The 287,260-nt window shown below is 44.1% G+C and overlaps 6 protein-coding genes and 1 long non-coding RNA gene across 16 annotated transcripts; 2 read left to right on the top strand and 5 right to left on the bottom strand.

Moving 5' to 3' along the window:
• Positions 1 to 7,132: 7,132 nt before the first annotated feature.
• On the bottom strand, positions 7,133 to 16,992 carry SLC25A47 (solute carrier family 25 member 47). Of its 4 annotated transcripts, none has more exons than XM_076345450.1 (7): positions 16,519 to 16,992; positions 11,890 to 12,058; positions 10,473 to 10,516; positions 10,115 to 10,186; positions 9,665 to 9,847; positions 8,280 to 8,553; positions 7,133 to 7,426 (listed from the first exon to the last, which is right to left on the bottom strand). In XM_076345450.1, exons 2-7 carry the CDS (start codon positions 12,047 to 12,049, stop codon positions 7,140 to 7,142), a joined length of 1,020 nt encoding a protein of 339 aa, XP_076201565.1. In that variant the 5' UTR covers positions 12,050 to 12,058; positions 16,519 to 16,992; the 3' UTR covers positions 7,133 to 7,139. The 4 variants fall into 4 exon arrangements, with proteins under 4 accessions (XP_076201565.1, XP_076201566.1, XP_076201568.1 ...); XM_076345451.1 differs by lacking the exon at positions 16,519 to 16,992 and adding an exon at positions 16,209 to 16,265; XM_076345453.1 differs by lacking the exon at positions 11,890 to 12,058 and having other exon boundaries at positions 16,519 to 16,990.
• A 1,838-nt stretch (positions 16,993 to 18,830) lies between these two features.
• On the bottom strand, positions 18,831 to 20,503 carry LOC143163697 (uncharacterized). The gene is made up of 3 exons (XR_012995953.1): positions 20,385 to 20,503; positions 19,708 to 19,957; positions 18,831 to 19,447 (listed from the first exon to the last, which is right to left on the bottom strand). It is a non-coding gene; the product is annotated as an uncharacterized LOC143163697 (long non-coding RNA).
• Positions 20,504 to 30,117: 9,614 nt separating this feature from the next.
• Positions 30,118 to 39,692, top strand: SLC25A29 (solute carrier family 25 member 29). The gene is made up of 4 exons (XM_076345448.1): positions 30,118 to 30,207; positions 31,890 to 31,933; positions 36,577 to 36,660; positions 37,301 to 39,692. Exons 1-4 carry the CDS (start codon positions 30,174 to 30,176, stop codon positions 38,042 to 38,044), a joined length of 906 nt encoding a protein of 301 aa, XP_076201563.1. The 5' UTR covers positions 30,118 to 30,173; the 3' UTR covers positions 38,045 to 39,692.
• An 8,169-nt stretch (positions 39,693 to 47,861) lies between these two features.
• On the bottom strand, positions 47,862 to 73,322 carry YY1 (YY1 transcription factor). Its single transcript, XM_076345439.1, has 5 exons — positions 72,405 to 73,322; positions 62,529 to 62,691; positions 52,823 to 52,883; positions 50,204 to 50,362; positions 47,862 to 49,050 (listed from the first exon to the last, which is right to left on the bottom strand). Exons 1-5 carry the CDS (start codon positions 73,099 to 73,101, stop codon positions 48,868 to 48,870), a joined length of 1,263 nt encoding a protein of 420 aa, XP_076201554.1. The 5' UTR covers positions 73,102 to 73,322; the 3' UTR covers positions 47,862 to 48,867.
• A 16,099-nt stretch (positions 73,323 to 89,421) lies between these two features.
• On the top strand, positions 89,422 to 110,019 carry DEGS2 (delta 4-desaturase, sphingolipid 2). The gene is made up of 3 exons (XM_076345437.1): positions 89,422 to 89,516; positions 100,390 to 101,132; positions 107,736 to 110,019. Exons 1-3 carry the CDS (start codon positions 89,435 to 89,437, stop codon positions 107,877 to 107,879), a joined length of 969 nt encoding a protein of 322 aa, XP_076201552.1. The 5' UTR covers positions 89,422 to 89,434; the 3' UTR covers positions 107,880 to 110,019.
• A 2,704-nt stretch (positions 110,020 to 112,723) lies between these two features.
• EVL (Enah/Vasp-like) lies at positions 112,724 to 277,011 on the bottom strand. 7 transcript variants are annotated; one of them, XM_076345442.1, is made up of 14 exons: positions 276,974 to 277,011; positions 189,748 to 189,916; positions 181,957 to 182,134; positions 134,056 to 134,119; positions 129,634 to 129,695; positions 125,225 to 125,454; positions 124,453 to 124,574; positions 120,904 to 120,964; positions 118,752 to 118,818; positions 117,340 to 117,406; positions 117,173 to 117,235; positions 114,827 to 114,893; positions 114,393 to 114,450; positions 112,724 to 113,333 (listed from the first exon to the last, which is right to left on the bottom strand). In XM_076345442.1, the coding sequence occupies exons 1-14, from the start codon at positions 276,976 to 276,978 to the stop codon at positions 113,296 to 113,298; spliced, it is 1,251 nt and encodes a 416-aa protein (XP_076201557.1). In that variant the 5' UTR covers positions 276,979 to 277,011; the 3' UTR covers positions 112,724 to 113,295. The 7 variants fall into 7 exon arrangements, with proteins under 7 accessions (XP_076201557.1, XP_076201558.1, XP_076201555.1 ...); XM_076345443.1 differs by lacking the exon at positions 276,974 to 277,011 and adding an exon at positions 250,678 to 251,017; XM_076345440.1 differs by lacking the exon at positions 276,974 to 277,011 and adding an exon at positions 250,210 to 250,419.
• LOC143163693 (ena/VASP-like protein) lies at positions 127,331 to 128,660 on the bottom strand. The gene has a single exon (XM_076345447.1). It carries the CDS (start codon positions 128,658 to 128,660, stop codon positions 127,413 to 127,415), a length of 1,248 nt encoding a protein of 415 aa, XP_076201562.1. The 3' UTR covers positions 127,331 to 127,412.
• Positions 277,012 to 287,260: the final 10,249 nt, after the last annotated feature.

Below are 287,260 nucleotides of genomic sequence, written 5' to 3'. Positions count from 1 at the left end.
CTGAAAAGCACAGATCCTGAATAGCTTCACATGGCTCTTCCACAGTCACCAAGAGGCATGCTGAAACCTACCTGGATATTCATAAACATTGTCAGAGAAAACAGGAACTATCAGCAACATGAAAACACGAAGCAGAACGTGCCTTCTAAAGAAAATTTTCTTTTTTTCAAGGCCCCCAACTTTGTTACTGAAAGAAATCTTCTATACAACAAGCTGCGGTCCCTGTAGAACATAAACCCAATATCAGCACAGCAAATGTGGTGTCTTCATTCGTTAGCTGGCCTTCAGCTAGCTAATTTATCAGAATAAATAGTTCTGTGATTATCAGAGTAGCTGAAGGTCAAGGTAATACAAAGAAATCAGAAAATAAAGCAGTCAAGTTCTGAAATCCAGAAGCCAAACACCCAGCTTGGTGTGTCTGTAGTGAAGGACGTAATATGTACGTTGTGTCGTGTCATTAAACAAAAATTGGTTCATATTTATGTGCCTGTGTTTATAGTACTTAGACAATTCCTGTACCTGTTGGTATAGAATCATAGAATCATAGAATCATTGAGGTTGGAAAAGACCTCTAAGATCATCGAGTCCAACCGTCAACCCAACACCACCAGGCCCACTAAACCATGTCCCTAAGCGCCTCATCTACACGTCTTTTAAATACTTCCAGGGATGGGGACTCCACCACTTCCCTGGGCAGCCTGTTCCAATGTTTCACCACTCTTTCAGGAAAGAAATTTTTCCTTACATCCAATCTAAACCTCCCCTGCCGCAACTTGAGGCCATTTCCTCTCGTCCTATCGCTTGTTACTTCGGAGAAAAGACCAACACCCACCTCGCTACAACCTCCTTTCAGGTAGTTGTAGAGAGCGATGAGGTCTCCCCTCAGCCTCCTTTTCTCCAGGCTGAACAGTCCCAGTTCCCTCAGCCGCTCCTCATAAGACTTGTTCTCCAGACCCCTCACCAGCCTCGTTGCCCTTCTCTGGACACGCTCCAGCACCTCAACGTCCTTCTTGTAGTGAGGGGCCCAAAACTGAACACAGTATTCAAGGTGCGGCCTCACCAGGGCCGAGTACAGGGGCACGATCACTTCCCTACTCCTACTGGCCACACTATTTCTGATACAGAAGGTAGTTTGTATCAGTGTGAATTAGCTGTGAGTTCTTGCTCTAAGGCAGGTTGTCACCCATACACTGTGTATATTTTTTTTTCCAGTAAAGGCTTGTGAACAGGATGGATTGCAAAGCAGATACCTTCCTGAAATAAGCTGCCTGAAGATACAACTTACCTCTCGTATAGCATTTGTTCAGGCCACATGAGAACCTGCTTTTATATGGTGCTGAATACCCTGAGGCCTACAGTTCTCAGCCCCTCATAGAATCATAGAATCATTAAGGTTGGAAGAGACCTCTAAGATCATCGAGTCCAACCATCAACCCACCACCACCATGCCCACTAAACCATGTCCCTAAGCGCCTCATCTGCTCGTCTTTTAAATACTTCCAGGGATGGTGACTCAACCACTTCCCTGGGCAGCCTCTTCCAATGTTTAACCACTCTTTCAGCAAAGAAATTTTTCCTCATGTCCAATCTAAACCTCCCCTGGCGCAACTTGAGGCCATTTCCTCTCGTCCTATCACTTGTTACTTGGGAGAAGAGACTGACACCCACCTCGCTACAACCTCCTTTCAGGGAGTTGCAGAGAGCGATGAGGTCTCCCCTCAGCCTCCTCTTCTCCAGGCTAAACAACCCCAGTTCCCTCAGCCACTCCTCATAAGACTTGTTCTCCAGACCCTTCACCAGCCTCGTTGCCCTTCTCTGGACACGCTCCAGCACCTCAACGTCCTTCTTGTAGTGAGGGGCCCAAAACCGAACACAGTATTCGAGGTGTGGCCTCACCAGTGCCGAGTACAGGGGCACAATCACTTCCCTACTCCTGCTGGCCACACTATTTCTGATACAGGCCAGGATGCCATTGGCCTTCTTGGCCGCCTGGGCACACTGCCGGCTCATGTTCAGCCGGCTGTCGACCAACACCCCCAGGTCCTTCTCTGCTGGGCAGCTTTCCAGCCACTCTTCCCCAAGCCTGTAGCGCTGCATGGGGTTGTTGTGGCTGAAGTGCAGGACCCGGCACTTGGCCTTGTTGAACCTCATACAGTTGGCCTCGGCCCATCGATCCAGCCTGTCCAGGTCCCTCTGCAGAGCCTTCCTACCCTCGAGCAGATCAACGCTCCCGCCCAACTTGGTGTCGTCTGCAAACTTACTGAGGGTGCACTCGATCCCCTCATCCAGATCATCGATAAAGATATTGAACAAGACCGGCCCCAAAACTGAGCCCTGGGGAACACCGCTCGTGACCGGCCGCCAACTGGATGTAACTCCATTCACCACAACTCTCTGGGCCCGGCCGTCCAGCCAGTTTTTGACCCAGCGCAGAGTACACCTGTCTAAGCCGTGAGCCGCCAGCTTCTCTAGGAGAATGCTGTGGGAGACAGTGTCAAAGGCCTTGCTGAAGTCCAGGTAGACCACATCCACAGCCTTTCCCTCGTCCACTAGGCGGGTCACCTGGTCATAGAAGGAGATTAGGTTGGTCAAGCAGGACCTGCCTCTCATGAATCCGTGCTGGCTGGGCCTGATCCCCTGGTTGTCCCGCTCATGCCTTGTGAGCGCCCTCAAGATGAACTGCTCCATCATCTTCCCCGGCACCGAGGTCAGGCTGACAGGTCTGTAGTTCCCCGGATCCTCCTTCCGGCCCTTCTTGTAGATGGGCGTCACATTGGCAAGCCTCCAGTCATCCGGGACCTCCCCCGTTAACCAGGACTGCTGACAGATGATGGAGAGTGGTTTGGTGAGCTCCTCCGCCAGCTCCCTCAGCACTCTCGGGTGGATCCCATCCGGCCCCATAGACTTGTGAGCATCCAGGTGGCGTAGCAGGTCATTGACTGCTTCCTCTTGGATTATGGAGGGTTCATCCTGGTCGCCGTCCCTGTCTTCCAGCTCAGGGGGCCGAGTACCCTGAGGATAACTGGTCTGCCTGTTAAAGACTGAGGCAAAGGCGGCATTGAGTACCTCAGCCTTTTCCTCATCCTCGGTGACAATGTTCCCCCCCACATCCAATAAAGGATGGAGATTCTCCTTGGCTCTCTTCTTGTCGTTAATATATTTGTAAAAACTTTAACGACAGCGGCCAGACTGCGTTCTAGCTGGGCTTTTGCCTTTCTCATTTCTTCTCTGCACGACCTAACGAGATCCCTGTACTCTTCTTGAGTCACCTGCCCCTTCTTCCACAAGCGGTAAACTCTCCTTTTTTTCCTGAGTCCCAGCAAAAGCTCCCCGTTCAGCCAGGCCGGTCGCCTTCCCTGCCTGTTTTTATGGCGTATGGGGACAGCCTGCTCCTGCGCCTTTAAGACTTCCTTCTTGAAGATCATCCAGCCTTCCTGGACCCCTTTGCCCTTCAGGACCATCTCCCAAGGGACTCTCTCAACCAGCGTCCTGAACAGGCCAAAGTCCGCCCTCCGGAAGTCCATGGTTGCGGTTTTGCTGCCCCCCCTCCTTACTTCACCAAGAATCAAGAATTCTATCATTTCATGGTCGCTAAGCCCAAGACGGCCTCCGACCACCACATCTCCCACCAGTCCTTCTCTGTTTGTAAACAGCAGGTCGAGCGAGGCACCTCCCCTGGTAGACTCACTTACCAGCTGTGTCAGGAAGTTGTCTTCCACACACTCCAGGAACCTCCTAGACGGTTTCCTCTCTGCCGTGTTGTATTTCCAGCAGACGTCCGGGAAGTTGAAGTCCCCCACAAGAACAAGGGCTAGCGATTGAGAGACTTCTGCCAGCCACTTGTAGAACGCTTCATCCGCCCCTTCATCCTGGTTGGGTGGTCTATAACAGACTCCCAGCAGGATATCTGCCTCGTTGGCCTTCCCCCTCATCCTTACCCATAAACACTCAACCGTATCATCATCACAATCGTTGAGCTCTAGACAATCGAAACACTCCCTAACATCCAGGGCCACCCCACCACCTCTCCTTCCTCGCCTGTCCCTTCTAAAGAGTCTATAGCCATTCATTGCAGCACTCCAATCATGAGTCACCCCACCATGTTTCTGTGATGGTGACTAAGTCATATCTATCCCGCTGCACAATGGCTTCCAGCTCCTTCTGTTTGCCGCCTGTGCTGCGTGCATTGGTGTAGATGCACTTGAGCGGGGCTATCGATTTTGTCCCCAGCATCGGCATGCCACCCCTAGGCTCATCTCTAGTAAGCCTGGTTTTATCCCCTTCCCCCTTCGAACCTACTTTAAAGCCCTCTCGATGAGCCCCACCAATTCATGAGCCAGAATCCTTTTCCCCCTGTGAGACAGCTGGACTCCATCTGTCACCAGCAGGCCCGGTGCCGTGTAAACCTCCCTGTGATCAAAAAAGCCAAAATTCTGCTGATGGCACCAGCCCCTGAGCCACGTGTTGATCAGGTGTGTTTTCCTGCTCCTTTCAGTATCCTTCCCTGCCACTGTAGGGATAGAGGAAAACACTACCTGTGCTCCCGATCCTTCAACCAGTCGCCCCAGTGCCCTGAAGTCCCTTTTGATCACTGCAGGACTTCTCTCTGCAACCTCATCACTGCCAGCCTGTATAACCAACAGCGGGTGGTAGTTGGAAGGCCGTACCAGACCAGGGAGTTTCCTAGTGATGTCTCTGACCCGGGCCCCAGGGAGGCAGCAGACTTCCCTGTGGGACGGGTCCGGTCGGCATATTGGGCCCTCTGTTCCCCTCAGAAGGGAATCGCCTACGACAATTGCCCTCCTTTTTTCCTTAGCAGAGGCAGTCATAATGTGTGGGCTGTTATAGCCTATAACATATACCTATAACCCTCGCATTGGCTTCCGCAGTTGTTCCCACTCATTTTTACAATTCGTCTGTAATTCCTGTTTCTTGAAACCAGCTGTATTTCAGTTACACCCACAGGAGGAGACATTTTTAGTCATCTGAATGCATGAGCCTATTAGGAAAGCTGAGCTACTTTATTTTCAGATCTTGGGCTGACCATGGATGGTATCAACACTGCCTAACAATAAATGGTTGTTTAGTCTGATTTGCAGGTGTTTTTTTTACTGTCTCTGTTCAGAGGATATAATGCCTGAGAACAAGGTCGGCTGAGAATAATCCAGCATAAAGGAGTTTGATTCCAGAAAACATCCAGGCAGAGCTGGGATAAATCACTACCCAGTTGGGACAGCACTCGGTCAAATGCGTCCCTTGTAGAAAGAGGTGAGGGTAGTGGTCTTTTAAGAGCCATCTTAAGAGGAATTCCAAATCTTGAGGACTTAATTAAATCTTCTGTTGTAAGGACTTGCTGACTAAAGGAAGTCTGGTGCTGATGCCCCAAGATGTAACTGGGGGTGGTAGGTTGCTGAGGCCATAAGAACTTTGGGAGAGAATCAGGCTCATTGTTGGGTCTTTCATTTCACTCCCCTGTAAGGTGACATACTCTATACCTGCCTGGTCATCTGGTCTCTTAAACCTGCTTTTGGATGAGCTGCAAGAGCTGGATAGATTCTTGAGAGAAATAATTATAATAGTTGTTTGATAGCATGGCTGTGAACATGTTTAAAAAGTCAGTTGAAGGCTTAGATTTCAGGAGGACAGTTCTGGAGCTTTTTACTGGTCACTCTCTGGAGTGGAAGAGGTCCCCTTTATTCTTTTCAAGTAGCACCTGAAAATTTTAAACTTGTCCTTCTAGTACAAGATCCATTTTTATATGTCCAGAGTAGCTGACAAGTCCTGTCTGCTGCAAAATTACTGTCAGCGTAGTCAAGGACATGCTATCAACTGGTAAAAGTGGCTGCAGACCAGAAGGGCATCAACCCTGAATATGAGAACTCCTTTAAAAATATAGTCTTCCTCTTTCCCTCCAAAAAATGCACTTTCAACAGAATCTGATAGGGGCTGGATCCAGTCTACTCCAGATGTCATCATGCAGGGATTAAAACGGAGACAGAAAACATTTATGATGCTCTTGAGGTGGGATGAGCAAATTAAAGTATTTCTGGTTTTAGGGACTTTCCTTCTGAAGCAATAGTGTGGGTGTTGTTTTTTTCAACTGACATGTTGATGAAACTTTATACCTTTGTGAAAAAGAAATAATTGTTAGGAAAGTCAGAAATTCTCTCAAAATGTACCTTTGACAAAAAACATTTGGCTGCTCCTAACAGTGTAGTTTAAAATGAGCAGAGTATGCACATTTTAAAAGTTGTAAATCTTAATTATACTCTACAACTTTGCAATTCTCCTTTAACTTGCCTAACCCCGCTAGCGCACAGATTTTATGGCAGCCTTTCCTTTGAGAAGCAAAGAGGTTTTGCATCCTTCCAGGATGAGAACAGATTGCCTGCAAAGCTGTGCCAAGCTCCAGAGAGCCACGGTGCCATCAGCCTCTGGAAGAGGACTGATGCTGTAGGGCTCAGGGCTGCACAGAGAGAAAATCACAGGGCTTACAGGAATCCGTGCCTGGTTTCACTTTCAATGAGGCCATTAGCACGATTATGTAAACAGCCCATGCCTGCCACTCATTAAACAATGACAGGAAAAAGCAAGGAGATTCATATTTCAGCTGCTCCCAAAGGGATATAATTGTAGAGTGCTTGGGCAAAAATACAGCTGAGAAGGAGAAGTTGCAGCCTGAAGCACAAATATGTAAGTTACTCAGTGACTGCAATACCATCATTATGTGTAAGGAGCATGCACTGGATAGCATTAAATCGTAACATTAACTCCCCCCAGCTTTTGCCTTGGTCATGAAGATCATTTTCTGGCACAGTAGAAACCAAAATCTCTGATCAGACTAGCAGCTTTTTAGAACATAAATATTTGCAAAAGTTTCAAGGGCCTAAGCAGTGGCTACAGTCTAAATACATTAACAAGATAAAAGGGAGGTTGTATATAAGTCCAAGAGTCCCTGATGAGTTTGTAATCCTATAAGAATAAAACAAAGCTGCCAGTCATTCAGCTTTGTGCTGAAATGTCATGCTTCTTACACAGCCCGTCAAAGGGGACGGTGTTCAGCAGTTGTTTGTGGTTGTTGTGTTACAAAAAAAAAAAAACCACTAAACAAAATACACCTCTGAACTGAGTGGCACAAGCTATTTTTTATTTGTGTAACGATCTGTAAATCTCAGTACAGCTTCATATGTTACAAACACCACCATGTTCACAGGAAAGGCACGAATGCAGTTCAAACCCAGTCCTTTGAAAAGCACTTTTGCACCCTCCTTTCTCACACTTTCCCTAGCACAGTGGACGAGGCCTTTGTACTTGTGCTGGTCTGATTCATCTGTTTGCATCCGTGATTTGATGACATCCATGGGAGTAGCTAATCCCCAGGCCAGGACTCCAGCAAAACCACCGGAAAGCAGCACAACAAGGAAACCTGGAGGAGAGAGTGAAGGGAGGAGCAGTTAACTCGAGACTTGCACTGATACGGCTACAAGCATCTCAGATTTGTTAACTAACTTTGTTAACTTTCATGTTTTTCAGCAGTTAATTTGTCCAGCTCTTGCAGTTGTGAGTTTTCAGTGGTCTCACACAAACTGTGTGGCCTCTCGATTTCACAGCATACTCATTTTTGCATACATGATACTGGCTCATGCAGAGACAGCATCTATTTTAACACCGCACAAACTAGATGTGATGCAGCCTGAGAGCACTCACACCCTCTTCAGATGGGTCTACTTATTTTTATAATTCTCAAGAAGATGCTCTTTGCTGAATGTCACCTATTCGATCTTTTCTCAAAGTGGATAGTTGGTTTTTGGAGCCAAATCACAGCCAGGAAACTTAAGCGTCTTCACATTCTGCACCTGGACTTTATTTTCAAGCTCTGGACTGACCCTGGTCCATGTTCCATGATGGCTCCTGGGAAGTTTGTCCGTGTTTCATTTCTAGTTACACATCTTATTTCTGCATTAAGAAGATTTCATACCCACATACTAGGCACCCGAGCATTCCATAAACACCCCTCCCGCAGGGAGAGGAGTAGCTGCTGAGGGACAAAGTTGTGCTGGCAAAGCCCTCGCATGCAGGCTGCTGGCACCCGCGCCGGGAGGGCACAAATGGCCCCGTGACGCCAGGAAGCAAACACACAGCAACCCCACACGAGGACTGGATCTGGGTGAGGTTTTATAGGTACTGGGTGATGTTTGCCGAGAGCCTGATTTCCCTCTTAGCGTGGTACTAAATAAGCCGTTTTTTGCAGGTAATGCCAGATGCTTTCTGATACCTACCTGGTTTATTTTTCCCAGCTGGTGTGAGCCAGTCGCACAGAGCAGAATAGGTAAGGAAATATATTGCAGAAGAGGAGCAATCCCTGCAGAGTAATGCAGAGCAGCCCTTGTAGAGACCCCCAAAACCTTCCTCCTTGGCGATCACCTTCAGACAGTGCAGAGATCCTCGGTACTTTGGCTTGGAAACAGGCTGGGGAGATGCAACGGAAGGATGTGGGTTCCTCTGAGTCTGCATGCGAACTTTAGCCACTTCACTAGGGGTCATCAACACAACCTGTAACACCAGAGGATGGTATTTTAACCCTTTGCATTTAAACAGTGTTTTGATCCGCCTCCTGCAAATTCCTTGTCTCCCACCTTTTCAGGCAATAATATTGCCTGAAGCCAGCAAGTTCCAGCCTCTTCCCCTCTGTCTGTGCTAAATCCCACCCAGCAGCAGCAGCACATGCGTGTGAGCTGCACTGTGCAGAGTGGAAGGTGAGGCAGAAATCAACAGGGGATATTAAATACCTGTAACAACTCATTAAACCAGATAGGCATGGAAAGGGGATGTCCTCAGCTATAGGGTAGCATACATCAAGTCTCTTGTATGTGTCTATACTTGGAACCAAGGCCATAAACACTTTAAAAAAATTAACCTGTGTTAAGTAGAGTCATTGACTGCTAGGAAACACCTAGAAACACGACCATCTGGACTGCTCTGTAAGAGGATTGCCTGTGACCGGGCACGCATTTCTGCCCAGCACACCATCGGGACACTGGGGTGAGCTCCGCCGTGTTCGCAGCGCCTGCAGACGCTCACAGAGATCCATCTGCTTATGGGAAACTGCTCCTGAATTCAGCCTCACCTCCCTGTCCTGGGATCATGCACGTTTGCCAGGCAGCATCACGTCTCAATGATGCCCTGTTGAGTTTTGAGTCCTGACAAGGCAACACTGTGTGCTGCCCATTTCGACAGCGATACCATGCCGGGCTTGTGCAGCCACTGTCAAAACCCTGGCCTGTGCTTTAACACACTGAGTTACGTCTTTCTCACACAAACATACTGTCAGAGCCACTTAAAAGTTTGCTGCCCAGGTTGTTTTGCTTCCTTTTTCTGCCTTTGCTGCCAAGGTCCATGTCATTCTTAATAGCGTGTTCTTAAGTGTTTTGACGCTCTAAACCAAATCCAGCACGAGCTGCCCAGCAGGACTCGGCTACATCGTGGAGCAGACCAGCGAGGGGGCAGCGCGGGCAGAGCATGACCCCTTGCGAAAACAAACCCGCCGGGCTTGTTGCAGGCTCCCCTGTGGCCTCCCGGACAGAAAACATTCACTGCTTTTCCAGCCTCCTATGTTTGTGAACAAGAGCTCTTGTTGTGCTTTCCCTTTCAGCTGTTTACCTACCCGGACAGCACCGGCAGCACCTCCGGCAAGAGAAACATCCACCTTGGATGGCTTTGCATCTGCAGCCCCGTATCGCAGCTTGCAGATGGTACAAAGGAAGTTTTTGTACGTGCCAAATGAAACAGAAGAAATCACCGATACTGTGAGGACTGATGCAGACACACCTTTGTAAAATCCCCAAACCTAGTTGGAAACAGGGGAAAAAGAACACTTTTAAGAGGGAATGGAATGGGAAAGCACCTGCCTGAAAACACCGGCCACACATTGCAGAAGCCAAAACACTCCACCTTACAGCTCATCGACAAAGCTAAATTTCATCCTGACCCTTCTCCCAACAGATGGTTTGTATGTAACTGCTGCCTGTCCTCCCCAAACTGACAGAGGCAGCTCTGCTTCTCTGAAACAAGGCATCTGTAAATGGTATCAGCAATTCCGATGAGAAGTACCTACTTTTTCTGTCCTGTATGTCTCCTGAATGCAGTGCCAAATCCCATTGTAATGCCTCTCGGTCTGAATTCTCACCTAGGAATACAGGGGCAACTTTAAAATGCAGGCATCAGATTAAAAAAAAAAAAAATCAACAAATTCCATAGCAGCAAACTAGTTAATTAGTCATAAAATAGCATCCCCAAACAATTTACTTTTTTTTTTGAGAGAGAGAAAAACAATGCAATCAAATAAAGTGAAATATGTTGATATAACAAAAATGAAAGCATTATCATGGAACTAGTTTTCTAAAAAGGGGGGGGGAGCAAAAGGGCCTGTTTGTTTTCAGTCTGTAGTCAAGAAATAAAGCTCCAACCCATACCTTCACTGTGTCCAGCGGATAACCCACTGCTGTGCTTAGACCACCTGAAACAGAGAGTGTATTGGAGGTGGTTAACAGCGCACGTTGCGACAGACCATTTCCCCCCATTGTGGCAAGTCATTAGGGGAACGGCAGAAAAATGCAGCTTCAGAGCCCTGCTGTTCTTGGCACCAGACTTCTCTTGAGCTCCAGCAATGACATTTGAGCCAAGAATGACAGAGCAAAATGCGCAGATTTCTCTGCATGACCAAGGCACGCTCAGAGGAGGAATCCCAGTGTCAGGGGAAACCTATCAGGAGGAATAACACCATGGTGCAAGCTGGGATGGGGGGAAACACAGAAAGCACTGCTGCGAGAAAGCTCTGTGCACACCACCAGCTCTGTGGGCTCTGAGCAGCCCTCTGAAAAGGGACTCGGCAGGAAGGCTGAAGGGATGACTTGGACGATATCGGGCTGTTTCTGTTCCCCCTCTCAGCTTAGGTGGTACAGCATCTTTGGACTGTGACCAAGCACCCTCACGTGAGGTGCAGAGCATTCCCACTCACACGAGGGGTCTCTGGAGCAATTTTGGTTCTCCATGCTTGACTTGGAAATATTAAGGAATAAAAGCAGCGGTCACAAGGACATTAATAAAAGAGGGGTGGTCCTCACACATTACAGGTTCTCAGCAATCTGTCTTGAAGACAGGAGAGGTACTCCTGCTGCCTCCTGCACGCCAGGGACTGGGACAAGTCCTGGATGAAGCTTACAAAGCACATCTAGAGCCCTGTGTGAGGAATTCATTAGGCACTAGGGTCCATGGCACCATGCTGGACTAAGCCTCTGAAGTGCATCTCCTACGTGCACCAAAGACTGCTGCAAAAGCAGAGCAAGGAGCAAAAGCAAAGGTTGCTTGGAGCCCTGGCAGGCTGGTGTGACATCGGGGCACAGCACAACCAGCAGAGCTGCTCTGCAGTGAGAAACCCGCCCTCCGCCGCTCGGGGCTCAGCAGGATTAAGGGGCAGAGAGAGATTAGTGCCAGGCATGCACAAAGCCAGCGTGCTCAGCAGCACGCCCCGCACACCAGCTGACTGCAACTCCCTGCCTGCAGCAGTGACGGCATGTCCAGCGTGCTGGGGGGGTTTGTCAATCCTCTATCGACATCCAGGCTCATTCTGAGACCTTAAAATAGCCACTGGAGTTGGAAATGCATTAATCCTATGAGACAAAGTTACTGCCTTAATGGCAGATAAGGAGCACGAAAGAGCTCCGACACAGACTTGTCTTGGTCACAGTAACAGATAGATCACCCACCGTCCCTACCTTTACCTCCACTGCATTTCTCAGCTCTGATCTAAACGCATCTGTTGGCAGATACAACAGATGATAAAGGGTCTGACTAGCTAACTTCCTCCCAGTACATCAACTGCCAAGTCACCTGAGAGGAAATCAGGCCGGGAGACAATGGAGCTGAATCCATGTGAGTTATTTAGATGGAGATCAGGTTCATGAAAGTGCTGGATGAGCCCTTCAGGGAGCCAGGCAGTCATAGATACAGTGCACGTCTGGTGGCTCACAGGTTGGAAATTGCCTCTCATTGAGTCCTTCTTTAAAAATAAAAAAGGAGATACTTAAAAATTTATTAGTTGCTGTGGGTATTTCACTAGGCATGTTCACCTGTGGTTACATGGCTGCTTGGGAGCTCTGGAAAACTCCACTACATTGGGGAATGAAGCAGCAGCTGCTGGTGTGAGTCACTGGGAGACAATCCCAAAGCACATTATTCAGAAGAAAACAACCAACAGCATCTTGCTTGAAGAAAAATTAGGTTTGTTCTGCAAAAATCTCTATCAAATCTGCCACCAGATAAATAGCAATGAAGATGAAAAATGGGCCAAGAAGCCACCTTCTGTATTTCAAAACCAAAATGAGATCAGGTTGGAAGAGAGACAGCAAGGGGGAATATACAGACAGAGTAATATGGCTCGAAGGAGCAATGCCTCTGGTCTGAGCAGAGTGACAACGCACAAGTCACCCGGGGCCACCTGTACTGTCCCAGATTCCTGGCCATCGGCCGTCAGCAGACTGCAAACACAGACCCCGCCAGACAGGAAAGAGCAGCACATAAGTCAATGTCAGCCTGACTGTGCTGACCTCAGAGGTGCGGTCCCCTGGCCCAAGAACCCATCCCAGATGGGAGGATTTGACATCACATCGGTTTCAGGCTTCCTGAACCTTAGAGGCAGCAGATGCAGGCTGACCAGATGCTGGCGACGCAGGGGCACCGTGTGCCTTGCACACCTAAGCCCCAGCTTGCTCCACCAGCTCAGGAAGATAGGAGCCCTGGCTCATGCACATCAGGTACCAAGGCCGATTTCGGTCAGTGTTCGACAAGAAGTGTCCTCCCTTCTGGAGAAATTGCCCTGTTCACACATTAAGATGCAGAGACAGCAGCAACATAGACAAAATAAAGCAGGTTTGCCCCAAAACAGCTTGTTTCCCATTGCTTCTCAGTTCTAGGGGCACACCTTGGTGCCAGCAAGGACCAAACATCTCCACTTGGGAGGAGACGATAAGGGTAAATCCCTCACTGTTCCCACCAAAGTGGAGATGTGGGCACCCCAAACCTCCGAACAACTACAGTCTGCCGTGAACTGCGCTCCTTAAGAGTCAAAGCACTCTGAGCAGTTACGTTTTCAGAGGTGAGGAGCTCAGCCAAGTCCATCAAAGTCTGAGGAAGAAAGGCTCTGCACAGTGTCATGCAATATAAATAGCCTGGGACAAAGATAGCATGACCCACACATGCCCTGTTCGCACAGCAGAAACGAACAAGGCCAGCAATGCATAGCATGCATACGGGAGAGGGATCCTGTGGGACTCCTGCTGCATAACACTGCACCAGCTGTGATGAAAGTAAATGGCAAAACCAGGTGAATGATCTTTGCTGGGTTGTAGTGAGCCATTTTTTATGCCTACTTTATCTGAGATGTTCTTGGGTATTGTGCAGAGGTTGCGGCATCCCCTACGCACACACACGTGCACACAGTGCAGGTTCAAAACTGGATTACTCACAGTCTCTTCATGAGTCAGGCCACTTCAACCAGGCAATTCAAATAAGGACGGATCCTGGCAGGATGGCCACCGCAACGGCAATCAGCAGAGAGCAAGTGGCAGCCATACAGAGCCCACCGGGCTGCAACAGCCCTGAGCTGTTGGCAAACACCTGGCTGGGATACCCAGGGAGAAGCAGGGATTGTGGTCCATGTGCTGGATGGGTAGACAGCAACTTCCAAAGACCTTTACTTTGCGAAGAGATAGGAACATAAGAAGTGCCCCATACCCTAAACAAGCTGAACTCCATCCCGTAACATGACCCTGGCAGTGGCCAGCAGGAGCTGCTTTAGCTGTAAGGACAAGGAGACAGCATGTTCCCTCCGTAGGTGGACTATTTTATCTACCCTTGGACTGCATGTGACTGGTGTGTAACCTTGCAGCAAGATGTGGAGAAGCCCCGGCCTGTTGCAGACCCTGCTGCTCTGTCACTGCTGGGTGAACCTCAGCTTCCCCTTCCCAAATCTTCACGCCTGGCACAAGAGTAAAGTCATCCCCTAGTCATCGATAGCCCTAATCATCAATACCCATCCCCTGCCATGGCCCAGGCTGCTGCCGTAGCAGGGCTAGAAAACATGCATGGGATCACAGGAAAATTAAAGTTGGAAGGAACCTCAGGAGGTCTCTAGTCCAACCTCCTGCTCAGCTTTATTGGCCAGGAAGGATATCCTTACAGATGAGCTGCTTTCCACAACATCCAGCCCCATTTGGTGGTTATTGAAAGTCTCCGTGGTCACTAAGCATGTTTCTCCCAAGTTTTTTCCATCTGGAGTCACAGCAGGTCACTGTTTCCTGGGCTGAGGATGCTGAACTTGTCCCATGACCAACAGAAGCAATAGCTCAGAGGAGATGCACAATATTTGTGCAGGTGCCTGAGCCAGGCTGGATCATTACATGGGATTCAAAAGGGCAGCATCTCTGCTGTTTTTCAGAGGTACTTAAGCCATGTTTTCTCCAAAACACTCTGAAAACAGATCAAGGTCACGAGAATGTATTACTAAACAGAAACTCTGTTATTATCTGTGCTGTTTGTTATTATCTTGAGTTGTTTGATGCACTTCAGCTGGGTTTGCAGCCTCCTTGGGAATGCAAAAACTGCTTCAGCTCTAACAAACACAAGCCATGAAATAAGCTCAGCACCAAAAATATCCCAGTTCTCACAGGAAAGCTGTTCCACCCCTGGAAGCTGTCCCATGTCGGGTTAGGGACCACGGCCCTGAAGCCCTGCCCAGGTACCTGGCACATGTCTATGTGCAAGCTCCCAGCAGGGAACAGCATGCCAGAAAACACCCCTGTCTGCCAGTGGAAAGTTGCATTATCCCTCTTACAAAAGCCCTGAGCTGGACCCAGATGACAGGATGAAAAAATCTTGCTGTCTGACACCCTGGGGTCAGTGAAGTGCGTTAAAACAAGCAAAGGCATTTCTGGTCCCAGCTGGAGCTCCCCAGCCTGCATCCTCCCAGGCTGAGCCTGTTTCCAGGGCACACATGGGAAACACTTGCTGCATGGCCGGGCAGCACACGATGCTGGTGCCCGGACAGGGGGGCACCGCACAAACCACGGCTTTGCATGGGAGCAGGGGCAGAAGGCTGAGGAGAATGGCCACTTTGAAACTCCACATTCCCTTGCAAAAGAACTTTATCCTTAAGTGGCTCAGCTCCAACGGTGACAACAAAAGCAAAGGAGTCCAAGCAGCAAACGCAGTCATCGCTGCCCCACCGTTAACGTGAAGTCTCAGGGGAGTTTTGGTGAATCCCTCTGGGATGGACATCCCATTGCCAGCCCCAGCACAGAGCTCCCATCTCCACTGGGGGCTCTGAAGTCAGCAAGGAAAGAGGAGGAGAAAGGCAAGCTGTCACGGAGGGGTTGGTTATATCCCACTCTCCCAGGAAGGATCCTTCCCAAACGGGGTCCCCCAGCACCCCAGGAAGGCCAACACCCTGAGCAACAGGCACCTCCAAGGCTGGATGCTGCTGAGACACCAAACCTCACCCCACTTGCACATTTTGGGTGACAAGCAATAAGGGGCTGCAGGGCAAAACTCATTGTGGTCCTTCCCAGGAAATGCACATCTGTACCAGGACCACAGGCTGCTCCTGGTGAAGGAAACTGCCAAATTTCAGCAGATCTCAAAGTGGGATCTGACATGCAGGCTTGGGCTGGGCATCTCAGCCATCTGGCAGGTTTACCTGGCCTTTCTGGCAGTGGCGACCCCAACGCTCTTGGCTTGGTATTTGATACTCCACTAAATCTGATAAGATTTCAGAAAAGAAATGAGACCAGTGGCTACATTTTCTTGTTTAAAACAAAGCTGGATTTGAGCAGTACGTGCTCTAAAAATGTCTAGAATTAAATCACACTTTTATCATTTTACTTTTTTTATATATAGCTAACCTACTTTCTCCCAGATCAAAGCCTACTACGTAGCATGCCTGCACTGAAATTACCATCACAGCTGCAAATACATCTTAACCTAAGATAATGCAAAGGTCGTTCATTCAGACTTTCTTCACTGTTGAAAGCCATGCCTCTACCCCTCCCGTCTCACAACTCGCATCCTCAGCCCTCCAGAGCCACAACCCCAACAGCCTGCCAGGACCCTCAGGCACCAAACACATGAGGTTTTGCTGTCCAGGCATTACTCACCAATTTGTATCTGCACGCAACATATTCCACTTTGTCTCTTCCTATCAGAGTTTTGCCCTGTCCCGCTGCAATTAGACCGGAGGAGATTGCAGGGCAGTGACCTCAGCCGACCAAATTGCAGCGCTGCCTCTCCAGTAGCTCTGTGAACCTGCTCTGATGACATTTTCTGTTTAATAAAGAAGAATGCACTTTTAACAAGCAGCCCCCATCGAAAGACTCTCAGCTCTGCCATTGAGACCTGCCCGTTAGCTGAATAAGAAGGAAACACAGCAATCTGCTTTCACCAACAAGCACTACTTTATGTATTTACCTCCAATGGCCCCGGCAATGAAATCCATCCAGACTGAGTCTGCTGCCTTAATTACCCTGATTAAGCGTTAGGGAGGTAGAAGAAGGGAGGGTATTGGTTCGGTCTTTCCAGAGCCCTGCAGGTCCTTCGGAGACAGTGTGATTTGCAATATGAATCACCTTCCTACTGTCTTCTCTTGCCTCTGGGGATTGTGAGCCTTGTGGATACTTGATGAATTTGTACACTGGAGGCAGAGACGGGAAGCCTGGAGCTGTTCCAGGAACACAGTGAATAAGTAATCCCATGAAGCCCTGCAACGCTGCGCCAGAGCCGCTGTTCCCAGTGCCTTTCTGCTTGGAAAATCACAAGGGGTGGTGCCTTGCAGGGTAATGCTGGCTGTGAAGGGGCCTTTCCTCGTTGTACTTATTAACCCCAGAAGACAGCCTTGCACACTTGTTTGCCAGAGGACACTCTTGCCCGGCACCATGGAGAAGTGGCACGGGTGGCTGTGTATGAGGTGCCTCCTCCCCCCATCCCAGCCCACCCTTCCTCCTTCTGAAGGAGCAGACCCCCTTCCCATTAAGGCAAATTCCTTGTACCCTTCCCAAGGAATTTTCCTTGGCTTTCCTAACCCACACAGCTGACCCTAAACCTCTACCCAGACCCCCACAGATTATTATCTACTCATTGTGTATACATGTGGTGAAGCCCAGAAATTAATCCAACCACATACAAAGCGTTTGCTTCCCTTTCAGACTGCAGGGTAGTTTTCCCAGCCCGTGGAGGAGCTCTGCTTCTTCACTTCTTGCTCAGTCTCCCAACCCCCTTTCCAATGTCAGCTCCTTGCTGAGTTCAGCGGCAGAGCAGGAATCACTATTGCGGCTGCCCATACTCCAGTGTTTTGCCCTGCAGGGGAGACGGGAGATGGATTTTGCCAGGAGACTGGTCCAGCACCTAATTTTTTCTTCCTAATTTACACCCAGCACAGGGTGGTAATCTCATCAGGGGAAAGAGAAAAGCACAGAGAGAGACGTGCTGGTCAAGGGGAACCAAGAGCTCAAGAAAATGCCATATTGCCTATCTTTGCACAACAGCCCCATACCGGAGGGCTGCCACATCCACACAGGAGAGGTTAAGTTTTTCCTGGAGTGAACCTGGAAACCGAAGTCCTGATGCAGTGAAGGGTTTGCCAAGTTGTTATCTGAATTGTACTCCTCTTGAAGAGGTTTCCCTGGGTGAGAGCCAAGACACATTGCAGCAAAGGGAATAGAAAATTTCATGGCTGCTGCCCCCCTGGGTTGGCTTCACAGAGGAGCTGAGGACTTCAGTCCCCAGTGCTGTCTCCCGCACATTTCACAAGAACTTATTCCTCACTGAAGTGCATATTTTGGATGGGCTGATGTGTCAGTGACATACAGCACAGCTCAGTGTGAGGGCTTAGAGTTTTTGGGAACTGAAAATTAAAGGATTTTTAGCAACTTGCTTCCCATAATTTCTTACATGTCCTTCCCTGAACACTTTCTGCACTGGAGAGAACAGTTTATTCCAGTGTAACATCATGCAAGGACAGCAAAAACTTAAAACCAGAAGTAAAATATTATCTAGAGAGATAGCAATGTAGCTGCTAAAATACACTGGGTTATTCAGTAGCCCTTTCTTGTTACACCTGGTGACCATACAGAAGTTATTAACGGTTCATCAACAGTCTGTACGTGCCAAGTGCGGGGAAAGGGCTGTTTCCACTTCTCCCACCAGCCATTCCCGGCTGCTGTCCTTACGAGCCCCCTCTACCAGTGGGAGCGGGTGTAGGACCTGCCGCGTCAGTGACACATGGGGACAAGGACGCAGTCTCCTACTGAGGGGCAGCCCGGGAGCCTACAGCCTCCTGATTCCTGCAGGGATCAGGCAACCTGCTGAGCCGCTCCAGCCCACGCTGCAGCAGTCACCGCCGCCTTCGGGACTGCTGCTTAGACACCACTGTTTAATATTGCTTTTCTGGGAGCTGCTTCCAGGCAAAGTGAAGAAATTCATTATATTCCCAATATGAAAGTGTCGCCATACGTTCCCTCCCATCACATGGCCAGGGGTGTCATGTGGGGGGGGATTTTTCTATATATTGCAGCGACTGGTGCAATATCAGCAAGAAAATAGAGACTGGCCGGCATGTCACACTGGCTGACTAAAGTGTCAGGACTAAGTATGTCCCATGAAATGTCACAAGACCAAGCAAAATTTCTACCTTCTTTAGCTGAGCTGAACAGCTCAAAGGGAATCTTCCTCATGAAACCTTCTGAGACTGTAAAAAAACCCCCAAACAAACCAAAAACCTTCCCTTTGCAACAGAAAATTAACCCTTTTATATTATTTTAACTTTCATTCACACCAACGCTTCTATCAAAATGTTAGTTTGCTTTATATAGCACAAAGTTGACTCCAGATTCAAGCATTTTGATAACCTTCTGATAACGGTTTTGGTCACATTGGTGTGGTATACTGGGAGAAGTCACGTTTTCCACTTGACTAGAATTGCTCTGCAAACAGAGGCCGTTCAGAAGGTGGCCATCTGAAAGAAGAATATTTTGAGGCTTGAGATGTTTCACCTTGTCCCGTGAAGGTGTTGCTGGGGGCAGCCGGCTCTGGAGGAATGCACGGGGACAGCTTCGGGGACATTTGCCTCGATGGGGGCTTAGCAGGGTAACACGAGCCCCAAGCAAACACAGTCGCCGCTACTGTAGTCTCCAGTCCTTTGCTCCCGGTGTCTGGCCAGGACTTAGAGGCAAATAGCATCCACTGCCACGCTCGTCAGCTGTGTGTCACCAGCTCAGCCCAGCCGCCATGCGACGGCGGCAAGGGCAGAGCCTTCTGGAAGAGAAGCCCCACGCAAGTGTTGAAGTGTTCGCACACGAGCAAGTACGGAGGAAGGTGTGATTCGGCATGAAGGAAACCCCGTCTGAGAAATGAAAGGTGTTACTGTGTTTGATGTTACTTGTTGGCACACCCCAGACAGTACAGACCAACTCCCCACTAAAGAAAGCGATCGTCAAGGCAGTGATTCAGCCTCCCTTACCAGGAGTCCTCCTAGAGACATAGAGTCCTTGAGGTCTCACTGTCCTTCACGCCTTGCTGAAGGAGCTTCCTCCTTCATCCCCTCTTCCCCAGGTTTCAGAGATATACCAGCTGTCAGATACCAGCCTCACTAGAAACACTTACCAGAATCCAGTCCCCCAATGCCACAGGTCAACAGGGACAGTCCAAAAAATCCAGCCCAAAGAAATCTTGAATTATCGGGAAGATCTTCAAGATCAAATATGAGTCGTTCCTGTCACCCTTTGACACAATGTCCAAGGACTGACAGAGATCACTGCTAGTCCAGCTTGCAAAGAAACACCATGGTCCACCTCTATGCAGGGATGAGCGAAAGCGCCTGGTCTCAACCCAGGTGGTCTTCTCAAAGCACGCCCTAGGAAATGACACACAAAACACATGCTTTGAGCCTCCACAAGGGATAGTACTCCACTAGAAATAACTCAAGAGTCCTTTCCTCCAGTAGCAAACTGTTTAAGAGCGATTTGTTCAAAATGGGTGAATTTCACAGGGGATTTTGAGAAAGCAAAGACTTTAGGTAGGCAATCAATGTTAAGTAACGTCTTTTAGGTGAGACAAAAAAGCAGGGGCATCCCTTTACCCCTCTCCTTCCATAGATCGCTCCCAGGACGTTACCAACTCCATCCGTCCTGCAAAGCAGAAAAGAAGCCTGTCCTCTTTTGCCTCTGCAACCACCTGCTAGCTCGTCAAGCCAGATTTGCTGAGAAAATGTTCCTGCCTCGTTTCCTGCCATAACATGCTGCATTTTCTATTCCCCGCGCGATATGCATTATCACACTCACATGCATGTCTGTTGATTCCCGTCCAATTTATTTTGGAAAAATCCTTGACTGAAGAGACTGTTCAAACAGCGTTACCCCGCTATGTCATCGGGCTGTTTGCACATTGCAGAACAGGAAAGAGTGACACCAGCAATGCTGAGCTGGCAGAGCCTGACACTTGGCTTGCGTGGTGGTGGGTGGAAAGGGGGGTGGAACCTCCCGGCTCCAGCTGTGTTACGGATTTTCAAATCGAAGTGTCTCATTGTCCTTTATCTCAGGTACTAATGAAAAAACAATAATTCCAAGGACTCAAACATTCGCAGCAGGAGTTTCACAGCAAAACAAACAAAACTGGTAAGGAAACCACTCTGAGCATTGGCAACTGCAACGCTTTTAGCCAGGCATAAGTGATCAGTGATTTTGCCTCTGGAAAGCCGATAAAAGGTTGTAATGTTTCTACACACGTTTTCAAGGGAAGGGAAAATGTTAGATTTCAAAGGGGATTGAAGATGATTGCAGTAATTTACAAAGTGACACAGATTTTCTGTGTGGCTTTGGGCAAGTCACTAATCTCTCTATACCTAATCTTCTCATCAGCACAACCGGTGTGCTGTATTGTCCACTGCCATGAAGTCACTGCAAGGATTCAGGCACTTCTCAGAGAGCCACAAGTCTCTGTTCAGGAGTAAATCCAGGGAAAAGGTGGAATTAACAACATTAGCACCCACCCTACACAAACACCCATGTGAAAAAATATATATATATATATATATATATATATATATATATATATAAAAAAATGGCATTGCTCTCATGGGTTTTTTTAAGTGTTATATAACTCTTCCCCCCAAACCCTAATCTTTACAGTAAGAAAGAGGAAACGTGACAGTGCACCACCTCAGTCAACTCCTGTAAAGGATTTTATGCCAGCTGACATTGCTAGCACTTTGGAAGGACTGCTGGCTGTGATGGAGAGAGGGGATGTCAGGACTGTTACCAACTTTCTGATTGCACTTTGAGCCTCTTTCCAACCTCTTGCACATTTTCTGCACTTTAATGAACAGAAGATGTAGTCAGTGACCTGGCCAGCAGGCTTGGAGAGCCAGGAGCGGAGGGAGGCACTCATCTTCCCCACCTCCTCTTCCCCACCAAGCAATAGTGTACTCTTTATTTGTCACGATGATATTAATGTACAACCCTCAACCTTTTCAGCAGGGGTAGTTCAGGTGTTAGGCAGTAAAATATAGCTATCGTGGTAGGAACAGTGACAAGCCCCGAATCCATTGATGATGCTGTTGCAGTATCAGTGCTCTCTCCAGAGTCTATGTCTCTGTATCTTTTTCTCCAATATTCTCAAACTGTGTCTCCCTCAGATCTCTGCTGTACACCAGTGAGAAATGTATGAGATGCTACATCATTCTGACTAGCTGACAGTCTTTCTTCCCTTTGGAACTATCTGATTTGACGTGATTTAACAACCTCAGAGCTACTTGGAAATTTGGAAGAAAACTCAGCTTTAGAACTATAAAGCATTATTATTTAGGACTTTGATATCAGCTGCTAAAATCACATGGGAAAGATTGTTATAAAGATACTTAACTGGCAAACCTGGCACCAATGAGTTCAGAAAAGAGAACTTTTTTGAAATACCAACATTATTATGAGCTTATGTTAAGAGGGGATATATACAAAAGAATTTAAGATTTTTCATCTCGCAGGAGTGGAAGACAAGTGAAATTACACTGAATTAGTTAATGCATTCAAGCAAAACCAAAGCATCTCCCTTAAAAATTCTTCTACAAAACAGGTTTAATTCCAGTGAAGATCCCCGTATTGTTGGGGTCAAAGAGCTACCGATACCCATGCTAGCTTGACCAATACTAATTCAGGGATCTCTGCCGAAAATCTTTGTAAGCAGTGTACACAGCCCTAGTAGAAATATAGACCCATTTCATCAGCAAACGTTCAATTCTGTGCCTCCAATATTAACCTGACCTTTTCCATGGGCTCGAGCTGGAGAAAAATTTGAGGTCTAAACCAGAAGTTTCCGTAGCTTTTTCAGTAGCACCCCCAGCATTAACAAAGAATACCCAGACACGAGTACCAACAGTACTGGTCTCTGAATATCATATGAAGTTCACAGCCTTGTTTATCACTCTTGTCTTTTCCCTGACGTTAGTTCAGGAGCCATATGAGCACCCACCTCACAGAGTACTTGGGAAGTTTCTGCAGAGGCACATTAGTCATTCTGCTAAGCCTGTTCTTTCAGTTTCTGAGAAATGGGTGCCTTTTCTGTATGACTAATGCAACAACAAACATATTCCACGTGACAGCTGGAAGCCCACGTATGACCCAGCAGGAAGCTGCCTTGAATACAGGCCAAGATATTAAAAATATGTCTGTACATAAACCTTAGTGGCATTGCCTCCAAACATATTCTGCTTTTTTTGGCTATCTCTTCTCATTCATTGCTGACTGGTGCATCGTACTGTGTGTCTACACTGTTGAATAACTTAGCATTTAGATTCAGCTGGAGACCTGGTCTCCCAGTCATTGACTTTGCATGTGGATACAAACTGTGCCAGAGGATCTCATGTACACGGTGTTGAAAGTATATTTGTATAGCTGTTGGCAGTGAAAAATCATTCGCCTCACAGAAATGTTCCTGTAAGAACAGGGAGGCTTAAAAACAAAGACAGGAGGCAGGCAGAGGAGGTTCCCCTCCTAGCTCTGCCTCCTGTTTCCCTAGGACAAATCAGTTTTACCAGTTTCCTTATCTATGAAATGGGCATAACTGCACATTTTTACTTCACAGAAACAGCCTGAGGGTTAGGTTATATTGTCTGTAAATCCAGACTGGAAAATGCTATAAAAATGCCAACTACTGAGTTTTTATCTTCCTTTTCTGAATGATTTCCCAACAGTTTTTGCTGACTGTCACCAGTCACAAGTGTATTTGTTGAGTGACTAAGTAATACGCAGAGGGAGAGATGGGTAAAGCTGCTTGGCTGATAAATAGTTACTAATTCAAGTAACTGGACTCAGTGCCCACCCTCTTATCTCATTGTGCCTCTTCGCATTCTCTGGCATCTTAAAACTGTGCTGCCAAATACCTTAGCATTTGGGTTCTGCTGGAGACCTGCTCTCCATATAGCCCACTGCATGCGCACGCAAAGTCTTATGGTCTTCTCCAAGGGAGGCCAGCAGCAAAGAAACTTGCTCCACCTGCAGTAAACATAAGAGGACATAGTTCTCATAATATTTCAGGTACTTTGGACTCAGCTCCTTCCCCAAATATACACAAAAAAAATAATTATCATGTCTTAGCCATCATAGTACCAGCACAGGCCAGAGAATAAAGATGGGACCTATGAAGAGAGAAGAAAAGACCCAGTATGGGGGTGTGTTTGTGTAGGTCTGCCCTCTCCAGCCTACTTGCTGACTGCTTAAAAGAAACATGACAGAAGAGGAAAAGACTCAGCAGTTTAGTTAACAGAACTCAAAGTGTATATGGTCTTTGAAATTAAAGGTAATGCCAAGGAAAGGACTTTGGACTAATGTCTGTTGGCAGCTTTTTCCCATTTTTCAGTCTGTTCATTTCTCATCTGCTTCCAGGGAAGCACCCGGGGGGTTGGCTATTGATTTGTATTTGAAACAAAGCACAAGACAACTGACTATGAACAGGGATGGATTCTTCCTCAGAGCGATCATAAATGTTGTTGACTGGTTTAAGTGCAGATTATGCTTCTTCCTCTTGCCTTCTCCAACAAGCCAGTATATTTAAAACCAATAACCCAACGAAAACGCTCTTCCACATACACAATACGCATGGAGTAGAGGCTGACACAAAGAACAGAAGGTGCATGTCAGAACTTGGCCACTTCTGCTTTACATGACGAGGGTCAGGATTTCCAGAAGATATGTGCGCCCAGTAATAAAAATGTTTCCACTTTACCAAGATAAAGCATGGAAAGTTGGAGCTATACCAAACTTTTCAGGGCACTTTACAATTTACAGCATACTAAGCCACTCCATTCCTGCAGCACCTCTCGGTCTCTGCCTCTCTCAAGCTCAACACCTCAGATATTAGCTTAGACAGTTGTTTGTCAGCCAGGCTCATGATTTCCCTTGGAACCGAAGGGGTCTCACATCCTGAGATCCTGACCAGGACATTTTGGGGGATCACAAAGCCCCTACCCACCAGCAGATTTATAAGCAAAGGAGCTCTGTTTCAACAGCACTTGACTCTTGTACAAATGCATCAGTTACATCTCATGCTTTGAAAAACCAGTCTTATCAAGGGATTTTATCAGGCTGGGAAGTTTCAACATTTGCTATACAGTACCTTTGAAGCCAGTGGGATAATAACTTCAGAGAATACCCTAAGGCCACCCGAGGTCATAAAGTTAATGGATAATAAAGGCATCTAGTCTACTATGAATAATGCCTTAGCTGCCCTGTCTTCAAAGACAGCTGCATCTTGAGGATCTGGAGTATCCTAATGACCTGACTCAATAACATAACACTGACTGGGGCAGTGAGTACAACAAGTGGAGCAATGAATACAACGTTTAGGAAAATGAAGAAAATGTACTCAAATCCACACAAAGGTAATCAGTGAATTCACCCGGAGAAGAATCTTTTTCAGACACTGGATGTTTCCACAGAGCAGCTCAGCTTTCTAAGTTTTTCTTATGTACTTAATATTGTGTCCCCATCTTTCTCTCATTTCACCATTTGGATTTATTTGTTGCTACTTTAGATGGTCAGCTACTCAGTGAAGCACTAGCTGATCTTCAAGCCTAGTTGTGCCGGACTGCAATCTCTGGAAAATGCAAGGTTTTCCTTGCAAGCAGTTTGCTAGCGTAGATGCAACATTCACATGGCTGCATGCACGTGGTCTAAATGCCACCGAGGTTCACATTATAAACAGGGCACAAAGAGCTGCTGCTCTGGAGAGTCTTCGAAGAGTGATTCAGGGAGCCCAAGTGGGTGCTGGGAAGAAGCTCAAAATCCAATCCCAGCTCAAAATAAAAAGAGAAACTGATGCGTTTTTCTGGGTGACGTGATGAGTACTGAAGTTGTGATGATGCAGCACTGCATTACCTTAGAAGATAAGGAAAGGGCTGAGGGCAGAAGGCTATATGAAAGGAAGTTCTCCTGCCAGGTAGTCCCAGAGCTGTCCAAGCCCCAGTGAAGCTCTGGGGAGCAAAGGGGAGACCTCCCGTCCTCCACTTTCCACATTCTAGTGGGACATATCTACTGGGACATGGCCAATTATTGATGCCAAATCCACAAGCAAACAGAAAGATTTTGAAACACCTGAGTCAACAATGTGTATTTTATTGCATGCCATTGCCACCAGAATTTCTACAAGTTTATCACAACTCCACATTTCTGTCCCTTTCCTACTTCACTCTGCTTTTGCCCTTTCTCTTCATGTTTCATTTACCTGCAGTGTTAATTCTGCCCTGATGCTTCTTTACTCTCCTCCTTATTCTGTTCCCTTCCCTACTCTCCCAATTCCCTTTCCCGGGTTTCTGTTCGGGCTCACCTTCTCCCAGATCTTCCCTGGGTGCCATCAAGGGCAGCAGGTGGCTGACAGAGTCACTTCTTGCCAAAAGAACGAAGAGGAACCTTCTCTCCTATCTCACCTCTCCAGCATCACCTGCAAAGCCTCTTCCACCTGAACTGCCACCACTCAGACCTAAAAGACAATGGGCAAAAGGAAGAGGGTCTTTGAAGGGTGACGTTAAATTATAACTTTAACCTTTCCTCTCGGACATGCAGCAGTGCTGCTGCTGTACATGCTGGTAGGTCCTATATGTTTCCCAAGCTGCCGTCAGCTCTTTCTTTTCTGCTTTCTCTATTTGATGAGCCCACATTTCACCATCCAGCAGGGAAGTTAAATGCTCCCAAAGAAGAAGAAAGCAGGGAAAGCACAGCCCCTCACTCCAGCTCTGTAGGGGATGCATCCCAGCCAGTTGTAAGTTACGTTTGGATCCGCCTCAGCAGAATAAAAGAGAAGGTGGTCAGAGCTGAGCTGAATCTATGGAGCCTGAAGGGCACAAGTGCTCCCAACAGACGTCTGAGTCACGCTCTGAGCCAGAGGCATCACACATCAACAAAGTGGATGCAAGACCAGACATAGTTTTTGAACTATCTAGAAAAACAGCCTGAGTGAAGAGGAAAACCATTAAATCTGGGTTTCCTTGAGTGTCAGGTTAGCTCTCCTCTCCAAAACTGTATCTGTACTGCACACATAAGGCCCTGGATCAATAGGCAAAATGTCTGGCCTAAGTAATATTACCAAATTGTAAGAGCTGTATGACTTCCTTCCCTTTATCACATAGCTCCTATGGAAGCCACACACAAATATAAGCACCTATATTGACTCACTGTTCCCCCCACATACAAGCTTAATAAACTCTGCTACATTCATACAACGTTGCCTCACAAGTGTAACTTGAACTGAAAACCAAACAAAACCCTGAGCAAGAAAAAATGAACAAAAGGGAAACTCCCCAGTGGAGCTAAAGCCATGCTCATTCCCTAGTGAACCAGCCCTTGAGATCTCAGACTTTATACCAATGAGCCCTTGATGTTCTCTGTGCTAATTTATAAAGCACCCCTCTGCCCCCTTTGAAGTACATGCCTGCTGCAGTGGGGTTCAGTAGCATTGAATAAAGCTTATTAGGAACAGTTCAAGCATGCAGGAACAAGACAGGCCTTTGCAGATTGCAGCAACCTGGGAGGGGCTGCACAAACATCAACAGCAAGATTAGAATTCAAGTGATCTTGACAAACTGGAAAAACAATCTGGAAAAAGCAATTTAGCATGGACAGCTAGGAATGACTACGTAGAAAGAAACTGTGCAAGTACAAGATAGGGAACATTGTGGCACACAGCTGACCTACTGAAAAGGGTCTGGGGCACATCATGTGTCACAAGCTGCCTGTAAGTCAACGATATCGTGTTATGTATGTAATTGTATGCTAGTTATTGCATGTTATGTTATGTTATGTTATGTTATGTTATGTTATGTTATGTTATGTTAGGAAAGGACTCTTGCCTATATCTGCTCTCATATTCAGAAATAAGAACAAATACCCAAGGTAATCTCCCATTAGTCACTCAGCCAAGGCCTTAGGGGTCAGTTCAAGGAACTCCAGATCAACTGAAGAAAGAGGGGTAAGAAGAATCAGAGATCAAAGATCATAATCGATATAATTCAGTGAAGAAAAGACTAAGATTTGAAACTGTCTTCCGATAACCTAAAAGGTGCCTGCGAAGAGAGAGGAAATAAATTGTTTTCGCTGTCTGTTGTGGGTGAACAATAAAATTACAAAACTCTTCCGGTGGAGAAGGTACTTTCTCTAAGGCAGATTGCCTGGGAGATCAGAGGATTTGAATAACAGATTAAAACCACTTTGGCCAGGAATGTTTTAGGCCAAGCTGATCCTTCCAAGGCTTCTGCTAGAAGGCAGATGCGTATAACATCTGGACTTTCACCTGCAGAGCTGTGTGAATGCTCACAGTTCCTCTTGCGCATGCCAGAGCGGACAAGATTCCTAGAAAGTCACTTCCACCTCTACTTGGACAAAATGTTTAAGGAAAGAGGACTGATTGGGGCTTCCTGTCTGATATGAAGGACTGGCTGCAGCTGTATGGGTTCGGCAAAGTCTAAGGTCCCCGTTAGGATGTAGAACAGTGTGTAATACAGCAGGACTGGGCAGCTCCCAAAGCCATTGGTGCTGTGGCACGGGGCAGGGCCAGCCCACCCACCTGCTCTCTAATACCAACTGGTTCTCCCCAGGTGGGACAGGCATGTGCATCAGGGAACCCAAAGCATCCTGGAGACTCCTGGCTGCTTGATTTGGTTTGACAGTATCTAGAGATGAGAAGGAACCCAACTGAGTGTTGGGTTGGAAGAAGATACGGGGAAGGTCAGGGATTCATTGAATGCTTTGCATTTCCATCTTATCTGCTTATTAATAGTAATTATGGCCCAAGAGCTGCTAAATCTGGGACAGGTTCTCAGGATTTGTACTGTAGTAGTGGTTTCAGACCTCCTTGGAAGCACCCTTGTCTTTGTTCATTTGTTTCTGTATTTCTTTGCACAGAAGGTAAAAGCTGGCTTCATTTTTAATATGCTATGCCACTGCAAGATTTGTTGGCTTTGTATTGAGCAGCTACACTTAGAAAAGCACTGCCATACCATGGAAAGCAATGTTAAAAAAAAACCACCAAAAAAAAGAGATAAAAATCCAGCTACTTTTCCATTCTGCTTCTGGAACTTACTCTCTGAAAGCTGACATTGCAGGCCCTGAAGAGATCACGTTACTCTAAACAAAGCTCGAATAGGCTACTTACTGTTCTAGGCCACTGATACTCCCCTTTCTTAGACATTGCCCACAGAAATAACAAGCAGCTTCAACAGGGCTCCCTTTGAAACTGTCAACGGCTTGAATTTCCCATTTAAAGGCTCTGGCATCAGGGCACCTTGAAGCAAGGTAATGTTAGTAAGAAAGTAGAGTTAATACAAAATGAGAAAAGCCTGCGGGGAGGGGAGAAGTGTCTTCTGCAGGGTGAAGCACAGCAGCAATGCGTAAGACCAAGATCCAGTGCTCTGCCAAGCCCCATGGGCAGCAGGCTACTGATTTGTGGCCTTGACCGTCAGAGGTGGGGTCTCATCCCTGCACTTGCAGCTGAGCCATGGGGGCAGCAGTTAGCACAGAGCCCACATCTGTTGGCGCAGCCCTTACTCTCTTCTCTGGGACAACACTGGGTGGGGGACCCTGGTTATAGAATCACAGAATAGTTTGGGTTGGAAGGGGCCTTTGAAGATCATCTAGTTCTACCCCCTCTGCCACGGGCAGGGACATCTTCAACTAGATCAGGTTGCTCAAAGTCCCATCCAACCTGACCTTGAACACTTCCAGGGATGAGGCATCCACAGCTTCTCTGGGCAACCTGTGCCAGTGCCTCACCACACTCATCATAAAAAATTTCTTCCTTATATATAATCTAAATCTACTCTCTTCTAGTTTAAATGGTTACTCCTTGTTCTATCACTACAGGCCCTGGTAAAAAGTCTCGCTCCATCTTCATTAGCCCCCTTTATATATTGAAAAGCCACAACAAGGTCCCCCCAGAGCCTTCTCTTCTCCAGGCTGAACAACCCCAACTCTCTCAGCCTTTCTCGATAGGAGAGGTGTTACAGGCATTTCACCCCTATTAAAAGGAGGCACCCCCTCCAAAGTCCTCACGACATCAGCTCCACAGGCTTTCCAACCACCAGCGCCCAGGGATGCCTCACCCAGAAGCAAGATGCCCCCGGACAGCCTCCCTGAACTACCCAAAACGACTCTGGGGGTATTGATGTCCCGCAGGAGGGATGCTCTGCCCGCGCCCCCATCTCCCCAGCCTCCAAAATTTCTTTCTGCCTTTACTTCTGGTTAATTCTCCAGACGCAGCTGCAAAAAAGAAGGGACGGGTTGGGGGGGGGGGGCGGGGCCGCGGAAGGGCAGCCGGTGCTGGGCGCCCCTGCCGCGGCTCCGGCCCCCCCATCCCCGCTAGTCCCATCCCCGCCCCGCCCTTTGCCCGGAGCCGCCCCGACGCGGCCGCCAGTGGCTGCGGGCGGCGGGGGGGAGTTGTCCCGCAGCCCGCCCCTTCGGAGGCGCGGCCCGGCCCCTCTCCGGCGGGGGGGGGACGGGCGGTAGAAAGAGCGGGCGGCGAGGCGGGCGGCGGCAGTGCGCGGAGCGGCATCGCGCAAGGGCCGGGCCCCGCCGGGGACGGAGGGTGCCAGCATGGCTTTGGATTTCCTCGCGGGATGCGTCGGCGGTGAGGAGCAGGGGGGGCTGCGGGAAAAAAAAGAAAAAAAGGGGGGGAAAAAGGAGGGGAAAGGGGGGAGAAGAAAAATGGGGAGAAAGGGGGGGGAAAAAGGGAAGGAAAAGGGGGGGAAGGTGGAAAAAAGGAAAATAAAAAGGGGGGGAAAGCGGAAAAAGAAAGGGGGGAAGGGGGGGAAGAAAAAGCGGAGGAAAAAAATAGAAAATTAAAACAAAAAAGGGGGGGGAGGGGAGAGCTGGGCGCGGCTTTTGGGAGCGGAGAATTGCTTTGGGCACGGGGGGCGACGAGAGCGGCCGGCCCGCTGCAGGTGGGGGCCGAGCCCGGGCGGGGGGGGGGGGCGGCGCGGCGCGGAGGAAGGGCTCGGGGATTTCCTGTAGTGGCGGGGGGGGGGGGGGGGGGGGGGGCTGTCCCTCCCCCTGGCGCTGCCGCGGCGCCGGGCTTTGCCCGAAGGGGCTGGAAGCAGCGGCTGGTGGGGAGGGAGCTCTCTCGGGGTTAGCAGAGGGGCGGCGGCGGGCTCGGGGACCCCTCTGACCTGAAAATATTTCTAGCGGAGAGCTTTAACACGAAGAGGAGGAGACGTCTGCTCGCCTTGCTCTTCCCCGTGCATCTGCTCACGGCCTGCCGCCTTCTATTTTTAGCAGTTGTTAAATTGTGTTTGGGAGATTTATTCTCACATCTTTTCAGTTATTTGCATTTGCTGTTCTCCTTGCCAACCTGGCAAAGATTTTTTTCTTTTTTTTTAGCTTCTCTATGACTTCATCCTAGTGACCCCTGCTTGCCAGGGATCCCGCATGGTCAGTTGTGCCGCTGGTCTTTTCATGCTGAGCATCACTATTTTTGTGACTTGGACTGCCTTGCCGCTGTGCTGGCCTTGAACAACCTGGACTACTCCATCCTAGAGTGGGCTTTGTATTTCTGCCACATCTTCTCGGGGAGAGGGAGAGAGATTCTCTTTCTGCAAATGTGAGAAGGTGCACCGAAGCACTCGTAGTTCTCGCTGTTGGTGGTCATAAATGGATTGAACTTCCAGTCTTGGTCACAGAAGCAGAAAGCTAGAGGATCCCTTGCTTCAGCCAGTACTTGTGTTTTTTCAGTGCAAAATGCATGTATTCAGATTAGTATAACTAATAGGCCTGCATGTAACTTTGTCCTTTGTAACTAAAGTCCTTTGACGCTAGAATAAAGCAAAGGTTTTTTGTAATGCATCATCCTTCTGCAGGTGCTACCATCACATCTGGAAAGGCTGTGGGCAGAGAACAGGAGTTTTCTTCTGCCTTTAGAGAAGCTTCTAGGTTTTCTATGCCTCCAGAGAGTGGCACGTCCATGAAGTATTTTGCTTCAGAGGAAATCTGCAGTTTCTGCCCACTGGACTTGCCTTGGGCTGAGGCCAGGAATCACTGCTGAACATCCCATATGATGCGGCACGCTCTGTAGTCACACATCTCGACCCTCGCCTGGGCCTTAGAAGCGGCGCGGGAGCATAAAGGCAGCTATTACTGGCCTGAAGGACTGAACTGTAGATCTCTTACCTTCTGACTTGATAGCGTGCCTTTTAGCTGGCCTGCCAGAAACGCTGTGCACTTACACCTCTGGCTGGTGGTTGTGCTTGGGCTACTGTAGCCCCAGACCCGGGAAGCAAACTATGAGTCATAACCATGGCATTTGTTTTGTTTCAGGTGCTGCCGGAGTGCTGGTAGGACACCCATTTGACACTGTTAAGGTGGGTTGATTATGAAATACCTTTGTCTCTAGGTGGAAAACTTGAAGTTTTTCTAAGGAGTGGGGGAGGAAAAAAAAATCCCCAGACACACTAGGAGCATAAATCTGTGCTGGAAAGCTTGGAGCGAGCCTCCTCAGCCACTGTTTATAGATTTGCAGTCTCCAGCTCTTCAGAAGTGAAAAAATTCTTTGTATGTATGATTCAACCCAGTAACATGACAAACATTAGCCTAAACTAGAAGTTCATCAGTCCAGTCATGACGTTGTATTTGAAAATACGATATTACATTTAACTTAATTTTGTTCTAAGCTTGCTTCTCTGCAGCTGTTGATCACTAAATGCTAAAACTGCCTCTCCCTGCTCAAACTCAAACCTACTTTGTTGCTAGGTTGAAAATTTGTGTTTTGTTTTCCCCTCAAGCTCTGCTACTTACTCCTCAAGCATTAATTTGTTACACCAGCCAAAGGGTGTAAGTGGATAAAAATCCACAGCATGAAGCTTGTCTGGGGCCTTTTTCCTCCCTTTAAGTATTATTATATATTTTTATAACTTTCCAAGTTAAAATTGATTTTCTGATAGTTGCTTAGCTGTATGTATTATGCATACTAAGGGTAGCTAAGACCAGTTCAAAGATAAGATCTGAAATCTCCTGGAGGGCCCTTCAGCCAGGACTCCCAGGGGTCCAAGCCCATTTTTCAGAATGGGATGACAACTTAAGTCACTTTTGGGCAGCCTTATCCAGTCTCGCACTGGAATAATGGAAGAAGGGATGCCAGTATATTCCCTGCTAAATTAATACACCAGATCACTTGACTGCAGCAAACAGCATGCCATCCACTAGGGCTATATTTGGAATACCTCTGCCTTGCTGAATTTAGATATGCAAAGGGCTGACAGTGTTACCGAGGTCATCGCCATATTCTGTATTCTAGCACATGGTTAATTCAATACGGATTTTCCTAGCTAGTGGATATTAGTCCTTGCCAGTCAAGCGCAAGCTGCTCAAATAGTAAAGACTGTATGTATGTTTCTCAGAGTATGGTAAATTTGACTGTTAAGTAATTGGGTTGAATTCTAGTATATATTTTCAGGAATGGTATTATCCAGCCTTGCACTTTTTTTTATGGTGGTACAGGGCCAGCTGTCTTTTTCTCTCACCCCCATCCTGCCAAGTTTTACGTGCTTAACTTAAGGTGACGGGTCATTTCACTGAAGCCAGCAAAACTGCTAAAATTCTACGCTCAGACTAAAGTTAAGCACGTGTGGGGGTGTTTTTGGTTTTAAAGTGGAACAGCTTCTAGTGCATGAAACTAAACGTTTAAATGTCTGCAAAACTGGGGCTCCCGTGCTAGTTCTAGCAGACGTATTAATGCAAAATAGATGTGTTGGCTTTAGAAAAAGCATCTTGCTTTACAATAGAGCAAGTAGTTTGTTTCCGGATGACTTTAAATGTTTTATGAATTCCAGGGTGGCACACTATGTTTTCATACCCATTAGAAGGTGTTATAAGCATTTATCTATTTTTTGTTAGAGAAAATACTAATGTTTGTGTTACTAGCTGGCATAGTCACCACTGTATGTGGAAAAACTAACACTATAACCAGTCTTTAAAAAAAAAAAAAAAAAAGACATTGCATAACTTGTTGTGTATGTATGCGTGTTAAGAATTAACCCTTTTTATAGTCCTGCAGTGTTTAAAGGGCTAGCTGGTAGTCACCTTAGACTGTAAGTTTTTAATATAACTGAACAATGGGAAACCTGCTTAAAGCCAGAATTTTACTTCTATCTTGGCTTTTAAGCTCTTTTTTTGGCCGGCGATCACGTTTCACAAAGCGGGGAGGGGGATGGTGGGACACACAGGGAGAGATTAAGCTGGTGAAGTCACCCTGCGAAACCCACAACTGAGCTGATCTCAGAACTGGCAAACTCCTTATCCCTGGTTTGTTGATGTAATGTATAAAATTGCTTTTTTGCTTTTAACTGCCTTTACTTTCTGAGCTAGGGGCTGTCTTCATTAACAGCAAAAGTGTTACTTTGTTGTAGATGACAGATAAGCCTCATCACGGGAGAGTTACCTAGTAAGTATAGCCCAGGTGAACACTTCTGTTTCTCTCAGTCTTAATTTATTCCCAAATGTATTAGTTCAAATAAAGATCTAAAAGACTTATGAAGCTTTTTTCCTTTTTAGTTTTAAACTGATGTGTCTGTCTTCTACAGCTATGGCATGGAGGGAGCGGGGTTTAAATATCCCTGTTTTTTTAATGTAAAGTCTTATTCTGAACCTTCTTTCTGGTATGCATTTCTGGCTATATACACTGCCACACACAGTGGCTCTAAAACTGGATCTCAGGCACGCCGTTGTTGAGGTCTTAGCCACTACATATCCTTGGAGGACATTTTCATTGCTCAAGCACTTCTAAATCACTTATTTTGCACATTATTAAATATTTGGACTGTTTTGGGGGTGTGGTGGCTTTTTTTGCTTAGTCTTGAGTACCTTTATGCCAGTTTTTAGTGATGTGAAATTACAGTGTGTTACTATTGGACCTAAAACCTTAGTAACAGTGGTTTCAAATAAGAATATCATCCAATGAATAGAGGGTTAAACTTTGCACGTGATTCATACTTCTTGTAGTTGTACACACTAAATAAGAGCTTGTTGAATATGGCATTAATATCCATAAATAAATAAAGTTTCACATACATTCATTGCCTGGCCTGGCAGTTTGCTAGTGTGGGGGTTACCCCTATGTGGTTGTCACTGTGCTCAAATAAAAGAGCTCTTTTTCATTCCTAGACCTGGAGTGTCAGTGCTTAACTTCTTAACTTTCTAAATATTTTTATTTAGAGGCTTAATTGGTCCATATTTCACAAATTATTTAGACAAAAATAGCGGGAGCTGTATGCCACTAGGAAATTCAACCTATATACAGAACATGACTAATTCTAAACTACTGAAGACAAGTGTATAGAAAAGTAAAAGTAAGAGGTTCCTGAGCTGCAATTCTCCCAAAGCCCATACGTGTGTAAGTCCCCTGACTTCACAGATGGGGTTTGAAACAATAGCAGTAAACTGTAAATGGAGTAAAACCTTTGTTTGGTGCAATTCTGACAGCTTGTTAAGATTTATGACTTTGCTTGTGGGTCTGCTTCTTGAGCAGTTTTAACAATCTGCCTGCCCCCCAAATGTCACTTTGAGTAACAAAGGATTTATTTTCTTTCAATCCTACCATAAGCCTACTTTTAACCCTAAGAAGTTTTAAAACCCTGTTCCATCTTGGAAGACGTGAGGTTATCTCAGCCTCCCAGTACGGCTAGCAAACACTAACATGTATACTAAAAAGACACTGAAAACTGAAGTTTTGATTTACAGAACATAAAATGACATGTTGTAGGAATATAAAAAATACTGAAACTGTAAATAATTTATTTTTTGCCTCAAAGAAAGCTAACCTGAATATAGAATTCTGACAAACCGTGTCCCCAAATCCTTTTCTAGACCCACATCATCTTACCGGTCTTTCATTGTTGTGGTGGTGTTTATTATTACTTCAGGCAAACAATGATAAAAAGATTTTAAAGTCAGGAATCTTTCATGCAGACCTGATAATCTTTTGCTTTGTTCGGAGTAAGAGTCTTGAAGTTTTTTGCCCCGGAGCTGCAACAGCAGCATCAAGGGGTTGATAAGCATCTTTTCTGAGGAACACTGCAGCCCTCCATGCTGGAGATCGAAGACAGATTTCTAAACTTCCCCAATCCAGTGAAACCAATTTATTGAGTTTATTGCAGTGTAGGGCTTTGAGACTTTTTTGTTTTAAGCGTGATGAGAACAAATTAGCAGGAGAAAACAGAATTGGACTTTCCCATTAAAGGTTAAAAAACATCTAGAAAAAGGGCCTGTCTCCTAATGTCACCAGTTACAGTAGCATCTATCTGCCCAGCAGAACATACCATTTTAGTTTTGGAAAAGTTAATTGATTACTAACATTAAAGGTTTGAAACAGCCACACCCTCACAAATTGTTCTTTTAACCTGCTGAACGCAAACAGACTAAAATTTAAAAGGACAAGTGGCTTTTTATTCCTTTCTTTATGCAAAGTAAGACATCTTAAGAGTCACTTCCCAGCTGAAAAAAATCAGATCTCAGTGAAGGGTCCCAAGTCTGGTAGCCAGAAACACTGTGGGGGGTGGTGTTGAAAGTTTCCATCCTTTTAAAATTATCCTTATTTCATGCTTGACTTGTAAATAAATTTTTATAAAATTCTATCAGGTTTGTACAGATATTCCTTAGTGCGAACAGATGTATTCTTAGCAGCTAAAGAAAGTACTTACTGTAGCCGGTACTGGAAAACTTCAATCTGAAATTCTAGATAACAGCGTAACCTGTTGTACTTCCACATACTGTTTTTCTAATATTCACAAGAAGTTAATGATCCTCCTCCCTTCATGTTTTCACCCCAAAAATTAATTCAAACCACTTACAGAATATTTTTAAATTATTTTGCCACATATGGCATTCCAGTGTCCAGCCTGTGCTCTTGCATATACATTGCTATACAAATCTCCATATATGTACAAGACACTAGTTTACCAATTAGGCTGCTCTTGACATACAAATCAGTATCTCGTACAACTTTTTATAGGTTCGTCTACAAGTTCAAAGTGTAGAGAAACCTCTCTACCGTGGGACCTTCCATTGCTTTCAGTCCATCATAAAGCAAGAATCTGTAAGTACAAAATTAATGCTTTGCATATTTTGTATCTTCATGTATTTTGTATCAGAAGGGTGGGAAAGCTGTTAACCCCCCCCCTGCAAATATTGAAGATCAAGAGATAAGCACACTCTGAACCTCACCTGACCGTAGGGCGGATATTGTAGTCAGAAGTTTGCCAGAAACTTTGTGAAGAAGATCACCAAGTTGGAAGCTGATATTTTGAAGTTAACTTTTTAAATGAGTTATTTGAATAGCTAATTTTCCAAGAATCCAAGCAATCTGAGCAGCGAGTGAACAAATTGGTGAGGTTTTTTTTCCGCTGAAGCTTTAAGACCATAACTAAAAGGGTGGCTTTAGGCTTTTAGCTACTTAAAAAAATAAAGTACCAAATTTACCAGGAAACTTTTCTCTAGATGGGCTAAGATTATTTTCTGGATGCGTTCAACTATATATTGGTACTGCTAAAAATGTTTAGATGCTTGTGTCCTAGGCAGCGATGAAATTATTACTACGAAGCAAGATGGTACTGATCTTCTGGCCACTGTTAGAAAGTCAGGGCACAAGGGAGAGCCAGAAAGGCCACGTTCTGCACAGTTTCAGGAGGTTATCAACACCGCTGTTAAAAAGAGGTTTTCCTTCCTTCTTCCATTAGGTTTTTGGACTCTATAAAGGTATTGGGTCACCAATGATGGGACTAACCTTCATTAACGCGCTTGTGTTCGGTGTACAAGGAAACACACTTCGTGCTCTTGGAAAAGACACTCCTCTAAACCAGTTCCTTGCAGGGTCAGCGGCAGGGGCTATCCAGTGCGTCATCTGCTGTCCCATGGAGTTAGCTAAGACAAGAATGCAGCTTCAAGGAACAGGTGAATACAAACTAAAAATGAAGAACTACAAAAATTCTCTGGATTGTTTGATCAAAATCTATCGAAAGGAAGGGCTGAGGGGTATCAACAGGGGCATGGTCTCTACATTCATAAGAGAGACTCCAAGCTTTGGCTTTTACTTCCTGACCTATGACTGCATGACCAGGTATTTAGGCTGTGAAGCTGAAGACAGTTACGTTATTCCCAAACTGCTGTTTTCCGGGGGGATGTCAGGAATCGTGTCCTGGCTCTCAACCTATCCCGTGGATGTGATCAAATCCCGCCTTCAAGCCGATGGAGTCGGAGGCGTTACACAATACAATGGCATTTTAGACTGCATCAGAAAGAGTTACCATGAAGAAGGCTGGAGGGTGTTCACAAGAGGTCTTACTTCCACGCTTCTCCGCGCTTTTCCTGTCAACGCAGCTACCTTTGCTACTGTCACTGTGTTCCTAATGTATATGAGGTCAGAAGACAACCTTCGTGAATGTGAACCAGGTCCAGTCATCCAGCAGCCTTCCAGTTTGTGAACCGTATCTGTTCCCCTCATCCAAAGCCGACTGGTTGGGGTTTTTTAAAACGTAAACACTTGGCCTGCACAAGTGGTATAAATGTATGCTATCTGTACGAAGAACTCCTAAATGTGTCGAATTAGGATTTCATCTCATTACTTGTATAAACAGCGTATTGCCTTATTAAGGACTTCGTATCTAGTAGTATCCAAGTAAGACGGGGACCTGCCTTTAGAAAGTACTGTACAGTTACTGTTGCGGCTCCGGAAGAGGATCTGGAGAATGTCGTAGTACCAGAAATCAGGTTTTCTTCCACTTGTGTTCTGAATGACTGAGTTGAATGCAGCAATGTTCTCAGAAAATAAATGCTCTTTTTGTATGTAACAGGAGTAAGTAGAGTCCTCTAAGGTGAAGTAGGGGCAAGAAATTAAATGTTGGAGGCATTTTGCAGGTAACCCTGAACCGTTTAAGACATGGACTAGCATTCAGCTGGCCACGTGTTTTCCTTTTCCTCTGCTTTTATATGTCAGTGGTTTTAGTAGCAACTTTGTTCATACTGGTTTGCTAAAAAAAAAAAAAAAAAAAAAAAAAAAAAAAAAAAAAAAGATTTCTTCCTAAGCTACTCCCTTACCTTTCAGCTTTGAATAAATCTCTTAAGCACAAAGTTAGCATCTGCACTCATATGCACTTGTTCCTTTAAATCTCAAGGCTTGTAGGGATTTAGGGAAACTCAAATCTAGTAAGATTGATGTTATTTGGCTTCACCTCTGTTTCTCGTTTGGTGGGTGCTCGGATTGTATTGACTAGATTCAGCCCAAGTAGACTTTGTTCTCTGAAGTTAATGCAACTTTGTGCCACTTCTCCCAACATGCACCATAGCAGCCAGTGATGTACAGAAGTCAAAGTCCTACCTGTGGTATTGCACAAAATGTTCGTGGGTGCAATGTTAGCTTAGCAGCTTGAAGTACTGTAGAAATATGTACGCGTTTAGAACTGGAGGTTTCATACCTTTCCAGAAAATAGGGGTGTAAGTGTCCGAAATGGATGGTGTTCAATACACTTGCAGTATGAATTTAAACAATACTGATGTTTATGCATGTAGTTACAGTGCTACTGGAAGGAAGACTGAAAAGGGTTTTGGAGAATTTTCTTGTTATGTTAATCCGCTGTGATTTCTTTTTAGCAGTCTGTTCAAGAGGGACTGCATTAGTCAAAGAGCTATAAACAGTTATTTAAGATTTGGAATAAGAACTACACATATTTGGCACAAATAGCCAGGAGGAAGGAGTGCGTGTGTGTGAGGAATCTTCCAAACGTACCAAACTAGTTCAGTAAGTACAACTTTTGTTACACTTTTGGTTGGGACAAGTGCAATACGTGGTTAATTTATATGAATTTTCTAAAGAAACCTGATTTCATAGCATTTTGCACTGTAACAAAATATGCTGGAGAAACCTGTAAAACTGGTATGTCTTTTTATACCTTGGAGGTATGTTGGATGTTTTAGTGCCTGCTTGCACTGAGATTCAAATTGAATGTTAAATCTGTCTACTAAGCTGCATATGCACAACAACTCACAGCAAAGACCATTCACACCTTTGTACAGTAGTCTGTAATTATTGTATATAAAATTGAGGGAATAAATTTTTTAAAAATTTTGACTTCAGCTCTTTAAACTTCCTTATGTTTTACTCGGATGCTTCCTCGTGTTAAATCTAGCTTGCAAGAGGGTGGGGTTTCTGACTTTTGCCTGAAGAAACTTGTTCCCCATCTGCCTTCCATGCACCACCAGGAAGGACGGTGCCTTGCTCTGGCTTAGAGTGTATCAATCAGATCGTTGGAAGTAAAGGAGGGAAGTTCCCTCAGCTTGCTTCTTCAAACCGATCTCTTCACTGAGCACCTCACTTGAAGATATTAATAGGTACTAAGAGAACAATCCGGCTTTTAGAGCCAGAGAGCTGGCAGCATGCTTGGACCCTTCATATTCTGCATTTATTTGGTTTAAGGAGTGCTGATCAGCACCAAGGCTGTACAACTGCAGAAGACAAGTCTAGGGTCCCTGCAGAGTCACATCAGAATCAAGTACCACGTCTGCCAACAGCACTGTTCATACCTGAATCGGAATAATGCTTGGCTCTAAGATGCACAAGTTCAGCAAAATCTTCATAGGTTGTAGTTTTCTGGTTTTAGACAGTGCAACTAGTCCAAAGAGCATCAATATTCCAAATAAAAAGCCACACAGGAAAAGCGGGATGATGTGTGTTGTGACCTATGAAAAAGGCCTCTCGTTGCTGACGAGAGGTTATTTCAGGTACTGGCTCCACTAATTCATCTTCTTAAAGGGCAGATACACGTGACTGAAAGAAACCCTGTCAAGCAGCAGTTTGCCAGATCAGAAAAGGGAAAGGCCACCAGCTTCAACTAACCATGACCGGGGGCAGTTCCAGTCAAGTACCTTGCGTTCTCTCAGCAGGAGCAACAACGTTGAACTATAGCACAGAAACAAATACTTGGAATAAGCAGCGTCTCCCTAAAAGACAGCAACATCATTAAAACAGAAAGGGCTACACAATGTTTTACTTGCAGTATTTACTAAAACATTCTCTCCAGAAATTCATCCATCTGGAACTTAAAAGAAATAATTAGTAGCAGACACTGGAGGTTACTCAACAAGCCTAAGAGGAGGGTAAAAGCCAGCTTTCGACCTAGTCTGATGTCACTTGCTTGAAATCTGTGTGACTCCTAACTATTAAATCAAGCTACACTACAGCCTCAGCCTTTTTAAACGTGATTCAGTTCCTTCCTGCTAGATTTTTGAAATGTCAGCCAATTTAGCCAAGTCAGACAGAACTGTATTCTGCCTCCCCAGATCCACCTTCCCACAAGCATCATCAAGCACCATGATACTGGGTAGGAGATGCTCTATTAATACCCCAAGAACTGAAGGAAATAAGAAGGTAAAACTCACTGAAAGCAAAACTCACCTACTATCAAGTCCCCGTGCTCTACTCTTTCCTATGACCCACCCTGCTACTGGAGGGGTCACACCAGTGTTACAGGCTGCAGCCACAAATATGCTCAATTAGGTCAAGAGGGAAAAAAGCACCCAGGTACAACCCTTCCAAGTTTTAAAAAGGTTATTATAGTAAAACTACTGGGGTGAAATTCAGTTCATTTATCATGTCTCCAACCGTAACATGACAGTATTCATTTTTTTTTTTGGTCTTCTCTTCCTTGCCTTCCTCCGCACATAGCTTTTTTTTTTTTTACAGTTCACACGAAAAAGCAGCAAGACATTCAAGGGATGAAAACCCGTACATTGCAGGTGCAGGACAGGTAGCATACTGGGAAAGTTACTAAGACACAAGTATAAAAAGTTGACTTTGCAGAGAGGAGATGTGTTTGTTCTTTGAAATGAAATATATTTACTATTATGCTGAAAAACAGGTGTTAACAGCTGTTGTTAGCCAGACTTTTGATCTCTGGATAGTTAAAGAACAACTTCAGCCCAGAAGTGTGCCAAACACCATTAGATTAGCAGAAGGTGCAATTAAACCCCTCTTCTGCCAGAAAAACAGCCAGAGAAAATAGAAGCTTACCCAAGGCAACATGCTGTATCAAACACCACAGCCGCGGAGACAGATGAAGGATCTAAGGGACCATATGGCTCTGGGAGGCACAGCAAGAGAGTAGGGAACCAGAGAACTTGCTGGGCCCAACCTAGTGGAGATAGGCTTCGAAATCATGAGGAAGCAAACCGCTTCTTTCAATGTTCAGGAATTTATGTATGTTCATGGGCAGTGGGGGAGGAAAGCGCAGAGGAAAAGAAACCATTTTCATCCTCCCAATGCAACTGTTTTGCAATTTTTGTCCTAGTGTTGTCCTCGCTAATTACAAAAATGGCTATCACTAACAGGAAAAAAAAACTAGTGACATCATATGCACAATAATACATATGATATATAGTAAAAGCTTGTCTACTTAGTTTATTATCAGTTTTAACTGATTTGACCTAGAATGTTATTTTCAGCTATAGAGTTTCATCGATATATAAATTGAAAGCAAGCAAGGCAAGGTCTGCAGTGAAAAATAACACCCTATACATTGATATAATTGGAAGAAAGGCAAGTTCTGATGTCCACAAAACATTCTTCAGGTCTATAAAACTTTACATCTAACACAGTTAAATTGCTTCTTGCTATCATTCACTATTACTTCTACTTTATAATGACTGCTTTTTCTTACTGAAAGAAACCTTCCGTGTTTTTTACTAACAGTAAAATAGAGTTGTACCATTCCAACCATATCCACGTGTCAATCAATAACACACTAAAATAATAATGAAGCTTGACCTCATGGTCTGCACTGTTTGCTAAATATATCAAAATAGGAAGAACTGTTGCTAGAGTAATTTAACTTGGCTGGACTAAAGTTGGAATGAAAGAAAATTAGTATTCTTTTCCTAGGACCTGATCTACTTGTCTTAAGCAGAGATTTATCCTAGATCAGGTATACTCAAGTGTTGCAATCACCAAGGCCACATACCTTCTTCCTTGTGCACTGATGTATTTTCACTTAAGAAAGAATCTACAACAGGTCATTTTCAAACAAGCTAGTTTGAAAATAGTTCAGCTTACAAAGTTCAAGCTTTGTAACTGCAATTAAAGGAGGTAAAAGTAAAAATACTCTCTTACCCTTAATTTCCTCCAGGCAGGTACCTGCTTCCCTGCCAGTTCATAACTGAGACTGAACACTTTCATTTCACTCTGGGAAAAATTGAGATGAAATCCCCTATCCCTAACCTACGCAAGAGGAAAGAATAAGAAAAGACAAACAAACAAAAAAACCACGCAAGAGGAAAACCTGAAGACCTGCCATAGTATTATTCCTTACAAACCATTTCCAAACCATAAACATTTGTATGCCCTTTCAAGCTATGGGAGTCATTGGATTCATATAAATCCATTGGAGGTTCAGTCAAAGCACCGGTTAAGACTAGGACTGAAGGATCCCATGTCCAAAGGCCAAATCTTCTGTTTTGCTGAGAAAAAGAGATGTGTTGAAAAATAAGTCAAAACATGAGCTGCACGATGCCCCACGTGTGAGGCAGTCACAAACTTTGCAAAGCCAAAATTGCAACTGGCAACGTTAATGAGGTCCTTGGCAAGCATCTTGCAGCTCTGAAGGACACCTGACTTTATGAGCCCTTAAATCATTCCACAAACGCTAACTAACAAGACAGGGTTTTCTACAGATTTGTCTTGCAACCAGTTGCTGAGATGAGCTTTAGCTGAAGTACATTAGGACATATCCAGTCACCAAGCTTTTTTGTGTATGGATTTTCCACTCTTTGACGAGGAGTCCATCTTATGCCTCAGTCTTCATCTGCTCTATGATTTATCTTAAGAATATACCCGTTACTCACAAACATCCCTCTGAAATACACCTTTACTGCGGGCCTGCTCCAGAGAGAGAACCAGTTTACTTGAGATCTTTGATTCCCTAAAGAGCAGCAATGCAGGACTCTCTGATGCAACATCTGTCCTGCAGTCTCTGCAATGGCCTTGCAAACATTATGAGCAGCAACACAGTGAAGGAAAGTCAAATAGCGAGACCTTAACTGCTCCAGGTGAGCTTAGACTTTATAGGAAGCCACTGCTGGAGCGAAGCATTGGTGTTTTACATGTCTATCAGCTAACCAAAATAGCTGCTTACACTTGAAAGCACATTCATTAATACTACGTCATTAGATTTCCACATTTCTCTTTAAAGATACTTGATATTAATATTGGATGTATGGATCCCCTAAAAGTATATGATCCGCGTCACACTCAACAGTTTTTATTTACAGTCTTTATTTTCATTGCCTTGCTGGTGCTTTTTACGAATGCACAAGTATGCTTGGGACTCTCAGAAATCAGCACGAATTGTACTTCTTATTTATCTCCACTGGCGTGTGGGAAACTTGCTCTTTGACACTGGCACGTTCCAAGTCTGTCAGGGTCCACTGAACACCACAGGACACCCTCCATGCACTTGACCTCACAGGGGCACCCTGACACTTTGCTATTCTGTCTGCTGGTCACGCTGTGCAAACTGGTAATTCACTGCCATCTCCTGGCAAACTACTATTCAAGAGTATCTGTACAGACTGAAATAAAGCATTGACATATCAGATGCTACCTAATATCAGCCCGGTTAGAGAGAAGTTACACTTAAACCTACAAGAACACATAATATAAAAATCGGTGTCAAGAGAAACATCCAAAAGTCCTGCAAGGACCCCACAGACTCTCCGTCCCTTTCCCTCCTGCCCAAAATTGATCAACATTTCTACAGAACTTCGGGCTTGCTCCTGAAGAGAGTTTCCAATTTACGCAGGAACCCGGTGAGAACAGCAGCTCACAAGAGGGGTATTACGTCCACACCTGAATACGCAATAGAAGCAATGGTATCCAACCAGCATCCGATCTTAAAGCTTTTCTGTTAGAAAAAAAAAAATAACAGAAGACTTAAAAACCTGAAACTGGAGTTGTTTAAACAACAGTTGCTGTAAGCGATTTTACTCATTTGCCTACAGCAAAATGGTGGCGTTCTGCTACTTTAGGGGAAGCCAGGACCTGAAAAATTCAGATGAACGCTTCTACAAAATCTGATGTGCTTTCTCCAAAAGAAAATTCAATATTCTCCAGAATACTTCCAAAGAAACCAAGGGATGGAAAAAATTCTAAGCAAAACTGCCTCCATAATATAGGATGATTGTGAGTACACGTAAACTTGCCTAAGCTGGTTTAATTTAGGCAGAGAATGAAACCGAGTAAGGGACCACTGATTAAATTACCTTACAAAATGAAGTGGGTAGCCATCCAGGTGGCATTTAAGCATTGCTGTAAAGCCATCTTCATACTATTAGCTTTTTGCAACTTGAAAGTAGGTCAATTCATATGATCAAAACAAATACTGAGTCTCTCCCATTCTTTTGCTCTGGGACTGCCAAATCAGGCCGATAGAAGAAACCTTCCCACTCTTCCCAAAGAAAGTGTGACTTTTTAACTATTCCATTTACACAGCTGTAAGTAATTGTACTAGATCTAAGCCCAACTTTTATTTTTATTCCTGCGTGCAAAATTTACACCCAACACTCAGTTTTGAAATCCACCACAGATTCTGAAGTTTCTGAAGGACTTTTGATTTCTCCATAGCTTTAAGCAATACAGGAACATTAGTGTAATTACTAAGAAGTCAAAGCTTAATGCTGACACAAACATTATTTACTTTCCTCATCTTCTCAAGCCACTGTAACACACACTTAAGAAGGTGCCATACAGATGAAAAACTTCTTATTCCAGTGTCATCACTGTAGAACAACTGGATCAACCAACGCCAGTAACAGCTACCACTTGACTCGGACTTCCTAGGCTGATTTGTCTAGCAGCCCTAACAAAAATACCAATTCTTCTCCATTTCTTCAAAGCAGTAAGGAACCACATTACCAAGTGGAAACACCTTTTATTGCCACTGCCATTCCTCTTCATCTAGCACTTTGAAGGGATTAGCTTTCTTCAAACATTTTAAAGCCTCAATAATTTTGCTATTTCTGTTAACCGTTGCTTCTTTTGCTTTTTACTTACTGTGGAATTAGCAGAGGGGAAGGATCTCCATCTGCCTTTAAAACTGTATTACTGCTGACAGGCTATGTTGTTAGAATGTGTTTAAATTTGGCTTTGTTGATTGACAATTTGTGACCACCTCTTTGAAAAGAAGACAACTAAAATCAAGTCCTGGCAGAGAGGAAGGAGTTCTCAGTTCCTTTTCACTAAGAATTTATTCACTTAGCATTTCAAATCTGTACCTGGGCTCCTCCTACACCCTTTTCAAGAAAAACAATCTCCAGAAGCAATAGGTGTTCAGTTTGTCCTGTATTTAAAGCAGGGCCTACTGCCACTGGCAGACCACAAACAGACACAGCTGGAAAAGTCTATAGTCAGTTCTACCTTTTAAGAAGTGGTCCGAGTCCGAAAGATACACAGCTACAGAATTTGTCTCCTTCCATTTCGACAGAACCAGATAAGGCAATATGAAACGTAAGAACAAATGAGCAGTAGAACAGGCATGATGAGTAAGCACTTAAATCTTTTGCCAGCTTTAAAACCACTGGCTACATTTCCTCCACTCCTCAGACTCTCCTCCCCTTACCTGAACTTGCTCACAAATTGGTGGTATAACGCAGGAACTTGTCGATAGCAGGCTGGCAGTGGTGGTTTCAAAGTCAACTCTGTTGCTATTCTCAAAGTCTGTAACTTCTTCACTGAAAATCCTTAAGGAAAACTCTGGAATCAACTGTTATTGCATGTTGTTGCATTAAGCATGATGTTTTAAGAACAAACAAGCCAACAGTACTTCAAAAGCTTAAATAACTTACAGAAGCTGCTCAATGCAAGTATTTATTCATACCCAATATGTAATTAACTAGTTACAAAGCAGGATCGTTCATGCTACTAAGTGTTGCTACTTACACTCAGGAGTGTATTGAATGCTACTGATTTGAGGCCTAGATGAAAATTTTTCCGATCTCTCTCCTTAATTACTACCTAGTAATTAAGGGGTAATACTAGTTTCAGTTCCCAGTTAATCCTCAAATCAGTATTTAACATAAATAATTTAGTCTCAAATGTATGTTCAAGGATGAAGTACTGACACCATCAAGGAATCTCTTTACCTTGCAATTCAATAAAATGGGTACCACTTTATGACATAGGAAAGCAAGCTTCTGCGCAAGCCTAACACCATCATATATACTGTTTGAGAAAAAAAAAAATGTAAGGTCAATTAGAACTAGACTGAACTGATTTTATTTCCTTCCAAAAAGAATAGACACTAATTTAACTGTATACAGAATTTAATTTAACTACAACTATACAAGTTTCAGTATATTGTCCTGTTCAAGAACTTATATAAAAAAAATACTGCCAAAATTCTAACGCATACTTTACAATTAAATGCCCCATCTTTCTTTCTACCCCTACTAACCTCAGACTAGAGCTGCAGTGTTCAGATTAACTTGTGTACGGATGAAAATTCCCTTGCTCTCAAGTGTAGTTTCATTATTACCCATGTTTTTTCCACTACCACCAAAACTGGGCTCAAAAGTAAGTTTTACGGTATTAGCAATGAAAATTTTGATGAACCTTGTAAGAACAGAATTCAGAAAAAGATTAACAACAGTTTTTACTATATTAAAATATGTCACATCCCTCTAAAAAATAATACTTATGCATTTCTGTGCATATTCTTATGTTTATTAATCTGTCACATTTTACTAGAGTAGCTGCAAAATTTCTTACTTTGAACACTTGAACAAATGAGTAGTAACCACTTTTAGTTAGACCATCAAAACTCCCATCAAGTTCTCCGAGAACTCTGAGTTCCTCTTTTGAGGTAAAAGGTGCCCAACGAGGTTCCAAGAATTTTCATCTTTATACTCAGTCAAACAAGTTAGCCAAAAGAGAGAGACAATTTTCTTTTTTTCTGGTATGACCACTCAAACCCTACTGTTCCCCCAGTTTCTATTGTTACTGCATTTAAACCTCCAAGGTTCCTTACCTTGACTAAACAAAGGTGCCCATTTAGTTATTTACTGTACTGTTTCACCTAGTTGCTGTCCAGGCACACCGAAAACTCCCCGCTACACTGCCAAGTCTCCAAATCCACCGTTCCAGCTAGTGGAAGTCTAGGTCACTCAGAAACAGAACTACAGTCACCAATTCTGTTTCGGTATACCACCTGACGTGGCATTATGTAATTTCATCACGAATCATTGTAATTGAATGCAAAGTAAAGGAAACTTGAGTTTATTTAGCTTCCAATTTCTGGGAGGTCAAGAGGAACTAGGACTGCTCTGGACAACAAAAGAAAATAGACTGTGCTTACAGATAATTTTCTGCCATATTCTTTCTTTAGGACCACTGTTTTATTGTTGCCCTTTCTATTACATGGGATGTACATATTATCAGGTGTTAATAAAAGGTCAGTGCCTGTACAATACATTCTACAACTGAGCACCACTTTCCGTAACTGAACAGGCAAAGAAATTACACTGAACATCAGCATCTGGCAGTATTTCTCCAAAAAAAGTGACTAAAATGGGTTTAAATTGATTAACACTATTAAATCACATCTAATATTTGATACTACATGATTTCATTACAGCTATACGATACAATTATACAAAATGTGTTAACATCAAAGAATACAACCAAAATTAAGATAGCAAACAAAACCTATATAACTTTTTTTCTTTACAGGAAAATACTTTTGAAGTATGCATGTAACTGCCCATTCTTTTAAAGAAAATCTACCGCAAGCAAGTTATCAACCTCCAGAAAAATCACACATAGCATTACTACGCATATCCCCAAAAAGTGTACAATATGCACACTTGGAAAATACAAAATTAAAAAAATTGTAAGCAACAGGTGAGCTTCATATTTATAAGAATGTGAAAAGAAGTCCAATTTTAGCACTGTTGTATAAAGAATTGTCTTTCTTGATGCAAGTTCATGAACTGACCCCTTCGGTTGGGGCTACACTTTACAAAACACCGTGTTCTTGAAACGGGATTACAGAGCAAGGTAGAGCATCTTAGCAACGTCACCTTAAAGTTTTTTTTGTGGTTTTTTTTTTGCTTTTTATTTACTACTTATCAAAACACGTCCTTTAGGTTTGTAGGGTTCTTTTTTTAAAATTCTTTCCTAGAAACAATATACAAAGGGGAGGCATATTTATTTCCAATTCATACTCCTGTAAGATGCTTTGAGTTCAAGAACTTTCTCCTCCAACTTTCACTGGTTGTTTTTGGCCTTAGCGTGTGTTAAGATGTGAGATTTCAGGTTAGTTGATTGCGCAAACTTCTTATTGCAGCCGTCAAATGGGCAAACATAGGGCCTGTCGCCAGTATGAATTCGCACATGTGTGCGTAAATTGAAGTCCAGTGAAAAACGCTTTCCACATCCTTCAAACGTACACTGTTGAAAGGAAAAGACATACTCCATTAGCTAACAAAAGTAGTACTCATTTCAGTCATTGATTAGAACAGTATTCTTTTTTAAATCACTAGACTGCACAAACATGAAGCTAGACGCTGAAGATTATTACAGGTGAAGCTGTGGGCATCCTTTTAAACTGTATTTAAAAAATAAAATGAATACTTCAGGTTGTTTTACCACAGTAGTATATCTATTTTACCACAGTAGTATATCTATTTTCAAAGAGGGAAATAACTTCCAGCTTGCAAACAAATGCTTTCACTAAAAACACCTTCTCTGCATACAAAACACTGTTTTGCTATGCTGTACTAGAAAACAGAAACAGTGTTTCACATCAGAATTTCCCTGTTCTGGTCATAATTTGCAAAGATTTGCTCATTTTACCGGCTTTATTTTTAAGATGGGCTCAGAATACAAGAGACAGCATGTTTAGCGGTAAATACTTATAATTTAAAACACAGCAGCTCCAGCATACACATTTAAGTGAATGCCTGAGGACTGTAAATCAGGTTTCTAAAATAATTCATTTAAAAAAAAAAACCAATAAAAAATACATATCTTAAACACGTACTGGAGAACACAGATATGCTCAAGACTATGAATACCTGTAAAGAAGATTTATAAGGAGTATCATATGAAGTAGGCAGGGGACCTCTGGTGGCAGAAGCTCACGTGACTTGATACGAATGGAAAGATACCCAGTGACTACCATCATTTTACTGAAAACTGCTTAATACTGCTACTGAAAATTAGTATCATGAGTCAACTGAGCAAACAGCCCCGAGTCTCAGTTGTCCACAAGTGCTAAGTTGAAAAGATGATGAAGAGAAAGAGACATTTTCCTCATTCAGTAGTAACTGCAGGCTTCATTTTTGAAGTGGGTAACTTTATATTATATTTTGGAAGGTATCTCCCATGTACATACAATTTGCTAATTTCTAACAAAGGCCCATGGAAATAGATAAATGATAGCCCAATTAGCTTAAGGGAACTTCCAGTTTTTAAGGTGATCATTCAGTGCCTCATCTGATTTTAGAAAAAAAAACATAGTATCCTCAGAAGTCATATAGGTTACAGTCTACACATGTTTACCAAATAAATGGTGGTACTTAGGTCTGGAGGTTAACAATACCTGAAAGGGTTTCTCTCCGGTATGAACTAGCTGATGTCGCTTTAGTTTTGAGCTCTCCACAAAGGCCTTGCCACATTCTGCACATACGTGTACTCGAGGGCCATGAGTGTGCAGATGCTTCCTCATGGCAGAGTTGTCCCTGAACATCTTTGTGCAGCCCTTAAAAAGAACAGTGAAACTCAATTAGTAGATAAGCTAGTTCTGATAAAGAAGGTTTTATCTGCTACAGTACAAGCATTTAAAATGCTTTTATATCCTGAATACTTTCTTAAAAGTTGGCCCTGAAAAGGAGACCCCTTACATTTATTTTAAAAAAGCAATACCAAGAAAACTGATTATTTGAAAAGCTGGGGTAAAAAAAACCCAACCCCAACAAAAAAAACCCAAACCCTCTCCTCACTTAGTATTATGAACCACGTGCAGTCAAATGAATAATAGGACAGTCTCATGGAGAAGATGCAGCTCTGATAGAAGCAAATGAATAAACCAAACAAAAGCACTTACAGTTTCAGGGGGGAAAAAACCAAAAGACAGAATGATTGTTCATGGACACCTATGGTATATTCTTCCATGTGCTACATTCTGAGCACTACAGTACTATAATATACGATATAGTCTCTAATATACCACAGATAACTCTCTAGTACCAATTCGTATGTGCACCACTCCATCTCCTAACATTCTGTCCTCTTCCTTCTCATTCCTGAGAAGAAATGGAGCAAGAGGGTTTCCAGCACATAACAGCTTACAGAAACTACCTTGTCCAAACTGGCAGCAGCAGATTGATCACTACCACCTTGAGATATAAAGAGACTGCCACTGCTTTTACAGTTTAAACCTACAAAGTGATACTGGGCAACTGAGTAAGGTAGGAGAATCTCTGAGTTAGTGCCAACGCAACCTAAAAGCAAAAGATACTCACATTAACTCAGGTACAGCATCAGAAGTCTTAATCTGGGGTCCATGCTGCATTGACACAGGAATACTACTTTTGATTCCAGAGTACACTTAAGCCAGCAGTGACCTGGGGCTGTCTTTACCCAATCTTTCTAGACCTTTTTTCACCTTCTAGTGACAATCAATAGACATCTATCACATGTTTTACAAATGTCTTCAAGGTTCAAAATCCCTCATAAAATCCTATTAACAACTGTAAATTCTATCGGTACTCCAAGTGGTGCTGTTTAAACTTACATAAAACTAGTCTACCAACATCACTGTGTTATGAGGCATAAAATTCAACAACAGAACCTGAAGGAACAATCAATTGCTAATCTTAAATTCCACAGGCCTCTTCTTTGGAAATTATTTTTTTCAAAACTAATAACCAGATTTAAACATGCCTTATTTCTTAAAAAAAAGGGGAAATGCCACTTTTAAGAAGAGTTCTCTCTTCAGGCACTAGAATTTCTTTGGCTGATTTAAGAAGCGTTGTGCCACCATTCACTGCACGTAACAGAACTGGCTGGGGCAAAGCAGCACCAAATTAAACATACCATCAACTTTTTTTGCATTTATTTCAAAGTCCCTGCTTGCCTCTGAGAGGAGCAGTTACATCTTCTACAATATCTTTCTTTTTTAAACTGAAGTCAGAAATGCACAAAGCCTAGAAACACTAGAAGAGAGAAAATGGAAGGACAGAATATTCTTTTTTTTTTTGCCCTGTTTAGATGAAGTTGAGGCTATGAAAAAGTAAATCAAAGAAATGAAGGCAGCATTCATCAGTATCATAAGGAGTAACTGTTCCTGTATCTCCACATACTATACTATAATAAAAACATGACACTTGTAGAATGTGAAGAATTGGAAATCAATAAGCACAAAGAGGAATCCAGCAAATTCCTTAGACTATGGCTCTCAGAAAGAAGTCTTCTAATCATGCTCTCTAATGCGTACTATTAGTGATCTGCCCTGATTATTTGCTTAGGCTCACACTTATCTAGACCAGAAGTCAGCAAGATTGTATTTGTCTTTTTTTATTACAGACTAAGTCAGCTAACAGAAGCTCTACAAAAGCTGGATAATGCAGTAAAGCTAGATGCTACCAATCTAGGTGACTGGCAACATTTATTCAAGACAGAGGCTTCCCCGCTACCAGTGGATCAGAATCGTATCTCCAAGATGCCTTTCTCTCTCTTTCAAGATGATGCACCTCCCAGCTATATGGAGTGTAATTCAAAGTCTTCCAATAATGCTGACTTTGACATCTGCACCATAAATTGCTGATTCCTGATCTAGACTCCAAATCTGTCATAGTTTCCAAGCAGAGGATATATAGATCTTAGGAACGTACTTTGAACAGCTTTCAGAACATTCTTTCAAGTATGTAATCTTGGGTGGCAGGAAATCACAACAGTAAAACCAGCATGTTAGGGACTGTGCATCATGGTTACCAGAAGATTAGGTATGCACTAACCTTAAGACAAGGAATGGGAATAATATATTATTCAGTGAAAGGTTTTTAAGGAAGCCTCTAAAGAATGATAACTAAAATACAGTTAACTGAGTGTAGTCTATTAACAGTAAGATATTTTAGTTATTCATTCTCAAGAGAAAACATCAATGCAAAATTCTGGTCTACAAATTACTACCTACTCAGAAGCTGAGCACTTCACTTACTTTGTGAGGACACGCTATCGTTCGTGGAGCATCATCTTCTTTAATTTTTCTTGGTTTCATTCTTAAAGATAAAAAAAAAATTAGTAGAAAAACATTAGTAGACAGCTCTTCTCCTGTAACTGCCTACACAATGCACACATTTATTTGATAATACTATCAATATGTACATCAGTAGTACTCAGTTTAATATTTTCAAAACCTTCATAATAATATTAGCAGTATAATTTAGCATTTGGAAAGTTCAGCTTTTCCAGAAGGACCTCTCAAATACAGAATAAGACATTTAATACTACCTTCCTAGTCCTTTGAATGTGTGGAAATAGAGGGATTTTTCCTGACTTATACTAATTGTAATTAGGAGGTTTTGTTTGAAAACTCCATTTTTGTTGTGCCAGTACCCATGTGGCCTATTTATCTTCACTTCCTCTGCATCCCTGCACCAGGACATGAAGGATAGAGCTGCCTCTATCATTCTTCAGTATTTTCACCACACAAGACTTCAGAAGAAAACTCTACAGAAGCAGGGAAGGCAGGCAAATTGTGGAATCTACATAGACAATGTAGACATCCGTTATAACCACAGAAACTGCAATTATTCTTACTTTAAGCTACTGTACACATGGATTCCACTCTTGGCAACTGACAAGCAATCATTTATTTACTCTTGGTTGCTGATAAGGATCTTCACCACTACTTTACCGGCGCCATTAGTCTCCATTGACTACATAAGGAGTCCAGCAAACTACTGCTTGCATGTGTTAGGTGTTTCAAATACAATGAGACTCCCTGTAGACAACAGTGTTAAAACAGTCCTGCCATACATAACAACCACCTGTTGAATGTCAGAGAAGAGTCAGCTGTGTGGAGACTATTCCAGGGAAGCGCACTGCCCTTTTACCTATCTTTATTTCTCAAACCTGTAGTGCTGTCTTCAAGAACAATCAAAGAGAAATGGCTTATCTCCACCTTATGGTGGAGGGAGGGAGGTGTAAATAAATGCACCTCATGCAGCTGGGGATTCACTTAGATAAGTAATGAGATTTTGCATGTTCCAAAACCTTGCTGTAGAAGGGGAGCTAGTCTGTTTATGTAAGTTCCTGAATGACTTTTCCTGGTAATACAGTACAAGATAGTTCTGTATGATGAGGTAGCTACATATCTGTAACTTAAACAAAAGGTTTTCTGGTGTTCTCTCTAGTCTCAATTAAACAGAGATGAGTGGCTTGAATTTAACAAAAGAATTAGAATTATCAGAATCACTATCCTTAACATTAAGAAGGAGAGGAGTCTGTTGCTATCCAAGACAGTTTTAATCCCCATGAGTTCAGTTCCTGGAAACAGATATGGAAGAACAGGGTTGGAGGAAGATATTTCCAAGTAGTGCATACACGTATTTTTAATAATTGATCTGAGACTGGCTAAACAGCAACTTCTAAACGTACAAAACAAATTCCCAAGAGCAGTAGGGAAAATAAGCTAAAATCTCTCCAATTCAACCATTGGTTCAAAGAAACAAGCATTTGTTTCTTTGCAGGCAGGGTCCAGTCTTCTTTGATACTGTAACGTTTCTATGCATAGGACGTAAATATGCTGTTTCACCTGCCTCCTTCACGTGAACAGATGAGAGAGGACAGGAATGGAAGGCCTTGTGAGGCTAAATTAAGGCAAGAACAGTGAAAAACCTCCCTGAGAATTCCCGAAGACTAGATCCAGGAAAATCTTACAACTGACAATGGAATCATGTGATGGAGAAGTCTCCTATGGCTCTGTGGGCTATCATTTGTCCCTCAGAAACAATCTGACTCCTCTGTGTATTGCAGATGTAGCACGGCTCAAGTGATCACATAGGGACTAAAGCATATGACAGTTAGCCACTTCACAGGCACAACATTAAAACCAAAGGATCTAGAGGCTGCGTTTGTTCTTTTCTCTAAGCGGACATTTAGGAAACTCCTGCTACTCAGTTAGTCTGGAGATGCTGAGCTATGTACAGTTATAACTGAAGAACACTGCAATCTCCTGCAGGGTTAAAAATACAGATGTGACAAAACTATGGAAGCTGAGAGTATCATATGCAACAATCACCTCATTTACAGATACTAACAGCTCCTAGAAGACGGGTGCGAGGCATCTGTGTTGACAAAGTTCCTCTTGCACCATCGCCAGCAGCATACCTAAAAATTTCATCAATTTAAGGACAGAGACATCCTGAACACAGCAAACTGCATCTGTTCCTGTAGACCAGCCTCTTTATTATCTTAATCTTCCTGAGAAGTTTTCTTTTTCCAAGATTACAGATGAACTTAGATGACCTTATTGATTAAATTTAATTTATATAATCCAATTGGAATACAGAATGATTGTGCTGTGTTTAGTTTACGCAGCCCGAGTGAAGTATTAAATACCTAAATCCAACCAAGTGATTGGGATTAACTGTCTGACTACCCTCTCCAGTGAGGTTCTAGACTGATAGTAGACAAGGTACTGAGGCTATAGGAAAACACACACACACACAAAAGCTTTCTTACAGTAACTCTATAGAAAGCCAAAATGGACACACAGAAGAATGCTTTGACAACACAGGACATGAGAGAACATAGTGCCATGGTTTAATGCCATTAGAGAACAAACACACCTAGGGGACAAAGCTGGTGCCAAAAACACCTCCTTTACTTCTAACACTATCAACTTGTTAAATGTTGGCTGAGTCATTCCCCCAGCCCCAAAAAAACAAAGCAAAATACTCCTAGGCCCAAAATCTGTGTGCATGACATCATCGGAATGAGTAAAAACACCATTGTTCTGAAGTCACCTGGAAAGGGAGAGACTAGACAGAAAAGGAATCACTTAACAGGAGATGTGGTAAGCAGCTTTAGTGGGCAGTACTTGCATTCTTTACACTTGGCGTAAGTCCCACTGATCATCGTGTTAAATCCTATTCATAACTCGTGTCTTGCCTCTAGTATTAAGTCAGTCTTTGAGAAGGAAATGAGGCAAGAATGTCATCTGTAACAGGCTGTGAAGCCAAGTGAGAAGCCAAGTGAGAAGGAAAATACCCTGGCCAGTGTAGTCAGGAAGTTTCTAGATCAGTGTAGTCAGGAAGCTTGAGGAACAAATCACAGCAGAACTGGATGGTCAGACATGGGACAGACTGGAGCTTCAACATATACCTTACATTTTTCAGTTCAGTGTCTGAGCAGGCACGTAACATTCTGAGCATCCATTCTGGAATAAGCTGACTTTTTAATTTTCAGGCTTTGTTTCTGAAGTGAGGAGTATCAGCCCAGCAGTGTACTTGAACATAAAAACTTTTAGTCCCTATTGACTACAAAAATGACAACAAAGTTTAGCTAATAAAGGGGCAGATTTTATATCTTTTCATTTCTCCTGGAAGCACGGGAAGTGGGCAACTTAAGCTTAAATGCAGAACAAGACTGTGCATAAGCACAGGTTCCATAGGCAACCAAGCTGTTCAACAAAACAGAAGCAGACACTTCAACAGGAAGAGGCGGCAAACAGTGTCCAGGTTACATCTCAGTGCCACAGGCAGCAAGAAGCTGCTGGGCCCTTCGTACACTTGGATTAAAAGGCATGAGGGCACGTACACCACGGGCACAGCTACGACAGATCATTTTGTCAAAAATGTCATCTTGCTCACAAGGCTGTGGAATCCATATGGACAATCACTCAAAGAAGAATTTAAAGACTTACATATTCAAGTGTATTAGAAAAAAGATTTTGGTCTTACTTTAAAATTAACTTTCTGCAAAAGGAGACCAGACTAGAACCTGGGCTGTTGATCTTAATTACACTGTTGCAGGTAGCTCTTGCTGGTGGTTAGACTTTTGGCTCCCACCCAGTAGAGCATCTCTACCAGCTCCGTCCAAGTTTTCTTAGCCTGAAACATTAATCAAAAACAGAACTCTAACACATACCACTATTTAAAACAACTATACACACACATACATTAATACCTGGGTGGAACTTCTGAAACGGCTGCCTTTGCAGAAAGTCAATTTACATGGCAAGACCAGAATTTTCATTTCTGAAGTGAGTTTATAAGGGCCATGCCTACTAATGGCAACTGCAGACTAGCTAACTGCGAAAAACTAGCAAGTGAACCTTTGGATCAAGGCACTGGGACACTGTGATTAAAGGCCAAATGTGTCAACTTGTGTTGGGTGGGTGGAGGAACAGGAGACAGCAGAAGGAGCAGGAAGGTGTGCAACCAAATAGCTTCACAGAATGAGCTCCATAAAAGCACACTCTCTTATCCATGTATAAAGAAGACTGAGTGAGATCACAGGTATTAAACCACTCAGTTCCTCAAAATAAAGCAAGCAATTCTGTCACTGTGCAGTATCAGAAAGTAACAGCTACCTCCCTCAACTACCCTGCTGAACTGAAAGAACAGCATCTTGACAGAACCAACCCCCACCCCAAACCTCTGTCAATCTCCACAACCTATCGTCTTGGAGGTAGATCCAGTTTTAAAAGTTAGCCACAGAAACAGAGTTAAGGCTAGGAATAAAGGAAATCCATTAGTCAGAAACAATTAGCAGTATAGAATTTCCCCCTTGTTCCGATAGCTCCCTTTTTTGCCACTGTTAAAATTCTGTGTTCTCACATCCTTTCTTCTCTCTCTACACATAAATCTAACCTAAACAGTATTACTCTCTCTCAGGCAACTCCTTTGACACATCCTAGAGATCTCTGATGATCAGCAGTGATATTCACTTGTGCTGATGACCACATCCCTAAGAATAGTTAGAAGAGGAAATTATTCTCTATCAGTAGTGTCACTGCCACTTCTGACCTGCTCCCTCACTCTGCCATTCCCCTTGTACTGCCCTGCTGAGGCAGAAATAACATGAGTGTCATGGCCCTATGCTGCTGCAAGAATCCATTTGAGCTGAAGAACTCCTGAAACTGGCTAGACTGGCTTTTGGATAAATAGACAAAAGGGGAGTGGCACAAGGTGTCCTAGGAATCTATCTACAACCAAAGAGCCCACAGCCAGTGTCTTAACATGCTTTGGTCACAGTTAGGTAGGAAAATGTCATAAGAAGTTCTCTGTCACTCCAAGGTTCTGGCAAAAATAATTACTAGTTTTGTTGCAGTTATGAAGAATATCATGTGTGTAAACAGAGAGAGTGACCTTCGCAGTGTGGTACAGAGCAAGAGGTTTCCCCTCCCCCAGAAGAACACTTCGGGTAAAGCCATTGTCAGTTTACTGCCCTTTAAGCTTCTCTGCAACAAGAACAAAACCAGTACAAAAGCATATACCTTATAAAGAGGCCTAAGTCATAAATCTAGGTGACCAAAATGCTTTGTCACTTTTAATAAGGGTGTCCAATTTCAAACTCTAATGCAGTTTCCTCTCCTTTGTTTTCTATCCATTTTGGGCAGTGGATAGAAAGGAAGGGCAGTCCTTACAAGGGCTCTCCTTCAGAAAAGGTACTAAGAAGAGCAGAAAACAAAGCCATGGAGAGTAAAGTTTTTACCACAAGGACCCATTACTGTGCCAACTTCCCAGCTATAGCATCTTCCCCTCTTACTTCTTAGTTTTACTGATGTCTGTATTCTGCTGTCTTTAGCCAGTTCAGTCATGTATCTGTCTGGAGGGTAGGAGGGAGGGAAAGGGGAATCAGGGATATCCTTTTTAGTGGCTTTGTTTGAGGGACTTTGCCATATGCACCAACTAGAAATATGTCTGTTACTTCCCCAAGCTTTTATTACCAAGCAGTTATGAATTCTTCACAGCTAACTACAGAATTACTTGTAATCAATTTAGACTTGGATGAAACATTTTATTTCACTTGAAGGGATTGTCAGTGTCCCAGTCAAAGCTATCAAATGGGAACATGGTAATTTATTAGGTTGCATTTCTTTCTGAGCAGATCATTCACAATTCATGTTTCACATTCTGATATGACTGCCTAATAAAAATCCACATTTTTTTTCTTTTTTATTGCATTTTTAAAGTGTACTAGAGAAAATGCATGATTTCTACAATAGAATGAAATAATTTGTAAAAGGCGATAAATTGCCCAACCAGGCATAATTTGTGGTCATTCATCTATGCATTACTGAACATGTCTTAATGTTCTGACACAGCTTGTTTATTCGCAGTGTTTTCAACAGTGTTAGAATGTATAAAAGCCTTTCCATGAAAAAACTATAAGAGTTCCAGTTAAAGGATCCGGATTCCTGCTACATGACTCAATGACAAATGCACTAAAAGAAGCAGCAAAAGACAGTTGTATCACAAGAGACAGTATAACTGCTCACTCTGCTAGTGCCACCTAGCTGCTGAGCAGCAGTGGTGTCCATTACAGATGCTGAATTACTACAGTTTTATTTTTTTTTTTTCCCAGGGCTGCAGAGTTACAGAGGACTTCAAGCATCAAGTCAACCCCAGCCTTACCTCTCACTAATCAGACCATGATCAGAACTCCAGAACCTTGCCTGAAATCTGTTGCCACTAGAATTCAAGCTTTGCCTGTTTAAACTTAACATCAGAACTTTGTTCCCAAGAATCGATGCAAATGTCTCAGTCAATTTATCCTTAATCAAAATAAGCTGCACGGTTATAAACAGTGGATCTAGCCCGGTTTTGAGTAGCTAATTTCTACAAATGTATAGTGAGATTCTTCGAACTACCTTAATGAAAACAGGAAAGCAACCCAAAATAACTTGCTCTCAACTGCACAAAATACACTTAGCATACAATTTTACTAGCTAGTTTATGCTTCTTTATATGTGGACTGTGCACCATTCTTCTTTCAAGTCATCAAAATACAAATTTGTTACTCAAAACCTTACTCAGAGCACATGAAGCTACTTAATAAGTTTAAAAGTAACTGTTTCAACTTCACTTGCTGCTCAAAGTTTTCAGAATATAGCTACTGAGAATTTCAAAATTCTGAATTGTAAAGCAACCAGCAATGCTTGAAACTTTCAGAGAACTTTACACTAAACAAACACATTCTTTTAGCATGAACAACTGTATTCCTAGGACCTCCAAACCCAATTCCAGCACATGTAAACACAGTTTTTTCTTCCAGTTTGCCATGCAAGGTTTCTAGTGATACTTCACACAGCAATCTAGATGAACAAGACAATTGATCAGTATAAAAATGGGTTTGTAGGTATCAGTGCTTGAATTAATGTTATTAGCTAAAAGGAGTCCCTTTTATAATGCTTCACTGCAAGAGGACCAAGACCTTAACAAGCAATATTCAAATTCTAATACACCCATATTCTTCAGCCTCAGCTATACACAATCATTTAAGATCTTGCATACAACTAGCAGAGTTCCCCCCCCCCCCCCCCCCGGCAAGAGTAAAAGTTTGACAGTCACCAATTCTGACCAAGAAATCAAAAAAACCTTTCTTAAAACAGAAGATACTTGAAGTTTTCACATATCTACAATTAAGCTATCAGAACAATTCTTCATAGGTTTTGGGCAACTTGGGGACATTGCTAAAGGTGATGTCCCCCCAGGTTGCTCACTCTACCACCATATATTTGTCTTATGACTGAAGTAGATTACATTTTATCTGCTGTACAAAAATATATTAACAGAAAAGAGACTGTACACATAGAACGCTTTCCATCATCTGCTACAAATTCTAGCTCTAGAACTTCCTAGAACATTCTACCATGAATAAAAAAAGTGGTAATTTTAAATTACTGCCAGCTGCCACTATTTTCTCAATAGAAAACTAACTAAAACCCAAAGATTCAGTACATTTTACAGTATTAAGAAATATGCAGACAGATCTGATAGAAGCAATCTGGTCACTCCAAGAAGCCCAAATCCTGGCAACGATTTCAAGTATTCAAACCAATCTGGAGAAAAATATTCAGTACTTGCATGAAAAATACCCTATGAGAAACTATTTAAACTTCCTAACAAAAGACAGCTATTCAGTACTTAAATGTTTAATAGAACCAAAGGTTTCAGCATGTTTTAAAGTAACTGAGAATGCCATTCTAAGCACATGATGAGCAGAAATGTGTAAGTAACATTTTAGAATTAGAAGGCTAGGTACACTCAGAGCATCACTTAAACATTTGCTTTCACACAAAATTGTATTAACCTTTCAGCAGGTCTCGGAGGAAAACACAATCATTTTGATCAACAGTAGTCCAACAAGTAACAACAGTATCAATAGCTAGAACCACCCACCACTTTAGATAAAACCCTGTTTTCAGTTGTTTGTGATGTGTTTTTATACATTTCCAGATCAGATAGCCTGAAGCAGGGAGCAAACCCTGCAAAACTATCTTACTAGAAGCCTTCAAAATCCACAGTTCAATGGCTTTACTGAAAATAATTGCGGGACAAGGCTGTGCTGGCAATCCTCTGGTACAAACACACTGAAGAGTAACAGAACAACCTTCTAAAAAGCAGCGAGATCAAACAGGTGAAACAAGAGTAGATGCGCACACTGGACACCAAGATCCACCTAACCAAGAAGCCAGACCAGAACTTGTCTGAACAGTCCCTGCCATCTAGCAACTAGCTGAAAAACCCAGTGATAAAAAAAAAACAAAACCACCAAACAACCATACTTCTCCCTCTTACGAGCTGACCCAGGAAGTAAGAATAACAACATCTGACCATCCACCTGCTGATAAGTGTCAGAATTGTGCACCAGGGCTCTGAAGAATACCCAGCTGGTAACAAAATGAAAATGAGTGTAGCTACATACATACATTTTGCTTTCAACATGGGAAAAACTGATTATAGCAGCTGCAAGAAGCTAACAGTTGTGCTCAAGTATTTGGAGACACCAGCATTAATGCTGCCCATGCACTGAGTGGAGGAATATGCCTTTGGTAATTACAAGCACATGCACACAAGGAAGGGGACCAAGTAAATGCTGCAAAGGCAATCCTAATGTCACAGCTTCCAGGTGCCAAAGCAGACTTCTCTGGTGACCTCACGGTTGCCATCTGGTGGCCATCGACTACCCTGAGCACTCAGTACCAGAGCCAGGGGCTCTGTGGAGGGAGGGGGTGGAAGAGACGCATGACACTTTCAGTACTCCACAGCAGAACAGAGCTTCACCTCTATTTGAAAGTAAAAGTCACCTTGTAACTCGGGTCAATGTATTGATACGTAGACGAGTGAAAATTCTGATTCACTAGAGGAAAATCCAAGCAGTACAGTTACCAATTGTGAAACTGCAATTATCAGTGGCACTTGAAAGTGCAAGACACATGACTCCATTAAAAAGAAGTTTAAGACCTAGAGCTTAAGTAGTAAGAAGCAGGTGAAAAAGAACAGTAAGTGGCTTTACAAACCAAATATTGTAGTCTAGCTTTCTTGTACTGAACAACCTGAATGGAGCATTTCACTTATCGGATCCTTTGGTGCTGAAGAATCTAAGACTACTCACATGAAAGATATATTCTGTCATGTCAAAGATACAGTCTATCAATGTATCTAGGTCCTGTCTTACCCAACAAGAACTAAAGACCAGAAGTCATTGAACAAGTTACTGCTGAATATAAAACCCAGTTATTTTAACACGGTATCAGCTACTCTGTTCTGAATTAAGTCCCTTGTTTCCGAAGATGATTAAATGGAACAATAAGCCATACTAAATCTACCATTTATTTTGCCTAACAGTTTCGTAATTAAACCAGTGAAAAGAAAACCATTTTAGTTTAAAGATCCCTTCTTCCTACTTACCTAGCAAATTCAGCCAGTTGTTTGGGGTCTGAGAGGTCAATACCAGGTATTCCACCAGGAGGAAGTTTCTTCCCTGTCATGTACTCTGAGTAATCTGGAGGAGAATTCTCTCCAATGATCTGCTCTTCCACCACTGTTTCATGGTCAATATCTTTTTTATCATCTGAAATACACAAAATACTGAATTCAATACATACTAAAGATCAAAACAGCATATAAGTTATTAGGCTGCATCTCAATACAAATTCACTATTGCGGCACACCTAAAAGAATACACTGCACTTACAGATTTCCACACTAATTGTAAAGAGCAAAAAGACATCCATAGTTACAGCATGAAGAACACAGAAAGGACACAGTGGGTGAGGAAAAAAAGAGCAAGTGTCACATATCTACTGAAACACAAACAAGTAAGGAAGTAAGTAGAACAATCCTATGAATGTTGGCTGCATTTGAAAGATAGTGCACTTTTCCTGAAACAATGCCTAAATATTTATTTCCCTTAACCTCTTCAAGACTAACCTCCACCATACCCACTTCGGATCTCAACAGCAGTCAGTAACCAAGCAAGCCTATCAGAGGAGTGGCAGATACTTACCCTAAGACGTTAGGACTACTGATCTTTACTTCAGAGTCTTCAGACTTCCTTGACCTCCAACAGAAGTGTCACGGAGGAACAAGAAATTTAAAAATAACTGCTAATGGGCTTTAGCACCTGCCCATAAAATTAAAGTTTTTCAACACCTGCATACAGGTCTGAAAGAAAGCAAAAAAACTAAACAGCACGTCTCCCTCCCAAGGGGGCTTCTTCCTTCCGTGGCAGAGGCCAGCCTAAGCTCTTTCCCACCCTACTATGTAAACAGCAGATAGGGATCATTCACAGCTTTAATCTGCACGCCAGTTAAGATACTGCTATTTTATCTGCTCTAGAGCTCCCCCTATGGATTTGTGCTCAAGGGCTGCAGTGAAATCAGGTGGAAGACCTGTTGTTGCTGTCTACTCATATTCAGACCTTATAATATGCCAAGACACAATGTTTTCTCTCTCCTCTTGCTATTTTATAACCAGAGAGACACCAAGAAGACAGAGAGTGGAAACGTCCACCTGTGTTCCTCAGTGCAATGCTCACACCAGCACCAATCCTGTTTCCCAGCCTCAAATACACATAGGACAACAGATGTATATATGGTTGTAACTACTCAGCTAAATGTTAATAAACTTGCCACTACACTACTTCTCCTACCCTGTGTATGGGGAGCAGATTCTGCAAGTCACTTTATACACAAAGAGCTTGCAAAGTCCAAGTATTTACAAAAATAACAGGAAGTTTCATTTTACACGTAGTGTTTAAGGAATGGAAATACAAGGTGGTAGGACAGAAATAGTATTTCCCCAATTTTTAAAAAAAACAAACAAACAAAAAAACCCACACCACAAGAGGAAAACGTAAGGCAGAAAACAAATGAGGCAACATTTTTCTTTTTTCTTTTTTTTTTTCCTCCTAAACAGAAACATGGGAAATAACATTATTCATTACTCAGTAACTTAGGTTAGGAAAGAGAAGACAAGACATATGTAAATAAAAGAAATATACTAAGGATAAATTTCTATTCAATTTGTAATGCCTGCTTTTAATGTTTGCCACTGAGCTATTTCTAGAAATGTTACTGCTAGTTTGGGGTTTAATCTGATCTACCAGATCAAATAGCAGTTCATATATATGTTCCATGGTGAAAGAGGAAAATAGACTCCAACACTGCAAAGACAGGAGTCTTAATAAGAAAACACTATCTGCACCATTAAACTGAGAATAAACTACAAAATTGACTATTTGGACTTTTTTTTATTCTAATCTAGTTTTCCATTCACCACACTACCTTTCAGTCTTTACCAGTGCTTTAAAGAAAGCAACTGAATTTACCTTAAGCAAGGATTATATGGTAAGTTTTACAGCACCTGCAGGAGTTACAAACCAAATTTGGCAACAATTTGTTCTTCCAAACAGAAGCTTGAGCAAAGATATTTAGTAATGCCTACACAAAGAGAAAAGACATTATGAAGCTCAGAAGAGCACAGAACTTCTGAAAAGCTGAAAGTGATGCCTTCTCCATGCTGCAGACTAGAATGAGATCAGCTGCCTTCAATGTAGCCATTTCAACAGCTACCCAGAACTTCCAGTTTGACTGTTTGATGACATTCATAACAGAAACAAGTTTTCATTTCCTGCCTCAGATCAGATGCATGAGTCAACAGAGAAATTTTGTATACATCAAGATCTTCTTTCCTTCCCTAGCATAAAGGCTCGCTATTCCACAATGCTTTCTTGCTATTGGGGGGCCAAACTGAAAGTCAGCCTTCAGTGCCTGTACTTCCCAAAAGCCTGCCATCAGAAATCAACTGCCCAGCTATTCAATTCCACAGGCTACTGGAGTAAACCACGAAGAACTATGAATATATTGCTTTGATACAGTAGAAAATAAGAGAAAGGATCCCTTAATAATTGACAGTTATGGGAAAACAAAAAACAACCAATTTTTCCTATACCAAAAAAAACTGTATCTCTACAGCAACACATACCTGCAGTTTAAAAAACTAATTTAAACCAAAACAGACTAAACCAACAACATACAAAACATTTACCTTAAAGTGTTATGTCAGGCTAACGTCCTTCAAGATAGAAGACCTGGTTCACACCAAAAGTCAAATACTTTTTCAAATGTAGCAGCAGACTTCAGTAGCTCTGTAGTATCCAGACCATCCTAGTTACAGACTGTCCTATGACATTAACAACTCATTGGGAAAACAAAACAAAAACAACACACAAAAACCCCCACATACTTCTTTGGAAAAGTTTGGAAAAAACTTTACCAATGTCCTCCATGCACAAATTTACCACAAGTTTATTTGTGATCCCCTACCAACCTGGACTAGGCAGCTCAAAGTTTGGAGGCTAAAGTCCAAGCAAACTTTCACTCAGGCTGACAAGTTAATCGATATTCTCATTGCAAACAGGGCAAGTTGACTGCTTGATGTTTTCTGCCTTCAAGCAAGTCCTGGTGCCCACTACATCCAAATTGCTTCCCCCTTTTTCCTCTCGTGAAGCATCGGAGAATCAAACATACTGCATCCAAAGCAAAGCAAAACAGAGAGACGCAACCCTTAAATTCTAGTGACACCTCCGGAGACGTACAGTGCAAATAAGGCATAGTAACTCCATGCAGTTTATGCCCATGCCAAACTAATCTGGATGCCACCCATGCAAGTTAAATACGGACAGAGCCATGGAGCCAGTCAGGAAAAGGAAATTAACTGCTATATACTATCTGATCTGCTTTGTTTTGTCCCTTAAAACCACTTGAGAGTACAGCAGACTCAAATATAAGGCATTCTGCTTAAGTGTGTATTTAGCACTATTCTTACAGATCTAACGCAGCTTTCTGTAAGGAACCTGGAACACGATTTTAGTCCCGTCTTCTGAAAGGTATTGAAGATCTGAATGCATGTCAATTAGTTAATCACTTTATCTTCACAAAAACATGCACTACCAGTCACTGCAATTAACTATGCCCAATATTAATCTATCTTATAAAGCTGTAAAATACTGATTTGTTAAGAGATACCACAGATACCCCCCAACATCCTTCTACACCCAATTACATTAAGATAGATACTTAGTCTAAATTGGGTTATTCTATGTACCTGTTTAGGACACACCCAAACAAATCTTCATGTTCAGTGTCCTTCCATCTGCACTTCTCTCATGCCCTATATACTGGCAATACACATCTTGAACTGGATTCACTTCTGCACTTCAAAGCAAGTCAAACTTTTTTTTACTAGGATCAGTGAAAGTTCAGCATTTTAGCCAGCCATATCTTTTGACTACCACTTAAAACATTTCTACTGGTGAAATAACCAGAAGTTTTAATAGTACCAAGCCCAAGTACCAATTGAAGTAGAAAGAAGACAGATTACGGGGATAAAACTAGTAACTGCAGATTCCATGTAACAGATCAATGACAAAACATGGTAGAATCTGTTTCCCAAGACTTTATTGATTACCTTTTGCTCTTATTACCACACTTTCTGTATCTCTTGCAGCCCTTCTGTTGCACAGAAAATCCATCCACCTCAGAACCCCATTATTTCATGCATTTCTAGAATAGTAGCTAGCTCCAGCTGACATCTCTGGAACTCCCCAGCTTTATAAGATGACCCCCTTGACTCTCAACCCAAGAAGCTCTGTCAGTATTTCTGCCTCAGTTATTCCTGATTTTAGCCATCATACTCCACTTCTAGATCCCTAATTCCCTGAGCCATCCTCCTCCTCCTCTATTACAGAGCAGGGAGAACACATTGTTATTCAATCAGTTTTCCCCTGTGGAAAATAAGGAGTGCAAAAGGGAACTCAGAAGGTACACTTGGTAGCAAAGCAATGACACCTAATCCTATAGCTTCCTCCCCGATGTAACAAGTTAAAAGACATTCTGCTTACCAACTAAAAGGATGAATGACATTTAAGCTTAAATTTTCTTTTTATGATCACACAGCTAAACACATTTGTTTTTAGGAACAGCTGAAATGCAATTACATGATAAAAGATGTATTCGGCAACTGTGCAGTACCAAGGCACTGTGGTAACAGCTTGGTTATTGCTACCACATTGCAATCTCTTCAGGCGAATTAGTTCATTGGTCATGTTTGGAAGCAAAGAACCATAATTAGCTTGTTAAATAATACAGTTATTTAGCAGACGCTTCGGAATGTTAAATTCCATTTTGCACAGCATGTCATTTTTTAACCTAATCGGCTGCTAGGTTACTTTGCCTCTGATGTGCCTTGCACACAGACAGAGAACAGATTCTTCTTTCCCCATGTCACCCATCTCTTATTTCACACCACTGAGACATGAACTGACAAAAACACTGCATATATCAATAGTCATCATCTGACTTCAACATTTGCGAGATGCTGTGCCGAAGCACTACGACCTTCTGAATCATCAGCACACAAGTGACATGGACCTCTCCGGGAAGGATCCAATAGCAAGTTAGAGGATTCTAGTTTGAAGGTGAGCTAAGAGGCAATTTAATTAAGACATTTTACGTGATGAACCACATTCATGTATTTCACTTTCAAAACTGCAGAGATATTTAAAACAGCTGCAGGAAAATACCTACCTTATCCTCTAAGGTTCACTGGCAAAAATGTCAGGGCAGACTCAATGCTTATGGATACCAAAAGCCTATACCGTTGTCTTAATCAGAGTCAGAAATAGATTATCACCTTAATATTTTAACGGAACCAGACAATGACTTTCTGCCTCCATTATGAAAAATTTTCATATAAGAAGCTCATTACCTATCTGTCATCGCAAAGAATTTTGGCCATCCTTGATACAGGCCCACAACTGAACTAAATGACTAGTCTATCACTTATACTATGCAAGGCAACTGGCCAGACAGCAGATGATTATTTTTCTCACCCCTGCAATCTGATAAAGTCAAATGAAAGCCCTTCTATTTTTTTAGGACATTAAAAGGTTTTTTAAGAGGTTTTGAAGAACCTTCTAGAAACCCAGTATGAACCCCCTGAGTTTCCAAATATGGGTCCATAGCACATGCTTCCTGGATTATCAAGAATCATTTCCAAACCATACACCTAACTTCTGCATCTTTGTCTTCCCCATCCAGGAATAGTTTAACATCTGTGGGCAATGTTTAGTTTGGTTGTGCTATTTCAGCCCTAAGCTTGCAGACTATCTATGCTAACAGCAACCGTTTAAGCCAACACCTGTTTCAGGTTTGAAAACTTGACAGAGTCAAGAGTCATTACCTAGAAGCAGATGTAGTTACATTAATACATTTTTCCCCCTTCAAAATTAAGCCCCAGCTGCTTGAAATTCCAGCATTTGGTGGAGCCAGCATTTCAGCACCACCTTCCCAAATGCTCCTGCATCTAAGAATCAGTTTTGCAAGCACAATCTGACAAAGTGATTTCTAATGATCCTTCCCCTCCCCCATCACTATTGCGTACCCAACCTGGAGACAGTCACTAAAGAGGATGATTCAAGTTGAATCTAGCAAAGGCACAAATAAATTCCACTTCATAAAACCAAATTTTCCTAGTACAAATTGGGGTGTCTCACTTGGAGAGCACCATTAATTATATACAATTTTCTAAATCCATGTCAGGATACCCCAGTGAAAATGAGCATAGATATTAGACAGCACAGAGAAAACACACTACAGGAACATGACTAAAATATCCACCATATACACCTCTTCAACCCTTTCAGAAAACACAACGCCTTTGTTCAGTTCCTATTTTCACAGGTGAAGAAAGGCAAATAAGTCCATTCTGAAGATCTGGAAAGTTAATCTGAACTAGAACAAAGCATTCCTGTTTCAAGCTAAACACTTTAATTAAAGTAATCATGGGTCACAAGTTTGATATCACCATAGATACCAAGGTGATAAGAGAAGTTATGGTAAGTCTAAACCGTTGCCAACAACAGTACTGCAACTTCTAAGTAACCACGTAACAGGACAAGGACTGAGTAGTCCCCTTTAATCACATTGCTATGTATTTCACAGATTATTTCTACACGTTTCAAGAGGTGCTACCAGACATGTTATACTCATTTATGGACAATGATTTACGATTGACTAAATTTGGTACCACCCATGTACAAGCTAATATAGCAGCACCAGAAAACAGTAACAAGTAATTAATTCACATTGTCTTCCCACACTGTGGTGAGCAAAGTGCCCTTTTTCCCAATTCAAATACCCATGAACAGCAATATAGGGCTCATTGTTTTATCTTGATGCATGGGCTTATTTACTATTCATCTTTTGATAAACTTTTTGCTAAGCATTTAAACCAAACAGTCAATTACATCAGTGTGCAAGTAAGTCTTTAATTATGCCAAAATACAGAGGCAAAACTACTATCTTTGTTCAAAATAAAATATGCCTGATTCTGCAGGGAAACTTTAGTACAACTACCCTTTCGCAAGCCAGTAGTCTGTTCTGGGGTTTTGGGTGGGTTGGTTTTTTTTTTTTTGCTTCTTTTGGAATTTTTCTGGCAACTGTCCCCCGTCTAAAATTTCAGGAAACGGACAATGAAGCCTCAGCATTTGACCACTTCAGACCACTTCTATAACGTTCACTGAGCTGTGTAAGAGGCATAAAAGCCTATCCAGTAGGCTCAGTAAAACTTCACAACACTCTTAACTGAGCAGGCTATTACCAAAGGCTGTTTGAAGCTCTGTGTGTGCGGATGCGTGCACACATGCACGCAGGGAGGGGAGGTCAAACTTTAATCTTTTCTTTCGCCTACGTATTTTGTGATTTTGCTTTTGGGGGTCTTTTCTGGCATTAGAAGTCAAGTCAGAATAGGTATTCTGCATCATGGACATGATCGAGTTGAATGTAGCAATGCAATTCAATCTCCAGTAAATGACAAGTGGATATCATTCCCACTGAGCTTGCATGGTCATGCTCATAAAGAACAAAACCACTGAAATCAATAGGGCTACCCTGATGTAAAAGTTGTGTACGCGGGAAGAGAATCAAGTGCATTGATTATATGCATGCTGCACTTCAGTCAAGTAATAATCAGCATGCAGAAGCTCTAAGAAAGCATCCTATCAGGCACTCTGATTTTCAGAGTGCAAATGCATGCTAGAAATTGTCAATTGATCTCAGCGAGGTCCTGTATCCTGCCAGCTCATGAGTCATACATCCACTTGCATTCAGCTATCTTAGGCAGCTTCCACAAACCAGAAGACTGTATTAGTTTCTATTGTCTTTTTCTTTCTTGGACAGTCAGTTCTAAGAAAAAAAACCCAGCAAGTGGATTTAATTCAGGTTTCATACAATAACACACAGAAGCATATAGAACCTCATTCTACTAAGCAGTATTTGGGAAACTCTTAAATGAAAGTTCTTTGTTCATCAAGCAGCAGGGAAATTTAATCAGACCCACTGGGCTGTCAACTGACTATATACCAGAAGTGTCATATACTCTGTCAAACTTGCTAAGTAATCACCTATATTTAAAAAGGGAGTAAAAATCAGAATCACCATTCTTTCCATCTTTTCAGACAAGAGAATTCAGCCATTCAACACACTTTTCCTTCAACACTCCCCTTTCTAGCGACTACTGGTCATTCACAAACATCACAGACAGCAAACTTTTTAGACTACATCAGAAGCTTAAAGAGTATCTTTATCTTACTAGACTCCTTAAAAATTCAAAAGAGCACAAAAATTATCATATACAAGACAGATTACCAACCTACTATTCAAAGACTACACACCAATTTAAATATTACGTGAACTGATACTATTTGACCGCTTCTTTTCACACTTACGTAACTTTAGCACACAACTTTGACTACAGAGCCTTGCTTCCAGCAATACATTTTTTTGTAAAAAAAAAAAAAAAAAAAATTAAACAAAAACCCAGTGTGCCACAAGTAACACTTTGCTGCTGACTAAAAAAAGACTCCCCCCCCACTTCAAAGGAAAGGATCAGAAAATCGTGGCAGATAAAATAAGTGGGAAGGGCAGGCGCATGTCAGGTTTATTCCAAGTCCTGCAGATACTGAACACCTCCACAAGACTTTATTCCCTTTAAGAGTCCACTCCCACAAAAAACCCAACTCCTCAAAAAAACACATACAATCTCACACAACACGGACTCCCCGCGCCTATTCAAAAAGCCTATTTAAAGCTTTAGACCCAGCCGACGAAAGGCTGAACGGTCTCCGAGCGTCAACCAGAAATTGCTCCTTTCCTCCCCGCGGCTCCCCGGGACGGAGGTCTGCCTCCAGAGCCTCTCGGCTGGCAGACCCTGGCTCCTGGCAAGGGAATTTCTGAAGGGCCGGTTGCCTCCGAAGCCGGCGAGAGGCGCCGGCAGCCCCCGCGGGGGCGAAGAGGTGCTTCCCCTCGCCGGCACCGCTGGCTTCGGGCGGGGAGGCCCCACCCACACCCCGCCTGGCCATCGCAGCGGCCCGGCGGGCCGGTGCCGGGCGGCCCCCGGGCCCACCCCCACCGGGCAAGCTCTAAAGCGGTATTTCGGGGAGATCGCCGCCCCCGGGCCGGGGAGAGCCAGCGGGGCGGGCGGCGCTGGGGCGGGCGGTTCTCCCCCCCCCCCCCACATAACGGTCACGGCCCGGAGCACACGCCTCATCCGGGGCCGCCGCCCGCGTTCGGCATTAAAATGCGGCCCAATGGGGCCGCGGCGGCGACAGCGCAGGGCGGGAGGGAGAGGAGCGGCAGGCGGGGAGCCGGCAAGGCAGCGGCGGCCGGGGTGGGGAGGCGAGGCGGGCCGGGAAGCGGGGAAAAAGGAGGACAGAGGGCGCCGGGAGGCGCGGGGGGCGGCGGCCTGGGGAGGGAAGGGCGAGGGGCAGGCGTGGAGCGAGCGGCGGAGCGCCGCGGGGAGCGGCGGTGGCGGCGGGGCGGGGACGGGGGGAGAAGCGAAGAGGCTGGGTTCGCCCCGCACCCTGTGCCCGCCCGCACACCCCGCCTCCCCCTGCTGCAGAAACTACGCCATTGCGGCCTAGTCCTGGAGCCAGCGGCGCGCTGCCTCCCTCCCTCTCGCACCCCCCTCAGCCGCCGCCATCTTGGCGGCCGCCGCCATCTTTCCTTCCCCCCGCCGGAGCCGGGCAGGAGCAGCGGCGGCAGCAGCGCAGACCCCGCCATCTTTTCGGGGGAGCCGCCATACTTGCCCTGGCGATGAACATGGCGGCGCCCATCACACACATCAAAACATGGCCTCCCTTCAAAACAAAACTGTCCGAGCCGAGCCGGGCAGCCGCCGGCGGGGCCTGGGGCCCGGGGAGGGTGGGGTCCGGCGCGCACTTACCCGAGGCCCACATGGTGACCGAGAACTCCCCCTCCAGGGTCTTGATCTGCACCTGCTTCTGCTCCCATTTCCTGCCGCCGCCGCCCTCGGCCCCGCCGCCGCCTCCCCCGCTCAGGTAACTCTTCTTGCTGCTCTTCTTGCCGCTGCCGCCCTTCTTAACGCGGCCTCCTCCGCCGGCCGAGGAGGAGCCGCCGCCTCCGCTCTTGCTGCCGGCGGCGGCCACGGTGACCAGGGTCTGCTCGATGTACTCGTCCTCCCCGGCGGGGGCCGGCACCGGGATGAGGATCTGGTCCTCGAAGCCGTCGTCGGCCCGCAGTCCGTCCGAGTCGTCTCCCCCTACCACCTCCTCGCGGGTCTGCACCAGGATCACCTCCTGGTGGTGGTGGTGCAGATGGAGCTGTCCCCCGCCGCCGCCGGCCGCGCCGCCGCCCGCCCCGCTAGGGTCCCCGTCCGAGACCAGCGGCTGCAGCGCGATCATGGGCTGGTGGTGGTGGTAGTGATGGGGCGGGTGGTGCGGGCCGCACTCCTCGCAGCACTCGTCCTCGTCCTCCTCTTCCTCGTCCTCCTCGCCGCCCACCACGGTGGTCTCGATGGTCTCCACCGGGATGGTCTCCACCTCGATCTCGTGCAGCTCCACGATCTCGGCCGGCATCTCCGAGCCGTCCGTGGCGATGTACAGGGTGTCTCCCGAGGCCATGGCGGGGCGAGGGGGGGAGAGAGAGCTCCGCGGGCGGCGAGGGGGCTCCGGTCCGCTCCCCTCGGCGGATGGTGGGGCTCGGGCTCCTCTCGCTTCCCCTCCTTCTCCTCCTCCTCCCCCTTCCACACAAACACCAGCTCCTCGCAGCCAGCGAGAGGGAGGCAGCCAGCCAGCCGCCAAATCCCGGCTACGCTCCCTCGCGAGACTTCCGCTGCTGCCGCCGAGACGGACCCCAGCCCCGGGAGGCCGCTGCCGCCGGGACCCGCCCCCCCCGCCGCCAAGCGGCCAATCGCACCGCCCGCCGCGCCCACGGCTCACTCAAGCGAGCGAAGCAGCCTACGGGGGCGCGCCGTGCCGCAGCGGCACGCCTCCATTTACTGCCGCCGGCCTATCAAAGAGCGCTGCGAATGCGGAGCGCGCCTCCCGGCGCTGAGCAGCCAATCGGCCCGCGGCGGTGTCACCGCTCCGCCGCCCGCCCCGCCCCTGCCTTCTCGCCCCTCCCCGCGCGGAAGCACCGCCCTGGCCCCGCCGCCCACGCGGGGTAACCGGCCCGGCGCTCCGTCCTCCCCTCCGCCGGGGGCGGGCGCTGCCCTCGGCGCGCGCCCGCGCGCTCTGCCGCTGGAGGTGGCCGGGCCCGCTCCCTAAGGCACCGGCAGGTGGCGTGCCAGCAGCCTGGCCGTTAACGGCCGGCGGGCGGCCCGGCCGCCAGCCCGAGCGGGGCGCGGGCCGTCTCCCGGTGAGGGGGGCCGAGGGGCGCCGCGTTGGCCCCTGTCCGCGGCGGATGCCCCGCGTGGAGCGGCTGGGCCGGGGGCGGAGGGGACTCCGCGCCTAAAACACGGACCGGGAGCGACGGCCGCGTCCCGGGCGTTTCCCGGCCGGCTGGCCGGGTGAGCTCGCCCCGCGGCGGCTGGCTGAGCAGCCGGCCCGGGGCCCGGCCCTGCCTTGCCCCGCGGCCGAGGGCTTGTCGGGTGGGGTTCCGCCGCGGGACGGGCGGGCGGCGGGCCTCGGCGGAGCGCCGGGCTCGGCCTGCGCGGTCGCCGGAGAAGCGGAGGGAGGCTGTCGGCAGGAACGGCTTGTTTGAATTGTACAATTGAACGGCTGTGGGTACTTGGGAATTTTTCTCCCTCCTCCCTCGTTATTTGGGGGGGCGGAGGGGGGCCGTCAACACTGCGTGTAGCAGAGTGCTTTCCTGCGGGCTTCCACTCAAAATTGCGCGCAGGCAAGTTGTTGGCTTCTGGGAGCGCCGGCTCTCCCCCCTGCGTTGCTGACGGCGGGAGCGCGGCCTGAAGTCACAGCCTGTGGCGGAGATCGGTAGCCAAGTTCATGAACTCGGTTACCCAGAAGCAGAGTTTAAAATAAGCGATATATTGTAATTCGGTCACTGCACACAATTCCAGTACGTGAAGCGGTCCCCTCATTTAAAATATAGTTACCAAGTGTAGGTATTGGCCTTAATTATTAACACATATCTCCATCCCTGAACTCCATTGCTCACCAGAAACCCTCAAACAACAACAAAACCCTCAAACAACAACAAAACGGTATGTGCTTCGCAAATGCAGCAGCTTTGTGCTCCAGTCACGCTCCGCTTACTTCCCCTTCTGCCAACTGCCACAGGACATCCCTTCCTTACCCCCCCCAGGGAACTTCCCCGCCTGGAGAGGTGCTGAGGGAAAAACACCACTCGTTAGTGGTGTTTTTGATCACTAGTGTTGTAATGATCACTTGATCATTAGCTTTGTGAGGGGTCTGGCCTGTGTGCACATAAATCAGGAACAGTATTTGCAATGAAACAGCCGTCTATCTTGATCTGAACAAGCGGATGCGAAAGTGTTTCCAAGAAGGAGGTACGGAGCCATGGACTGGGTCTCCTAAGATCTCATTGTAAAATGTTCTCAAAAGGTAGTGATGAAAAGTCCGTCAAAAGGACTGTATGTTACCTTCAGTCGAAGATTAATGTACTGGTAGCTCTGCAAGTATTTAAATCTGAAAAAAGTGTTTGGTTTATACGAAATAAACGCTACTGAACATGAGAATTTTAAAACAAGTTAAAGCCTCGTAGGCCTTCTGTACTCATGACAAGATTGTCTCCTGTCCCTCATTCCTTCTTTTTTTCTGCTGTTAACACCACCTTTCCTTCCCCTTACATGTTAAGCTACTATAAACTACAAGTACAGATTTACATTCCGTTTTTATCTTCACTTCTCACTACACCACTGCTTTGCTCGCTCATATCCCAAATTGCCATGATATAAAAACTGATAAAAGATTCCTGCTAGGAAATACTTTCTGCTTCTACGTCAGCATGAAGAGTTCTCGAAGTTAGTCTAGTCCAAGCCTCAAGACAGCAATACTGAGGTCCGGGCTAATGATGAGATTAGGAAATACTTTCCTACTAAGTATTAGAAATAGCAACAAATTTACTTAACTTGTGGAGATCTGGGAATTCCTTCTCTCCAGTCATGCTCAGCACTCCCATTTTAACAAACTGCAAGATGTAGTTTATCATTGCAAAATTCTCATAAACTGGAAGGCTATTTTTAGATCCTGTAGAGAGATTTCCAGACCGTTACATATAAATTCTGTCCCTCTGTCTATAGCTGGAAGGGCAAATGTTACAGTGTGGGAAAAATAGTGCCTGTAACTTTAAAAAGAATATTTCTAAATATTATTTATAATAATAATTTCTATTTATAATAATTTAAAAGAATAAAGACTATTTCTAAATTAGTATGAAGTCTCCCGTGTCCCCCAGTAAAAATTAAATGTAATAAAAAATGGTGAGTCATTATTGAGTTAATTTATAGGGTTTTTTAGGAAAAATGCACAATTCACTTATACTTTTTATTCTAAGCTTGCATAGACAAAATATTAATGTCACCTACACATTAGGCATGCACTCAGTCCTGCTCTTGATTCCCACCGGAGCTGACGTTGACTTCAGGGCAAGTGAGACTGGGCCCTGAACTGGTTATTTTGGGTCAAGTTTTTTTTGGTGTTAGTGTAAATGAGCTTTGTCAGATATAGGAACAAAGTCAGAAGTCTCGTTTATCGATATAAATTTTTTGGTCCAGGTCAATGATAACAATTTTGTACAACCCCATTTCATTTTTGTGTTTGTACTGTGGACAAGTAGATAATTTTGGACAGAAAAGGCACTTTGAAGTTTGTAAGCATCAGAACCACCTTATTTTGAATATTGCAAATGTTTTCTACTTTTTCCTATACTTTGGCTTAAAGCCAATGCCTTAATGTTTTGCTGCAACATTCACATTTCATTGTTTTTCAGTGAGAAATGTTACATGATAGAAATATTCTTCAGCAGCTCTGTGTTTTATCCATTATACAGTTCTCTTCATCCTGAACGAGATGATTTGTTTAACCAGCATATGATTATATTTCAGTAAGTATGAGGATTAGACCTGCATCATTTTTCCAACTGCTTGACAAGAGAAAAATACAGCAACAATCAAAAATAAACATGTGAAAGCTGCCCAGTGAAAAGGTGTTTAAAAGAAAACCTTGTCCTCTGTCCAAATAGCAGCAGAAGTTACTCCCTTGATAATCTCTTATCTTCCCGCCCTACGCAACCCATTTTCTCCCCATGCTCAGAACTCCAGCTTGTTTCCTAGCCACATTTAAAAAGTGAGAGGAAAAAAACATTAATTTAAAAAATTCCATTGGAAATAAAAGTCATTTTTAAGCATCCACAACAAATAAGTTTTTAAGAATATTTATTCTTTACAAGCTCTACAAGCTCTAGATGCCTCAGATTTAGCTGTGTTGGTTTTTATGGTTCCTTCTTTAAAATCTGCTGAAGTAAATCGTAGTTCACCATCAGTCTGCAGAAACCAGCTTTTAACTTTTCACACGCACACACCCACCAGCACTGTTTTTTCTCCACTCTCCTTTCTTGGCACTGCAAAATTCCTGGTAATAGTTTCAAGTCCTGAGCATATCTAACTGAAAGGGCAAAACTGCACGCGTTTTCTCTTGGCAAACCCAGCTTCTGCCGTCCTCACAGCTTGTCTTTCTTTTGGATATAACTGGCTCAGGCGTCTGCCTTTCTTCAGCAGGTAGAGGCGGGCAGGGGAAACCTCAGGATTCAATGAGATGACAGCTGCAAAGCCAGCACAAAAGAGTATAGCAGCTCTGTACAGCCGCCGTTTGGAGAAGATAGAAATCTATGGGTTAATGGGAGCTGACCTCTTTTAATTTTGGTACAGAGTTCCATAAAAAAATAAGGCCATCCACATGTACCTGAGCTACCGGTAACATGCACTGCCAGGGAGGAAGGCAGGGAGGAAGGCAAGAGATGCATTCTGCTCTGTAAGAGATATCTTACTCCTCTGAACCTCGCTCAGCTTTTAGTTTTTTACATATACTTGGTGTCAAGTGTTACAGAAGATTGTATGTGCTGGGTTCTTGTTTTAGGGCGAAGAGTTACATTAGGCTCACTAGAGATGAGCCTAGGGGTGGTGTGCCGATGCCGGGGGTGAAATCGATAGCCCAGCTCAAGTGCATCTTGAGGAAGGAGAGGCGGTGGGGTGACCCTGTATGTTAGGGAGTGTTTTGATTGTCTAGAGCTCAACGACTGTGATGATGATACGGTCGAGTGTTTATGGGTAAGGATGAGAGGGAAGGCCAACGAGGCAGATATCCTGCTGGGAGTCTGTTATAGACCACCCAACCAGGATGAAGGGGCGGATGAAGCGTTCTACAAGTGGCTGGCACAAGTCTCTCAATCGCTAGCCCTTGTTCTCGTGGGGGACTTCAACTTCCCAGATGTCTGCTGGAAATACAACACGGCAGAGAGGAAGCCGTCTAGGAGGTTCCTGGAGCGTGTGGAAGACAACTTCCTGACGCAGCTGGTAAGGGAGCCTACCAGGGGAGGTGCCTCGCTCGACCTGCTGCTTACAAACAGAGAAGGACTGGTGGGAGATGTGGTGGTCGGAGGCCGTCTTGGGCTTAGCGACCATGAAATGGTAGAATTCTCCATTCTTGGTGAAGTAAGGAGGGGGGGCAGCAAAACCGCAACCATGGACTTCCAGAGGGCGGACTTTGGCCTGTTCAGGACGCTGGTTGAGAGAGTCCCTTGGGAGACAGTCCTGAAGGGCAAAGGGGTCCAGGAAGGCTGGATGATCTTCAAGAAGGAAGTCTTAAAGGCGCAGGAGCAGGCTGTCCCCGTACGCCATAAGAAGAACGGGCAGGGAAGATGACCGGCCTGGCTGAACGGGGAGCTCTTGCTGGGACTCAGGAAAAAAAGGAGAGTTTACCACTTGTGGAAGAAGGGGCAGGCGAGTCAAGAAGAGTACAGGGATCTCATTAGGTCATGCAGAGAAGAAATGAGAAAGGCAAAAGCCCAGCTAGAACGCAATCTGGCCGCTGTCGTTAAAGACAACAAAAAAAGCTTTTACAAATATATTAATGACAAGAGGAGAGCCAAGGAGAATCTCCATCCTTTATTGGATGCCGGGGGGAACATTGTCAATGAGGATGAGGAAAAGGCTGAGGTACTCAATGCCTTCTTTGCCTCAGTCTTTAACAGGCAGACCAGTTATCCTCAGGGTACTCGGCCCCCCGAGCTGGAAGAGGGGGACGGCGACCAGGATGAACCCTCCATAATCCAAGAGGAAGCAGTCAATGACCTGCTACGCCACCTGGATGCTCACAAGTCTATGGGGCCGGATAGGATCCACCCAAGAGTGCTGAGGGAGCTGGCGGAGGAGCTCGCCAAGCCACTCTCCATCATCTGTCAGCAGTCCTGGTTAACGGGGGAGGTCCTGGGTGACTGGAGGCTTGCCAATGTGACGCCCATCTACAAGAAGGGCCGGAAGGAGGATCCGGGGAACTACAGGCCTGTCAGCCTGACCTCGGTGCCGGGGAAGATTATGGAGCGGTTCATCTTGAGGGCGCCCACAAGGCATGAGCGGGACAACCAGGGGATCAGGTCCAGCCAGCACGGGTTCATGAGAGGCAGGTCCTGCTTGACCAACCTGATCTCCTTCTATGACCAGGTGACCCGCCTAGTGGACGAGGGAAAGGCTGTGGATGAGGTCTACCTGGACTTCAGTAAGGCCTTTGACACTGTCTCCCACAGCATTCTCCTCGAGAAGCTGGCGGCTCACGGCTTAGACAGGTGGACTCTGCGCTGGGTCAAAAACTGGCTGGACGGCCGGGCCCAGAGAGTTGTGGTGAATGGAGTTCAATCCAGTTGGCGGCCGGTCACGAGCGGTGTTCCCCAGGGCTCAGTTTTGGGGCCCTGTTCAATATCTTTATCAATGATCTGGGCGAGGGGATCGAGTGCACCCTCAGTAAGTTTGCAGATGACACCAAGTTGGGCGGGAGTGTTGATCTGCTCGAGGGTAGGAAGGCTGTGCAGAGGGACCTGGACAGGCTGGATCGATGGGCCCAGGCCAACTGTATGAGGTTCAACAAGGCCAAGTGCCGGGTCCTGCACTTGGGTCACAACAACCCCATGCAGCACTACAGGCCTGGGGAAGAGTGGCTGGAAAGCTGCCTGTCGGAAAAGGACCTGGGGGTGCTGGTTGACAGCCGGCTGAACATGAGCTGGCAGTGTGCCCAGGCGGCCGAGAAGGCCAATGGCATCCTGGCCTGTATCAGAACTAGTGTGGCCAGCAGGAGTAGGGAAGTGATCGTGCCCCTGTACTCGGCACTGGTGAGGCCGCACCTTGAATACTGTGTTCAGTTTTGGGCCCCTCAGTACAAGAAGGACATCGAGGTGCTGGAGCGTGTCCAGAGAAGGGCAACGAGGCTGGTGAGGGGTCTGGAGAACAAGTCTTATGAGGAGCGGCTGAGGGAACTGGGACTGTTTAGCCTGGAGAACAGGAGGCTGAGGGGAGACCTCGTCGCTCTCTACAACTCCCTGAAAGGAGGTTGTAGCGAGGTGGGGGTCAGTCTCTTCTCCCAAGTAACAAGTGATAGGACGAGAGGAAATGGCCTCAAGTTGCGCCAGGGGAGGTTTAGATTGGACGTGAGGAAAAATTTCTTTGCTGAAAGAGTGGTTAAACATTGGAAGAGGCTGTCCAGGGAAGTGGTTGAGTCCCCATCCCTGGAAGTATTTAAAAGACGAGTAGATGAGGCACTTAAGTACATGGTTTAGTGGGCATGGTGGTGTTGGGTCGACGGTTGGACTCAATGATCTTAGAGGTCTTTTCCAACCTCAATGATTCTATGATTCTATGATCAGTGTAGAGTTCTGAAGACAGGTTACTGCCACTGTTTTGTATGCGCAGATGGCATGTATGGATAATTTGAAAAATCATGTTTTGTTTCAGTTTGCCCCAAAGGATACTAAGCTTGGGCTTTAAACAAGAGTAGTTGATCTTTTCAGTTTCACAGGATCACAGAAGAGCTGAGGCTGCAAGGGATCTCTAGAGATTGTCTAGTCCAAACCCCTGCTCAAAAGCGGAGTCAAACAGAGCAGGTTGCTCAGGCCCACGTTCACTTGGGCTTTGAGTATCTCCAAGGATGGCGACTCCACAGCCACTCTAGGCAACCTGTTCCCGTGTTTGACCACCCTCACAGTAAAGAAGTTCGTTCCTTGTGTTTAAGTAAAATTTCCTGTATTGCAATTTGTGCCTGTTGCCTCATGTCCTTTCACTGGACACCACTAGAAGAGTCTGGCTCCATCTTCTTTTTTTTTTAATTTGTGGTTTTATTTTGCAATTCCTGTGATTCTCAGTGTCCTGATTAGACTTAAAGCATTTGTTAAATGCAGACTACCTGCAGTGAAATCAGCAGTGCTGCTCATAGTACAAGATATGGGATGCTTGAAGCATTGCAGCACCCTGGCTTGGGAGAACTCTTGCAATCCGTCTGTCAGATACGCTCAATATAGCATCAGCAGGTGATGGTCAGCACTCAACATCATTAGCCACTCAATCAATATTATGCTTTTTCCTCTCATGTGTTTTTTGTTTTCTTGTGGTGAACTAATAGTTCACAGCTTCCAGAGACCATAGTTGTCATTGCTGTACTAATCCAACTTTGTGTATAATATCCAGTTGCATGATATTTTATATAAAGAGCTGCTTCTCATTTCATACTACAGAACTAATTGTTCTGGCCCTGCTAATCTCAGCTGCATCAAGCCAAAACTAGGTAACTGTTCTTTTAAACAAGAATTACTTGGTAAATACAGAAGTCTTATATTTTAAGAAAAGGAAGGTCGCACAAAATAAGTTGATTTTTCACAAAGTAAGAAAGAATGAACAAAAAGATCAACGCTTGTTTTCTAAATTTTGGGGGTTTTCTTTTAGTCCTATTCCTGCCCCTTCAGCTTACATTAAAGTGAGAAAGAGGAAGAAGTCTGAAGCGTGAAACTTGTGAAACAAGTGAGCTTTTCACAGCCATCATCTACAGCCTTCTCTCTTGCCTCTAGTGGGGTCAACACACCCTTTTCCCAATTTGTTTCACCCAGCCTTTCAAATTCACTGATTTGGAAACTTCTGATATCCTATTTTTTTCTCCTCATTCTCACACAAACTGTTTGTCTAACGTTTGAGGAGAAAGATTAGCCCTCCCATTGTAAATCAATACCAATCGTTAAACTGATAATACTTACATATCTAGTTAAATATGTGACATGAATAGCTTTAAGATATTTTTGCTCTTGTGTAAAGAAGACCAGATATAGAGTCACTTACTGGAGAAAAAAAAAATCAGTAGTTGATAATACAGGGTTCTCTTGATAACACCTATTAAAGACTTATCTAAGACTAATGAATAAGTTCTGCCAGTTCAAGATATCAGGTTTTCCTTGTTATCTTCATCTAGAATGGCTTATTAATCAATTGAAACAGAAGAAGTCTTGAAGGAAAAAAAAAAAACTCAGGAAGAAATGTAAACTAGGATTTAGAATGCCATTAAAGTAATTCACTAAGAAAAATGTTAATTAGCTGTGCCATCCTTTTCCCAGAGTCCTTGTTCTAGCTCTTTGCAGCTCTGCAGGAAATGTGGTTTTAACTTTACCTTTATAGTCCTTCAAAATTTAGCCTCATCATCTCCAGCTGATCTAATATAGCTACCGCCATGCCTGGCCTTTATGGCCCACTAGCTTCTGCTACAAATGTCATTGTCCTCTCTCCTCAGATTGCTAATTAAACATGAGGGAAATCCCTGATCCCAATTTGCGTATGGACTCCTACGAAACACATTTAAAGGTTCATTATGATCATAAGGTTCTGCTTGCTGACCATGACCAGGAACAAGTAATGAACTCTGTGTGCGCCTCTCTTCTCTGTTTCTTTTTCTGGTACTTTTAATAATTACTGTTTTCTTTGCTGTACCGCATCCTACTTCAGGTTCCCCTCTTAAAAACAAACCAAGCAGCTAACAAAGCTACACCAATTAATTTGCTCAGATTTATAGCGCTCTCCTCCATTTGTCATCCGCTTGTGTCTTTGAGACTGAACACAGTGGGGAAGGATTTTGCCTCTTCTGTTATCTTGCAGAGGGAGCGAGACAGAGTTTGCACTGCCACCATTCCAAACCAATTTCTAAGTTATGATCACTAGTCACCCCAGTCTCATTAAACAGGTGGTGGTGTAAGGACAAGATCATATAATTTTTCTTACTGTATGAAAGGATACATGAATCAGTGGGCCTAATCCTTGCTCCAGAAACCGTTTAAACCGTTAATTGTGCATGGAAAATATGAATAATTATTATTGAGTTGTAAAGCTGATGATCAAAAATGAAGGTTTTCTCCTCCTTTCCTGATTTCACGGCTGAGGATATGAAGCTACTCGTCCAAAAATCCTCAGCCTTTAAAAAGCAGTCATATTAGACCTATCAACATCGGATGTGTGTGGACATCAGAATAGGCTTTATCTTGCAAATTATAGACGACACGAGAAGCAGAAACTTCTGGGAAACAATACATATTAGTTGAGCCAGCATGATCTGATTTCACACCTGCCAGCACAGGCAATATATGTGAACGTGTGTCCTAACTGCTCATGCTGCACCCTGGGACCAGGAAGGAAATCTGCAGCTCCTATTCATGCCTATTGTCTTACAAATAGCAGGACTTCTTAGCCCTCCTCCTGCATGTGCATTTGCTTGGGTTACAGACGCCAGACCTGATGCTGGGAAGTGCTGAGCTCTCAGCTTCCATTAAGTCACCAGGTATTGACAGATCCCGGTAGCACTGAGAAGGAAGCACCCCTGGAGTTAATATTACATTTTAAAAGAAAAATAATCCCAGATTGAAATTAATAAGGCTAATTAATTAAAAATAAATAAGATGTATAAATTACCGCAGTCTCAATGAAAGCCCAAGGGAAGCTATTTTTTTCTTTAACCAACTGAGCTGGGTTTCTACAAGGCAATAGATACCGTGACTCAATTTTCTCTGACAGTTTGCTGAAATATGAGTATAAAACCTCATACTCCATAGGCATAAGCAAAGCTGATCAATACTTTTTCTAGTGTGCTTATATTAGAAGGATTTGTAACTCAAACTCATCGGAGGGAAGATTGTCATTTTACTTTGTGTTTTTATAGTCCAATCCTAGTCCACACAACTGTATGTGTTGCTTGACTAAAAATATTTCACCAAAGCAAAAACGGAGTCTGTATAACATAATCTTTGGAATTTAGCACAGTTTGTCATCCAAGTTGTTCTCCAACTGTTCCTGCGGAGGGAATTCTTCCCATACGCACATCCACACATATATACACATACACACAGCTATCCATTTTCAAGTGGCTTTTTTTCCTCCACTCAAAGCTCAGTTTCTGACTTCAAGGGGCTGAACAAAGTACCCCTCTTAACCCCGTGTCACTCCTATTGTCAGGAGTGAGCCCAGCAGCACTGAAATAAATCAGGTCTTAAGTATATCAGGTTGAAACCTGAGTATCAGGAAATACGTTTGAAAGAGCAGATCTGCTCGGGTCAGCTGTGGTCTAGAAAACACTGCCGCACCAGTGACGTACAGTAGTGTAGGGTTTTAGAGAAGAGATCCATCAACGCTTAGAGGGGGAGAGAGAAATTCCAGTTTAATCTGATTACTTTCTTCACAGGACACTCTTTGTCAAAAGGGAACCCCTTAGGTTCTCACATTTGGATAAGCGATTACAAATGTTGCTACTTTTCGCTTGTAACTTCTTTGCTGTGGAAAGGAAGTCTAGTTAATACGCTCCGTTCAGGTATTTGTACCGGGGTGCTAGTGAAACTGTTCCTGAAATGCCGGGATTGTAGGGAGGGTAGCATAAACTATTCATGGGGTAAGTACTTATGGCGCGTAACAGCAAATATGTCTCATGATAGAAAGCAATTGCAAATCCTCTGAACAGTATAGAACGCTGTGTGGAATAAATTACTTTCCAGAAAGATTGTGATTCTTTGAAAAAGCTAAGAAGCAGAAGAGTGAAAATGTAACACGAGAAGACATACTTATTTAGAAGAGGAAATTGTTTCAATTTGAATTCTGCAGAAGCAGTCTTTCTAAATACATTCTGCCCTTGATCATAGCGGTGTCATTAATTACAGTAGGCCTGCATTTGTTAAGCTTCTAGCTAATGATCAGATCAAAACATTTTAAAATTCCTTAAGCGCGTATTTCTAAAGGAGGCGAGAACATTTGAGTGCTACCAAATCAAGTCTATCTCCCCTGTGAAGTTAGCCTTTCTTAAGTCACAGTCTTCCTTTTTGTTGATTTCCATTACATTCGTAGGACCCTTAGACGTGCTGGAATAAAAGAAAACGCACAGCTGTGTGAGGCAAAAGAAGTGCGGAGTTACTAGTCATGGCCCTAAAGCCGCTGCAGGAAGGGCAGACCGGCAGAGCGCTTACTCCCAAGGGGAGTCGCCGAAGCAGCCTCAAGGTTTTCCTTCAAGGACTCCGCCAATGCGGCCCCTCGCCGTGGTCGCGGAGCGCTGCTACGCCCGCGGTAAGCGTGAAAAGCCTCCTCCGGCCAGCTGCGCGGGGCGGAGGGGGGAGCCCGGCCCTGCGCGGCCGGGCGCGCCCGGGCCCGCGGGGGCGCTGCGGTGGCGGCGCGGCGCCGGCAGGGGGCGGCCTGCGCTCGCAGCCGCGGCGGGAGCGGGGCGCGCCGGCGGCCGAGGGAGCCGTTGGGTTGGGCGCTGCCTGCGGTCGAACGGGGGCTTCTCGCCCCGCTCCCCCCGGGTGAGCTGGTGCACGCTGCGTGCCCCGTAAAAGGCAGGCGGTGCCGGGGGAGGAGGGGTATCCGAGAGCGGGCTACCACGGCGTTTCGCCCTGGAGCCTTTCAGCCGCGCAGCCGTCTCGCCAGCATCCGCGCAGGCGAGGAGCGCGGGTGCCGTGAGTATCCAAACCCCGTGCGATGCCGGTGCCGGATTGCGCCGGTTCTCCCTTTGTGCTTCCCGCGGCTCCCGGCCCGAGAGGGCGTTATTAGCCCTGCTGTGAGCTACACCGCGCTCTGCAGTCCCCGGCGGGGCTGGCTGTGGAAGGCGAGGGCTGATACGCACCTCAGCGCAGAGCTGGGATACTGGGAAAGCTGACAGCAACTGAGGGGTGATAAACTTGGGCAGAAGTGAGCTGATCTCGTGGGGAGCTATTTATTTCTTTGAATCTCACTTTTCATTTTGGGAGCTCCCAAGCAGAGACGCTGTGAACCGGCCTAGATGCAGCAGGCTTTGCTGAGCGCTGGGCAAACGTGGCTGTTGTGCTAGCTGACATGAAAGCACCATGTTGCGTAAAGGGTGGGTTACACGTAATACGACCAAATGTATCTAACAACTTACCACGGGCAAAAGGAAAACGTCTTTCTCCCCCTAAGATTCTGCTGCACCAGCTCCTCAGCACCTTTGGTCAGTTCAACTCATGGCTCTGGCGCAGAGTTAACCCAGTGGAAAGAGAAAGGCAGAATGAACCAGGGAAGGGTCAGCACAGGTAAGAGGGGAAAATAGAAAGCAGGACTTACTGGCAAATTATTTCCCCTGAGCTAACTCCAGTGGGGGTGTGTGTTGATGACATGGCTCATCTACAAACTATGCTGCCTGTGAAAATTTGACTTTGTTCAATAAAGTACATCTACATTGTAAACCTTGTCACTAGTTACATCAAGTCAGAGCGTGACACCCAATTCAAAATGACTGCGAAATGTTTTCTGAAAAGGCGAATATACAGCTATATTTTCTTCAGGTAATCAGAATAACTATGAAGGAAGGTCCAATTTACATAGGCAGAGAAGAAACTAGGTAACTCGGGAACTGAAAATGCAAGTCTGTCATGGGACATGGAGCTCTTTATTCAGAGCAGAAAACACCTTATTTAGAGATAAAATTGCCAAACAACCTTATTTTACTTCCAGAACATCACCTTTGACAAAGATTAGTCTCTGGAAACCAGAAGAAGAGGAGTAAAGGCCTGTACACCAGGGCAGAATTAAGATACCTCAAACACCAAGCCTGCTCTTCAGGCTGGCAATAGCCACTGGGAAATGTGCGCAGGTGTTCCTGCTGCATGTACTGTGCCACCTGTTCTTTTAATAAGTGGAGGGAGGAAGTAGCTGGGTTGCGTAGCAGAAATATGTTCATGCTGGGAAGCCAGCTGGTGGAAAGGCACCTTTGGGTGGGGAAGTGTGAGTCTGCCTGACTGTGTGGAAGAGAGGACCGGTGTGTCTTGTTTCAGAGCTGCATATCATAGGTCATGTCCTCAGTGGAGCAAAGGGGTTTTGTCTTTTTTCACCCTGGAAATTGCCAGCTGGGATGCTGGAGGTGAGTGTGATGTGTACTTAAAACTATGTGAATGAGATATGTGATGGCATAGAGTTAGCAATTGTGCTCCTCCTGTTGAGTGTGTTAGGAATTTCTCTCAGCTACGCTTCTCAATAGTTAGAAATGCCGAACAAGTATAGGAAATTGCTGAAGAAAGGAAGGCTACAGGTGGGAGAACCTGACTGTATGAAGCACGCGAATCTGTAGAGTTCACAATCATTATAATATTCATTAAAAGGGCTATTATTGCCAGGTGACATTAAAATCCCCCCCTCCTTTTCCTTTGTGAATGATTGTAAGCCTGTTTACACTTTACTAGGGTGCTATAAAACTAAGGGTGCCAAATGGTCAGAGCTGGATAATATTTCTGCCAATTCTAGAAGGCAGTCTAAAGGTGGCATTTCTTGTTTGTCTGGCATCCACAATTACTTTTAAATTAGTATAATTTGTTTGGTTTATTACAGAAATATAAAGCGTGAAATTCTATCCTCAAAGAGGGATACCAACTCACTGGAGGCAGAAAAGCTTTTTGTTCTTCTCATGTGGTAGGGTTGAGCCCATAGTAATAAGATACATGAAGACAATGCCGTTGCCTGCAAAGGAGATACTTAACTTCCCGTGCGTAACTTACCATATGCAATAGCACTAGCCTATTGGATAAACTTTTGGGGATGAAGTCATAGTTGTTTTCTTTGCAACTGCATGGACTGCCCCACTAATTTGCTTTTTTAGCCACCTTGAGCACTCCTGAGCAGGAAGTGACAAGTGACAGAAGGGTGTCATCACGTTCATGTCATCTTTGGCCTCTCCACCAATACTGTCAACAAGCCAAAAAAGTTTGAGCCAATTAAAGGTTTAGGCTGAGATACTGATGCATCTGCTCTCTGACCAACTCATTCCTTATAGAAACATTTAACAACCTTACTTGGATTAACAGTCCATTAACTGGGTTGGGCCCTGCAACCTTATGGGAGAACACCGACCTCATGCTGGAGCAACGGTGAAGAAACCATTGTATTTACAGAGAGCTGACCTGTAAAAGCAAAGTGGTTAAACGCCTGCTTCTGCTCTGGGCAAAGTTGCTTACCTTTACACCATACTTCTTCCACTCAACCTGCTTTGGACCTTTAAGCATTCAAGGGTTTAAATTTAGACCACTTCAGGGGGGGGGGGGAAATCAAAAAAACGTCCTAAAACTTTCTAGCGGTCAGGTGGCAGGGGTTCGGGTTTGTGGGTTGTTCTGTTGTTGGTTCTTCTTTTTTAATCCATATCGTTTCATGCAATTGTGCTACCAAGTGGTCTTAAATAGTTAAACTAAAGTAAGAGGTGAAAGTATTGCCAATGTTAGCAGGCAAAAATTATTGCTGAAAAATATTTACATTTCACATTTGCAAGGCTGCTTTTTAGCCCCTTTTAACTTCCCACTGTGATAAGCATTTTTAAGGATAAGAGAGTATGGAGGGAGCTGGAGAGATTCATATTGAAACAGAATGAAACAAAATTGTCTTCTGAGTGTGGAGCTGATCCAAATGGGATGTTGTTAGTGAAAGGAGTAATGATAGGGATAGTGAACCCTGAAGACGGACAGTGGTTCAGGTACGGACTTGCAAAAAAGCATAGTGAGAACAAGAGCAGCACTTTAATTTTGGGTTGTGTGTGTGGAGAAACACCACCGTGTAACACGTGTAACTCCTCTCCCTGTGAATCAGAGCGGCCAGAGAGGTTAGCAAGGTTACCGTAGTTTTAAGGTTAGCAAGTCCTTCGCCTGGCTTCGTTACCAAGGGAGCAGTGTGATTTCCTGCTACTTCAGCAGAGGCAGTACCGGACCTGGGAAATGGGCCGCAGACTCTCAGGAGTGGAGCGTGACCTAGCCAAGGGCTGGATGCTACTGGGACAGCTCACACAGGATTTGTCAGAGCGCCAAGGAAATGCGAGTCAGGTGTCGGTCATCTTCACGCTGTCCCAGGTCTTCCACCCCTGGGAGGAGCTCACATGACTGGGCTTTGCCCTAAGTCACATTCTTCTTAGGGCTGTGGCACTGGATTTATAGGGTTTAGGCTACCCTTGCTTTCCAAAATCCTTGTCTGGAAGTGCCCGGGGACCAGCCTGCAGTGCTGGTGATCCCCCCCGCGCCCTGAGGCTGTCCCAGGAGGGGATGGCTGTAGTGGCTGTGCTGAGTCCCGGTAGGCCCCACGGTGGTGGCAGAAGCACGATGGGGATCCTGTTGCCCTGCAAACCACCGCCCACCCCACACACCTCGCCCGGCTGCCTTCAAAGCCCGTACAGCAAGGCAAACCTCGGTTGCCCGTCTCCTACCCCCAGAGCCAGCCCTGAGGCACCCCCTCTCCCCCCGGCCCCTCCTTGCACACCCCAGAGGGGCTCTGCAGCTCCCCCAGCTCCCCCGCACGCCCGAGCGGAGCCGTGCAGCTTCCTGCCGCGCACACCCGAGGCTCCCCCCGCGGCCGCCCCGTCGGGGCGCAGCCCCGGTGCCCGCTGGAGGCGAGCGGCAGCCGGCGGGGCGGAGGCAGGAGGCGGGCGGTGCTGCCCCTCCGCCGGGCGCGGAGCTATAAGGGCAGCGCGGAGCGGCACGGAGCGCAGCGCAGCGGGAGCCATGGGTAACCGTGTCACCCGCGAGGACTTCGAGTGGGTCTACACGGAGCAGCCCCACACGCAGCGCAGGAAGGAGATCCTGGGTATGTCGAGGGGCTCGGAAGCGGCCGCCGTCGGGGCCGGCAGCCGGGCTGCATTGCAGCCCTGGACGGGGAGGAGCGGGCGGAGCGGGGGGGTCCGTGCCGGGTCCGCCGCTGTCGGTGCCGGGAGCGACTCGGGGCCCCGGCCGGGCTGCGGAGAGCGGGGGCTGCAGCCCGGTGGGCTTGGAGGGGTGTTTTCCCCGGGGGGTGCTGCTCTCCCAAACGCTCCCGACGCCGCCTCGCCTTCTGCAGGCAGCGGAGAGGCACGGCGAGGGCGCCGGCGGCTGAACGGAGTCCTGCTGCGCCGAGCTGGGTTCCACGGGCGGCAGAGCTGGCGGTGGCGGGGTGACATTGCCGGGCGATGAACCGCACCTGCGGCCAGGGCTGCGTCCGACGTCCACACGCCCCGCACCTCGCCCCGGGCTGGCGGCAGCTGCCGGCGGGGGGGCCCGCGGTGGGCGGCAGCACTCCCGGCTCTGCACGGGGGGGGTGGCTGGGAGTCCTCCTACAGGCAAGTTTTCCCAGTGTCTTGGTAGTGCAATAAAATAAATTAGGATGTGGGAGAGTGTTTGCTAGAGAACAATAGAAGGTCCCCGCTGCTTGTCAAGAACAAGGTGCACTCTTGTATTTTCATGTCGTACACGCAGTGTTTGGCTGCGGGCATGAGTATGTTGGGTTGGGAGGTTTTCGCTTTTGGTTTGGGGGTTTGGGCTTTTCTGAAGATAGTTTCTGAGAAGAACTAATAATTCAGAATTGTTGCAGAATATTGTTGCGTATCTCCTGAAAATATATTTTCAACATTTTATTAATAAAGAAGATTTTTTTTTTCTGTTTCTATTTGGGTTGTCTGGTTGGTTTTTTTCCTTCCCGCTAATGAGTAGGATAAAGTTTTTAAAGATCTTTTATAAAGGAAAGCACTGGAGCTTGTGGCTGAGGTGCTGCACAGGGTCTATGATAATTAGGTGTAGTTTCTTAACTCCTCCACAATCTAACAGATTAATCCAGGATTAATCTAAATTACAAAAACATTTCCGGTATAGTTGCGGTGGTGGAATATCCTGGTCCAGGTTTGAATTATATCCAGGAAAATAATAATTATTTTACTATGTAATAATGATAGAGAGTCAAATGATGTCATTATGTAAAATGATGCTTCTTGGTGTCATGCTAGTCATCCTTTCAGTCAAGGGGACTATGTTTTGGTGAGCTGTGGGTAGGAGTGTGTATAGTGGGTCTCTCCCCTTGCTAATCTCTTGCTTTCCTGATCTTGCTATGGAGTGGGGACTGCAAACCATGATGAAGTTGTATTGTAAGGAGGTACTGGAGTAGTTGGACTGCCTTACCCTTGCTGCAACAAACTCTTTTTAGGACCTTTCAACTGCATACTTGCAGAGGTTTTGCCCCCATTCTCCTTGGGTTCAGAACGAGCAATTGGAATCAAGGTCCATCTCCTTCCTCACAGCTCCCCCTGCCCCAGCCGTGGGAGCAGAAGGAAGGGCATAGAGAAATACAACGTGGAAAGAGAGACATGGAAGACGTGGGCAGAACAATGTGTCTGTGTCTGACAAGGCAGAATGGATCGTGAAACTAGTGTCACGAATATCAAAATGTTACCAAAAGTTATTGAAACTATCATGATATCCCATATGATACTGGTATAATGATTAATGATCATCACTGTATTATTCAAAGCCTGAGGGTCAGCAGACCCCTGGTATCTAGGGTATGTACTTACCAAAGTGTCTAGTGTCTATTGAGCTGGAGTGCACTGGAAGTCTTACATACATATGAACAAATATGTATAAATATTCACACATTTTACGTTTTTGTATATAGCAGTGCCTTGGTGACAGCATTCCATGCTGGTAAAGGAAGTATTTTCCTCCCAATAGGTTAATGATTTAGTTGCTAAGCACTGAAACTTGATTGTTTTGTGTTTAGGCAGCTTTTTGAAATGTTGGTCTCTCTCAGGCATGGCTACTTGGATTTTAATGCAAATTGAACTTACCCATTAGGAAAAAAGTATGGGCAAACTGACAAACACATAAGGCACTTTCTTTCTACATAAGTGATGTTTCCTTGAGCTGTTGCCCCAGTACGATTCTATAGAGCAACTGAGAGATAATAATGGTCTGTCACGAAGTTGTATGTCCTGACTTGAGAGTTAGTAGCCCAGGTGTCTGTAAGACTTTTGTAGTCGGTGACAATATGTCTGAATGATAACTCTCTGAGTCCAATCCCCCTACCACAGGCAGGGACATCTTCCACTAGCTCGGGTTGCTCAGAGCCCTGTCCAACCTGGCCTTGAACACTTCCAGGGATGGGGCATCCACAACTTCTCTGGGCAACCTGTTCAAGTTGAGCAGCAGAGCTATGAGCTGTGTATATCAACTGGGCTGGCTGGAAGCTAGCTTATGGCAGGACATTATTGCACTAAATGAACCTACCAGGGATGTGATTCCTAACGGCTATAATTATACCAGCAAATAGATCAACATTTGGGAGAGGTGATACTTTCTCTCTTCTCTCTTTGTAGTATCTTCCTCTTAGACTCTAGGTATTAAAATTAGCTTGTGTTTGGTACTGTCTAGGTGCCAACTGCTTCTAAGTTAAGTGGAGATCTCTTGCTAAGCTGGCACTTCGACCCTGATCACGTTATTCATGTTCCTGAACACGTTATTCATGCTTTTCAGTTTATGAAATTGAATTGTTTCATTGCGGTTCTCTCACCCTCTTGTTTATGAAAAGCCTGTTACTGTCTTGTGTCAGGACTGAGATTTGTGTAACGCTGCAGTGAGCTGTGTTAGGGAAAGACCTGGCTGAAAACTAACCTGACGGAAGAAAGTTTTTTCATCTGGATCTGCTTAGCCTTGCTGTATAGTTATACAAATGCTATTGGAGGGATATAACGTAGGGTATAGCGTAGAGGGGATATCTACTTCTAGTAGAAATAGGATTTCTACTTTAGTGGCAGTAAGGGTCTGCTGGATTGAAACACTTGGAGAACTATAGTCTTGCACAGCGGGAAGTGTTGGTGTTTTTTCAGTCTTGGGAGAAGATGAAAAAATCATTGCTCAGATGCTGGTAACACCATAAGCACACAATGAATGGTCATTTCACCTGCAAACAATTTTCCAAATGCAAGCATGTTGTGACATGAAAGAATGAGATCCTATTTGTGCTGTGGGTTGGATCTAACTTTACAAAAGTACTGTAGGTTGGTCAGAAAATTCTTGCCTCACAGGATCCTTAGGGAAGCACTTGTTTGCTGCTGAGGATGAGGCCTGAATCAGTGTTGCTCAGGGTAGGCTAGGAGCATCTGAATATGATCTAACATCCAAGAATAATTCATAATTGTATAATTGGTTCTTTGGCAAGTTATTTTGGAGTAGAGACGGTGCAAGTGTTTTATATGTGCTTTATCTTGTAGAAAGGCTGAGATGTTAGCCGGGGGGGGGGGAGGTAGAACAAAATAAAGAAGCCAAAATCCATTTTATTTTAGCATTTAGCCAATTTGAGTATAATAGCTTCCAGCTCTGCTCACTTATTTAGAGATTACTCTGCTGTTTCTTCCAGCTGACTCTTCTGTTGCCTATTTAAACCTCACATTTATGAAAATTCTGATAAATTTTACCTACTGAAATATCCAAGATGCATATCTCCTTAGCTTAAATCAAAGCTCTGAATTACATATGCTTCTGGCGAAGAAACTGTGAGTTTGTTTCCCCTTTATGCTGCAGTACGTGGGCACAGTGCTGCCACTGATGTGTGTGCTCTCTGATGAGTGCATTCAGAATAGCTGCTATCTCAAGTGCTCATGCCAATTTCCTGTGGGGATCATCTATAAAATAAATCACATGGGCAGAAAGTCACTGTTTTAGGCACTTGTGGTCTTCTGCTGAAAATGTATTAAGTGTAACTGAAGGCTTCAGCTTACTCCATGTTGCAGGTTTTTGTTTCAGAGGGAGCTGGAAGCCCTCTTTCGAGCATTCCTACATCCCTTTACTCTGAACCAGCTAATAAACAAGTGTAAACAAACAGGTCATAGCTGCTGTCATAGTGATGTGCTGACACCATCCATCTCTGTCGACACTGGCAAAGTGTCGGTGCTTTACCTCTGGTGGTCATTCTGGGTGACCCTGCTCCCGTGGACCAGCTAGCACAAAGCAGTTTAGGAGCTTGTGGGTGGCAAATACGAGATTAAGACCCTTGTCCTTGCACAGTGAATGTACAAAACTTCAGTGTAATTAGTTGGGCCAAAAAGGTTTCTTACTAGTTTGCATACTGGAGGGGGCAGGAGACTGTGCAAAACCAGAAGCTTTTGTCATGCACATTGTCCTCTGTGTGTGTCCTACCTGTGTCCTGGGTCATGTATGGTTTGAATTAATCATAGAATCATAGAATAGTTTGGGTTGGAAGGGACCTTTAAAGGTCATCTAGTCCAACCCCCCCTGCCTTGGGCAGGGACATCTTCAACTAGATCAGGTTGCTCAGAGCCCCGTCCAACCTGACCTTGAATGTTTCCAGGGACGGGGCATCCACCACCTCTCTGGGCAACCTGTGCCAGTGCTTCACCACCCTCAGCGTAAAAAAAAATTCTTCCTTATATCTAGTCTGAATCTACCCTCTTTTAGTTTAAAACCATTACCACCTGTCCTATCGCAACAGGCCCTGCTAAAAAGTCTGTCCCCATCTTTCTTATAGGCCCCCTTCAAGTATTGCAAGGCCACAATAGGGTCTCCCCGAAGCCTTCTCTTCTCCAGGCTGAACAACCCCAACTCTCTCAGCCTTTCTTCATAGGAGAGGTGTTCCATCCCCCTGATCATTTTTGTGGCCCTCCTCTGGACCTGCTCCAACAGGTCCATGTCTTTCCTGTACTGAGGACTCAAGTGTGCTGTGCTGTTTATGAGCATGTTCATGAGCTGAGCTGCTAAAAAGCAAAACACTATCATGGTAGCAAATGGACTTCTTTTCTTTTGTTTATTTTTTGGTACAAATACCAGCTACAGCATAGGGCACGGGGTAGCAAAGCTAACATCCTGTGCCTGGTGTCTCTTATTTGTTCTGGCAGGGACTCATAGTTGATAGAACATAGTCCAGGACAGCAGGGATTTCCCCCCGCCTCGCTTTTCTTTAACAGGCCTTCTAAAAGTCTTATACTGAGTAATATCTCCACTTTGACTATACCTGTATGCTGCACTTGTGGTCAAAATAAAGGAAGATGAAGAAATTAAATTTCTTCTCTTGCTACTACTAGCTTCTCATGGATGCGGGCAAGGCTGCTGCTCCTTTAAACCTCCACCACCTCTGTGTTTCTGGACAGCTCCCACTTGCCCACATCCAAATCCTGTGTAGGCCAAAATGTGCAAGTGCTAAGTATGTGGTGTCACATCAACGAGAAATTGTGTCTGCTGCCATCACTGAGGTCTAACTGGGTCTCTCCTGAGTCATCTCAGGAGCATTGTCAGTGGGAACAGATGATGAGTGAGGGTTCAGAACAAGATATTCACTGTCTCCTGAGGAGGAGGAACACCAGGACCCAGTGACTGAAAGCTTCTCCAGGAACAATTACTCCAGCCCTAATTGAGTATCACTGTAGGGCTACGGTGAGTGCTCCTGGATCTCCAGAGAGGGGCATCAAGGAAAAAAATGTGTAGTCAGAGTAATTTTCAGTAGTGTTTCAGTGAGGCATGCCTCTAGAAAGGTGACTGATGCTTACACACAACACTGGAGTGATCTTCATGAAATGTTAATTCAGTAAATCATAGAATCATAGAATCATTAAGGTTGGAAAAGACCTCTAAGATCATCGAGTCCAACTGTCAACCCAACACCACCATGCCCACTAAACCATGTCCCTAAGCACCTCATCTACACGTCTTTTAAATACTTCCAGGGATGGTGACTTAACCACCTCCCTGGGCAGCCTCTTCCAATGTTTAACCACTCTTTCAGGAAAGAAATTTTTCCTCATGTCCAATCTAAACCTCCCCTGGCGCAACTTGAGGCCGTTTCCTCTCGTCCTATCGCTAGTTACTTGGGAGAAGAGACCAACACCCACCTCGCTACAACCTCCTTTCAGGTAGTTGTAGAGAGCAATGAGGTCTCCCCTCAGCCTCCTTTTCTCCAGGCTAAACAACCCCAGTTCCCTCAGCCGCTCCTCAGAAGACTTGTTCTCCAGACCCTTCACCAGCTTCGTTGCCCTTCTCTGGACACGCTCCAGCACCTCGACATCCTTCTTGTAGTGAGGGGCCCAAAACTGAACACAGTATTCGAGGTGCGGCCTCACCAGTGCCGAGTACAGGGGCACAATCACTTCCCTACTCCTACTGGCCACACTATTTCTGATACAGGCCAGGATGACATTGGCCTTCTTGGCCACCTGGGCACACTGCCGGCTCATGTTCAGCCAGCTGTCGACCAACACCCCCAGGTCCTATTCCACCAGGCAGCTTTCCAGCCACTCTTCCCCAAGCCTGTAGTGCTGCATGGGGTTGTTGTGGCCGAAGTGCAGGATCCGGCACTTGGCCTTGTTGAACCTCATACAGTTGGCCTGGGCCCATCGATCCAGCCTGTCCAGGTCCCTCTGCAGAGCCTTCCTACCCTCAAGCAGATCAACGCTCCCGCCCAACTTGGTGTCGTCTGCAACTTACTGAGGGTGCACTCGATCCCCTCATCCAGATCATCGATAAAGATATTAAACAAGACCGGCCCCAGTACTGAGCCCTGGGGAACACCGCTCGTGACCGGCCGCCAACTGGATGTAACTCCATTCACCACAACTCTCTGGGCCCGGCCGTCCAGCCAGTTTTTGACCCAGCGCAGAGTACCCCTGTCTAAGCCGTGAGCCGCCAGCTTCTCTAGGAGAATGCTGTGGGAGACGGTGTCAAAGGCCTTACTGAAGTCCAGGTAGACCACATCCACAGCCTTTCCCTCGTCCACTAGGCGGGTCACCTGGTCATAGAAGCAGATCAGGTTGGTCAAGCAGGACCAAATGAGTTGTTTTGGAATCATGAACGCTTCTGAAAATATACTTGCAGCATTTGTTCTCTCTCAACTGCTGTTCTTTCATCCACACTGTTGTACAAGTGGGAAATTCTGTCTTTCATCATCGTGGTACAGATTTCAGCTGCTCTGTGGTTATGCTGTAGAGACCGTGGAGCTGTTTGGGCAGAATTATTAACTACATCTACCCACTAAAGTGGGTACTACTACTAGTAAAGTGCTTGCACTGCTTTTGCAGTGTGCTGGGACAGAAAAGTCCTGCTTCTGCACTGCTGTACGTCTACACCAGTATCCCCACCCTCTGAATGGCAGTACGATGGACAAGCTGGAAGGAGCACGTGTGGATAATCAGTCTGCCAGGCTGAGCTAACAGATTTTCCTAATGAGCTGGAGGCTGGAGAATGTGCTGTGGAGACATCAAAGTAGCTGGAGCTGTCCTGGTCCTATTGTACTCTAAAATCTTGGTCCCATGTGGTCAAATAACTTTGTGGGGTTCTTTTGTGTCTCCCCCCCTTTATCTAGAATGGCTGAATGTTGGGTTTTTTTTCTCCTATTCCTGTGCCCTTTCCATGCCATGATTGTGGATAATTAAGAGCTCACTATAGATAACATTTTATGGCCATCACCATGTATTAGCCCTGACCCAGTGCTTGGTGGGAAGTGGTGGACTCTGGCCGTATAGAAGCTGGTCATTTTTATAATGGAAAAGTGCTCAGGAAGACGAAAATGGAAGCGATTCAAGAAAGAGCAGCATGATGAAAATCTCTGCTCAGATGCCTCTTAGTGTGAAACTCTAGAAGCCTCAAGAGTGGAGAGCAGGTGTCTGTTTACTTCTCCAAGTGCAGTGCGTAGGAAACGAAGGTGGTCTTCATTGTGTAGCTGCCACAGGTCTCACAGTCCTTTATGGCTCCTGGTTCAGCACTGCACAGTAACCCTGTGTCTGATTCCCTGTTGCCTTTGGGACATGCAGATGGCCGACAGCTGGTTTGCACAGCCCTTGGTTGCACAGCCCAGCTGATCACCTGCAGACACTTGTCACAGCAGCCTTACAGGGTTGTCCAGGTTTTTCAACTGTAAGTGTTCTATCTTGCCGTACTAGGATTCATTCCGCTAACTGCAAGGCATGAACACAAGGGAAAAATGAGATACGTATTTATGTTGTCACATCTTTGTGTCAGCACGTTATATATAAACTGCAGTCATCAGGATCAATTAATCTGAGATTAAATGCGTCTCACTGAAGAGTGCTTGGCCTCAAGTTTTGAAAGGGTCAGCATTCAACATTTTGCATGTGCAGTGCTCCTGAACTGAAAGCTCTCTCTGGCAGGCTACACCACCAGCAGGGCTTTTAGCCTACAGTGAGCTTAGCAGCCCCACCTGTCAGCCTCCCCATTTCTCCATGCTGTAGAAACAGGAAGGGTTTATCAGTATTAATGATAAACAGACACAGTATTGTGGTTTAACTAGTATGCAAAAATTTACTGTTGGAGAGGAGTTAATCATGTGTTGAATTTAATATTAAACCCTAGCAAGTTACTTAATAGCTGTCACCTGCGATAAATGCAACCTACCTGCATTGCTGCTTGCAGACGCTGTTGCTGCTGGTTGGCAGTTACTACTCTGAAATCTCTTAAATGTAATCTGCAATCCCTGTTAGCTGCAACAAAAAGAAATAGGTCCAAAGCGACAATATAAACAGGTTCTCAAACTACAATATAAAGCATTGCTTAGTCATTTTCCCATCCCATTAAACTTTTTTTTAGTCAAAGTGGCCTGAATTTGACCAGGCTGAGGAACAGATTTGGTTGTTTTAAATCTCTTCATCTCTTCTGGTGACTGCAGTAACTTATCTCTACCAAGTGCATGACTGAAAATTTGAGGTGGCTTGATTTATTAGAGGGTTTTCTGGGTTTTGGACAGATGCTCCTAATCAGGACTTTAAGCTATGTAAAATTATATGTGTGTAACAGATATTCTGACCAGGTCATTATATCAAGTTATCCTTTAGAGTGGATATCCCAGCACTTTGTGTAAAATTTTGGTACCTGTCTAGGTACCAGAGAACCATTTCTAGCATGTTAGCATTTTTAACACAAAAACTAATTAAAAAATCTGCAAAAACAAGGACAAAAACAAAACAGCAAAACCAAAACCCCTGGGCTTTCCAGAGATTTTTGTCAAAAAGTTTGGCTGACTTTAGAAGGATGTGAACTTTTACTAGAGCTTTCCCACCACTTAGAAAATCTCTCCCCTGCCTGAATACTCCTCATGGTGATTTTGCTCCCTTGTCTTCACAAGGGGAAGAATTGAGAATAACCCTTTTCTCATCATCTTCCATAAAACCTGTCTAATCTTTATTGTCTCTAACCTCTGTTAAGCTGGGCTGAAGTTGGCCAGCAGGCTCAGAAGTTGTTTGAATGGTTGCAGAGCATGACCACATCAGCCTGCTTCCTTAACCAGTGCTTCATCTCTCTGAACTTCTGCAAACTTTTCAGGGTTCACTTCTATAAAAACCTTCTCTGTGTTCTGCACTCAGTACCTGCCACTGCTTGCAAGGTCACATAAAGTTATGTGTATTGCTTCCTGTGTTTGTTTATAGTATATACAGCTGCATAGATGCAAATCATTATAATCTGCTTTTATTGCATTGGTATCATACAGGGACAGTCAGATGATATTTACTTTTCTATTCATAAAATGGGCCTATCAAACTTACAGGGACACACTGTGTAACCTCAGGGTTCAGAAGGAGTGACTTGTCCTACAGTCTTATCTGTGTAAGCTCTAATTATTGAGAAATGCAGAGTATGAGTAAAAGGAGGGAGGCCACTGCGTGGGTGAAAGCCATAAAACAGTGGAAAAATTCATGTGCAAGTTAATACTGGAAGTGAGAAGTGTGGGTTTGTAAGGAAGAGACCCGAAGCAATGAACAGCACCTAGAAGATAAGTTGTACTTCTGTGTATTTTCTTTTTCTTAAAAGGACAAATGAATGGCCAGTAGAACTAAAGATCAGCAAGCTGGTCCTGTCCTGACACGGGTCAGACCTGGCGAGCCTAGCCCATGTCTCTCTGATGCTGTATTGCAGTATTTGTGAGGCTGCATGAAGACGTTGTGTGATTATTTATGTGACTTCAATGCCTGTTTCTGGTGTGTGACTAATGGCATAATGACATAAGCCTAACAGGCTAATGAATGGGAACAGAGAAAAATTTTCTGTGTCTTACAAATTCCTGGTAATATTACTGACTTTCTTGTGATGTTAACATGTGCAAAGAGTTGTATGTGTTGTAAGCACTGGTGAACACTCAAATACTTAGGAATTTTTTTTTAATGCTACATTTGTCATCTAACCACAGAGCAAAACCTGGTAAGCCTGTTGCTCAGCCCTCTTCCCCTGCTAGTATGTCTGAAGCAGCAGTATGAAAAGGGCTACAAAGAAGGCAGTTGTATCCCTTCTGTGGAAAATAGCAACTGGATTGGGTAAAATAAAAAGGGAAATGAAAAACTTGGCAGTAGGTGCTTCTTAGAGCTTAAGTCTGGTGGGTTTTGGCATACTAATACTCATCCTTGTGAAGGCACATGATGCCACATATTGACCATCAGGGTAAATGTTATTTTTTTATATGTCTATGTGTATATGTGTGTGTGTGTGTGTATATATCAATATCAATCACAATTGGACATGATGCTGGCAGTGGGAATGGAGCCCATACATTAGTAAAGCTTTCACTGTAGTGGCAACCCTGTTCTGGAATTGCCATTTTATAAAACTAGGGCATCAAACATATGGTGATAAAAAAAGAATGCCAGTGGTGATTATGTTTACCTAACTGTGATCTAACGAGGTTTTCTCTGCATTTTTCCCTTTAGCAAAGTATCCAGAGATCAAGACTCTGATGCGACCGGATCCACATTTAAAGTGGATTGTATCTGGAATGGTTTTCATGCAGTTTCTAGCATGCTACCTGGTGAAAGACTTATCTTGGAAATGGATTTTCTTCTGGGCTTATGCTTTTGGGGGTTGCATCAATCATTCACTGACCTTAGCCATCCATGATATTTCGCACAACGTCGCCTTTGGGAACAAGCAGGCCAAGTGGAACCGATGGTTTGCAGTCTTTGCCAACTTGCCGATTGGCATTCCTTATTCTGCCTCCTTCAAGAAATACCACATTGACCATCATCGGTACCTTGGTGGGGACAGCCTGGATGTGGACATTCCCACGGACTTTGAAGGCTGGTTCTTCTGTACGCCACTTCGGAAACTGCTTTGGCTTTTCCTCCAACCTCTGTTCTACAGTCTGAGACCACTGTATGTGAACCCCAAAGCAATTACACGGATGGAAATTTTTAATGCTCTCGTCCAGTTTTCTATAGACCTTATCATTTACTACCTTTGGGGGCTCAAACCTATTGTTTACTTAATAGCAGGTACGATTCTTTGCATGGGTTTACATCCCATTTCTGGGCACTTCATAGCAGAACACTACATGTTCTTAAAAGGGTATGAGACATACTCTTATTACGGACCTCTGAACTGGCTCACCTTTAATGTAGGCTACCACATGGAGCATCATGACTTCCCCAGCATTCCTGGATGCAGATTGCCAATGGTAAGTACGGCATGAGCATGAGTGGACTGGATTTTTATAAAAGCTGCTAAACTGTCTCAAAAAAATCACTCCAAATCATAGCAATGGATCAATTTTAAAAAGAAAAAAAAAAGGAAAAAAGAAGAAAGCTTTTTGGATTTGTTTCTAATGCTTTCATTTTAAGCAGGAGATTGAGAGAAATGGCTGCCAAACTGCTGTAATATTTAGTTCATTTGATGGAAACGAGAACATCTGAGCCTCAGAGGGCTTGAGGAATACTTTTTGCATGATTAAATCCTCCAACAATGCTCTAAATTTCTCCATTTCCTTCCCTCAGCGACCAGGTTTCGTCTCTGGAATTTTAAAGGCCCATCTAAAGTGAAGCAGGTGGCAATTACTACTTGAAATTTGTCTAATGATCAATCTGCTAACTATATTGCTTGATTAACATCAAACAAAAGTCTTTTGAGATGACATAAATATCGGGGCATGTTCCAGCCTGATGTAAATAGCACTAGAAAATAAAGCCCCGCTCTACACAACTTGTTTTAGCTCTGCTGCCCCACCCACAGAAACTGAGGATGCCTGATCTGTCATTAGGAAAGTGCTGTGGCTTTCCTCTTTTGAAAGTCAAGCCCCTTTTTGTTTACGTTTTATCAGTTGTGGGAATCAAATTTGCAAAGGCCAGGTGTCTAGGAATGGTTTTCAATCTCCCTCCAGGTATGTAGCTGCTCTTATGGGTTTTAATACAAGGGTTCCTCAGCAGGTGCTCACAGTGTTAGAGGTACGTGACTTCGAAGTATTACTCCTACATAAAAATCCTCTGGCATAGTAGCAAGGAAACATCTCTGCCTCTGGTCTGATGCAAAGTTGGGGGCTACTACTGTAACACCCTCATGAGGTGGAGGTAGAGCAGAGGAGGCTGAGGTTCAGGAGCTGTGACCTCCCCACTGCTGCGTAACATGTACAACTTTAGGATGGTATATCCAGGCAAACCCTGCTTTATGGGTTAACGTTCTTCATCACAGAAGAGGATGACTGAGAGGAGATTCAAAAGAGGAGGAGATTTTCTTGTGGTGTAGAAGAGCGTGGGGAGCCTCTATATAGTCTGCAGTTCTGTTTTAACGCACCTCCTTCACTGCTGGAGGTCTGTCCTGGAGAAGCTGGCCATTCCTGGTGGGGTTCAGAGCAGCCAGTAAAGCAGCCCACACTCACATGTGAAGTTCTCCTGTCAGGCACTCCCATTGCTGATGCACCTGATAGTTCAGCTGGGAAGTGTATGAGCTTAGCTTTAGCTTCAAATGTTCAAACTTGTTAGATAGGCTTAGATACTTAGATTACTGAAATGTAAATAGAAGAGGAGAAGGAGGTTAGCTCTGTATCTTACACAAGGGAGGTGAGTGACTAATTGAACTTGCTGGGACTGTTGCTCCAGACCTGAATGAGACCTGAAAAGCACATCCCCACCCACATCACAAATAGTTCAGCCTAATTCCTCGAGGCAGTGCAGCAGCTGGAAGTGTCTGCCCTCCTGTGTAAAGAAGATAGAGTTATTAGTTGAATTTCATGGGCTCGTGTTCATGTGTTTCTAGCTCTTGGGCAACTGAGGCTTGCCCTGCTGGTGGAGGAGGTATCAGGCTTGTCAATCGTTGTTGCCTGACAGAACTATATGGAAAACTTTGAATCTTTCATGAGTGATCAACTACAAGTGAAAATCTATTACGAAGTGAAAATCCTTTGGCAGAACAGTTACTGTAGAAAATCCTTTGTCCATTAAAAGAACTTGGTTATTCTCTTCTGCAAATTGAGAAGAAAAAGTCTCTGCCTTTTTGGTGGAAGGAGATAAGGGGACAGATCCTCTCTGGATAGCTTTAATGCTTGAACTTCGTAACAGGTGGGGGTAGAAACCTCCCCTTGCTCTCCTCTGCTTAACCTCCCAGCAAATTCTTCACTCAGCAAATGTCTATCTTTTTCAGATCTAGTCTCCTAGGCACTTGAACTTCTAATAGTTGAATTGTGTAGTACGGATGACCTCTCAGTATAGCTATTTTTATTTTTAATTATTGGCAGGTATTTGGTTCCTTCCTGATTGAGAGCAGGGGAGAAATACGATCAGAGAATAACTGGATCTTAATCTTGGAAAGTAACTGTCTCTTCTACTTGCTTATCAGAAAAGTAAATTTAGCTTTGTCCTTTGTTACAGGCGTCTCATTCAGAATGTTCTGAGTAATGTGTTTGCCACTGGAAAGACCTTTACCCTAGGAGTGTGACAGGTTTGAAAGACAAGAATTAGGCTGTGCTGTAAGCTTATAGATATTAAAGATGAGTGACATGAGTGTGCAGTAAGAACTTGTCCCACTAGTATAATGAGAGATTATGCAAGAGACCACAAAATTTAACATTATAATGAGGGACCTGCTCTGAAAAAAACCCTATAGACTTACAACTAGATTAGTCTTTGCATGAAGCCTTATAACTATAAAATATTGCATTGTTTACCAAATGAGTAAAAAATCCATTCTTCATTATCTGAAGGATTGAATATACTTATGGAGAGAGGGGGCAGGAGAAGAAGGAGGAATTCGGTACTCTTCCTACAAACTGCAATAAAAACTGCAGTGTTACCAGAGGCAAGCTAGTTACTCATTAAACTTGTGGGAAAAGGAAAAGACATGGTATGAAACCAGTTTTATTAGACAGACAAAACTGGAAAACATGGTAGATGTGCTGGTTTTGAATTGCAGATTTCATTAACCCTGTGATGGCCAGGAGGGCTAGCTTGAGCACTCCCCCCCCGGTCAAGGACCATAGGGAACTTCTGCAATAAGCCTTCTAGCATTCTAAACATCATTTTTCAGCTTCTTGTCATAATGCTCTGTAGCTTCTGTATAGCCCCAGGACAAAGGGTCTGTAACAGCCATGGTGAAACACTAGGTTGCGTTTAACTTTTGCGCCTATCTGATACCATGGAGTAGGATTGGGGTTCTGTTGCTGTATTCTACAAGCACAAAACCAGAAGCAAAATTTGTCTAAAAGATGTGATTTCTTACCTACCACCCTGATCTACCTGAAGAAAAGCCTCAGTATACTAGGTGCCAAGTGCCTAATAAGCTTCTTGCAGACTTTGTGATCTCTCGTCCTTCCATGATAACTTCCATTCACAAACTAGCAATGACTTAAGACTTACATTTGAGATCTGTAAGGAGGAAGAGAGGGGGAATTGAAGCAAATGGACCATCTCCAATGCAATTTGGAGAGCTTGAGGGGGCAAGTCAGGAGCAGGATCTAGGAATACTTTCTCACAGTGCCATCCTCTCTGCCATGATCTATGATCTGGCTGCAAAACTTGCTACCTGGAAACAGCCATCTGCAGGTTTTGTACTGCACCCAGAATGCAACATGGAAGATGACTCTTCCAGCCTAAAATATACTTAATAGATGTGGTTTAATGTTGTATTTAAAAGGGAATCTGCATTAAAACCCAATAATTTTCACCCCCCCACACTCCCCAGGTTTTCTGGTAGGTAAGGAGATAATTTTGTTTTAAATATGGAGATGCTGAAACAAATTACAATAGATGAGGTGTTTTTGTCAGGAAACTTTTTTGTGTTGATCCATTGTAAAAGAGAAACTACTTTGAAAATTCATTCCTGCCATGTGATAGCAAAATGGGAACAGTCACCTAACAAACTTCCTTGTCTTTTCCATACAAAAACCCTTCAGAAGTCCTCCCTGTAACTGCATTCATTAAAATTTCCCTCTTCTCCATTCCTTTGTCAAAAACATTTTATTGCAGTTTACCTTCTCTTCTCTGTTGTTTCTGTACATCTCATACAGTTGTCCTGCCCAGAGTACAGGGACCTTGCTGATGGTGCAAATGCTGCCTGCCTTCCTGCACAAGGTGCTGCTGGGCACAAAGCCAAGCATGAACAAAGAACTGCTTCATGTAGGTGTGAGTCACTGTCCCACAGCTGATCTAGGGTAACACACTCCAGTGCAAGCCCCTGGTCATCTCTTGTGGTTTCCATACTGGGCTTCTCATTCAGAATGAGCTGCCACCATACTCTGCAGGAAGGTGCTAAACGGACATGGTTGGTGGACAAGGAGCTCCTCCACACCTGATGCTGGCAAGCAGCTTGCCAGCCATGACTGGGCTGCCTGCTTCCAGAATGGGGTGTGTATGATCTTCTTCAAAATTCACTGCTGGGTATTTTGATTAATCATCTTAAATTATCCAATAATACCTGTATTCTAGGTGCCCGTTTTAAATCTGTAATACAACTGCAGAGTATGTGTATGGAATATATTTAAGTGCAAGTTTCCAGACTTGCATGTTGTGTCCACCTGAGCTCTTCAGCACTACGCCCAGACTATACTGCTGCTCGTGTTCGCTGAAAGTGTGGAAACTGTTGGGTTGAGCATAGGCTGTTTATTGGCCTCTTCTCTGAGCCATTTTTTCCTACTTCGTCACTGGGGTCATTTTTAGTCAGCCTTTGGTGCCAGAGGGCACAGCCACTGCCTGAGACATTGTTCCTAGGAGCTGAACTGGTTTCTGTGAATTTCCAGCCCTCCACTTTCATGTGTAAGGGGCAATACAGAAAGACTTTCTGAAGCCCTCATAGTGGTCAGTCTAACATGATCAAGAGCTCTGCAAAATAATGTAACTAGCTGAGAAAACGTCTGGTTCAGACCATTGTTTCTGTGGGCAAGAAATCTATGGGGGTTCTGGAGAAGAGGGGAATGGGAGACTTGCCATATGAACTTGGCTAGTATAGATGAGGGCTGAATTACTGTTGCAAGTCAAAATTCAGGCAGAACTTCAAAAATGGAGGTAGGAGAGAAGGTCTGTAAGCAGCAGTGTGCTAGGGAATGACCACGTCAGAGCTGGAGTGAAGCTTTTGGGGCTGGGTATCTGAAACCCTCTTTGTGTTTGCACAAGGCCTCATTAGTGGCTTTCGTTCAAGGGAGTCAAGGGAGCCTACTGTCTAAATAGTCCTCCCTCTCATCCTTTAGCTATTTCAATTACCCAGCTGGGAAAAGGGAGGATACAAACCCCAGATTAAATTGTTTCTGACTGTGGTTACAGAAGGAGTGCAGGGAACTAAATCTGCATCTCCAGAGATCTTACCCGGTGCCTGGAAATCACCCTTCTTCCAGTCATTAACAAATACCTCTAAGGGGAAATGCTGATACTGTCTGAATCCCACTGAAAATGAACCACATTTGAAGTACAGACCAACACTTTAAATATAGGGATATAGGGAATTATGAGGAAGTCAGAGGTATTCAGTGAAAGGCAGAATACAATCAGACCTGAACTGTATCTTCAACCTGCAACACAGCACTACCATGCCACGAGCATAAGGAGTGCATAGAGGCTGAGGTACAGAGGTAAAAGATCTTAACGAAACTTGTACGTTACCCAACCTACCTCACAAGGAAGTGTCTGCTAGGAAGCTGAATTAACGAGGTAACTAGCAGTGAGCCGTACTGGCTTATAATTTAACTTCTGCTGGGATTCTTACCTTTTCACAAACAGTCAAAATGCTGTGTTAAGATTCCACCATTACACCTCGGATGCTGATGAGACCCTCCTCCTGGATGACAATTTCTGTGTAACCCTTTTGCTCTTCACTGGAAGTCCGTACTGTGCTCAGCACAGCTGGCTTTAAAATTCTGCAGGGTTTTTAAAGAGACAAGTCATGCTGTCCAGCAAGACAAACTACTCTGGAATAGAGTTTTGTTTGTCTAGGAGGTGGAGCTGTAATAAAACCATGCCCAAACAGTTTATGTGCAAGTGTACAATAGTTAACAGACTCTGCTGCTTCATAAGCGTGTTCAAAAAGCAGAGCATCTAGCTGGAGCAAGGGCTACTGATAACTTGGGAATCCTCATAGTCCCCTGAACCTGCCAGGTTTGAAACCTCTTTGTCCTCTGGTTCTGGCCTTACTCCCACTACAAGCGCCACCCCCAATGATGCGCAATGCTTCTCTGATGGCAACAGTCTTAAGACTTGGGGATTTGTAACAGGGATGAAATTTTATTAGACTTGTGATCTAATAATGAATCTTGCAGTATTTTTAACACCAGACTGAGGAGAACAGTCCACCCCTGCAATTTCCTCTGCCTGCTGGAGGAACCCGTCTCTCAGATTTGCATCACGGTAGCAGAATGGAGGAAAGAAAATGAAGTGTAGGCAAGGCTGTGTCTGGCATTTTCTCAATTGGTACTTCTCTCCTACCCAGAACCCTCAGCAGACGAGTATTACGAGTGGTGAACAGGGCTTTAAATACAGTGTGTTGGAGTCTTGGCAATTTATAAGGTGGATTAGTCATCTCATTGTGCAGATCCCTCCACCTCCGAAATGAGAGAAAATAGTTCTGACTGAAGGCAGCGATCCATGATCTTTCAAATTCTGTCATTGTGAGGCAAAACTTACATCAGAGACCTGCTAAGAAGTGTCTAAATGTATTTAAGTACATCTCATTTGGCTGAACTGCAGAAGCTCACAAGCAATAACAAGTAACTTCAGGTTATGGCTGTGCTATCAGATCTGAACGTGAAGATTGAAACACACCCGACACTGTGCAGCTATGCAGCTCATTCTCTCTCTTCTTCTTCCAGGTGAAGAAGATTGCAGCAGAATATTATGATAACCTCCCACATCACCAGTCCTGGATTCGAGTTCTGTGGGACTTTGTTTTTGATGACACTATTGGTCCTTATTCAAGGGTTAAGAGACTATGCAAGCTGGCAAAAGAAAGCTAATGGACTGCTGCATTGGTGTTTTGTTTATTTGAATGACTTGAGTTTTCTGCAGAAGTAGAGGATGTTTGTGTGTGCTGAATTAGCATTGGTGTGTGCTCCTTAGGCCAAGAGGATGAGTGTGAAAATGAAGGAATTGGATGCACTATTTTAGACTATTGATACTTTTTAATAAAGGATATTTGTGTGTGTAATGCTGAGAAACTAGATTAGAGTGAGCTATGATTACGTGAACCTTTGGTCTAAGCTTAGAATTAACTTCCTGGGCCACATGTGCCTAAGTCTGAGTTTTGCCCTGGTCTGCAATGGAGAATGCTTGGTGCGTGTATGTGTGAGCGTGCGTGTGTGTAGTTTAGGACTGGTTTCTCTTCATGCCAGATTAGATGTAGATGCTCTGCGTGCACAGGACTGTGGAAGCAGGGAGGACTGGCACGCGGTAGTAAATGATACTTTCTGGAAAACACAAGGGTGCCTTTAGCTCAATGGCTTGTCTAATCTAATCTCTTACTTCTGATAATTGCTGGTAGCAGAGATTTTGTATATGCAATGGAGTATGTGTATATTTTTGTACATTTGTATCATTATTTTAGTAGCTGCTGTTTGACCTTTATTCCAGGGCTTTGTCTAAACCTTTTCTGAATGCATTTCTGTTCTTAGGATCTAATACTCAGTGTAGCTAACTGGCAGAGCTGAACTGTGGCGTGGAGAAACCCTTCCTTTAGTCTTTCACTTGCGCCAGATCAGCAGCATGGATGTGCCCCTGGAGGAAATGGGTGGTCCTTTCTCACTCACCTTTTCAACAGTATTCATAACTTCATGTTTCATCCTTTTCCCCACTGTAAGTCCTTCTGGGAGTGGAAAGGTTCTAGTTTTAATTGCTGCTTGCCAAGGTTGTTAATATTCCTTATCACCTTTCTTGGTCTTCTCTATATAACACCCCTTTCTGTGCATAGGAGTTAGGAGTGTGTCAGTGAAGACATGGAGACGTTATGATGATATTTGTTCCTAATCACTTTCAGAATAATTGTAACTTTTTTCCTCTGTCATTCAAGGGGCACCAACTTGACATTTGGGAAGCATATGTATATGCTTGTGTGTATATGCTCCAGCTATATAAAAGTTGCCACTGATGGTGTTAAGGGGATATACCTGGAACACGGAGCTGGGGTTGTTTCTCTCCCTACGTGTCTGTCTTTATGCTATTGACATTAACCTTCATCGCTCATTTCTGCCCACTGGAATAGTTAAATCTCCCTGCCTGTCTTCTCCAACTATCAACTTCTGGCTATTCTCAGTAATTCTGTATCATCAAACACCTTAATCACCGTACCTTTCTCCAAGCAGAACAATACCTTGGGAGTCAGGAGCTCAGATGCCATCTAATAACTTCCCTCCACCCTGGAAAGCTGACAACTTATTTCTGTCCTTACTAAGTGGTTAAAAGAGAATAGATCTATAAAGGTTCTCTTATACCCTAACCCTCTAACAGTTTGACTTTTTTGTTTTGTTCTGGAAATCCATGTCTGTAACAAAGAAAAGGATCATTCTGCATTCTCATTGGTCCCTCAAAGTATGCTATTAGACCTGGGAAGCCTGATTTCCTCAATAAACACAGTTTCATTCCTTCCTCCTACAGCACTGGATCCAGTAAGTCAGTCTGTCCATTCGCTAGCCTGGCACACCAGGCAGCCAAGCGAACCTGCAGCAATTTGGGTTCCTCCTCCTCCATTTCCCTTTCCTTCATTTTCCTCATCTGTATGGTTTTGGCAGCTGAGTAAATACCCAGGTTTTCTCAGCAGTGCAAGATCCTTTGTGGTGCAGGGGCTGAATACCAGTTCATTCACAGATACTGTTTTGGTCTGGTTCTTTTTCTGGAAAAGAAGAGGAAGAACGGGATTTCTTCTGACACTTCAGACTTCACTGGTTCTTCAGGTGCCTTTTCTCCCAAAGGAAGTAGCTTTGGCGTGGGAACCTCCATTGACTTGTGTTGCTGCTCATGTCAGGAGCTTCACTTTTTCATTAATTTACTTCAGTGTTGCTGGAACTCCATGATCACATATTCAACTTCCCGTGTCCTTAGCAAGCTTGGCCAACTCAGCAAGTTAATATAAAAACCATAATAAAGATTATGCTATCTTCCTCAGTCTGACTATTGTCCTTCTCCTCTATGGAGAGTGACCTTTCTATAGTTCCCTTACTCAGCTGATCCATGATGCAGTCACCTTTAGTCTATAGATTACTAGCCTAGCCTGACATAGAGGCTATGGTGTAAACAGAAGATAACCAAAATTGACAACCGCTTCTCATCCTGCCTTCCATCAGCATTTCTGTCACTGTCCCACCTTGCTTTGCCTGGGCAGCCCCACAGCCCTCCTGCTCTGCACTGTCCATCTCAGCGGGAATTTGAAGTGGCTGGAAGCCTGGTGCCTGCAGGTGTGTGGTGCAAGATGAGTTTCAGTGTCTGTGGGTGCTGCTGGAGAAGGCTGTGATCTTGTCCTCTCCATGGGCGCTTGTCCTTGCCACTACCAGTAAAGTTGGCAGAAAGGGGTTTTTTTTGTAACCACAGGGCAAATGGGTCTGGGTTAAAAGAACACTGGGGCTATGTATAGTTTTATTCTCTTTGCTTAAAAATTAATCCAGATCCCCTTCATTGTGTGGCCACACTAATGCTCTGGCAAGAGGAGATTGGAGGGACAAATAGCTGTATGACAGGTTGGAGCGGAGGTTAATGCCCCTTTTGATTCTGTTGATGTAAAATGCCTGTGGCCTGCCCTGTTGCAGCGGTACCCTTAACAAGCCCAGCATGAAGGGACGCCCTTTTCTACAGAGGCAACAGGCAAACTGAGTTAGCGTCTGGGAGGGGGAAATCCTCTGGCAGTGCCACTGCTGCAGATAAGCCGCCCTGCACATCCCTGTCATTGGAGCCGTAGGCTGGGAACCAGCAAAACACCGGTGATGCCAGGACTGCTCCCCTGCCCCTGTCAGCCAAGCTTCCCCTTCCACCCCCGTGCACCTTGCTCCCACAGCTGTTAAGTGGCGCTGTGCAAACTTCAGCTCATTATGTCTTAATGATATGAGTCCTGCAAAGGTAGAAGAAGAAAGTAAGGAAAACTCATTTACAGCAGGTGGCTGATGTTAACAGAGGGGCACGCTGTATCCAGGCTGTACACTTGGCCCGAATTACCACGTGGTTATTACTGACCTTAGGCATAATGCCACATTCCAAGGCAAAACATGAACCATGCCAGGCCCCAACTTCCTGAAGCTTAATTAAGATCACGGGAGAGTTTCACAGAATGGTTGTGATCATCTGAGAGGCAGCAGTTTTGCAAAGTACTTGCCATTGTCATGTATGCCATTACATGGGTTTATAATTAATAAATGCATGAGCTACTGTATGAGATTTATGCAACAGAGCATTATAATCTTTGCTGTTACTGATGCTTGTCTGTGTTCTTCCTACGGGAAAGGCTCCTTTTCCTGGTCCTGGGGTTGTCGTATTATGTTGTACACCAATGCCTGCCTGCTTTAGTTCCCATGTGGAAATCTTACGCCACTGTCTAACCTGTCTCTTGCTTTCTGCTGGCATTAAACAGCTAACAGACATCAGGCTCAGTCTGGACCTCACTGTTGCATTAAACTCAAATTTCTCCCATTTTTCCCATATTTAATCTACAGTATAACCACACTGAAAAACAGACTGTCTTCTAAGAGGCAGATGGGGTTGCTTTGAAGAGTCCTGAAGGACAACCCCACGTTCTCCAAGCCAAAGCAGGTAACATTTTACAACTAACTGCAAAGCATGCCCCACCCCGCCTCCTCTCCTGGGTCTCCTGTTGCCGGCAGGCAGTCCCTCCTGCCTGCTGCTGTGCTCTGTGAGGCCTGGGGGACGTGAGCAAGGGGACAGCCACAGCCTCTCCTGGGCTGCTGCATCAGGCTCTGCTCCCAAAACCATTCCCAGGGCTGGGCTTTTAAAATTAAATCTTCAGAAAGGCCTGAAGCAATGCAGGGGGGCTTGGAAAATATTTGACAGTTTTCAATAGCTGATCTCCAATCTCTTGCCTTTTGCACAAAGTTATCATGAAGATGGTATCAAGACTACTGCCATGTAAAGCTTGCGCCAAACTAAGTCAAGCAGAAATTCCCAAGATCGCCCTGGTGGAAAGAATGGCTCTAAAGAAAAAAATTGTATGACCTGAAAGATATGGCAGGGTGTGCGCTGTTAAGTGTTCAGCACCCTGTACTCCTATCTTTGACTTCACTTTCTGTGAAATAAAGCTCAAGACCTGCATAACATTAACAAATGAAATACGTGAGATATTAACAAATGACTCCCCTTAAGCCTCTAGTTCAGCAGTGCTGTGCCAGTGATTTCAGCTTGCATCTTCCTAATGCCTTCGGTAGCCTTGTTCTGCATAAATACTTCCCTTTTATTTACTGGAAGCCCTTATGAGCGCAGGTGATGGGATCTGGGTTTTTTTCAGTGGTGGCAGGAGATGCAGTGGGACAGTTAGTGGTGGCCTGAGAAGAGCCGTAAGCCACTGTCCTTCACTGACTTTGGCAAAAAGTTGCTGAGGGTGCCGCAGCCTGACTGCAGGAAGTGGTGCTCAACTGGCGACGCGAGGAGGGCCGGGCAGGCGAGAGCCACGTCTCCCTGCAAAAGAAGGCAGGGCTGTTGCCGTTGCACCAGCTGTAAGACACTCGGGCTCTCTCCTCGTGCCCTGTGGCGCTGGCCGGGCACAGCTGCCACCCCACGGTGAGTCTCAGTCACCTTCCTTTCATCATCAACCCAAGTGACATAAAAGTGTGGGAGCTCAAGGGACGAATGAAACAAAGGCAGGCAGGGCCATGTGGACAATAAACAGTTTATTACCAATATGAACACAGATACTGTGATGCACTGACGTACCATTTTTTTTTATATTGTGATAACTCTGAGACAAAGAACTGGTTGGCTGACAACTAACATGTCTCTGTTTCTTCTGGTGATGCCACAATACATTTCTGTTGGCAAAGGATCTTCATTTACATTGCAGACTACTAGTAAAATTACTTTGAAGTCATCTATCAAAAGCAAATGGTTCACGTGTGTTCTTATCTACTACTAAAAAGAAAGGTAATACATTTAAATAAGCAAATACAAAATACAAAAAAGGCTGACAAATCCAATGTGCAGTGTCAGATGAAATCTAAAAAATCCAGAAATTTAAAATTTAATATTCTTTAGATTAAGACTTTTAAAATGAAGCAAATCCAAGGCAGCAGCAAGCTTCAAAGTGTGCTGAGTCTGCTAATAAAAAGGGTATAAGAACAAAGACAGTGCCGGTGTCCTCTCTCACCATCTTGCATGACCTTGGTACACTTAGAAATGATCCGATCTTCCTAGCATTCTTAGTACCGTCCAAATGCTTTGCAATCATTATGTTGTACTGATTCTACTCAACTCCTGCCGTATGGCTAGAAAACCAAACCAAAAAGTTAATGCATAATGTTATACCCAGTGTGATGGAAAACGCTAAGTATAGAGCTTGCAGAAAGTACACGCTGGTAAAAAGATGAGTGGAGGGTAAAAGGATGAGTAAGGGTAAGCAGTCAGCTGTTTGCTTGCAAACTGCAGTACTGGCTTAAGAAGTCGCATCTGTGATTTACGTGAGTGTCTTATTTTGCACTGGAATGAACTAGGGAGGCTCTGAGGGCCAAGCTGCTGGGACGGTAGCGTATGGACGAGGGTGTCCTCAACTGCAAACTGCCCCGAGGTTTTGTGAGCACACAAGTCTAGGGCAAGGGGACAGGGAATGGATTTTAGCTGTTTTACAGTCTCCTCTTTTTCCCCTTCTGTGTGAATCAAAGATGGGGAGTGCAGGGTATGGACATGCATCTTCATATGCCCTAATGCAGGCTTCAAATAGGTATTTTGCTGTGCATTTCAATAATGGCCCTGAAAAATACATTTAGTCATATATTGCAGAGCAATTTATAAAAAAACACTGCTACATTTAGTACAGCTGTTGTACTTTTCAATGAATTATAAAAATACATGGCTACTTGGAAAGCTGTAATCGAGTGAAGCTCTGAAATAGCTCTTCAAGCATAGGAAGCCTACAGAAGATGCTCAGGAAGGATTTTCGGTTTAGTACCTTTGTCCCCTCCTCATCCCGGACCTGTGTGGCTGGCTAGTTACATGTGATTTCACGCTCCCTGATTGTGATAAATTGACATGCCACGGGCTACGGGCAGGCCCTTTCTCACCCTCCCACCTGTGAGAAACACCGGCCAGTGAATTTCTCACAGGTTGGGAGTGAAAGTGCTCGTCAACAGCATAAAAATAAAGGATGTAAACACAATGTCATGATCAGAGCTTAGATAAGGTAGATGCTTGTTCTTCAAATGTGTATATAAATCAGAGCTGCTCAGAGAAGTCTGAAAACACCAGGGAACTCTCTGCAGTTCCTATCATCTTATCTACAGGAAATTAGTCATAAAGATGAGAAAAATAATAATTTTTCTCTTTCTTACCATCAATTATCTCCTCTTTCACTTTGTGTAACTCTCTTACAACTTCCTCCAATATTTCCTGATGAGACAAAACACAAGTCAGCTGCTCAGAATTTCCTTCTAACCGGTGGAAGAAAATGCAAGTTTAACACGGTTGTGCTTGTCCCCCGCCTCCACTGACGATCAGAGCCTAGCACTACTAACGGCTACGTCTGCACTCCCAGGCCAAGGACGCAGAAGGTGCTGGCATATTTATTTGCACGTTCTGTACAGACATCTTGATCAAATAGCAGTGAGATTGTGCTCTCTTGCTGCTCAGCAGCTAGCCCTTCTCTAAGCACCTAGTTATAGAGGAAACCAGAAGACTGAACAGCTGTTTTGCTTGTACAGCGCATGCATGGGGGAAAATGGGTAGCTCATCAAATCTCTTAAGTGCAAAAGACCTTTTCACTCACCTGTTTCATTCGATCAAAATCTAAGGCATCCATAGCCACATCATTGCTGCTGCTCACTGGCTTCATCCTTGAGAAATGGAAGAGGAGGACAAAAAAGCAAGTCAGTTCCTTGCAATGCACGCTAAGCTACCCCCACCTGACGGTGTGGATGAAATCCACCCCAGAGCAGGAACACCCGTGTTTGAGCGCTGGACCGGAGGCTCCCTCTTGTGCCGCTCAGGAGCGTTCGGCAGCCGGAGAGCAGCACTGCTCCTGTTGGCACAGCCTGACCCTCAAAGGTGCTGCTTTCTCCTCTTGCAGACATATTGAAGGGAGCACAAAGACTGCACTGAAACTTAATTTACTCTTTTTTTTTTTGGTGTTGAGAATCTCAGTGATTTCAGACTAGAAAATGCTGAGATGTCTTCAGGGGATAAAGCCTGTTTAACAATGTATTTCATTACAGCATTTGCAATTTGCAAGCTAGATGTCTGGTTTTCTCTCACAGTGTTTTCTGTACAGCAACCCTGTCTTGGTCACCTAGACTTTAATCGGATGCTAAAGTAATAGTAGAATACAGGTTAGAAAAATATTATAGGGAAAATAATAACCCAGTAAACCTTTCCTTGGAAGGCCTGACTGAGTCAAGTGGAGCTTGTTGATAGCACTGTGTAGCACAGGCACTTTTTCTTGACCCAGGAACAAAACCAATCTGTCCTCAATGGCTAGTACACTTGAGTGTTATTGGTCTTCCAGGATGGTATTAGTCAGTGGGCTGAACTCTGATGATGGCTGATAAAATAAATTAAGGAAGCAGAAGCTGCTTGACTTTCTCTTTTAATCAGTAACTCTAAAACATTTCAAAAATTAACCATGCTATATAATTCGTAGAAGAGGCTTCAAATAACTTTGCCATCATCTCTGGGCCCAAACTGGGGGCTGGCAGAGATTCTGCTGCTCCTGAGGGTACGTTTGGTCTTGCAACATTTTCTCAGGAAAATCTTAACATGTCTCCTACCATCTCACAGCTAAGCTGGGAGTTAAGACAGGTACAAATGCCATCAAACTGAACAGGAACGGAAACAAGTCACCCCTGAGAGCTTTTGAAACCTGCCCCACTTCCCCCACAGAAGTCATTTGAGCAAGCGAAGACTTGCACTATGCACTACTCCAGGTGTTAAACTACGACAGGATTTTTTCCCACTGAACTTCTCCTTCTCCCAGGATGGAATGGCATTATAGAAGATAGCTGGTGAAAACTTGATGGCTGCTTTAAATAGCCCATGTTTCACTCCCATTTGCAGGGAGAAGGAATGGCCTTTCTATATCTATTGGAAACTCACGTATTTCCTAGAACCAGCATGTCCCATTGGTTTTAGGAGAGCTGGAGAGACTATATTTTGCTCTAGTAACACTGGTGCATCCCTCTGAATGTTTGGGCAGGGCATGTTCCAGCATCTTTAACACAGCAGCAAGTATGTGCAGATAGTTGCCATTGGCAACTTTCTCTCTGCAGACTATCAGCACTGTCATACATGTAACAGTGCAAAATGAGGGACATCTCTTTGCAGTAAATGCTAAACATATGTAAGTCTGTGTTCTACCTCCTTATTCAGCTTACCCGTCCATCTCAGTGTCCACGACTGCAGTAACACTGGGTGGTCCTGGACCAGCACTGGAAGGAAATCTCTCTTTAGCTGTCTAAAATGTCAATCTCTGTGGGTAAGAACATGGGTGGTGATACTGCAGCTTGGCTATTCTGACTGACAGGACTTCTGGAGTCCTACTTTGGGCTTCTTGGCTTTTGACACCTGCCAGCTTTTGTGCCCTGTGGCTGGGCCTTTTTACAGCTCAATGTTACTAACTTACTGCACCAAGATTTGTTCTCCTTTCCCATGCACCCACTGCGGTTGCATGGACAGAGGAATAACTTCCCTTCTCCCAGTTGCAAGCTCTTCAGATCATTTCTGCCTTTGCTTTTGAATTTCTGCAGAGGTTGGACAATGAAAACTTCTCCTATTGGCAGGGTCATCCTGAACCTGCTGTGAAAAGATGCTCCAAAACCTGCCTTCCACGTGGCACAGCATGCTGCCAAGCCTGTGCCTCTGATTCACGAGTACAGATGCTTTAAGTGCTTGCTTAAGTGTGATTAACGTCTGTGATGCCTGTGCCCACCTGAGCAGGGGGCTGTTTCCATGGAACAAGCCTTTGACACGACACACTCTACCTACACACTTTGTGCAGCAACAGACAAAGCAGATTGTAAGAGAATGAGTAAAAGACGTGACAGAAGATGAACATTAGTGCTGAATGGATTAGCCAAAGGACAAGCCAAGACGGTTAAGAAGCCAGGCTGTTAGCCAGTACCTAGAAGACACGTGGGATTGTGTGGGGCTCTTAGCTTCACAGCTCTTCACCACTGATGGATTTCTACAGCAATGGAATGAAACGAGACATGAGTTGTGCATGTGCCACGGGGACAGCATGACCATCCCGACTGCTAGCCAGCCGCAGGGACACCCCGTGCAGCTCACCTAGAAAGTAATGAAGATACAGGCTTTTCAACAGAATTGCTCCTTTCCCATGGCTTCTTCCCAGAGTCTGGAAAACAAAAATAAAAAGTTACTGTTTATTATTTTTTCTCTAATGATAAAAAAATCCTGAAGTTGATTATCTTATACAGCTGCTTTCATTCAGGAGGATGAGTGACTTAGAAAGATCCAGAGAGGCGGGATTGCTGAATGAGTGCAGTTGCCTACATTATAGAGAAAGCATTGGCAAAAATCTGCTTAGTGATCCCTTTAATTAGGGACTGGATAGTTAAACGATACTAAAAAGACATGGAACTGGAACAGTAGGAGGAAAAGCATAAATCAGTTCTATTAAGAAATACAGGCTAATTGCTGCAAGGCTTATTTTATTCAGTATACTACTTATTTATATTTTAAGTTAAAAAGTCTTAGGTTTTTTGTCTGCATAGCTGGCAGAAAATGTGGGTGTATCTAAAAAAAGGCAGTGAGACCCCCACTATGCAAATCTCCACAGAGAATTTATTTAATGTTGTCTGCATTTCTAACTCGCAAAACATCCCCACAAGCTGCACTACATAACCCTTGTTACTGAAAACTCGTACTATCATCCCAATCTCCTCCTATGCAAATAGTCTAAAATAAAGTGAACTGTTTCAGAGACTTGAATAACACACAACTTTATACACAAGGGTTTGCTCCTCTGTGAGGCCCTAAAAATCTCTTTAAAAGAATTACGGGCACTCCCAGGAAATTTCTAGATCTCATTCCTCATTTACGTGCACCTTTCTCCAGGCTTCTTCCCTTTCCCTTGCAAAACACGCAAATCATGGCTTTGTTCCAAAAGGAAGCTGGAATAGTTAAATACTCATTCCCTTGGGAGAGGTTTCTTTTAGCATGTATGAAAGCCAAGGCTGATGCAAGAATGCATCTGACTAGCTTGCAGCTTATCTATTCAGATACAGTTATTTCAACTCATCATAGGAAAAACATATTTTGGGGGCTCCTTAATTTCACCTAGTAACTTTCAGGATCAGGCTTACTGCAGCAAGCTACTAGGTTAAGGAAGGATAACAGTTTGAGACCGAAACCCCAACTGTATAAACCAGGACAGCTACACTACCAAAAGTAAAGTAATATAGCTTTTTTCTCTTAGAAGATTCAGGTGCACAATGTTGAAGACACAGATCCTCAGCTACAGGTCTGGACCCTTTAACTAAATTGCAGTATTGTCATTTTCTTGGCGGTGAAGCACCATTTCTTGCTGAGTACAGTTTTTAAAACAATAGGTATTTGGGAATTTTTCTGTTAGTTACTGCTGCTGCACTCAGAAGTAGGACAATGAACCCAGAGTCTAGAGGTGGTGGAGAAGACTAGATTCAGAAGACAACTAAACCACTAGTAGTTTGATTTAATACCTGATGAATTTTGCTGCTGCTGGGTGGGACCTCGTGTACTGGGTGAAGGAGAGGTGCTAGCATCATCCTACAAAGAGAAAAATGGGACATTACTTAATTCTGGAGATGAAGCGCAGAGTCCTCTTCTACTCTGGAGACCAGCTGCAGCACAGGTGGTACAAAAGCAAGTTTCCTCCAAGCATGTCCAACAGGCACTGCTGCCAACGTATGGCTCAAGTCCATTTAAAGTTTAACCTTTCTTTCCTTTTAGTATGGCAAAATGCATCCTTTTTATTTTTTGCTAACATGGACACCTTTTCATGATTCCACTGAATCACTCTCATCCCTGTATAACAAACCAGGCTGAATTACCACTCTAAAGTGCTGGCTGCTGTTGTCTAAATACAAACCATCTGTTTCCCAGATTTAGAAACTCTCTGTGATATGGAAACTGAGCCACCTGAAGGAACAGTAGGTCAGATCCTAGCCTTTTAGCCCAGGACAGCCACTGGTATCAGTGAGGGTAGTCCAGGTACTAACAGAATGTAACTAAATCAATCAATACTCCTCCTAAGTAGAAGATTAAACACTATGTCACAGATTTGGACTCTTTTTTTCTGAGATTTATGTGTGATAGATCATAAAACATTCACCCATATATTTGACATGTCAATATTGTTTAGCAGCCCTCAAAACACACTCGGGCAAGGCATTAACTGTGCATTGTAAAATGGAATTGCACCCAGTTTGACAGAAGATACCCCCACCACAAAGTGTACTCAAGATACACATTAAACAGATGTTCTCTAAAACACCTTTCTAAACAGTTTGGTGCTATCAAAAAATTTGATTGGGGAAAACACCTAATGCAGAGCTTCAAGGAGAGAGAACAAGGGGAAGAAAGACAGGAGAGGCTGAATAGTTAGAAGCTAAATGGTGCCTTTCATCTCTTGAGTGTATGGTTCAAAACCAGCTTTGGGGCAAGATTAAGAGCAGTGGTTGCATAGCAGCATCAAGGGTTCAATAGGCAAATTCCATGCTTGAAGCACCCCTCGAGGAACGTGCAAAAAATAGCTGCTTTTCTCCTTAAACAGTGCAAGTGCTTATTCCTGCTCTTGCTACAAACCTTTCAGACCTGGGCGAGACCTGCATTTTCTGAATGGTGTTCCTGCTGAGCAGCTGTTACCTTGTCTTTGGAGGGAATATCTCTGTATAGGTGATATGAGGCACACACTGATGTATACTATATTATAATATATGTATATTATGAACTTGTAGCCATGGCAGAGAGCCTTCACAAGGGTACAGGTTAGCAACAGGAATGCTGTATGAGCAGCAGCCCAGAAAAGCACCACACGGGAAGGGACACAGCGTAATTCCTGGCCTTTCTTGAAACTGGAATGATCTCCCATGCTTTACCAGTTCAGCAGGTAAAAAAAAGTGTTTTAATCTGCACGTCGAACTCAAAATTACTGCATCAAGTTTAGTGTAAAGACTGAGTCAAATCAAAACTCTTGCTTAATTGCTTTTGTGGACAACATACAGACAGAACAGTTAAAATAGAAGTGAATCAAAGTTCCCTAAAGTTATCCAAATTCTATCTGATTTTAGGGTAAGTATCATGAACGCATATTTTAACTTTTGAATGGACTAGTGGTTAATACACTGTTTTCCCTTCCCCCCCCAAGACATGTTTTATGTGCACTCTGGGGTCCAAAGTGAGCCGATTCTTGCTTTGCATGGAGGATGGCAATCCAAAGTTACACCACATGGTTGATGATCCACTTCAGCTTAGCTGAAGCCGCAAATTTAAAATAAGAAACACGGACTTGATCTCAAGTTGACTTGCCAGAAGATTCAATGCATCTTCTTAAGGGGCAAGAATCTACCATACCCCACAACACTCGGATCAGAGCATGAGAAAGCGCCTATTAACCTGGTTTGGACAATGCCTCAACTATGAATAAGGCGAGAACTCTTGTTTATAGGGTGCTGTTCCCAGAAAAGGTGGAAGCAGTTACATTAGCTTTTGACTGAATGTGCAAATCTATTCCTGGATCAGCACTGCTTGTCATTGCCTGCCACACAGAGTGAATGAGCACAGGACTTTGGATTACAAGGCAGCACGTCAACATATTTGCAAAAGCACAACAGTGAGGAGTCTTTCACTTACGTTTTGGCTTTCCTCTTCCTTCTTATCAGCTGGCTTGTCTGACTGCGACGCTGCTTTCCTCCTTTGCAAAGGAACATGAGATAGGACACACAGTCAACCGTCTAGAAACACATCCTCCACGTGGGAAGGCTGATTCAAGCTCTGGTGGGAGTTATTATTTACTTAGTTCATCCTAGGGAACGTGACAAAGGCTGGATGTGTTTGGTTGCGTAGGATCGGGGTGGAGGTGAGGAATCCAGACCTCAGTGATTATGACTCAGGGAGAGGGGCAATATTATGAGGCGGTGTTTAACAGAGGAACACAGGGTGCAGAGCATAGGGAAATGTGTCGCAGAGGAAAGAAGGAAGGAAGCACAGCTCGGTATGAAACTGGGTGAGAAAGGGATGGCTTCTCTCTAGGGCTCAGGAGGTGGTGGCTCCTGTGTCCTACACAGGAGGAAAAACCCAAACCCCCACAGGGGTTTCTGAGGACCAACCCAACCCTCCGCAGGTGAATCAGATGGGTACTGCAGCGATGACACTATGTTCTCAGCCAGCTCCAATATCATTTTGCTACCTATCCTGTATCCTCCCATTCCTGTTCCCACCCTGAGAAAGGGCTGTGGCAGTGCTCCCATGTGATGGGAAAACAGTCAGAAAAGCCCTTCAACCCAGGTTCATCCTCACTGGGAAAGATCGGGGGCACCATTTCTGCTCAGCCAAGACCCCTGCTCCCTCCAGGGTGGGAAAGCTCTGGCTGGAGACCAGGAGCCAGGAAACGAGTGCAGCAGCCTGAGTTTTCAAGTGCCTTTGGTGAGTGATGGGAGGTTCTTGCTGTCTCAAATCCAATTCAAAGGCAGCAGAGCTCCCGAGCCCTGTCGCCCCAGGACTGGCAGTGTTGGTGGTGCCTACAGAAGTTGAGTGAGGACCTGAGACCCTCACTCTGTCCTGCTTCCCAAGGAGAGGCAAAACTCTCCGAGAAGCAAGTGGCAAAGAGCTGCAATCCACCCACTGGAGCAACTGGACATGAGAGTAAACAAAGATGTTGGTTGTTTATTTTTGAAGAACACATGGTAAAACTTCTTGGGTGTTAGCCACACTGGCTGAAGTAAAGAAAACCAAATGCTTGATTTTCAAGCCCTATTTAGGGTCTAAACAGTACTCAGGCAGTGCCAGGTACTGATTGTCTAGACATCCCTTTTCCCATTTTAGATGATTAGGGGAACTGCAGGTCTAGTCTCCGCATGGATTTTGGTTGTGATGATCCTTATCCTTATCCACCTGTGAATACTACCTTTAGCAGATGTTTTTTAAAACACCAATATGACAGGTTTTTCATTTAGTCTTGCTTCTGAAGTAGACAAAATTCATCTCACAGAAAAAAAAGTAAATCCCAAGTGGCACTTAAAAAGGCTTCTGAGTTTCAAAACACCACCACAAGTTTGTCAAAGGATTTTTTTTTTTCATCTCACTGGCAAAACAAAAGCCTCACTGGATTCACAAATTGGAGGATTTGATGTAAATTTGACAAAAAACCCAGAGGAGTAAAACACATGCGTGTGTTTGTAGGACACAGTGCTCTGTGGGAATTATTTTCAGATATTCAACTGCATTAATAATTTTACTAGATCAGTAATAATTTCTTATAGTCTTTCTCTAATATTTGCTTGATACTTCTGAGGAAAAAGGGTTATAATGATTACAAACCTGAGCAAGAGAAATATTTGCCAGGGTAAGAAACCAGTGTTAGATTTATGTCCTGCAACAAACTTAACTGGGCTAGAAATGATAGCGGTTTGTGAGATAGTTCATTATTCTGCTTGCACTTCAGTTCTGAAGCAAAGGGCTGCTCTCACGGGGGCCACTAAATCTAGAGAGCTGTATTTTATACCACCTGAACTCTCAGAAGTGTTTTCCTCCGTTACTTACCCAGCATTATACACATTCCCTGTTTCTGAGCATGTGGTTTTCTGCTCAGAAAAGGGCCCCTGAGATCCCCTGCTCATCACTCAGTGATTTCTGTATTGAACACGCTCAGTTTAAAAAACATCTTTTTTTCCTCCTGGCTGCCAGCTCGGTAAGAGCAACCTGAAACACAGTGCCAAGTTCTTCCTTTCTCTGTGCCATCCCACATAAAAAGGGTTTTGCAGCCAAAAGAAGTCCTCTCAGTATCAGTTTAGCAGCATGCACCGATTGCACCCTTGACTGACACTTGTGTATTTCCAATGACTTCCATGGCTTTGTGAAGCAAAATTTAGGAGACAATTCTGTTGCTGTCAACTCCCTGGGAAAGGATTTGCACTCAGTTATTTTCAGAGTAGAGGCAGCATGGTGCTCATGGCAGTACAGGTGCTTTTGTTAAGATAGGGAGGGGATTCGACCCTGAATACTTGAAGACAACGAATCCCACTGCTGAAAGCCATTTTAGACTAGAACCACAGAAATTTGTAGGATTTCTATATCCAAGCGTATGAGATGTCCATTTAGCTTGCTTGCTCGAACAGAGCTAGTTACCCCAGCATCTAGTCACCGAACCTTACTTTGCTTACAGACATCTTCCAGTTCAGCAAGGTCAGTCTTGATATGTAGCAGTACAAAATAGATCAGAAGGTGAACCAATAAATAACTATTAAAAGCTGTTAAGCTATTTTAATTCTGAAAAGAGAGAAAATTATCTATTTGGTATTTTACACTGCTGGTAACTTTTTATAGTGTTGTGTATTTATTTAATGCTTTCCAAAGGATTACATCCACAGTCCATGTTCAGAATTCCTTCTGAAATGACTAGGGCATGGAGGAAAGTTGGAATCAGATCCTCTGAACTGGGAACTGTTTTTATACTAGACAACATTATTTAAAAACTCCATGTCTGCGCACTATACAACTGTACCTACTCCTCATTATTTTACTCATCCTTTTCTTTCACTATTCATAAGTTAAAAAAAAAATTAGAGCTAAAAATAAAACATCTAACACTAGGAACCTGGGAGTCTGACAGAACATTACTGATGGAATCGGGGGAAAAGAGAAGGAAAAAATAATTGGAACAATTGAGTGCCTTTTAACAGCTTGGTACATCACAACTCGCTTTATTGGAGAATAACTTGGCTAGCCTGTCTGAAACACACTGAGAATCGATAATAATTTACCTGCCAAGATGTTGTCCTTTTATTGCACTTCTGTTTATATTTTTGGGCCCAACATCCTGAATGTGCTGCATAAAGAATGATTTGTCTAAGCTCCTTTCATAGTTTACTCTTTCCAAAAACAGTAACTTTGAAATAGGTCTGGTAAAATGGCAAAACCACAGTGGATATATTTATCGCCATCTTCAAAGGTTACCACACTGCAGGATGTGCTAGAGCAGCTAAACTCTGCCAGGTATCATTGCTGCAACATCTACATTTCATATTAAAGGCCAGATGATGCTGGCGACTAACATCTGTGCAGGACCTGTCAAATTGCAAAGAAGCACCAAAGTGACCCATTGCTAACCAAAAATGACAGCACCTTGTTCCACAATTTGCTGCAGAGCTCCTGTTAGTGCTTACTTGAAGTCTAAGTACAAACCTTTTTGCCAGTAATTTATTCATTTCTTCCATTAGTCCTCCTCCGCCTCCTCCGCTACTCGTTCGATTGGCATCGCTCTTAGAGACCCCACTGGGGCTGGACCCTCCTGAACCATCTTCTGGCTTAAGACAGAAATCAACATTGCAATTAATGAAAAGTTTCATTTACAACCACACCCTTAATGATTAGTTTTCCTAATTATTAGGAGCAGCAATCACAATCACAGCCCAAAACCAGAGATAGGATGTGTTCTGCTTTGGGAAGAAGACCCACATGGACCTTACTAAAACCAGGACAGTCTGGGTGGGGCAACTATATGGGCAAGTGATGAAAAAACCTACAGTGCTGTTAGTTCATGATTATGTTTATGCATGGTTATGCAACCCTTACCTAAGTGGACACCTATTGACATGAGGCCTCAACAGTCTACACTGCTTTTTGTAAGCATGGTGCAGTTTTAACCACTTACAATGACTGAAAACACTAACAGATAGTACAATGGTGGACTTCGCAGAAGTAATGAAATCCTGGCGATATGAGAACTCGCAGCCATTTGCTAATTAATATTTTCTGAAAAGCAGAAATTCTACCAAACATTTCCTGCTCAGCTTTATTTGCACTACAAACTCACATTTAAAAGTTCACCTAGTGGTCAGCTGAAGCATGTTTCACCATGTTTCATGCTGGATTCGCAGACCATTACACCAAGCTGTGCCAGGCTTTCCCGCAGTGGAGAAAAGCCCATCGGAGAGTCCCAGTGCCACCTCCTTACCCGTTGAACTCTCCTTAGTTTGGCACCAGCCAGAGCTGCTGCGAGCCCTGACACTGACCCATCTTCAGTGCCAGCCCCTTGGCCGGCGCCTGCCGGCAGCGGGGGCGGCGGGGGGGGCGCAGCTCCCATGGGTGGCGGAGGGACTGGGGGTGGGGGGGGAGGTGGGGGCCCCCCGGACGAAGCAGGGATCACAGCAGCACCACTGGGATGACCAGGTGGAAGTGCTGGGCCTGAAATGCAGAGAATACAAATTAGACGTGAAGCACGGTCTCCTCCAGCCCGTACACAAGGTCACGTTCCCGCTCCCAAGGCCATGACCTGACTGCACGACAAGTGAGCAATGCAAGGAAGCACCAAGCAGAAGAACGGGAAATGGTGGTTGCATCAATGGTCAAGCAGCTACAGTTGTGTCCTCCTGCGAGACCCTGTCACTGATAACTAGCCTTCTCCCTCCTCTTCTCCCTGCTGGGCTAGTGTTTTATTCTGTGCTGAAATCAAAACAGAGACAACACTTCCCAATTCAAAAGTGGCACCTTCTTCTCCTCCTCCTCTCATAGCTTTCTACATGGAGATAATAAACTACGTCAGCCAACTCCGTGGACTCCTGTTAACGCCAGCTTTTCACCTCATGGGCTACAGCGACACATCCTCCTTTCTGTTCAACAGAGGGTGTGTGATCTCGGCTGGTCTTGCAAAATAATGGGGGGAGAGTCCAGCTCCAAGCACCCCAAGGTTCAGCAGAGCTCCTCAAAGCAGCAGCCTGTTGGAGGGGCTGATGGTGGGTAACTCCGTTGCAGTGTTTTGCCTGTCTGTAATGGGTCAGTTGAATGAATCCACCTCCCCGAGGGTATTTCCCCACATTACGCTCTCTCAGAACAGGCTGCTCCTGATATATAGTCACTTGGTCAGTAAGTGTTATTTTGAAAGACATGCAGGTTTTGACTGAGGAACATTTGGAAACTGTGTTTGACATTAGCAGCCTGGTTTTCTTCTTATCTAGGTTTTCTTACAATACTGCTTTATTTCTCTGGTGACTTCTACCATTATTTCACGCTCCCGATTCCATTCTTGAAATGAACCATAGCTGCTATTAGAAATACTTTAAATGTTTCAAGCCCTCTTTGGTTCATGAACATAATAGCTAGTAATTCATTGTGGATACAGTTAATTGTAATTGCAAAACTACACCCACCTAACTAGAGGCCAGCCTGAGGCAAAAATTGAACTGAGTCAAAATAATGGACTGATGTGAGTTTTAAATAACTTTATTGAACTAAGTGGATTTCAAGGACTTATATCAGCTGAAGGACTGAGCCTCCAGTGGTTGCTGTAATATTTTTAGCAGAAAGTGAAAGGAAATGTCTCAGTTTTCTTCCTTTTCTAGGCACATCACTTAAGCATTATATGTGGTTATAAACAGGAATGGATCCAAGTCACAAAATGTATGATCTGAATTGCAAATAGGCATTACTCGTAACTGCTCTAACTCCGCAGGCTTTAGACGAGCGCTAGAAATCAAGACCATATGCAAAGTGGCAGACCCAAGCTCTTGATCCGCCTGCAGTGAAAAAGGTTTGCTGGAATAGTTATAGTGACAAGCGCTCAACTATAAATGCAGTTTATACCAGGAAGAGAGTTTCTAGAATGAAATAAATTATACAAGCACAGGGGATTCTGGGTAACTATAACAAAATCCATATTATATGTTTTGCTGGTAGCAGAAATACCACTTAAGAAAAAAAATAAAAATCACAACCTCTACCAATATTGCTACACACACAACAAGTCTACCACAGACCTGGCCTCCAGCTTCAGAAGAGCCCATCCACTATGTTGGGACCAGCTGAATATAGGTTTTGTACAAAGCTCATTGCCAAATGCAGTTTGATTCTGCTCAATGATAAGAATCTCCTTCTGGGCTCATACAGTAATAATATGCATTGCAACGACCCAGCTACAGGGCCCTGGCCCTGTAAAATTCTTGCTTTTTGCCTTGCTTTTAGCTCAGAAGGTCCCTGGACCAGTCCTGAGTGATTTCGGTACTTTTCCACCTTGGTTTCAGAAATCACATACAGCAGGAGTAGCCTTGGGTCTCTCAGCCCTTTTTCTAGCAGTCACGGGCAGTGCCAACGGGGCTTTTTAAATAGCTGAAAGCTAAGGCTTTATATAGGTCGCAACTCATTCAAAATCAGTACTTACTCAAGTGGGCAATGGCTGATGAAGTCATGTAAGGAGGGGTCCTCCTGGGCATAGTCACCTCAGACACAGCAGCATAAGGGGGAGGCAATGGAAGACAGTGTGACATGGGCTGATGCCACTGCTGTGGAGGACGAGATGATGGATGGGAGGATGGGGAGGGAGCCTGGCCAAAGGAGCCGGGGGGGCTGGCAATGGTGGGCAGCGGGGAGGAGGGTGCAGCACCTAGGTGTGGAAAGAAGGACCCGTCCACGCTTTTCACCTGGGTCCCAGAGGGGCCTAAAGCAATTTGTTCTTCAGGATGGCCATTCAGAGATACATTTGCTGAGGTCTCCTGGCCTGCTTTATCTGTGGGTCCCCTGACCCTGTCAGGTGGGACAGGAATCACAGGCAGGATGGTGGGACTGTGCGGCTGCAGGACATCACCCCTCTGTGGAGGTGGTGCATTTGTGATGGGGGAAGCAGAAGACCGAGGAGAGCAGGAAAGAGAAGAGTGCCTGAGAGGCTGGCGAGAGGTGAAGGGAAAGTGGGAAGGATGGGGAGGTGGTGGAGACAGTGAGGTTCGCCTGATGTCTGGCGTTATGGTCCTGCGGTTTGGGCAGGCTGGAGGGGAGGAACCTGGGGCTGTTGGCAGCTCGGAGGCTGAGTGCCTGTGCAGGAGCTGCGGGGGCTCTCTGGCTCTCCGTGGGGATCTGAAAGAGGATTGACTGGCAGGCTCGGGGACAGCGGGTGCCAAAGAGACAGCGCTGGCATGAGGTGGTGGCGAGGGCACAGCACCAGAGGCAGGAACACCGCAGTTACTGCAGGTGGGAGGAGGAGACTGGGGCTGAGACGAGGGAGAGCACACGCTTATCTGAAGGGTGGAAACTAAAAGAACAGAAAAGACAAATGAAAAGAGTAAGATGGGTTCGCGGCAAGGAACGAAACCAAGGCGAAGCAGAATGGAGAAAAAGGAACCGCAAAGTAAACTCAAACAGAAACTCAAACAAAGCAAAGAGGAGATGGTCAGGCACTGGCTTGGGGGTTCCAACCCTTGGCAGAACCAGAGGGCTGTGTGGAGCAGGACCCTGGCAGCACAGGATGGGCTGTGTGCTCCCCCCAGGGCCGTGAGGAGCAGGACCTTGGCAGCACGGATAGGGCTGTGTGCTCCGGTGCCAGCGAGGCTCCTCCAAGCCCTGTGTGAATCTGAGTCAGGATCACAAGCATCACCCTTGCAACCAGGGGCAGCTTTAAGGGACATGCTGAACACAGTGGTGGCAACCTCATAGCCAGGGAGGGGACAGCCAGAAGCCCCCGAGAGCCATGTAGCCAGAAGCCCCCGAGAGCCATGTCCTGCTCCTTGTGGATGCCAAGGCAGGATTTTGGCTGTTTCCTATGCAGAATAGCACGTAGTAGCCTCTGCCGAAACAGAGTCCAACAACTTCTGTCTCTGACTAAGGCATGTGTGTATGTCCGAGCTGTTTCAAGTCTAAAAAGTTGTAACAGTTGAGGAAAAACATTTCACTCATGTGGCCAGATTAACTGAAAAAACTTCCCCAAAACAAAAGCCCAAACACAAGATGGCCATCTTGGCTTGCTTGCTCTGCCTTCTTTTAGAGAGGCAAAGCCATACTTCGTAGTTGTAAGCTATTCCTGTCATCTCTTCTCTCAGCTTAGTGCAACTTAATATGCTACAGAAGATTTTTGTAAGCTCATTAAATATATATTTTTTTTTCCATTAAGCTCACAGAAGACTCCTCACTTCATGACCACAAAATCCCCACCGATGGGCATCTAGAGCTCTATTTTCCTCTGCGCTGTAGTTTGCTTTGTGCTGCAGAGTGATGGGGAGCGCCTGACCTGGCACATCCAGCATGTCCACCCCTTCGTGCTGACATCCCCTCGAAACACGGAGTCACTCTTGCAGTGGCTGTGCTACCTGCTGTCCTCGTGGGTGTGCAAGAAGCATGGCCAGGCCCCCTTCGGATGCCTAAAATCCCCCTCAGCTGTACAAGTTTTGCATAGCTCCACCTGCACACTCCAGACCTGAGCCTCTGCGAAACAACACAACCATGCCCAAATGCATGTAAGTCCCTAGCTGAAAATGCTTTAAAATCTAATCATAACTACAACCACTTTTAGCAGTCTAGCTCTTGTATAGCACCACACAAAACCCAACTACAGCTAGAGGAGACAAGCAGGGAGAGACTATATCTGCTTGGTTTGATACGTGCCTGTAGTAGAGGTTCTTCTTTCCAGAGATTCCTGGCGCTGTTGCTGTTGCTCCATCACTTGTCTAAAACAGCAATGAAAAAATCCTCGGTCATTATGTATTCTTTACAATTTTGAGTAAAAGCTTTATACACTGAGAAGCACTCAAGCTGTATGTCTTGGGTGGTGTGAGCCAGTCCCTCGCAGAAATGCTGTTCCCGTGAGATGGAGGTGGGTTTGATTTTACTTCCCCTGGCCGCAGCGGTGTCATTGCACACGCTGGGGAAGCGTAACCAGGACATTGCCCTGCACCTGCCGGACACTGCAGGGGCTGGTCGATCCATTTAAGATAACTCCTCAACGGGCTCTGCAGGAGCAGTAGTCAGTGCCCCAGGTCCAGGAGAGCACAGCAACCACGCATGTCGTTAACCTGAAGTGCACGAGCATTGCAAGGGAAGAGTAAGGGGTGTCTTGCATAAAAGGACAGATATTTTACTGAGTCTTTTACGGATCAGGAGCCCAAAGGGCTTGTAGCTAAAATGAAAATATAAGGAAGCTTGATCTGCGTTTAGGTGCTGACTGTACAAACTCTGTTTTGTCCAGCTGCACAACCTGGCTGACAGCTTGCCACCTGATGCCCCAGCACAGCGGCCCCTGTGCCGGCCAGCGTGGCCATGGGGACCACGACCGCCGCATTTCCTCCGCAAATGCAGAGCGCAACACTGCACTGCTGCTTTTTGGCACCCTTCCCCCCAGGAGCTGCTAGCTCCCGTGCTACCCAGGCCTGGTGTCCCATAGGGAAATGCACTGCCAAGCCTTTTCCCAAGGTCTGCTTTCCAGAGATGTGCAGTTCCCAGGGTCTATCAGCAGAGGTCTTCTCTCGCACGCTGTAACACTGCTGCAGAAAGAGCTGTCACTCTGACCCCTGCCACAAACCCTCCCTGGCATTTCTCTTGTTAAAAAGATTGAGAGCTAAAACCTAGACTGTTTGCCAGGCTTTCTACCATGCACATGGATATGGACTAAATATTTCACCAATACTAAAACACAACTCTGAAATTACCTTACTGGAGCACTTGGTAATAAGGTTTATTATAATTTTCTTCCATGATTTCTAGGCCAAGTTTGCCTTGAATTTGTTCCACATATGTTTGGGCCAGTCTTAATTGCATGGAGATTTCTTTTTTCTGTAACAATTTTACTTCATGTTCTGTACAGTAAGGCAAGCTTAACTCTAGGCAACACTTCTCTTTTGACTCCTTATGTAATATTTTAGAGAGATCTCCCTGTTACATTTTGTAGACATTTAAGAATGTCTTAATTTGCAAAACAAATTTCCCATATTTCAATTCTAATTCAATAGATGGGACAGGAAAATCCACTATTATAATTATTCGCTGTGGAGGGATCAATCCTAAACTGGTTTTATATTCAGGACATGCAATCCATTGAACACTGGCAATTTCTGGAAAACCATTATAGGCAGCTGAGAAAATTATTGTATGTGCAAAGGGGAAACAGTTTTGAGGAACAGCCTTAGTTGGCTGATTCAACTGGTTTCATTTAAGCTATGACACTTTAAACCAAATAAATAGAAATCTTTACTTCAATACATACCCTGGCTCTTAATTGATAGTTATGGGCTGAACACATATGCAACAGCATCAATTGCACTGCTAAAATTTCAATTGTAAACACATATACTAAGAATTTCCTAAGCATACCATCTGCTACCTTAGCTTGGCATTTATTAGCAAAATTTGATGATGAAGAACAACTTGACACATACCTTTTCCTCATTAAACCTGGGGGAAATTCTAGGTTTATCTGGAGGACAGACTTGGAAAACTCCAGCCTGACAGGCCAGGAAAGAAATATGGGTAAGAAAGACATCTCCAAGTCGCTAGAGCTGCTGCAGAGCAGATACAGGTGCAGGATGCTCCCCAAAACAAGGGTCAGCCACTGCCATTTGAAGCTGTTGGGGTTCATGCCAGCCCTGTCTGCCCTTGGGCGGAAGCAGTTTATATGTGCCAAATACACTCTCCCACACATGCTAAAAGGAGAAGTTCTTACACTCTTAGGAAGTCAAATTTATTCCAGTGGAACTAAATAAAGCCTGAGATTGGCACAAGGCTGCTTAAGGAGTATGCAAGGAGTAAAGTACAAGAGGGGACAAATTACTCTCTGACTTAAAAATATATTCTTTTAACATTTGTGTAAAGGTCTCTAAATAACCTTTTAAACAGACAAATTTGCAGGGTAGTTACCATAACTTCATTTCCTTGCCTGCTTATAAGATGTTCAAAAAAAGCTAGGCCTAAAATTAGGTCTGCTATATGCTTAAAGAATGCATCAGCATAATTAAAGCTGAAAATCCTCTACTGCAGATGCAGTAATATCTAAGTGCATCTACTGGCATAGCTTATTCCAGTCCAGTGGAGCAAAAGAAGCTTTCCCAGAACCATGTGCCCTGTAGCAGTTGAATAATACCTACCCAAAAGGCTTTTACTGTCTCTAAATGAAAAACAATAAATATTTTTTTTTCTGATGTAGTTAAGCTGCTCACATTTTAAATGTACAGACTAGACAGCTAAATTTGAGGTCTGTTACATATGGTCTGAAGAATCAGCGATTTTCACTGGTTAAATGAAGAGCTGGATCAGGTCTTTCAGCCAGGCGTCGGGGACAGGCGGCATCCCCCCTGCCTCTAGGTGAGCAGGAGCTCTCCTCTGACCTTTATGATAGCTCTGCTATCCCAAAATAAATCTTACAAATCTCAAGCGAAATATCATTACCCGCTGACCCATTTAATAGTCCTATGTAAATCCCTACTAAATCTCAGGCCATTCAGAGTTATTCATAAAGGCGCAAGAAACCAGTTTCCCTACACTTTTCTTACAGTTTTTGGAGGGGGAAAGAGAGAATCCTAAGTACCTACCACAGCCTGTATAAGGGCCTTGTCTTGACTGACCTATACATGGTTTTGTGCAGGGACCAGTCAGAACGGTAGCCCCGGAGCATGAATGCAAACGATATATTGCAAGACTTCATCTCTGCTGCTCCAGGAGGGTGTGATATTAAATCACATTACTCATAGGACCAGGGCAGTCCCTGGACCCTGCAAGGGGGGACCTTGCCTGCTTACAGGTTGCACATACGACGAAGGCAGAGCCCACTGAGCCTCTGTCACGTCAGACCAACAGCTGACATCTTTGGTGCTGAACTGCCCCTGCAGGTCTGGTTCCACTAAAATCCTTACAAAGCTACTTATTATCTGAACCAAACATTGGGCCAAGTCCTCTGGAGGGCTAACTGCACTTGCTGATCCTTCTCTTGATACAGAAGCAAATGCAGACACCTCATTTAAGCAATGCCAGGCACCAAACTTGGAGCAGCGACAGGTCCTGCCGATTTCTGTACTCCAACGCACTCCTGATGAAGTGAGGCTCACCAGCTTACATGTGTTGCGGCAGAATATTCTGTGGTGTTTCTCACACAGTAGGAGAAACACACTTGCAGTGAGCAGGAATATGGGGAACAAAGGTACTTTTTTTGTGTGCACAAGTCTACACTTCAACAAGGAAGCACCAGCCTGGCTAATCAGTGCTGCTGGCACGAACACCGCCAACGCCTGGCAGACAGATCACAGCTCTGACAGCGTGGACTACTGGTCAGATGAGAAAACTTTGTCCAGAATGGGACAGGTATGTCTTATGCTTAGCGAAGGAAGCTGAATACTGCTGCTACAGGGATTTCTACTGCTGCTACAGGAATCTTGGCTGAATCAGCAAAGCTGAAATGAGATGGGCCTCATAATTTGGTTATGGAGACAGGCATGTAAGGACGGACACTCCTGCCTACCTTCCCTTTGATGTCAAGGAGACCACTCCTAGCAGCTAGAGAAAAGGCTATGTGTAATAACGGCACTAAGGCTAGACATACACGTAAAGGGGAAGGGTTCCACTTTACACTTTCATTTATTATGGTGGTTTAGAGCAAAACATTCATAAAAGGAACAGCATATGATATAGGAAGTAGCCATACACAAAATGGGCCTAAGCTATTGATGAGAGTGTATATGGTCCGTCAGATGCTCCCGGGGAAATATGACCGTCAACTGCCAGCAGGTGATCCAGAACAGGATAAGGTTAGGCTTTCTTAATGTGCTTGGAGACACACACTCTACAAAATGCTTTTAAACATGTTTTGTCTTTAACTCTGCACATCAGCATGCCTCATGCTTGCCTTTGAGCAAAGAGTTTACCTAGGGCTTCAGTACACTCTTTAAAAAGTCATTACAGAATCGTTAGCAATAATTACAGAAAACTCAGAATCAGCTTAAAACAGGTACAAGTAAAAAGAACAGTGCTTACTGGTGAGCAAGGACTGCACGTTCATCCAAGTCACAACCTAGAACTCTATCATAACTGATTAACTCCACTTACCTTCTCTGTGCCTCCATCTCATCTGGAGATGGCCCATTCTGGACCTGGCGCTGGGCAGCTGGACCTACAGAAAAAAGAAGAGAATGCTATTAGGAAAGCAAATGTAGCTGACTTTTTCAAAAAACAGTGACACTCAGATTAATTGCTTCTCCATCTTACTATGAGAGAAAAACCTCAAGCATTATTGTCCTCTTTGCTTTGTTTTTTTTAATTTATTTTTTCCTATTAGACAAATCATCACCTCCTGTAGATTTTTAGTCCCACTGGGAGAATCCAATGGCTAAATGTGTGAGCAGATTTGTCCAGTAACTCGGCGTTGTGGTAGCTGTAGACTACATACTTATCCCCTGGTGAAGGTGAAGACCCGCAGCATTGCAAAAGATGTCCTGTGGAAGGACAGTCCATCGCACTGGGATGCATTTCCAGCTTCTACAGGGTTCAGATCTAACCTCCCTGGATTATTCTGTGCTTGCACAGTAATTCAACCACAGGGCTGAGTTTGTGAGCGTACGTGCTAGCTATTGCTGCTCTGATGCTGAGTTGGCATCGAAAAGCTACCTGACAGAAGGTGCAAGGAGATGCAAGATTAAACAAGCCTTTTTCAAAGGTGGCTTTTCTTTTTACAATGCTGTCGGTCTTCTGCTTCTGCAGGATCCACACCAAGCTGAGCTTTCACTGGCATTCACCAACAAAACTCAACTACGCATGTCACCATTTAAGTCACATCTCCTCTTGACTTTGATCATTTAATCTCTGTTCTTGGACATTTAATCAAGCACACTGACACTTACATGCCATTTTCAGAAAGAAATAATTATTCTGAAAATAACAATAATTGTTGGCAACATAAGCTACAGTGGTCTTGCATTTGGTGGAAAGAGGATTGTTCCATTGATTTGATGAGGTGGGTTTCAACTGGGACTAAACTGATAAGAGTTCTATTAAATGCAACAGCAATTTTCCTGATAAACAGCACTGAGAAATAGATCAGTTATATGCAGGAAATTATTATGTCTACCTTACTATTTTCATTTCCAAATGTAAAATTTCATCCTTTTAAAAGTTATCCCACAAGAGCAAATCAGAATTAAACACTTACAAACCCAAATATGTCACTCACAAATCGTTAAGGATATGTCTCTCAATTTTCTTTATATGTTTCTGCCAGGCAGAATGTCATCTGAAAACAAATTTAGAAAGTATGACTGTGTGAAAACAGGAAAGATGGCAGAAAGGCATTGCAGTCAGAAATTCCAGAGCATTGACTGATCCTGATGAAATTGTGCATATTTTTGAAATGTGTTTAAGGACTAACATTTGCAGAAAGGGAACATAGCACTTTCTGAAAATCAGGCCCATGTATTCCAGTTTTGGGTATCCCAAAACTGGAGCCAGTGACAACCACTGCGTCAAAAGCTCTGACATTTTAAAATATCCTAGGATTGGGTATGAAGTGAAGACAGTTCACTTCTTTAATGTCTCACGACTGACAACTTAATATTGTTTGTCACAGGCTTTTGGCAAACTATTTAGACAGAAATGCCACATTTTGTGAAGATCACACAAAACAATGAATAGGGGGGGAGAGGGTGGTTTTTTTAGAAGCAAGCCTCAGGAAAAAACTTAGCAGGTATTTGGGAAGCACAGAGCAGGAGGCTCACATGTAAGGAGTTTAAGGTGTAACAAGGATGCCGTGTTACTGTGTGAATGCTTGTACTGTGCATCTTCACCACTGAAGTCAGAGAAGGCCAGAGCTACCCTGGAACAGCAGTCACATAGTGAATTTAAACTTCTTCTGAACACAATAGGAAGATGGGTAAGGTCCCATCCCCAACCTGTGGAACCAGACCAGACTCCCCACAGTTAGCAGCGTCACCAGTTTGGACCCTGGCTCTGGTGTGTGCAGGTAACACCCACGTTCTCCTGTGCACATACACGCACCTGTGAGATATTTCAATAAGCAGACTTCTGGGTGAAAGACTTTCAAGGCTTAAGTCAGTTACGCCTCCCTCACCGGGTAACAAATTCTACCATGACAAGCCTTAGCCATGCTCATCCCTGCATATGATTTCATCATGAGAAAACTTCCCTTGTATAAAGACTCAGAGCATCATACAGAAGCCTGCACTCTGCTTGAAAAGAGGACTAAAAGTAGGCACCAACGTGAACAAGAAGGGCCAGAGGATGAGGCAGCAGACACAACAATTCTTCCCTGGCAATAAATCATGTCAAAGTATATAGGAGGATCTAATGATGCCATCTTAATCTGGTACTTTGGCATGAATCTTCTCTTGGGGCCAAATGCCCAGAAAAATGGGGCAGTGTGGCCAGTTTGACTAATACTAGACATGCAGAAGGAATCAAAGAGCAGACTATCAACATCACACAAAAAAACCAACTCCTTTTTCCTGTGGGCACTGTTATGAACTGGCTATGTAGGTTTAAAACCAAACAAATCCAACCAAATCAATTTGGAAAGCAGCCTAAAGAAATCCTTTTAAGGCAACATTACAAAACACATCTGGAAGTTGGGGTTGTTGCTTTTTATCACTTGGAGCTTTCTCAAGCTGATCTTGCATAGCAGGCAGGTAAATGCTGCTGAGTTTTTTCTTCTATTTTTCTTCTATTTTACTAGTGACCAGTAGTGAGACATTAAAGAAGTGAACTGTCTTCACATCATACCCAATCCTAAGATATTTTTAATGTCCTCTTCTGCACATCAGTTTTGTTTAGCACAATTTTCTTCTCAAAGTCCTTTAGAAGTGAAGTACACTAACAAAGTTGGGAGACAAAAAAAGGCAAGCATGAACAGAAGAGGAGGATGAAGCTGTAATAGGTAGATTGTCCTTTCTCCTGTGTAAAACAAGAAGTAGTGGAGTAAAAGTTGGTAAGATAATGCTACCTGAGGAAAAGCCTAGACCAGCTGCAGGGGTCAATCACAGCCCATGGGAACAGGGATACCTGTTTTGTGTTCCTGCAGAGGCTTGTATTGATTGGAAGTGGTTGGAAAAGCGTTTGAGGAAAGTTGTATGTGGAGTTGTCCTGGGATAACAGGGTGTTCAGGCAGTTACACCTTTTGCTGCCAGTGGGGTTACAGCTCTTCTTGCCACCAGTGGGGAAAGACACCAGTTCTGTTTGGCACTGGTTGTTGTTTTGCTTGAGTTACTCGTGACCATAAGAAATAACTCCTTCTGGCATCCTGCTTGTGATCTTACTCAAACCAATCATTTTTCTATAGTAATATGAAACCTTAATTTGCAAACCCTAAAGAAAAAGGTTAGATGCACCCAGTTTTGGCAACCAAGATTTTGCCTGAGGGTGGCCAATACACTTAAAAGTCCAACCTAAGGTTTCAGGTCTGTTCATTGCCAGAAACATAAATTCTGCTAGATTCCCCCCCCCTCCCCCATCCAGACTTCTTGGCAGACCCAGGCACACCACCATCTGATGTGATGTCTGCAAACAACTTCAATTTCTGTAATGGTGGAGCTTCTTGTTTCTCTCATCCTTGAGCTTGCTTTTAGCATGCTTGGCCAAAACTCATACAGATACTGAAGGCAGGGATTATTTTTACACTTGGTTCCCTATGTGGATGCTCTGCAGTGCACATACAGCAGACAGCTGTTTGGCTGAGGGTTTTTTAAATTCAAGTGGATTTCTAGGTTTAACTCCTCTCCACATTTTCAGATATTTCTCAGACCTGAGAACACATGAACAGTAAGTGCTCTTGGTGATGGCATCCTCATTTAAACATGCTTCTCGAGTTGGCCTGTGAGCTGCCTCCGACCCTGACAGCCTTTGGGAACAGCCTCACAGAGAAGAGTGCTTCTCAGCACAACAACCAGGAGAGACGGTTTTGCTACTGACCCGTTTGCAGCTTCACAGCTGTTGTGATCTACATTTTTAGCAACAAATTAATGCAGGAGATACGCTGTGAATGTCTGTGTTTCCTTGCTTCGTTACTTTGTAATAATTAACCGCATTTTTATACAAGCATCTTGTAATTCAGCTCAAGGCAGATTTTGGAAGCACACAGACGTTCTCCGTGTTTGCTTTTTCTCCTCCTGCTCAGCCACCCCAGCACCCACTCTGCCCTTCCCCAGCTGTCCCTAAAGATGGCAATGGGGAACTCCTGGCATAGGGCACTGCTTTGCGGTGGGTGTGATGATTTCCATATGGTGGTGACCGCTCCTGGACCACTGTGCCCTGCTACTGCTCAGAGATGTCCACATCCAGACCCACGGCCAGCCACAAAATAGGACCAAAGCTGCCACCGAGGGAAAACCCATGGCTTCCACTCTGGTGTAGCTGCGGTGGGAAGGCACGCGCGAGCAGGAACAATGTCATCATTTCTGTCCTGCTGGGGCAGCCCCAAGCAGCGTTTCTTTTTCCTCTTTCACTTGTGCTACAACTGCAAGCACCACTGACTGCACGCACTCAAGAAAGTGGCAAAACTAGGCCCATTTCCCTGAGCAACCAGGATTTTGTGCTTCTTAAATACAGAAGGTCCAATCTAACCCACTTATAGATCTTTTATTCATTATACACACTGGAAGCAGCCCCCAGGTGGGGTTTCTGCAACCCCTATAGCCTCCATGGTGTTTATGGACCAGTGTGATGAATGTGGTGGGCTAAGGAAAGGGTCCAGAGTCAGAGCTGAATAAGAAATCTATCTGGGCTTTAAATTCACGAGATGATTGAAAATGTTTGTTCTGCTTATGAACAGAACATCCTGATTTTGTGTGGAAAAAAACCACAGCAGACTATGGGAGGAAAAGAGGTGAGAGACACACAGACAGCCCTCCCTCACTGCTTGATGGTTTCAGCACATACTTGGATTGCAGGAGACTCAGGTTCAGGCACCAGGTCTGACCCATCGTCATTTATATCCTGGGAGTGTGACATAAACTCTTGCTTATCCTGATCAGGACAGAAGAAATCACTTCAGATTACAAGTTCCTGCAAAGCTTTTCTTTCCCACAGAAATACCTTTCAAATAAATTGGCATTTTCTGACAGAAAAAAAAAAAATCAGTTGTCAAAAGCATTTCTGACTAATGCTAATCCCAGCGTCCCTGTTCAGGTACAGCCTGGGCCACTGTTCCCCGTGTCAGGACACTGGGGAGGGAGTCCTGGCCGGGCTGCTGCCAGCTCCTGGGGCCAATGGGCAAACCCACAGCGGGACTCGGCCAGACGGTGCATAACCTCTCCCCTTCACCCCCACACAGTCAGGGGGGTTCCTTGCGCCCGGCTGCGCTGCTGCCTGATCTCCCCCGGGTGGCCCCACAGGCAGATCAGCCTTGCGATGTGGGTGTGAAATCAAGTGGGCTCCAGCCCCGCTCCGGCCGGAGGGGGGAAGTTATCTGCGTCTCCTTACACCCCCGCTTCCCCCTGTTCACAGCCTGGCTGTAATTTTAGCTCTCTTGCTGCTGTTGGGCAATCACACGGCTGCTGCGGAGACTCTGTCAGCACTTTAAACATCTGCCTCTGCCCTGAGGACCTCAACCTGCTCTCGGCCCCTTCAGTCGCTCCTGGTGGGGACTGCGCGTGCTGGAGACGTCCTGGCACGGCCACACGCCACGAGGCAGCGCCCACCGAGGGACCTGGCGCAGGAACCGGGCGCAACTTCACTGTGCTAGTGACACTGCACTCAAACTCATTAGTAGAGACAATTATCCTGGACAAAGCACCGATCTAATTAGCCTAGATAAAGCATGTAGATAAAGCAGGGTGCCTACACTACTTCTGGGGCCCAAGCTAGTACAACCAGAGTTGGATGACATGGCAGGTCATGTAGACCTAAATTTCCATGGCGAGTTAAAGGACTGAGAAGAGGGATCACCCCACTCGCTGCGCCCCATCACTGCAGCTGGGCACAGCCACGGGCCCCTCATGTGTGCTGCCATGGCATTTCCATGCTGGGGGTTTGGGACTCCGCGCGTCCTGCCTCGTTTGACATGCAACAGCTCATGCGTTAGGCGTGCTGCAGGGGGTGTCTGACGGATGAAGGGGCTGAGGTAAAGCACGAACGGACAGACAAATAGGGCAGTTTTGTCTGTGGGTCACTAGTGGCTCAGTTTTAAAAATTTTAACACCATTCGGGTTTTGTTGCGCTGTTAACTATGCGACAGAGCGCCTGCAGCTCTGTACAGGATCGTGTTGGATCATTTGAATCACGGTTAGCAAAACCACCCTGGCAGAGAGAGGGAGCACGCCCACCGAAGGGAGGGTTCGGGTACAGTGCCACAAAGCCTGCTTTCAGGCAGTGTTTGCCTCATTCCTATTAAACATTAACTTGAAATAGAAAGAGTTTCAGAGAGTGTTATTCACAGGCTTGGTGCCTCCACAGCATTTATAACAGAGTACGTTAAATACCTTCTATAACACCATTTACGCATGGACCGAACTTTTCCTCTGAGAACTGCAAAGAACTTTATCAGCCTTAATTAAGCTTCACCAATGCTGTGAGGCAGAAGTTAAGTGACTCGATTACACCCAGACCATGTCTGCACAAGTAAAATTTGTTTGCATCAATTTACCTACGGGTGAATTTGCTACTGACACAGTTAAACTTATGCAAAGGGTCACCTAAGGCACTCTTATTCTCATGCAGACCAAATTAGTTTTGGTTTGACCTAAGGCAAAGAAGAATGCAGTGAAATGAGCATTTCCAGCTCTGTGCCAGAAAACTTCTCTACGTTCCTCCCTTGTCCCTTGGTGACCGACAGTGCTGCAAGCCTGTGGCAGTGCAAAGTAAAACACATCCTCTTAAAACCATCCCCAGCAATGTTTTGCATAACCTCATTTTACCTTATACTACACTGGACAAGGAGCAGTGTGTATCCAGGTACCACCTCTCAGCTGAATTGTAGAAACTCCCAGCTTAGAAGCTCTTAAAAGCGCCATTCCCAAGATTGTAATTGCTTTACTTTTATCTTTTCCTTTTACCTGTAAGATTACTTTAATCTAACATGAAACAGGCCCTCCTTAAACTGAAATAAGGGTGTGAGCACAGGGGGTCTGTATGAAGTCTGTTCATTTAAACTAAAAACTGATTTTACATTCACTGCTGAAACTTTCTGATGTAGGTAAGATTTAAGGACAGTGACAGAACTGGAAAAACAAGCCTGGTATTTACCACAGGAGTGGCCTACCCTATCATTACTTCACAACTCCTGCAAGTACATATGTACAGGTGTGTGCACTGTGCACAGTCCTTTTTTTTCCTTTTTTTTTAGGAAAACCAATGAATGGAATTGCAGGAGTCCCACATGCACAACCGCACGGCTATGCATGTGCACTGAGCAGGATGTAAGACACAAGATCCAGAGAGGAGTTACCAAATGGAAAGGCCATGCAAAGGTCTAGTGCTGCAAGATGATTAGAAAGAAATCATCTTCAATTCACCAGAAGTGCTACTGAACACATCAACATGAAACCAGTGTGCCTTTGACTCAACTGCTAAAGCTGTTAATTAAGTTATTCTGCATAAAATACAATGGCAGTTGTTTGATCCTGGATGTTTATCTGTCTTGGCACTGGCACAGCTTTTGATAATTTTTCATGCTGGTGTCTTGGTTGAGCTGGAGGAGAAAAACTTTTTTTTTTCATTCTGAATGCAATAAAGATGAGTCGGTGCTAAAGCAGCTCCTGCAGTAAGCAACTGCACTCTGACAGCGGGGATCATATTTAATATGTAAAGGACATGGCTCAGGTGCATTTATTTCAGCGTCAGTGCCTCAGCTCAGGAGCACAGCTTGGGTTACCTCTCACATAAAACCAGCTAGCACAACCAGCTTTAAAAGAAATTTAAAAAACACATAGGTGAGTGTGCAAACAGGAAGCCTTCCGCAATGAGGTGGCTCCAGGGCTATCGGGGTCAGCATCTCCCCCAGAACGCAGCCTGGAGTGGTGGGACTGTATTCCCATGGTTAGGGCATGCAACAGGGGTGGGACATCCACATGTCTGGTCTGGGACTCCCTGTATTTTATCTGGTGGCTGATTAACGTAAAATATAAGAATTGCACGAGAACTGGGAATTATTTTGCTCTCAGCAGCTCAGCTCTAACAGGAAGACAAAAACCGCACACTGATCTAGAATAGCACGAGCTCGTCAGGGCGGGGGGAGGTGGGAAATGAAAGCTGCAGTTCCCCCTGGGCAGGGGAGGTGGCTGAACCTTGGTCCCCCACTTCCCAGGGAAGTGCTTCAAGCACCAGACCTTCAGGATGGCAGCAAAGTGGAAGGCGATGCCTACACAGCTAACTGGGTCAGGCCCCAGCGCCGCGGCACCCAGTGAAGGTGTCGGGACAGGACCAGACCCTGTGCAGCGCCGGCTTTCCAAGAAACAGAGAGTACAGCCAGCAAGACGAGCGCAGGAACCCTCCACGCGGGTCAGGGAAAGGTGGAACTGGAGCATCCCGGGGGGATTTTGATTGCTGTGCTGAGGTCTGAGCAAGAAAGAACTAATTCAGTGGCCGCTCAATTATGAGCTAATGAAATAGAGGCGGGTAAGGCTGCCGCCTGCCACGCAGCACCAAGCGTGGAGGGGGTGATGCCGGGGCTCTGCTGCATTTTGAGAAACAGCCTTGTTTCCGCAGGCAGTTTCATGATAAGTAAGCATCCTACTTAGTTGATGACCAATTGCTTTTGCTATGGGAACTGCCTCTGGCTCTGAGAAAAACAGTATGTCCACAGAAAGCTATGGGAATAGTTGGGGGTTTTTTGAGGAAAAAAAAAAGGCATCGCTGAATTTTTAAGGGTGTGATTCCAGCATTGTTGGCTTTATAAACATGTACAGGGAAGACGATGGGACAAGATGTCAACCAATGCCATAAGTGAAAAAGTGATCTATAAAATTCAGGAGCATGAGACTAGCTAAAAAAAAAGTATTCAATAAAACCCACAACTATCAGTATTACATAAACAAGCCCACACCCACAAGCACTTCTGTTCTTTTTTTTTCCCCGCCTTTTTTGATTGTTTTTTAGAATGTGCATCAAGCCTATTTTCCTGCACATCCAGGTTTGAAACTTTTCAATAAAGGTTAAAATTAGCTCATAATCTCTTGCCTTTAGGCAGTAATGGAACTTAAAGAAAAATGCCAAATATCATCAGACTCCTGTTAAAATCGAGAGCATTAGCCATACTGAGAAGCTGTCACCTCCCTGCCACTGCATGGGCGTCTGGTTAACGCCAGAGCCCAGGTAGTAGATGCTCCAAAGAAGCCGAGGGTGTAAATTGATACACACCATCTAAACATATGGCTTGTATTACAAAGATATTTTCCTGAATTTGGTTTTAATGAGGACATGAATTGTTTCACTCCGGTGACAGTTTGCCAGGCTCTGTCCCAACAGCGAAGGGAGCGCTGGCAACGCTGGCCTCATGCTCTGCAGTAAGAGCATCGCTGAGCTCACAAAGCACTTTCCCACTGACTTCAAGGGGCAATGTCTCAAGCCCCATGCATCCATCTCGTGAAATATAAACTATCTTCCTTTAGCTAAGTGTGACCACGTGTGTATTTCGACATAAGTACATGCATATACCTGTTTATACTCACTTCATACTTACAATTCCTTACATCAAATAAAAAGCAGGAATTCAAACCTTTTTTGGGACAAATTGAATCTCTGAAAATCTCTGAAGCCACAGGGAAAATGAACCCAGCCTCTGGCGTGTACAGGAGTTCAATCAGCTGATATTTACACACTTGGCATGTCAAATACCATCTCTAGTTTTGTTTAACAATAAGACTTGTGACACACTAAATCAGAAAAATATATATGCTTATTGTAGCCTGGTGCAGCACCATGGTCTATTCTTGGCTCAACTCCATGTATAACCTTGCAAGGCAAGTCTCTCAGTTTTTAAGTGTCTCCTTCCTTTTTTACTTTCCGGTGAGACAGTAAACTCCTCAGGGCAGTCTTCTCCACAACACGGAGAACAGCACGTATGATGCCCAATACGTGCATCAAAGCAACATGTACACATGGAAAACACCACATTATAAACACACAGTTTGCATCTAGTTAATGGTTAAGATCCAAACAAGATCCATTTTACCACGATTTAACTCCCAACGCTGCTGTAAGACAACTAGGATGGGCACCTGTACCTGGACAGAGTGCTGGCAGGCAGAAGACTTTCCAATGAAACACAACTAAATGGAGGGATTTATGAAAAAACATGAAAAAACAACATTAGCAATGGGTAGTGCTCTTTGACAATAAACACACAAGTCTAATAAATTCAACGGATAAACAAAAAAATTCAAATACAGCACCTGATCCCATTCACATTAACACCAAAAGCCAACCTCTCTGCTTAAGGGAAGCAAAAGTCCCACTAGCTAGGAAGATCCATAGTAAATCCTCCTCAGCCTAATGGCCCAAGCCTCCACAACCCTGCAAATCCTCATTTCCAGAAAAGCTAACAGGAATTGACAGTCACAGGCAGGTTATTATGGAGAAAAAAAATAGGTAAATATCCAGATAACTATAGCAGGTATAAAATGCTGCCCTTGTTCATATCTATTTTTTTAAACCATGAGTACAGATGTTATTCATTAGCAAGTAAAGACAGAAGCAATCCAACACACTGATTCAGAAGTCATCGTCCCATATTCTCGCTGTAATGACTTCTCCTGATTTAACAGCCCTAAGTAATGCCGGCGTCATCTGAACCTAATGGGTCATTTCTTTCAAACATTATCTCAGCATCCTACTGCCCACCTGCCGGAATTAAAAGCAAGCAAAAGACAAACAATCCATCGATGAGCTACAACTGCAAGCGATTTCCCAGCACAACTGGATGGTGGCACAGAACATTTCCATGCAAAAACACCCTGGCGTAAGCATCCATTCCCCCTTCCTGGGACGGCTCCTGCCGGAGCACGGCATGCAAGGGATGGGGCGTGCAAGGCAGCAGAGAGGTTTCCATCACCTACAAGACATTCGGCACAGGATGACGCAGTCACAGTGGCAGAGGCAGAAGCAGTGCCAAATCCATTCCCTGCTGACCATAGTATGGCAGCAGCCTCCTTAGCGCATTCCTCTCTGCACCTTCCTCATGCCCAGCACTTACCGACGGCCCTGCTGCAGACCAGGTTTCACCAGGTGTAATCTATACACCGCTGCAGCAGCAAAGTGGGCCTGGCTGCTTAAATATTTAATGGGACTCTCTTCCTCGCTTATCACAACACCTTGGGGTGTCTGAAGCCAGGCTTCATTGTCTGGACTTTCACATAATACCATGGAAGTCAGAAAGAAATTGCATTTTCTGCCCCCTGCCCCAATCAGACCACCATATGTTCACCTACAGGCAAGTAATTACAATAAATGCAAAGTGTGAATAAGCAGAAAGTTAGCTTGTACTGGGGAAAAAATGACTGCAAATGAACATGCAGGATCAAGTTTACTGGCGGTGTAGCTGCTGAAGTCAAAGGGGCTACACCAGCGATGAATGTCGAGCACTAATTTTAAAATATAAATGTGAACATGCTGGATTCAGAAATAAATATGTACGGCTTAAAATCCCCATCTACTGTCTTTCAGTTCTTTTCATCATCCCATCATTCCTGATCTCCTCTGATCCCAACGCTTTTCTCCCTTTCTACTTTGTCTGCTAATCACTTTCCTCTTCTATATTTAAATACAGCAGGTCTTGCAGAGGCAATCTAGTTGAAGTTAATGGGCAGTTTGTATGAGGAGGCTACATGGAATATTCATTCTCTGTCGTCTTTGCCTTATCACCAGTCCTTTGATCCGTTTCTGTCCCTTCTCCTTGCCGTTGCATTATTCTGTCTGCTGGGGACTTCACACAGCCCAATCCTGTACTCCTCAAGCAAATTCATAGCTGGTTTAGGGGATGTATCTCCATAGCTTCAGTGACACTACTCTGATTTAGACCGATCAATGTTTTGACCCACTGAATTTAGCAGGAAAGTCTTTTATCTAATATCTAATTTCTAGAATATGCTGAATAAAAACTATAAGGCTCTTCATATGGTTAGAGCAGGTGAAACCCCAGGTGGAGACAGGTTCATAACTACCTTGCAATATATCAGAGCCACTCCTGTCCTTCTCAAACAATCCATATTCAGCATAACTGAGTAGTTGCTCGCTCTCTGTACCTGCCTCCTATGACGTTAAAACATATTCAGAGCGTTTGAGTGGTATGTAGATACTCTAATAGCAAAGCCGCTTATCATATGTTTCTAATGCTTGTTGCTATGAATTATTTATGTCCCATTTTAAGTCTACAATATCGATACCTCTCAGGTATGCTCCACCATCAGATGCAGGAAAACAAGTATTAACTAATTAATATTTGAGACAGCAAAAGCTCTGCTAATAGCAAACTATCTTTTTCAGTATGACACCCAGATGGTCGAAATTCTACCTGCATATGCTCATTGTTTTCTGCTTGCTGGCTTATAAAGCCATTAGAGGCACATCAGCAAACAGGAATATTACACTCAAACCTGAGTGTAAATTCAGGTTTCCACAGCCGTAAATGCCAGTGGTGTTATGTAATTACTTTCTGAGGGTTTAAAAAAAATCCAGAAATAAATTTAGATTAATAAAATTGGCATTAAAATAATAAAATTTTACACTATGTTTTCTCATCAGGACTCCAGTTTTTCTAGAGAAAAAGGCACGTTCAAACCATTGGATTCTCAGTTTTGAGGACACTCCAAATCCTTTTTGTTCTCCTTTGCTTTCCTCCTGTATCTCACAATGAAGGGAAGCATCTGGCTGGTGTAAAATATCAGCTCTGATCTCTGAAGCGCTGACTTATCCTGCACCACCGTTGGAACCCCCTGCTCTTTCAAAAGAAAACAGTACTACTCATATGCAGGCAATTAAAAACAATATACCAAACTAATAAGGGGATCTGTAAACACAGAGTTGTACGACATCATTCTGTCATAAGAATGCATCTAACTTTTTTAATGACTTATTTGGCCAAGAGTATCTGTTACCCCATATTTTCTTCATTATTGTCTTTATCTCTTACACACTAAGATTTTGGTTGCTAAAAGGTTAAACATGCTCATGACTAATAAAAAGCTGAAAAATATCCTTCAAGGCCAAACAGCATCTCAGCGAATCTCAGACTGATCTGATAGAGATTAACAAATTCCTGCAGATCCTTCTGCAGACTTATCACCTGCACAGAAAACACCCTGCCAACAAAGTCCGCTGTGCAACCAGGAGAACGAGTGAGTGGGTATGCTTACTTCTCCCGCCGCCTAACCCTAAAATTAAGGTAATACTTTAAAATAGCTCATTCAAACACAAAGTGGGGCAGCAGAGCCAGTGCCACCATGTGACTAAGTGGCATAGCATGGCTTTAGGTGATCTGCAAGAACACATATGGACTGAGAACAGGTTCCCTCAGGGACTCCACCATCACTTTCGACTCTGAAATGAAGATTGGGATCCACAATCACATCAGCAAGAAAGTGGTCCCTCGGAAGTGTGAAATAGCAGCATGGCCCACAGGAAATATAATTAAAGAACCTGAGAAAGCAGCTGCCCCAGAGAGTATGACGTGAGCCACCACCTCTGCTTCTTACTTTGGGCAAATAAAGTTACGACTTGCTGAACACTATCAGTGTTGGTCTAAGTTTGGGAAAAAAAAATTCAGGCGTGGCCGAAAACATTGTGACCAAATGTTTTATAACATCTGTATTTGGATTCCTAAGCTGTGGTACATGTGCCACCAGCTGTACGCAAGTTATTTAAAAGTGATATTCTGACATGCAGCACATGGTACTGGGCATAAAACCCCCCAGAAACCTCATAATTTCTTACTATCATTATTTGACTGTTGCCTTCACAAAGGTTATAGGCCAGCTCGCCTGTGGCAGGACAGATGATTCCTGAACGAGCAACGCTTGCAGATGTTGTGTACCTAAAGAGATTTTAAGTAACAATTCAATTGACCATCTCTTACTCCTGTATAAAAAGCAACCTTGACCCTATTTTGAGCATGAACCAATACCAGCTGGCTAGAAGGCAAACACTCCCTCAACTAATTGCTCCTGTAATCCTTGCAACAGGAAATCAATTGTGCAAATTGCATTTTTACAAATATAAATCACTACTGAGTCTATAACAAAGGCTGACAAATCACTCTTGATGCCCAGCGCTTACCTGGTGCAGCAGTCCTCTGAAACGAGATGTGCTAGAAAAATGCTTCTTTTTTAAACAGAAGTTGGAAAACTGTAATTCCACAATCCACAACTGTAAAAATAAAGGACAGCTCTGATCCTGCAAGTGGTAGCAGGCAGGCAGGTGGCTCTCCTACATGAAGCCTTTTGCAGGAAGACTGTAATTATCTGTCTGAGCACTTACTGATTATATCTAGAGACTGTGCGCATAGGAGCCCATATGCAGCTGATACAACTTGTGTCATTTTAATTTCTGTACATTTTGCCCTTAATTGAAAAGGTTGCTTCCCTTTTTTATTCCAAGTATCTATTATCCATGCTTGGGGAGGCACTTCCCAGCGCATTAGCTAAGAACCCAGAGGCTGTGCCAAAACTGAAATAACACTATGAAGTGAACTGAGTGCTTGGTTTCATGATTTTAATAGCGTCTTTATCCCCTGGCACTCTGAGAAGGTCTGTACTCTAAAGAGCTCTGGAAAACACTCAAGAAGGAGATCAATGAACTTTTAAGTTCCTCAGCTGGGCAAAATATACTAAAAAAGCCATCGTCGTGCCATTGCCCAGATCATTGTAGTCCTGAAGATGGAAACCGGTGTCTTTTATTGAGGACCAGTGTCAGATGTTTTGTCCTACTTGTAGAAGCTGCTTATACTGAACCAGCTTTAATTTTTGATATTGCCTTTCTCTGCTCTCAACATCCATTTCCATCATCACTTCCAAAGGACTCCTGGGTACCGTGCTGAGGAGAGCTGAAGTGTTTCCCACCAGTATATGATGCTTGCGGGATGGCTGTTAGTCTACAGACACTGCGCTCGCGTACCCTAGCAATTCGGTTGGAGTAAGATTGTATGGAGCAGATTTAAGATGTGGAGGAAAGCACCCCACTCATCTCCACATCTTGTCTCTCTGGAGCTGCTCCCTGTACGGAGACCTTGGCTAAGCCCACACTGAGCTGGGACTCCCACGTGAAGTTGATGGATTCTCTCCCATATTTCAGTGTCTGCAATAACCGGTACAAGGGAGTGAGACCAACCTAGGCATAGAGCATGTAACCTTCATTTCTTACATAGACAGCCCAGGTACAGGTGCTTGAACCAAGACTCGCCCACACGAGTGAGAAGACCCACCTGGCACAGCATCTATTTCAGAACTAGACCCTAATATATATTTCCAATTACAAACAATTTTAAATAGGATGCAAGACTGAAAGTTTCTGCCAAGAAATAGGGAGCAAGAAGTACTCCAGGCGGATGCGAGTCCCACAGACTGAGCCCAGAAAACCCCCGTCAACTCAAGTAAAGATTACAGCTACCAGAAATTTATCTGCGTTGGAGCGTCTCGTACTGATGCCATTCTCTAATAATATGCTATGATTAAATCATGTCAGCATTTGTGGTACTAAATAAAACTATTTTTAAAAGACATGCTTGCACTTTACATATCTTTTCTTTGCAGGGTACTGCTAGGGGCAAAATAGCTGTACAAGAAAGATTAAGGCTGGTAAGTAATTTCTGATGACAGTTGTCCCACTTGCAAGTTATTTAAGCTGCTGCCTGTCAGTTGCCCATAGTATGGTAAAAATTAAATAGTCACTAGTAACATACCTGTATTACAATATATTGCTTTCTAAATTGTCTTCTACAAAAAATTTCAATTAATTTAACTGATGGGGAATTTTGAAGTCTATGCTACACTGCTATTAAGATCATTTGGTATAAAGGAAGTGCTGGCATGGATTCGATGCTTCTCAGAGGGCTCAACTTTAATTAATTTAAACTTGCAAATTGATTATGATTCACTTGAAAATGTTCAGAAAACACATTCTGTTCCCTGAGAGTAAGAACAGACATTTCGGGGGAGACTGTGATGTACATTTCATATGATGCAGAAAGCCTGAGATGCAAGAAAAAGCCCCAAACTCCTGTAAAGAGGCTAGCAAGGACAATTCAAAAATACTCAGCTTTGCAAACTTCTGGTTGCGTCACCAGTCTCCTAAAACCTCCTCAGTTATCAGTGCCAATCTGAAAGAGGGATGAATCCTCCCTGGCAGCATGTCTCTCTACTGATTACAGGAGTCGTCTGGGTGAGACTTCACGCCAGACTTTCAGTCCTGTAAATATAGCTGGGATGAGTCTAATCCTAAGAGACTAAGCCACAAGCTCTACCAAAATACCTGTAGATTCAGGGAGGGTTTAGAAAATGGAACGTCACTCTGCATCTTGGCTCACCATTCTGCTCGCCGCTGGTGATTCACTGTTGGATGATGCCAGAGTGGGCTTTGTGGGGGGCATGGCATGCAAACGCTCCGTGTAGTGAGTAATAAATACCTGTTTGGCTCTGTCTTACCATCCACAATGGGACTTCTCCTGCTAAATGAAACCGACTTCCCCCCTCCCTGTTCGTCCCCCAGAATGAGGAGCGGAGGTGTATTAATCACCGAGCTTGGGTGACCAACTTTCTGTCCTATTATCTGGCTTTCCTTATTGAAAGGAGGCTGGCGAGGTAAGTGGTTGTGACACAACTGTGACACAAGGCACGTATCTTCCCTCCCAGCACAGGGAAAAAGGATTTCCCAGAATGAGAGTTAAAAATAGCTGGTTTGCCTTAAAGGACATACTCACTTTGAAACACGGAAAACAAGTCTTAGCTGCCACCTCTAATATGACAGGCATCTTTAGCAGCCTGCTTTCTGTCAAAATACCTACTGCCCTGCTCTTTCTTCTTAAATTTTTACCATTTCAAATTGTAGATGCTTTTCACCACATTACCAGAAGCTGGGGGGAGAGAAGGCAGATACAGCCTTCTAAATTACATTAAAACCAGCCTTATTCACACCAAAAAGGCTCTTCAAGGTTATTTCTTGAAATCTATTGCAGCCCTGGCTTTCTTCCCACATTTCTTACACCAGCCTTGTTTCAGCTCCCCAGCATCCTCTTTTAGCCCCGCTCTGTGCCTGTCGACCCAGGCGGAGGGCAGGCTGGCCACATCCTGCCCAGAACTGAGATGATCGGACAGGCCAGTTTGGAAACCAGCTATCAGCATCAGCAAGGCAGGTGCCCGAGCTTGGTGCTCTCAGAGGCAAGGTGTATCCTTTCAGACACGGTATTTTATCGGTGATGATAATGAGCCAGTTGGGAAAACTTAACTTGGGAAGTGGTAGATTCTTTATAACATGCAGTTATTAAATCAAGACCGTGGCTTTCTAAAGTATGCCTTTCTAGCACAAACGGGGCATTACATACTTGGTAAAGAATCTGCAGGCAGAACACCGTAGGTTTGAACACAGAGGTTAGAGTAGATGGCTTTAATGATTTCTTCTGACTCTCAAAATCTAGGAATCTAGCATCATCGGTTATCACTTTCTCTACACCAAAGATCTGCTTGACTCTTCTGGGAATTCATTAAAGCTTAAAAGCCTGCCAAGCTGAGAAAATTACTGTGATATTCCAGCTGCTTTCCCCAGAATTTTACATTAATCCTTCCCCTGGCCCCGAGCAAGCCTTGCCACTTCTCTTCCGAGCAGCTTGAGCAAGGAGCATGGTTGGGCTGCTCCTCCCTACGGCTCCTTATGGGCTTCCCCCTCCCCGCGTGTCCCCTCTCAGGTATTGCCAAGCCAGTGAAGGAACTGGGAAGCTTTCCTTGCCATTCCCTGACATGGGTGTAAGCATTTCTTTGCAAGTCTGGAAGCCGGCACCACAATTCACATTGAAGAAGCAGCTGACACGACCAAGCAGAGCCTACCAGGCCTGCCAACAGCTTGCAGATTTAAGTGATAGCCTAAATAAGAATCACTCTGAATGTCATTCATAATAAAGCCGAAAACCTAGCAATGTCCCGCACTTTTCTCGCATGCAGAAGTGCCAAGCAGGAGACAGCACTTGCTATCCGGCTGCCAAGGAGGGGACCTGGTTAAACACCCCCTCCCCACCCCCAGTACAAACCCACCCGAGCAGCCGAGAAACGTGAGCAATTCTGCATCGTGCTGATGAAGTTCTTAATCTACATGTCACCCAAGCTGAACTGCAAAACACAGCTGCCTGCCCTAGTTATCAAATGACCTGAAATTCAGCACGATCATCTGCCGTAACAGCTGGTTCACTGACGAAGAGAGAGAAACTCCTGCCTGGCTGCTGAACCAGAGCCAGTGCCAGGAGCCCGGGGACCCGGCACGCACACCCTCCAACACTGAGGTGCTGCTCCCACCCCCCTGCATGGCACGGCCTCAAAACGTCTTGTGTTCTTCGAGTTCTGCACGCTGACTCCTTCCTCTACGCATTTATTTTTCACCTGCATCATTAAAAAGAGATTTCAGAGAACTGGCACTTCAAAGGGGGGAGAAATAATGAAACATCCTTCCCTAGGAATTAAAGTGAAGGTGAGGTTGGATCTTGTCAGTTTTCTTCCTTTCTACCTAGGGTGCTACATAAATAATAAACAGCACTAACAAATTTACTTCTTTTTACAGTAGCAACCTATATAGGAACATAGCACAAAACATTAAGATGATTGTACAGTAAGAGTTAAGTGCCCAACACAGGCAAAGTTAGGGAGCTAAATAACTTTGACAGATGTTATGAATTCTTTTTAGGAGTGACTCATGTTCAAACAGGGTGATACTTTTTGAGGTTGTTTTGATGTACACCAAATTATATTTTTCTGTTACATTGACAAAAAAAAATCTAAACACATATTAGTAAATTTTTACAGTACTATTACTGCAAAAGGTAATATTAGTCATGCTTATTACTCCTTAATAATGAAATAAGCAGAATTAAGTGTTTGGGCTGTATCTTAAGGTAGTTGCTTTTCTGCTTCTTCCCCAAATAGGAATGAAGAGTGAAAGTTAAACATAAATATTTTATTGAAGACCAGCCCCTCAGCTGGAACTCGGTGCTACTCCTTTGAACCCAATGGACATCATTTCCTGCTAAACTGGATCTAGACTACATGTTTTCTGTGATGATCTGTCCTCTTGGGTAAACAGCATTTTCCCATTCCCTAGCTGAAATGAAAAATGAGGACTGCACATGTTCTTAATGGGATGTGTCTCAGTCCTGGAAAGTCCAATAGCTTCATATTGCTAATGTTGTGCCTAAGCAGCATCTGTCCTTTGATTTTCACATACGTAGCTGGTTGTAGCTGTTGCTACAGCGTCCATATGTGCATAAGCAAGACCAAAGTTTGGGCTGAACATATGCCTTATTCTCTGTTTTTACGTCAAGGTAGGCTTCAGAATCGTTTCTTTAGCAGAGAGAACATACTGTAAGTGAGAAAATAACCATTTGATTATATATCAATCCAAATCCAATATTTGATTAGGGACACACGGAAAGAATCTGAAATCATACGGTACCGAGACTTTAGCTAAAGTATGCACGAACAAACAATGTAACTAATATTAAACGTATGCTTGCATTTTTCTTGTTCTGCAGTTTTGCCTACACATCAACGTGAATTAAACAAATTGAAACCCCACACTGAGCAGCATCAGATCTAATTGTAGTGCAAACTGTTTCCCTAATGAATTTCAGTTTTCATATTTTCTCCTACAAATAGTGTTATCATGCTACTGAATAAAAGCAGATTAATATATATGAGTAATTTATAATAAGCCAGTTATTTTGGCTAATTTATGAGAAAAGGCTGTGAAAATGAACATTTTAATCTATATTAATAAATCTTTTACTTGTGAGCTACTGTCAGTGATGCCTTGGTTTTATTTTTAGATGCTGTTTGCTAGATGCTGACAAACACATGCAAGGAGTTACTCCCTGTCCTGGAGAGATCATAATCTAGGCCAGTGAGTCTTGATCTTCTAATAATGGGATTCCTATTTGCGAGGCAGGGACACCCTCCAGCTGTACTCCCATTAGCCGAGATCTCCTGTCAGCCAGATGGGGAGGAGCACTGCCAAGCCCCGAGCCTTGTGGTGTCCTGAGCCTCGATCTGCGAGACAGACACATACACGTAATATATCGAGGACGGCTCGGTGAAACCCAAAGAACAGGAGTCTTCCCACTGAGGGTGGCTGTGCTGCTTTTGCAACCGTAGGAAAATTGCTGTCTCTATCAATATCCTTGTTTTCATCTCTTGGAAGAAGACAACAGTGAAGACATCTTATTTTACACTCGTGCTTGCCTGATTTGGGACAATATGCTTGAAGTGGTAGGTGAAGACCCAATTCTGCAAAGTGCTGAGCTCCACATAAGAAGAGCCAGCACCCCATCTCTCCTGGCATTGCGAGGATTCAAGAGCACGTTCCTGAGATGTGTTGAAGTCAGCACCTTACTATATCAATCCATCTACAACTCATCTTTGCCATTCATCTTAATCCTATCCTGAATTGTTCTAATATCTAGAGGATGTGGCACAAAAGCCTTTTCTTAAGCCCCTCTTTCATTCATTAGCTGTGCTGGAGCAGCAGCAGGAACACTAGTACTGGACAATTTAAAATGTCCTAAAGGTTTATATTACTTTTGCACCTTCTTGGGACATTTGTTAGACCCTTCTTTCCATGGCTGAAGTCAGATCAGTTTAATTTTGTCTTATGATCTTTTTAAAAAAGGTGCTTTCTTTGGCTGGTAATAAAGTTTATCATAAAGCTTTCTGCAACAAAATCTTATTCAGTCTCTATGTGACACGCAATCTTAAAGTGTTGCTCTGTGAACAGGCTACTTGGGAAATGCCAGATGAGGTATTTGGCTTTCAGCTCTATCGCAATGGACAGCTAATTAAATGCTTTGCTAATAATAGTATCCTATGTTTGAGGAGATAAGCTTAATTACTTGTTGACTTTCAGTGGAGTTTTGCAGACATGTCTGCATATTCCTGATAGCTAAACCAACTTTTGTTTAATAATACAATTTGCTCTCATTTCTATTTCTCTAGTTTAGATGTATCATTAATGAACATTAAATGTCACTGATGGAAAGAAATAAAGGAATCTGGCATTTCTTAGCTAAACTGCGTTACTACATAAAAAATAACCATCAAGTCTATACACTAACAGCAGACACTCATCACACAATACACTCAAGGGAAGTCAATGGAAATCCTTCTGCTGATTTAAGGAGAAACAACAGACAACACCTCAGATTGTTGTCATTAAAATATGTTTGCAATTTGCATGTAATCTGTGGTCCCTGCAATACTGTTGAAAGTTCATTACTTTCAACAAATAATTATCAACACTTTGACAGTGCCCAGGGAAACTAAAAGGCTCTTCGCTTCCCAGGTTCTCTGGGAGATACGCAGAGTTTTCCCAGTGTCGCAGCTGTTCTTAGATCAAGATAACGGAGTTTTTACCCTTCACACGCCATACTCTCAGAAAGCTCAGCTGTGATTTGGAACTATAGTAGACAGCCTAAATAAAAGAAATATTTCTTGTTCTTGGAGCAACAATGCCATTTGTTTCATCTCTTCCTTAAGGTGGCACGGCAGACCAGGTGAGCTAGCTAGGTGCAGGATAAGGACACTACCCGCCCTGCGCGCTTTGATTCCCACACTGACTTCTGCACTGAGCCAGGGAGATGCTGACTCCCTCCGTGTTTCAAAAGACAGAGCATAATGTAGAAACATTCGTGTCTTCCTACTTTCACCCTGAGAAGACATTTTAAATGCTGGCCTGAAAGGAGGACAGCTGAGATGAAAGGCAATGTAAGTCCTCTGTGATCTAACTGGCCTTGAGTCAGCTCGGCACTGGTAACGCTAGGTCCAGCTCCGGATCCCTAATACAAGAGAACCGTTGACATTATGCCGTGATCCAGTGGAGAGTGACAAAGATGGCTGGGGACTGCAAATGGCACATGAGGAGGGGCCAGGGGAATAGTCTTGTTCGGCTCAGAGAAGGGAAGGCTGAGGAGCAATCTCACTGCTGGTGCCAATGCCCAACTGGTTCATGATGGGAAAGGCACAGCCCTGGAACAAGGGCCTCGCCATGTGAAGAAGTCTCCATCTTTGGCGATGCTCAAAACTCACTAGGACAAGGCCTTGAGCAACCTGATCAAATTTTGAATTTAGCCTTGCTTTAAGCAGGTGCCTGGACTAGATGATCTCCAGAGGTCCCTAAATAACTCTGTCTGAAGACACTATGGAAATTAAGGAAGCAAATATCACTAGTCTCCACAGCATCTGGAAAGCAAATAAAGGAACTTCATCTGACCATGGTTTTTACCACAAAATGAGTTATCTGCTGATGCCCTGGCGTCCACTAAGCAGCTTCTAGATCTTAATTAAGGTAGTTACTTTGAAGATAATTCAGCATTTAATACCTAAGTATACTTAATATTTTCCTAAATGCTTTCCTGAATTTGAGCTCTGCTGTTACAGATGACCCCGTATGAAACAAGGGACAAAAAAGTAGATGGATGCTGACTTAGTATCAAAATTCCCAGCAGCACCAAACCCCTAAAAGACACAATGCTATTCTGTACGCTACAGCAAAGTAGTCCAAGCCAAAAGATTTATGTTCATTTAATAATAAATAATTTCATGAGACTGTGAGAGCTCAGGATCTTTGACCTGGAACATTGTTTGCAGACTTCAAAATTCCCAAATGAGGTTAAGTGAGCTAAATGATGACAACTCCTCCAGTCCTACTCTACTCTTTCTGTGTCAAGGAAGAGTTGTTCTAGGTTATGATTGTTCTTGTAATTAAAAGGGGGTTTTGGTACAGCCCATGCTGCAAAACTACACTCATATTTGGAAAGGAAAAGAAAAATGCAGAGCTAAAATGGCTAGTGGTAAGAAAAGGAAAAGACACGCTGAAAAAATAAAACAGCTAGTGGTTTAATGAAACTTGACTTTGAGCTGCATATATAAACAAGGCTGCAGCTGCTTGCAGAATTTAGGAAAACGCCCTGAGCACATGAAATGCGGCAGTTACCATGGCAATTTACATACAGTCATACATCAGACAAATCCGGTAGCACTCTTCCAGTTTAAACTCCCAACTAAAAATACAGGATGAGGTACAAACGAGCAAATCTTGTCTGCATTGGTAAGAGATTATTCACGTGAATACTTCCACGGGGCTCAGCTCACGACCTGCTGTGAGTGACCGCCCTCCTCATGTGCAGGGGTTTACATTCTGGGAGCAGCTGGTTGCTCTATACCTCCACTCTGCCTATTATAAAAAAAGATTGTGTGCGTGTGGGGAGTACTGCATAGCAAACCTCCTTTCTAAAAGGGATGTGATGGAATACAACACAGGGCTGCTCTTTCTACCCCTGCCACCCGCTTGCATGGCATCCTATTCCATAGTAATGTACAGCAACTCCTTCGTACTGCACAGTATCTCCAGGACCCAGCACTGCCCACTGCACCTGCGACCTGGCATTGAAAAATCAGCTGTTAGTGCTTTGTGCCTGCCTGGATGCCCGGCGTGCCCAGCCTTGCCCAGGCACTGCCTTGTCTGGGGCTAAGATGTGACCAGCTGCCAGCATCCCTGCACAAATACTCCTTTACTGGCTCTGGCTTGGATGGAGTTAATTTTCTTCATAGCAGCCTGTAGGGTGCTGTGTTTCGGATTTGTGTCTAAAACAGTGATGGTAACACACCAATGTGTGTTATGCTCCTTTCCTATTTCCGAAATTAGGGAAAGGGGGGGCAGGGTAAGGGAAGCGAGGGAGCAGCTGCGAGGCTGAAATGGCAGAGGGACCTTCCTGTCCTTCGCTTCTCCTTCTGCCTGTCTTTGCCGGCTGACTGTGGGCAACATTGCTGACTGTTCAAAGATGCGCTGAGGACCAGGCAAGCCCCTGCCAGCTCACAGAGGGGACGCAGGCTCCGGGGCCAAGAATGGTGACAGCTAAGGGAGCAGGCATCCACCACTGTGACTGGCAGGTGATGGTCCACTGATTTGGGTTGCCTGAGGGCCTGCCTGGGTGTGCAGCTGGCAGTGCCGGAGTCCAGGCATCTCAGCCGTGAACACCCTGAGCAGCCCTGCAATAGCTTCAGAGAGGGTGCGTGCGAAAGACTCTGACCCAGGGACAGCACAAGAAGAGTCAATACATCGGGACACGCTCTGAAAGGATGAAGAGGCAAAAAAAGATGTTATTCTCAGGTCTATGCCCAGAGGGAAAGTAAAGGGCAAAATGGTGCATGGGTCAGGGCTCTCAGCTGCCAGGGCTGTTAATAGAGAGAGAGACAACAGGATGGGTGAGGGACTGCACCAGACAGATCGCCTGGGCACTGCAGATAGGAACTGCGGCTGCACTCAGGAAGAGGGATCTCAAAATGGCTCTCTCTCAAGGGCATCCTTCCTTGCGGTCTTTCTTCCTGATAGATAAATACACTGTGCGCAGCTGTCACACTCGTGCGTGTGGTCTTGGAGAATAAACAAAGGTATGTTCGACTGAAGATGGGAGCAACAAGAAATAACAAATGACAAGGAAACGGAGAATCAAGAGTTCCCCTGATGATAAAGGTCTCTGCCAGAGATCACACTCTCCTCAGTAATGCTGCACAATTGCTGAGGCTACGATTTCACTCTAAACAAAACACTTTTATAAAATACTTCTTACCTGTGATAACGCAACCGTGCCCTGAACAGCACAGGTCGTGGCAAGAGCACACTGTATGGACTTGCTGGAGACGAGGTCTCCTGGCCCATCTCCTCCCTGCCCCAGGGGTTTAGGAAACTTGGGAAAGAAGTTGGCAGCACAGCAAGTCCTCTCAAACCTCCTGATGCTAACACTTTGCTCTTTTGCACTGTGATAGTACAATGCCACTTGGATCCTACCACAACAAGTAGGCGAGCACATGCTTAAACATAAATCTCTGAGCACTCGCACAGGACGACTAAAGTGGTTACTGCTAAGCACACACTCAGCTACAATCCTGAACCTGGGCTGCAGTGAATAAATAGAAGTGATGCATTTTAACAGCAGACCTGGAAGCGTCGTTATATTGTGTTTCCACTTTAAGAGTTGAAAATAATTAATTTTCATCATATGGATGTCTGAAAGACATTATGTTGCTTCTGTGCCAATGCACAAGGTGTTTTGTCAGACTTTCTCCACCTGCCATCTCTTACTGTCCTAAAAAAGGAGCAAATGAAAGACAGGAAAATTACTTTTTTTATTCGTCAGTCTCTTTTCAGTTCACAAGGGATCTTTCAATATCATTTAGAAAATGAAATTATACTCTTTCCCCCCCCAAACTGGGAATTTTAATTCAAATAAATCTTGGCAGAATAATAAATCTATTTAAATATTTTATTTTTTTCCAAAACATCCAGTGCTTTTAGGACGATTGAACTGAAAGCCTGGAAACCAAAGCCCGTCCTTTTCTCATTGAAAAGGTTTTATCTGGGGAGGCTGCATACATTTCTGCTTCCTGACTAGCTGATGTGTTTTAATCATGTTTTCCATAAAAACAAATAAATAAAAAATCATCTATAACAATGAGAAATCAGGACAATCCACAAGGCAGGCAGACTTTGACTTCTCTTCTGAGACCGCCAGAGACAGCTTTTCGGCTATACACTCTGGACCAGAGAGAACCAGACAGAGAGCCAGCACTTGTAGGCTCTCAGAAAGGCAGACGGGGTTTGCTTTTGAAGGACACTGAGAGTTTTTAACTCCTAGAGGCAGCACAAAGAGCTGAGCTGCTCAGGACTTCTCAAGTAGCTGCACAGCAGTCACTTGCTCACTCCTGGACTGGACTTCTGCCTCGACTGAAATTTGAACAAAGGGACAAAGGAAATAAAACCTAAGAAAAGTGCCCCATCCTTGTGCGAGTCCCCTCAGCAGCTAGTCGCTCCATCCCATAAGAGATTACACATACGTAACCAATACACTACACATACATGACCGAGCTTGCTTTAAACGGTATCACAGAGCAAAGACATCCTTCCTCAGTTCTCAAGAAAGCATGAGGAGAGAAAACGCTGCCGGAGCCCACAGCAGGCCTGCTGCCTGCTTGCTACAAAAATGTCAGAATATTCTAATAAACCAATTATTAAACACAACTTGTCCCGTTAAACTTGCAGTATGTACTTGTTCTAAGCTGGCACAACAAACCATCACACAATTCTCATTGCTGAAATATGCCATCCCTTGCGTTTGGACCTTCTCAGAAAAAAAAAGAAATAAGCAAAAATACCACACTTCACAGCTGGAAAATAAATTTTAAAAAGGTATAATTACATATCTGCCTTCTGTTACACTGAAATTCATTTTATAATGGCTCTGTGAATCTCTTCACAAAGTTCAATTGCAAGAGAAAGGTGGAGGTAACCAGAGAGGTCAGCTGAGTTAGCAAGTAAAGCCTCTCACGCGAGCAGCATTCAAACAGGCCATTCAGAAAAAACCATGCATACTATGATCATTTCATGTATTACTCTCACTCTTCAGTGGGAATAGATAGCATTTTATAAACCTGTTAGTCTCAACAGATTCGGCTTCCACCAAACGCGTAAATCAGAAGTGACTGCACGAAGGCAGTGTGTTGTACAAATGCCATGTAAGAGAATCAGACCTGCAGGATTTACGTTATACAGCAACTGAGGCTGACACACACAAAAAATTGCAGTCTTATTTCTGGCTATAGTGCAACAGCTCAGAATTAATGGTTAACTTCTGGGTGTACAAATATTTTATCCCTTCTTGCCATCCTCCCAAAGGAAAGTACTGACATCTGCTTTAGCAACCATGTAGCCATCTAATTGATAATAAACATTATGATCTTTTAAACAACAATAGTTTAAAGATATAAACAGTGGAGGGCTACATCCAGCTATTTTTTATTTTGAAGAAGTGATGCTGAAAAACCCAGACCAGCTGTCCAAGGCAGGGCAGGGGCAGCGCTGAGTGCCTTGTAAGCACCATTATTCACATGACGGTTTTACTTCCAATGAGTACTCGGGCTGATGACAGCCCAGCTCGCCCCTTCCAGATGACCCTGCTGAGCCAGCCAGACTGGCATTTCAAAAAAAAACTTCCCAAGTGGCAACATGAACAGAGACATTGACCACCCTGTGGATTGACTTACACAATCAGACACAGCGTCCAAATGCGATGTTGGGAAAAGCTGGCACCTAAACACGGACCCAGTGAATGCCAGTGCGACCAGGGACGCCCTGTGGGAGGAGGAACTCCCCGGGGAAGGACATCATGTCAAATCCATCACAAAACTTCAGGACTCCTGAGGCTGGTTTGCGTCTCTGCTCACAGAAGTGGTAACAGGAAAAAATAACACAAGCCCCCCTAGACCACAAACGCCCGGGATCAGGCAGATTGTGAAAAGCCTGCACCAGGGATGGCTTTACCCCTCGCCCACAGCCCATGTCACCCATTCGCCTGGCACAGCGGCGTGAATCGTGCCTGTCCGCGGTCAAAGATTTGCTAAGCAAAACTTGAAATACCAACACGATGGACTGTGCTTCTCAGTTTCAATGTTAAACACTACTTCGCAAGGAGTAGTACCTCTTGGAAGTTAAGAAAGTGCCCATCCCAGGTGGTGAGTGAGCATACACGTACGGCATGGCAGCGCCGGGCTCCACAGCAAAACCAGGAAATAGAGGCAGAAAATAGAGGTTCTAGTAAATAGAAAACAGAGGTTCTTTTGAACCTCTCACTCAGGTCGGATGTCCTCTGCAGCAATACTTACTTAGCTGGTGAGACGTGAAAGGCTTATTCACTCTTAACCTATTTTAGTGAAGCAATTCTGAGGTCCAAGCATGAAACATTTCTGAACAGCAGGCTGGGCTGCCGGTTTTCACTTCCTAGCAACTGACACCAGCTGCGGATGTGTTTATTTTTTACCATTTAGGCCAAAGTAATAAAATGTTCACATCACAAAGAGAGAGGAAATTGTAACATGTAGTATTAAACAGTTGTAACAATTGCCCTTTAAACCCCAGGGACAGCGGGGGCACCAAATATTCATGTCTTCTGTAATAACATGATCTGTTTTTAAAACGTGTTATTAGAGACAAGGAGTACTTTGTATTTAATAATTCGTCTGCAATTTTCACCGTATTCCAATACATAAATACAAAGATACCTGCTGAACAGTTTTTGTCAAAACTTGTTTGCTTTCATAGAGCATCCCCCAAAAGAAATTTAAAAAATAAATTCTCTTTCGCAGCCTTGGCATGAACAATTCTGTAAAATCTTTTTTTTTATATATAATTCCAGACACATGCTGTGCTGCACTGGAAGAGAATAATTATAATGAGGTTTCTGCTCTGTATGTTTAGGCTTACCAGCTCAGCATTAATTTTTCTCAGTATTTGGTGAAGTCTCCCTTGCTACACTCCTCTCGCAGGCACTCCGGTAGCAGCACACCTCCTCCCAGGGTAATATATATAGCAGGGATAGGAGACCAGACAAGACCAATTCAGTAGAAGAATTGAGCCATGGGATAGCTTTAAGACAGTTGTTCTATTTGTAATCAATCATCTTAGCTGAGATGAAAAATTGCCAAAGCAGCCATGAATAACACCTCGAGGAAGTTTTAGAGAACAGACTCGCAATATTATGAAAAAGTGATACATTGACACTTTAAATCTGGATCTTGCAAAGTAGCGGGGTCACAACAATCCCCTACTGTCATCAGTCAGAACCAAGGAAGCCCTGACCGTGTTTATAAACCCTACAGTCACTCACATTTGGGGATGCGAGTGCATTTTATTTCCTTTTCTAACTAGCACGTTTTACTGGTGAGAGCTAACCTCTCACTGAAATACTGTCAGCACACCCCGTTACTCTCTGGCTGAACATTATTTTCACATTTTAATCATTCTCGATGTGAAGTCCAAAAGCTGAAAATCCACTTCCTTCACAGAAATTTTCTTTCCTTACCAAAGTATTGCACAAGACAGTGGTTTCCTCAAAACACTTCCTCAGGAAACCCTCCTGTGGGCGGCGGGGCTGAAGTGGGGCGGGGGGCACAGAGGAGGAGAAGGACCGGCATGGGCAGGTGTGGAAGAGCAGGGGGGCTCCCCCGATCCCTGCTGCAGAGACTGGGCACGGGATGGGGACGGAGGGTGGCTGGGAGCAAGAGCCGGGCCCTAGGACTGAAGGAAAGATCCCATGGGCTCTGATTGATGAAGCGGGATGGGGGGGATGGCTCCATCCTATGCCTGGAGGAGAAGTCTGAGCCTACAAAGCAGCACTTACACCCGGCACTTTGCAGCTCAGTGCACTCAGTTAGTACTGGAACAGGTTGCCTGGAGTAGTTGTGGATGCCCCATCATTGGAAGCATTCAAGGTCAGGTTCAACGGGGCTTTGAGCAACCTGAGCTAGTGAAAGATCATAGAATCATAGAACCATTAACGTTGCTGAGCAGTGCTTACACAAAGTCAAGGCCTTTTCTGCTTCTCACCCCACCCCACCAGCAAGTAGGCTGGGGGTGCACAGAAAGTTGGGAGGGGACACAGCCGGGACAGCTGACCCCAACTGACCAAAAGGATATTCCACGCCATATGATGTCATGCTCAGCAATAAAACTAGGGGGGAGGTTGGCGGGGGGGCTGCTGCTCGGGGACTGTCTGGGCATTGGTCGGTTGGTGGTGAGCAATTGGTTTCATTTGCATCACTTGCCTTTCTTGGGTTTTATTTCTCTCTGTTATTTTCCTTTTCATTACAATTTTTTTTTATTATTATTCTTATTAATTATTTTATTTCAATTATTAAACTGTTCTTACCTCAGTCCATGAGTTTTCTCACTTTTACCCTTCCAATTCTCTTCCCCTCACCTGCTGAGGGGGGGAGTGAGTGAGCGGCTGTGTGGTGCTTAGTTGCTGGCTGGGGTTAAACCACCACAGCTGGGCAGGCCATCAGGGGCAAGAACTTGCTCCGACTGTCCAGGTCCACCTTGCCGCTGCAGACCTGCGAGGCGCTGGGGGGACAGCCGTGCTGGCTCACACCACCCCAGATCTACTCTGCCCAGAGTTGGGATGACTGCTCTGGTGGCTCCCTGCCCCTCATCAAGTCTCATAAGCCACCACTGCGAGAGAGATGGCTCTGCCAAGGCAATGCCACACAGTTTGCATGCCATAATTGGGGCGGTGGGGTGCGGCACCGGAATCTGGATGCCCACCGACTGCTGCCTGGAGTCACAGGAGATGAAGCACCATTCCCCGAGGGGACCAGTAACATTAAGGATATGCATCCCTGCTTTGTTTTACCGATTGTAAACTTTATTCCCTATTGAGTTAGAATGACCTTTAATTTCTTTGAAATAAAAATCCGTGTGAATATGGTGCATTATTCACACATACAATGTGATATCTATTTTTATATCCATTCCAAATACAAAAAGATATTAATATATGGGAGTGGGCACTTTCATCTGATAATATAAGATTTCACTGCAATTCACCATAGAAATCCATCAGAAAAGCTCATAACTCTCATAACTGCTATCTGTGTTTAATTCACACAGGGAATGGCATAGGACCTTAATCTGACATGCAAATGAATATAAATCCTTAAATAATACTCTCTCTACATAGTCATCATTGTAAATGTGCCCTCATCTTTACTACCCCAAAATAAAGATCTATTCTGATAAGACAAAGCCCTGCCAATAACTTCTGAAAGTCAGTTAATGAAAGACTTTCATGAAACACAGTGTCATAACAAAGGGCTTCTTTCCTTAACCTCTGCAAGGCATTTCAAGCCCACAAGGTGCAGCTGTTAGCCCTCTTTCAGAGACAGTTTCATGCCGAGGACTCCTGGCTATCAGATTGTTTGGCCATGTGACTATGATTTTGGGGATTTAATTCTTTTCCCATGTACTACGAGCCGTGTACACTGAGCCCTATAAAAATGCACCACCCGATTCCTAGTGGTTCCCAAAGCATCTCCTTTTAGGGGAACTGTATATGCTGTGAAAAAATACTACCCCAAACCAGCAGAGTTTCATTTTTTTTATGCTGTGCACAAAGAAGCCAGCTCAGACACTATGCTTCACCCTATCAACAGGTTGAATTTTGGGTTTGCTCTTTTTTTAAAAAAAAGTTATTGATAACATGACCAGAACACTTAAGTGAAAGCACTGGAAGACCATTCTACCACTGACAGGGAGGAAAAAAAATTGATTTAAATTTACTTGGGCCAACCACCTCTGTTGACAAACCCATCGCAGAGGACAAACCCGAAACAACTTGGGTCATGATGGCAGAAATCCTAGAGACTACGGTTCGTCCTTAAACGCTCTCATATTAATAGGAACTTGCATGAGGGGAACAACACTCTCCAGCTGAAAAAATGAAAGAAACTAAGAAGTAACTGTAACTTCTGTATGCACTGAGCTCAGTGAGAAGACTGAGATGTGGTGAGGAGAGTCCAGGAAAAACCATTTCAAAATCTCTAAGCAAGGTTAAACTGGAAAAAACAAAACCACCTAATTTTAAAGCACGTATGAACAGAAAACAGAGGCATCATCATCCCTTTTGCAGTGCTGCAGAACAAGGAAAATGAAACCCATAAATCAGCTGATTAGCACAACCGCTTATAAGGAACACAGGGGAAAACAACGCAAGCAGCCCCAGAAAAAAGTGCTTAAAAATGATGTGTTTGCCTCCATGCTGCACCCAGAAATAGGGAGGCCAGAAGCAAGGACAGCCCTGGGCAGTCACAGGTGGGCACGGCCGGGAGGCAAGGGCAAGGACTAGTGGCTTATGCAGCTTTCTACTCTTTACATCCACATTCCTCCAGATTTTACGTATACATTTGCTTAATTTTATATTAGCAAATATTGCAAGTTTCTCCTCAAAACCACCAATGAAGAAAAGGCACTTTCAGAATCTTTTTATATGATAAAAATCCCAAACACCCTACTGTATCTGTTTCTCTTGTAATACGAGAAAATATTGCTTTAATTTATGTAGCGTGAAAGATGACAATGTTTTGCAGTTTTTTTTAAATAGCTACTGTTCTCATGTTAGCCATAAACAAATCTTAATGCTAAAAATAACCCATAATAAAAATAACGTGAAATCCAGTAATTCAAGATACTGCTGACCAGGAATCATTACTGCATTACTGTTTCTAGTGCAGCAGTGCAAAAAGAATTTGAAAGTAAGATTTTGGGGTTTAATTTAAAAATTTAATTTCAAAAAAATTTGTGAATTTGCACAGAAATTTATGGGGCTTTTATTCTGAACAAAAGATGCTCCTTTTCTTTTAAAAAATCACAAAGTTTCATTTCAGCTTTTCAAACAAAACAGTTCTTTTTAGTTTGGGTTTTTTTAATTTACCTTGAATTTGAGCTTTAAAATGGAAACACAAATGAATGTTTAGTTTGAATTTCTCTTTACTTTGAATTGGAAAGCTGGGATTTTGTTATTGCCTTCAAGATAACCAAATATGGTATTTTACATTATGTGCATTTGAAAAGAAAAGAGAAACAAAAGGTAATTTCAGAATGAAAAATACATACTTTATCTTCTCAGGAAGGTCAAAAGTTCCATTTTGATTTTAGTAAAATAAAAAGTACAATCAGATGTAATGCATTTCTGGGGAAAAGTTTTGGTTTCTGTTAAAAGAACCTTGAAAACCCTTGAAAACATTTTTCCCAGCCTTGGTGAAAAGGTGACTTCAGCACCCACCTCATGGGTAGGTGTAGACCTCTCAGTCAGTTCCCCAGGCCTGATGCGCCTCAAGAATGCTCCAGAAGAAACACACAGTTTGTTTGTTGCTGTATCTGTAATTTAACTTCAGAAGTTGAAGAGAAACTAGAATGAATATAAGCCGTGGCAGTCAAATGCTTGAGAAAACCTGCCTATAAAACAGACTTTGGAGCAGCGCTTGCATACTCAGCCCACACTGATGCGCCCAACATGCCGACGCTGACCTTTACAGCGTGACCAAGGACACGACTCTGCACTGTTGAGGTTTTTGCAATGGTTTCTCAATGTATCGCTGCCCCCAACTCTAACAGCTCAATTCAGTGGCCGTCTGCCTACAACTTTCTGCACCATTTGCAGCGTCAGGGAAAACATTATTTAAAAATACGGCGGTGTTGAAAGGTCTAACTGCAAAATAATGTGATCTAAGACAAGAAATATATACAGCATGACCCTAGTTGGGCAATTTCTAGACATGCCAGTAAACTCTGATAAGCAAAAAGAAGGCGGTTTGGGGGTGCGCTCTCAGGCTGATGAGATAATGGAAAGCCACCCAGGGGCAATCTTGTCTGTAAGAAGATCATTGCAACAACATTAGAAAAAATGCAGTTACTCTGGGCTTACAGGAATGTTACAGCAGACAGCAAAAAAAGGAATCAAACGCCAGCTCACCTAAAGAGCAATATATCTATGTTTATTGTTCAAGTTTTAGCCCTGACATCTAAATATTAAATTTAGAGTGATCAGAAAGGTCAGAGAGATGAGGAATGAAATAATCAACAGAAAGCATGAGGCATGCTTCCTGTTGGATCCTCACCTTTGTTACACTTGTCAAACCCTTCTTCCTTTCACAAACTAGGGGTAAATTCCTCATTTATCTCAAAGAGTCAGGAGTTTTGCTGCTGACTCTACAGGGACCAAGCTTTCTCCTGGTGCCTCCTGCCTCCACTGCAGATCCAGAAATCTGTCCACACACTTTGGCCACATGTCTCCAGAGCGCTGCAGGGAGCAGCTCACATGCTGCCACTGCCCTTTGGCTCCCTACATCCATCCACCCCTCCATCCCCGCTCAAGGGTGCCCCTCCTGTGGCATTGTGCACGCTAACTCTTGCCAGCCTTTGCATTAGGCGTGCCACCCTTGTTAGTCATCAGCAGCACTTAGTGAGTTGGCAGGTTCTGGAGGACACCGAAAGGCTCATTTCTTTTCATCTGAGTTCAGTTAGCCTTGCTTTTGCTGATTCAAAGTGTTTTCTTTTGCATTTAGCGAGGATCCCATTAAGATTTGCTGGTAAAGCATCCTGAGAAGTGAAATTGAAATGTATGTCTTTGAAAATGATGCAGGGGAACCTAAGCACGCAGATCCAAATGTGCAGAGTCATTTCTATTGTGGATGCCAATACCGGTTGCCTATGGTTTGCCAAAAAAAGAAAAACCAAATATCCCGTAAACTAAAATGCCTTAGAACTGAACATCCATTGAATTTCAGGACAATCCATATTCAAATGGATTTCTGACAATATCCAACCTTCTGAACGTCCTCCTGCTCTTGTCCACAAAGCACCAGACTGGCACGTGGGTACCTGCAGTCCTGCTCCTCGCTCTGCCACGCTGCAGGAAACGCACCATTTCTTCACAAGAACGAGCAATTCACATTTAGCGAGTTCAAGCAGTCAAAAGAGGTGATAATCTCAATGCCTTGTGACCACGTGTTTATTTTTAAAGGTGTGAAAAAAGTCAAGATACTCCTCAGTCAATGCTGAATAATGTTCTTCCTCTGAGCAAACAGCCAAGTAGCGTCATTAGAAATAGTACGAACAACACCAACTTACATGTATCACCTGCTGCAAAGACACTGTCACATCATACGTTGACTTTTGTGTTGCAATGGCTACACCGACAGCACCAAGAGAAGCCATGCAGACAGCTACGTGTGTGTTTAATCCCGCTTCTTCCCAGAATGATAGCTCTGGGCATTGCATCCTGGGAATTTTACTACCAGGTTCCATCTCTTGTAAGTTTTAGCTCAGTACTGAGAGTCTGAACTTACCATCTGAAGTCTATGACCACAGAAGACGAAAGTTTGAGCAAACCTGGAGCAAGATCTTTGCCTGCATTGACCAGGAACAAGGGATTTGGAAACATTAGCTTACCACAGCTAGCTGTGGGGATCCAGGCGCTTCTGAAAACACCAACACTCTCTAATGTCTATATGGCTGGCTCCCTCCCACCTCACCCATTCCTATCCTTCGCACTCTTTCAAGAGAAACAAGATTTGAATGTCAGATAAAGAGGTCCTACTCTTCTCCCAGTTCTCCCAGTGTATGTGTCCAGCTGTCAAACCTTTAGATGGCAAGTTTCTCAGCATGGTCAATGCACATACTGTCAGTTCAAATACGAATACAACAACAGATTTATCCCTAGCAACATTTTTATTCACAATAATACATTGCATTCCTTGCAGAAAGCCATTTACAATATTTACACTAATTTGCTTAGACAACATTATACAAGAGAAGACTTGCAGATGACAAATCATAGTTCATTGTCATCTACTACAAATAACTGATTCTAAAATTTCTGCTTTACAAAACACATTGGGATAGTCTCTCCTGCATTGTCTCCTGGGCAGTACTTTAAAAGCCCACAGCCTCCATGTGCGATGCAGTTTTACAGCTGCGCCTTGTTTAACTCTTGCAGTTGACAGTGGGGGCATGTTTTTGGAAAGCACCTCTAAGCCAGCTGCCTCTCAGCTTCCCCACAGCAGCATTCTGCCAACTTGCAGAACACCACTGGAAACTGAGAAGAATTAAATTTGTAATTCCCTTGGCTCCTTCTCGTGTCCTCTGAGTCTTGCATAAGATCAGAACAAAAAGCACTCCATACATTGAATTATGCATGGTCTTAGAGTAAAATAAAGTCATGTCCCTGTGATAAAAGAGTGATAGCTCCACTGATTACATATTAAAATATAATCCTCTGTGTATCTGTTGCCTGGATGGTTGTGGTACATCAGGCCTCCGTAATGATTGGCCTCAAATTCACAATCTTCCTACACAGAGTTGAAACAGAACTTGCCTTTCCCATAATCTGGGTACCTGTTTTTGCAAAGTACAAAATTGCTGGGATGGGATGCCATTAGTACAGAAATAGTTCCTTCATGGATGCCTTTCTCAGTGCATATTCCCCTCTCTTAGTGAACCTTCAGATTACGAGCAGTGGTGGATCAGGGCGCTCAGTGCTTACCTGCAGACCAGGGGGAATTGCCTTTGGAGCTTGTCATTGCTTAAGCTAAGAGAAGATATTTGTACATATTCTTGTCTATGGAAATGCTGATGTTTTTCTGCTGTCTCCATAAAGGAGGAAGGGAGACAGACGTAAGAAAGGAAGACTTAGAAAGGACTCAGGAGGAATGCCCTGGATATGGGAGAGAAAAGCCCTGAGTAGCACTGCAAGAGGCTGAGCCTGCAGCTACGGTAAACTGAGCACACCGAACTGAGGTCTCCCTCAGAGGGTATCAGTCCTACTGACTATGAAATATCAGCTCTCTGGTCCATGTATAAGGACTAGTTTCTAGCCAACATCTGCTAGTCTGGCAGTCACAGGTGCTTTCTCAGGTGATTCAGAAGCGTTTGGTTAAACCACACAGATACCTGCAGCAGATACACTTAGGGTGTTCACTGCTTCAGAGACAAGTGAAGAAACGAAGCACTGTAGCAGACACACAGAGGAGGACGCTTCTTCAGATGTCTAAGCCAGGGTAAAACTGCAGGTGTTGAGCATGTACTTGTGCCAGCAAAGGCAACGCTGCTGGAAGGCCATCATCTACCACACAACCCTTGGATCCCACCAACCAGAACTGAGAGCTAAGGGACCAGTCCTGAATTTCTTGGGCACCAAACTGTCACCTCAGTGAGATTCTGGGGAGATTAAGAAGAGCACAAGATGGGTCTCTTATGTAAGATTTGGTCAGTATTGGAAAACTGGGCTCATTTAAGCACTTGATTCTCTCCCTTAGCATAGAGGATAAGCTTGCATCAAAATAGAGCAAACCAGTACAGTAAGTAACTACTGTTCTTTTCCATCCATTCAGGGAATGAAATAGGCTTATATTTCTCCCTTACATTGCTGTGCCCACAGTATCTACCTCTAATACCGTGCTGTATTGCACAGACGAAGATGTACACACAGTTTTTCAGGCGCTGCACTAACCACCAGAGGGAGTCCCTGGAAACCAGCAGTGGCGGAAACAGAATTAAAATTCATGTTTTCTGTAGAGCACTCTGGAATACTAATCAAGACCAACAGATAAAGCAATCCATGCAAATCAGATTGACAGTGACTGCTTTGCAGGGTTTGGAGCAGATTTTTAAATGCACCTTCAAGACCTGAATCACACTGCCTTCTCCTCAGCTGTGCAGCTGAGCACGTACAAGTGCAAAGGCTATGCTCTTCGTGAACTAAAATCACCTATTATCAGATTACTTCCTTCCTGAACTGCAGGATGACCCGAGATTGTTCCATTTTATCACAGTTGCAGTTCACTCCCTGCTGTGTCGCAGGGACTGTGCAGTTTATCAAGCCACCAGCCAGCAGCACAGGACTACATCCCCACTCATCACCTCTAGGTGAGCCGTCCTCCCTCCGTGGAGTGGAAAGGCAGCTACACCATTACTGTAGACTAGATGCCTAGCATTTACATGGCTGAAGTTCAGTTAAATGAATCCCATTTTCAGCTGCATTGCTTTGTTGGGATTAACTAGAGAAATTACAAGAGTCACTTCCATAAGGGTCTGAGATTCTGCTTCCAGAACGCCACACAACCTAGACCTTTTGGGTCTCTGACTTGGTGAAAAATAAGATGCTGGATGACTGCATGGAGTCATCTAAGAAGGCAATTAACAGACTTTGTGTGAGCTCCCTGGGGATTACCAGCCAGCAGCAGAAGCTGCTCTACATGGTTTGCTGGCGGCAGCATATGGCGATTCACTCGGTGGTTGGAACTAAGCAGTAGACTTTCCCCTCAGCTGAGCCTGCCGTCGGAGAGGGCTGCAGAGCTGTGCCCTACCTTCTCAGCTGCACCACTGACTGTCCCCGCTCAGTTCTCTGGTCCTAAACGCTGTGTGTTTTGACCAGGAACATGTTTTTATTGAATGGGAACTATGGCACATAATGAAAGCAGAGTTTAAAAACAAAATTCAAAACACTATTAATTTTGTTTTGATTACATGTGAAAAATCCTCCTAGCCCAGCAACTTATTCCTGACTTCTATCTATATACATGTGAGTTTCTTCCTGAGTTCACTTCGGGTATAAAATCCAAAAATTTGCATGTACAAAGACCACCTGTTTGCAGAGCTCAGGCAGTCAGAGAAGCGATAATCTGATGTGCATTGCTCATGTGAATACACACATATGGACGCACACAATACACACGTATTCTTGCGAGTTCTCACTAACTGTCCCAGGGAAATCCGTGGAGCATCACTGAAAATACGGCTTACGTGCATTAGTTTCCAGGTCCCTAATTTATTATTATTAAACTAGAGGTTTAATTATTATTGTAGTTACTAATTAATTATAGCAAAATTAGAAATAATTAATCTACTAATTAGAAAGTTTGGGAGAGGATCATGGCAAAATTGTCATAAACCAGGGAAGGTTCTTAGCAGCAATCCTTCACAGTCAGTAAAGAAAAAGAGAGGAAAAATAGGCTGAATTTTGCCTAGAGGTGCCTGGTAGAGACACCTGAAATACGTAACCAGATGTCCCAGGAGCATCTGTTACTGTTCCTTGACCACAAAAGACAGCTCAGCTACAAAACCCTGTACTACAGATGTTTCTACTCCAGTTAACAGGAGGATCACGGTCATACAATTATTACTTGTTTGGAGTGGGATCACAGCTAGGGGAGCATAAAAATTATTGTGTAGAGACAAACTATTGTAAGATCTGCCTCTTAGCTGGGAACCCAGAAAGTACTAAATAAAAAAAGGACCAAGTTTCTTGACAGCTCAGCAACTAATAAACCCAAACGTATCTTAATCCCTACACATTTGTGTGTCTCATCTCAAGTTAATCACTGATATAAATTAGCTAGCACCCAACAATTAGCATAGGGTACCCATGAATAGTATAAAATACATAACTGGGGGGGGAAAACACTTGAATTGGACAACAACATCATTATCAGAAGGCACCATTTCTGCAAGATGATTCAAGAATAATACAATATATATTCCTGTATTAAGCACAGTCAGATACTTATTAATGTTGTAGAAAGCTGGAGATGTCACTTTCCGTATAATCTCTTGGAAGTTCCTACAGTTCACTTTTCCAAAAATAGATAGTATTTGAAGGAGCACAGCATCATCTTAAAAATCAGTCTGGGTTTGGTGATTCAGGTTAGGAATGCCTACTGGTCATTATCACTCTTTGCAAATCTGGATCTGTGTAACTACCATCACAGCACACTGCCTGGTCATTTTTTTCTTTTAAGAATGAGGGCATTCTTTACCGTATTTAAAATTATTTATTTTCAGTATTCTTTCTCCTATTTTTCTCTAGTGAGAAAAATTTCACAGAATGTTCTTTTCAACCTATACTATGACATTATATATTATGAACTATACCAATATTTGGCTTTAAAAATAGTGTGAATCAGTCTGAAGAGTGGAGTGGGATGTCAGTGTATGCACAGAGGTAAACAGAGCATAGTTCTGTGTGGAATTACAGCACCTCTAACTCATGCAGGTCTGAAAAGGAAGACAAACTGCCTTAAAAAAGCAATTCTTGTTCTGACACAAACGAAGTCATGTTATTTTAGAGATTACCCCAGGACACCAAATATCGAAGCACTTTAAGAATGACAGAAAATGAACACAAAACTGAAAAAGTGAAAAAAGTTTTCTTAAAAAATCAAATATCTTCCAAGGAGCAATTTCTCTTTCACTGAAAGAAATCAGATGCTCGATCAATAAATAAATGTCCCATAGTCTATTACCGTTGAGCAAAGCAAAATGCACTGAGACCTGACATGCCAAAGTATGGCATTGGAAAAGGTAAAGAGAAAAATACTGTTTCATCACAAAAAGCTATTTGCCCCTCATACGAGGCTGAGCTCCACTCACAGCCGTCGCTTGGCACAGCACATGGTGTATATATAGTCCAGACTAACCCTCCCCAAAAGGAGCCCTTGCCAGATGAAGAGGTATCTTCAGCAAGGAAACACCCTACAAGATGGTCTCCAGATGAATAATGGCCAAAATCTGGCCTACACTGCTTGCACATAAATTACTGGACTTCTTAAATTCTGATAATTACTTTTTTCCTAAGCTAATATAATCTTCTGCCACTTATTGTAGTTTAGTAAAAAAGCGACGTTGCATCTCCTACCACTGAGCTCCGGGAACTTTGCCAGTTTGCACCAGTTTCACAAAAACAAGGCTTTGAGGGCAATGGTGCTAGGGAATCTCGCTAGCAGAAGTCTTCGTTATCAACATGTGCGAGTCTCTTAAATCTCTCAACAATTTTCTCCCCACACAGTTTCCTTCCTGAAGTGGTTCTCATTTAGTGCAGAAGAATTCAGCACAGCAAAAAACATCAGCAAAAACTGAGAGACTCAAGAGCCATAAGATTTGTTATGCTTTTCAAAGAACAGAGGCACCTTTTGTTGTTCTAGACGTGCGACAGCGGGTCCGGCGCTGCCGCTGCTCTAAGCAGGCATATAATAGAGTCCTGCAGAAAAGTGGCTAAGACGCGTACAAGCAACATGCCATGGGTTTTTATTAGCATAACACTGGGAGAGCACTTCACTGCCCTGGAAAACTTTCTGCCATGGATCCCTACCATCTGGGGGATTGAAAAACTGAATTGAAAAAAATGATGCGTACTTCTATAGAGCAGAATAATTAAATAACGGTTTGATACTTCCTGACAGATGAATAATAGCAATGATATTTACAGTTCTAACACTGAAAAGAGTCTGTAATCCCAGTTTATCTATTCATGAGTGAAGCAATTCACCTCCTGTTCTCCACTCAGCTGGACCCAAGCTAATACAGAAGATTAACCAGTTTTATTCTCTGCTTCTCCTGGCTGGGCCAACTTCTTCCAGTTCTGGTTTTAAACATGTTTCTCTTCATGTGAACTCAACTTATGAAGCATATCCAGGTTCTTAGAAATGTCATCTATCCATCTCAGGAAACCCAGGTTAACCTGAGAAGGGGGCACTTGAGCAGTTTTGCAGGCAGTGGAAGCTTGCAAGGCAAGTGCCCATAATTCCAGGAGGAGAAGTGTTGGTTATTCTGGAAACATGGGCAGTGGGATTGTATGAGGATTGTTATCCCCATCAGCACAGTAAGGAAGAGCCTTGGGAGCAAAGCACAATGAGTGCTACTACAGCCTGAGCTGATGTTTTTCAGCTGGGGTCGCAAGGGAGATGGGGCCCGCTAAACACGCGGTGGGGCACTGGTTGCTCAAGAAAATTCACACCTTGTTTGCTGGTTAACAGCTCATCTCTGTCCAGTTTGCACAGGAAGGACTTTATTCCTATAGTAAGCAATATATTAAAAAATTTATGTCAGGTGGATTTTTCTAGAACAGACACAGAGATAAAGCAACGCAGCAGATGAAAGGAAAAAGTTCATCATCTTACTTGAATTTTCCCTCCCTCCATTGACTTACAAAGCACAGCAAGTTTGATCAGCAACTGCCCGATCTGCAGTGCATTTCTGAGCAACTGAGGTTTCTATTGAAACTGGAGTAGGCATGAAGCTGGAAAAATTGTGAAATTTATTTCTCTAAACCTTTCTTTGGTGCTTTTGGAAGATGTCACTTAGGAAAGATTTATTCCCCTGGGAAAGATTTTTTTTTAAAGAAGCAAAAGTTTTTTGTATTTTTAACATGCACCCAATTAACCATTGCCTGTGGCTTGCTATTTTGGCTAGCACTAGGTATCTGACCACATGGATCATATTTACACTAGTAAGTTTAACAGTTTGTTATTTACAAGTTCTCTATGCCTACGTTATAAATAGGAACAACTTCTGGGATGATTTGGTTAAAAGACCTGCAGCAGAATGGCATGCTTATGGTCCAGCAATGCCTACACAATAAGAGGTTACACGAGTCTTTAAATGTTATGAGCACACTTAAAAGCACAACGTGCACAGAATATACCATCTTAGTGGTTTATAATCTGCACCAACACACCTGATAGCGTGGGAAACCAGTCCGCAGCGCAGTATGTGAAGCGCCTTGCATGGGGCACGGATCTCTTTACACGAGCACAGTTTTGGAACCAGCTGGCTGCAAGTGGGCATTGTGTTCTGTGGTGGGTCCCCTCCATTATTGATGAGTTATTTTATGTATTATGCAGTACTGTAATGAAGATGCAGTCTTTTGTCTTCCCACACTGTGTCCTCTGTGATGCTGGGAAGTCTTGGGGCAATATTATCAAATAAAACAGTCACTGCATTGTAGAAGATGAATGCAGCTGACTGACTTTCCCAGCAGTTACACTTTAGTGCCACTGAAATATCGAGAGATGTGGGACTAGTTGGAAAAATTCTAATGAAAAAATGAATTGAATATAACATTACAAAATTCTATTAAAAAAAAAAAATTGTGTAAACTTTCATCTGAAATCCAGTGCAACATAATCTTCACACACATCCTGCACTGACAGAAACCTTACAAATACTTAGGGCATCTAACTAGGAGAGAGAATGTATGCTATATACTGCCAGTTTATCTGCTGTTTGATGAATCAATGCTTTATTCTTCTGTTTCTCCTCTTATTTTGGAGGGATCAAAGTGCTTTCCAAGGAACTTCCTCCCAGCAATTCGGAAATGCAGTCAGTTCTGGACTAGGATAAGAGTAGAATGACTGAAGGAATGGAGAAAGATCTCAAACTCTGAAGAACTTCATCAAACCCAACTTATGGCAAGGAGAAATACATGTCAAATAATCCACAATGGTGGAAAAGAAAAGCCAGCAGATCTGCTAATCAGAAGAGGAATGAGGAGCAATCCTTCTGACTGCCAAAACGTCCTCCCTGCAGAATTGAAGCTGGGGCTGTGAAGCTCCGCGTCGGAAGGCACAGGGCTGAACTCTGCACCCTCTGTGACCCACACGTCTGTATCGTGCAGTCCGTAAGCCACTTATACTCAGAACAAGAAAATGGCTTTCTTACAAACAAACAAACAAAAAATCACTAGTCATTTTCTTCAAACCTCTCCCCTACTATTTCATGCTTTCCTCCAACTTCTCCCTTCTTAGATTAGGCAGCTGACCTCTTCAACTATGACTAAGTCTTCAACACAGCCGTCTGCATAAAGCTTTCCAGCACATGGTGTTTACATTTAGAAATAGAAATTATTTTCTTGCATTGTAAGTCAACAATAACTATCCAAGTCCCTGGGGCAAAGACATCAAAAGAAAAGCAAAAGTCCATAATATGTTATATTCACTCTGTCATAGGCAGCATTTACCAGTAGGCTGCATAGATCAGACTCTCGGTTCTTCTCCAAGAGGTACCAAGCCTTTAAGCCACGGAAGCCCAAGATGCCCTCAGAGCTGGTCACGCCAAGCCACAAAGCCAGGCCACTGCCTCCTTCTGCAGCATGCTCTTATGGAAACATGCAGGTGCTGCCAGGGACCAGCAGGGAAGCAAGGACAGTGTCTATCTAAGTGAGTATCTTCCTTATCTAAATAAGGAAGGAAAGACATGAAGCCATTCCTTTGCCTGTCCCTAGCAATTTGGGGAGCAAGGAAGGAGAGAAAATATTCTCACTCCCTCCCTCAGGGAAGTGTAACCAGTCCCTCGGAGAAGAGTTGAGCGTGCAGGCTCTGTTCGGTCCTGCAGAAAGAGTTACCTTCATCACGGGCACCATCGGCTTTCCTACAAAATTATGTCAGGGAAGAACTTGCCCATTTTAGCTTATTGATAACCTCACCTTATGTCCTGCTCCAATAACCATGCCGTGCTGCCACCGGTCATTGCATTTGTTAAATCTAAGAGGATGTAAGCCCTGAAGAACATGAACGTTGTCTGCTTACCAAACATCAAGCAGCCTGCGGGCAGGATCCATGCAAAATGCTTTTCCCGCAGTGTCCAGCCTGGGCAAGACGGGGTGATGCTCTGTCCCCAGTGAAACCCGGCAGCGGGTGACAAGGTAAGCTGGTGACATTGCTTGCATCAGGTAACTTATGCCAGTAAAAGGTCTGGCTTCACACAGTGGACAGCCGTGAAAAAACCCCACAATTTAATGGGAAGTTATTTGTCATGCTAATGGTCTTACTAAATGACACCACTATAGAACCGTAAGCAAGAGACTGGTAATGAGCAAGTCAATGTTATCATTTGCTCTCATTTTGCAGGCTGGCTCAGGACCAGCTCTTCATTTTTTATTGTAAAGGAGAACAGATTAAAGAGATGTATAAGGAAATCAAAGTAATTAGGCATATAAACAAGCTGGCAGGTAAACAATTGTGATTCAGTGAGGCAACTGTCAACCTCTAAAGGAAGGGTGGTACACATTTGTATTATTATTTTATTTTCAGTCTTATTTTATCTCATTTTAGATTGCTCCCAACATGATCGTTAGCATCCTTACAAAGCACGAGACTGAGCTGAGTATGTGTTCAGCTCCTGCACTGCAGGGTTTGCTTTACCCCACCCTGAGGACGCACATTGGAAGAGGCTCCCGGTGACAGTTGCGCACAGCTCCCATCGCAGCACTGAGAATTTGGCCACACTGAAGGTGGCCAGCCCTCTCCGTGGGTAAGAGTATGAGTTCATCCACTGCAGAAATACGATTAGACAGCACGTTTAGACTATGGCTTTTCTCCCAACTTTCCCAAAGTTTGGGACTTCAAACTCCTGGGAGGAATGCCTCCCCAGGGATGATCTCAACATGCAACCCAGGTTAGCATAGGCTCGTGAGTCAGCAGCTGGATTTAGGATCTGATTCAGCCCATTTAACCTTCAGCATTTAATGAAGCACTTGGTATAGTTTTCACTAGTGCCCCATGTAATCAGCACAGAGTGATCAGCACCTCTGTGGTGAATGATCTCAGGTCTCGTAGTCTCTCTTGTGAAGAAGTGGGACAGTACAGTAATTCTGAATGCTAGTTCATAACTGTATATTCATTTGAAGTGACTCATTCATTTTAAAGTCAGCACTGACTAAAAATTATTTCCAACTCCCCAAAACACGGACTGCTACCATTTTTTTAAACTAATTCAGCTTAATACACCATTCAGAAACCCACACTGTTGCTTTGCGACTAAGGCTAGTTATTCTCCCAAATGTTACAGTACCCTGACTCCACATCTGCCGAAGATATGATGCAGTCTCTGATTTTCTGCTGTAGCCTACCATGATTAATTTTAGTCTATGCAAGTGGGCAGGAGAACGAAGGGAGAAGCCAGAATCTGTATCCAGCTACGGAAGATTAGCAGTACCTAAACACAATAATGACTCAGCAGGCAATATATGAAACAAGTAAACATTAGAAATGGCACATCCCAAGTAGTGCACGTAGCATATCCCAAACTGTGGAGCTAGCAGATAGGGTATTCTGTACTAAGGATTAATGTGCCAGAGGGAACCCCTGTTTAACTCTGGTTTTGGTTGAGGATTTTATTAGTGTATGATCAGTTCTGTGCGTACAAATGCACTCCTTAAAGCTGTCATCCATCTGCATAAGCACATGGGCAACTTTAATACATGGATGCATAGATACAATAAATACATTTTTTTCCTAATGATTTTTCCATATGAAAAATCAAACCCTAAAGGAGCACGCAGGCAGCAGAATGGATGGAGTATGCAGGCAGTGGCTGTGCCTGAAAAGATATATCGATATGTGTGTTTGTATGAATTCCTATCTGTATTAATTCATGCCCACAAAACCTTATGCGCTATATGAGCCTAGAAGAGCAGATCTGAAAAAAACATTTTGTACCTTATATCCATTATGTACTTTTGCTGTCAACTCACATGCTGAGATCGTTGCAATAACTGGGAAACCTATGATGACATAAAAGTCCTCAATATAATCTATTATCAATTTGTAGCTAATATAATTTTTAAAAGAAATATTTATAGAAATAAATTTTGTAATAAAAAAATAATTTTGATAAAAATGGATATTTTGGGAATTTGTTTCATAGAATCAGAGTTTTTTAAAAAACCACAAATACTGAAATTCCCTTTAAACCAAATTTCAGGTTTTGACAAGCTCAGCTGTAAAGAATGGGACAACTACCAATCTTTGAAACTTTTAACACTTTATGTATAAGAGAAAAGAGGTTGTTGAAGACTGAATGTATACCAGACCATTTTTTTTTCTAGAAAAGAAAGTAAGAATTTTTTTCATCTGTGACCCAATTCATGTCTGTCTATGTGACAACTACAAACTTTAAATGCAAGCTCTTCAGCATGGGCTGGATCTTACGTCTGTAAAGCATCTAACACACTTTGGTGTGCTAAGTAAATGAATAAAAGAATACCCCCAAAAATGCAAATTATTATTTGCTGTATATTCATAAACTTCTCAGAAATCTAATAGGCTTTTCAAGTACTCAAAAATACTTTCTTAAAATACCTGTTGTTCTTTGCTAGGAGCAGCTAACATAATTAAAGTATCCACTTTAAGATAGTTTCTTTCATTTTAGCCTAAGAGCAATACATTCCCTTCTTGAGACTCATGTTTCCACAAGGCACCTCCCTGGAACAACCTCAAAATCCTGCAAAAAACCCACTCCCTTTGACGGGAAGAGACAGATGGAAAAAAACCCCCAAACTTAATGGCTTTCAGAAGAAAGGCAGATGCATTATAGACATTAAACCAGTCACTACATCAAGACCATAGTCAAAGTATCCAAATTTTGGAGTCTGATCTGGTGGTGTAAAAGGGTTGAGCACGTATGAGCAGCCAACGAGCTCTGTACTCTTCAGAGTTGCATGAGTTTAGGACTGGTGAGTATTGGCCAGATTTCCTCTTGAAGTCTCCTGCTGTGGTACAACTAGAGCTGAAAAAGTTCAAGCTGAAGAAGGCAGAATTCAGTCCTCAGTACTTCTAAATATAGCTCAGCATTTAAGACATTTCTTGACTTTTGATGACTTTTGCATTTGTCAGCTTAATAGGCTGAATGGAAATAGCAAAAGAAAAAAGATAAACTTTTATACTACAAATACACCTTTTAGTAAGACATATTTGTGTATTGAAGGTTGTCAGGAGACAACTTCTCTCTCTAGAGAGCTGCTGTCCATTGCCAGTGAACACTGCAGTGAAACCTGGACGGCAGCAAGTGATGTAAACCTTGACTCACTGTGTTTTTGAAAGGAAAATAGGGCTGCGGTGTGTATTTTGCAGAAAAAAGGACACCACACAAGGATTGCTTTCTGTTCCCAGCCCAGGAGCTGCAGAGGTCATAGGCGTGTAACTGAGGGCAGTACTTCATCCAGATACCGCAGACCAGAAACTGCTTTCCATTGAGAAACCAGGACTTTATGTTGGGCCCTCGTCAAGCTAGTGCAATGACAATTTCACGGAACAGTAAACTTCACCACAAACTTCAGCTGCAGTCAGTATAGTACTTAGGAACAACATCAGTCAATGTCCAGAGTACAAGATTTTCCATTTTGCCTTATGAAATAACCAAGGCACCACACAACCCTCTTTTTGAAAGCCGGCCCACAAGAGCCAATGGCTGTAGCTGACACCCAACACACTGGAAATACCAGCTCCAAGTTCTGCCTTATAAAACGTTGCTAGTTTTACTCTAGCTTCTGTTTAAAGTTATATTCTGCCATCTTACATGTAACACAACGCACACACAGATCCACATAAATCAGTGGGGCTACCTGCCTGCTGAGGCATTTCCAAATAACCAATGATTTCCTATCGCGAGTTAAGGCACCTTGGAAAATAAGAAGGAAGGCGAATAAAACCTGAAAATGTGTACAATTCATACCACAGCAAATGCTGATTTAAAGGCTGTCTACCAGAGACCAACTTTTTTTATTATAACATGTTTTATAATGGCATACTATCCAATACAACTGCACTAGGTGATTGATAACGAGCACTGTAAAATGTCACAGATAAATAAAGAGCTTAGTGACTGCTAATTTACCTCCATCTTGTGAGTTCATGATATTCAGAGCAAACAGCATTGCATTGGAGAACGTGGTAGCCTCTTCTTTGCTTGCAAAATTCAAGCCATAGACCTGCCGTGCATCGCGCCATTGATGAAAGGTAGGTGTTGCTTGATTGTACTTCAGTCCTTTCACAATTGAGTAATTAATCACTACCTGTGATTTGAAAGAGAGGGGTGAAGATTAAAAATAGTTCTTTTTTCAGTGGGGAAAAGAACCCAAACCCTTTCATAAAGGTTAATTAAATTGGTAGAGGCAATTCATATAGCAGCTCCTACACGGCTGTACGGTAAGGCAGTCTGCGTTTCGATGACAGAAGACCCACATCTGGGGGGGAGATTTACAACAGTTCAATTCAGCCTCAGGGACCTGCAAGCTAGTTTTGCAAAATCTATTACCTGCTCATGTTTTCTACAGCACCTCTGCAGGATACAGCTGTGCAGATACTGCAGACAGATGTCAGGAGTCAGGACCAGCAGCTGTTGCCATCTTTTGGGGGATGATCATGCACAATTGTCAGAAAAAGAGCCAGACAGAGCTCTTGGCACTAACCCTGCCCTACAGCAGATGAACGTTTGACTCATTGCACTGGCTCTGCTTTTCTCCTCCCAGGCGCCTGATCACCACCAGCTTCTTATGTCGAGAGAGTTTTTTCTCTAGAATCAGATAGGCAATGACAAAACCAGACAACCAAATATTTCCTCTCCCACCTCCTCCCTTGCTGTACGCACTATAATTTCCAGGTAAGGGATGACTGCAGCAAAAAGCTGTTTCTGTATGTTTTGATTTAATCTGCTAAACACGGTGCCCTGTTTACCCTCGGGCAGGGCACGTGGTACACCCAGCTACACAGTACACCTGGGATCTGACCAGAAACCTCCAACGCTAAAAGTGTAAGCTGCTCTAGCTGAAGGTGGAGAGGCAGGAGTGTCTGCTACACCACTAATAAGCCCGAAGGACCCATGGCAGAGACAGCACCCCTGAGATACCCATGTGTGGACTGACAATGGCACTCTGTTGTGACGTGAACTTAAGAAACAAAATGCCAACAGAAGGGATCATAATTATTCTCATAAACAGGCACAGTGCAGTTGAAAACAGAGAAGGAGTAGGAAATGGAGGCTCCCTCTTCATCAGCCCACACAGGCTGGCGGCAGAAGGGAACCAGGGACAGAGAAACTTAAAATTATGAGCAGGGAAAGTCTGAAGTTCATTATTCAGATATAGCAAATCTGGTTTTGAATATCTGAGATTGTCTCTACAAATGGAGTTATTTTGGCTGGAGTTCCATCAAGAGCCTGAACAATCCCACAATTTCTGGTCCTCATTGAAAGCCAATCAATGGAATTCCTCCATCAAATTAGTTTGTATGGCTTATCTGCAAATTAGGCAGGCTGGACACTGGTATACAGGAGTAGGAAGAGGGACCTTGGTGCACGCTGTCTGGGATCTCACTCTTAGTGCGAGTCTTACCATCCTGGACTTGGTAAGATGGGAACAACAACTGAAGACAAGGGAACAGAGAGCCAGTAACGAATAAATGCTGTACACATACATGCTGTACACAGGTTTTCTGGTGTGTGTGATCCACCTGTGTACAGCATTTATTGTTACAGGTGGATCCCACACACCGGAAAAACCTACCAATACAACTTTTTTGCAGTCTGATTGACCAGTACTTTGGAAAATTTTCTGTTAGTACTATTATTGCATCTAAAAAACTCCAACATATATTAGATTAACAATATTTTTGCTAGATGACTGACAATTTTTCTCAAGTATAAAAGCAGAGTTTTAAAACTAATTCCAAAGATGAATGACTCGTAGCTCTGAGTTTTGACTTTTCACTGGATTGCTAATTTAAATTAGCTGAAAAACATTAGACGAGCACCTAATACATAAGGAGCAAATTGTTTTTCACACATTCCTATTTTTGAAGGATGACATTGTCTCATTGATACAGATAGTTAACAGATGTCTGATAACTATACTATATTAATACATAAAAAATTACAGAAACCAGCAAAGAAGCCACTACACCAGTAGATAATTACAGATATACTCTATTTCTATAATGCATTTACTTACCTGAGCCAGCATTAAACAGTGACACAGCAGATGATAGTCTTTGAATACTTGGTCTAGCTTTAGGCATAAATTATCCTGATGGTTATTGAACATCAGGTATCTGGTCCAACTGTTGCTCTCAAACCAATATCATTATTAAGTTTCCATGTAAATGCACTTGGCAGCAATCAGACCTACACTGCTTTTTTTGCCACATTTCACAGAGAGATTCCTGACCTGTGATCCAAAGGGAGATGCAGGGGCAGCCTACATTTGGTACACAGGCTCCCAAGAGTTGGTCCCCTGAAAATGGGAAACGCATCACCAGCATGCTGTGTGGGAAGCCACCCACACCAACCAGAACGATGTGGAAACCACGTCGCTCTGGTCACAGCAAAGCCGTGAACTCACTCTAAGCTGACAGCTTAGATGATAGCCCTTTTCTCTTGAAAAATGGTGACATCATGCCCATTCTACCACTGAGCATTGGGAGAGCCTGTACTGATGTTGCTCACACTCAAGGAGTCTCTGGAGCATCAAGTAGACTCATGCCTGGCTTACTAACCCAACAGTTTCAACATGTACCAATTTTTAAGTCTTCCAACCACTTCTGAGTAGCTTAACCAAGGGAAGGCACAGCCAGGATCTTCGAGGAAATGTTTAGAAAGATTGTAAGCTTCTACCAGGCTTTGCAAAGTGAGTATTTCTCACCTACTAAAAGAATCTTCCGTTTCAAAGGACAGCACTATTGAAGTCCAAAGAGCACCAGAGGGTGCAGTGCAGTTGTATAATGAAAGACAGAAATTGTAAAAACCTATGCCAAAAATCGTTTAATAGAAGTCAGGCAAACTGTTCAAAATTTGCTTTCCCAGAACATCAACCCAAGGAACTCGGAGAATCCGCTCTGCTCTGAGGGTTTGATCCCTTGAGTAGAATGAAGACAGAATTTGCATGTTGACCTTCAGTAATCATCAGAATGCCTACGCATGTTATACCTTGTCTTCAAACTCAAAACAGAGAGTTTAAAACTGGGAAATATAAAATAGCCAGAGTTTCATTTTATCTCCTTTGGCTAATGCTTCTAAAAAACAGAGAAAAGAGGAGGGGTTCTCCTGCTGTTGTTAAGAATGAGTGCACAAATATATCTTGTACAGATGGTGTAGAGACTCTGCAAGGCACATGATGATAAGTAAGTGCTTCAGAGCAGTAATTAAAATAAAGAAGGTCTCCCTGTTTGGAGCACAGGGGGGGTTTACAGGTGTTTCTAAGGGATCTTTACTCTAAGGCTTCATATGCCAGTAAGATAGCATCTGCCATGCTGAGCAGACCAACAGTTCATCTTTTCATCTTCAGTTGTAGTCTCTAATAGGTGAATTGGAGAAACTTACTGGAAATCTTGCAGAAAGAAGCAATGGATTTGTCCATAACAAACAGTTCTTCCTATAACCCTTCACCAAGAGCTTATCTTAAAAGCTGAAACATGACATTTTATGGGCCTACTTTTTCTTTCCCAACCCCTTTTACTATTTCCTATCCTGAAACAAAGTAGTCTTGCTGCTGATATAAATGTCTGCGTTGTTTTGAATGCTGTTAAATTATGGATTTCAATGATCTCATATGGCAAGGAGTTTCACAGACCAGTTGTGCATAGTATTAATATGTTGACACCTTTCAATGTTCCTATCACTATAATGTTAAAAAAATGATTTGCTTCACTTCTACCTGGTACTCTCCTCACCCTTTCATCTCAGTTTCAAGTGTAGGCTCTCTGAGGCAGGCAGAGAATTTTGGGATCTCTGAAAAAAGCTCAAAACCAAGAAGCCCTTCCCTTTGACTGCACTCTGTAGGCTGCTGAGCTATAAATTGTCAGGAGTGATGATGGTGGTGTTTGACAGGACTCACAGGAATGGGGCTAGAAGGAACTGATGGGGCCTCAGGACCACATCTGAGGTGTAACCACAACCAAGATCATGGGAAGAGTTCCCACAAAAGTCTTACCGCCCATACTCTTGCTTATCGAACCAGAACAAGACATTTGCTTGTTTCTCCAGAGTACAAATGGTTCAGAAGTTTGTTATCAGCTTGGGGTCTGCCGCGCTGCAAGCACTCAGACCCCTCTCATGGGGAGCAGTCGAATAATTGCTAAAACAGGGAGGATATGGCGTAGCAACTAAAAACTGCTACATTTCTTTATTTCTGTAAGCAGGCCCAAACCTGACCAACTTCTAATAAGTTACAGCGGTAATTAATTGGTTCTTTATTTTTCAAAAAATGTGGTTTAGTTTATATCGCAAGAATGCTGTCCCCATTTCAGTTTTGGCTTAGGCTCAAATGTAAAACGTCCCACCTTCCCCAAGGCCCTGTTTTTACATTCACTTCTTAGCCACATCAATACACCAAACCCTCAGGAGAGATGATTTACTTTTGTTCAGCTCATGCCTTTCGGTGATGAGATCATGCTGAGCTGAAATCACTTGATGCAAAATCATCATTTTAAACCCTCAGTTGAGGAGGACTCTGAACTGGGGAGCTACTGCTTGTCAGCTAAGCCATAAAGATGGACCACTTGTATGTTTTTAGCTTTGCGAACTTCTTGCATGGTGACTGAAGCTTGCACACTTCACCTTTACAACAGGCTAGGTTACAATGACAGCTGGCAAGTCACAACACAGGGGTAAACCATTTGCCTGTGACTGCTGGGCTATGAGAAAATGAAGGCTGCAAGGAAGCATCAAAGCTCCTGACATCAAGCGATTGCAATACTGATCTGGCCTTAGCTTCAAACCAGTTCTGGCCTCTGTGGCTACTTCAAAGCTTCAAAAGTCTGCTTCTGGTTTTCTGAAGATTACTGCTCATGCCAGCATGAGTCTATGCAAATGTGCACGTCTGTGCAGAGCAGAAAGGGGAATTCATGCACTGCTGGTCTGTAACTTAGCGCTGCTACTGCACGCAAGCTTGTGATGAGCACGTCACCCAGACACATAAGGAGAACAAGAGGTCGGGTGACCACTTCCCGGTGGTGAGAATGAAGCTCGAGTTCTGCCACTCTAAAAACCATATTTCTTTGCGGTGAACATTTTAGACACCGTCAGCTAGAGAAGCAGATAAACACAGATACAGTAAGCAGAATGAGAAGACAGTATCATAAACTCTAACACATGTGCCAAAAAAGGGCTGGAAAACAGAAAGGCAGCTAGACAAAGACAACAAAAGGAGCCTAGAGAAGAAGATACGTGAAGAAAAAAAGATGAAAATTAAAGAGAGAGATTATTAGAGGTGTAACATAAAACAACAAAAATTAAAAGGGAAACATTAAAGGCAGGCAAGGGTGAAGTCATGAAGATTATTCTAGTCTGCGCCTTGCCAAACAGTACATAACAAAACTTAAAATCGTTCCTCTGTGGTATTGTTGTGCTACATATTTTAAACTAGTTTCTCAACTCTTGGAAATCTGTGTAGCTTCATTAGCTTCATTATATGCCAAATCACATATTAGCTGAAGACTGGTTCTTTTCAGAAAAACATGGCTTTCCTGCCAAAGCAACAGCTTTTACTAAAACCTCACTTCAGTGTGATTTAGCACAACCTGAGAGCAAGCATGAAATGGCTTGTACAGAGAATTATTTTAACTGAAATTCATTTTTGTTCTCGTTAAATACAAATACTTAGCAAGCCTAGCAAGCTTATGATTCCATGAGACACATATAAAATATATTAAATTCTGAATCTTGACACTTTCAGAATGTTTCTTTTATTAATACTACTATGCTACACTGTCTTGAATTTACTTCATTCATAATACTGGATTTTTGTAATCATATTTAAGGTGAATACTTTCTTTTAGACAGTTTTAAGTGACTAAGGTAACGTGTACTTTTTTGTTTGTTTGAGGGAGGATTTTTAGTCTTTAAACTCTAGAAAAATATATTCTTCTATCTGTTTCCTTCTGAATTGAGATGATTTTTAAATGGCATGCAGCCTCTTCGGTGGAGGAGTCCTCTGTCTGAGGACTTCCTCATAAGTAGGAACATTTGCAAGCAAATAGAATGTTACAGTTAATGCAAAACATGTTTAAAGTACAGATCAAGATTTGACTTTTTAATATATCCTACTCTTTAAATTGTATACTCTGATTAAGACAGACCTTTGGTACGTAGTCTCCCTTACATATATATGTAGACTTTATGACTTTTGCTTGTTTTACACCAGCTATTCAGACCCATCTTAGATTGTAGTCACAGGAAAATCATTTACATTCACCTGCTGGCTACATAAAATAAACAGCTAGCATGGCCTGTTACAAAGCAGTACCGGCTTTCACAACTGACTAAGAAGCCACTGTATTTAATTTATTTTCAAAAATATTTTCTATTTTTGAAATGGAACTACATTAATATATTGCCTTTGCTCTACTGAGAAGGATAAAAGCAGTGGCAGAAGGTAAGGCAGATGTTTCGGAAGTGCACTGTAAGGAGCTGAAAACTGATGTGCTAAAACCCCCACCTATTTCTATTCGGCTTTTTTTTTTCAAAACTGCGTATATGGACAGTGTAGAAAAGTCATTAACACTTCTAGTAAGCAACCTGACTAGCTTTTCCAGTTGGCCCAAGCATCATTACAGCTGACAGCTGAGGGACATCATCTGCATTTCCATGAGCAGATCGCTCAGTTTAACACTTGTGGCAGCTGACGGGTGGTGGTGCCCCGGCTCCCGCTCTCCAGTTTGGCTAGGCTAGGCTAGGCTAGGCTAGGCTTGGCTTGGCTTGCCCTGCCCCTGCCCATCTCGTGCCGGTGGCGGTGCTCGTCACACCTTCCCAGGAGGCAACACCGCTCTCTGAACCAACAGAAAATCAATCACCCACTTTCTTCTGATTCTTCTGCCAGGCTGAGGGCTCGAGGTGAGCGTGGCAGGTGGGCAGGCTGGGCAGGCTGGGCTGCCACCACTGTACCGGCCTCACGCCAACACACAGAGGGAGTACCTGGCTCTGAAATGTCTGCTCTGAAATGTAAATGGCACAACAGTATAGCACCGCTACTCCCCCCCAAGTATATTTTTGTAATTTAGGGTCTAAACATGACATTTGGTTACGGATGGCATGTACCGCCCAGCATGCCTGCGAGCCAGGCTGCCAGGAGCTGGTGGCCGAGGAGGGTCTGATCCCAGTTCTGATTATCTAAATCCCATATAACTCCTTTAATACCCAAGGAGGTCCCACGGACTTAGGCTGCAGTAAATCAGATCACGGTGTGCACCTAGGATTTTAAAATGCATTATGAGGAACTAATTACTTATCACAGCAATGTAATAATCGCGCTTTGCAAGATGGCAGTGCAGAATGATTGATTTATTTTTCTTTTTTATACATAGTACTAAAAACGAGCCAAAAGTAAGTTGGGGGAGCTGAGAGCAAAACCTGCAGAATGAAATAAGACTCATTTCACAAGCAAAAATGGGGAGGGGGGGGAAATAACATTAAAATCTCTCTCGCATTTACCAAAAGTTCTGTTTGCAAATAAGCAGTAATAAATTATGATATATTCTGTGCACAAAAAATTATACAAAATCTGAATGACTGGAGTAAACAGACTCATAGGCACCTTGCAGGGAGCAGGAAATGTTGCTAGACTGCATTAAGTATAGAACTGATGGTATCAAACGAGATCAAAGGTTAATTTACAGGAAACTCGATACAGTTACTCACTTGTTGATCTTGCAGTTTAACTCCAACTACCCTGAAGGTGTTAGTGGCCGTGTTGTGGTATATGTTGATTCTGCTGAATCCCTGCTGTCCAGGTTTGATTGGCACCCATTTCTTACTGGTATCGTCATAGACCATAACTGAAGCCCGGGCTTGGCAAATACTCTGTTCACTGGAGGGCAAAACCAACAAAATCAGGAAAAAAAACAGTGAATTTGCTGCATACTACTGAAAACATCTAAAGGAAAAGAAACCAACAGAAATCATCAGAACTACTTACAACGTATGTTTTACAAGGGATCTGCTAATCCTTTGAATGCAATCTGCCTGTTAAATTAAAACTGGAATGTATGTGTTCATAGACTTAAAAAAACTACAGTATGCTGCTGTTTTGAACTGATAATCTATTTTATATAAAAATATTAGGCCCTGAGGAATAACTTGTATCACACAAACGTTATGAAAACTGTCCAACAGTATGAATGCTCCATTTATTTTATGTATCTATTGGCAAGTGAAGCTTTTCACATTTGCATGAAAACTTACCAATATTTTACAGCTTACTGACAAAATAAACGTGACATCCACAGCTGAGTTACACATTTAAAACTGGAAGCAAGCAGACCTTGAACCAAAAGCCACGTTAGGTAAACTGAAGAAATGAATTACGTTAATCCAGCTGACGCCTAATACCCAGACCCGCTGACGCACTTAAAAGTCTCAGAATACACAGTGCAAAACACAGAGGAACTCTTTTTTCCTTCATGCTAGTAGCAAAGAAAGTGGAAAAGGGGAATCCACGTGTTAAGTACATAGCCATTATTTTGTATAGCATTAATAACTATTTTTCTTCTGTAGATTCACAGAAATTCATGTTCTTTACCTCTTGCTTGCATATTCGTGACTAATATACGTATACTAGATTTGTGCTAAAACACACCCTTCATGTGCAAGAAATGCCACTGGCAAATACTGTTGAGGTGACATGTCAATACGGATCAGGATTTCAACTCCTGCTCTCCTGACTTCCCAACCACTTTTCTTATACCAGAGGGAAAAAGAGTTCCTTATACAAAGAAAAAAATGAATCCTCCAAATTTTGGAGATTTGAGATCTTCAGATGTAACAGGGATTTTCAACAAGCAAATAGCGCATCTTAGGCCTAAATAAAACTGTTAGCATTTATGTCCTGCAAAAATCTTAAGTTCATGACTGTCCTATTAACTTTAGGCCTATATATATTTATATATACTTCCCTTCCTTAGCCCAAGCCATATTAAAAAATTTTTGGCAATGCAATATCAAGTGGTAATCCACTTTGCACACAAATCCTTTTTTTCCCCCTTTTGCATATAGGTCTTTGTTTTCGTTTTGCCTCAGTAATGCCTCACTTGCACACAAATACACGAGAAGCTACTGGGTGGTGCTAAACTGTATCGCTGCACTGCCACCGTGCCAAATTACACCACTTGTAAATTATAGCAACTGCTGCAAACCCAAACCCACCCAACCCCATCACTGTCATCATTTTAATGAAAGGGAGCACATTACTGCAAGTATTAAGAGGATCTGGGTAGATTACAGCAGCAATTTTCAGTCTTTTCTGATTTGTGGGTCTCAAAAAAGATTTCCATGGCAGATGCATCCCCCATTGTACACTAAAGCCTACTGACTCTGGCTTGTTTTATCAGTCACTTCGCATAGCCTCCAGGTAGCCCACAGACCTCCTCCAGGCTGTGGGTAAGAGCCTGAAAACTCTTCACAACGTTTACAGAGGGAGCAATGACGCTGGCAGACATGTCCATAAAGAACGAGGTAAGAAAATTCAGAATAAATTGTATTTTTATTACGTAGCATGGAAACAGCTAGATTCTGTTACTGGAGCAATATATTCAGATCAGAAAGACTAAACATTATTTTATTTATATTCTCTAGAATTTATAAAATCAAGCTCATCCACGAGTTGCTGTTGCTTTGTTACGCGAGATACCTGGAGAACAGCTGCACCTTTGCTGATGTACTTGCCCAGCAAATACCTCTCCATCCCTTTTTTTAAGATAAGCTAATGTCTCGTGGCAGCTTCTCCATATCTGACACTAGCAGCTGAGGGATTTGAGCTCACTCCAGCATGCCTAATCCTTCAACTGGTGCAAGAGCCGCAGACTGGCAGCAGTGGCGGCATTGCCTGCATCCTCCAGACCTGCCTGGGGATGCTCACTCTGCCTCGGATTCACAGATTGGGAGGATGGGAGAGAAATGCACCAGCAAGAAGGCAACTACACTGGATTAGCTTTGCCATGTGGAAGTGGAATGGCTAAAAACAATCTCTGGTGCAGTCCTGTGGCTGGATGGTGCCCACCTGCCTGTGCTGCCAGGTGCCTCGTGCCACCTCCAGCTCCAGAGGTGGGGGAAGCATCAGTTGCCTGGGGCCACAGCAACCCCCTGCCCAGCGAGCCAGCAGGCGCCCAGAAAACATGGTCCCCGGGAGAGTCACACTCAGCCAGCGTGACACTGGGTCCTTCACAGGCCTTGCCAGTCACTACAAGCCTTGCTGTACTAAAGTAAGCAAGAGCACGCCGCTGGTTTCATCAGAGAAAGTCTGGGACCCAACGTTGTCTTCGTTTCAGGTGAATTTTGGAACCACAATTGCCATGGGCTCCTTAATTAGTCAAAATTAATTAAATTATCCTTAAAACAAAGAGAACACACCTAACTGTACAGACATGAGGGCCTTACCATGGCATTATTTGTAATGCCATATCCAGATTCCAATGGATACAGCAACTTTGCCTTCAGACTTCTCTGCAATTGAAAACTGCAGCAAAGAACCCCCCTACAACCTCATGATTGAAATACGGATACAGACCCCAGGAGCAATATTTAATGCATGACAACCAATTGTTACTGTAACATAAAGCAACACATCAAGCTCAATCCCTGCTCTCCCTGCAGCCAATGGAAGTTTTTCATCATTCATTTAAATGGAAACAGGATTAAGCCTGTTATCTGGCCTCCAGTGAAATAACAGAAAGGAACATAAAACAAGTACAGCACAAGGGGAATCCTTTCCTGCAAAGCACTTCATCAATCTTTCAAAACCTAAAGTGCCCCCAGGGACCCATTGCTAGCTTGCTGTCTCACCCTAAATGGAGGTGTAACTCTTTATGCTTGAAGACTCTTTACTCGTCCTACCCACAAAAAGCACAACTCTCCCACTGCCACTTTAAGGGGCTTCCCTGAAAACAGACCAGAAAACATTCCTCTTATAAAGGTCAGTGAGTACCTCTCTATTACCCTCTGTGGAGTCCATTACTTTAAATGTAAATCAAGCAACGTTGGTTTCACGAAGCTCCAGCAAAATTTTCTGTTATTTTTGGAACCATACACCATTAATACTTATGTCAACTATGCGTAACAGGTAATAAATATGGGTTTTAGTCACACTATTGTGCAGTCACATTCCTTCTCCATGAGAAGAATCTGGCAGGTATCAGTATTTATACACAGTCATGAGTGTAGCTTCTAGAATTTGCCTTATTTTCCTAAGAATACACAAAAGTTACTGAGAAATGGGTATGTGTGGGAGAAGATTCATCGTTTCACATACCTTTCCAAATATTACTAATTCCCCTATTGATTTTTTATGTTACAGTAACATGCCAGTCGTCAGACTCATCCACCTGGGTTTCCACCATAGGCAATTACTTGCAAAGAAGATAAAAATTGCATCATGAAGGGGTCTTAATTACAACATTGTTCATGTTTGTGCATAACATCTACTCCAATGCGCTGCAGTATGCTCTAGGGCAGATTTGAGACATTTTATTTATATGTGGAGGGGAAAGCGTTCTTACTAGGGACCCCTTTACACCCAAAACCTAATATCCACCCCTATCTATTCTGAAAACATTTTCTCCTCAGTGCTTTACATCTGTGGGATGGCAAACCTCTGTACCAGGACCACTTATTTGCCTGAAGTTAAAGCAAATCTGCTTAACTTCATATCTGATAGAAGCAGGCTGCACTGGGAAATCCTTTGTTCACAGCTGGTACCTAAAATCCAGCATTCATCGTTGAGATTTATAGACTATTGTTTCAATATTACAAAACTATAAATTAAAAAAAATATATATGTCTGCAGGCGATTCTGTTTGCTTCATTTTGTGTAACCCCTTTTTGACCCACTGTCTTCCATCTCTTCACAATTAGCTAATTTGGAGTTAACCCTTCTTGTAGGGGTCAACTTTGACCCTTTTTGCCCAGCCCTGGTGAGAGTGGGCAGCCAAGCACAGCGCCTGGGCTGTGTGGCATGCTTGGGCTGGCCACACAGATTTGCTGTATCCTCCTTGCTTTGCTAGCTACGGTGTCAGCAGCACTTCCAGCCCCAGATAAGTCACATCAAGCTTAAAGGTACCAGTTAAGGTACAGAGACTACTGCATTCAGGGAGAGCAGTTGGGGGTAGCAATGAGAATCATAGAATCATAGAATCATGGAATCATTAAGGTTGGAAGAGACCTCTAAGATCATCGAGTCCAACCATCAACCCAACACCACCATGCCCACTAAACCATGTTCCTAAGTGCCTCATCTACACGTCTTTTAAATACTTCCAGGGATGGGGACTCAACCACTTCCCTGGGCAGCCTCTTCCAATGTTTAACCACTCTTTCAGTAAAGAAATTTTTCCTCATGTCCCAATGAGGCTGCACTTCGAGACAGTGCTGCAATGAAGGCGGCTTCATCCAGAAATGTCTCTCCTTTTCCATCTGTGCAGAACTTGAAAAATGCAGTCCTTTCTTCCTGGCTTTTAGTAGATTTATGATTACCAGGGTCTCATAGCCAAAAAAGAGCCACAAAGGAGTATGGAAAAGATAACACAGGGAGTCTTAGGGAAAATATCTGTATTTTTTGTGAATTATCACATGAGACTTAATGGGTCTGCTTGACATCACCTGGCTGACTGCAAGTAATTAAATCGGAGGAGGAAACATAGGGGGAAATAAAATGACAGAAATTACTGTGGAGGTTGGGAGTGGGGGAGCCACGGATCAGGGAAAAGTCCTCCTGCTTCACTCTGCCTAGCCCCGTGGGTTATCCAAATATAAAAGCAAAAAGCTCAGGATGGAACCACAAAAGACCTGGCATAGAGAACAGACAGAAAAAAGGAAGTAAATTGTAATGTTTGGAGGCAAGTCTTTGGTAGAGAGGCTCTGAAGGGTCTCCAAGGCTTTTCTCTCCTGTCCCGGCCTGAGAAAAAGACGAGAGGCCAAGCTGAACTGCTCCTTCATTGACCTGTTTTCCCTACCTACAAGGTATCTGCTTATGAATAAAACTTTTGCAGAGCGTGGTACTGAGTTGCTGAGCCCACCTCTGAACAGTGACCCTGGGCAGAGCCTGCCGTGGCACAAGGTTATCCCAGCCCTGCCCCGGACCCCCCTGTCCAGCACGAGCCACCCAGAGGGAAATGGGAGAGGTTTAAAATACTTTCTCCTAGAGCCACAGCAATGTCGTACAGCTTTTGGAGGGTCACCGAATCATGCTCACAAAAGGTGTAAGAAATGATGGCAACTAACCAACTTCAGGGTTAAACACCTAATTCTGTGGGCTCTACTCCAGCATGCCAGCTGGACCAGGAGACTTCCACTATCTTTTATATTTACAGACACAACTGTTTCCTTGGGGCAGAAATTCACTTAGCATAAACTGTGAAAGCTCCCCTGATAGAAATCAAGCTATCATGCTTTGAACATATTACAGATCTACCTTGTTTCAAGCTGCGCACAATTCTCTCACTTTCAAATGAGCTGTCTTCAGCTATTCTTAGGAAATGCAAACAGCTACTTTCACAAACATTTACCTTATTTTTAATTTCTATTTCCCATCCATTTCCCCCCCATGCACTATAAATGATTTATAATTAAAAATTATTTTGGACTGACCTAACCATCCTTATTGGTGTCAGAAATTGTTAATACTTCTTTGCCCAAGGCTTGTCCTACCGGGGAACAAACCCTCAGCACACAGAATGTGTGAGATAACTCACAAGCCATTTAACACATCTCGCTCTACTTGTCCACTGTGTCTGCCCACAGAAAGTCACAGTTGTGTGGTTAAACCTGACATGCAAGAAATAGATGCTGATGCTGATTTAAGAAGCCAACAGAATTCTCTCAATGTCAGCTTAAACAGCTAACGTAAATGCAAAATCCTGTATATGGAGACTTGTGGTCTGTATGGTACGTATCTGTGTTAACCTCAAAATTAGTAAGCTACAAGTTGTGTTCCTGCAGTATTTAAAGTGTACTGCAAACTCAAATGGACTAATTTTCTAAACATTTTAATTGGTTCCACTACAACAAATATAATAATGACTGGGATGCAGAAGAAGTATTTCAGTAGTAATCTTTATAGAAACAGGTGGACATTTCTCTCAGACAACTGGATTTACAGAACAAAAAACCTGGGAGACCCTCTGAACACAAGTCAGTCAGGTCATCTGGGCTCATATAGACCATCTGAGATCTGAGCTCATGACAGATAAAACTTGCTGTAGTGCAGTGGCTCTCCAGCCTTCCCACCAGAGATTCACCACCAGCTTTGCTCATGACCCTATTTCTCCAACACAGCATCAGTCATGCTTGTGACTCCTTCTGGGACCTCCTTTTTCAAAGTCTACTCTCCTCTGCAACCAAACTCACAGGACAGTCGGTGTCACCATCGTTCACCCTACCTCTGTCCCAGAGCACTGAAGAACTTATTTCCTCAGCAAGGCAGCAAAACCTCACAGTGAAAGAACAGCATTTAGCCGTTCCACTAAAGGACACTGGAAACCCAAAGGGACTTTACATCCAGATAGGAACTTTTAATCCTCAGTGACATGCAGACACCTGAATGTTTTCTAGCAGACATTTAGAAAAATAGCAGCTGTCACAGTTTCATATATAATATGGAGGTGCCACAATGACTATGTCCATTTGCTTTTCTGAGTCCTACTTCCTGGGACCCCTTGAAAAACCAACCCATGGACCCAGTGGTCAGAAGTCCTCAATTTGCACTCACTCCTGCTTGCCTGCCTGTGCAGAGAGACCTCCACGACAGTGCTGCCCTTGCCCCAGTCAGCCTGAAGTGAAACCCAGTTCCCAGGGGAGCTGCTCTTTTTTGGTCTCCTGCTCAGCTTGCATGTACACATGTAAGATCTGCCTTTGGTGCTGGGCTTTGGCTGCATTGCCGGTAGGAGATGAGCCTTTTGCACCGAGCATCTGCTGCAGGTGCCTGGCCGTCATCTTTCTCCACTGTTAAACTCCAGCATCTAAACAGTTTAATATTAAATACCTACAAGAAAATAGTACAAATACAAAGCCTCCTTCATAAGCAGCTCTCAAAAAGACTGACGCTGTTAAATAAAGTCATGACACACCTGCAAGATAAATACATATTTTACAGAGCAGGAAATGGAAATACTGGTACCTACAGCGTTAACAAGAATAAGATGAACACCAGTTCACCTCCACAAGAAAGAGTATTTAAGAGTTACTCTTCTTTCTGCTAGCAATGAGGCATTAATTTTGAATTCTCCCTTATTACATTGGCATACCCAGTGGGAATTGCCATGTCCAATACCTGTTGCAGACATCCATTGCAGACACTTCAGCTGGAAACCAAAAAAGAAACAGTTTATGAGGCACCCAGGTCTCACACTAAGCCAGGACTTTGGGAGATGAGTTGATAAATCCGGGAACATGCACGCAATCCTGGCATGACCAGAGAAACTTGCATAACCTTCTGTCACCCCTCAGTGCTCTTCAGCACAGGACAAGTGAGTAGAAATAATAAAAAAAAAAAGTATGCAAAACAATAATGCAGTGGAAGAGATGTGCCACCTGGGCCTGACTGCCAGTCCAGAGCAGCTCAGTCCTCAGCACCGCCAGTGAAAGTCCGCGGAGAGCCCTGACCTCTCGGTGTCTGCCGCAGCACTTAAATAGCACATCTGCCAATCAGTGGAGATTTAGGGCCAGCGGAGTGGCCGCAGATTGATGCCCTTGTAAGCCGGCACATCTGCTTAGTTTATGTTGCTGAGATTTTGAAACTACGTGGAGGAGTTAATTTTAACCCATCACTTTTCTGGTAGGTTTTGCAAACTGAAGCGTAAGAATCTAAATGATTCTAAGGGGAACTGCAGTCATCAGTATCTCAACTCAACATCTTAAAAAAATGCTTTAAGAGAACTGCTTTGCAAAAGGCACTTCATAGTGGAAGCGTAGTGATTCAGAGAAGTGCCATTGCTGCCAGGCAGCCAGACTCCCAGAGCCATGCCGCGCTCCAGGAAACTTTCCCTTCAGCTTCCACCTGCTCCAACAAGGTCAGGTCACTCCTGTCTCCTAATGGAGAAACAGCATTGCTCTGTTAATGTTTTAATTCACGCAACATTTCTTTCTGCAGTGAAGTGTGGTTCACTTTCAGATTTTGCATACCACCTTGAAGATATACTTTGGGAGTTCCTACAAGTAAATATCAAGTAAATGTTTAGAAGTTCCCAAAAATAAATCAGGTAAATGGCCTGGGGAAACACTATGAACCCAATTAGTCAAAAACAGTAAAAAAGCAACTTGACTAGATCAGGTTGCTATTAATATAAACTATTTCCCTTCACCCTTAAATTGCAGAAATAAAAACAAGAAGTAACTAATCTTGTAAAATACACATTATGCAAACCCCAAAACTGAACTGTCAAGTGAAAATACATGACTGAGGGCTCTCACTCATGGGCCAGCCATATCCATATTTCAGGATAACAATACCTTAAACAAAGGCTTTGAAAGATCATAATCGTAACTAATAATCAGGAGAGGCAGACTCCTAAGTGAATACAGGAAATCAACATAAAGGTCTTTCATTAAAGCTGGCGTTGCTTTGCCTTGGTTTCCCTTCAGTCAAGAAATGCAAATAAACCTGTGACAATTCCCCTGGAGCTGATGGAGGCAGACCAGGAATGAAGGAGGCTCACTCCGTCAAGTCAGCCTCTCCCTCACTGCCAGGGGATGAATATTAATGTAGCATTGCCATAAAAGCTTAGTTACCATTTTATAATTATAAATTATCCTATGAGGCTATAACCAAAATGCAGACCTTCTGCATTTATGACAATACACACTCTCCTTCCCACCCAGTCACATTAACCCTGGTCAACAAACTCCCTGCCATCCTGCACAGTCCCCAGATACTTACGTGCCTGCCATCAAGGAAGACCTGGTCAGATAATCCCGCAGGAGTATACACTCAAGTCCGGCACGTGTGCTTAAACCCAAATAGGCTATTTCACCTGATGACTGAGCAGAAGACAAATTTGGCAGGGAGACAAGCCAGGAGTCTCTATGAAGACTTATAACCAAAACAGGAAAGGGAAGCGCTATCAAGAGAGCAGAGGGCAGGAAGTAACACTTGTACGGCAGGGGCGGGGAGGGACTTTAAAGAAGAAATGTATTCTTTCTTTCAGCTGATTTACTGAACGAAAGTCCAAACAATATAGATTAAGATTAGATGCGCCACCTTTGCCTCATTGGTGGCATGGATATTAAAAACATTTCGCTTATTTTCTCAAGGTACAGCTTCACCATCCAAGAAAAAGAAAAAGCAAACAAACCTCAGACCCAGAAAAAATTGCTATTATTCATTTATGGCATAGGCGTTTGCACGGTGCAGAACCAAACCCTGGGGCCCCATCGGTACCAAGTGCCCCCGTCCTGCCTTGCCACCAGCCTAGCATTGCCTGCCGGTTGGCTGGGGGCCAGCTCCAGCTGGCACGGCACAACGCCCAGGCTACTGCACGCTGACTCCCAGATACCATGGCAATACAGTTTTTGGGTGGGAGCTGCCTTACACCTGGCTAACTCAGGGTCCAGCCAGACCAAAAGCTTTTTTTTGGTCCATCTCCAACCCCGTTGTCCTACTTGGGGCATCACCATAAATACATAAACTAAGAAACACATCTTCATGAAAGGAGGTAAGCGATCAAGTAGCTTATAGAAGGACATGGGAGAATTCTCCAACATTTAAAAAACAAGACAAAATTTGCTCCATGGGGTATGTAAGTAGTGCATGCCCTCCCTCCATCACCAGCAGCTGGGAGAGCCCCTGTTTGGCTCAGCAGCGGGCTGAGCCAGGTAGCAGCCCTCAGCCAGCTGGTACCTGGCGACAGCAAAGATGAGACTTCATCACCTCTCCCCTGCCTGCCCCGCGCTAAGCCTCCCACAAATGGCATGACTTGGAGTAACCACTGCAGAGATCACAGCTATAAGCTGGAGGATACCTTATCTCACAGCTTCTGCTGTAGAAAACGTGCCATCCGCTATTGCCTTTCAAATAGTTAGTTCTATGTACCGTCTATTTTTTAATTAGCGTGCCTTGCAAAACTAAGCCTCCTTGACCATGCTGTGCCTGCAGGAGACCCCTGAAAGACTACAAGCCTTCATTTCCATCCTGCCATGAGCTGCCTACGTATGTGTTTGCACGCATCCATGTTCCCATTAACAGGGAGGTTGGTTTTTCCCTGCAGTAACGCTTCCACCTCCCTTGCTATCTCTGCAGGCTCTCATTTGCCTGCTCTGCCGCTCTGTTAACTGGGCGTTGCCATTTGGCTATGGCAGCAAGACGGCCTATTAACACAAATTAAAACTTTGCAAATTTAGGAATAATAATTAAAAATATTGCAGCAAAAAGAGTGGAGGTCTTGGAGAGCAGAACAGCAAATTAATACTTTAGTGCTACCTCACCCGGGGTAAAACTGCAGCGGTTTTGATGGGCTGCCTCTCAGAGGTAGCAGGCCCCTGTGACAGATCATCCTCCTTTTCTCCCCATTCCTTGGTTTGGCAAACTTGTACATATGGATGTAAACACCCTGCAAACACTGTCTAGCCTTCCCAGCTTCACCTCAGGGTATGGCTGCATTATGGCATGAGGAGATTAACGGCAGAGGGAGAACCAATGCCAGGAAAACACGACAGGGAGAACTGGATGGACCCTGCCGTGGTCTGGCTGCAAGTAGAGAAAGCTGGGGTTTTCTTCCTGTTTTCACATGAAATTATCTTTGGGGGTTTTTTTGTCAGTGTGCTCACAAGTTCTCTTAACATGTCTAAATACGTCACCTGTTATCTGTGATTACACAAACATGGACAGTGCAAATACAAAATGCAAACAACTGCAGAATAAACCCACGGTATGTTCAGAGATCCCAACTGCCTCGCTGTACCTCTGGCCATCACAAGCTCTCCCTGCCTGACAACTTACATCCTTCACCTTAATAGCACTTTTTGACACACATTGCTTCTCCCATGGCATTACTTGAGCCACCCCACGATGTGATCCTAGGAAAGTAGTGCAGAATCAGCGTGGGGAAGGGGATAGGAAGGTTCGCACCCACTTGTGTGTCACTGCAGCATTTTGCTGAGCCACTTTGTGCCCACCTGGGCATTACAAAAACCAGGAATGGACGCATTACCTAATCTGAACCCAGTTCCCTAAAATGCAATGCAGATGAACTACCTCCCTCCTGTAAACCATTGCACAAAATCTTATCTTTCTCACCTACTTTGATCCCTTTCACCCATCTGCCCAAACTCAACCTGGAGCAGCGGTGGCACCCAGGTAACCTCCCAAAGCATCCCACAAATGGCAGAGCTGCTCAGCTCTTGAAGACCTGCTGGAAACACAGCAGGGACCCATGATTTTATCACAGAGGCAGCATGTAGCATCCCATGTACATGGGCTTTCTCTGGGAGTCAGCACCGGAGGCTCTGAAGTCTCCACTAATGAGAGCAAAACCTGCAGAGACCTGAGGAGACCAGACCTCAGGAAATCACACAATCTCTCACGTCCTTGCAGTGATTTCAGAATGCAACATACATGTGAATAACCTTAGATTCCTGTTTAATATAGCAAGAAGAGAGGAGTGTAAGAGATAGGCTGAATTTGGCAAGGCACACCAGCTACACAAACACTTCAGTGCGGTTTCTGTTGGGGAGCAAGGGCTACAAACGCCACTTTACCTGAGCAGAGGAGCAGAGTGCTTTTCACGCTCACTGTTTTTCCTGTTACAAAAGGTTGCTTTCATGGTCCAACTGAAAGACCTGCAGCAACTATTGGTGAAATGGCACCTAGTAAAAACATGGGTGTCAAAATGTGGTTGCTCTCACGGTTGCTAGTGCATCACCTGTTCAGCTGCAGCTTCCGATTCCTCTGCAGTAAATCTCTGTATGACTGAAGGGTTTCAGTATTCAACTGATGGGGGAATTTTAAAACCCAACAAGAAGTAAAGTTCTCACTGACATTTAAGCAAAGCTTTTTCTATTGTGTTTTTTTCTAATGTCTTTTTTCTCTGTTTAATGAAACATTTTATTACCACTTTTCTGGGATTTCAATTTGGCTGCATTTTCCTGATACTACACCTTTCTGCTTTGAGATCTGGGTGGATTTTGGGCACTACCTTGTTTCATTCAAAAAATCCTGCTTTTCATGAATTTAAAACTTGACTTTATTTGGAGTCAAGTGGCAGTTCCTCTGTATAGCTCATACACTGCTTAGACTATTATTGTAGCGTTTGTCCATGTAAACAGTACTTTACTGCATATTTTAGAAAAGAAGGACATAACCTGAAAAAGGCATCTCCAAATAACTACGGGCTCAAATCACTAATTGCCCAGCTCAGCCACACTGGCTCCACTGTTCTAGGCAGAGGGATACAGGAAGATGGACTAAAGAAAGCTCTGAGCAGCCTCTTTATTTCTGTTTTCATGTGTCTGGGATAGACACAGTCACTGATTTTGGGGGAAGAAGACAGCACTCAGTTGTCAGAATAGTTTCCTGCTAGACCAAGCAGATATGATTCTCCTTACACACAAATATCAGCTACAATAATATCAGCTAGAATAATCTGGGTTTAAAGATTTGGTTCTCCTGGACACAAACACCTTTGAGCACACCTGAAAACTCCTAGCCTCCCCTCAACTCCTGCTAGCACCGTGCATGCCCAAAGCACAGCAAAGAGCAGGTCACTACTGACACATCCAATGTCACGCTGGGAAACAGTGACAGTGAGTGGGACAAAGCCCAGTGCTGCCTCTCAGTGCTCCTGTCATAAACCAAATTAATTTCATTAAACACTACAGCGTACATTCCAGCAGAAGTGCCTCTAATCACCCCTTTGCATTGCTAAAATGCCTCCGTGGCCCTGGACTAGAAAGGGAGCACTTAGAAGGAAACAGGACTCTGGCACAAATGGCAAATAAGACCCAGTAGCTGATTTCTAGCGGGTTCTCACAAAGGACCGTATGCTGGATAAACAGATTATTTCAGTCATGTGTTGAGATCTGTGTGAGAAGATCGGGATTCCTGAACACTGAAGCCAGGCTTTAGTTGCAATTATGTGAATATTCCCCTAGGTTTCTGAGCAGCACGTCTGCTGGCCACATACTAGGCTTTCATGTTCCAAAGACATCCAAGTAATGTATTCACTTTCTTTTGGAGAGTTTCATTACCAGATGAAACATGATTTGTATGAGACAATAATGTTCTATATTTTCAATCCTTAGAGCTACAGACTGAACCCAGAAAGGTGACTCAGCCTTGAAATGACTCATCTCCAAATACAAAGCCCAATTAATTTTTAAGAATGAAATGAAGATGCACTGTAGAATGTGTTGTGTATACTCTAAAAAGACTATTACAATCATAATACAAAAACAAAACTGTAACCATCTAAGAGCTATTTGAAGGCAGACATGATTAAAACATTTTTTCTTAATAAGCATATATTTCACACCTTTCAAATAACTTTTTATGCATGTGTATCTGTTGTTTTTAATTCAGTGTAACTCCAAAAAGGCATCTTATTATACTGCACAAAATTCAAAATTTGCATACAGCAATGTCTTTCATTTAATGACCTCATGATTAAGAAAACTGAAAGTTCACACTGAAACTGTACACTCAAATTTCATAAACTACAAGAACATTGGATGAATATATGCACAAATGCTACATAACAGCATATAAAACATGCAGTTATATATTCAGATTCGCAAAACTAATTTCACAGCTGTTAATAGTCTTTGAATGTAAGACATTTCCTCATACACTGAGATTTGCAACTGCTAAACATGCTGATGAGACAAAAAAAATTCCTTGTCCTCAGAAAATTTAACCCTGTATGGTAATATATGCTATTGCTCTCTCAAATCTTTTTTTCATGCTCTTCATTCATTTTAAAGGAGCAGGAGAGATACTGGATAGGAGAGTAGAATATACTTGTTTAGTATTACAAGAGTTAAAAATGTGCAATGAGGTAAGGTGCTAACTGCCACTTCGACAGCAAAACAATTGTTCCTGCATGGAGCATATTTTACAAATGAGAGTCTTCTTGAGACTATTAATTTAGGATGCAATCCCATTGCTGCTGAGGTCCAAGGAAGTTTTGCCATGGACTTGAAAGAGACAAGACTTAAGCCTTGGTATAGATCCATTCAAGTAGTGATAAATAAACATATGGCAGGAAAAAAATACACTAAATCTTTTAAAGGACTTGAGTTACACAAGATTTGGGGAGCCCTATTTTTTCCTGCTGGAAAGCCCCTGACTCCCAATTCATGCAGTGCCCTTTCCTAAGCTGATTTCATCTCCGCCCCCTTGCTCTGCAGAGGGAACAGTCAGGACTCACCTGCTTTCAAGGGGACTGTCTATTCTGGCTGATGCAAACAGCTTAGGTATTGCATTAAGGAAATAACTGCATTGCAAAGAATTAACTCTGTGGCTGCCTTCAATTTTCCTCTCTATAAACTGTGATGAGCAATGGGCAGTAAGCCCAGACCCCACGTTAAGCAGCATGGAACAAGTTATAGACCATATGGAGAGAAATAAACTGCCACTTCATACACAGGATATCTATAATGCTTTTTTTGCTTGAGTCAGCTAATTGCACATCCGCAAATCAGCACATTTACAACAAATGGAGCGTTATGATATCATGGGAAATTTATTTAATATGATCAAAGTTTGCCAGAAAAAGTTCCCCTGAAAGTATGAAAGTACTTAAGAGTCCTGAGTGCCTGGGACATTTTACAGTCCTTATTAAACAAACATTTCCATGTTGTTTCATGGCAGCCAGCGGTGCAAAGGACCGTATCTTCTAAGCCTCCGTGTCAGCAATCTCCCTGCAGCCACCAGCACGGGCATCTCACTGTGCTGCAGGCAGAAGGCACCTCCTTGCTTATAGTTAGAGCCAGCCACACCACCCACACCTGCTCCAGCAGCAGGTAAAGATCAGTTACTGCTCCCATCAGTAACCTCAGATGAGGCTTATCATCTCCTGTCTTTTCCAGAGGCTGAGAATTAAAGAGTATAGACTGTTACAAACCCTCTTCTGTACTGCAGATTTCAAGAGGTGTACTTAGCTTTTCCACATAACTTTTTTTGTGTTAAAGCAAATCAATGACCTTGATCTAAAGAGCCATTAGCAATGGTCTGAGTGTCAATATAAAATTACTTGGGGTATCGGCTGAAAAACATTCTTATATTTATGTCACCAAGCATACGCTATCCCGCAACATTGCTCCACAGCAGACGTGTTTTAACTTTCAGCTTGTATTTTTCCTTAGACTTTAGTAAACGGATTATCACAAGTGGTTTCCGCAGCTGTAGGCAGCAGTCACTTGAACTGTATACGTTATTTTTCGTAGCTCCTAATTTATGGGGAGGTCATATAAATTTCTGGGGTTTTGATTTGAAACAAGAAATACCAACTTTAACATAGTCTCAGAGATTAGGAGCTTCTCGCTCAAAACTAGCACTTGCTCATTTCTAGTACTAACCTTTGGTATTTAATGCTATCCACCGCTAAGTGTAATTCAAACATCATGTTTTACTGAGCAGATAAGATACTTGCATCATGAGACACCTCTATAGCATGTTGTGGGCACCATAACCCAGTGGAAGTGTTTTTATCATAAGCCTTTTAGAGGCACATGGATGGGTGAGGTACAGCCTAGCAGCTGTGAAGATAAGGAGAGGTGTCCCGACGTAAGGGATGCTGGAGTGAAGAGAGGGCATGTAAAAACTGCATAAGAGATTGGAGGGGGAGAAGCTGACAAAAAATGATCAGAAATGACATTTAACTGTATTTTTATTACTTGCAGTTCTTTAAAGGCATGTGCCTGCCTGATGTTCAGGTTGCCAGACTAATAACATTTGATATTCATTGGGAAAGCACTTTTCAAGACAGCAACACCATCCTTTAAAAGTCAGGGCCCAAAGCACAATAGTAAAGTGAAGGCCATGCTGCGCAGGATGGCTGCAAAAGCTGGTGATCTCTACTGCTTAGGGAAGAAAGATGCGCTAGGATGGCATTTGTTGAGGTTATAGAAGCACGAGAAACCAGGTTCACACCAAGATGAAGAATGCCCGGCCTTATTTCTACACTTGTTTCTGATATTTGCGCTTCTCAGAATAGGACAGGTTGGAAATAATAGTTGGCTTATGGACACAGGGAAACTCAACGTGCAGAAGGATCCCTGGAGGTGGGATGGGTACGGTCAGCAGTTTGTCACGTCAACTCACCGCATCTTTCATTACCATTTAACACACTGTGGAGTGGACAGACAGGGAAGCTCTCTCCTGTAACAACAGTAGAGCATCCGTATTCCCTCCACTTTTTTCATATCTTATAGTAGCTAAGTAGTAGTTCTTACAATAACCCCTTATAACATTTAACAGGATGCTGAGCTAGTTTTGCATCCTCAATACCTGCTCCATCCTTGCTGAAGTTGGTGGAAAAACTCCCATTAACAATTTCAGCTGCAGCAGAAACTTATCTTTTACATCATCTGTGTCATCAGTCAGGCAGCAAAACAAGGTAAATGATACTAGGCTATTGGAGCCTCATCTTAAATCCAGTGTCTGCACTGACGGGCAACGAATGTGGCCTTGATGTTTGCAGATATGCTTCAGCTAGGAAGAATAACAAATGACGCCTGGGCACAAACAACAGTCTGTACAACTGAGTCATAGTATGTATTTAGACTAAGTATCTTCATTCTGATAAAAAGTGAACATTGCAGGTCTAAACATTTGTAGCTTTCCATCACAGAAAAGGTACAGCCCTGTTCAAGGTGGGCATACAACAGCACCAAGTCTAAATAAACTGTACTCAAAAATTTGTATATTAACATGCTGTAATCAGCGGGGTTTTTTCCCCCCTAAATTTCACAAGAATAATAATTTTCAGATTATTTTAGTAAAAATAAACACAAGGAGAGCTAGTGAACAGAGATGTGCAGCAAGCAAATCCTTTGTCCAAAACTACTGACAGTACTTAAAAAACCAAAAATTATCCTGGCAGCCCATTCCTTTCCCCCCCTTCCCTCCTTCCATTATTTCTTGGCAAAGATTTGTCCCCATTGCCTGGCAGATAAAAATATTTCATGAGTGCCAAAATTGAAACAGGATCCCGGAGCACATTTGTGCACCAGACTTGTTTGCGTGCAGTGTTTGGGATTTTGCAAGATGACTATGTATTTTTCTAAACCAAAGCTGCATGTTGTTTGCAATGCACAAGACACCAAAGAGGAAAGACTATTCCGAATAATGGCAGAAGTATTCTTGCTTTCCCGTGATTTGTACCCTTTTTCCCCTAGCAACCTTCCTTACCTCTTCTAAAATGATGTTCTTGACTTTGATATGTCCCCTGTGACATTCCCATCAGGCAGAGACACCATACAGCACCACTTCTCAGGAGTTATGTGTCCACTAAACGGCCAGCTACACAACACATGCAGGTTGGCAGCGAGCGGCTGGTCAAGCAGACCATGTGCTGCCTTCACCTCGGGAAGGGCTCCAGTTTGAATCACACTACTCTCCATCCACTTGCGGAGTCTCACAAACCAGTGACTTTTATTCCTCTGTAAAACTAGGCTGACACTTCTGAGTCTGCTGGTCAGCTACTGGGAAGGTGGTAGAGAGAAGGAAAAGGATGGGACAGACAGAAAGGTGAAGCAACTGCATAAGCCCTATTTCCTTAGGAAGACAAACTAAAGAGAAGTTGGTAGTGAGGGCCACCCAAAGAATCGCTGCTCACCTCCACCAATGCCCTCACGAGCTTCTCCATCTGCAGCCAACAATGGCCAAAGCCTCCGCAATGGCATGCACAGTCCCTTTTAAAGTCAGCTTCAGGCTACTGCCAAATACAGTGTCATTTCACTGCTGATGTTTATATGTAATAGTATCCAGGACTAAACTTCTACTAAAAGCACTTCAGGCAGTAAGTTTAGGCGTTTTGGCTACACGTAGCCTGTTGCTGATTTCATTAAATCTTGTGCAAGAAATCCCCTGTAACAACAAAACCTGAAGGTACAAAAAGGCTGGAAAGCGATCATAAAGGATGCATCGGGACCAGCGTGAAGAATGGTCATCATCAATCTTGCAGACCATGTCACAGGTTTTGGAGTTGCCATGAAATTACTTGTGTCCACAACACGGAGAAGACGTTCCTATGGTTTGTAGCAATTTTCACAAGTCAGAGTTGACAAAGATTCTTCCACTTTTCTTGCAGATGAGCTAAAAAGTCACTGGAACAATGGTCTCCAAACTTTTTTGACCGCACACCCCTATCAGTAAAAAACTTTACGCACCCCAATATATATTTATTTATAAATGATATACATGTACTACTGAAGTTCTAAAATCTTCCTCCCATACCCCAGTGGATTGTCTCATGCACACCTCACTTTGGAGACCATTGCGCGAGAAGATGACAATACAGACCCTTGTCTGAGCCCCAAAAGGAAGCAGGTCTAGTAAAATGTCAAGATTTTGTGAAGCAGCATCCTTTATTTCTACTGAGCCACAGTGTCCAGCAGAGTGAAAAGTATCATGACTGGAAAATTGCTAAGGGGAAAAGAAAAAAACCCACAAAAAAATCCAAGGCAAAGCAATTTTCAGTAAAATTTCCAGAACTGCATACTAGAAATTTAAAGTCCTTCTGCCAATCTGGAAAGCTCTAATGATTTAAAAGAAGTAGGATGGAACGAGTTTTCCTCAAGTTAATGTTGATTAAGAAGAATAAAGAACCAAATCACCTTTGAATAACCATAAGAAATGGAAGACTCAGTTATTCTGTGGTGCTGAGCTGTAAAAAAAGACTCTGTAAATTCCTTTGACTTCAGATCTACACTTGGTAAGTAATAGCAAACACAGGTACAGCTCATAAGGGTGAAAGTTCTTTATAGTTCCTATATTCCCCATCTTGTCCCCTCCTTCTTATCAGGAATTACAGGCTTTTTCCAGAAGCATAACTTTCTAGTTCTCTGGCATTTTTTACTGCCTAAAACATGTAGGTTTTTTGTCAGCACTTCAGACAGACTTGTCAAAAGATAACCCTCCCACCCGAAGTGGAACATAAAAGTTTATCCCTTGAGCCATTATACAGACTGGGAGTGTTCAACAGCCTATGATGTCAAGATGTGCTTTCCATAATAGCACCCTGCTTTTATTATAACAGCACTGAAATATTTAGAACTGTTCTTTTGCATAACTGATACAATGTTTTGAAAAAAAAAATTAAAAAGAGAACCGAAAATCACTCACAAGTCAACAAATTACAGAAAGGAGAGGTGGATACAGAGAATGGGGCAAGTTTCAAAAGTAATTCAGCTCTCCTTTCTTGCTAATGCCTTTTTGAGCTTTGTAAAGCTCCACCATCCCCCAGGATAACAAATTCAGGAGGGCTGACATGAGGTGGTGGAGGATTTCCAAGAAGGAGCAACAAACCACCTGCAGTACATCTTCCACTTGGCCGGTGTTAGGGCAGCCCAGCCTCTACAGTAATGCTAATAGCCACAGCCAGGTGGGATCAAAAGGCAAATTCCTCTTTCAGGTGCAGCAACCATTATTTCTCAACCCCAACAAGAATATGTAAATCAGCATCCAAAGCTGTATTATGATTAAACTGTTAATTAAAAAAAACCCACAAGACTTTTGAAAGATTTAATAAATTGCCATAACCTCCAGCCTCTTCCCCTATGTCCATGCTGGCTTCTCGCTACACCCCGAAGAGCTTACCAAAATCAAAATTGATGCAGAAACTTTCAGTCAGTTCACAGCAGGATATCTCACTGTGAACTTTATAATTGGTGTGTTATCAGCTGAGCAACGTTACAGCGTTATTTGGTCTGCTGAAACCAACTCCCCAAAGTGCAAACAGAATACAAATCAGGCAAAGCTCTGAATTGTCTCTTGGGCTGCATACTCAGTTTAGGCAGTTACAGCTTAATGGGTAAAACACTGACCTCCGAGACCCCCATTCAAATCCCGCTTGCGTTCCCGTGACGGGCACTGGGAGAGAGTTAGGGAGCATTAGTTTCAAAGAACCATTTTCCTAAGTTCTGTCTGCATTTTTTGCCATGAGCCTTTTCTCTTCAGTATTTCTGCCTTCCTTGCCTGTCTCATCTCTTTCTGCTTAGGCTGACTGGCTTCTAACACCCAGACAATGGTCCTTATTTTCTTAATAATACAACCACAGCTGGAAATCAGACTGTGGATTTGGGGAACGCTCCTCTGAAATATGTGATGTGTGAAAATAAAACTTCCCTGCCTCACTCTGAAGGTTATGGTAGCCCGCGCAGGGAATGATTTCCAGCTTCCAGCTTGGTGTTACACAGCTAGTAGGCTCTTTATCATTTGTCTGGTTTTCCAGCCCTCCTCCGTATCTTTTCTGGATAGAGGCGTTTTGCTCTTCAGGACTCCTCCCGCCTGCCCCAGAACAAGAGAAAAGGGAAAATAGAATAAAACAACAGCTATTAATTGGTGTGCCATATGCCTCATTGCTCTCAGTCTCTCACTTCCACTGCCACTTAGAGTTAGGTTCACACCATCTAAAAAATTAGAATAAAACCTGCTGATCCACGAGATTTTCCATGTCTTGGTTTCTGTGCAGGCCTTCTCAGTCTGTGACACTGAGGCACTGGGGCAGGTACCACCAGCCCTTGCCACGCACACTACCATGCTCACTGCTGCCAAGCTCACTGCCCAGCTCTGACTTTGGAGTCTCAAGGCCCTGAATTATTTAACAGACACCCACCCCACCCCCCCCCCAGAAAACAGGCAGACTGCTGCTCACTCAGCAGATTGTACATCCACACCCAGCAAACTGGCTGTGGGACCTACCATTCCCTGCTACACCAGTACCACGCTTGCTTTGCTAGATGATGCTGGGTGAACTAAAAAACACTTGGATGAGCATAAGGTTCAGAAAAGACAGGGGTTTGTTGCAAATTCCATTTTACTGGTGCCATTCTACTCTGCTCTGCTCTGCTCTGCTCTATTCTACCAGTATCCCTTCAAGACAGGTTTTGAGGATCAGTCTCTTCAAACCTAGCATCACCCCAGGGCGATCTCAGTCATGTGCCAAAACCGAGACTCATGCTTTACGTGCATCTGTGCTCGTCTCAGATCACAGACGCTACACAAGATGCAACTCAGTGGATGGAGCCCCTTTGCACTGAGCAGCAGGAGTCAGGCAGAGGTGAGCCGCAGAGCTCTTCACAGGCAGGCTGGAAACAGTGTAGTACCTGCTCCGCCGCAGCAACATCCGCATCTCCAAAGAGAGGAGGCAGACCATGGTTTTATCAGAAGGAATTAACAGTGACCTCTTGATTTAATTAGCTGCATAAACTTACTTACAAAAGGAAAAATTAGTATGATGGAAACTCTTGGAGGTCTCTGGGAAGTGAGTGTGTTCTGCTGGGATGGAAGCTCTCTGAAACCAAGGTATGAGGGCAAAGTCCCTCTGTATGGGCCACGACACCAAAGAGCCAGGAAGCAGAGGGCTGGCTGAATGGTAGGAGAGAATGAGAGGGGTTTTGTAGATTTACATTTTCCTTCACTTTTTCATCGCACTTTTTATAAACATTTGCAATTATATCATCCACTTCAGATGTTATAAATAAGTACCATTACTTACATTTTGACATAACCCAGCTTGAGATAAGGTTAGTTTCTAGGTACCAGACTAATATTACAGCGTTCCTCAAGCAAAATTGTGTCTCTGTTTATAACTGTGATGCTCTAATGAGCACCCAGCTCATTATAATAAAGGGTAACACAGTGTGCAATGAAGTGTGCCTTCAGAGACACTGCACGGAGCAGTGTGAGAGCCAGCACTGCAGGGCTGTGGGTAACATGGTATCGTCAGTGTGAGCTGCAAAGACTCATGTTTCCAAAACAGTAGAGGTCCCCAGCTCATTCCTAAATGTACTGGCCAACTCAGTAGCCAACCGTGACCCTCTCTGGGTCTCCTTCGTTCAGGGGTGCAAAGAGCATCACTTGACCAAGAGCCAGAAGAGCCCACAGGCCATACTTATACTGAGCCAATACAAGCCAAACTGTTTATGCAAACTAAGAAACGGGTAATACTCATGCATATCCTCCATGGAAGTCTTGTTTTACACACAAACAACAGCCAAAAATTATTTCATCCTTTTCATTTACAGTATTTTGGTGCACATATAAGGACATTCTTATTCTGAAAAAAAAAAAAAGGAAATAGTATCCCTTAGTCCTTCAACTTATATTCAATAAGAAGTGGAAAACCTAATTGAAAGACTTCAATTGATAGGTCTGTCCCACAGTAACAAAAACAAATTAAAGCCAATTCAGTTATTTCAGTTCCATTTGTTTTTTAGTGGTAAGACTGGGATTTCTAAAGATACATTAGGTACCATGCTGAAATCCAAGGGAGACTTGGCACCTGGTATTCTATGTCTGAGCTTCTTTATAGGAGCAGTGTTTATGTTGGAAGCGTGTTGGATGGTTTAATTCCAGCCTACTGAAGAGCAGCCTCCAGGTCATAGATCTGCTGCAGCTAATTTGGCAGAAGCAGCGCTGTCTCTTCGGAGAAGGGCAACATAAATCTGCAAATATAGCTTCTGTCTGGGGAATAAACTGCTTTAATTTTCTGCAGAATGACAGTCACTGAGCAAATGTAAAAAAACCCAACAAACAAAACCCAACCAAAAAACTCACGGTAGTAAAGCACAGCTCCTCCAACAAATGGAAAACCTCCCCTCTGCAGGATCTCCAGTTCCCCAGCCAGCACAGTGCTGGGGGGGCACAGCAGAAAGGGAGAAGAGACTTTTTTCACTGCGACAACGCAAGCAATTTCAGCCATTTCAGGTTCTCACCTACCAATCCAATCTGTGATGAACTTTTCCCCCACTAGTAAAAAAGCATGTTTCAGCATCTTGCAGGGATGTTCGGGAGGTGGTTTCCTTTCCCGGGTAACCCTGGGAGAGGCAAAGCACTTGAGCAGTGCTTTTGGCAGGCAGCAGCGGGAAGGCAGCGGGCAGACTCCTCCACACCATCCTCATGTGGAGGAAGCAGCGCACCCCGACCTGCGCTGGGACCGGCGGTCGCAGGCAACATGTAGGAGAAGGCAGCCTGAGACAAACAGGAGGTGCCCACCAGTGCTGATGCCTTACAAGGCTTTGGGCACTCTGTGTGGCCCAGGATGGGTTAGCGGAGGGGTGATGGATTACTATCCTTTGTGCTCTCCATGTGCTTCAGGTTTGCTTGAGGGTACAGGTGAATGAGCATATAATCTGTAAGGAGTTACCTGCACCCACCCTGATCCGTGCGGGGGGCACGTGTCATTGTAGGGAACGGGAAACGGGCAGGGGAAAGGAAGCACAAGTGGTTGTGCCAAATACTAATGAGAACATGAAACATAGAAACCAGACCCAAACCATCCATTGTCCATCTGTCCTAGGCACCGTTCTTCAACGTGCTTTTCTTTAAGGAGGAAAGACGGTTGTGACCTCCTGTCTACTGCTGGCACTTTCCTTCCAGAGAAACAACTAGCAGAATTAAAGTGTATACAGTAGCTCATGCCTCTGTTAGCTCATTTGACTATTACTTACTCTAAGGAAAAATCCTGCAGTTCTGAAATCTGAGAATGTCCACTGGAGACTCACCAACTACTTAGCCACCAAAAATCAAGGTCACAGAAATAAAAAATATATTTTAAAATGTTAAAAAATTATTTAAAAATTAAAAAAATGCTAAAACCAATGTCTATTTTAAAATAATTTTCAATCTATTTCCATAATGCTACAGGCAATTTCAGTTAGCAAGATGTGTAGTGCATTGAAAAAGAAGCAATCAAAGACATTGAAAAACAAATGGGATAAACTGCAAATAGCAATCACATCTTTCAGATATTCAAGATGGGCACCACTGGTTTCTTGGTCTTAAATGGAAGATTTATGATTATGGAAATGATGCTAAATTCTACTTAAAAACAAATCAGAAAAGGCAAAACCAGACTGGTGCCTCCAGTAGAGTGCCCAAATGAGGACAATCATGGCAATTTTGCTTTGCGTCAGTTAACAGAAAACAGTTTAAGGGATAGCACTATATTTCTCAACCTTCATAAGCTTTTACAGCTTACAGTACTATTATCGTTTAAACTGTCTCTGGGAACAGTGTTTGAATTTCTTGTGTTTGAACAAAACCAAATCAATGTACCCCCCTCATGCAGGTCAGACCTGCAGCGAGCTGGGATTGCTGGGCAAGGTTTGCTTTGCAGCTCAGGCGGAGGGCTTGAATGGGTTGAGGGAGAATCTCTTCTATGTATTTCCCTTTCTGCAGTAAGCAAAAATGCCCCACTCTGAAAAACAGCATTTGTAGGTTGTCACAGGATAAAACAAACCTTAAAAAATAAATCAAGCCTAACAAAGGGGCTTCTTCTTAACATGGCTAATGGCTCAGGTTCCTCTACAGACAGAGACGCTGTTTGACCTACTGCTCTAATTAGAGTAGTAGTGATGTTGACATTTGTGTTGTATAAAGCAGACATGTTAATAGCCGGAAGGAAAGCTGTCAGTGCCTCTAAAGATCACAGCATTCATGGCAATGCATGATGCAACCTTTAAATATTCAAATAATCAATTCAATGCTTAACTTCTTTTACTGATAACAAGAAACAACCCCCAAATAAGAAAAAAAACAAAAACAAAAACCAACCCCAACTTCAGTTAGTGTTAATGCTGAAAGATTTACAGGCAATACATGAATCAGTTTTATTCTGTCGAGTGTAGTATTTCCTTCCAGATTGTATGTAATCCAGTTTTGCCATGAACACAAGCAATTTATACTCTCTGGGTTTTTCACTTACTATTAAAATAATAACAACCACCAGAGACTGTAGTTCATACATTCATATGTGTCAAGTTCACCTCAGCATGAAAACAGATACCTCTTCTCATTTATAAACACATGAAGTGAGTTTTAATTTAACTCTGATCTATTGCATCATATTCCCTTGACATGAGCCATACCATTGCTACAGACAGGCACTTCACATTTTACAGATCAAAATCCCTGCAGTAAATCCTCTCTTTGCAGCGCCCAAGAACCCTAGAATGATGGAGAGCCCTTAATGCTGTGGCTCAATAGCTCCAACCCCCCCTCAGACTTTTTCCCCAACATGTGATGTTCTTAAGCCCACTTTTACCCAAGGTGAAGCTGAACGGACTGACAGGAGGTTTCATACTGCAGTCTAAGACCGAAGCTCTCCATTCCCACCTCCTGTATCCTGAGGAAAAAAGTCTCCTACAGGCGCAGAGATGGAGAGAGGCTCAGCCTCACTCATCACGTCCCACAGCGTGCTGTTGGCTCGACACAACCCATCCTGGACACTTTTAGAGCCTGTTTTGTAATTAATTTCTGTAAGTGGATAATTGAATCATTAAGCTGAAATAGAGCAATATGATAATGCACAAACCAAAAACATAACTCTTATTTAACTCACTGTTCAGTCCAGCCTTCAAAACCACTGCAATGCGATTGCTGCTGTCAATGACTTCTGAAGGAAACAATTTAACCTGGTAGGCACTGTGCTGTCCAAGCTTAAAAAAATTAAGAAAAAAGACCTTTACAATGGTATGTATTTTGTTTATATGTAGATTGCACCAAATGCCTCCCACTCCCTTACTAATGCTTTTAATGTTTTCCCCAGCTTTTTAAGACTGTTCCACTTGCCTTCGCACGTCATCCCATGTGTCCAGCATTGCTCTAAGGGAAGGCACGTGAAGCTCCTCTGTCCTCCCCATACAGCTCCAACCACAGCACACAGACGTATATATATGAAAGGTAATGAGATGATCTTAAAACACATTATGGTGAAGGGATCTGTGAGCCTACAAACATGCTTGGAGGGTGGATTATGAGAAGACACCCCTCTGAATGGGGTTGCTGCAGTACAGTAAAATCTGTACCTTGTTTGTTGATAATCAAGAAAAATCAAGCCTGAAATGACGCTCATGTATAAAGAAGACAAGGAAACAGGGCCACAGTACACTATACATCACAGCAGGGGAGGGAAAGTTAAGTTTGGGTCATTCACTCTTCGCTGCACAAGTGCTGCTATTCCCTATTGATCTCCACAATAATTGTAAATAGCCACAGAAAGCCACTTCCACCGCCAGGACAGTGCTTTCCAGGAGCGGTTTTGCTGTTTACAATACCTTGGGGAACAAGATGGAGGAATGCAGAAGAAGGAAGGAGATTCTTCTCCCTCAAATTTCTTTTATACTGACAGAAATCCATTGATCTTGTAGGAGGTTTTTTTCTCATTTGCAAGGACGTATCCTTCCATTCCCTGAAATCCCCTGCTCCAAAAATTAGACTGTTTAAGCATAAACTGGGGCACTAGAGGCAGATACAACAAACACCAGAGGAAAGGGCAGACATACACACGGCAGCAGCAAGACACAAGGCCACGGCAGATGGTTTGGAGTTAGCACTGGGCAAGAGAAGGGAGCCAAGGCAGGTGATGTGGCAGGTACATCCACATTAAAGGGGAGATGCTGCCCCATGTAAGAAGTGACCCAAGAAGGATGAGTTCAGAAATGCAAAGCTCCTGCTGCTGTCCCTGGAGTCACTCATCTCCTGCTCGCAGAGAAAGGTGTCCCAAAGAATTAAGCTGAGACCCTGTCTTTGGAGAAGGGGCCAAAAGCAACAATCGGTTTTGCTCCAACAGGGAGAAGATTTTGGTGGAAGACTGCAGATGGATATTGCAACAGAGAAACTAAGGGTGGTGCAAACACCTTCCCTGAGCATTTCCAGGGAGCAGCCTGTGAGAGGACAGAATTGGCCCACGTAACGCCATCATGCACAGTTTGGTTAGGGCATTTAGACCGTGTTATGGTGGCATTCAAAGTCCCAGACCCACCTCCCACACGTCACCAGTTGGATTTGTCATAGCATGGGAGATGCCTCTTCCTTTCCACCACATCCTCTTTTTTTCAGGAGGAAAGCAGCTTTGCACAGCAGGCTCAGAGCTAGCAAAGGAACAAGCTATATTTATCCTAGAACGTTTTCAACTCCTGATGGATCTAGAACATATCATGGTAAAAAGAAATAAATGCTATTTTCCATTATTGCTGTTAGCACTTGCACAAGCCAAGTGTTATAAAACAGCATCTGACGTGACAGTGCTTTACATAGTCCCTGCAGGGACAAACCACCACCTGGAAGAAAACAGGGAGGACTCAGGCCCTTTATTAATAGGGAGGCCCAAAAGACCCATATCTCAGCGAGAATGTTTTGCAAATTCATGGTACAAATTTGTACTCTGTCTCTTCTTTATCCGTTCAGCATGTAACTCGCACATGATTTCCAGGCATTACTATAAAACAATTTATCTCTCCAGACAATAGAAGGGAGCAGTAGGTTCCTCCAGAGCCAGCACTGCTCTTGCTTTTAAGCTTGGCTAAATGCAACCATTGCAGACTATGGCAGCTGGCAGGCTCAGCCACAGAGCCTGCTGTGAATTACTGTTAACAAACACATTTGGTTTTATTAAGGCTTTCTTCTTCCTCCAAGTGTTATAGTCGTGGTTTCTGGAGTAATCACAGGCACTGTTTAGAAACATCCTGGGAATGAGTGCTTGAAAAGCCCTCACAAGGTTCAGCTCGAAATTGCTGAGGGTAGGGGTTTACTGGCTGCACCAGAGATGTACCTGCAGCCTACGGGGTCCGATGCTTTGTGGAGGGATCAGTCTCGACTCCACCATCTTCAGCTGCTTCATCCAGGGTGTCCCCTTCCCTGTGAGGTTCCCCAGCCTACCTCCCTACCCTGGCAATAGGGCTTCCTTGACAGAAATCAATGTTGAAATTCAGATTAGTGTATCAGGGCAGCAACTCCTACTGTGCATGCTTTCAGACCAGATCAGCAATGAAGTAGGGACCATATATGAACAGACACCCTGCATCTGTAGCTGAGTGGGAAGGGAGTAGGGGGAATGCAGAGGAAGAAACAACTTTCAGGGTTTCAGCTTCAAATTTTTGTCCAGAGGAGCTGGACCAGACCACATCTCCCCCCTAACACCAGTCATGTACATGAAGCAGTAGTATTCACAGCTATCAGGATTTCCACTGGGAAATCTGAGAGCTCTCTTAACTTCCAGTGTTCATAAGGGGGCTGTGACCATGGTGACGGAGAGGGCTGTGTAAAGGGTGCTGCAAGAACCCACACCAGGAAGCCAGCGTTTCGGCAGAATTACACGCTCACAACCCACTGTCAGGGTTCAGCATCTGCCTGAGCAGAGCCATCAGCAAACGGGGCTGAGGAGAAGGGACCGAGGCTGCTGGATGGTGTGCAGGGTGAAAGCAACATGTGAACCAAGTTTTCAAGAAGCCTCCGAAGTCGGACAATAAGTTTTGCGTATGCTGAGCCTGCCATGCCAAGAAGTGATGTTGCTTCACAGCTGCTGAGGCTGTGAGCCTACTGCCCTGCAAATGGATCTGCTTCTCCCATTGTCCTGAAATTCCAGGCTTGGCTCACACCACGTTTAATTAAGGTTTGAAGCTTTCTTTTTTTCCCCAAAAAACCAATACTGAATAATAGCACTTCTGATTAGCCAGCAAAAGAGATGACAGTGCTATTGGACCGAAAGCTATAAGGCATCTGTAAAGTCACAAAAGGTACCAATCTGGGTACCAAGCTAATGCAGTAGAGGAAAATAGGTAATTGCAGGCTCATATATTATGGAGCCAAAGCAAATTACCTGCTGCTGATGTCTTTATAGCACTGATGCTGGGGGTGGAAGGACGGTTGCCAAATGGAAACCCACTCAGCCTTGGGAACCAACTGACGTTCCTATACCCAGGAATCACATAGATGCTCACAGCAGATGGAAATTGATGGCTGTAATCTCCAAGAGGAGGATGCTAGCTGCACCAAGGCACCCCTGCTACCCACCCCATGTGGCATGACCATCAATCTGATGTGTCTTATTAGCACAATTCAAGGTTGCAGACCATTGCTGGAGAAAGAAGTAAAAAATCCACAATGTGCGATCGCTGAGGGAAGCAGAGAAAGAGGATGGCAATTTTTGTCCATCCACTGAATGAAGATACGACCCTTGAGCAGCTCTGAAGTTAACACGTGGGTATTAGCGGGACACACGTATGTTTCTGTTCCTACAGCTACAAGCTGTGGTCCTCTGCCTGCCTGGTGCAGCATCAGTGCAGCTGGTTTTTACAATGCTGGGTCACATAAAGGGAGAAGAACGATACTGGAGATGACCTTTAGTGTAGCATCAAAGGTATATTTTGAAGAGTTGCATTTCCACTGAAATACTGTTCAGCTCAGTGCAAAATCAGTTCTGCGAGATACTGACATTATGAAGAGTGATGGCCGGTGCTATGCAGGGAGCGCTGCGTGCTACATCCAGCTGCACGAGCAAGCGGAGCACACCCACATGCCTCGTGGTCAGCACTGCCAGTTCAGGGGATTCAGGGCTGCCTTTGTCTCTCTGACTTTCTGGAAAAGACAGAATCAGGGCAACTAACTTTTCGCCATGTGCCGCGTTTGCTGCCAGCAGATTTTCTAGCATGTGCACAGCCGCAGCAGCAGCCAGATTTTGCTCCCCCCCCTGTATTTCCATGGATGAATAACCTAGCATACATCAAGATAAATTTACCTTGGGTGTAACCTCAGGAATGTCATTGTGGTAAGAACAGATATTATGTGGGCCAAAGTACAGATGAAACCGTGTCACTGGGGAAAATAATTTCAGATGTATTATTTCTCTCACAATTAATAGCCGCTAACTTTTTTAGAGGAAAGAAATGTTGAGAATATTTTACTAAATGCAAGTTTAAGAGAAAATAGAATATTGATTTTAGAGAATAATTTTCAAGTGCTTCTAATGATAAAACAGTCTTCCGATACATAGTTCACAAAGATAACCCCAGGCCAGAGTAGGTGGAGACTAACATAATGATTTCATTGAAGCAGACGGCGTATGCATCAGTTTGAAAGCTGGCCTTACCATTTTCCTTCGTTGAGTCAGTAGCAGAATAGCATAATAGGAAAACATTTTTTAAAATATCCACTGTGGCTGATACAGCTGAAAATATGTTCTGAAACAGCTCTGATGACATACAGAGTGATAGAAAGTGGCACTTATGATATAGCATGATTACAAACAGGAAAAAAACACTCAGAAGCCCATAATAAGACACACAGTTATGTTTGTGTTCTTTCATCTTGGTGTTGGTAGACACTGCTGCAGTGCGCTTCCCATCATATGAGGATATTTTGTCTTTTACCCCAAGCCTAGCAGTAGTGGCACATTCTACTTTCAACGAATGGTCCTGAAAGGCTGCTTTGCTTTTAAAAAGGAATATGAAGGGACTAGAGAAGGACAAATTGGCTTGTCCTGAGCACCGTTTTGTAGTGAAAATCTGCCCTCCAATTTCATAGAGATGCTGTGGTTGAACCCCCTCCAGTGTCACCCTCCACAGAGCAGTCCCACTGCCAGGGCTGGAGGACCTTGCTTTCCATGTCCAGAGCCAGGTGCAGTGTTAAACACAATACATTATTCAGCTACCAGATTTCACTGCAGATTTGGCAGTTTGCTAAGGTACAAAGGTTATTCAGCACACATTATTGCTTAGGAATCATTTGCCTATTCATAGCACATCATTTACATTTTCTAGAGATTTTTAGCAAGGGTGTTCTAGGCACAGTAGATATTATAATAAAACATTCAATACATATTGAAAAGTCACCAGTTCTTGTTTCATTTTTGCAGATTGAGGGGTGAATTTCAGGACAGGATGAAGCAGATGTGTAATTTTGTATTCCTTGTGGTGGTCTCAAAGAAAGAGTGAATAACCATCATTTAAATCTGATGGCAAGCTCTCTCCAGCAACAAAGACATCCCTTCTGCATTGGAGGCATTTCTGAGGATTTTGCAATCTATGCCTTTTCTATACCCACCTCTTCTCCTCAGAGATCCTTTTGCCCATCTCAAACATTCATTTTGCAGCCACATCACACATCCACACCAAATCCAGTGTCTGAACTTGCACGCCACTCACCTTACTGTTAACAGAAAGGCTCTCCCCCTCCCCCAAGCCAAGGGGTATTGACAGTTTCCATCAAGCTATGTTTGTTTAAGCAGAAATTGTAGATACGAAAATGAGAAAGAAAAAACCCAGAAAGAAAACTACAGCAGTTGTGGCATCATCGTGAGGTATGCCCTAAACAGATAAAAGCTGCTGTTGTAGAGATTATGAGTAATTTTTACAAAGGAGAAAGTAAAACTTTACACAACCCTACAAAAAAAATTTCCTTCTGTGAAATCTTAGTCTTTTCATGTATGCTGTCCTCTCTGTATGGACTCCTCTGCTGCCTTGTGTATGGGTTTACTGCTGCCTTGAATACTGTCAGAGTTCCCCATGTTTCCAATGGACCAGGTACTCTACTGCCAGCAAGCTCTTTCTAGATATGAAGCCTCCTCAAGTGCCCAATGACCTTCTGCAGCTTTTCCTTTGGAGATGAGTTGAGTGAGAACAAACTACTACTGCCACACACAGCCTCGATTTTTCAATTTTGTTAAATTGGGACCATCACTATGACACTCCCATAGCATCTTCCAGAAACAGGGAAGGGAACAGAGAAGAGAATCCCTCCCCCTCTCCCAAATGCACCACTGTCCATCAACAGGACTCCTCTCTGTTGACATCTCTCAGGGACACAGTATGGGAGTGCTTTTAATTGCTTGCCTCTTGGCTGATGTGCTACAGTCTTTGCTTGGGAAGAGCAGGTAAAGAAGCATGGGAGGAAACTTACATGGTTTGTGGTAGTTCTTAGCACATTGGTTTTACTGAGGGTTTTTTTTCTGTTTTAATGAAACTCTTCTGTCTCGCTGTCAGCTCTGAAGCAAGTCTTCCTGCACAGAAAACCCAAACTTTCCATTGCACAGAGACATCAGGCTACACCACCCAAGACTAAATCCTACATGCAGTTATTTCCAGTTGGTGATGCCAGAAAACTCACCCAAAGCCACCATGCAGGTGAGTGGCGAAGCCAGAATCAGACCCAGGAGCTCCAGTCCACCAGGCCAAAGCTCAGATGCAGATTGCAGCGCCGTTCCTCCTCTCTCACCCTTTTCAAACAAACCGCTATGCTTATAGGAAATCTCACCCCAAGCCCTAGACAGCTACATGTGGCAGAAGGAGAAGGGAAAAGAGAAATAACAGTACTAACAGGAGACAACTATGATCTCTAAATTTTCACCATCTGCGAACTGTATTTCCTAACAAGGCACCTCCATAAAAAGAAAAGCCTTTTTAACAATGCTGAGGATTAAACCCCAGTCAAATCTGACAAATAAAAGCTTATTCAGAAACTCTGATGTATTTCTTGGGATTAATGACACTTGAAAGCAGAACAAACCACTGCACTACAATAAACAACCATAAGGAGAAATCAGCACTTAATGGTGATTTATTTCCCTTACAGAAAATGGAAAAATTGAACTGTTTTGGATGAACCAAATCAAAACCATCATTTTTGGCTATAACAAAACTTTTATTTCAAATTAAACTAAAAAGTAAGTGTCGCTTTCCAATTTGGGATGCTTTAAGACCTTTCTAATGAAAGCAAAGGCTAGTTTCATAAGGGGACTTAAGAGCGTGATTTCACAACCACTGCTGAAGCTGCCTTGGGTCTGCACCGCAGGTCTCTGTCCTGGCCATCTCTCTTCCCTGGAAGCAAGAAATTCTTGCAGAGATGCAGTGAGCTGGGGTGGGTGCTGCAGCCTGGGGTACCATGTCCCTCCCCCCTGCCCAGGCTCCTTTCGAGCACATGTTCATCTCCATGTGGGCCCGCAGGTTGTTCTTCCCAAAGCAATAAGTACACGGGTTGATTTGTATCGCTGGTGTTAATTATGATTTAAATCAGTAAGATTAATTAAAACAGAGTTTTCTGCACTATCTCCATTTTGGTTTGCTTTTGTGCTTTTTAAAGCTATTTTCCCAAAGGAAACTCTTATTGGTTAGAAGAAACTTGGTGCTTTCTTAGGTGATCAGGAGAATACATTATTCAGTATCTAAACTCAGTAAGTAATTAGACAGATTAAGCATACCTTTATTCAGAATTTTAATTTTTACATTAACTTAGGCAAAAGTGAATGATGTACATTCTGCATTTCATAGATTTTTTTTTTCTGGTTTTGATTTGCCACGCTGTGTAGTGATGGAAATTTGAATTTTAATTCACAGCATACAAAAATAAGCTTACATAACTCGCTCAGTGCTATCTAAAAATTAACTTTAAAAATATTACAAAATAGAAATTAAATATTATCTGCCATCGCACCAAACTGACGGACTCTAAGCTTCGTCTTCTCCACAGCTTTAGAGCTAGCAGATCTCCTTGATTACATTTTTATTCATAATTAGAACACCAGGGAAAAAACCCAGAAACTTTATGCTTATTCTATTCAGTTTCCAAATTTTGAATTCACATTATTCAACCGATGCAAGTGAAGTAACAGGAATGAATGCAGCCCTCTCTGTACTTCTGCAGGAAGAGGCAACAGTGGTTTAACACTTGAACACAAACTACTTTCAGACTTCCACCTTTTCTGGGAGTAGACACTCTTTGTAACTTCAATACCCACCATGTCGCACTGACTAAAGTATTCTTAAGTGAAGGTAGATTTTAACAATTTTTTTTTAAAGATATAAAACAAGCCAACAAAAACCTTTATCCAGCCAAGCAATGAGCTGTGGCACACACTGACAAAGGCTCTCAGACTAAAAAATATAAAATACAGTTTATATATTACCTTTTACATATTTGTGTCTTATCAAAGGTAAAACCCAACCCCTAAATCCTTCTACTAGGCTGCCTTCTTGTATTGGCTTTCCACCCCGGGTGAATTACCATATTACTTAGTTTTAATAATAGCACATATTCGAGAAAAGCTTTCTCTCTTGTTTCAGAATAAGACCTATATATTAATTTCATTTCCATAGTTCACATTTACGAAGGTACTGATTTCTGATTTCATTCATGATTTGCCACCTGATGCTGCTTCTAACCAAGTACCAGGTAAAGAACCTTCTCCCAACCTCTGAAGCTGCTCAGCCATGGACTGACATGTAGCTATAGAAGTATTTCAACATCTGTAGCAAGACTTCAGGGAGAAACCGCATCTCTCGCATCTCCCACCTTTTCCAAACAGTGTTCAGAATAACGATCAGGTAAGCAGATCCACTGAAGGCAGAAAATAATCTAATAATGGCTTTCTCAGCCTACAGTTCTTCCAACACCTGTTTTTCCTGCTGTGCTTCATATTTCAAAGCTCTTTTAAAATAAAAGATAGTGCTATTTGCTTAAAGTCCTCATTTTAAACAAGCCTGCTGAGTATGCCATTAATAAAGTCCCACTAACAGAGACAACAGGATAAATACAAATAATTACAAACACACTATTCAAGATCAATTTTAATTCCCAGTTAATGCCATTACCTTCTCTGTTTGTTTCACATTTAACTGTCTTCTTTAACTGTCTGCTCATTTTTTTTATCCAATTAAAAAAATCCTGAGAATAAAGCATTTTGCTTTTTATTTCTTAAATCAGCTGACACCAGACTGGCGATACCCTCCCATCCAAGCCTTCTCTGCTGGCTCATGAGACACCCTTCTTGCAGCAATACACTTGATGGACATGCAAGATAGTTCAGCCACAACTAGTGCCTGGAAGAGCTCTAACGGGTCCTTCATTAGGACTTGTAGATTGAGTTTCACTCTCACCACCAGAAGGCGAGTGCCCAGCCAGCACATGCAGTCCAGGAATGAGACCTGCTAAAGAGCTGCTCCAGGGTCTTCTGCTGCTCAAGCTCTTCATAACGTCACGTGCAGTCCAGCTGCACAGGATCACTCCTGCAGTGCCATCCCAACACTTCTCTTACGCAGCTTGCTGGCCCCAGCACTGAGCTGCTATACGCATGTGCCACAGAAGTTCCCCTGCCTCTTGCAAGTTCTCCGCCGGCCTTTTGCAAAACCAAAGGCAGCATTTGCTTCCTGGGATATCTCGTGGCAAGAAGGCAAAACTGTTCTTGAGTTACTCCAGCCAAGCGACTGGCATGTTTGTAGGTTTGCTCCCTGCAGCTTGGAGGGAAGAGAGGTAAGATCAGGGAAGGGAGATGGGGAAAGATGCAGCAAGAGGGGGCAGGACAGAAAGAAGGGGTCACTGCTTGTTAGAAAGAAAACAAGTGAGGTTTTTTGTTTTTGTGTTAATCTAGTTGTCCTGGGTCAAATCCAGTGGAGGCTGGCCAACTTCTATTAGCCAAGCAGCCGGCCCACTGCATATTCCGTTTGGGGATTGCTGTTTCATTTCTAGAGGCCTTAAAGACACCTGCTAGAGCTCTCTGCTACCATGGCCAAACATTGCGTACAACTAAAAATATGCTGTGATTATTTAAATGAAACTTTTAACAGACTGTAGGGCTTGTGGACCGATGTCAACAGCAGTGAATCTCTGTTTACCCAGACAACAGGTGCAATGGAAGCAAGGATGCTTCCCTCCCTCGGCACATAGCAGGGTGCTGGCAGCAGAAGGAAAGGGAAAAACCCACAGGATAAGAGAGGGCAGGTCTGAAGGATCAAGAAGGCCAAGAGGAAGAGATTTCAACCTCCCCTCCCCAGCTCCTTGCTATCCCAGAGGATGAGATCCCACATTCACTCTTGACCATGAGATAAGATGATGCTCTTTGGCATGAAGATGTTGCTAGATGATACATTTTTAGGAGATTTTCCAGTGCAGAAGTCTCCTTCTGGACCACACCCCAGCATTTCTCTTGCTCCATGACCCTGCATTCCAGCCATGCTGGATGGCTGGTCACAGACCAGCTGCAACTGTGGGATCCCAGCCTGCGAGGAGCCCTGCAACACAGCTCTGTAGGCATGTGAGATGCGGCACAGCTGCAGGGAAGTGGGAAATGGGCGTCCAAGGCATGAGTCACACGTTCTCCATGCAGGCTGCACACTAGGGAGACAGCCCAGTCTTGTTTCTTCTCTTTAACCACTGCCTTCACTCACTGCTGTTTGGAGCTATCTACCTCTTCTACACTTAGGCAGTACACCTTGCTCTAACATAACCCATGCTGGCGGGCAGATGATGCGAAAGGGAAGGAGAGAGAAGTCTCATCTTGCAAAGAAGATTTTGTGAGTTTAGTTCATTCCTCCAACATAAGCATTTTGAGGGAAACATGAATCCAGAGACTCCAAGTCCTGTCCTTTTTAGACAAAAAGCCAAAGAGATCCTGGAAGCAAGGTGCCACGGCTGGCAAACCAGAACAAGAGTTCCAGGAAGAAAGAACAGAGGCTGTGTGAGTGTGTCCTCGCAACACCAAATATAATCCACACAGGACTCTAAAACATGTTAGAGCAAGAATATGAATAGATGTTTAAATAGACTGTTGCCATCTAGTACATCTCCCAAATCTAATCAGAAGTAACTAATACTGCAAAAAGCCTATTGCAGTGGCATCAGATGTAGCATTTAATAGTCAATTTGCACAGGCTATCAGTTTCTTTCTCCCTTTTCGGATGTGTTCAGTTGATGTTTCACATCAGGCCCTGCTCCTGTCCCAGTCCATATTCACCTCAGTTTGTGACCATACGGACACCTCTGTCTGCCTCCCATTCCCCCTTTTCTTTCACCTACCACAGCAACAAAATCTCCAGGGTGTTTCTTTATTCACAGTGTTGGACTGTGGCAGATGCACATCTCTGAAAGTAAATACAAAATACCACCAAGTATCTAGATAGGAAAGTGTGCTTACCCAACCTCTACCACCTAACCTCATCATTACAGGGAGCTTCACCAACCAGTCTTCCGGGTTGCATAATCTTCAGATCGGATTCATGGAGCAGGACCCCAAGTTAACAAAACTGTCCAACAGGAGAGTAACTTTGTACATTAGCTAAATTCAGTTTGATGAAGCACTGAAGACATGTTTAAGCCCCAAGCTATCACAAAGCTTTGAAGCACATGCTTTGAATTGAAGTATGCACTCAAGTTCTCTGTTAAACTGGGGTCCATGTCCTGATTTGAATCCAACTCTTCTCACCTAGCACTGAGTTCATGGAGGCCACCTGATCAGCTGGAGAGCAAGACTAGCAGGATTTACAAAATGAGGATCAGATCCCTTACTTCCCAAGGACAAAGGGGTTAAATTCATTAGTGTAAGAGGTGCTCAAATACAAATACAATGGAGGCAATGTGAAATCTCAAAAATTAACAGTAAACAGGACGATTTGCCGACAAGTCAAGAAATCTTTATCTAAACTGCTGCTGTGCCTCATGAGGATGTTTGCAGGCAGAATACAGTAGCAACAGTAACAATTACTTTTAAGCAGGAAGATGCTCAGGAAATGTTAGACACATTTAGATTAGTTAAGGACTTGCTACAAAGCCTGCTGAAGCCAATGGGTCTAAGAACAGTCTTAGAAACCCAAATTTAGGTACCTTGTAAAAAAAAAAAAGATGGATGTACTTGTGATCCATGACTGAATACAGCTAAAGGGAACTGGTTTTCCTAATTATATTTATCTGAAGAATCTTTTTGATTTAAACACTCGCATAGCTGTAACAATGTTATCTAATTTTGGCAGAGCAGAATACAGTAGACTGACTAAAATTAGGTTTGCAAACATGCACCAAGAGACACAAGGCTTCACATGACTCATCTACTTCTCTAACTAACAGCCTCCCTGATAGACTAATGGAGGAATCCTCAAAAAGGATAATAATTTTCTCAATAAAGGCAGAAGATTTAAAGTAACCGTGTTATGAGCAATAAGAAGATACTGCATTTGCCCCGAGGTAGCACATTCATTTTCAAGACATCTAGCAACAGAAAACCTCTTATCTGGATAAAGTACTTTTAAGTATTTTCCTGGAAAGGTAGTTAAATCTGAACGAATGTGTTAAAGCCTGTATATCCTCACCTCCTGCCACAGGTGGGCTTTGCTGAGAAGTCACATTATAAAGCAGTGTGACATGTAAATATTCAAGCAACTTTGTCCAGGAGGAGCAATCCAAACGAAAAACGCCTAAATAGAAGCTGTTTTCTAAAGAAGAATGTCTCATCCTTAGTAGGTTTACACCCCAGGAGTCTCACTATCCCCATTTTGCAGACAGGGAATCTGTTTTGCCCAAAGTCACCCCAGTGCTAGCACAAACCTAGGAAGAAAACCGAGGTCTCCCCACTCCCAATCCACTCACCACATCCCACCATGTCCTTTCTGAAACCCATCCTGACTCTAGGCCTCTATAACAGGGGTGGGAATCAGAATAAATCCGACAATGTTCTGCACTAAAATGCTGAAGTTGCCAAGATCAGTACTTTCTACCTTAGTTTTTCAAACTCAGAGAAGAGCTCCTACATGCCATACATGCCTCAAGCTCTCCAAAGGCTGAGCCAAGACACAACACTGCTAGAACAGGCTCTTCTTATCAGTGCCTCTAAGACCATGCAAGCAGGCAGCAAGATTACAATAATCTGAGACGCAGGGGGGCTTTCTGTGATGATACATTCTAGAAAATCTGACCAGTTAATCAAAACAACACTGGGTGACGCACATCAGTGTAGAAAAGACAAACTGTTTCACGGACAAGGATGGCAGAAAGACAAATATTGTGCCTCTCTTGCAAACAAGAAGTGCGACTTCAAGTTTTGTGCATACAACTCAGTTAAAATTTATCCCGTCACTAATAAAGCTCTGATCATGCCAATGCAGAAACTAAGTTCAGCTTAGTTGACTACTATCTGTCCAGATGAGTTTTATAGTCTCTGCACAACCCCACGCTGCCAGGGAGCATCAGACAACAGTCTACCAAAACATAGGCAACCACATCCCCACTGACGGGTGCAGAAGGTTTTACTAGCACTTTTGAAGTCAATGATAGATAGCTGACGGGCACAGAAGGTAGGCAGAAATGACAGCCCTGGGGCTAAAAGTGATGAACTGACAGCTGGCGGGGCTCAGGGAGGGATAAAAAATGATCCGCACCAAGGGAGGAAGTCTTGGGGGCTCAGACAGGGAAGGCCATGGCAGAAGACAGAGTGGTTTCCTACTTTCAGAAGGATTTAGAAGTCCTAGACTAAACTTTTCAAGCCACTTACCTACCTATGTTCTATTTCTGGCTAGACTCTTGGGTCTTTATTGCAGTAATGGCTTCAAATTGGGCAGCCAGAAGAGGGAACGGGAAAATACCCACAACTACTCTTTGTACTGTACTCCCACAAGTTTATCTACTCTGGTACCCCATCTCCTCCCTCTTCCCACAGGCTCTTCAGTGCCTTCTGTGAGGAGCCCTCCTCTTGGGAGCAAAGCAATACAAAACTGCCCTGGTCTTTGAACTGCCAGGGCAGGCTATGAAGAGCTCCTGATGCTGGAGGCTGCAGAAGAGAACAGGCCTGTATAAAGCCCGAGCATTGTGATAAGAAGAAGGAAAGTTACAGTTTAACTGGTTTAATTGGTGTAATTGGAGACACCATGCCTCTTTTTATTGTTATAGGAATATGAAATGGTTACATCTCATTCTCTCTCCCACCTTACACCCAGAAACATAACAGCACCGACATTTCACTGACTGGGAATAATTCCATTTTCTCTGCAAGCAAAAAGTCAAGAAACTTTGTATTTTTAAAAAAGAAAACAGAGATTAGACTTGACATTTAGAGGCTTCCAAAACTGGCAGGCCCTAGGGCCAGGGACTTTGCAATCCCAAGAGGGCAGCTGTGCAAATTCAAAGAAATGAAGTGCAAGGAAATTGTGTAAGTCAACCTCCTCTTTTGCAGCAGGGAGAGAAAGACCAACACTTCCATGCTTCACTGGGCAAGGATTCATGAAGATGAGTAAAATATTATAATCAAAAGCCCAGTCTTCACAAGGAAACTCACTGAGGCAGCTGTTCTCCATCCCAGCTTAAGAATTCAACTCTACTGGTCCCTTTAGAGGAGCCCTGACACAAGCACATTACCTTCAGCTTTCTTTTCTTACATGACTTCACAACCCTTCTTATTTTATGAATAAAACCTCTTTGCATAGCCACTGTCATTTCACTTGCAGACTTAGGCAGCAATCTCACAGTGGGGAGTTGAGTCCAGCAAGCCAGTGACTGCATCTTTTCTTTCTTAAGGAAGTGCAACACAGCGTTTTCTGCTAGAAAGAAGGCTCAGTTGTTCAGCACCTTTTGAACACGTGCTTCTAGAAGAAAAATATCTGGCACTATAATTAAGAGTTGGGTGCTTAACTAAATATTCCTTTTGTCAGCCATTCATTTTAAAATGAGAATTTGTTGCCACATTATGCCATTTTAATATTGGATTGCCCTCAACCAGAACATCTGTGTACTTAACCAGCTGCTTTAAACGAGTGCCTTCTTTAAAACTAAGTCAAACAGATTATGTGTTTTATTATAGCTAAATTTCACTGTGAAGTTCATTCTCTTTCATGTCTTAGCTGGCAAGAAGAGAACTCTCAATTCACTTCCAAATTAAACAAAAAACCAAAAACCAAACCACTCTTAGTAAAGGGACAGCAACTGGTGCCTTATAACTGTGATAAAGATGTTAGCACAGTAACATTAAAAATTATTTACATATTCATCTGCTTAATATTCGATAAGACAGTTGGAAGCATGTCCCAGTAAACAGCCAAGTTCAGTCACTCTGCAACTGGCAAGAACATGGGAGAAGAGATCAGCTCCTGGGACATGTAGGTAATTGTAGCCTCCAGTTCAACATAGGCTCAGTTGCTGTAACTATTGGTTTAGGATATTCACGTGCACTTTTAAGAGCATGGCAGCATCTCTCAGAGTAATGAGATGCAAAAGCTTAGTCAGGTGTAAGAAGGGATATGGGATTTTTATTCCCGGAGCTCAACTTTTAAAACAAAATTATCAGTTATCCTTGTGAGAAGGGATTTAAAATGTAAACTGGATGTAAGGGGCCCATCTGCCCAAGTTTTCAGAAAGCATGAACCATGCCCAAGCTCCATGCTTAAGCTGTTTGCTTTCATTATTCCCTGTTATTTCACTGGTTATTGAATTAAAAGCCGGACCCAGGAATAAAGTAGTACCGTATGGAGAAGATCCCCAGTTACTCTACACAAAGTGCCAATAATTTGAGACTTTTACAAGATGATGTCAACAGGAGCACAGGGATTATTTTCTTGAAGGGAAATTCCTTTTTAGTGTTTGGGAACTACTGCACCAGTGAAACTAGACTGGTCTAGGATGACATTTCAAACAAAACACTTAGGAAAAACAAGTGGTTTCAGGCAAATGTCAGCTATCCCAGCTTCATTAGTTAATTGATTCAAAGTATAAAGACAATAACACCCAACTGAGATGACAAAAGTTACAGGCTGTCAGTGTAAGTCACCAACCAGGAGAAGCTCAGCATACACTTTGACATATCCACTTTTGTGTTTCAGTTGTTTACTACACCAGGAACCTTCTTAAATCCCCTGCAATTCTCTCCACAATTTCTCCAGCATCCCAATGGGCAGGTAGGTAGATCATGAACGAAGCTATTCTGAGAGTCTTCTTCATTTGGATAGGTTTTACTACCCAGGCACAAGTAGCTCTTCAGACTTTTAAATACATCTTTCCTTTGGAAAGCTTCCTGACACCACAGTACAGACATTTCTGTGGTTTAGGTGCTATTACACGTCCAAAATAGAGCCAAAGCACAAAAAATGCTGGCAAACTACAAGGCGCATCATACAACTTAGCATACAAGGAGGGCTTTTATAAATAGTCTGTATGAATACATAGGGACATGCAGTATCAGTTAGGATAAATTAACCTGAGAATATTGATGTAGTAGTGCTTAGGGTACCCCCGTAAAGGTGATCTTCAGATGGCTGTGTAAGCATCATGGGCACTGCCTTAAAAATATATTTGAAGGAGAATTTAGAGTAAACTTAAAGAACAAGAACATCCCAGGGGATGCAGTAAGCATCAGAGAAACAAAGAACAGAACTGCTAACTGTTCACTACAAGAGGATAGTAGGTGATCTTGTTTGAAGAGGTGCAATCAGAGCTGCGTGAAACATCCCAAGTAACACTGAAGCCATGCTGTATTTTCCTGCTTGTACCCCAGTCACAAGCCAAATTCTGTCTTGACTAACACCACATTTTACAAGGGAGCTTATTTACTCCATTTCCTAAAATAAAAAGATGCGTTCAAGCAATAAACCAAATTCAAAGCTGTGTTCTCACCCAAGTCAATGAGACAGTACCTGGGTCATTCCCACATTTGTTCCCTAAAACTGTAGTTAAATCTTATAGATGTTAAAACACAGGGGCCAGAAGCTGGAGTAAAGATGATGAGAAAATGAAAGTGCCACACGCAAAACCCGACTATAAAACGGGTAGACTGCTGTAAGCCACAGTGCGGGCCAGATGACGTATTAGAGATGCTTACACTGTCCTGAGTTCTGCTTCACCTCGCCCAGCTCAGACAACCTCTAAGTTTCAGTTCTTCATTTGGACTCCCTTAAAATCAGGAGAAATAAAAGTGTTTCTAGAGCATGCTTCATCTACTCCTAAAGTAGGCGGCTAAAACAGGTCAGATGAATCACGTTAGCAGCAGCTTTCTCTCTCCATTGATTATACAAGGACCCTACAGGGACCAGGTCGGATGTAGACATTCAGAGTTAGGGGAAATGAAGCCCATCTCAGACATCTGCACAACTGCATCCACAGCACTGCTTATCCTCTCATGGCTGAAAGTGGGGCTAATTTCCACTGCAGAAAAAAGCCAAAAATAGAAGGCAACCAGCCTTCTGAAGACTGATCTCAAATCTGAATTCCCAACAAACAAGGTCTTTCTTTCCATTTCAAACATTTGAATTAAGACTATGGGTTGTAAGAGTCTGAGTCATGATCCCTATTCCCTGCACTACATCTAGTCTGGAATCTGACATTTGGCATGTCATTTAACCTCATTCTTCCTACTAACTGCAAAGTAGTGAGAAAGTAGTGAATGTGAGAGGGAGATAGATTGGTGGAGCCACACCCTACCATCCCTGAGGCAAAGGCAGCAGATAGAGGCTCCACAAGAAGCAGAGGATCCCCTACCCTCTTTCCACCAGGCAGAAGGAGGGGACCTAAGTGATGGGGGGGAATGGAAACAGGTCCCTGCTCGGGGTGTCAGGCGAACCCCCGCCCGGCCTCCCTCACCTTCCCAGTTGCCCTTACACAACAGATATGGGGCCCTGGAACTTGAGGGCCAGGCAAATGAGGATGTAGACGAAGGTCCATCCAGGAGGTTGCCTAGGGTGAGGCAGTCAGCCCCACGCATTATGACTGCCTCTGCTAAGAAAAAAAGGAGGGCAATTGTAGCAGGCGATTCCCTTCTGAGGGGAACAGAGGGCCCAATATGCCGACCGGACCCGTCCCACAGGGAAGTCTGCTGCCTCCCTGGGGCCCGGGTCAGAGACATCACTAGGAAACTCCCTGGTCTGGTACGGCCTTCCGACTACTACCCGCTGTTGGTTATACAGGCTGGCAGTGATGAGGTTGCAGAGAGAAGTTCTGCAGTGATCAAAAGGGACTTCAGGGCACTGGGGCGACTGGTTGAAGGATCGGGAGCACAGGTAGTGTTTTCCTCTATCCCTACAGTGGCAGGGAAGGATACTGAAAGGAGCAGGAAAACACACCTGATCAACACGTGGCTCAGGGGCTGGTGCCATTGGCAGAATTTTGGCTTTTTTGATCACGGGGAGGTTTACACGGCACCGGGCCTGCTCGTGACAGATGGAGTCCAGCTGTCTGACAGGGGGAAAAGGATTCTGGCTCATGAATTGGCAGGGCTCATTGAGAGGGCTTTAAAGTAGGTTCGAAGGGGGAAGGGGATAAAACCAGGCTCACTAGAGATGAGCCTAGGGGTGGCATGCCGATGCCGGGGGTGAAATCGATAGCCCAGCTCAAGTGCATCTACACCAATGCACGCAGCATGGGCGGCAAACAGGAGAAGCTGGAAGCCATTGTGCAGCGGGAGAGATATGACTTAGTCGCCGTCACAGAAACATGGTGGGGTGACTCTCACGATTGGAGTGCTGCAATGGATGGCTATAGACTCTTCAGAAGGGACAGGCGAGGAAGGAGAGGCGGTGGGGTGGCCCTGGATGTTAGGGAGTGTTTCGATTGTCTAGAGCTCAATGATTGTGAGGATGATACGGTTGAGTGTTTATGGGTAAGGATGAGGGGGAAGGCCAACGAGGCAGATATCCTGCTGGGGGTCTGCTATAGACCACCCAACCAGGATGAAGGGGCGGATGAAGCGTTCTACAAGTGGCTGGCACAAGTCTCTCAATCGCTAGCCCTTGTTCTCATGGGGGACTTCAACTTCCCGGACGTCTGCTGGAAATACAACACGGCAGAGAGGAAGCAGTCTAGGAGGTTCCTGGAGTGTGTGGAAGACAACTTCCTGACGCAGCTGGTAAGTGAGCCTACCAGGGGAGGTGCCTCGCTCGACCTGCTGTTTACAAACAGAGAAGGACTGGTGGGAGATGTGGTGGTCGGAGGCTGTCTTGGGCTTAGCGACCATGAAATGGTAGAATTCTCGATTCTTGGTGAAGTAAGGAGCGGGGGCAGCAAAACCACAACCATGGACTTCCGGAGGGCGGACTTTGGCCTGTTCAGGACGCTGGTTGAGAGAGTCCCGTGGGAGACGGTCCTGAAGGGCAAAGGGGTCCAGGAAGGCTGGATGATCTTCAAGAAGGAAGTCTTAAAGGCGCAGGAGCAGGCTGTCCCTGTACGCCATAAGAAGAACGGGCGGGGAAGGCGACTGGCCTGGCTGAACGGGGAGCTCTTGCTGGGACTCAGGAAAAAAAGGAGAGTTTACCACTTATAGAAGAAGGGGCAGGCAACTCAAGAATTGAGTACAGGGATCTCGTTAGGTCATGCAGAGAAGAAATGAGAAAGGCAAAAGCCCAGCTAGAACGCAATCTGGCCGCTGTCGTTAGAGACAACAAAAAATGTTTTTACAAATATATTAATGACAAGAAGAGAGCCAAGGAGAATCTCCATCCTTTATTGGATGCGGGGGGAAACATTGTCACCGAGGATGAGGAAAAGGCTGAGGTACTCAATGCCTTCTTTGCCTCAGTCTTTAACAGGCAGACCAGTTATCCTCAGGGTACTCGGCCCCCCGAGCTGGAAGAGGGGGACAGCGAGCAGGATGAACCCTCCATAATCCAAGAGGAAGCAGTTAATGACCTGCTACGCCACCTGGACGCTCACAAGTCTACGGGACCTGATGAGATCTACCCGAGAGTGCTGAGGGAGCTGGGGGAGGAGCTCACCAAACCACTCTCCATCATTTATCAGCAGTCCTGGTTAACAGGGGAGGTCCCAGATGACTGGAGGCTTGACAATGTGACGCCCATCTACAGGAAGGGCCGGAAGGAGGATCCAGGGAACTACAAGCCTGTCAGCCTGACCTCGGTGCCGGGGAAGATTATGGAGCGGTTCATCTTGAGGGCGCTCACAAGGCATGTGTAGGACAACCAGGGGATCAGGCCCAGCCAGCCCAGTTCATGAGAGGCAGGTCCTGCTTGACCAACCTGATCTCCTTCTATGACCAGGTGACCCGCCTAGTGGACGAGGGAAAGGCTGTGGATGTGGTCTACCTGGACTTCAGTAAGGCCTTTGACACCGTCTCCCACAGCATTCTCCTCGAGAAGCTGGCGGCTCACGGCTTAGACAGGGGTACTCTGCGCTGGGTCAAAAACTGGCTGGACGGCCGGGCCCAGAGAGTTGTGGTGAATGGAGTTACATCCAGTTGGCGGCCGGTCACGAGCGGTGTTCCCCAGGGCTCAGTTTTGGGGCCGGTCTTGTTCAATATCTTTATCGATGATCTGGATGAGGGAATCGAGTGCACCCTCAGTAAGTTTGCAGACGACACCAAGTTGGGCGGGAGTGTTGATCTGCTGGAGGGTAGGAAGGCTCTGCAGAGGGACCTGGACAGGCTGGATCGATGGGCCCAGGCCAACTGTATGAGATTCAACAAGGCCAAGTGCCGGGTCCTGCACTTCGGCCACAACAACCCCATGCAGCGCTACAGGCTTGGGGAAGAGTGGCTGGAAAGCTGCCTGGCGGAATAGGACCTGGGGGTGTTGGTCGACAGCCGGCTGAACATGAGCCGGCAGTGTGCCCAGGCGGCCAAGAAGGCCAATGGCATCCTGGCCTGTATCAGAAATAGTGTGGCCAGCAGGAGTAGGGAAGTGATCGTGCCCCTGTACTCGGCACTGGTGAGGCCGCACCTCGAATACTGTGTTCAGTTTTGGGCCCCTCACTACAAGAAGGACGTTGAGGTGCTGGAGCGTGTCCAGAGAAGGGCAACGAGGCTGGTGAAGGGTCTGGAGAACAAGTCTTATGAGGAGCGGCTGAGGGAACTGGGGTTGTTTAGCCTGGAGAAGAGGAGGCTGAGGGGAGACCTCATCGCTCTCTACAACTCCCTGAAAGGAGGTTGTAGTGAGGTGGGGGTCGGTCTCTTCTCCCAAGTAACTAGCGATAGGACGAGAGGAAACGGCCTCAAGTTGCGCCAGGGGAGGTTTAGATTGGACGTGAGGAAAAATTTCTTTACTGAAAGAGTGGTTAAACATTGGAAGAGGCTGCCCAGGGAAGTGGTGGAGTCCCCATCCCTGGAAGTATTTAAAAGACGTGTAGATGAGGCGCTTAGGGACATGGTTTAGTGGGCATGGTGGTGTTGGGTTGACGGTTGGACTCGATGATCTTAGAGGTCTTTTCCAACCTTAATGATTTCATGATTCTATGATTCTAAGTAGGGATAATTATAACAATTCTGCAAGAACGCTGAGTCTTAATTGATGAACATCGTTAAAATGTTCTGGAATTCCAGTGCCTTTCATCAAAACAGAGATACTATTAACTATCATATGAACACTATCCTGATTACCATTACAAAGACAGCATTTATCCGACATTTACCTTTAAAACAGCTGAAATTAATTTGCATGTGCTTTTTATTTGGATAGTCCTTCTCAGTGGTATTCACATGCCTATTTCTCTGGGATTTGTATCTTCTGAGTTTACCACCATGTTTCCTTTTTTGTTGCCTGTTAAAATCAGGTACTAATGAAAAAAATAATTTTAGGCTTTCTGCCTAAATACAGCTATATATAAATAGATCTCTCTATATAAATGCCCACACATTCTGCCATTAAGTTTAGCAGACAAATAGATTTGAATTTCGGTAATGTAAACAAATTGCAGCCTTTTGCCAAATCTAATGGACAAAAATGAATAATTCCTGTCTAGAAGCCACACTTGAATCACTGTACACAGTACCTTGGGCTAGAAATCAAAATGAAGTGTCATTGTCTCCATCCTCTATTCTCACAACCCCAGCCAGGAAAGCTCAAGGAAAGTGCTCACATAATACAAACGCTTTCATTTTAACTTGAAAACACCTTCCATTTATAGCATGATGTAGAAATACAGACCCAAAAATATATAGACATGTAAGTATGTACATGTATATATATGCACACACATACAGTCATGCTTCAGAGGGAAGGTATCCTTGGACCAAAGAGACGCACAACAGCAGGGGCACTGGAGCCAGGATCTCGCTTGTTAGTGCCACTCTCAGGATTCAGAACACCCTGTACCTCCACTTCTCTGGCTTTAACACATGGATAAGTAACTTCCCTTTTCTTCCACATTTATGGATGAAAACACCTCTGCTCATTTTAATTATTGCCACATAATAGCTCTCACTAGAAAAAGCCATGGGACTGATCCTGCACATGCCCCAGCACCTTGCACAGAGCAAAGAGGGATGAGTTCCCGTGGCTTGCAGAAACCCCGGGGCACCCCACCAGCGAGGCAGGCTGCTGCCTGCGCATTGTCACGTTGAGGGGAAGGAGACAGCAAGGAAAACTTTTGGAGGAGTGCGAGTGCTAAGACAGACTCCTGCAGCCACACTCATGACATGAAGGATACACCCCGCAGCAAAAGCAACCTACTGACAGCAATGGAGACCAGTTTCAGCCCAGTAACTCACCAGATGTGAATTTTCCCCTGTCCCCACAAAGCTGTGATCACATCACTGCTCTGCTGCCCCTTTTTGTTTAAACGGAGACTCCCCCTGCCCTGTGAGAGCTTCTAGCCCTCGCACAGGGCTGTCCTCAGTGAGGAGCAGGCAGAGCTCCTGGCAGGTTCCACGCTGCAGTACTCGTGGTCTGAAGCACAGCACCCCGTGTCCGCAGGCACACAAGCACCATTTCTGGTAGCATCTGCACTAAATCTCAGCATTAGAGGCAAATCCTCAGTTCTCTGGCACAACCGTCACTGTCAGATTTGATCCCCTCTCAAGGTTACAGAGATTTTGGACTGAAGACCAGAGTCTGCACACTAAATACCGACTACAAAAAACCAGATAACTCCTCCGTCCCATGTTCCTGGAAGTTCCAGGAACTCCCCAGAAGTGACGCACATTTCTGGGGGTTGCAGCAAGCGCCGGTGTGAGAAGCTGCGATTCCAGCAAAGCCAGTGCACCTGCGCCTCTCACTTGTCCACCAGCTCTGTCCCCACTTGTCTCAGCTTGCTTGAACATCAAAGTAAAACTCAAAGTGACAAGCAACACCTGTTTCCACAGCTATTTTCCACACCCAGCTACATCTAATCCTTGCTTCATTGCCTCCTTTAAAGTTTAATAATGGTTTCAGTGAGCAGTCTTAGTCAAGTTTCTGACTTTTTTACTTAATGCTTCCATGGCTGAGCTCAGACATCTGAAGGAATCTGGGTTTAAGTAATCTGCTCAACACAGAAAGCCCTGGAAATACACTTTCTGCTCATCATCATCTTAAACCACGAGTGAAAAGCTGCAGTACGGTGTATATTTTTCCACTGTAGCAATGCAGTGGCAGGGGTTTGCTTCCCTTGCATTGGATTTTTCTTAACAGCTCCTCTACCAGGCGGACTCAGGAAAGTATAAAACAGGATGTATGTCTCAAAATGCATTGTTAAAATTCAAGTTTCTATTCATGGTACTCACCAAAAGGCTCTGTATCATCCTTTTAAAGTACTGAGAAACAACTAAAAGACCTGACTGAGTTCATAGATTAGTTATTTTAATTTACATACGTGTAATTTACATATGTGCAATTTACAGATAAGGTTTTTAAAACCTCAGAGGTCCCAAGAATGCGAATTAATTTGGTGAAGTGTGACCAGCTGAGTGCTGTACATGGATCACAACACATACTGGGGAAACTGATGGGGGGAAACCCCCAAGAAGGAAAAGTGTAGCAGGCTCTCCGACATTGGTGGCACCCCAAACATGGCAGTCCCTGCGTGTGGGAGCAAGGCAGCAGCTGCCTGGCTTCTGCCTGCACCCCTGAGATGAGGCTTCCATCCTCGGCATCCCCTGGTCAGCCAGAGCGACCTCAGATCCTTCAGACAGAACAAACCAAAAAAGCAAAGCAAAACACATTCCAGATCTCAGAAGCCAAATCGTGCATCTACAGGGAAAACTGGTCCGTATCTGACCCCTTGCTCTCCCCTCGCCCACGCATGCAATGGCAGCCAGATGAAATCCCTGTTATTTGGCAATCGAGGTTGCCCTGACGTAGACCTGGGGTCACACAAGCGTGGCCGGAGCTCAGAAGGGACATGGGAAGCTGCAGGGACTGAGCTCACACTCACACCCAACACTTGTGCACTCGCAGGCATAGATGTGATCCTTTCTGGGGGGAGAAAATTGTACCTGAAAGGAGCACAACTGCAGCGGGGACTGAGGCGATGTCAAGTGCATGGCGTCCCCCTCTGAACAACCCCTCCATTTCCTAAGTCTCAGTGCTAGGAAATCACATCGTATTTCAGGATTGATTTTCTTTTACTTCAACCTTCAAAACTAGGATATTGTTACATCCTTGTCAGCAATGTCAGGATTTTCCACAACAAATCAGACATCTTTTTCATGTAAAATTACCTAGATACCTTACATGTGCTGTACCCTGCGGGTACTTCATTTTCATCTTCTTCTGTAGCAGGACATTTTCTTTCTCCTCCTTTTCACACTGCACTTTATAAATAGCTTAAATAAATGCCTATCTTTGTTTAATGAGCCTGTGCTGTCTGAGTAAGTTCGGAAAATACCATTAGTTATATGGAGTAGCTAAAAATGACTATAGGGGAGCTATTGACATGAATGTGTTACCTATTATTAGCACCAATAATCTTGTCTAACAAGCCAGTACAGTCTTTGAAGTGTCATCCTCAAGCTTTGAGGGTGATCCTTTTCCAAAGATGGTGGTGGGTTTTTCCCCACCCTTTGAATTACTAAGTACTTAGGATTCCTAAATCATTTGCTATTTCTCTTGCAACAGAAATGTCCCAATACCATAACAGGATGAGTCCAGTTGTACCATATAGCAAGCCTACATTTGACTCAACGGACTGCCTTACTTGCTTTAAAGCATGGTGAAGTTTGGGCTGTATTCTCTATTTTCAAAGGATATATAGCGATGGTGCAATTATCTGGCTTAACTGGGACATGTGTTTATTTATGCCCAAGCGGTACTGTAACTGCGTGTGACCTAAGGCAAGAACCTCTTTCTCTGGTGACAAGGTCCCAAGCAAAATGCATTTCATTTGCTCTAACAGCATCCTTCTGGGTTACAAGTGAATTTTTTCTTGACTTTCTCCCTCTTGTATGTGCTTCTGAAAAGGCTTTGACCACCATTGCCTACCTACACTGCTCTGTCAATTGCAAGCATTTACTGATACATCCTACCAATGATGTAAAAATCACACAGTGGATGTTGTAGCGTGCCACTTTTAGTGTGTTCACTAAGAAGAAGTCTTCATCTATCAGTCTTATCTTCCTGCAACATGACGCACTGAAAAATCATATTTAAGAAAATAGCAGCTTCTACAATGTTAGGGTCATAATGCCTGTTCCCTCCATTCTGCAATACACATCCCATTTTCCACATTGTTTAGCACTGAAAAACAAACATAAATTTTCAAATAATTCAAATATTCCACATCCATGTGAGCCTTTAAAGACACAGGACAATTTTCTACATAAAAAGCATCCAGCTGGTCCTCCTCCCTGGAATAATCAGAGCAGATACATACTCTTGTGAAAATCTGATCCATGTAAAATGAATTTTTCTTGATTTTTGAAATATAGTTCTTAGATTTCCATTCCCCAATTACAAGAAGAATGTGACTTTGATCTCAAATAATTTGTAATGGATGTCAAAAAGAGTCTTAGCTGTTACTTCCATTTTAACGCAACTTTATAAGAAACAGCCCCTTGCCAAACAGCAGCAAAGCTGCACTAGCTGGGCAGAGCAGTGTTAACTACATGAAATGCCTTTAGCATGAAATGACATCAAAAAGTGCTGTCTCATCAAGCAAAGACAATCTGTGGAAGCAAGGTTTGCAGGAATAGTTCTTTTATTCAATTCTTACAGTCAGAAAAAAGGACAAGCTTTTGATATAAAACCCCCCTTCAGTCTAAAACAAAAGTTTCATCTCTTTCCCTAAATTTTTATCACCCTTTTTCTCCTTTTATTTCCTTCAAGCTCGTTTTTACCCCCTCTTTCCTTCTCTCCCACAGACAAATTTAATGAGAAATTAGTCTGAGGCTTTCCAACATTGCTACTTTAATGAAAAGAAAAGCAGAAGTTTTACTTCAGAGAATTATCCTTCTTCTGGGTGGCTTTGATATTTTCTTAATTTCTTTGTTTGAAACTTCTGTTTCAGATCTGTAAAGGGCTTGTGTAATCACAAGCTTGGCTGTTTTTGCCAGTTACAGAAGTTGGTTTAATAAGATTCCCTTTCCCTTCGAACACTGCCTCATTTATATCCCTAGACTGTGACCACTATAACAGCACTACAATAGCATGTTTTATGGAAATACATCGGTTTCCATAAAGACAGCACAATCTCTCATGCTTTGTAGCTAAATGCCTAAGACACTTGCCTAGGATGTGGACAATCCAGATTTAAAACCAACTCTGTGATTTTAAGAATGGGTTTTCATCCCACATCATCCAGAATCAGGCAAAGTAGAATTTTAATTCAAGTCTTCATATCCTAAACCAAAACGGGGACACCACGCTGCCGATCAACCCACACCAAAACAATCGTACTACAATGGAGAGTATCAAAGTGTGCCCTTTCACCAAAGAAAAGCTGGAAAAGTTTTATTCTCATTCAGTTTCCGATTCAAACCCTCAACTCTATGTCTGTGAAACAGAGCCATCATCCTTGAGCCCAGCCTAGCAATCATCTTTGCTGGACCGTTATCCCCCAAACTTCGTGACACTGCAATATCAACTCCATCTGCTACACACATCTTTTGCCTGGGAAAGTTTTCCTCTACGTTCCTCTCACCCAGGTCACTTCTTTCTTCTTCAGAGCTCAGCTTTGCTTTCATGGCACCTAGATGGAAAGAAATGGGCTATTTCACAGACTTTTCACTCACCTCACCTTCCCCTGCTCTACACTAGCTACAGTGAAGAGAGACCAAGTGTCAGCTTTCTCTAACTGCTTTTGAAAGGTATTACTGTAAACACCCAATGTACAAATCTGTCTTCTCATAACCTTACCTGAGCCACATTAGTCCCTAGCAGGAGGCAGCAATGGTTTCCAAAGGAGATAGACCCAGCTGTGCTATGCAGTCCAAAGCATGAAACTCAACCCATGTCCCCCCTGGGTGGCATGAAGAAGCTATCCAGCTGCTGGTCAGCTAGTAATCTGCAACTATAGATATCACCTTAAAGGGAAGAAACTCTAAACATTTGATTTTAATTCTGTGTAATCTCGTGAGCCAACACAGCAGCATATTAATATGAAGAAACTTCAACATTTGTTTTTAACTTTGATTTTTCAACTGTAGTCAGCTCCTTTTTTTTTCTCTGTGTGTCTTTTAACAAACCTTCATGAAGCACAAGCCGCTTAAATCATGGGGTTTTTAACCTCGTTTTACAAGCAGCTGATCTAAACCACACAAGGTTGTATGATCCCAATCTGGGATAAGTGAATGGACACACCTTACCCAGAAAGTCTCCAAGGACACAAGGCATCAGGCTTGCAAAAACCTTACAGCTAAAGGAGGGTTTGAGATACAGCTCTGGGCACAGGCTATTGTGTAGGAATGGCAGGGACCAACTTTCCCTAGTTTCTGCCTGTTCTCACACAAAATAATGGGAGAGTGAAAGGCTCACTCCTTAAAAGCACACTGAGGTCCTCGGATGAAAAGTGCTTCTAGTAATGATGCATCACCTTTCTTGCCAGTGTTTTTTTCCCCATAAGCACCATATCTTCTCCACCTTTAGTTGATGAACACAAAGCTTATGAGGATGGGGTTTGAGCTGATGCTATGGGTAGTCAGCCTCTCCTAGCAGATGATGTTGTGAGGTCCTACCCTCCCTCCTGTGCAAAAAGAGAGAGGCAGGGGTCACCCCGTCCAGCTCTGTACTCCTGATTCCTGCAGGAATCAAACCAGTTCCCAGGAGATGAAGGTCAGGAGTCCAGCCCAACTCATGCTGGAATAAGTAGGGAAAAAGTTTTCCCCTTCAAAGGCAATGATGACCTTTAAGGACTAAAATGTATCATAGGAAGAAGCCCCCATATCCTGTATCTACCTTATGAATAGCAGAAATAGCAAGACCAACAATTTGATCTGTTTGGCCTTGCTGCACAATAAAAGGCAAGAGGGAAGTCGGACATCCATGCCGTCCAATTAAGGGCAAGGACAGGGATAATCAGCATCTCTGGAAGACACCAGGATAGCAAAATCAAGCATCCACCCCTAAGAAGCTGGCTCTGCAGGTAAGAAGCAGTAGGCAGATGCTGTTTTTCAAGAAAGTTCAACTGAAGTGCTTCAAATCTTCACAGACTTTACACTAAGGCTTAAAAGAGGCAGGCAGGACTGAGAATGACTTGCTCTAATGGACACCCATAGATGTATTTAAAAATTATCATAAATTCTGTTCTTTAAAGAAGATACCTGTTCTCATATGTTTGTTTTCATTTTAAAGATTGACATCAATTTCCATGTGGCTTGATAACTAGCTTCAGTTCTGAAAAGTGTGTCTGGATCCTCATTAAACAACAGCAGCCATTTCTTGTTTGTGAATATTACTACAAGGATGGTTAAAAAAAGCGGGGGGGGGGGGCAAACATGTATAGGAGATGAGAGAGACAACAGAAGAATGCAAAAGCAGGTTACCACGCCTAGAAGGCAAAGGGAACAGAGAGGAAATTTCTTGGGTTTGGAAATGAATTATACTGTGGTAGATCTCAGGTAGCCTAACCAAGTCTTTGGCACCAGTGGGACGGTTGCTTTGTGGGGTGTACAGTTGGACTGCGGGAAAGATGGGAGCACTGCATACTTCCACAGACAGCCCCAAGTTTCAGGCACCAAATACACCCCCACAGACAATTTACATTGATTTTAATGTGACTGGAAATTAGCTCCTAACATACACACCGGAGCTCCTCTAGTCCAAGAAATATCCTGGGATAAATCTCCTTTCATATTTATATCCAGGATAAGATTATACTGCCAGGCACCAGAATATTTTCTTCTTAAAATCTGGCCAAACCTAACCCCACCATCTCTAACAAAGAGTCTCTATAGTTATTTTCCTCTTCAGTAGAAATATTACAACATAGCCACTATGAGAATAGTATGTGCTTATCTTCATTCCCAGCAATGGTATTCTCATATTACTGCCTTAGAAGTATTCCTCTCCTTCAAATGTATCTGTGCTAAACCTCTGAAATATATGGCAACTGCAGTGTCAGTTCTCACAGGGAAAAATATGTCAGCAAAAACATTTGATTCAATCTGCTGTTTAAGGAAGAAACAATTCCTCGGGGTGTGTGCCTCGTGTGGATAAATAACAACTGTCCAAAAATCAAGTATCTAAAATCAATTTCAAATATCAAAGGGCAGACTTCAGGCAACTACCTTCAGCAAAAAAACCCAACCCAAACTAGTTCCTTTTTCTCTTTTTTTAATGAGGTAGTGCAAGTTTGTTTCAGAACAAACAGAAAATTTAGCCTCTCGGTCACAAACTGAAGGGTGAACTCTTCAGTGAAGAATGATGCAAAAGGAATTATGGATCTTACAGGAACCCTAACTCGGCCCCCCTGGGCACATGCATTTTCTCTGATGAGATGCATGATATGGAATATTCACATTTGCAACATGAACAACTAGACTTGCCAATGCCTGCATGTAACCAAAAGCTTCTGTCTCAACAATGTATTTTTATCAAGTTTTGCATTCAGCTTCCCTGTATCCATATCAGGACAAAAGAGAGGAACATAGCCAGCTGGTTCGCTGGTGGACGTAGTCCATCGAGGAGCAAGCATTGAGCAGAGACTCGGCAGGCCGGCAGCTTCACTCGTCTGCTGAAGCTGAGCTGGACACTTTAAGCTTTGAGGTTCACACATTTGTAGTCATTTATTAAGCACCTAAAGGATATTTTGAACATGACAATGCAATCAGTGAGTTCAGCAACGCAGGTTAGAAGGGGCTGAGATACTGCAACCAATTATGGTCTGCCAAAATACCATCCTTGGGTTTTCTCCATTTTAAACTTGTTTGTTCCCTTTCGTTTTAACACCTTTTGACTTCAGCAACAATTACTCCCTGATTCTTTTTCACTCTTGTCAGAAAAGACCAACTGCACTATTTGGTGTGTTTTTCACTAGCTGCTCCATCTAACCTGGGAGGTCAGAGTCACCGACTTGGAACGACAATTTGTTCCGCTTCTCTGTAGTGCTGGAATCCCATTACCCCTCTCCACAAAAGCTACACTCTTGTAGCAACCGAAATAGTCTTTGGTAACTCTCCTGATGCTTCTTGCTCATCAGTATGATCATATTTCTTGTAGAAAAGAACAGCAGATCTTTTTTTGTTGTTTTTAAAGAACAGTTCGTGACACAAGCAAATCCCTTCAAGTGCCTCACCTACAGCTTTCTGAAGTTGCTTGACTATTCAGACTGCAGTTGCACTTCTGAAAATTAGGATTATTTAAAAGGCCTCCTTCTTAGGAATTTTCAGCAGCAAAAGCCACAGGAGACAGGCCTGCAATCCCTTTGGAGGACCAGCCTTTTGTCCTTTCCATAAAACATCTTGCTATTTCTTTGGGGGAGGGGGAAGGAAAAGCCACTTGCCTTCAAGTTTTAATATCATGTCCACCTTTACAAAATGATCGTGCTCGCCCTTTATACTGAGCTTTAATAAATGTGCCACCTACCCTGGAGGTATCTGAACTGTTGGCTGTAACGCGGTGAATGCTGCAGCCAAAGTCAGAGCAGGCGTTCAATGGGCATCTGCCGCCAGAATTTGGTTTTGCAGAATCATATTAAAACCAGAATTCTTCACTAATTTGGGGTATTCATTTTTTAGTTTGGCAGTAGCGAAAGGAGAGGCTTAGGGGTCAGAATTCCTGGGTTTGGTTCCAGTTCTGCAGCTAAACTCAATCATGAAATGCTTATAGGTAAGGTAAACCCAACGCCTGCATTTGCCCAAAGACACGGAGGATCACCTACTCCCAGGAGGCACCACCTGACTGCTGCTGCTGCTGCTTTAGGGATCAGCAGGTGAAAGGTTCCACATGCACCACGGTACCCAAATGCTTTACGTTCATTTTGAACTTTGCTTTCTATTCATCAGTGGGCTTTGTTTCCTCTGTTCATAGCCAGCCTACTTTGAGAGACTCATTTTCCTTCTTGTAGTGTTCTCAGTTTTGCATGGTGGATGGGGGAATAGAAGATGCAGTTAAAAATACTGCGATGCCTTGGTGGGCGGTGTATCAGAAATAGACAGACACTAGCTCACTGCGAAGAATACCAAGTAATATCCCAGAAAGATAACGGCATGGCAACAAAAGTAAAGAAAATGCATTTGTGTTCTGCTGGTAGAGAGCTAAATCTGGACTGAACATACCAAATGAGGAGTACTGCTTGTGGCCAAGTGTACCATCGTCCTGTTGGCTTCACGTGCAAAGTCATCTTACGACAGTGCAGCCAGCAGGAGATCATAAAAATGTGGCTGACAAATGACATTACCTCCAATTATAAACAAAATGTACGTGAGTTTTGGGGTTTTATGAAGATGGTGCAGAAAATCAGTAAGAAAATGGACCCAACTGGTATTGCGTAGAAACCAGCAGCCTATATAAACTGAGAAGGGGCTTAGCTCCTTCAACCCTCGCTTTAAAAGCAATCGAACTTTTTCAGGGGATAGTAGGTTCTTCCCAAGAGGAAGATAAACCAAGCTTGGCTGATGCAAGGAACTATGAGATTATTCAATGGCTTTACCCCCTTATTTTTTCTGAGGCTTAAGTCTCTGTTCATCTAACCAGTAACCACAGGGGTAATATCTCATCCCAAAGGGCTTTACAAATAAGTGTTTCACAAACAGCACACCAGGGTCACTTATCCAGCCCTGAAGTGAGACACTCCTGCAGAGAGGTCCAGCAGCTGCTTAACACTTCACAAAAATACCCCAGCACCGTTTTGCCAGGGAAGTGAAGAAGGCTGCATCAAACTGAAACCGCAGGGGGAACTCGGGCAGCCAGACTGCAGTGACACCTCTTGGCATTGGGTTGGGGTGCCACAGCCCCCACCGCCCACCTGGGGAGTCCTGCAGGTCTTTAACGCCCAGCCTGGAGGCAGAAAGAAAAATGTAGAATAGCACATACAGAAATGACTTGCACGGGTTTGCATGAGCGGGCACCAGTGGGGTCACCACTTCTCTCGATACTTGGGTACTCAAGCCCTGTAGGTACACTGAAGGATGGAAACAGCCGTGCTCCTGCAACATGCATGCAAGCATCTGCTTGCAGGTCAAAGTTAAGATGACAGATGAGTGCAAGCTTATGTTTTATGCACATGGAAAATGGCACCTGTAAAGAGTGTGGGGCCGCCAAGGGCCAGGGGCCATTAGTTCAGAGAAGAGTGCCATCTACTGCTACATCAACTTTGCTTCCAGGAGCCCGTAGGAGTGAGACTTCCACCCCGCTGCCCAACTAGACCATTTTTTTTCTTTATCCTGCAAGATATGTTTTGATCCCATCAAAATGTAATACAGCCACAGGCATGAGAGTAATCATACTATAAAAAACCCATCAACATGCAGATACAACCTTAAAACACCACTGAAATGCCTAATAAAATAAATTCCATTTAAACACTGCTATACAGAAACCACAGCCCTACCAGTGCAGAAGATTTAAAAGAAAAGGTCTAGCAGTCTGCACATCAAATGTTAATACTATTTTCAAGTCAAGTCTAAGAGAGGATGACAAGTAATTTAATAAGCCTAATGGGTGTGTAATCAGAATTTGACCATTCTTGCCGTAAAAGTAGGTGTCTTCCTGGCCCAAGATGTCTAGGAAAGCCACTGAAAGTCAGCTAAGGCTTTTAAAACAGAATTTTTAAAACACCTTTTTTCTTCTCATGTAGATTTACTGAGAGTTTCACTCTGTTAAGAATAGGACCCAACCAACTAGGTGAAATACAAATAACTCTGTGGGCGTAGTAAGTGGCACAGTAAATTTGGGGCCCATTTGCAGCTTAATTCACTGCCAACAATCAGCGATGTCAAGATTTGAACCATCTCCTGACAGCCCTATGACAACTGCAGTTACACAGCATTATCTGGTCTTCTAGTAAAATCTTTTCCCTCAGACAGCATCATACTGCATTTCACAACAGGAGAAGTATACACGGTCAGCCTGTATCTTCTCAGCCCTTATGTCTGGAATCAGGATATTTGGGGTGGTGGTGGGGTGTCCTGTAGCTGCTTTTACAGCTTTTGACACCGCTCACTTCCACATAGAACCGATCACCAAATCACAAAATAAGGGAAATTGCCAATATATTAAATGCTTTAACAAAAGGCAGAAATAATGTTAGTAATATTTCATCTGAGGTTAGAAAGTTTAATTTGAAAATATTTGGTACAGAATGCTCATTGTGTATACAGAGACAATCCATCCTCTCCTCTAGTTACATACTTGGTCAAACAATCTCTTTTTTTGAATCAAAAAGGAAAGGGTATTTTTAAGATACATTATAATAATGATATACAGACAAACATATCATAAGGTGATCCCTAATGCTGTTACAACATTGTCACCATTTTATCTGGACAATTTTGTAACATGAGTTATAAGAAACTGAACACACTAAGCAAAACAAATTAAAAAAAAAAGTGAGACACCCCCTACCCCACAACTACTGACCAGAATTTTTTCAAGTCCAATACTGTTTTATTGCAGATAAAATAATCAACTGTTAGTGAGGGTAGAAATTCTGTTTCATGTCTTCAAAAATTTGTTACGGTTTTAAGAGACCTCAATACTTGCATAAGGATGGAGTTATATTGGGGGTGGGGATGGAGGAGGAGAGGGGGCAGAGGCAGTACTGAGCAGAACCAATATCAAATAAAAGGTGCTAATTTTATAGTCTAACAATCGCGGTTGCTCAAATGTTTGCAAACAACAAACCAACCCCAACAAACTTAACCATATTGTTATTTTAAATGTAATTCATACGGAATTCTGCAGCTACAAGATTATGAAAAACAGTCATGTATACTCTGCAGCAGCATAAAATATAATCCTATATACAATCCAAGCACCAATTCTCTCTTCTCTATCACAATCAGTATTCTATCTCGAAGGAGCATCTGTCAGATTCTCCGGAACCAAAAATAGCAAAGACCCTTTTAAACAGAACAGTTTCTGGTTTATATTTATAACTACACTGTACTCGCTGCTTCTGGCTGCACAGTGATAAAATTTGTGCAAGATATAATCAATTACCTAGCTTTGCACTTCATCATGCAGTTAGCTACCGTTACCTGCATCTTACCTTTCAAGCACTTCTCCCCCATGCATAGGGTAGAGATTTTAAAACGCAAGAAATATTTGCACATTGAAGAACTAACTGTAGAGCTGACTGACATTACACAGCAAAAACCTGGTGAGAACAAAAACCAAGCACACTGATGTATAAAACAGAGAGCCTACCTGAATTCTTCAAATGCATACATGGCCTAGTAACTACACAAATGCTCTGAAATCTAAAATAATCTTCTTAACGTGCAGGAGGACCATTTAGTTTTTCAAACTGCAGCAAAATGCATAATGACGAGACAGTATATTTGAAATATTCTGAAGAGAAAGGGTATGCAGATACTGGCCTGCAGCCTACAGCTCAGCCAGCTGCTGACAAGCAGCAGCTAACAGGGAAAGGCAATAGAGTACCATGTGATCATTCCTGCAAGTCTGATTAATGCAGTATACTCCAAGAATACAGGCTGATATCTTTATTATTCAAGCCAAATAAGTCAAATACTGTACACGACAGGCTCCACGGCTAGATTCTCATTCACATGCTACATCAAAATCGGTAAACGCAAGCAGAGGATACTAAAGAACTAAGTATATACGGTAACCGAAGAGATTAATTAGGCCCGTTCAAGCTGATTTTCTTACCTTGTAGTGATATTTTAGTCTGTGTTTTTATTCATATAAACCATCAGTGATGGAACAAAAGAGTGCAGCCACAAACCTCCCCTTCCATGAACGCCAGAACATTTTAAGTAGTTTATCTGCTAGAAATCATTTCCTCTGTAGTCTATCCCCAACCGCTTTAACTCCTTCAGCCCTGAATTCGTTGCCATAAATCCTATTTGCAATGCCAAGTGGGCTTTTTAGGGTTTATAGGGTTAACACCAAGAAATCGCAGCAGTGCAACTGAATGAAGCGGGATAAGAGCCAAAGGAGTCATATCTGCGAAATCAAAGACAGGAGATAGGAATGAGGAAAGTTGAGAATTTCATGGCATTGCAGTATGCAAGCGAAGATGCTTCAGCTGCCTAGCAACAGCACACGCAATCTCCACGGCAACAGCGCAGCGAGCGCTGGGGTCAGGGCATCGCTGCTGCACACACACACGGGGGGGTGATAAACCAGAGGCAACCTCCCCCGACCCAGCCGCAGCACCGGCCACCCTACACCGGCGGGACCTGCCCCAGTGCCGGTGGCCGGTGGGGAGAACCAGGAGCGATGAGGCACCCTGGGCACAGGGATGAAGTTTGCACCTACTCTGTGCAGGGTGGTCCCACCAAAGCGGAATGTGGAAGCACATGGGCACACTCCTGGAATAGCTCAGCAATGGACAATGCGTCTGCTCCTCTGAAATAACGCAGCTTGGCAGCGTTGCACACCCTGGTTGAATAAACACAGCTCACAGCGCAGGAGAACAGACCCCAAAACACCAGGAGCCGGAGCTGACCATCCCCATATAGCAAGCCCCTGGGAAAACTTGGACTTGTAAGAAACACAGGCTGGACGACTGCCATTATCCATTCGCTTAGGGATTGCATGGGTCTTACTCACAGGGAGACTTCGCCAAGCGTCCCGACAGCCCCAGCTGAACTCAGCATCATGCTCGGGAGGGACGGGAGGAGGTTTTACCGTGCAGTTGTGCACACACTGGATTAGCCTCAGCATATCTGCCACAACAGCGTGCAGCCATCTAAGGATGCTGCCACCATAGGCCAGGCAGAAGGGGAACAGGCTCTGCCATGCGGCTGCTGGCTAAAGAGCAGATTAAGGGAGAGGGTTGCTGGAAATGACAGAGATTCAAATCCTGGGAAATCAACCCCTCACCTGGGAGGGAGAGATTATGGGGCAGTGAGAGAACACACTGCCTGTGAAAGTCAGGAGGAGGAAGCAAATTCAAAGTCACTGCTGGGGCTGCCCCCCACCTTGACTTGCCTCTTTCTTTTACTGCCAGGGCTGGTTTCCAGTACAAGGAAACAGTTTCTCACATGGAAGATTTTGGCTGGAGTTTGAAACATCCAGACCCAACTACAGCTCCTGAAAAGCCTGAGGTTCACCCCACTCTAGGGCAGTGGCTGCCCCACTGAGCTACGGGATTCGGAGACTGGAAAAGCATCCAAAGTACAGCCAGACACATCTCCTGGACACAGCGATCTGTGACAGGCCGCGGTAACTGCGGCATTTGATCCCACGGCTCTGAAAAATATAGGCAGAAAGAGCTGGAGTGAAAGGGAAAGGCATTCATGGCAAAAAACCAGCCCTGGAAACAAAGAAAATCCACATTTATTTGGGACATGGTGTTTTTAATGCAGTAGTGACCTTGGGTTTCGTTTTATTTCTTTTTAAACAAATGTGATAGTGTTAAGTGACAATAAAGGCGCGCTGTAGGAACACTAAAACACATGCAGTTACACCATCTGACAGAAATTAATTATTCCATAAGCATCCAGAAAGAAAGGGACTGCGAGGTAGGTGCTTCTGGCTAGAGCCTAATAAAAGATTAAAAGTAGCAGAGAGGAGAACAATACAACCGTCAAGAAAAGTCATCTTCCATATTTAGGCTGAGCTTCACTAGAAGTATGCCTACTATATACAGTACCCAAGCAGCCGGGCACGGGTGAGGTAGCCCCTTGCAAGCAAGTGTTCTGCCACTGACTTGGTAGGAAACAAGTTTTTACCTTCAAAGTCAGAGCTAGCCAAGATCCCTCATGGGTGAAATGAGGAAAGTCTGAACTTCTGTTTTCTTGTTCATCCCAATCTTCCTCTAACTTGAATTCAAGTGGAAGAAGGCTGGTTTTCATTTGAAATGTGTTTATTTTTCATGCTAGCTAAAATAAAACCCTTCTACAGAACTAACAGCAGATGTAGTGTACTGTTTCCCCTAAGTATTCGTTCTCCTTGAAACAGAGTGACAAAATCACTATCTGGTCTTCCTATTTCTGCAACTTCTTAAGAGCCACTATGCTAATAAATAGTCAACTGTTCAAGTCAAGGCTTCCCTCATCAATGAGTTCACTGTGAAGGACTCAAAAGGCAAACACCCTCTAGAAAGCTTTCATACTCAGTAGAGGTCAGCTGCTGAAAGGTTTCAGTACGATAACTTTTTTTAACTTAATTTTTTTTAGCCAGCACTTTCACAACAGCTCATAGCACTACAGACAGCAAGAGCATGGCTCCTATCCTGTGAGATAACCGACAGTCTAATTTCTGGTTAATTAATTACTCGGATTCCCATATTAGATGGTAAGATCTGACACCGTCATGTCATATTGTCTACATGAATGAGGCTCAGCATGCAATTACCTAACAGAACTCGCAGGGGCTTCGAAAAGTCACATGAACACATGCAATGGCCAAATGCATAAATAAATGCAGGATTAGAATACCTCCTTATGACTTTTTAGCAAAGAAGACTGTAACTTCTCATGCCCTGAGCCAGACTGAAGGTCTCGAGAAAGAGACAGAAGGTACATCAGAAACCACAACCAGCAATGAAATTTTTTACAAGAAGGAGTTGTTTATTCCCTGCCTGGCTGTATAATCAGTCCAGACCTTTGATGAAAAATGTCCCACACTTTACCACAAAATGAAATTACGCCACAGAAAAGAAAAATGACACTAAACATAGTCGTGGTGGGGCGATTAATGTAACGGGAGCTGAGGGACCCACATCCCACCTTCTGATCCAAGGCCAGCTGGATGTGGCAATGGGGCCTGCTTCCCACTGAAGAAGATCAGTAGCTTTTGGAAAACAATTTGCAGTTTTAATTCCAGGCTCTAACAAACAAGTGAGACTGTGACAGAAGTGGTTATCCTTGATGAAAGCTTGACAAAGAAGCAAAGGATGCAAAAAAAGCCTGGAAATACAACAAACCAGAACAAGGCAGAGGATAATGGTGAAATTTCTGGCTTTAGCTAGTATTTAAGTGGTGTACAAAGGCCTTGTGTTGATACTCTGCTTCAGAACTTAACTGCCCCAAGAATAACAGCTTGCATTATTGGTATTCAGTATATCAGTGTATCAGTATTGGTCCTCTTGACCTGAGATTCCACCAAAGCTGTGGCCAGATGCTAGGCGACATTATCCGATCAGAAGCAGACTGAGATATTTTAATGAGGTAACTATTTATTCCCTTGCTGAAGCAAGGAAAAAGCCACTAACACAGCGGACTTCTGTCATTAAGCCTGTATTATCATTATGCTGAAATGATATTCAGACCACTCTAAAAAAAAAAAACAACTGCACTGAAAAATCCAGCATTCACTTCAATTCATGAGGAAGAAAACAGAAAGGAGAAGGGAAATGAGCCAACAAGAGCATATATAATCAGTATACATCCACCGCAGCTCTAACATTTCTGCACAGTGGAGGATGTGGCAATCACAGAGAGCATCCCAGAATATGCTGAAAAATCTCCTTTCAGTAGGATTTTCTCCGAGTTCAAAAGTCTTTCTTGGGCTTAAGAAAATAAGATTTAAAAGGATTATTGAAATAGAAGAAGGAATGGCTACCTTAGTTTGTTCAGGTACTGGGACAATTGTGGAAATAATTGCAGCGCCCTAGAGCTTACTGAACAATGGTATATTCAGTATTGGAGTTTTGACTCAAACCTTCAGCTGTTAAAGGAAAGGAGGGTGGGGTGGAAATGAACATTTTTTTCCTCTTTTCAGCAGTGGGATTTCTATTCCACGTCGCCTTAAAACACTACCTGAATGTTGATGCACAAGAATAGTCTGATCCACATTTCAGACTGCTCCTTTAACTCTCTGGTCTTCACTCTGACCACTAAAGTTTGATTTTGTGAAGTTAACGTTCACCAAAAAAAAAAATTCCTACCTATGTTCCCTCCTCATTTATACAGCTTGAAATTATCACAGCACATGAACATTTGCACAGCAAAAATCACTTTTCTCCCTCCCAGATTTGGCCCAACTACACCTCATGCCTTGCAAATCTCAAGGCTTGGCCTGACCACAGGACAGCTGATGTGAGGTCTTCCCCGTGATCTTCTCCCACGGCTTTACTCTTATCATACTGGGAGTAGCACATACCACTTTCATTAACAGATACTCTGTACCAGGTGCAGGCAAGCATACAGCATCTCACAGGGCTGAAAGGGGATATTTTTCCAAATACAGCCCCATCTGCCTTATTCTAGTGCTTAAGGGAAGGTGCACTGAAGTGAACTAGAGAGAATGGGATTCTTACTGATTTTCTAACTGGCCCTTGGGGATAGCACAAAGTCATAGCTTGCAATCCAACAGAACTGAGCCAGTCGGAACGAAAACTAAAAGCTCCATACGGATTATTAAGTTATCGATCACTGCAATAGGGCCTGAAATATCCAGTCAAATTTAGGACTTTATGGTGCTGATTGCCATATAAAGCTGAAAATGGAAAAGGTCCCTAGCAGTTTTAGTAGGCAAGACATAACAATCAGCAACAGACAAGGATATTTGTGGCCTTTCAATACCTAAAAGGGGCTTATAAGAAAGATGGGGACAGACTTTTTAGCAGGGCCTGTTGCGATAGGACAAGGGGTAATGGTTCTAAAATAAAGGAGAGTAGATTTAGATTGGACATAAGGAAGAAATATTTTACCATGAGGGTGGTGAAACACTGGCACAGGTTGCCCAGAGAGGTGGTGGATGCCCCATCCCTGGCAACATTCAAGGTCAGGTTGGACGGGGCTCTGAGCAACCTGATCTAGTTGCAGATGTCCCTGCCCATGGCAGGGGGGTTGGACTAGATGACCTTTAGAGGTCCCTTCCAACCCAAACTATTCTATGATTCTATGATTCTATGATTTCAGATAAACGTCAAATTAGTAAAAGAAGAAATATGGTCATACCACTGAACATCCAAAAAACTAAGATTCAGCCTGTACAGGTTGCAAATGTTAGTTGATATGACCAAGACTTGGGTATTCCTGCCTGAGTTTCTGCCTGCTTAAGAGAAATGATTTAAAACCATTCAAAATCTCTTCCAAGGAAAGGTACAGGGCTGCACGAATTTGAAGTGCATGGCAGTAATGTATTATTTACTCCTAGATAAACAATTATCAACCATAGCTTTTTCAATACAGCACAGATTAATTTGAATCACACCACACACAAAAGTCGCCTTAGCAATTATGAATTACGCTGCCTCAATATTCACCTGACAGCCACAGCATCTTATACCTGCTACATCTTTGCTGATTAGTATCTTAATCTGTACAAGCACAGAGCAGAAGACATAGAGGACTCTTTCAGAGAAAATAAAAGTGTAGGCTTCCATTTGGAAACTTCCTTCAAGCTAGCCATAATTAGTCAATTTGACTTTTTCCAAGTTGTGAGGGATTAAGTGGGAAAAAAGAGAAGCGGGAGACTAAAACTAGACTTGCATTGTCACCACTATCAAATGAAATGCCAATGGATATGAAAACAGTATCTGAATAAACCACGGTCGTCCACTGAAGCACACATTGACAATAAAACATTTGGACATTTATGAGGGGTGTATACGTCATATATAAATAAACACAAACATGTGTACTTGAGACATGAATACAAATAAAGGTAGTCACATACTACCATAAATACCCTGACTTCTTGCCGTTTTCAAGGAAGCCAATGGCCTAGATCTTATCAGCATTTAAATTATACAGTGGCATGTTTGCAGTCAAACATGAACCAAGCAACTTCCCACACACAGATGAGCACATTAATGCCTACTGAACTGGGGACTCATTATCAAGTGTATTGGCAAGCCAGAAGTTACTCTGTATGGAAAATATCGGAGTCTACTTGACATCTTCTCTGGCAAACATTAGAAGAGTACTCCTAGTAACAACTGAGTCGTCTTATACCTCGGCACTCTCTTGTTAAATAGTAGGATCTAGACGGGAGAAAAATCAAGGCTGAGTTTTATCCTTCTGCTTTTATCTGCCAAAAGTAACCTCACTGCAGTCGATAAAACTCCATGGGTACCATGTATCTGTTGAGCAAGCTCTCTGCAGCACAAGATCACAGTACCAAGGTCTTAGGAGCTATTAGCTTATGAGGATTTTACATAGACATAATGTCAAAGCTCAGATCGGATCGTGGCCCAGAATTTCACCTGGAACATGTAACGATTATCCAGTGCAAGGCACTTGTGGCAGAGAATTTGCCAAAACTTGGCTGCATTGCTATCACATTAAGATGTATACTGCTCCTGCTTCCTCAGGAAGTTTTAACAGAACAATAGAGTCCTAGTGCTTTAGTTAATACTTGCATGCTCTTGGAAATGAGCCTGCATGTTCAGAGCAGATGACCACCAACAAAAAAAGAACAGTTTCTTCTTTCCCTGATAACTGATGCAAAATACATTAGAATAAACGTGTGAAGGAATTATTCATTATATACTGTGGAATTCTTTGTTCAGAAACAGCTTCTGACAGCAGCACCAGACATAAGCTATGGCAACTTCAGAACATCATTTGCTCACTCCCATGAGAACATACAAAAGTTTTGATTCCTCCAAGGCTTCAGGACAGCCTGGAACCCATCAGCAGCTTTATACACTAACCCATATGACTTTGCTGGCAGGAGGGAGGTGCTAGTGGTGTGATGCCACTGGAGCTATGCTTCTACCCAGAGAAAGGTGGCACCAACATCACACTGGTCAGGTTCTGGCCTACCTTGTACCAAAAAGTCTTTACTCCAGTAAGGCTTTTGACAGTGTCTCCCTCATAGACACGCTCATCACTGTGTATAAATGCATGATGGAGGAGTAAAGAAGACAGAGTCAGACTCTTCTCAGAGGTGACAGGACAAAAGGCAATGGGCACAAATTTTGAAATACAGGAAATCCAATTCAAACATAAGAAGAAATTTTTCTACCATGAGGGTGGTCAAACACTGGCACAGGTTGCCCAGAGAGGTTGTGGCATCACCATCCTTGGAGATATTTAAAACTCAACTGGCCAAGGTCCTGAGCAGGGGCTTGGACGAGGTGGACTCCAGATGTCCCTGCTGACTTCCACGACTCTGTGTGATTCTGTGAGCAGCACCTTCCCATCCGTTGGGCATAGCACAGCTTGCTCCCAAAGTATGCCTGGCTGCTACAGCAGCTGCTGCACAAGAAACATCAGGTCATTCCCACAACCTCTCCCCTTTGTGATAACTCATCTCACGTGGAATTTATTTACTGACAACATATGCTCCCTAAGTAAAATACACATAGTGGAGGAAGATTATACATAGTCTTTAACAAAAAACATCAATGCATTTAGACTACAACTTTGAGACTTCATGCTGCCTTCTTCCTATAAGGCTGGAGGAGAGTTACAGGTGGCCATGAGTATATTCGATAACACAACTCAGGGATGCCTTTCTCCGAAATGCATGCAGCTTGGCAACACTGCACTCTGCACAGGGTCAGTGCAGCGAAGGCATGGGTTTCTGCCAGCTTTACTAATTTCTTCACAGAGCATCAGCAAGACCCAACGTTTTTGAGCCAGATATAGCAAGGAGATATGTTGTATGACATTCCATGGCAAATCAAAACCACAGCAGGCAGTTTAAGTTGCAAAGTATTGTTTTAAAAATCATGTTTGTAGCCTTTATTTGTTCTTCACATAAAGACTGAAGATTGCAAAACTGAGGGTTTGGGTTTTTTTTAAGAACCTGAGAAATATCACAACTCCTGCTCTTTGCTGCTCCTACAGGACTCCTTGAAGAGGGTTCACTGTTTTTTTCAGTGAAACATTATTAGGTCTGACACTTTAATTAAAGGAGGTGTCAAAATGAACACAATCATATCTTTTTCACATAAGCTGCATGTTACACTTTAGAGTCAAATGCATGTAAATGACAAAACAGCATCACAGCAAAAGCCTTTACACAATCCATGAAACTGGGCAGCTTTCGGGACCCCACATCATCTGGACATCATCAGTTCTCCACTTTCCAATGCTACTGGGGATGAGATTCTGTTTCCTAACAGAAGGACAAGCACTAATATTCATAAAGAAGCAAAAGAGTAACACAAACCCCATGTTTGGGGCACCTTGCTTTGCTTTCTACATTCAGAATTTCCATACCTCTCCTAATTTTCCTGTGAGTTATCTAATAAGATCTGGATTTCTGAGGTGGGGAATGGAAGAGTGTGGGAAGCCACGCCGCTTGCTTCAGGACTGTGTAGCAAAGTTACTCATAAAGTCTTAATTCTCATTTTGGCTCTGCCAACTCCCAGACCTTTGCTCAACCCACAGTCCAAACGAAGGAGGTCTTCGACAAACCAAACCATTACTGCAACCCACCCCAGCAGCCCCCAAGCCCTGGCCATCCACAGGTACTGTTCAAGACCCTGTGATGTTTCTTGCAGCCAGAAGAAACCAGGTGAGCTCGGGAGGGAGAGCAGAGTAGGAGGTCACTCATACACGCTACTTGCCCAGCTATAATTGCATGGCTTATAATTTCTCAACTAAATGATCACATTTTCTCATTCTATCTTTAAAAAACTACCTACTTAGGCTATACAACTGTGATTAACTACCTGTGGTATGGCTAGTAGCATTTTTACAGCCAAGTAAGGAACAGTACTATAAATTGCCCTACACTACCATGAATCAAGCTTAGTACTACACCTATTGCCTCCCTACCTGTGCTGACTGGGTCCTTTTCATCACTCAGGCCAGACTAGCAGGCAAGCCATGCAGAACGCATCCAGTCTGTGTCACAACTGGGTCGCAACCTTGGGAAAAGCAATGAGATACACTTTTGTTCATCCCAAAACTGCAGAAAGAAGGTGTACAGGATCAGGAAAGGACAGAAGGGGAAAGCAGGAGTGCATTTTTCAGCCTGAGGGGTCTTGGCTCCAGATCCACTGACTGGTTTTTGTACACCAAACCCCAGAGAGAACTGCAGCAAATGAAAGCTTTTTCCTCCCAACAGTGCTCACTGCTGAAACTTTGCATAGTCTTGCTGCCGTCCTGCCTGGTGTTGCTTGAGGTTCAACTGAGTTGCCTAAACCCAGGTGTCCAAGCATGCAGCTGGGCTCTGGTCTCCTACAGGTCATGGCCATCAGCCACACATCCATCACTTGGGTACTCCAGAGCATTTGAAATGGAACTGGGCACCAATTCAGTTTAGACAACTGACTCGTATCTTCGAGTATTAAATATTTATACATGAGCCAAATCCTACTTCCCTCATCTTTGGAGGTCAAGAGAGGTGAGCATGACCTGTCTTCTAGCATGAGGTACATTTGTCTTTCCAAGTATGAATGACTTCCTGAAGGAAATGGTCAGGTCATCACAGATAAACAAATCCCGGTGTAGCTAATTTCTAATGAATGAAGCTACAGAGCAGTCAGTGCATCCCAGTGACCTTGAAAGGGAAGACAGAAGTAGCAAGGCTCTGCAAATGAATTCCCAAGACTCATAAAATGAGAGATCATCACAAAAGCTCAAATACTATCCAAAGCTTATTCCCCTTGCTCACAAAATTCCTATTGTTTCCAGCCACAGACAGGCATCACTATTCTTTCACATTTTGAACTGACATATCTATCTCAGAGCACTGTAGATCTGCCTAACCTGATGCCTGCTCCTTCCAGCCTCACATTCCTAGTTGCATTCCCCGTATCAGCTGCAAATAGCTCAAGCTCTCTTAAGTTCTTGCTTTCCCATCCACTGCCACGGGCACTACCACTCTTTTCTCTGCTACCGCACGCTGCTATTAGATAAGCACAATACTAATTGACATTAGTATTATCAGACAGTGTTGGTGCCTGGGAAATACAAGCAATGCTGGACCCCTGGGCTGCCTCTGCTCCAGGCTCACCACATCCTCCACCTGCCCTTTCTCCAAAGACATGCCAGCACTAGCCGAATATTACCTTTGGCACCGTAGTGGTGTAGGGCTGAGGACAGAGATCAGTATTTACAGCTGCCTCCCCACCTCCTCAGAAACAGAAAGGTGCTGAGCAGAGCAGAAAGGAGCTGAAATGTATGTTGGCTCCGTACAAGCACAGGAATGGCAAGAACAGGTCAAAGGAAACCCAGTAAGGACAGTGGAGGAGAGGATCCGATATCCTGGAGAGAAGGATATTTTGTGCCCTTGGTGGGATGTAAAATCTGAAGGGTAGGTACTAGTCCCACAGCCAGACTGTGTTGACCTCACCCTCTGTCCCTTGACTTCTCAACCTCTCCAAAAACTATTATTATTTAACAGTATTGTTGATGCTTGAGGGTGTCCTTTCTGGTATGAGTGTCATGACAGATCCATATGGTGTTGCTCATCGTTGTGCCCCAGGTCTCCAACATCAGTGTGGCCTGGAGGTCCCCTTCCCTCCGCACTTCACTAAATTGTGCGGCTTAAGTCTCTGCAATATTTTTATATTCCACTGGTTTATCATACAGACAAGGGATTCAGGAACAGCCACAGGGATCTTTAGCTTATAATCACACAACTTTCTTCTCTAATCCCTCTTTCTCTTTCAACTACCTCTTCTGAAACCACTTCAAAATGCTGCCAAGATAATCTTTTCTCTCATCTCTCGTCCCCCCATACAACTCCAAGTCTAAAATGCTCCTGTCTCTGACACCTTCCCTTCAGTTTATTATTTATCTCTGTCATACAGGCTCTTTTATCCCACCACAGTTCCCAAGGCGTCAGGAACGTAAAGGAAACTTTCCCAAGGAGTGTAAGGAACAAAAGGGTGATGGCAGACCAGATTATTCCTAAACAATCCCACACTTACATAAACAGAAGGTAGCACTCAACAAATGAGTAGTGAAAAAAAAAGGGGTATAGAGAAGTAATTATAATAAAAACATATGTGAATCTGCTCAGGAATACTGAAATACTAGGAGTTTTTCAGTTTACCTTTGAAAATGTGCTTTCTCTACATACTTTGGACCAGACAGAGGTCCAAAGGGGTCTTTGGCCTCTTTTGACCAACATACTGGGTTCTCCGCCAGCAAATATTCCTGGAGAGGAAAAAAAGGCATGCAACACTTGCAAGTTATCACTGCACAAACACAGGAGGTTCCTTGCTGAAGAACCGTATAAAGGAAACTGTCACGGAGCCAAAATATTCTCTTGTGACAGCCAAGCTTCTTGCAACTTCCCAAATAAGGCCATGACTTTAAAGAGCATGTCTTTTCAAAGCCTCATCGATTTTCATCGCCTCATGAAGAAGTACATTGTTTATGTGTCTGGGTGTGCTGATATTAAAACAGGATGAGATGGGCACAGCTCAGTGGTTTCAAAGCCTGGTTTCCAGACAGAATTAACCAAATAATCACAGGAAGCTTCTAGAGGCTGACAGCACCCCCTTGGCCACTATTTTGGAGTCATTCCTTGTGCAAGTTGAAACTACAAGGTGTGACGATGCTAACAGGGACAGCATTTCCTAGTACTCTGGGGATAGATTTTAAGGGAATTTGGAAGCACAATATTATATTCCTTCCAGCCTCCCAAATTCCAGAGACTTTCACATCAAAGTTAGGATTCCTGTTAAAGTTCAGGCCAGGTTGCAGGTCATTTCTCTATTTTTCAAATACCAGTTTACTCATCTTCAGAGAAAGAAAAAAAAAAGCTATGGAATTAGATCAGCTTTGCTGTATCTAGTTCATATTTATTATCCATTCTCCTCCTGAAGTCACTCCAATAGTTTCAGTTTGGCAAATTGTTGAAAATGATCAGGTGCTTCCGTTCTGCTACTTATTTTACACTTGAAGCACAGCACTATGAAGTCAGAATTTTTTTGCACAATCCTTTGAAAACAAAGCAAGCCCTTAAAAAACACCCTACAGAAAAACTTGCAGGTCTCAGCCATTCCCATTACCCCATCTTTGCAATTATAATGTGTCTGTTCCTGTAATAATCATACAGCAAAAAATATACTCACAGAACTTTAAAGCCATGGACAGAAAAGGAAGAAAAGCAGTAAGAAAATGGGTCAGTAGAGCTTGTGTATATTGAAAGCACAAGCTAGTTAGGTGATGGCCATTCAGAAGGTACGTGCTGTAGTATTAGATAGGCAGAAAGGAAAGAAAAAGCCAAAGGAAAACAGTGCAAGCCAAAGCCAAGTAATACATGACAGTTGTACCTAAACACCAAGCAAATCAAACTTGGTGGTATATGACTTTAAGCAGCTCCAGCAAGACTCATGACTTCTTCTACAAGAAGGACGTTGAGGTGCTGGAGCGTGTCCAGAGAAGGGCAACGAGGCTGGTGAGGGGTCTGGAGAACAAGTCTTATGAGGAGCGGCTGAGGGAACTGGGACTGTTCAGCCTGGAGAAAAGGAGGCTGAGGGGAGACCTCATCGCTCTCTACAACTACCTGAAAGGAGGTTGTAGCGAGGTGGGTGTCGGTCTCTTTTCCCAGGTAACAAGTGATAAGACGAGAGCAAATGGCCTCAAGTTGCGGCAGGGGAGGTTTAGATTGGATGTAAGGAGAAATTTCTTTACTGAAAGAGTGGTGAAACATTGGAAGAGGCTGCCCAGGGAAGTGGTGGAGTCCCCATCCCTGGAAGTATTTAAAAGACGTGTAGATGAGGCGCTTAGGGACATGGTTTAGTGGGCATGGTGGTGTTGGGTTGACGGTTGGACTCGATGATCTTAGAGGTCTTTTCCAACCTCAATGATTCTATGATTCTATTCTATGATTCTAGTCCATGTGCTACATAACCCAACAGAGAGTGAACTTCCAGCGTATGAATAGTGCTGGAAGCAGGGTGTCTCTTGCACAAAGGGTTGGCCTGAGATGAAACAAGTCCCCACCCTCTCCACCTTGATCACACGTTCACACTCCTGCCTTTACCCTGTGGAGCACCATGCAGCCACAAACCAGGTCAAAAGCTGGCTAATCCAACAGAAAACTGATGAATTTTCTTTGGCTGGATTAACAAATTAACAAGACATCCTACAACAAAATGATCATGAAGTGCCACACAAGGAGAGTGGTGGGAAGGTCCTTCTAGAGCCAGGGGGAATCAACACACAATTACACCAGTTTAGGCATAACTAATAAACTGTCCTGTAGAGTTTATCTACATGAGAAAACTCTAGAAAGGTAATCTGAATTAACATTTCTGTAATAAATCAAACCACATTAGATCCCTGCAGACACACTCATTATTAATTAAATCAACCCTATTTCATATTTAGTATAATTTACTTTGATGTGAATTAAGCTTAATCAAATTAAGGTCATTTGAACACTGAATCAGAGAATATATACAATGGTTTAACTTAGTTTACCTAATTTACTTTACGTTCACATTTTAAGTGATTTGGATTAATTTTCCTTCACATCCTTGTGCAGACAGCTTTAGAATAGAGAGAGACAGCAGAGAATAGAAGAGATGCTGGGAAACTCCCCCCAAAATCAACAGTTTTGAGCTGTCAATGAATTCATTCCGCAAGAAAGGGGTACTAGAAGCTGCGTATCCTGCTGAGGACACGCTGGCAGGGCTGCTGCATGCTCACTCTCCATGAAGGCTCTCCCCTGTCTCTCCATCTTTGCTGAAGTTCCTCTGGAGCCCAGAGGCTGGAGAGAGAGAATCACGACCCTGCAAGCCTTCACCTCTCCATCCTCCTGCATTTGCAATACCTGAACAGATGTTGATGGGCCATGAGAAATGCATGTCCTGAAGGAAACTGAGAAGATCCTCCAGGAAGCTGAGGCATTTGATGTGGTTTTTTGTTTTTAAATAGCAGGTCACTAAAATATTTGATGTGTTTTGTACTATTAGGAAAACACAGCAGTTATCAAAGTTGTTGTTTTTAATAAAATAACAAAAATCATAAAAGCCTGTTTCTTTAGGCAGATATGTTAAAATCACTTGTCATGTTTACTCAGTTTTAAGGTCTTATTCTAATTTTGCTTACCCTGCTCCAACACTTAAAAAGTCACACGGAGTCTTCTAGCAAACTCCCTTCACATTCCTCTTAAGTGACTCTGCCTTTTACCATTAAAGAGATTTTTCTGTATACACAGATGTGTAAATAAATGCACTCTGTCGTATTTAGGGCACTAGTCATCTAATATTTCCTGCGATCCAGGTACCATCTGTGAAGCTGAACTGCAGTTCAGGCCTATCATATTGACATGGGTGTTGGGGAATCAGAGATGGAAATTGATATTAGATTATAATCCCACTGCATTCAAATAGAAGACGAGGACTGTAGCAAGGTCAGGCTTAGCTGTAGTCTGTAATACCCAAGCATACCTCTGAAATGTTTGTTCAGGGAACCTTTAGCTGTGTTGTTTATTTTGCAGTGTCCACTCAGGATTATCATCTTTTAAGGGTCACAAAAGGTGTCCAAACCTCCGAAGCAAAAGGATGATGAACAGACCCTGATGGCAATAACAAATGACAGCTGGTATCAGGGTGCAACTAAGTCTGCAGTGACAGACTTTGACCAAAGTGACAAAGAGATCAAAGACTGGAGACCAGTGTCAAGAATAAGAGGCCACAGAAAGCATTCCTGAGTAAGGAAGAGGACTATTGTTTTAGCAATTTAGCATGGAAATCCTTAGCGAACCACTGGGTTAATCAGACCGTGCAGTGATTTAAATTTGAGCTCCTGGAAGCATGAAGTCACCACCGAGAGGAGGGTCGGACACGGAGCATCATTTCCACTTGGGCTGCCCCGATGTGCCCTGGCCTCACCACAGCCTTCCCTCCCGCTCCCCGCAGCACCGCTGACGTGATGCTGACAGACAGCTCTGTGGTGAACCGGTTCAGGGAATGGAGCCGGCTGAAAATGCTCTGCTTTCAGACTGGGAGCAGTGACTACACTGGACCTGCACCAGTACCGACGTCAGAGCCCCCGCCACACTCAGGACAGTGGTGACAGCTAAATGCACGATGCGAGGCATTTGCCCTGCACACCTCCGAACAAGCTTCATAGCTTGAGACATGTCCTTGTGTGCATTTATTGCTCTTACAAACTCATTTCCATCTAGTTTCCTAGTTTGCTGCCTGGCTCAGTCTCCCCTCTGCTATTTCTGTAACACTCTCATATTTAATACCATGAAATTTTAAAATAGTATGCTGGCTCAGGTTTTTTGAGATCCTGCAAAGGGTTGCAGTCACGTAGTTCTGGCACTATTTTTGTTTAGCAAGACAGGACGGAAAAGACAAGCAGGCCCTTGCAGCTCATTCTTGGACAACAAAATGAGGGGGCATTCCCTGGGGTCAACAGGACAGGCCCAGTGGGACCCCCCACTACACACACACACTCCTCAGTTATGCTAAATGCTCTGCCCATCTTTCTGTTCACTTCTTATTTCCATTTTTCCTTGTGAACCCCGAAAGGGAAGGACCCACCTCACCTGCCTCACCAGGACAGCTCCACCAGCCCTAGCCCTCCCCACCACTTCTCAGCAAACCCACTCCTTGTACCACCTACCTGCCTCCTCCACTCCACCAAGGGCAGGGGTTGTTTTTGACTTACTGCCGGGTTTTCAGTTAATAATTGTTCATTTGGGGGGGAATATTTTAAACAAGAGATGCTTATGTTCCTATTTGTATATGTTAAAAGTGAGGACTTTGTGCTGGTTTTGGCTGGGGTAGAGTTAATTTTCTCCACAGTAGCTAGTATGGGGCTATGCTTTGGATTTGTGCTGGAAACAGTGTTGATAACACAGGGGTGTTTTTGTTATTGCTGAGCAGCGCTGACACAGGGTCAAGGCCTTTTCTGCTTCTCACACCACCCCACCAGCGAGTAGGCTGGGGGTGCACAAGAAGTTGGGAGGGGGCACAGCGGGCACAGCCGACCCCAACTGACCAAAGGGATATTCCACGCCATATGATGTCAGGCTCAGCATATAAAGCTGGGGGAAGAAGGAGGAAGGGGGAGACGTTCGGAGTGATGGCGTTTGTCTTCCCAAGTAACCGTTACATGTGATGGAGCCCTGCTTTCCTGGAGATGGCTGAACACCTGCCTGCCCATGGGAAGTAGTGAATGGATTCCTTGTTTTGCTTTGCTGGCGTGCGCAGCTTTTGCTTTACCTGTTAAACTGTCTTTATCTCAACCCACGAGTTTTCTCACTTTTACCCTTCCGATTCTCTCCCCCATCCCACCGGGGGGGAGTGAGCGAGCGGCTGGGTGATGCTTAGTTGCTGGCTGGGGTTAAACCACGACAGACTTCCATACAGAGGACAGGAATAGGGTAGCTTTTGGCTCCCTTCCTAAAAGCTACAAAATTTCCCTTGCTGAGCTCTGCCCTCAAATGAAGAAGCGAGCCTTCATTGCTCCATCAGACCCCAATCCTGTCAATACTTGCACATGTACTTAAATTTATTATGGTCAGTGGTCTTATCACAACGGTCATTAGGTTCACAAACATCAAGGATGCTGTTCCCAGTAATAAGGTCAAGAATGTGTACAAGTCTTTTCAAGATTAGGACCTTAATGCCGTAGCATCAGCCAGCTTTCCTCCTGCCTCCAGCATTAGATGTGGGCAGCTGAAATCTCCAAGGATGAAGGGGGATGGCTGTCTCCAGGCTGACTTGCAGGTAGAGCAAGGCACTGCTCTGAACTGCTCCTGGGTGTGCGATGAGCTAGGCGGTCCCGAGGTTCACCACTCACCATGGCAATCTTGGTGGCAGTTGGATGTGATTCATATGCTCTGAACTAGCGTTTGACAGCTCAACGCCAATTAAAACAAATAAATACAAAGCCAAGGGTCAGCAGGTCAGGCTCTGGGAAGATCTATCACAACGCCGGGCTACCGGTGGAGTCACAAGACGGTGTGGTGAGTTACGGATCACTTTGGTAGCAGCTGACAAAGCAGCACGTCAGTGAACTCCTCTAATGGAAAACACTGCAGGTGCCGATGCGCAATGAAGGGACTAACTCCTTGTTCCACCTACTCACAGATGGTTCTCACTACCAGACAAGCAAAACAACAAACAGGGACAGATATAGGACATTTTATTAAGCATACAGGTAAAATTAATATATAAGTCCATGTTCTCTCTCTTCCACTTATCTGACTAGTCAAAGAAATTAATTGCCTGAGAATAGCAAGGCTGCTTTATTTGGATGATTCAAACCCTTACTTCTCAGCGTAACATCTGTGGGATCAAAAATTGACTAAGATTCACCTTGGTGATGTATTTAGTTATTTAATAGGAAGATTAGCACACAAATGTATTGCAGCACTCAACACTAATTCATGACAAAGTCAGAATATTAAAGTTACCTCATTCTGTCAAAATATGCTAGTCCAGTATTTCTCTCATTTTAAATCACAAATCCTTTCCAAAAAGGAATTCACAGATTATCTCAAATCCTAGTACTGTTTGGCAGGTGGGAATGAGAGTGACAGAGAAAACAGAGTCGTCTAATAAAATGATGATTTTAGTATCAAAAACATTTTAACTGGGTAATAGGAACAGTAAGGAGCTAACGGGCATGGGTACATACATACAAACTGCATGAAAATATGTGCATATGTGGATGATTTTAACTTCCTTGTTTCTGATTTTTAAAGTTTTTTGTAGGCATTTTTGAACTCTCTTTTGATGTCCTCTGGACAAAAAACCACAAGTTGAGTAGCGCTGGTCTATTTAGTGCTGAAGACATATTCCTACTCATCCAGCACATGTGTAACAGACTTATTTCCAATTACGGCTTTTTCACTTGAATTTACTTATTTAAGCTAACCTTTTATTATGAGCATTCAACAGTCCTGGTTGTGTTTAGCTGTTCCTGCTGCATGCAAACATACACCCATGGAACATCACTGCAGCCAACCTCCTGATCTGTGTACAACTACGGAAAAAAAGGGTACAGCATGCAATTAAAGGGATTATGGTGACCACGGCCCTACTTCTTGCTAATACCATTTCTGTGTATTTTCTAGATCGCTTTGTTACTGAGGGAGTGGCTTACTGACGAGGGAAAAAGGAAGGAAGCACAGGAAGGAAGCAACACACGTGCTAAGAAGAAGCAGTGAATGATGGGAAAGAGAAAAGAAGAAAGAGAAGGAAGGAATGAATGGACAGCAATACACAAGGAACTTTACTATAATGCTTAGCACTTAGTATAAATATGCTTGTCATCCTCAGAAATGCTTTTTGAACAGGAGACTCCATTCTAGCAAAGCAAGGACTTCAACAGGACCAACCTTAAGCATATCCTTAAATCCTGTGCTAGACTGAGACCTAGCTACTTAATCTTCTTAATTCCCTCTCAGTATTGTCATCCTCCAGTAGATAAAGAAATGAAGCCAAAAAGGCTAAGAGATTTAGCAGCCGCAGACCAGCCAAGGAAGCACAGCGTATCTGCACCGTGGAGCTCACCACAATGACAAGGACCGGGCCTGAACAGCCTCGCTGCAAAGCCAGACCCAAACTGCTACATCCTCCTTGCTGGAGCATCTACCCATGGCACGCTACAATTCACAGTACTACATTAAGCCGAGTTGCTGTACACAGCTTTCTTTTTTTTTTTCTTTTTTTTTTTTTCAGTAAATCGGAGAAAAACATGTCTATCCATCCTGGCACCCATGCGAAGCTGAAGAAAGACAGAAGAAAACTATGAGATCTCAAGTTGCAGGAATGACATCTACTGCCTGAGAAATGAATTGCTCACCTAAACAAGATCTGCATTCAACAGTGAGGGGCTTCCTGAGAACAAACCAGCACATGGACAGGAGCCAGCAATGTGCGCTCGCAGCCCAGAAGGCCAATCGTATCCTGGGCTGCATCCAAAGCAGCGTGGCCAGCAGGTCGAGGGAGGTGATTCTGCCCCTCTACTCTGCTCTGGTGAGACCCCACCTGGAGTACTGCGTCCAGCTCTGGGGTCTCCAGTGCAAGAAAGACACAGACCTGTTGGAGCGGGTCCAGAGGAGGGTCACAAAAGTGTTCAGAGGGATGGAACACCTCTCCTGTCAAGAAAGTCTGAGGGAGTTGCCTGGAGAATAAAAGGCTCCAGGCAGACCTTAATGCAGCCTTTCAGTACTTAAAGGGGACTTATAAGAAAGATGGAGACTTTTTTACTAGGACCTGTAGTGACAGGACAAGGGGCAACGGTTTTAAACTGAAAGAGGGTAAGTTCAGATTAGACATAAGGAAGAAATTTTTTATGCTGGGGGTGGTGAGACACTGGCACAGGTTGCCCAGAGAGGTGGTGGATGCCCCATCCCTGGCAACATTCAAGGTCAGGTTGGATGGGGCTTTGAGCAACCTGATCTAGTGAAAGATGTCCCTGCCCACGGCAGGGGGGGTGGACTAGATGACCTTTAGAGGTCCCTTCCAACCCAAACCATTCTGTGACTTTGTGATTCTGTGACACAGGCCCAGCCTCACTGCTGACTATCAGGGTGATCACATGAAAGCCCACAGGAAATTCAGGCAGGGAGGGAGGTTTAGTGATGTGAAGAAAGGTGTTGAATTCCTGGTCCACAGTATATATAACTCAGGGGGGGAAAACACCTCCATCATGAACTCGGGAGAAAAACACCTTTTTTTGGACAGGGAACATGGTTAGTAGTTAGAAAATGCTCATCCATAATACCAGCTAGGCTACACAGTTTGTAGCGCAAGCACCAGGGAGCCTGAGTTGGAGGGTCTGCGGTGGATAAGAGGAAAAGCAGGAGTAGCATCTCAGTAAAAGCCAAATTTTAATTTGTAGTAATCGCGTTCCCTGGAGAAACCGTTTCACGAGCATTTCTGGTGGTGCCAGGGAGCACTGCCTCAACCTTTCAGCCTCCTGCTTGCTCCTACCCTATACATACACCCTTTGTGTATGGAAAGTGTGAATTTTCTCTTCTTCTGTCTTTGTATGTAAAGACTTCATGATCTGGTTCACCCTACCAAACCACAAATGGCTAAGCTGGCACAGCTGAGGGGAGCAGGAATGAGAACTCAGAAGAAATGTATAAACTAACACTGAACTTGAAACAAATGTAAGGCTTGAATGCCTACATCAAGAAGAAAAATCAAAAGCTTCTGGCCCACACCTGTCTCCCCCACTACAGGACTGTGAAATATCCAGTGAAATGTAATGCTTCACTAGTTGTTGTGATGTTACAGAATGGCACTTGGGATAGTCAGAAATGTGAAGGAGGTTTCCAGGCTCAAATTTTTGGTAAAGACTTGCCCACTCTGTCTCCTCTGATTAATAAAAATAGATATTCTAACATTTTTGTAACTCTTAAGTGAAGAATAGTTTTGGAAAGACTGTCAATACCATTCTGCGTGTTTGCTCAACGCAAAAATGCAAAGTCTCACAGGAAGAAACATTCTGCACTGCTAAATACCCCAGAAATGAAAAAGAAAAAAAGAAGACCAAATTTAAACTGTTTTCAACTTCACACGGTCAGAACCCAGACTGAAACACACTTTGAGTGTTACTGGGTGATGTGCGCGCACACCCATGAACACAGAGCCATCACCAGGAGAACGTGCCAGATGAACCATCAGGTTACTCAGCTTCCTATGGTGCAGGCTAGAAACGTCTCCGCTAGCCCAGGTACAGGGAAACAGCCTATCCTTACACTGCAAAGCTCCCCGTGGGCTAATTAGCCAGGAAGAAGGTAGATTAACCCAAGCAAGGCTGTGTGCTGCCATGACTTACACCCCAGGGGCCTCACGGCAGCCTGTCTGGAGGTCTGGTGTCTTCTGCCTGGGCTGCATTACAGCTGTACTCCTGCAGGGACAGGGGCTTTACTGGTGCATGGTTCAAATGCGTCTTGGTGGAAGCTCTGAGCTGTAGCAGGGCGGCTTTCGGTCACTTCCCCTCATTATGGCGCATTAGATCAAAAAGCAGATGAAATGGAAGTCTTGGGTAGGTGACTGCGGATGAAATCTGCCGAAGGGTGAACAACGGGGCGAGATGAAGAAGCGGTGGCACAGCTACTCCACCTCTCCTCCCTGCTCCTGAGAAACTGAACCTAGGCACAAGGCTGAAAAAAAGAAAAAGGGGGGGAAGCACTGTGGATCCCTAGTGCTCTGCAATGGCTGTGAAGAAAACAGAAAATATATCCTGAAACTCCCCATCCTCTTGTAGGAGCAATACCAATGTACGCTGGAGCAGTTTTTGCTGCTCATCTACTGCAATAAAGGACAATACTGAAACATCAGATAGTATTTTTTTAAAAATGTAAATAGAAAGCAGATGAGATGATACTAATATTCAGATTCAACAAAGAAACTTGAAATATCTATAGTTACCTTCTCAGATAAAGAAAATCTATTGCTCATTCAACTTCTTTTATTTTAATTCTGTAATTATTAGGATTGAACATTAGTCAGGATTCATTTTATTTTGGCAGCAGCTTTAGAAATCTTTTCTAAAGAGGTTCAATACTGCTCCTTACACAGTGCCCAGAACTGAGAGAAATGATGACGGATAGCCAGAAAAAAAGGAAAGAAACCAGAAAATTGCTAACTTGCAAGATAGGGGAAATTATTTGAGCCTGAACTGTGTTTGCACTTTTGGAAAGATTTTGATGATTTCTTATACGAAATACTTACAAATACTTACATACTTACAAAGAGAGAAGTATTGTACTGTCCAAAGGAAGCACCTAGCCAAGTACAAAGAAAGACTACGCAGACACCTTTAATCGCGACACACTTCTAATGGAGCTGTTCTGCATTAGGGTGTCTGTTGTTTAACACAGTCTGAGTGATCCGGGAAAGGGCAGAAGTGAAACACCACACAAAACCACAATACTGAGTTAAACAGACCTGCACACACTTGAAAGATTACCTTCGGCCCCGATCATACCACTACAAGAATACAAGACGAAATATTCCAAAAAAGAGGGAACACACAAAAAGATGGCCAGAGTTTATGCTTTATTTTAGAGAGGGGAAAATAAATTTATTTTTTAAGTATACAGAATAACAGTACAAAAGAAGTACACTGGCCTGCCTGTTCATATGTCCTGACGGTGGGGTACACTGAAGGAAATCCAGCATCGCTCGGTTCCCAAAGAGCCACGGCCGCTGCCTTTGCATGGCCATAGCCAGCGAGGTGCGACCTTCAGCAGAGGTCCAAAATTTGCTAACAAAGGAGTTTGTCTGCAGCTAGACCTAAACTGCCTCTCTAAAGATCTAAGCTGAGCTAACAAAAGCAATTTTCTGTCAGCAGCATAGTATCCACACTTGGGATTTTGCTGATGAAACCGTGACAGTCAAAGGGCTGGGTATTTTCTCATCGAGTGACACTGGCAGAACTGCGTAGCACAGATTCGGCTTGAAAGGCTGCAGACCTGAACGTACCCAAAGGCATGACTGCAGGAGGTGGTGTGACAACTCCCAGCCACCCCCAGGAACCCTCAGCCACGCACGCCGTGGCACCAAGGCATATAGCGGGAGTCAGAAATGGCAGGAGAGAGTTAGCTAATTTTTGTTTAATTTGAAAAGTAACAAGCATATTGCTCCAGCTCAGAAATCAATTACTAAGTGACAAGGTTATATGAAATTTTATAGGCAACTTAATTTTATTATCCATCTCAGGGGATGCTACTACTTTCCTGCAAGAGACAGGACACTGGGCTACACAGGCCACTAGTCCAGTGAGGTCGGTAACCCCAGTTCTGACATTATAAATACAAGTAACACGTTCTCTCTAATTTGTTACAGATGCAAACAGAAAGAAACAGTAAAGAAAAAGAAAACTTAGGAAATAACACTGCATACACACAGCTTCAGTTACCCTCCAAGCAAACTAAAAGCATTGGCAAAACTCTTGAGTTATCACATGAACTGCTTAATGAATAGAAAATGTGGAAGACAATTAAATGCTCGATACATTGTGTTTATTGGAACAAACGTAAAGACTTTGCTTCCTTATGTCTGAAAACATAGGTTTAAGAATGATGATGCATATACACTTCCTGTTACTAAAACAGGTCATACTATGAATGTTCAGTTCTCTTTTTCCCAGGGTGTTGCTCCATCCCTTTAAATTAGGGCTATATACAACAGCTTTTTAGGATATCCAGTTGGCAGCTATACAGAAATGTCAGAACAAAAATGTTGACTTTAGCTAGAGAACTCTACAAACGTTAAGGTGCTAAGGGACTCCGTCTTCCCCAGTAACTTCTGTACGGAACTCACTACCTTGGGTTGGATTAAAGCATGTGTTACCACAAAAGAGTAAGGAGGTGTAGTTTTAATCTGAATAATCCTGTTTAGAGGTTGTTTCCATCTCTGGATATTCACTGTATGTTCTGTGAATATATATATTCTCTGCAGCACAGAGAGCCAACTTACACTCACCACAGTCATGGCAAAGAGAGAGACAGTGAAGATTTTTTCAGGGATACACCCAAAATGCTATAGCTGGTTTTTATTTTTAAGAACAGAGACCACTGAAACACAGATGCCTTATAAACTACATGTATGACTAAGAAATGCGAGGTTACACCTCTGTTGACAGAATGTAAAAATCTTATTTTCATCTACAGCAATATTCATAGACATTTTCCCAAATATGAGCTAATTCTGTTACTTCCAAGAATAAATTAGTATCTGCTGTAGACTAACCTCAACATTTGTTGTACTAAAGCAATATTTTTATATACTAAGAACTAATAACACCTCTGCACTTCAACATTTTCCACCCAGGAATCCTAATCTACTTCTGAGACAGAACATCTATTAGAATCTGTTTTATTACTGAGACCTGTGGTACACCCACTTTATACCTTTGAAGTGAAGACATAAAGCAATTATCAAAAAATGGAAACCATCACATAAATGCAATTGTGCAAAGAATAACACCGTAACCTATTCACCACAAAAAGCAATAGAAATAAAACACACATGGCTAAGCAAATGTTTTAAGAAGGTTTTTATTAAATGATTGTATAGCCTGCCAGGGTCTTTTGGAATTACATAGCCTATATTTATTAAACAAGAATCGTTACCGAAAAAGGTTTTAGGTGATTTGCAGACATATATTTACTCACAAGTACGACCTACTCAGTAATGTCTGTATATGCAAGGAAAAAAATCAATAATGGAAACCTTTAAAAACAGGAATTCATTCAAAAAAGCCCAAAACAATCATGTACGTTCAAGTGGTATTAATAAGAAAATACTGTTTTAAGCGTGATACACCTGCAGATGCCAAGCGTCATATGGGGAAAACAGGAAAGGGCAGCTGTACAAAGAAGCGCCCAGCAGCACACACAGACCAGCTCTGGGTGCCAGCTCCCCCACCTAGACCAGACACAGCCTGGCGTTAGGTGTCCAACCTAGGGAAGCACCCCATCCATCATCGTCACACATGAGGATATGGGGAACTCCTGAAGCCCCTCCTGGGGTTAAGCTGCTTTTTCTTTCCAAAATGCCCTGTAGCTCGCACCTCCTCCGAGAGTGCCCGAGCTCTCACGGTGGGGCTTACTTTGGGTGTATTATGGTACCCTAATTCACAGTCTGTCTTTGTGGGTGTCTCTCTTTCCTGCTACCTCTTCCAACAAAAAGCACAACTACCAACTGCAGAAGTTCATGTGGAGCAGGGTACCTTCAGTGGGAGAAACTCAAAATTGTTGCAGCCTTCCAACTAGCCCCGTGGTGCCTCCTCGGGCGTGAAAGATGTGCTTATGAGTCAGAAAGTCAGCTTTCCTTCTTCATGGGGGAAGAGCTCTACCAACCCTTCTTCATAGGGAAGAGCTCTACCAACCAAACTACTAACTGAACAGGAGGGAGCGAGGGAAAACTTCACTGCCATCCGTTGTGTTTGATGACTTATCTCTGGAGGTCTCTGAGCAGCATCGTGATCAGACCAGGTGAGACTGATGCAGATACACCTCTTGTGTGGAGACCAGAGGGGTCTAGGCCACCAGTCACATGACACTGCAGGCTCATGTGCTTTTGGCCCTCCCCAAGAACATAATTTTAAGCAAGTGAAGAAAACTAATGGTAAGATAAATGACTAAATAAATCGATGCAGCTCCAAGCCTTCGACACGCGTGATAGTGTCAGGAGAAAATGTAACTGTAAATGCAGGCAAGGGTTTTTAGACTTCCACTGTACTTCCTAGGAGCAATGCCAACCTTGCAATTCAGGGATCAGGCACCACAGAAAAGTATCTGGCTTCAAACTGCTACTTCCATTTTTAAGGTTTCCCAAAGCGGTTTTACTTTGCTAAAGATAATAATTAAGTGGAAAGAATCACTAGTATTAGAAGATGAATCAGAGGGTGGGTTGCTCCGAGATACTGACAGCTCAAGTGAACTCTTGAATAAATGAGGGAAGACAGAGGTTTGGAAGAGTATGTACCAAAACAAATAACATCCTTCCTTCCTTCCTTCCTTCCTTCCTTCCTTCCTTCCTTCCTTCCAGCAGACACTTATCTGGCTGCAGGAAATCTGTGGGATTTTTTTTTTTTCTTTTTTTTTTTTTTCTGTTCATATTCACAATAGACAAACTGACCTCGGGAAAACTACGAGTTGGAGCACTCGCTGCCTGATGAGAGAGAGAGACTCCGGGAGATCAGGCACGACCTATGCTGGATGCTCGGGAAAACCACATCTCCTCTCCCCTCCGGAACTCCTCTTTCACACCCCCGCGCATTGCCCTTACCGCCCGGAGGGTACTTTGTCCGAGGCTCATCTCGCCGTACCCTCTGGGCTGTAAGGCACAGCGGCATTAAGCAGGATCCCTGGCTGTACATCGCAGCACTATTTCCAAAGCGCTTACTGCCTTTTGTAACCGCCGAGATAATCTGTCATATGGATTTAGGCACTGACAGTCAAACATGCCAAAAATGTCACCACCCACTCGTATTAACCATCCAGTGAGGGACTAGGAAGCGCCGCATTGCTTAACCTCTCCTCCGCCTGCCACTCGCACAGGAAATCGCCACCCCCCACGGCGTGACACCATCACGGGGGGAACCGCGGGCACCCCCCCGCCCGGCGCAGGCAGGCTCGGCGGGGAGCCCTGCCCGCCGCGCTCGGCGCTGCGCATCCCCCGGCCGCCCGCACTCACCTCATCTTCCCGGCGGGGCGCGGCGGCCGGGGCCGGGGCCGGGGCCGGGGCCGGGGCCGGGGGCGGGCGGCGGGGGGGGCTCCGGCGGCGGCGCCGCCCCACTCGCAGCGCCGGGCCCCGCGGCGCTAGCCGGGCAGCGCGGCGGCGGGCAGCCCCTCCGCCGGCCCGGCCATGTTGCCGGCTCCCGCCCGGCTGCGCTGCGTGTGTCTGTGTGTGTGGGCAGGACAAAGCGCCGCCGCCGCTGCCGCCCGCCCCGCTCCGCTCCGCTCCCACGCGCGGCGGGGCCGCGCCGCCCCCCCCGCCCCGCCCCGCCCCGCGCAGCCTCCGCCGGGGGGACGGCGGGGGGAGCCCGCCCTGCCCTGCCCTGCCCTGCCCGATCTCCCCCGCTGCTGCCCGCGGGGGGAGCGCAGGTGAGGCAGGGCGGGGGCGTGGGGAGCGGCCGCGCACCGTGCGCGGCACCGATCGGCGGCTCCGGGCTTCTCCGGGCTCCTCGGCCGGGGCCGGGGTCGGGGCCGGGGCGAGGGCCCGGGGAACAGGACATGCCGCGTCCCCGAACCGTTCCCGGCTGGAGCAGGGGCAGTGCCGCGGTTGCAGACCTCTCCTCTGCGAAGTGCTGCAGGGGTCCTGTATACCCGCGTTAAAAATCGGTGCTTTTGTGGTTGGAAGCAAGGGCAGAAATTGTATTTCTAGTCAATCTTGCAGGGAAGCTGTGTCTCCCGCTCCTTCACCCTTCCCACTTGCCCCAGATGAGTTTCCCTGCGAGCTCTCTCATCCTGCTGTCAGCCGCATCCATCCTCCGCACCCACCTTCCCCACCCACCCCGGGGTGCCCTGGGCTTCCTCCCAGCCCTGCTGCTTCCCATCCACCTCTCCTCCCCGCTCCACATCCCAGTCCCGTCCCTAGCCCTCTGCTCTTCTTCCAGCCACCTCCTGCCAGCTCTCTTCTGTCGCCCAAACCGCGTGGTGATGATCTCCACCAGCGGGAACAGCTTCTTCGCAAGTCCAGAGCCTGGAGATTCCCCTGCCCCTCTCCACATCTCTTTGCCTCTTCCCATGCACCACCCACTAGAAAAAGATGATATTGGAAGTGGTATCGCTTGGATATCCTCAAGGATCTGGCACGATGAGGGGCTAAATACTGCAGTTGTTTCTCAGGTCTTTCATACACCACTGTAACGTCATTGGCACTTCTCAAGAGTAAAGGCTCTTCAAACTGACAGTCTGGGGGTTCATCTCCCACAGATCTCTCCCACTTCTGCATCATCCAGTTTGGACACAAAAAAAACCCCAACAACCGTGTAATCCCACAGCAAGCAGTGGGTTTCCAGGCAGCTAGCATGTGTGTCCACATTGTGTCTGGAACAGGAATGGTTTCTGACCCTCTCCCTCCCTCCATGTATCCATGTCCCAATTAACACCGCTCCGATCACTCCCTGAGACCCACCTCCATCTGCACGTGCTGTGACAGGCAAGGGAGCTGTAGCCCCTCTCCCTGGGTGCAGAGGCAATTCTGGGAAGGTGCAGGGAGTGCTGCTGGGGGAAGGTGGGCTGTGGGGCAGCGCGTACAGCTGGAAAGCTGTGCAAGGTCTCAGGGGAACATGCCGGTGGTGCAGAGCAAGCAGACTGCGGGACCATGCTGGAGGCTATCAGGCATGGCAAAGCCCATGCAGGAGGTATGGAGTGAAGCAGTGGGGGCCATTTTTAATATAAATACTTTACATTTTCATTTCCGTTTCTCTGAAAAGTTAAGGTTTTCATATATTCAGGCCAATAGAGCACTTATTTTTACTATAATAGCAGCCTATGCCACTAGAATAAATGTTGTAAAAATCAAGCCCATGGATTTGATGCCCTAGAGACCTATTTCACCATTGGCTTGTCAAGCCTTGCTGCTGCCTACTGCAGCTCAATACTAAATAAAAATATACTGCAACGATAACAACAACAATAATGACAGCAACAAAACCTGTAGTAGTAATAATGTGTATGCCTTTTATTCAGGGCCTTGTTCGTTTCTTGGTAGCTAACGCATATCTGATAATTGCTATTTTCAATGATCGCTAAGATGCTCAAAAACTAGTTAGGGACAGAGTTATTGAAGGGCCAGGGGGAGGGAACCCCCACCCCTTCTGTGCCTCATTAGCACAGAGCCCAGCTCATGCCTTCATCGTCCCATAGCAGGCCTGTCCCATCCTCTTCCCAAGTCACCCCACCAATTAATATAAGCTCACTTCTGGCAGAGCAGGTCTCTCCTAAAGAAGCAGCTCCCCCTATTACTAAGGGACCTCATTTGTTTGAAACTAAAGCTTATAGTCCTTCCTTATAAGCAATTATCCTAAATTTCCTAGAAGGCACAATATATGTTGTTTGCATAAAGAAACAACTGTGTCAGACCATAGGTCTGGTATGCAGCCTCCCCCGAGTGACAGTGGCCTGTAGAAACTCATCCATGTAATTTGTCATGGGGTTGCTGAAGGTAGCAAGCTTATGAAGAAATAATGAGCAAAAATAAAACCTATTTTCTTATTACTATCATCTGACTAATCCTTTAGAGTATGTGTCACTGACCAGCGCATGCAACATATGGGAGATGGCATAAAGCAAGGAGGATGCTTATTAAACTAGAAGGTTTCACGGTAATTGTACTAGAACTTAAAACATGATTAAAAGAGCAAACCCGTGTGTGAGTTCGTTGATAATCTCTTTTTTTAAAAATGTTATTTCCTTAAGCTAGGTTTATAACAGGCACAAATCAAATAGGCAAAGAAATGTACATAAATCACGGAGTGGTTAAGATATAAAACTAGAGTAAGCAAAAACATCTTCTGCAAAGACTTTTATCTGGGCACGTACACTGCGCAGCATAAAGGGGCACCCGAAGTTGCAGAGAGACTCGTGAGTCTTTACAAAGAGCTGAAACTACAACCACCGCATGCCCCAGCACTGACGCATCCAGCCCCCGGCAGCTGCCCAGAAGGGACTGCAAACAAGCGGGTAGGGCACGGGGTTGGTTTCCACCACTTGCGGCTCTGTACCTGCACTGCCTCCTGAGAGGAGGTACCGTCCTTGGGCAAGTTGCAACACCTCACTAGCTATAAACTTGTGCAACGTCTACCCTTGCAAAGGTTTGGGAGGCTTAATTGCCCATGAGGTGGTTTGAGAACTGATGCAGAAATGCAGAGTATGTGAGGTTACTGGCCAGTTACATTGGCCGTTTTATTTATTCTTATATAAAGAAGCAAGAGAGAAAAGGAGAAGAAATTTTATGTACTGTTACATATGCCAATCTTGCTGGCTACTAACGGCACAGACATAGGAGAGCAGTGTTAAAAATCTTTGTTGTATCAGAATCCACAAGGCTGCTTCTTCAACGTTCATGGGTTCAAGTGTCCACCAGATCACTGTGTTGATTGAAAGACATGACTGAACCATGTAATAATTGTTTTGGTAGGACAAATCTTACACTATATTGCTGTCAGAACTATATGTGTTCTAAGAGACCTAAATCTGTTCATTTGCATGAAAAAACCCCCATAATCTCAAACTGTAGTCTTGTCGATTCACCTGCTCTTTCCCCAGGGGGAAATCCTGACCCACCAGGGTGTATGTCCATCCTGCTGGCCACGCTGGCCTTCCCGCTCCCCCTCACAGCTCTCCCTAATTGTGAATCCTCCTGCACGGCCCAACAAAGACCTGCACAAGAAAACTGCTGTCCCTAGGGTCACGTTTTTCCTGGCTGAGACCTCCTGCATGGCAAAGTGATGGACCTGCCCCCTCCGGGTCCTGCTGCAGCAACTGCCCGGAGGCCTGCTCTCTTTGTCACTTCAGAGATTTCATGTTAGGAGGAGGAGGAGGAGGGCGCCCTCCTTAAACAGTCACACGGCCTGGGGCAACATCCTCTGTAAATATCCTCATATCAGGAGCCCAAGGTCATCCAGTTGTTTTTCTCAGTGAGTCAATGCCACATCCAGAGCTACATGCCGATGCAGCAAGAATCTCGTGGTGATTTTTTTCCCACTGAATTTGTCCAGCTCAGAGCTTTCTCTTGAAACTCTTGGGCTTTCCTGTGGGCTTGTCCACAAAAATACCTGGCTCTTTTCAAGGAAAACAAATGTTCACAACAGCTTGTTTTACACACTTTTTTTTGGAAGGCTCTTCCTAAGCATGGAGGATTTAGCCTCGTGAAAGTCACCCTTGAGAGGAATTAATTATATCAATTCATTATACTATGTCCAGTAATACACACAGGCATTTATTTCTAAAAAATTGTTCTTCAGACGGCAACGTGACTCATAACTTTGCCAAAGCTGAAGTTGGGTTTCAGTTGTACAATTTCATGGACACCTCGCTGGGGCAGAGAGAACATGATTACCAAATTCAGGCGCAAAGCAAGATCCAAAGATTCCCAAAACTCAGAGGGGTTCAGTCCTGGATGTTTGGTTTTCACCCATCACCATGCCCATGTGATTTGCCGCTTAGACATTCCCTGCGATCTTTGGCACCATTTGGCAAAGGTCTAGGTCCCATCTCTGATTTGTTATGGCAGCCCAAAAGACAGCCCTGGTGAGGCACTGGCAGTGAAGGAGTGCACATCACGCGCCGCCTGCACAGGCAGGCAGCATGGTCCACGCTGCAGGGAGACCGAGAGAAAGAAGCTGCAGCAGGGCTGCTACCGGAGAGTCCCAAACCCCTGGATTTCTTTAGCAACACTTCATCCAGTCTTGGGGTGAGGAGGAAAGAACGAGAAGCGGCTGGAACAAAGGATCAAGTGGCAGAAGACTCAGGCAGGAACTGAAGGGAACAAGAGAATGGAGACTAGAGAAAAATGAAGGAAATACAGAGGTTTGGGATTTTTCTAACAAGAAAAGGAGAGAAAAGGAAATTAGATGAAAAGTGCAAAAATGAGAGGAAAGAATGAAGAAGGGAAAGAAGACAGGAAGGGGGAGTGCTATAGGAAAAGGCAGAGATTAAGTAGGAAAAAATACACTGTTGATATACTTCAATTCTATGTTTTATTATACTTCCTCAAGTGAAGACAGGAGCCAAGGAAAGGAAGGGTCCAATTGCACTCTCAGGGTGGTGGTGGGGGATAGTCCTCAGGCCAGTACCTTCTCTCGGAAAGGGAGGAGCCCACTGGCACTTTATTTTTCCCGTTGTGCCTCGGGAGAGCAGGGTTTACAGTCGCTAGGAAGGCTGGAACAGGAAGCTGCAACTTTCCAGGCAGGGAGGAGCTTCGCTTTGGAGGCAGGTCTTCTCTGCTCAAGGCCGTTGGTGATTCTTCCTTAACAACTTTTACATGCAACTTAAGGAAAAAACACCAGTAAACTGCAAGCGTGTAGGCACCCAGCGTGCAAAAGCCGAACCAGTAAGGGTGTTTCCAAAGACCACGCACCCTCCTGTGGGACTCGGAAGTGACAGTGGTCCAACCTCCCCAGCAGCATCCCCAGAGATGCATTTTTACGCTAGGGTGAGGGCAGAAGAGCAGGAATGGGAAATATAAACACGCCTGACAATTCCGTTTTTCCTTTTAACAAATAACTTTGGCTTCTTTGAGGAAATACTGCCTCAGCTTACGGTTTAGCCCCATCCGAGCATTTCCAAAGCCTGACTTTTGATACGGCATGTCCCATCTCAGGGGATAACGTAGTGCCCTTGGAGGACAGTCTGTATCTTTGCTGCCTCTTGCAGAGAAGGCTTTACTGAGCCAGGCAAGGAGCCACTTCATTTTGTTTATCATTATTAAAATCCCCTTTGTCCCACTCTTGCAAGGTCGAGATTGGGCTTGAGCTTTTTAGAAAGAGGCCAGGCTTGTCACAGCAGGGTAACAAAAGCAGCGGCGTTCTCACCCAAAACTAGTCCGAAAGATCTCGGCACAGAGGCGATGCTGTGCTCATGATGTCAGAGATAGTTGGGGCTCTCCAGGCTGCTAAACTGCGCGTGGCCAGATTTTCTGTTGAACAGGAGCTGTGCAGACGGGAAATGCCAGAGGGCTTTTCACTTAAACTGAGCCTCCTGTCAGCTTGCTCTCCAACTGTTCAAGCCGTAGACAGAGACTCTCAGAGCTCAGCTTCTGCTCTTTTTAGGTGCTGTAAGGAGGCCAAAACACTTGAACCTCTGGCATAATAACCTCCCCTGTGGTTATACACTGATGTCATAAATTCGGAATTATGATGTCAATGAAAGCTGCTGAAAAGGAGAAGCTAGGCAGGAAGGAAGGAGCCTAAAATGTTGACATTTGTCTTAATGAGAAACTGAATCCAGAACGAACAGCTAAGGCAATTGATTTTGTAGAGAGAGGCGTTCTCTTCAGGCTGCCTCAAACAGACAGTTCCCTCTTCAGCACGTCTCTGCGGTGCAAGGGCAATGCAAGGCAATGACAAATTACAATAATCTAATATGGCTGCAGAACTCATCCAGCCTTTTTAATTTTTGCTTTCTAACCATAATGACTGAACAGCCTGAAGGAGTTTTCTTTAGCCGACAACCTGGAATCTGGAGGAAAGGTAGCTCACGTAGCACTGATAGCCAGAATCCACAGAGCAGCTGAATTTGCTTCCCTCGGGTAATTCCACGGGTCAAATTTTAAAAATGTTAATCTCTTAGAAGCTCCTGCTAAAAACCCATTCACTTGCACGGAGACCCAGAAAACAGGTCGCCATTCTCAGGGTTATAACCTCAGCACCTCAGACTAGACCCAAAGAGGCAGCCTTTAAGGTACAGCTATGTCCACTACAAATGAATGGAAATGTCTAAATTAATTTAATGTAGTTTGTAGATAGCCAAAAGATGGTAAAAACAAACCTGTGCTAACTTGGGACTGTGGAGGTGGTGGGGAGGAACCACTTTTCATGAAGTCCAAGACCTCAAGCTTTCATAAAAACACAGACAAAATGCAAGGTTGAAAGAACTGCCTACAGAGTCTGGTGACACTAACAGTGTAGAGGTTCTGCCGAAAGGAGGCACCTTCTTACACTTCCACATTTGGCAAGAGACCAAGGGGAACCCACAACGCTGGGAATCATCCTGATTGACAAAGGTCCCGCGAGTGGTTTTCACAGATGAGCCCGTCGGTATCACCACTGCCAGAAATAAGGTCTACCAATCTTAGTGCTAGATGGCAGCTTTGGCTGAACTGTCATCAATACCTCCATGTAAATTATCACTTCGTCTTCTATAATTATTTAATGAATTCAGGGGCCAAAGTTGTTCCATTAAGGAAAATGAAATTGCCGCAGAACTGCATGACTAAGGAGAAACATAAATCTCTCCCAGCAAGAGCGTGATCCACTAACGTACTCACTCATCCAGCAGCCTCCGTCCAGGAGCAGACAGATCTGGGTGCGATTCTGTCCTTCCCCTTGGGAGTCGGTTCCTTATCTCCCATCTTTTGGGCCAGGAGATGCTCTGGCTTGGGGCATCTCTTCCGAAGGGCTGCTCGCTGCAGCGCGAGAGCGGCATGGCAGTGATCAGACCGCTCCAGCGCAGCTATGAATCCCGGCCAGTAATGGAAGAAAAAGATTCCTATTTAGGCTTCTCGTAAGTCTGTTCTTTTCACCAGTAATTAAAGTGACATTTTCCCTGCCATCTGTAGGATTTTAGAGGATGCAGTCGAGTGATCTGTCAACAGCCCTCGTTCCAGGGACGGAGGAGAAAACGCAACAAAAAGACTGCCTGCTTCTCTGAGCAGAACCTGAAGAAATGAAAAATGCCAACCCTTGCAAAAAAGGGTCTGTTTGCCCTTGCAAGCTCTTGTCACACAAATAATTTTGAAGGGAAATAATACCTTCTAATGTTAATTCTTTTGAAGAAGAAATTTCATCCAAATGTTTCACATAGGAAATATGACCTTGTCTTAATTAGAATAGTAAAAAGTCCATTTTACAAAAATGATTTGCTTCGTGAGAGGATTTTTTTAATCATTTGAAAAGGTGGGGTGCTTTTAATTCACTAGCATTGAAAAACTATTTATTGTCTCTTACCTTTATCTCCTTTCTTCACTGTTTTTGTTTTTACTTTTTTTTTTTAATGCAGTGACTGATTTTTGTAGAGCTCATCTGTTGGAAATTGTTAATACCTGTCAGGTTTCAACAACTTGTCAAAACGGAGCACTACCGAAAGTATCTATGTAATAATCATCTTTCAGGGAGTAATTCAAATTGTACATATAGAATTAAGTTGAAAAAGGCTGTAGTTTTGATATAATACTAATATGTGTCCTTTAGGAGTAAAATAAATATATAAAAACAGGCAGGAGAGGTAAATAAAATAACGAAAAGCCTCTACTTGAAAATGGGTGATGAACCTAAAACCCAGATTGAGTCTGTTTGTTTTATAAGCATATAGAAGAGGGAGGAAGAAGTCTTTTGAAAGCATATGTATTGTTTTATGAATAATTTAAGTCTTAGAGAATAGATATTATCAACTTCAGTAGCTAATCACTGAATATCCTGACACAGAAGTGTTACCTGACTATACATGCTCATCATTTCGGACAAATATGACAATCGTACTGTTGTAGTGAGCATAGGATCACAAAATCCCATTGCTAAACGCCATACAACACCAGAGAAAAAAAATCCCTACCCTAAAAATATTTTAAAATCCAAGTATGTGATATACATTACAGGGCTGCCCACAGACAAACGTTGGACAATCAAGAAACGAGACACTGTTGATCGCCTCAGTGCACCCATACAAGGAGGGCAGGGAGGAAGGGGCTAAAAGCAGACGCAAAGTCACTCATTGATAAGTTCAAGTCAAAGAAGAAGCGTGGATACGGATACAGTAAGAAACCAGGAACTCAGCCCCAAAACGATCAGAAGGTAGTCAGGGCCGCTGGTTTCATAAGCAGTTAAGGGCAGCAAAATGTGCAGGTAAGGGCTAAGGCGGATGCGGTCCTGGAAGCTGAAGTCACAGAAGAGCAATGCCAGAAACGAAGGGAAGAAAAGCAAGAAACGGGAATTGAAACTAAGAAAGTTGAAAGGGAGTAGCTGAATGCTTGGCAGACAACAGCAACACACGAGAGACACGAAGAGATGAGTCTCTTCTCTGAGCAACGCTACAGCTGCTGCAGCCAAGATCAGGGGAGGGAAGGAGCAGAAGCAGAAGCCCGGACTTGAGAACCGGCTTTACGCTCCACGCTCTTTACGCAAGAAAAGACAACTGCTGCAGACACAGTATCAGGTGAAGGAGTCAGGTGTAAAAGTCCCAGGTGCTGCTGAGGGAGTGAAATATGCAAAGTTCGGGAATAACTCATTTCCTTTTTTTTTTTTGGTTCTTTTTTTTTTTTCTTTTAAAGCAAAAAAAGAGAACACTCTTGAAAACAAATAAATGCAAGAACCACGGATCAAGGGTGGAAGTGGGGAGAGCTGAAGATTATATATAACAATGGTGAAATTGTGTAGAATTTCCTGGATAAAGAAAGAACCACCACTTTAACAGTCATCAAACGGATATTTGGCTCAAGACGTTACCCACCGTCTGCCAATTCAGCTAATACACTTACTAGGTTTTCATAGAGGAACAAAGACACATTTAACAGGAAAAGTTAGAAACAGAGGAGCAGCAGAGGCACAGATGGGATGGGATGGGATTGTTGAAAATCCCCTTTGATCAGTAACTCTAGGGATGAACTTGCAGGATTCCTCATCTATTTCTTGTAAGGGATAATAGTTTAAAATTAAGAAGGGGATCACAAATACATTATTACATCCCCAGAGTAGCACCGTGGGAGAAGGATGAAAAAGGAATGAGCCAACCCAATTTGCAGCTCCCGTTTTCTCTGTTGCAAGTAATGACAAATCACCTACAATTCTGAAAGCAGAAAACCTGAAAGCACCCCATCTGTAAAAGCAAAGAAAAATTAATAAACAGAAGGTATCGTGGCATAATCAACCAAGCATCCAGACAAGATGAGAACCTGTCGCTTGTGTAGTATGACCTCTTAGGATTGGATTAACCCTAGAAAGGGTAGGGATATTATACCTTAGTTTCACACACTTCAAGCAGAGGAAGATTGACACTGCCATCAAAAGATGTCATTCCAGTGCTCCTCTGTCCATTTACTGCTTCTCCATGTTGCTCCTGCCTCTGTACAAGCTCAGTACAAGTGATACATACCTTTGTTGAATAGGGTACTTGCTTGTCCTTTAGACAGGAGGTAAACTGCAGCTTTGATATTAAATTAGAGCTGACCTAAGAATTAAGTAAGTTATTTTTATCTTTTACTTGTTTGTGATTTGTTGAGAAGCTGCCTTTGCCAATGTTATTGTTATGAAATCACTTGCCA

This window comes from Aptenodytes patagonicus, chromosome 7 (assembly GCF_965638725.1).
Source record: "Aptenodytes patagonicus chromosome 7, bAptPat1.pri.cur, whole genome shotgun sequence".
Lineage (NCBI taxonomy): Eukaryota > Metazoa > Chordata > Aves > Sphenisciformes > Spheniscidae > Aptenodytes > Aptenodytes patagonicus.
This window is presented reverse-complemented; position numbering and strand designations above follow the sequence as displayed.

Bases quoted from the DNA above. Each gene is read 5' to 3' on its own strand.
- SLC25A47 (XM_076345449.1), bottom strand. From the start codon at position 16,371: ATGTCATCAGAGCAGGTTCACAGAGCTACTGGAGAGGCAGCGCTGCAA. The intron at 10,517-16,208 runs GTGAGTAATGCC...TCTCTGTTTCAG, and splicing joins TTGCGTGCAGATACAAATTG to GTGGTCTAAGCACAGCAGTG. The intron at 10,187-10,472 runs GTATGGGTTGGA...CTGTATTCCTAG, and splicing joins ATCCGCTGGACACAGTGAAG to GTGAGAATTCAGACCGAGAG.
- SLC25A29 (XM_076345448.1), top strand. From the start codon at position 30,174: ATGGCTTTGGATTTCCTCGCGGGATGCGTCGGCG. The intron at 30,208-31,889 runs GTGAGGAGCAGG...GTTTTGTTTCAG, and splicing joins CCTCGCGGGATGCGTCGGCG to GTGCTGCCGGAGTGCTGGTA. The intron at 36,661-37,300 runs GTAAGTACAAAA...TTCTTCCATTAG, and splicing joins CCATCATAAAGCAAGAATCT to GTTTTTGGACTCTATAAAGG.
- YY1 (XM_076345439.1), bottom strand. From the start codon at position 73,101: ATGGCCTCGGGAGACACCCTGTACATCGCCACGGACGGCTCGGAGATG. The intron at 62,692-72,404 runs GTAAGTGCGCGC...TGTGTATTTCAG, and splicing joins GGTCACCATGTGGGCCTCGG to ATGATAAAAAAGATATTGAC. The intron at 52,884-62,528 runs GTAAGTAGGAAG...TTTATCTTTAAG, and splicing joins CAACTGGCTGAATTTGCTAG to AATGAAACCAAGAAAAATTA.
- DEGS2 (XM_076345437.1), top strand. From the start codon at position 89,435: ATGGGTAACCGTGTCACCCGCGAGGACTTCGAGTGGGTCTACACGGAG. The intron at 89,517-100,389 runs GTATGTCGAGGG...TTTTCCCTTTAG, and splicing joins GCGCAGGAAGGAGATCCTGG to CAAAGTATCCAGAGATCAAG. The intron at 101,133-107,735 runs GTAAGTACGGCA...TTCTTCTTCCAG, and splicing joins CTGGATGCAGATTGCCAATG to GTGAAGAAGATTGCAGCAGA.
- LOC143163693 (XM_076345447.1), bottom strand. From the start codon at position 128,660: ATGTCCCTTAAAGCTGCCCCTGGTTGCAAGGGTGATGCTTGTGATCCT.
- EVL (XM_076345440.1), bottom strand. From the start codon at position 250,232: ATGTATGCATTTGAAGAATTCAG. The intron at 182,135-189,747 runs GTGAGTAACTGT...TTCAAATCACAG, and splicing joins TTAAACTGCAAGATCAACAA to GTAGTGATTAATTACTCAAT. The intron at 124,575-125,224 runs GTAAGGAGGTGG...TTCTGTCTTAAG, and splicing joins AACTAAGGAGAGTTCAACGG to CCAGAAGATGGTTCAGGAGG.